The sequence below is a fragment of the Cynocephalus volans genome, chromosome 2 (assembly GCF_027409185.1).
Source record: "Cynocephalus volans isolate mCynVol1 chromosome 2, mCynVol1.pri, whole genome shotgun sequence".
Lineage (NCBI taxonomy): Eukaryota > Metazoa > Chordata > Mammalia > Dermoptera > Cynocephalidae > Cynocephalus > Cynocephalus volans.
This window is the reverse complement of record NC_084461.1, coordinates 74,952,445-75,240,802: the sequence shown is the minus strand read 5'-3', so window position 1 is coordinate 75,240,802 and position 288,358 is coordinate 74,952,445. Positions and strand designations below refer to the sequence as shown.

General features: G+C 36.5%; 1 pseudogene; it reads left to right on the top strand.

The window, feature by feature from the left end:
* Nucleotides 1-101,433: 101,433 nt before the first annotated feature.
* Nucleotides 101,434-101,552, top strand: LOC134371439 (U2 spliceosomal RNA; annotated as a pseudogene).
* The last annotated feature ends 186,806 nt before the right edge of the window (nt 101,553-288,358 follow it).

Sequence of the window (288,358 nt, the reverse complement as noted above, 5' to 3'; positions counted from 1 at the left end):
GGAGAATGATCCATGTGCTGATGAGAAGAATGAATATTCTGAGGTTGTTGGGTGGAATGTTCTGTAGATATCTGCCAATTCCAATTGGTCTAGAGTCTTGTTTAGATCTTGTGTTTCTCTACTGATTCTTTGCCTAGATGATCTGTCTAATATTGACAGTGGAGTGTTCAGGTCCCCTGCTATTATGGTATTAGTGTCTATTTCCTTCTTTAGGTCTAATAGAGTTTGTTTTATAAATCTGGCTGCTCCAACATTGGGTGCGTACATATTTATGATTGTTATGTCTTCTTGATGGATCAGTCCTTTTATCATTAAGTAGTGTCCCTCATTGTCTCTTTTTATGGTTTTTAGTTTAAAGTCTATTTTGTCAGATATAAGAATGGCCACTCCAGCTCGTTTTTCTTTTCTGTTTGCATGGTAAATCTTTTTCCATCCTTTCACTCTTAGTCTGTGTGAATCTTTATGGGTGAGGTGGGTCTCTTGTAGGCAGCATATAGTTGGGTCCTGCTTTTTGATCCAGTCAGCCAGTCTGTGTCTTTTAATTGGGGAATTTAAGCCTTTAATATTAAGAGTTGTTATTGAAAGGTGTTGATTTATTCCTAGCATTTTATTGGTTGTTTGGTTGTTGTAGGTGTCTTTTGTTCCTTGCTTTCTGATTTACTGTTTGGTTTCTTTGTTTGTTGGTTCCTTAGGTTGTAGATAGTGTTTTTGTTAGCTTGTTTTCTCTTCATGAATGCCATTTTTATTGTACTAGCGGGTTTAGATTTTTCTTGGGTTTTTATGGCAGTGGTAGTTATTTTTCAGGAACCAAACCCAGTACTCCCTTGAGGATTTCTTGTAAGGGTGGTCTTGTGGTAGTGAACTCCCGCAGTTTTTGTTTGTCTGAGAAATATACTATTTGCCCCTCATTTCGGAAGGATAGCCTTGCAGGGTAGAGTATTCTTGGCTGGCAATCTTTGTCTTTTAGTATTTTGAAAATATCATCCCATTCCTTTCTAGCTTTTAGGGTTTGTGATGAAAAGTCTGATGTTAACCTGATTGGGGCTCCCTTATAGGTGATTTGACGCTTCTCTCTTGCAGCTTTTAAGATTCTCTCTTTGTCTCTGAGTTTTGCCAATTTGACTATGACATGTCTTGGAGAAGGCCTTTTTGGGTTGAATACGTTTGGAGATCGTTGAGCTTCCTGGATCTGAAGATCTGTGATTTTTCCTATACCTGGGAAGTTTTCTGCCACTATTATGTTGAATATGTTTTCAATGGAATCTCCTATTTCCTCCCCTTCTGGAATACCCATGACTCGGATATTTGAGCGCTTGAGGTTGTCTGATATCTCTCTCAGATTTTCTTCCATGTCCTTGATTCTTTTTTCTTTCTTTTTGTCTGCTTGTGTTATTTCAAACAGCCCATCTTCAAGTTCAGAGGTTCTCTCTTCAACTTTGACAAGCCTGCTGGTTAAACTCTCCGTTGTGTTTTTTATTTCGCTGAATAACTTCTTCAGTTCAGCAAGTTCTGCTACATTTTTTTTCAGGACATTGATTTCCTTGTATATTTCCTCTTTCAGATCCTGTATACTTTTCCTCATTTCATCATGATGTCTAGCTGAGTTTTCTTGTATCTCATTCAGTTTCCTTAGAATTATCACTCGAAATTCCTTGTCAGTTATTTCAAGGGCTTCTTGTTCTATAGGATCTAGAGTATGAGATTTATTAACTTTTGGTGGTGTACTTTCTTGATTTTTTGTATTTCTGGTGTCTTTTTTTTGGTGTTTATTCATTGTGGCAGGGGGTTTCACAGTCCACCGGTTTGAGACTAATGACTAACTAGGATGTTGCTGTGGTTGCCAATTTGGTATGGCTCCCGCCGTGACTGCTCAGTTGGCCTCTAGTGTCTTGTGTGTGTGGTTGCCTCGGGTCTTGGGCTTCTCCGGGGATCCACCTTTCTGGTCAGCTTGTACTCTGCTGGGCTGGTGGATCACGTACCACAGGGTGTGTGATCTCTGTTGAGCTTTCACTTTCTGTACAGGACTTCTCCCCGTTCCGTGTGCTCTGGCCCAGGCTGTTAGATCGCGCAGTGGCGACCCCACCGGGTGTGTGGTTTCTGTCGAGTCTCCGCCTCCCTGGCCGCACGTCTCCCCCCTCTGTGCACACTGTGCTGGGCTGGGGTGTGTCTTCTGCACCCCTCGTCTATCAGCTGGGCCTTCAAGACCCTGCTCAGCACCGCCTCACCCAGGAAGTCTACCAGGTTTCTGCTAGGCACAGACGACCGGTCTCTCTGGGTGCCTTTGTAGCACTGTGTAGATCTTTCTCGGGTCTTGTTCACCTTTGTATCCCCCCGGTATAAACCGAGTCTAGTGTCCGCCTGCAGCCTGCTCTCCGGCAGGTTCAAGCGGACCTGGGAACTCTCCTACCACACTATTCCCAACCAGAAATTTGTTAGGCTTTTTTTCCAAACTGGTGGTCGCAGAGATGGTATCTGCCTCCCAGTAACAGGAAGTTTACCGGGGCCGGAGTCCAGGGTGTGGTGGAGTGACAGTCGGCCCGCCCATACTTCCTAGCCCTCCCAACACTGGTCGGGCGCCCCACACCCCCAGCCCCGCCAGAGAACCGCGGAGGGAGTGGGAGAGGAGGCCGGCCCGCAGGGTCCGGAAAGCCCCGCGCCAGGCCAAGCAAATGGGCTCAGTGATGGCCGAGCAGGGCGGAGCTGCCCGCACCTGGGAAAATGGAGGCAGCACCGGGGCAGTGAGTGGCCTGGTGGTGCAGGCGGGAGCCGCGTGGGCATCCACCCCCCGAACAGAGCTGTGCCAGGGATCACTCACAGTGCTGTGCCAGGTCGGGCGCTCGCTCTGTCTCTGGTTTGTTGCCTTCCGTGTTCTCGGCGCTGCCGCCTCGGGCTGTTCAGTCGCGGCACCGCTCGGGCGCTCCCAGGAATCTTCTTTAATGCCGGCCTGAAACCTCGAATCCTGAATAGGGCAGCTGGCCGCCTTCAGTGCGGCCCCAGCCTCCAGGATCCTGGCTGCATCCACAGCAGCCCTGGCGCCGTGTTCCCTGTTTCAAGACTCGCTTTTGCAGCTAAGAATCAGTTCTTTTCCTGCTCCACACTTCAAAGCTGTTGCCTGTAAATGAGGCAGCCTCTCCTGCCGGGGGCAAAGTGGCGTTGAGCCCCCACGACCAGCCAGCAGCAGCAGTCCTCCCTTAAGAGATGGCCAGAGGAAGGTCCACAAGTTTCCTGGCTGCCTGAGGCCCAGTGGCCACCTTTTCCACCTCAGCTACTCCGCGCCAGCCGCCGCAGCCGCCGCCATCTTGAAACTCCTTCTGCTAGTACTTTAGTGAGGATTTTTGCTTCTATATACATCAAGGATATTGGCCTGTAATTTTCTTTTTCAGTAGTATCTTTACCTAGTTTTGCTATCAGGGTGATGTTTGCTTCATAGAATGAGTTTGGGAGATTTGTGTCTGTTTCAATCTTTGGAATACTTCTTAAAGAAAACATAGGAGAAACACTTCAGGAAGTAGGACTGGACATAGACTTCATGAATATGACCAAAAGCATGGGCAACGAAAGGAAATATAAACAAATGGGATTATATCAAACAGCAAAAGAAACAATTAACAGAGTTAAAAGACAACCAACAGAGTGGGAGAAAATATTTGCCAAATATTCATCTGACAAAGGTTTAATATCCAGAATATACAAGGAACTCAAACAACTTTACAAGAAAAATAAAAAGCAACCCAATTAAAAATGGGCAAAAGAGCTAAGTAGGCATTTCTCAAAAGAAAATATACGAATGGCCAACAGACATATGAAAAAATGCTCAGCATCACTCAGCATAAGGGAAATTCAAATCAAAACCACACTGAGATACCATCTCACCCCAGTTAGGATGGCTAATATCCAAAAGACTGTGAACAATAAATGCTGGCAAGGTTGTGGATAAAAAGGAACTCTCATACATTGTTGGTGGGAGTGCAAAATGTTGCAGCCTCTATGGAAAATGGTGTGGAGGTTCCTCAAACAATTGCAGATTGATCTACCATATGACCCAGCTATCCCACTGCTGGGAATATACCCAGAGGAATGGAAATCATCAAGTTGAATGTATACATGTTCCCCAATATTCATTGCAGCACTCTTTACAATAGCTAAGAGTTGGAGCCAGCCCAATTGTCCATCATCAGATGAGTGGATACGGAAAATGTGGTATATCTACACAATGGAATACTACTCAGCTATAAAAAAGAATGAAATACTGCCATTTGCAATGACATGGATGGACCTAGAGAGAATTATATTAAGTGAAACAAGTCAGGCACAGAAAGAGAAATATCACATGTTCTCACTTATTTGTGGGGGCTAAAAATAAATAAATAAATACACAAAACAACTGGGGCGGGGGGAAGAAGACATAACAATTACAATTCCTTGCAGTTGATACAACAAGCAAACAGAAAGGACATTGTTGGGAGGGAGCGGGGAGGGGGGGAGGTTTTGGTAATTGGCCACAATAATCAACCACATTGTATTTTGACAAAATAAAATAAAATAAAATAAAATATATACATAAAAAAAGAAATAGTCTGTTTTACCCTGCTTTCAAAGGGTAATAACTTACTTTGCATTCACAACTCACAGTCTAACCTAGAACTATTGCTGCAACATGGCTGAGGTTATATAGTTAACCTTGGACTGACTGTGTTGTGACCAACTCACATTGTAGGTTGACTTGACTGTTACTGGAAGATCCTAAACCTCAATGCCTCAATGAGAGAGAGAGAGAGAGAGAGAGAGAGATTCAAGTTTATAAACATTTGAGAACCTACTGCTTTCATGTACCATTATTTTGTTTTTGCATTCAGTGATGGAAAGCTCATAACTTCATAAGAGATCCTATTTTGTTCTCTGGCAGCTTTAATTGTTAAAAAAATATTCTCTGTGTCCTATATTAATATATGCCTTCCTGCAAATTTCAATTATTGATCTTAGTTTCAATAAACTAAATTCTTCTGCCAAATGACACATATTCATGTAGTTGAAGACAGCTATCATGTCTCCTTTGAATCTTGAACAATCCCAAACTCTTGGGCTCCATAGAACAACTTGAAAACCAGTATAGAATGCATATATTGAAACACATTCCCATTTTTTGACATATTAAAGGATTGTCTTTTATAGCAAAAGTCTTAAAGATTTCAAATAAAAGAAATCTCTGATATTCTGAAAACAATAATGTTATTATCAAATGTTCAGCCATTTTAAGTATCAATAAGCAGGTTTAGTAGTATATAAACCCGGTATTGCATCATTTATGTTAAATTATACTTTATGACTCTCTTTTATGATTATTTCTCTGTGAAGTCTAGGAAAGGCCTTGAATTATAACTGACCCAAATGCTGTTCTCCTTTCTTTTTTTCTTTTAGTTGTTTGAAATATGTTGGAAACTAGTGAGACCAAGTTTTTTCATCATCCAAAGAACAATAAAATCTGATCGCACTTGACTGTGGGGAAGGAAGGAAGGATATTTAAATAGGGCAGGTGATTCTGCTTACTCTTTTAGTCAGTGAGCTTTCTGAGTTTGCTGTTTTCTCTGTGGGCCACAGTAATCCTATAACTCTCATAGTGTGAGTATCTCATTCCGCTGAATATAACTCAAGTATTTAAATACACATATTTTCCAACAACATGACTCCTAAACACAAGTCAAGTCCGTCATCTGGTCCTTAAGTGAGGAAATGATCATTAGGGGCAGTGCAAGAAGGGAAGTGACTGTGTTGAACTTAATGAGACATATCACTGAACTCTACTTTATGATTAATTGGCGGGATATTTTGGTAATTTTTTTTTGTGTGTGTGCTGTGTCTTTAAGACTTATTGATGATCTGATGAGATTTAACTCAAAAGCTAAGAATTTTTCCTTCCTTTAAATAAATAGTTAGTGAAGCATTCCCTAAAACACTTTCTTGGGGGGGGGAACCCTTTTTAATAGGGATCCTAGGAAAGGATGTGAAAATCACTGCATCAGTTGTTGAGCAATTGTTAGCCAGATGAAGAAGTGGAAATGCAAGTATTAGCAGCTCATTCAAAGCGAAAGAAGGGGTGTTGGCTTTAAGCTTAGCACATTTATAAGAATAACTGGACATTTGGTTATTCTACACAGGTGCAGAAGTAACAGATTGTTGGAAATTTCAGTGTTCCTCAGGAAGTTACTTTCCACTGGACTTGTGCCAAATGATAGAGACTTTGAGAAACAGTATGCCAAAGTGATTGCTCCAGGGGAGTTAAAAGAAAGATAATAAAGGCAAACCCCTTTAATCCTTTAATGTCATTTTTTTTTGGGGGGGGGGCTTTTGTGTTTCCTAGAAAGTCTGAGTGCTTCTTTGAGTGGGAAATGGGGAGATGTGGTATTCACTTTACTTGTCATTTACTTGTCATTTTTTGCTTACAGGAATTTGAGACATGGGAGTAACAAAGGTGAATATATAGGATAGAGAGGAGAAATGTTGAGTGATGAGAACTGTATTGATGCATGTTACTGTTCAACTTCAGGTGTGCTAATCTAGTGATTTTAAATAAAAATACTTTGGGTTCTTGTTAATCCTCAATTTTCATAATGGGTACCAAATTTTAAAGCAAAATGAATTTTGTTTGCTTTTTTTTTTGGTTCTAAATATACATGTTAATGTAATAGACTACTGACTTTTAAAATTTATTTTTATTTTTGTATTACAAGTACTTGAACAGTGTTTGCTAATTACCAAGTACTTTTCTAAGCACTTGACAGATATTAATTCATTTAATTGTCATAACAACCTATGGAGTAGGTACTGTTATTATGTTCATTTTACAGATGGGAAAACAGGTATGGAGAGGTTAAGTAACTTGACTGGTCAGTGGCAAAACCAAGCCTAGTCTCTTCTATTTAACTCCAGGATGTCAAATAAATATGATTTTTAAACATGAGCATTGATAAAAAAAATGTTGGGAAGTACGGTTCTAGAGAACAAAAACAAAACAAAACTCAAAAATCCTATTACTAACAGAAAGATAACAAACTTCCATTTAAATGTATGGCTGAGCTCACAGCAAAATAATCGCCAAGTTCTAGAAAAGAACCTGAGTGGTGAGCCCAACAGCTGATGTTGGGGCTACTGGGAGTGAAAGTGGGCGATAGATTGGGTGACAGAGATTATAAATCATGATAATCTAAAGGCTTCATTTTTCATGCTTAAATGAAGACAGTAGATTAGGATTTGGGCCTGTCCAAAGAGGTGTACCGAAACTGAAATCTTCATAAAATGTTAGGATTCTCAAAAGACTGTAACTTTGGTGAGGGTAGGGATTTAAAAAAAAAAAAAAAAATCTGCCACTTTCTTTTACCCTGGATTCTGGGTAGAATAAAAGAGCTCCTTTCAGAAAGTGAAGCTATGGCCTGTTCAGGGTTAAACCCCTAAGCTGAGAAATTAACAAGTAATGAGTGATACTCTTTGCTAGTGACACCTAACAAAAGAAGAATGAAACTTCTATTAAGGGACATTGCCTATACTAGACCTCAATTCTCAGTTAAAAGCCTGCTGAAGACGAGCTCATAATCCAAATGTAACCACATTAGGAAATAACTCACTAAGAGTGAGAATCAGTGAAACAGCAAACTGCAGGATAATCATAAGATTTTTAGATAACAGAACAATTGGACACTAGAAAATAAATATATTTAAAAATAATTAAATAAAAGTAGGAATCAAAAATGAGGAAAAAAGATACAATAAAAAAAGACTAAGCTTATTTGGAAAATAATCAAATAGATTTTCTGGAAATAAAAATGAAATCATGAAAATTAAAAACTTGATAGAAGGCTTAAGTAGTAGATTACATATATCTAAAGATAACTAACAGACTACAGTACAGTTCTGAGGAAATTATCCATAATGCAGCAAACAGAGTACCAGCGTTGGAAATTATAAAAAAGGCATGGGGATAAAATGAGAAGATTCATTCTATGCGTAATAGGACTCCCAGAAAGAAAGAATAGAGATAATGGGGGAGAATTTTCCAGTATCACTGTGAGTCCCAAAGGTGATAAATAAAAATAATTTTATATCTAGATACATCAGGATAATATTGCAAAACACCACCTACGAAGTGAGAAATCTTAAAAGCAACAGCAGAGAAAAGAAGTCTTATCTATAAAAGAATTCCAACTTGAATAGTAGACTTCTCTACAGCAATAAGAAGCCTTCAGGTAATGGAAAATCTTCCAACTGGGGAAAGAAATTCCATCAACCTAGAAATGTATAACCAGCTAAAGTGGGAGTTAGAGAAAAACATATTTTCAAACAAACAAACAAAAGCAGCATCTACTGTGGTGAGAAGGAAATTTAACCTAGGAAAAAGGAGTAAGATGTAAGAAGGTTGAGCAAGTAAATCTCTAAAGTTTTCTCTACTTCTAAAACGATATTGACTCTAAGTAAATATAATAAATATTGGATAATTTGGGAAAAGTAGTTCAAATAAAGTAGAAATAAAATACTTGTATTATTAACATATGAAGGGAGGAATAAACAGATTTTAAAGCATTCTACAGTCCTATAGTTGTTTGCCTTTTATATATCCTCTTTGGGTAAGTATCCACTCAAGTCTTTAGCCCATTTAAAAATGTGTTCAAGTTTTGAGAGTTCTTCATACATTCTTGATACAAATACTTTTTCATATATGTAGTATGTGAGTCTTTTCTTGTGGTCTATAGCTTGTCTTTTTTTTTCTTTTATGGGTTGAACTTTTGGTGCCATATCTAAGAACTCTTCTTCTAACATAAGATAACAAAAATTTTCTGCTATGTTTTCTTCTAAATGTTTTATAATTTTGAATTTGGCATTTAGATCTGTGATTTATTTTGAATTAATTTTTGTGTCATTTAGGTTGAGATTGATCTTTTGGCATATGGATATCCAATTATTCTAACACCACCTGTTGAAAAGACTATCCTTTCTCCCTTGAATTGTTTTTATATATTTTGTCAAAAATCAATTGGAAAATTTTGCGTGGGTCTGTTTCTGTATTCTCTATCCTGATTCACTGATCTATATATCTGTCCTGTCACCAATACTATGCTGTCTTAATTACTGTAGTTTTATGGTAAATTTTGAAGTCAGGTATTGTGATTCTTCATTGCATAATTGTGAAAAAAAGCACTTTGGATCACATTGTATATTGACATCCCGTGATTTACACTCTGTGTATTTCTTGAAAGTAGAGTTAAAGCAAAAACTCACTTAATTTTTCCATAAAGGCCACTGGCCCTGAGAAAAATAATGTACATGTGCTAGAAAGTTACATCAGTTATGTGCTCATTAAACCCATATATTTCTCAAAAAGAAGGCACTTTAACGCTATGTCTATGAAATCTGGGAGTTTTTCTTTTTCTCCCTTTTTTCTCCCTAGCACTCTCACAACTCCCACAATATGAGGCTGAAACTGGCCTTATATTAATTTAATCATCAAATTAATTTTCTCGATATTTCTCTAATCCCTGCATGCCTCTGCTTTGTCGCCTTGTTTTCTAGCTCTCCTTGGTGGACCAGGTTTCCCTGTGGTATACTCCACTGATAGCACTCTTTATTCCTGTGTATCAGGAGATGTTTGAATGCACTTCGTGGTTCTCCTCTGCCAGACTCCAAGTCCATGCTGGCTGGGGCGGGGGCTGCTGCTCCTGTGTGTATCCTCAGCCCTTGCCTAGTTCCTAGTCACTATGAACTTAACCTTAGAATATAGCAGCTGGTGCTCTCTACATATACATTTCATAAGTGAATGAATAAAAAAAAATAGTAGCTGAGTTGAATAATTTTTCTATAAAATTCCAGTTTTGTAACCATTTAATGTAGACAATTATGGTTTGGTTTTTTTTGGCATTCATTATCTGTTTTTACTGGATTGCTAAGAAATCCAATGTATTCAAATTTATAGACACAACCTAAATTAAGCATATCTCACCAGCCAAATTTTCTTTCAACACTTCATTCCAGTCTCATAGTACTGAGCTCAGTATTGACATCCAATATTCAAATAAAATATAAGCAGCCTGAGCTTTCTTAGTCAATTTAAACTTGAACACACCAGGAGTTTCAAGGTCAAGGATTCTCTTTTTTTCCATGCAGGATATCTGATTTACCAGTAAGTAAGCTGAGGCATGAGGAGGTTTGCGTTTTCTTGAATTGAAACTCTCTAGATTATATGTGGGTGTTTTTACAAATTGGTGAGAACCTAGAAAGTAGACATGCATTAGATTAGATATGGGGTAGCAATGATGATTGTAATGGATACATGCAAAGTATTTCTGTAAGCAGTTTAGCATAGTGGATAAGGTGCTGCCCCAAGGGTCCAGCAAATGGGTTCCTATTCTCAGTTTCGTCACTAGGGCAAATTATTTTAAGTTCTCTCTTTGCTTTCATTTTCTCTCTTCATAAATGGGTCTAATGGTAGCCACCTTGTTGGGATTGGTGGGAATTAACTACAGAGAGTCGCAGGAGCTCCTTAGAAAAGTGTAATGTACTTAGACTTTGTAAAGATGAACTTTTCTTCCCCCACCCCCTTTTCTTGTATTTTATTTGAGATTGACTTCAAACTCATAGGTTTTCAGAAAATTATTCTAATCAATTAACATTATTTTTTATTTGCAAATTGTCCCAAATTTGGCCATAGAAAAATTCCTTCAAGCTGATTCTTGTAGGGGAGTTTCAAGATGGCGGCGGCTGCGGCGGCTGGCGCGGAGTAGCTGAGGTGGAAAAGGTGGCCACTGGGCCTCAAGCAGCCAGGAAACTTGTGGACCTTCCTCTGGCCATCTCTTAAGGGAGGACTGCTGCTGCTGGCCGGTCGTGGGGGCTCAACGCCACTTTGCCCCCAGCAGGAGAGGCTGCCTCATTTACAGGCAACAGCTTTGAAGTGTGGAGCAGGAAAAGAACTGATTCTTAGCTGCAAAAGCGAGTCTTGAAACAGGGAACACGGCACCAGGGCTGCTGTGGATGCAGCCAGGATCCCGGAGGCTGGGGCCGCACTGAAGGCGGCCAGCTGCCCTATTCAGGATTCGAGGTTTCAGGCCGGCATTAAAGAAGATTCCTGGGAGCGCCCGAGCGGCGCCGCGACTGAACAGCCCGAGGCGGCAGCGCCGAGAACACGGAAGGCAACAAACCAGAGACAGAGCGAGCGCCCGACCTGGCACAGCACTGTGAGTGATCCCTGGCACAGCTCTGTTCGGGGGGTGGATGCCCACGCGGCTCCCGCCTGCACCACCAGGCCACTCACTGCCCCGGGCTGCCTCCGTTTTCCCAGGTGCGGGCAGCTCCGCCCTGCTCGGCCATCACTGAGCCCATTTGCTTGGCCTGGCGCGGGGCTTTCCAGACCCTGCGGGCCGGCCTCCTCTCCCACTCCCTCCGCGGTTCTCCGGCGGGGCTGGGGGTGTGGGGCGCCCGACCAGTGTTGGGAGGGCTAGGAAGTACGGGCGGGCCGACTGTCACTCCACCACACCCTGGACTCCGGCCCCGGTAAACTTCCTGTTACTGGGAGGCAGATACCATCTCTGCGACCACCAGTTTGGAAAAAAAGCCTAGCGAATTTCTGGTTGGGAATAGTGTGGTAGGAGAGTTCCCAGGTCCGCTTGAACCTGCCGGAGAGCAGGCTGCAGGCGGACACTAGACTCGGTTTATACCGGGGGGATACAAAGGTGAACAAGACCCGAGAAAGATCTACACAGTGCTACAAAGGCACCCAGAGAGACCGGTCGTCTGTGCCTAGCAGAAACCTGGTAGACTTCCTGGGCGAGGCAGTGCTGAGCAGGGTCTTGAAGGCCCAGCTGATAGACGAGGGGTGCAGAAGACACACCCCAGCCCAGCACAGTGTGCACAGAGGGGGGAGACGTGCGGCCAGGGAGGCGGAGACTCGACAGAAACCACACACCCGGTGGGGTCGCCACTGCGCGATCTAACAGCCTGGGCCAGAGCACACGGAACGGGGAGAAGTCCTGTATAGAAAGTGAAAGCTCAACAGAGATCACACACCCTGTGGTATGTGATCCACCAGCCCAGCAGAGTACAAGCTGACCAGAAAGGTGGATCCCCGGAGAAGCCCAAGACCCGAGGCAACCACACACACAAGACACTAGAGGCCAACTGAGCAGTCACGGCGGGAGCCATACCAAATTGGCAACCACAGCAACATCCTAGTTAGTCATTAGTCTCAAACCGGTGGACTGTGAAACCCCCTGCCACAATGAATAAACACCAAAAAAAAGACACCAGAAATACAAAAAATCAAGAAAGTACACCACCAAAAGTTAATAAATCTCATACTCTAGATCCTATACAACAAGAAGCCCTTGAAATAACTGACAAGGAATTTCGAGTGATAATTCTAAGGAAACTGAATGAGATACAAGAAAACTCAGCTAGACATCATGATGAAATGAGGAAAAGTATACAGGATCTGAAAGAGGAAATATACAAGGAAATCAATGTCCTGAAAAAAAATGTAGCAGAACTTGCTGAACTGAAGAAGTTATTCAGCGAAATAAAAAACACAACGGAGAGTTTAACCAGCAGGCTTGTCGAAGTTGAAGAGAGAACCTCTGAACTTGAAGATGGGCTGTTTGAAATAACACAAGCAGACAAAAAGAAAGAAAAAAGAATCAAGGACATGGAAGAAAATCTGAGAGAGATATCAGACAACCTCAAGCGCTCAAATATCCGAGTCATGGGTATTCCAGAAGGGGAGGAAAAAGGAGATTCCATTGAAAACATATTCAACAAAATAGTGGCAGAAAACTTCCCAGGTATAGGAAAAATCACAGATCTTCAGATCCAGGAAGCTCAACGATCTCCAAACGTATTCAACCCAAAAAGGCCTTCTCCAAGACATGTCATAGTCAAATTGGCAAAACTCAGAGACAAAGAGAGAATCTTAAAAGCTGCAAGAGAGAAGCGTCAAATCACCTATAAGGGAGCCCCAATCAGGTTAACATCAGACTTTTCATCACAAACCCTAAAAGCTAGAAAGGAATGGGATGATATTTTCAAAATACTAAAAGACAAAGATTGCCAGCCAAGAATACTCTACCCTGCAAGGCTATCCTTCCGAAATGAGGGGCAAATAGTATATTTCTCAGACAAACAAAAACTGCGGGAGTTCACTACCACAAGACCACCCTTACAAGAAATCCTCAAGGGAGTACTGGGTTTGGTTCCTGAAAAATAACTACCACTGCCATAAAAACCCAAGAAAAATCTAAACCCGCTAGTACAATAAAAATGGCATTCATGAAGAGAAAACAAGCTAACAAAAACACTATCTACAACCTAAGGAACCAACAAACAAAGAAAGCAAACAGTAAATCAGAAAGCAAGGAACAAAAGACACCTACAACAACCAAACAACCAATAAAATGCTAGGAATAAATCAACACCTTTCAATAACAACTCTTAATGTTAAAGGCTTAAATTCCCCAATTAAAAGACACAGACTGGCTGACTGGATCAAAAAGCAGGACCCAACTATATGCTGCCTACAAGAGACCCACCTCACCCATAAAGATTCACACAGACTAAGAGTGAAAGGATGGAAAAAGATTTACCATGCAAACAGAAAAGAAAAACGAGCTGGAGTGGCTATTCTTATATCTGACAAAATAGACTTTAAACTAAAAACCATAAAAAGAGACAATGAGGGACACTACTTAATGATAAAAGGACTGATCCATCAAGAAGACATAACAATCATAAATATGTATGCACCCAATGTTGGAGCAGCCAGATTTATAAAACAAACTCTATTAGACCTAAAGAAGGAAATAGACACTAATACCATAATAGCAGGGGACCTGAACACTCCACTGTCAATATTAGACAGATCATCTAGGCAAAGAATCAGTAGAGAAACACAAGATCTAAACAAGACTCTAGACCAATTGGAATTGGCAGATATCTACAGAACATTCCACCCAACAACCTCAGAATATTCATTCTTCTCATCAGCACATGGATCATTCTCCAGGATAGATCACATATTAGGTCACAAATCAAGTCTCAATAAATTCAAAAAAATTGGAATTATCCCATGTATCTTCTCAGACCACAATGGATTAAAACTAGAAATTAATAACAAACAAAACTCTGGAAACTATACAAACACATGGAAATTAAACAGCATTCTACTTAATGACATATGGGTCCAAGAAGAAATCAAGCAGGAAATCAAAAAGTTTATTGAAACTAATGAAAACAATGATACATCATACCAAAACCTGTGGGATACTGCAAAAGCAGTATTGAGGGGAAAATTTATTGCATTAAATGCTCACTTCAGAAGAATGGAAAGATGGCAAGTGAACAACCTAACACTTCACCTTAAAGAACTAGAAAAACAAGAACAATCCAATCCTAAAGTTAGCAGACGGAAAGAAATCATTAAGATCAGAGCAGAACTCAATGAAATTGAAAACCAAAAAACAATTCAAAAGATCAACGAATCAAAAAGTTGGTTTTTTGAAAAGATAAATAAAATTGACAAACCATTAGCATGGCTAACAAAAAAAAGAAGAGAGAAGACTCAAATAACAAAAATTAGAAATGAAAAAGGTGATATTACAACTGATTCATCTGAAATACAAGGAATCATTCGAGACTACTACAAACAACTCTACGCCAACAAATTTGAAAATCTGGAGGAAATGGATAAATTTCTGGACACACACAAGCTCCCAAAACTGAACCGTGAAGACGTAGAAATTTGAACAGACCAATAACAATAAAGGAGATTGAAGCTGTTATCAGAAGGCTCCCAACAAAGAAAAGCCCAGGACCAGATGGATTCACAGCAGAATTTTACCAAACATTCAAAGAGGAATTGTCACCAATTCTTTACAAACTATTCCAAAAGATTGAAACAGACGCAAATCTCCCAAACTCATTCTATGAAGCAAACATCATCCTGATACCAAAACCAGGTAAAGATATAACCAAAAAAGAAAACTACACGCCGATATCCTTGATGAATATAGATGCAAAAATCCTCACTAAAATACTAGCAAACAGAATACAGCAACACATACGAAAAATTATTCATCACGATCAAGTGGGATTCATCCCAGGGATGCAAGGTTGGTTCAACATACGCAAATCAATAAATGTGATACACCATATTAATAAACTCAAACACAAGGACCATATGATCATCTCCATAGATGCTGAAAAAGCGTTTGATAAAGTTCAGCACTCATTCATGACAAAGACCCTCTATAAGTTAGGTATAGAGGGAAAGTATCTCAACATAATTAAAGCCATATATGACAAACCCACTGCCAATATCATCCTGAATGGGGAAAAGCTGAAAGCTTTTCCTTTAAGAACAGGCACTAGACAAGGATGCCCACTCTCACCACTCCTATTCAACATAGTGTTGGAAGTACTAGCCAGAGCAATCAGAGAAGAGAAGGAAATAAAGGGCATCCAGATTGGAAAAGATGAAGTCAAACTGTCCCTGTTTGCAGATGACATGATCCTATATATCGAACAGCCTAAAACCTCTACAAAAAAACTGTTGGAATTGATAAATGATTTCAGCACAGTAGCAGGATACAAAATCAACACACAAAAATCAGTAGCATTTCTATTCTCCAATAGTGAACATGCAGAAGGAGAAATCAAGAAAGCCTGCCCGTTTACAATAGCCACCAAAAAAATAAAATACTTAGGAATTGAGTTAACCAAGGAGGTGAAAAATCTCTATAATGAGAACTACAAACCACTGCTGAGAGAAATTAGAGAGGATACAAGAAGATGGAAAGATATTCCATGCTCTTGGATTGGAAGAATCAACATAGTGAAAATGTCCATACTACCCAAAGTGATATACAAATTCAATGCAATACCCATCAAAATTCCAAAGACATTTTTCTCAGAAATGGAAAACACTATTCAGACATTTATATGGAACAATAAAAGACCACGAATAGCCAAAGCAATGCTCAGCAAAAAAAATAAAGCTGGAGGCATAACACTACCTGACTTTAAGCTATACTACAAAGCTATAATAACCAAAACAGTATGGTACTGGCATAAAAACAGACACACTGACCAATGGAATAGAATAGAGAATCCAGAAATCAACCCACACACTTACTGCCATCTGATCTTTGACAAAGGCACCAAGCCTATTCACTGGGGAAGGGACTGCCTCTTCAGCAAGTGGTGCTGGGATAACTGGATATCGATATGCAGGAGAATGAAACTAGATCCATACCTCTCACCGTATACTAAAATCAACTCAAAATGGATTAAGGATTTAAATATACACCCTGAGACAATAAAACTTCTTAAAGAAAACATAGGGGAAACACTTCAGGAAATAGGACTGGGCACAGACTTCATGAATACGACCCCAAAAGCACGGGCAACCAAAGGAAAAATAAACAAATGGGATTATATCAAACTAAAAAGCTTCTGCACAGCAAAAGAAACAATTAAAAGAGTTAAAAGACAACCAACAGAGTGGGAGAAAATATTTGCAAAATATACATCTGACAAAGGATTAATATCCAGAATATATAAGGAACTCAAACAACTTTACAAGAAGAAAACAAGCAACCCAATTAAAAAATAGGCAAAAGAGCTAAGTAGGCATTTCTCTAAGGAAGATAGACAAATGGCCAACAGACATATGAAAAAATGCTCAACATCACTCAGCATCCGGGAAATGCAAATCAAAACCACATTGAGATACCATCTAACCCCAGTTAGGATGGCTAAAATCCAAAAGACTATGAACGATAAATGCTGGCGAGGCTGCGGAGAAAAAGGAACTCTCATACATTGTTGGTGGGACTGCAAAATGGTGCAGCCTCTATGGAAAATGGTATGGAGGTTCCTTAAACAATTGCAAATAGATCTACCATACGACCCAGCCATCCCACTGTTGGGAATATACCCAGAGGAATGGAAATCATCAAGTCGAAGGTATACCTGTTCCCCAATGTTCATCGCAGCACTCTTTACAATAGCCAAGAGTTGGAACCAGCCCAAATGCCCATCATCAGATGAGTGGATACGGAAAATGTGGTACATCTACACAATGGAATACTACTCAGCTATAAAAACGAATGAAATACTGCCATTTGCAACAACATGGATGGACCTTGAGAGAATTATATTAAGTGAAACAAGTCAGGCACAGAAAGAGAAATACCACATGTTCTCACTTATTGGAGGGAGCTAAAAATTAATATATAAATTCACACACACACATACACACACACACACACAAACCGGGGGGGGGGGGGAAGAAGATATAACAACCACAATTATTTGAAGTTGACACAACAAGCAAACAGAAAGGACATTGTTGGGGGGGGAGGGGGGGAGGGAGAAGGGAGGGAGGTTTTGGTGATGGGGAGCAATAATCAGCTACAATGTATATCGACAAAATAAAATTTAAAAAAATAAATAAATAAATAAATAAATAAAATAAAAAAAAATAAATAAAAGAAAAGTGTAATGTACTTACTCAGAAAACGGTTTTAGTGCTGAAACTGAACTAAATACTTATAGAGTCCAGGTAAATTTTATTTAATGCTTATCTCCTAGAACATGAACAACAAAAAGATTAGAACTCTAACTTGGTGAAGTTCTAAGCGTATCAGGTTTGTGTCCCCCAACTGTGGCTCCACATTTGAAAGTCTTTGTTTGTTTGTTTTATCTGGATATTTGGAGTTGCTTAAATCCGGTCTGTGAGTGCTCAGGAAATGCTCACAAAATATTTCATGAGTCATTCATCATCGTATGTTCCTGTCAAGTAGGTAAAATGTTGCCACCCTCCCTGCCCATTCTTATTTGATAAATGCTGATTGATGTTATCTGACTTTCAAGTGAATTGTCAGAAGGTGGGGTTTGTTACATCCCTTATTAATTTGGGCTGAATAATTCCGACTTTTACTTCACCGTGATGAATAGCTTCTAACTGATTGTCTTGTGTTTGTTTCAAACCTCAACACTGTTGGGGATAATATAAAGGAAAGCAGCATTCTCTAAACAGGAAGAGCAAAAAAATCCAAGGAAGTCAGCATAAAAGAGATAAAAGAAGAATGAATATAATGATAATACAGAGGCTCATAGATCTTTGGACATCATAATAGCCCCCTAGAAATAAAATCATCCCTAAAGAGGTGCCTAAAGGCCTACATATTTTCTATTAAAAGTACAAATTAATGAAAAATTTGAAGTTTAGTACTTAATTTTAATTATTGTCACTTAAAATGAATACGCACAAATATAAGACAAAGCAATCTTTCTTGGTATGTATATGGATTCGCTGTCTTAACGATTAACAGACAAATATGTTTTAGGAAAACAAATTTTTCCTCCTTCCAAATTTTTTCCAGTATATTAATCATCTAGCTCAAAACCAGTTATTGGACTTAATTCAAAAATGTACTTTGAATAGTAAATAATTTTTATTCCCATATGGCTGTGTGGCCTTCATCTTTCAGGCTTTTTCCTGCTTTAGCAGTGAATCAATTGAAAATATAGTTGACAGTACAGAACCAACTCACTATAATTATTTGTGATGAAGAAATTAACCTCAAGCTAGGCTACACTCTCATTTGCTTGTGACCTGTGCTCAGGGACACTGATCATAGAAGGAAATGGAATTAGCTTTTGCCTGTTTCTCTGTTACACTATGGTCTTAGCCTTGTTAGTGGCTCTGCTCCCTAAACTCTTTTAAAAGGAAAAGAACAGGTATGTGGCCAGTGGAGATGGTTGCAGAACAACTAGAGCTCTCGATATGGAATAGTTTGGGATTCCAGTTGGCTGCTAGTCTTGAGATAAAATTCAATTTGGAAGAAAGCCTCAAAAGGCACTGAGCTGTCAATCATTCTTTCCCACTGAGTCTACGGCATTGTTCTGTAAGAGCAGTGGAGGTGCATCTTAAATTTCTACCAAAAGGTAAGTCAGTAACTTAAATAAAATTTTATAACAACAGCATCACTAAAATCAAATTGCCCTCCAGAAGAAGGCAAAAGAGTGAAGTGTGTGAGGAATGGAAGCAACAGAGAACAGGCCATACCCCTACCATTTTCTACAGCATCCCAAACTGCAATAAGTACCTGATCATAGCTGTGTCTCAATTTCTATTCTTTGAGCCAAGTTAGTACCACCTGGTGTGATCTGAAATGACCCCCAAAGAGCTGGTGATGTCTCATGTAAAATTGTGAAAGACATTCTATTTAGCAGGTATTATCCCTCTCCAAGTCAAAAGGTTATTATTATTTTTTTTTTTACAGTTCACTCTGCCACTTTCTTTTCTGACATTAACCCGGAGCTTCTTTGTTCATCAGAGGATCTGCTCCTGCTGCTTTCATTCCAGCTTTCACTTTTAGCTTGGGATGTAAAAATCAAGCTCTATTCTCACAGAGGAGATTGGGCCAATATATTATGGATTATTCAGTCGGTTGCTTTTTCAGGTGGAAGGGGTATTGCAGAAACACTGCCACTAAAGTCATATTTCTAAGACTTTTATATTATGCCTGCCCACAAGTTCCATTTCCAGTCCTGATCCTGGATTTTCAATGGACAAGTGAAGGAGAGAAAAGAGCAGAGAGGGCAGATTATTGATAGAAGGTTCTATCAGCACTCCGTCCTCAATCCTATCTACCCCAGGGCTAATGTAATTTCAAGAGATACTAAAAGCCACAGAAAGACATTTTATTTTATGGGCCAGCCTTGTTGATGAGTACGTGCTGGTTGGCTGTAGTCTAGAAAGATGCCCTCCTTGACCCCTGCCCAACTTGATGTCTGTCAACAGGTCCAGCTTGATGCTAGACAACTCCAGCCAAAATACTTGGAGAAGCATCAGGGGAATTGGTTTGGCAATTCCAAGTCACTTTGCCTCTGGGCCCAGCAGACTGGCTTTAGGGAATGCACAGTAGCACTAGAACAGATGAGATTTAAAAGGCAATCATGATCTGCTCTATAGTCCAGTGGGGGCTCTGATGCCTTCTAAAGGGATCTTTAAAAATGTCCCAATTCAACTAAGATCTAAGAAGATGAAACAATTTGGTTTCTCTATGGGACTTCTGAGATTGGGAGCTTACACATACGAGGGTGCTTCTAAAAGTTCATGGAAAGATTAGTATTATCTTTTAATTCTATTTTCCACAAACTTTTTGATGTACTTGTATGCTTTTAAGGAAGGACTAAGCATCTTTCATGCCCACTTCAGTGTGGTTCCAAGTGCATGGTGATCTTTTATGATGGCTCCTATACTTTTAAAAGGACTTTGGTCCAAGAAAAAGATACATGTAAACTCTTTTTCTACCTACCTGCAGAGGGGTGTGTTAAGGCTTTTCCATGTTTGTTTGTTTTCACTTAGCATTACTGTGAAACTAAGGGAGGTAGCTGGGCACTGTCTGGGATTGCCTAGGCCAAATAATAATTTATTAATAATAATAATAATAAAAATAAATAAAATATTTATTATTCAGGAAATAATAGATGAGGTATGAAGAGAAATGAAGAGTGCCCAGAAAGTCAGAAATGTTGACTTTTCTCCCAAATCTATTGTTTCATAAGACAATCTTGGCCACTTTCCCAGGTCAATTTTCCCATCTCTCACAAGGAGATGCCACTTCCTATTCATGATTCTTTATGAGAATAGTGTGATATTTAATCAACTGCTTATCAGGAAATATATTGAAGACCATCACATCAAATAACACCATTCTTTTATTTATCTTTAAATGGCTGGTGGTTTTATGTTATTCAAAAGATGAATACATTGAGTCTGGCTCAGCTGCTACAGTACGCTAAGTCCCAATAATTTATTTTAGAATATCCTGTCACTTATTTTAATAAGTAATTAGTTTAGGGTGAATCTCTAGATTGTAGTCTTGTATTGCAGAGTTGAAATTTAATGATTTCAACACATTGTCGTCAATGCCAACATAAACCAGAGATAAATTATATCTAATCAATAAAATGGGTTTAACACATGGCCCATAGGTGGTGAGAACCAATTAATATTTGTAAGCATATTATCAAAATTCTCAAGTGAAAGTCATTATACAATGTGCGTTATAGTAGATTGTGTTCAAGTTAAAATACAATTCAAACTTGTATAGTGTCTGGAGGAAAAGGATGAAAAAGAAAAGGACATTTTTAGTTGGGCTAATACTTTTCAGCCTGAAATGTAGCTTAGCCGTAATAAAGATAAATAAGACACTTAGAAAAATAATTGATAAAACTAGTATTGAAAAGATTGACAGTGGGTTTTCCCCTCTCCCTGCTCCAAAGGCTAACTTCCAAACAAAATCTTATCCTGAAATTTTAAACTGTCTGCTGCAGACAATTGCCACTTTCCTAGTACAGACTGCCAAGTGCACAAAGAGCAAAGTTTAGTCGAAGTTCACTTTCAGGTCATCCACCCTGGAACCATCAATCTGTACAACCTCTGGGTAACCTCTTCCAAGCTTGGGGACTGGAGTGGGATCCTTTGCAGTCTCATTAGAGCATGCAACAATTAATTTGTCTTAAATAGGAAATTAAACAGTCATGTACAGTGTGGGGAGAGGTCAGAAAGTGGATCTTGAGGTGCATTCACAATCTGTTTGGGATTTCTCCTCAGGCCTGCAGGGAGGTGGGGCACACTCAGAAGAGAAATAATTGTGTAGGACAAACATGACAAAACCCTCATGACAAAATTCATACATAAATAGAAGAGAAAGTTATCCTGAGAACAAATCACCAGTGTTTTTAATGGTACTCAGGCATGCCTGTCTTTCTGAAGACTTAGGGTGAGAACTCAGGCAAAGATGATTTCACAAATCCGGTGTGTATTAACCCAGAAAACTCAACACTGTTGTCCTTGAACTTACTTCTGATTGTATACTAGACTTGTATTCATGAGCTAGAGATTCTGTCATGAAAAAATGAGAGAAAAAGGTCTGATGTGGAGTTCTATTGAGTCAATGTTGTTTGTGAATTCATAGTGAATCAAGCCATTGTTTTCCAAGATACCATTTTGACATAATTAGAGAAGCTGAATGTGTGCATTAGCAACGCACACAGGAAATTTTGAAAAAATAGATAAAATGCTATTTATCTCTTAGCAATAGAAGAATGTAAAGTTCTCAACTGTCTTATCTAAAAACTTTCATATCTATCTGTTTATCTGTCTATCATATTTTTACTGCAATAAATTTCATTAGTTGAAAGTTAATTTTTACACCATAAAATAGAAATTAAAAAATCATGGCATTATAAGTTATATATGTGAGGATATGATCAGGTTTAGAAAAGCCTTTCTATCTTTTTATATTTTTTATGAACTTAGAACAATATGTCTCTAATTATAAATTATAGATTTATTAAGTAAAAGACTATACCATGCATGCAGTAAGGAATAAAATTTAAATAAAAAATAAAGGTAAAGACAGATAATTGAATGAGAAGGAAATCTATTTATGGTTACACGTCATCAGGAGAAAAAATCAAATCATCCTCAAGCCCATTGAATATTTGTCATAGATCTAAAAAATTTTTTAAACATTAAGAATTCTGACCCTTAAATTACTATTTGTTATTAACTCTCTAGCTCTTCATTCACATCATGCTCATTTTTAATGCTTGCTCTTTAGTCCTATAATACTATACATTTTTTCCTGAAAACACATAATCATCTTCTAATCTTTTTTTTAAATGTCATGTTTCTTAAAGTATAATTTACATCCAGTAAAATTCACCCTTTTAGGTGTACAGTTTCATGAGTTTTGATAAATATATACAGGTATAGACCTACCACCGCTGTCAAGATATTGAACATTTCTGTCATCTCATAAAATTTCCTCATGCTTCTTTGTAGTCAATCTCTTCCCCCAATCCCATGGCCACTATTGCTATGATTATAGTCCTTTTAGTTTTACCTTTCCAGAATATCCTATAAATGAAATCATTTACATGATTGTTTCTGTTTTCTGTCACAGCATAGTGAATACACATTGTATTCAGTAGTTCATTTTCAATTGCTGAATAATATTTCATTGGATGTACAACAATTTGTTCACCTGGTTGGTGGATTTTTGAGTTGTTTCCAGCTTTTGGTGATTATGAATAAAGCTGCTATAAACATTTATGTACAAGTCTTTGTGTAAACATAAACTTTAATTCCTCTTGGTTAAATACCTAGGGGCGGGATTTCTGGGTAATATGATAAATATTTATCTAACTTTGTAAGACTTTATAAGAAACTTCCAAGCTGTTTTCCAAAGTGGCTGTACCATTTAGCATTTCCACGAGCAATGTTTAAGAGTTCCAGTTTTTCCATATCTTTATCAGCACTTGGTTTTGTCAGTTTTTAAGTATTAGTAGTTCTAGCATATGCATAGTAGCATCTCATCATGGTATTATTCACAACCTCATTGTGAATAATAATATTATTGTAAATAATCTGTGATTTTAAAAAATGGTTACAGAATGACTGTTACTGTAATATTAGCACAGTTTATTGTATATGTTCACAATTGAAGAGAATACCAAATTTAAGTCAGAGGTTAGTGAAAATAAAGATTTAATTTTTCCTATCCAAATTTACATCTACTGTTAGGAATCCCTGGATAGATTGTAAAGAAGAGAAGTAGGCAAGGATAGAACCAGTGGGCATTTAAATATGTAAGGGTTGAGCAGAGGTGATGTAGAGGAGGCTGAGGTGGTCAAAGGGGCAGAAAGGGAATCAACAGAATAATGTGTTAATTAAGCCAGGGAGTGAGAGTACTCAGGTTTAAGGCAAAAGGCCAAGAAAAATTAATATTGAAAAGTATGTATGGAACTTGATCAATAGAAGCCTTTGCTTGAATGATTTCTGACTTTTATGGTGGCCATTAGCCTTATATAGGTTTGGGAGGAGTAAGTTATTTTTTTTCCTCTGGCTTATCAGACCATCAAGCTTTGGTTCTTAGGGCTTAGAGACCAAATCCTATAACACAAAAGATAACCTTGAGGCCTTTTCTGGCCATAAAAATATCAGTCTCATAAAATGATTAAAAGTGATAATGTTCAGTCTATAAATTAATCAGGGGAAATGGGGACATAAATTTTAGCAACTTTGTGACATTATGAGTTTGTGTAAAGGATTTTGTTAGAAGAAATAAAGACTTAAGACCACGTGATACGTGAACTATGTTTCCAGATAAGGAGATGGCTGAACAAATGACTCCTTGTTTAATCACCTGTTCTATTTTTTATGATTTAATATATGAATCTCTTTTATGTGATTGCATTTTAGATTTGATTGATTTTGGTTTTTAATTGTTAAATATAGAATTGATGAGACTTAGTTTTATGAGAATATAATTGGATGTAACTTAGGCTTTGCTCACATTTAAATTGAAAATATATTAGGCAAATTCCTTAACCTTTCTTTTTTGCCTCAGTTTCTTCATTTGTAAAATTAAAGTGTTGGTCTAGATGACCTTGATGGTCCTTATGAGGTCTCATATTTGAAGACTACAGTTTTATATAGAGGAAATAACCATGTAGTTAATCAAATCCTTCATTTTTCAAGTAATTATTTTGGCTTCTAGATGTCAAATCCTTTCATTTACAACTATTTGTATCCATTATCTAGACACTGACTTCATAAAGATGGGGTGCTAGTAATAACATCAGTCCTAACATAGGAAATGATGTATTTCTTTCCAGTAGCCAAATTTTAAACATAAAGCATGACAGGCTTTAAGCAACCAGTGCTGTCAGAATTACCTATATTTAATTATTGCAAAACCATATCAATTTTTAGAACTCTTTAAATCTTGAGAAAAGATTTAATACCATGAGGTCATCCAGGTCATACAGCTTAAGAGGCAGAGCTGCTTGCCCTGCAGCCTGGGGCAGTGTTGCAGAGTTCTTGCCCATTCTCAGCCGCAGTCAAAGCCAGCTGCCTTTCATGTCATTTGGTAAATTGGTCAGAGCCACATTCCCCAGTATGGAATATACTACCTCCACAACATGAAGAGGAATATCAAGTGCCTTTCTTCTTTCTTGGCAATGGGGATTTCAATATGTAATAATTTGCTCTTTACTTTGGAGGCAATGTTCTGGCATACTGCACACAACTCAAACCCTTAAATTTTTACCATTATATGAGGTTCCTGCATCTTTGTAAGATTTGTCCTCCACTCTCTGGAGCACATGTATTTTGGCAAGGCCTCTCACGTACTTTCCAATTCTTGATCATCTTGTCTGATTAACACGATGTCATCAGTATTGTGGACCAATATTGTGAAATGTCCGGATGATCCAGTTGATTCATTTGCACTATATTATGACAGAGGGTGCAGAGTTAACATAGCCTTGGGGCAAAACTAAATGGGTTTGTTTGTCTAGTTCAAGTGAATATGAATTACTTTTGATTCTCTTTCATGAGAGGAGTGGAGAAGATCATATTTGCTAGATTAATGGCTGTATAGATTATACCCAAGGCTGTACTAATCCGTTCTGTTAAATATATCACATCTGGCACAGCAACTGCAATTGGTTAAGTTTATGGTAGTCAAATGTCATGTTCAGGATCCATTTGGTTTTGTAGAATTTATTAGGGCTATGGTAAATTTAAACAGGGATGGATGGTGACCACTACCCCCATATTGTTTAGGTCTATTAGGGTGACACTAACCTCTGCTGCTACCACAAGGATGAGATATTATTTTACGCTATGAAATGGAAGTTTCAGAATTTTCCATTTGGCTTTCTCTACTGTGGAAGCTTTTACCTTATATGCCAAGGACCAAATGTGGAGGTTCTGCAGAGCACCAAGTATTTCCAGTCCAGTTATACATCTGGAGACCAAGGCAATGACCATGATGAACTTAGTGGACCTCCTGTAAGCTCCACCTGGGCCAGAACTCTACTTAAAACTAGCTCCCATAGAGCCGGCCCACGGCTCACTTGGGAGACTGTGGTGCTGGTAACACCAAGGCCACTAGTTTGGATCCCTATATAGGGATGGCTGGTTAGCACACTTGGGAGAGCGTGGTGCTGACAACACCAAGTCAAGCATTAAGATCCCCCTTACCAGTCATCTCTCTCTCTCTTTCTCTCTCTCTCTCTATATATATATGTATGTATGTATGTGTGTACGTATGTATGTATATAAAAACTAGCTCCCATATATTTCTTCTCTAACAAGGAGCAATAATGACTCTTTCAGCCTCTGGTTATAAGTGTAACTCAAACTCTGTCCAACATTCCTCAGAAAATATGAGTATTCCTCTCTCAAGTTTATGGTTACCTGAGTAAATGACTTTAGTTCCTTTAGGGAGGACTAACATAGATAGTTTGCTATGATGTTGTAAGTTTCTTTCTCCTATTCCTAGGAGAAACAACTATTCCAAACAACTCTTTCAGTCACTGAATTTTAGGTCTTAGAACTGGCTCAGGTTTATAAATGGTGTTTTTGTTGTTGTTGTTTTTTATCAAGGCAGATGCCCTCAGTCTCTTGAATGTCCATTCTTGATTATTTTGGTTATATAAATTAATAAAGACACATGTTAGCTGTCCATCTCTTTCCCCATCTCCGTAGCTCCATGTGAGCAATTACCCACTCATAATGCTAATAGCTCCCAACTTGCTTCTGATGGTTCAGCATCACTACTTGCACACTATCATTTCTAGGCTCTATTATTTCTACTGCTGTTAGGAAAAGCATCTGCTACTATCAGCCCTGGCCTACAGAGAACGCCCACAACCGAGCTTCTCAATGATTCTGGTGCCCCTCTTACCAGTACATTCCTTATCTTGTTCTCCAAGCCATCCCATGGACTATAGTTCACTGATAGATTTTCCAGCCTTATGTATTCTGTCTCTAGTATGCCCACTTCCCTGAGCCAGTTGATTCTTTTTTCCATAGCTGTTATGGCAGCTCTGACATTTGTATTTCACTCAGTGTGGATCATAGCCTTTTTTAGCTTCTAAGAGCCAACTGAGAGTATGTTTGCACTGTTGTCAATGTCCTTGCCACGGTATTAAAACCCATGTCATGGGAGAATACTTCCATTTCAACAAACTCTCCCTTATCCAAGTTTACATTCCCACCCCTTTGATATAGCACCGTCAGTCCTACTGTCTTGGATTTTACTGGTATATATTTTCTAAGTCCTGCAACTCCTTCAGCATAATTTCCCTTTACTTCCTCAATAGGCCCAGAACTTCCTTGGCCAGGTTTTGCTGTGACTTGACCTTAACAATTGGTTTGGTAACCAGGGAAAGAAGGGGGGGTGGATTCTGAGGAGGGAGTGTATTTTCGTTTAAGGCAGAGGCCTCTGCATCATCTGCAGGGAAAGGTAGGGAACTGGACTTTAATAAGAATGAATGAGCCACTTTTGCAAACCTGGAGGGTTTGGGCAAATCTAATGATTCCACAAACCCAAATGTTCCCATCCCATGTTTTATGGTCCTATTCCATCCACCTCAGAGCCCTGTCCTTGGAACAGCAGACCTGCTAGGGTTCAGAATTTAGCATTCTTTGTAAATATGCTATCTCTTAATTAAATTCTAAGCCTGATACTTAACTTTTCCTGTCCTTTGGCTGCAAAGGATTAGAGCCCTTTATATGCTGCCAAGAAGGCCCTCTGGCTTTCACACTGTAAGTTAAATTAATGGTTAATTTTTCTTAGCCTTTCATTATAATGTCCATTACTAAATCCTCCAGACTTTCTGAATACCTGAGATATTGCCCAAACCAATGCATTACCTTCTGCTAGTTTGCCATTGATGAAAGTTTTAACAATGGAATTGTTACAGCATGCCAAGGGCTATCAGTAATCCACCTAGCACCAGTGACAGGGTTCTCACTGCCAACTGGCCAATGAATGATCCAGCTCCAACATTTCATTTTTGAGTCTGCTTCCTAGTATTACTCTCAACACTAACTCTCTGATCAAATTTCCTGGAAAAACACTCTAAGACAGAGATGTGTGTTCAGGAAGTTTATCGGTCAGTATTTTGGTGCACAAAATATGTGCATTAGTCAAGGTTTTTCAGAGAAACAGAATCAATAGGAGATATAGATATAGATGAAGATAAGAGGAAATTTATTATGAGGATGGCTCACACAATGATGGAGGCCTAGAACTCCTACAATATGCCATCTGCAAGGGAGCGATCCAGGAAAGCTGGTAGTATTCCAAGTCTGAAGGCCTAAGAGCAGGGGTGGGGTAGGTGGGGTGGGTAGTGGCTGGTGTAAGTCCTAGAGTCTGAAGGCCTGAGAACCACGGCCTCTGATATCTCAGGGCAGGAAAGATGGATGTGTCAGTGCAAATAGAGAGAGAGAGAGAAAATTTGCTTTTCCTCCATCTTTTTATTCTATCCAAGACTTTGACAGATTGAAAGATAACCACCCAAAATGGTAAGGGCAGATATTCTTTACTCAGTCTATTGATTCAAATGCTAATCTGTTCCAGAAACACCCAGACAGACACACCTGGAAATAATGCTTTACCAGCTATCTGGGCATCCCCTAACCCAGTCAAGTTGACACATAAAATTAACAATCACAATACATAAAAGAGAAAGGAGAGCAGGATTGGACAAAAGAAGAGATTGAATTGCAATGAAGTTATAAGAAAGGCTTCAGTTGATCATATGGGGAGCTCTAGAGCTGTGATGTCCTTTGACAGCTGTCCCAATTCAAGTCAAGGGTCCAGACTTTGTATTCCCACATTAACCAGTTGTTAAATGAAAGTTGCCTTCAAAGTGGAGTAAAACTTTGGGCAAGCAGTTTTCTTCCACCAAATGCAATTTCTAGAAGAAAATTCCATTATAAGTAGTCAATATCCAACACTCCTGGCAGATAGAGGAATAAATGTCAAGGTCCTTTAATGACAAGGATCTTTTTGCAGCACACTACAGCATCCACTACAGATATCCTAGGAAGTGGTGCTTTAGCATTCTTTAAATTTTTCTGTCATTTAAGTGTCATATTATTTTAGTTCTATTCTTAAAAGTGAATGTTTTTATTTATAAAAAAATAAAATTGAAACATCATTAAAAAGCTAAGATACATAAGCTTTTCAGCTTCTAAAATTTCTAATCATTTTTACCCAGATTCCTCCCAAGAGAGATTCCTCCCACTTCCCAATCAGAACCAAAGCATGCATTATCCCAGCTACTGAGAGTGTTGGTTGCTATAGCTCCCAGGTGAATTCCCTCTCCAGGAATTTCCCCCAGCCAAAGGAAGCCACTTTGCCTACAGTTATGTCCTGCCCCCATTCCATGGCACCCATTAACCTATGATTGAGCAATGGGTAAAAAGGCTCAGTCTCCTTGCTTAAATTAATGACACCTTGCTTTAATAAGGACACCTTTGAACAACCATCTCAGCTAGAGTCCTCCACAGGAAAAGCTAAGGACTCTATTGCAATTGCCTCATAGTACAACCCTTTCCTCCACTCAATTCTGCTTTCCTTTTTCTCCTTATATACATTGTGCTTGAGAGCATTCCCCAGTAAATTTCCTGCAGGCAAATAATCATCTCAGAATCTGTTTCTAGAAAACTCAACTTAAAAACAAATTCTTTCTATAGCTTGAAAGAGAGAAAAGGGAATGAGGGAAATCATGCCCCAGATAATTATAATAAAATAAAGTAGGTACGTAATGTATTGTGCTCTGAAATTTAATTTTCAAAGATAGGAGTTGCATTTCATATTAAGCATATCAACATGAAACTATACTTAAATTGATTATCATTACTAAAATTTTAGTGCCTACTATCCAATCATAATTAACAGTTTATTACTGATAATCAGAAAATTTTAATTACTCTCTTTTTTTCCTCTTCACATATGACTGCAGGATTCTCAGGGAATGGTCTTTCACTAAAGTGAGTTTTGTTAGGAAGAGTGAAGAAAAGGCATGGCAAAGATTTTGAGAGATCTGTACCATTATCAACCCTGCAAAACAGAAATGGAACAAAATATTCTCAGAAACAAAACTGGAATGAACTCGGCAAAGAATTTTAATATTTTTGAGGTATCTTTTGATCTTTTTGTAAAACAGAGACAATGCTGACACCTTTAACACAAACTTTTGCTTAATATTCATTCAGCCTAGACTCCCTTTAAAAGCCTTTTGAAGTTACATTATAGACTTAGGTTGCAGGCAACATAGCTGAATATATGTTCAGAGAACACTTCTTAGGGAAGAATATTCAAAATGCTGGATAAAATGTAAAAAACATGTTTAAAAATGCATGGCTAATTCATGAGTAGAAGGAAAATCTTCAGAAACCCAAATGAGAAAGCATGAATGTAGAGATGTAAGCTAGCACAGTGCTGGGCATTTGCTGGGGAGTGGGTGGTATCTGCATTGCCCAGGATTTGCTGAGGTTGTGTACATGTGAAAAAGGCAACAATGTTAAGGCCTGCATAAGAGGCAAGAACACATCAGAGATCTTGCACAAAATCTACTTTGCTGTCAGAGGCCACTAGAGAAGCCCCTTCTCCTGAGATTGCTTAGGCATGACTCTACTGACATGACATCAGTCCACTGTGCTTATCACAGTCAGTGGACATGTACTGGTCACTGGTCACTGAGTGAGCAGCAGATGCCTCTCACACTACACCCTATGATCCTTCCTTTACTTTGTATGCAAACATCAATTCTGGGCAAAGTATTTATATGTGAAAGGAAAGACTTCAATATTTTTAGAAGTAAATTTGTAATTTCTTCATAGGGATGGATTCTTAAGATATCAAAATAATAAAACATAATGGAAAAGTGATAAATATGACTACATTAATTTATCAAAAGACCCTGCAAAGCAGAGAAAACATCAAAGTGGGAGAAGATATTTGCAAGACATGTATCAAATAAATGATAGTTTCCAGAACATAAAAAGAAATTCAAACCAGTATGAAAAAAACTATCCAACGGAGAAGAGGGCAAAAGGCATTAATAGACACTTCATGGAACAAGAAAAATTAACAATCAGTAGACTTCTGAAAAGACATTCCACTTTATTAGCAATCAGCCATATGCCAACTTAAACCACAAGGTATACTTCGCACCCATTATAAATTGGTAGAATTTGAAGGTGTCATAAATACCAAGATTTGGTGAAGATGTGGTAAACTATTCAACCACTTTAGAAAACACTTTGGTATAATCTAATGAAGTTGATATATTTCATACATATAAGTACTCCTTCATATGTGTTTATGACCCATCAATTATATATACATACTTTAGAGTGTTTTATAATTCTAAGTCCTGATGTGCTTGGGAAAGTCTAATTTAGATCACCTTTTCTGCGACAGTTTTTAATAATATCTCTTTGGTCTCCCAAACTTTCCTAGCTTGATGATAAATTTCATAGTTTATAATTACCTTTTAAAAAATGATCTATCTATCTTATTTTACATATATATATATGTATATATATATATATATATATGTAATGCCTTCCTTATATTGGGGATTAGGTTTTGGCAATCTCTTATACTTTATCTCATTATTATTATCAATTTTTTTTCCTAAAAATATGCAAGCACTGAAAACCAATTAGACTCTACTTTCATGTCAGGTACACCATTGATAGGGTACACATGGCCCTCCCGTGGGCTCTGCTTAAAGCAGGCAGATAGTTAAGAAGCCCTTGACACACAGTAGCACTTGATAGTTAACACACAGGATTATCTAACGCAATCATTCATTCTACTTCTTTATCATCTCTTGGTGGTCATATAAATCTTTTTCTGTTTCTTCCATACATCCTAAAACAATTTTTTTTCTTGAGTCATAAATATTTTCCAGACATTTTTAGAAATACTTTAATGAAAAGTATCCCCAGAGACCACTATCTCAACCTTTGAATCATTTAAAAATGTCTTCCAGAATCTCCTGAAAATTTTCTACTTACCTTCTTACAAAAATAATCCTTTTTTTCATGAAACAAAGCATTCTTGAAACAAACAAAAATTACAATAGCCTTGTTACTTTTTATCATGTCTATGTATTTAAAAATTATTAGTGTTTCCATATTTTTCACAATGTATGCATTGTTTTTTGACCATATTATCACCTATATAGATTTTTGTGTCATCTGCTCAAATATAACCTAGTGTTATGTGACAATATTCATTCTGAGTTAGCAAATTGAGGATTGTCAATATTTCAAAATAATGCTACCTTGTAACACTTTAGGGTGATGGTAACTACCTTATTTTAATAATCCATAATGTGTTCAGCTCATTCAAGTAAACCCCATTTAAGCATGATGAGATTTTACTAGTGGTAAGTTCCTTCCATCATCCCTTCTATCTTTCGGTTCTCAAATACTTATCAAACTTGCAATTTGCTAATGATAGATATGACATGTGCTAATGATATAAACACAGTATTTTCCAGTGCTTGATATACCCTGTTGTAAGTTATCTGTCTTTTAGAAAGCACATTATTTTTGCATGTCCCGAGATGTTTTAGAAATAGAGCTAGTGGCTTTGGATATATGACAGTGGTAGAATTGTACAACACACAAACTATGACAGTATATATTGTCATAGCAGTTTGTTAAGCTAGTTTGCTAGGAGTGGTAAAACCACTATTTCTCCCTACCCTTTTATGTTATGGTATGAAGTAAGCTGAGCTAAATCTGACTGACCAAATTGCTTAGTTCCATACAATCCTACTTTGAAAGAAAAAATTCTGCTTATGGATTGTATAAAACACTAACAGATTAAAAGAATCCATGCAGCTTAAAAATGTTCCTAAGCCAATAGCAGAGCTGTGCCATTGGAGGATGGGAAACTGTTCTGTTCAGAAGGTCTTGGAGACTTGTATAAAGGCTATAATTTTATTGATAATTTTGTCAGTGTCATAAGTCAAAAGAGTTAATAAAGGGCTTTTTGATTTTTAAGAAATTCAAGGACATCCTTTACGTCTTCATTAATTTTTTTTTTTTTTTTTTTTAGCAGCAATATTGGTTAACACCTACCTGAGAAACCCTAAATTTGTTCCAAGATAATTTCATAGCATGGCTTGGGAGCGCTTTTCTTCCTTTTTTTATATGAAGAAATAAAAAAGTCATTTCAATGTCACTTCAAATGTAAGGTAACCAGTTTAAAAATGATCAAGAGGAAAACATATTGAAGAGCATTGTGACTGTCTTGACTCACATTTCAACACCATGACATGATGCTTACCTTTGTGTTATTAGAATACAATGGGAAATATTCACTGAATTCTGACTGAGATAAACCATCAAAAGATTAGTGTCTTATTTATCTCTTGGTTCTTCCTTTAGAAGGCCAAATGTGGGGGAATGAAAGTGTGACAGTTCAAAAGACTTGGACTGATCTCACCTTCAAGACTGAGCAGTTTTGCTTTTTCTGCTAATTATGAGATACCTTCAAATAACTTTTTCTTCTGTAGTCTACGTATTTTTTCTAATGAATACACTTAAACTGTGAGAATAGCATTCTAGATGTTAATATTTTCCTCTGGTTCCTTTCTCATTCAGTCAGCCTATTATGTTGGACCCTGAGGTGGTGAGAACACTAGAAAAAAATACCTAACTTGGAGGTGTTTACAATTAAGCCAAGGAGAGAAGGGAAAATCACAATAGCAAAGTTTAATATTTGATACAATCAAGAAAAATAATTGTGAAAATGGCAAATTTCTCCTCATCATAGGTCAGGCTATCAGAAAGAATATACTGGGTGCCTAATACATGCATTAGGGTAAGTTTGATCTTGAGGAATTCTATCATTAGAATGCTTACTTGATTAGGGCTTCTGTCTTTCTACCCAGGTGTCTTTCCAGTAAAAGAAGAGAATGGATTGCAGGCCTGCTGCTCCTTCTTCTGATCATATAGCTTTTACATTGAATCAGCGTCTTAAACGTTCACCAAGAAGGAAATTTCAGTTTTGATGGTCTTATTGGCAAATTCTACCAAATATATAAAGAAAAAATACAAAATCTTCTAGAAAATAAAAAAAAAAAAGTGTAACCATATTCAACTGTGTTTATGACACTGGTATAACCTTAAAACCAAAACCTGAGAAGTCAGTACAAGGCAAATATTAGGGCAATCTCATTCATAAACATAGATACCAAAATTTAAAAGAATAATTATATGGCAATATATGGAAAGGATATTATATCGTGATCAAATGAAGATTAACCCAGGAATGCAAGATTGCTTTAACATTTGCTAAGAAATTAATGTGATTTACCACATTAACAGAATAAAAGAGAAGAATAGATACAGAAAAATAATTTGATAAAATTCAACTTCCATTCATAATAAAAACCCTTAATAAACTGGGAATAGGAGGGAAGTTCCTTAATCTGAGTATGAACATCTACAAAAAACCTACAGCAAACATCATACTTAAAGGAGAGATGTTGAAAGCTTTCCTCTGAGCTAGAAATGAAACAGGAAGACCTTATTCTATTCAACATTGTTTTGTAGGAAAGAAAAATTAAAAGCCACAAGGATTTGAAAGAAAGAAACAGAGATTTTATTCTTAGACAATATGACTGTGTACATAGAAAACCCAAAATAGTCTATAGATAAGTTATTGTAATTAATACGTAAATTTAGCAAGTTGTCTGGGTATAAGGTGAACATAAAATTAATTTATTTTTTCATGTGACAGGACAAAGTTAGAAAATAAATATAAAAATGACTATATACAGTAGCATCAAAAAAATGAGATTCCTGGATATAAATCAAATAAAAGATGTGTAAGGCTCCTACACACTAATCTGTAAAGCATTATTGATATAAATTAAAGACTTAAATCGATGGATGTATATATCATGTTTATTAACTAGAGAATGAAATATTGTACAGGTGTCAATTTTCCTCTGATTCATTCATGGATTTAAATCACATCCAAAATCCCATTGGGGTTTGCTTTTCTTTATGTAAATTAACAAGCTGATTCTAAAATTTATATGGAAATGCAAAGGGCAAAGAATATCCAAAATGCTTTGAAAGCAGAAGAAAACATGAACTACTTGTGTTACTGAATAGTTGGGTTAAAAGCCAAAATAACTGATGATAGACCAATAGAACAGAATGTAGAGTCCAAAATTAAACATACATAGACATGAAGCTGAATTTATGATAAAGGTTACAGTAAAGAGGAGAGGTAAAAATGAACTTTTCAATAAATGGTGGGGGCTGAACTGAACAGGATATTCATATAGGAAAAAAATAAAATTTGAACCCTACCTTACCCCCTAATTAATAATTGAATTCAGTTGGATAGTACATCTAAATATAAGTAGTAAACCAATACAATTTCGAGAAGATACATAAGTTAAAATTTTTATAATCTTGGCATGAGGAAAGATCTCTTAAATAAGAGGCATTAACCATAAATGAAAATATTAATAAATTGGACTATATTTAAATTTAGAAGTTCGAATCATCAGAAGATACTATGAAGAGAAAAAGTAATAAAGTGAAAAATTAAACCATATAGGGGGAGAAGATATCTGTAATATGTATAGTTGACAAAGGTCTTATTCCCAACACATAGAATGAATTTCTAAAAATCAGTAAGAAAAAGACACAGTCCAATAAAGCAATGTACCCTCAAAGAGACACTTAATGAAAGAGGATCTCCAAGTGGTCAAAAAATATGTGAAAAGGTGCTCAACTTTTTGAGTCATCAGGGAAATGTAAAATTAAAGACACTCTGAGATACCACTACACATTCAACAAAATAGCTAAAATGTAAAAAGACAGAGGCAGAGCAATAGGAAGACTTTATACCCTGCTGGTAGGAGTTTAAGTTGATAAAACCCGCCTTGGGAAATTGCTTAACACAATCTACTAAAGTTGTACATACCCATAACTTATTACCTAGTAATTCCACTTGAAGGAATATGATCAATAAAAATTGATACAAAAATACATGTGTAAGAATGTTCACAGTAGCATTATTCATAATAAGTGTAGCCAGGAATAACCAATGTTTGATGACAGTAAGATGGATAAATAAATTATGCATATTTATACACTTAAACACTATACTTCAATAAGCATAAATGAACTTCACTTGCATGCAAACAACATGAATTGATTTCAAAGAAGAAAGAAGATAGACACAAAAGAATATATATTCTTTATTCCACTTAATAAAGATTGAAAATAGTTTGTAAATGGTGTTAGAACTCCGAATAGTAGTTACCCTTGGGGAGGAGGGATTTGGAGGAGACATGAGTGGCCTTCTGGGAAGCTGGGAATTTTTTCCTCCTTGACCTGAGTGATATTTACATAGGCGTGTACAATGGTGATAAACATTGATTCGTATGTGTGTATATACTCCTACATTACCCAGAATCTGACCCAGATACATACTCTCAGTTCTCTCCAGGGCCACTGCTAACCCCTGGTCCAAGCCTCCATCATTACCATCATTTCTCATCCAACTTGCTACAATATCTTCATGATTTATCAATCTCATTTTACTCTTGACCTTCTTTAATGTGTTCTCAACACAATAACCAGAATGTTCCCTTTAAAATTAAGTCAAGTTATATCAACTGCTGCTCAAAATCTTGCAATGGCTCCATGTTTCACACAGAATAAAAACCAAGGCCCTTATGACTGCCTAGAAAAGAACCTACACAATCTGGCCCTCAATAACCTCTTTGTAGTCACCTCCTGCTACTTCCCCCTGCATCGCCCTACTCCACGGTGCCCACACTGGCCTTTGCAGCTTCTGGAACAGACCAGCATGCTCTTCTCTTAGGACTTTTGCAGTGTTGTTCCTCTAGTCTGGCATGCTCTTTCTGGAGATTCCTGCAGGCTAACAACTTCCTCCAAGTCTCTTTCGAATGTTGCTTTTTCATGACACCCAGTCTCACCACCCTATTTAAATGGCAACTTGACCCCATCAGTGCTCCCAGTTCCCCTTGCCCTGCCTTCATTCTTATTTTTTATATAACACTTATATCCCTATAGCATACCACATTATGCCTTTATTTTTAATTTTATTATTATTTTCTCTACTTGATAGAACAACACATTTATTATATGTCTCTTCCTTCAGGAGTCCTTGCTTCCTTCACTGATACGTGACAAGCACTTAGAATGTCATAGGTGCTCAACAGATGTTTATGGAATGAATAAATGAATTTACTGAATGCTTAATATGAGAAAAAAAAAATTCCACTGGGCACTGGGGTGTAATGCTGAGCAAAACCAGAAATGGTTGCTGCTCTCATAGAGCTTTGCCAATTTGAGAGACAGTTATCAAATGATAATACAAACAAGTGTTTAGTTACAAAGTGTAATAAGAGATAAAGGTGCTTTGAGAATATACAACTGAGGAATTTATCCTGGTCTAAAAGTGGGTCTGGGAAGACTTCTCAGAGCAAGTGATGTTTGAGCAGAGATATGATGAAGACGGTTAAGGGATTTTCACTTAATTAGTCTGGGGTGGGGCCCAGGTATGGACAGTTTAAAAAACTCCCCAAGTATTTCTAATGTACAGGTAGAATTGAGAACCACTCTATTCCAGAGTTTCTCCAGCTTTAGTTTGTTTACAGATCACGTGGGCATCTTGTTAAAATTCAGATTCTGATTCAAAAAATTAGGCGTGGAACCTGAGATTCTGCATTTCCAACAAGCCCCCAGGTGCTGCTGCTGCTGCTGCTGCTGTTCCATGCACGTTGAGAAGCAAGGCTGCACAGCGCTGCCCCAAACTTCCTTCCCATGACTACGCTCTTTTTTAGATTATCAGCTGATTTGGAATCTTTCATCTTTGCTCTGGTTGCAGGGACTATACATCCTGAAGATATAAATATTTTAGCTCAGCAAAATGGATGTGGTTCAGCTATCTCATGAATTTGTATTATGTAGACTTCATTTGCATGTTTTGTTGAAGGCATGCGTGTGTACATGTATATTTTGTCTTCCTCCTCCACCATGGGCTGGATCCTCCCAAAGGACAGTGACTATGCCCAAGTCATCTTTGTTCCTCTGCCTAATTTATTGGGGCCATGATGCATACTCAATAAATTTCTACTGAACAGGACCTAATCTATCCAGGCAAGTCCTGCCCCCTGCATTCCCCCACAAGCCCCATACTATATAGATATAATTTAAATTATCCTTTGAAATTAACCATTCATTTTTACTTTGCCATGAATAAAAGTAACAGCATTTGTATTTGTAATAGGCCTGGTTAAACACAAGAAAAATTAAAGATAATAATAACTATAAAAGCACATTGTAAAGTGTGAAATATTATAGAATTTCTGATATTATTATTATTATTAAAGCAATAATAATAGGAAACATTTATATTTTCAGCTGAGCTTCACAGTATTCTTATAACTACAGAGAGAAGTTGAGTTTTGAAAAACAGTATATGATGGTAAGTTTATTTTGATGAGGATGAAGTTGGACCATGGAAAGCACAGTTCATTTTTTTTTTTTTGCTGAGATATGGTCTAATTCCACAGGTTTGATGCAAGCTGTTTAAGGGCAGAGACTTTTATAACTAGTTTTCTAATTAGTATTTATTTAGTATTATTTATTTATACTTATTAGTATTTATTTATTTTCAAATTAATATTTATATCTATTATTGGGACTTGAGTTCAGAGGAATATTAAAAACCTATGGTAATGGTTAGGAAAAGGGCCAAGGGTATATCAGAATGTTCATATTTACTGTAAGTGGAAGAGATAATGCTCCCTCAGGATATCTATCCTATATTGGTCAAAACTTCACACCTTGATTTTCTGTTTAACCAGAAATCCAATGAACTGATAGTTTAAAATGAAAAAAAAAAAGTAAGATCTATTGAGCGCTACTCTAGGCACTTGACATGTACTGACTCATTTAAAAGTCAATCATTATTATTAACTGAAATTTACAAGTTAGGCTCCAAGGCACAGAGATGCTAAAATTGAAAATTATCTCTTCCTAGGAGTGGAGCATATTTGAGATATCACATTAAAATTAGAATATTTCAGAGAGGCAATGGAATGGAGCAAAAAATCATAGCTGTAGAATCAGACAGATTTACGTGAGAATCCTATCTCTGCCACTAATTCCCTGCAAATCCTTGAGCACATCATTTGATCTCTCAGATTTGCAGTTTTCTCATCTAAAAAAAATGGGATGAAATCACGTATTCTATTTATTTTACTTATGCCACTTGGCTAGGAAGTGTGTATCAAGGTCAACTGACTACGGTGGACCTTCTAACACCAGCATAATCAAATTGTGCAATAACCTTACCTCCGTCCTTCCCTTCCTCCCTCCTTTTCTCCATCCCTTTCTTTCACCTTTTCTTCTTTCCTAAATAACTACCATGTTTTATGCACCTGCTTAAGGCCAAGTACTTTAGTTACAGACTAAGCTTTTCCTTTTTTCTTTTCTTCTTTCTTTTACATATTTATTTCTTTCAATTAATTTTTCCATCAGTCTGGTGAAAGAGGTATTGCATAAAGGAGATAGGCAGGGGTCTGGTTGAGGTTGTCCTTGCCAGTCAAGCAGGAGTGCTTGGGCCACATACTCTAAGTGATAAAAAGCTAGAACAAGGCTAACCTAAGCATGGGGGAACATGTTCATTTATATGATTTAGTTGTAACACTTGGGGGTCAGTGTGGAGAAGATATTTGGGGAGTGTGTGGTTGAAGTTTGGATGACCAGTTGGAAGGCAACAACAACTATGGCTGCTGTTTGTACATGTGTCAAGAACTGTGCTAAGCACTTTCTATGTGTGATCTCACAGCAACTCCATGAGGAAAACAGTATTTTTACCCCATTTTAAATATGGTAAAGTTGAGATCCGGGGAAGTAAAATAACTAATCTTACATAATTTTGAGTTGACATACAATTTTTTCTTTATGTCTAAATAAATTTAAATACATAGTTTCTCCTATGCTGTAAAATTGATAATTTAAAATAAAATTTTGATATCTTTTATAATGTATTTACATAATATATGAATATGGATGAACTTGATAAACACAATGTTGAGTGAAAGAAGACCAAAAAAAGCACATACCATATGATTCCATTTATAGAAAGTTAAAAAATAGGCATACCTTGTCCAAGATGTTGGAAGCAAGGATAGTGGTTAACTTTGATTGGTAGGAAATAGGAGTGGGTACCAGGTGCTTCTGGGGTGCTGATAATGTTCTTATTCTTGATCTAAGTGCTGTTTTACATATCCACTTTGTGAAAATTTATTGAGCAACACTTAAGATTTGATACTTTTTGAAATATATGCTGAACAGATGCTATGTTTTGATAAAGAGCAAGTAAATACAAAATTCATGAACAAGATTTCTTTTACCCCCATTTTTATATAACTTATTTTATTCCTTGAATCTATATTTCTATTTCATTTTTCTCACAGAATTTTATCCTAATTAAAATAAAAAATTTGATTGATTACATTTTGACCATAATGATCTAAGTCTTAAAAAATTTTTTTTTCAGGATTGAATTATTCTTAAGACTTTTATTTGTACACAATTGGAATTATAAATATATTATAAATTTTGATATAAAATTATTAAACATTAGAAATACCTTTTATTAGAAATGTATTTGAAAATCTGCTAAATAGGGCTTTTCTTGAGGGAGAATAGATCAAATGAAAGAGGGTTCAATATCAATTCTATTCCCACTAGGGATCTGAGCATGGAATGACCTAGAAACCCTAAATAAGAGTGGAAGGCATTTGTTTATTTTTAAGAAGAATTCTCACAATTATTTGAATTCTATCAATATTCATTCATTTTGATGCCCATTCATTCATTGGCTATCAAAAACCATAGTAACATATTACCAAAATGTATTTTTTAAAATAAATTTATTTTATTTATTTAACTAAAATATTTTAACATTTAATTGTACATATTTGTGGGTTATAGTATGTTGTTTAAATACTGCACAGTGATTCTCTTAAGGTATGTAGCATGGTTTTGTACCCATTCGTCCACTATTTTTCCTCATCCCTCCCCCACATGTTTGAGAGCTACTTTTTTTTTTTTAAGATTCCACATGTGAGCAATATTATGTGATTATTGTCTTTTTGCTCTTGACTTACTTCACTTAACATGATTGTTTCTAGTTCCAGTCATGTTGCTGCAAATAATAGGATATCATTTTTTTAATAGGTGAGTAATATTCTATTGTGTACATATACCATAGTTTTTTAATCCATTCATCAATTGATGGACATTTGGGTTGATTCCATCTCTTTGCTATTGTGAATAGTGCTGTGATGAACATGGGAGTGCAAATGTCTTTTTGATATATTGATTTCATTTCTTTTGGGTACATACCCAGTAGTGAGATAGCTGGGTTGTAGGATAGATTTATTTTTAGTTCTCTGAGGAACCTCCATACTATTTTCCACAGTGGCTATACCAATTTACACTCCCACCAACAATGTAGGAGATTTCTTTTTTCTCAGTATCCTTGTCAACATTTGTTATTTTCTGAATGGTTGTTGATAACAACTACTCTAACCGCAGTGAGATGATATCTCATTGTGGTTTTAACCTGTATTTCCCTGATGATTAGTGATGCTGGGCATTTTTTCATGTGCCTGTTGATCATTTGTATGTCTTTTGAGAAATGTCTATTCACGTCCTTTGGCCATTTTTTAATTGGGTTACTTGGGGTTTTTTTGGGTTTTTTTGCTGTGGAGTCATTAAGTTCCTTATGTATTCTGGATATTAGTCTCTTATTTGATGTGTAGTTGGCAAACACTTTCTCCCATTCTGTAGGTTGTCTGTTCATTTTGCTGACAGTGTCCCTTGCTGTACAGAAGCTTTTTAGTTTGATGTAGTACTATTTATGTGTTTTTGCTTTGATCATCTGTGCCTTTGTAGTCTCACTCAAAAAAAACTCTGCCCACTCCCATTTTGTGTAGTGTTGCTCCTATGTTTTCTTCTAGCAGTTTCATAGTTTTGGGTCTTATAGGTCTTTGATCCATTTTGAGTTGATTTTTGTATATGGTGAGAGATATGGGTCTAGTTTAATCTTCTGCATGTGGATATCCAGTTTTTCCAGCACCATTTGTAGAAGAGGCTGTCCTTTCCCCATTGTATATTTTCAGCACCTTTGTTGAAAACCAGTTGGCTGTAAGTGTGTGGGTTAATTTTGGGGCTTTCTATTCTATTCCATTGGTCAATTTGTCAGGTTTTGTACCAATACCATGCTATTTTGGATACTATAGCTTTATAGAATATTTAGAAATCAGGGAGTGTGATGCCTCCAACTTTGTTCTTTTTGTTTAAGATTGCTTTTGCTATGTGGGATCTTTTGTGGTTTCACACAAATTTTAAGATTGTTTTTCTATTTCTGTGAAGAATGTTCTTGGTATTTTGCAAGGCATTGAATTGAATGTGTACATTGCTTTGAGTATATGGACATTTTGATGATGTTAATTCTTCCAACCCACGAACATGGGATATCTTCCCATTTATTTGTGTTCTCTTCAAGTTTTTTTTAACCAGTTTCATTTGTAAGTTTTCATTGTAGAAGTCTTTCACCTCCTTCATTAAATTTATTCTTAGGTATTTCATTTTTTTGTTGTTGTTAGCTATTGTGAATGGGATTACTTCCTTGATTTCTTCTTCAGCTATTTTGTTGTTGGCATATAGGAAGGCTATTGATATTTGTGTGTTGATACTGTATCCTACCATTTTACTAAATTCTACTAATTTTTTGGTGGAGTCTTTAGGGTTTTCTGTGTATAGTATCATGTCATCTGTGAATAGGGATAGTTCGACTTCATCTTTTCCTATTTGAATACACTTTATTGATTTCTTTCACCTTATTGCACAGGCTAGAACTTCTAGTACTGTGCTGAATAAGAGTGGAAAAAGTGGGCATCCTTGTCTTCTTCCAGATCTCAGAGGAAAAGCTTCTAATTTTTGTTCATTCAGTATCATATAAGCTGTGGGTTTTTAATATCTGGGCTTTATTGTGTTGAGGTACATTCTTTCTATACCTAATTTGTTGAGTGTTTTTATCATGAAGCAGTGTTGCATTTCATCAAATGCTTTTTTCTGTAACTTTTGAAATGATCATATGTTTTTCTCCCTTCGTTCTATTGATGTATCACATTTATATATTTGTGTATGTTGAACTATCCTTGCATCCCTAGAATGAATCCCACTTGATCATGGTGTATGATCTTCTTAATGTGTTGCTGGATCCTGTTTGCTGGTATTTTGTTGAGGATCTCAACATCTTTGTTCATTAGGGATATTGGTCCATAGTTTTCTTTTTTTGTTGTGTTTTTCTCTGGTTTTGGTATGAGGCTAATGTCAGCTTCGTAGAATGAGTTTGGAAGTATTACCTCCTCTTCAATTTTTTGGAAGAACTTTAGAAGAATTGGTAGTAGTTCTTAAAGTGTTTGGTAGAATTTGGCAGTGAAGCTATCCTGTCTTGAAGTTTTCTTTGTTGGAAGACTTTTTATTACTGCTTAAATCACATTACTTATCATTAGCCTGTTTAGGTTTTCTAGTCCTTCATGATTCAACTTTGGTAAGTTGCATGTGTCCAGGAATTTATCCATTTCTTCTAAGTTTTCCAGTTTGTTCATGTATAGTTGTCTCTTATGGTCCCTTATATTTCTGTGGTATCAGTTGTAATGTCCCCTTTCTTATTTCTGATTTTATTTATTTGAGTCTTTTCTCTTTTTTCTTCATTAGTCTAGTTAAAGGTTTATAGATTGTTTATCTTTTCAAAAAAACCAATCCTTTGTTTCCTCAATCTTTTGTATTTTTTTTTAAATCTCAAATTCATTTATTTCTGCTCTGATCTTTGTTATTTCTCTCCTACTGATTTTGCATTTGGTTTGTTCTTGTTTTTCCAGCTCCTTGAGGTGTAATGTTAGGTTGTTTATATAGAGTCTTCCTTCTTTTTTGATGTAGGCATTTATTGCTATAAACTTCCTTCTTAGAACTGCTTTTGCTGTATCCCGTAGGTTCTGGTATGTTGTGTTTTAATTTTCATTTGTCTATTGAGCATAACAAAAAGGTAAGACTCATCAAGTGACTATTAATTATACATATCTGTTTCTCTTTCATATAAAGGCACTTAAAAAAAATAACTGATACATTTCTAAGCTGTTGGGAACATTGTTAGTTTCAGTACACCTTTGAAAATATAGTAATTTTTTGGTAAATTGCATTTATTGTATCACATGCTTTAAATATTTTTTCAACAAAACCTTGGAACCACAGATTTAACACATTCAAATTATGAAACACATTTGTCATATAACCAAATAGGCAAAGCCAGTTTTCATTATCAAACCAATTAGATAAATTAGACTTACTTTTGCAGACAAATCTGACCTCATTTATTAATTCAAATAAATGTGTTAATACACACTCCCTGATATCTCACTTCTTAGTGGTATTTTAGGATAGACAAATCACAGAGCCTTACTAGGAGTTTATTGCCTAAATGAAATAAGTTTCCACTGCTTTAAAAATTTCTTACCCATCTAGTCTATGCTTTATTCTCTTCAGCTTTCCTTTAACAGTGATGCATTTTTTTGTAAATATGAGAGCAATGGAAGAAATGAAGTCTTTAAACTCATTACCACTCCCTCTGCTGCACTGTGTAAAGAATCTAAATCCATTAAAGCCCTACAGGAGCCAAAGCCACTATTTTCTATACCATACTTTGGCATAAATATGGAAATATTATGAAATATATATTAACTGAAATATGTGTGAGAATAAGCAAACAAAAAACATGAAGCCTAGCAATGATTTATGAATTCTTGATTAATGGAGGCTTTAGTACCCATATTTTAAAATTTTTTCTTTGGGTCCCTTTTTAATATCTCAAAGCATTGAAATACAGTACCATTTGGAATGAGAGATATTTCATTTATTTTTAATTTGTCTACCTATGTATGTATGTGTGCATATATGTATGTATCTATTTAGGTGGAAAAGGACAAACAAGAAATTGAGAAAGGTGAGGTGGGAGAGAACTGCCATGCTGTCTCCCACCTGAAACTATTCTCAAAAAGATCAGTTTTGCAAAAGAACAGATATGGAAGGTGAAGTTCTGGAAAATGACTCCTTCAAATTTGGACTTGGTTGTGTATCCTTTAGAAAATCGTTTTGTATTCCCAAGGATTCTTGTTCTCTTTTTGAAGAATGCTCGTATAAAATTACAGGTTAGGAGTTCTGTGATCAACAGAATCTGGGGGGGACTGGTGAAGGTGACTGAAGTGGCTCATGGAGTTGCTGGTTATAGAGGTGAGTGTATCTACAAAGGGACAGAAGCCTGGCTGGGGTCAGGAGTGAGTGGCATTAGGGAGCATGGATAGTGCTGAGTAGCTTGAAACTTACACCATGGTGGTAAAAAGCAGGAGATTCAGTGTGTTGTGTGTGTGTGCTTGTGTGTGTGTGTGTGCACGTGCGTGTGTGTGTGTGTGTGCACGTGTGTGTGTAGTGGGGAAGAACAAGGTGTTTATCATTTGCCAGGAGGAGCCTCTTATGGTTAGGGTGTGGTTTTTTGATATAATGATTGATTTGGGGGAGAAATAAGATAAGAAATTGAAGGGTCAGGACAGGGATTTTTCTTTCTTTCTTTTTTTTTTTAAAGATGACTGTTAAGGGGATCTTAACCCTTGACTTGGTGTTGTAAGCACCACGCTCTTTTAAGTGAGCTAACCGGCCATCCCTATACAGGATCCGAACCCATGGCCTTAGTGTTATCAGCACCGCACTCTCCCGAGTGAGCCACGGGCCAGCCCAGGACAGGGATTTTTCTGTTGCTGGAGATTGTACTGCGATCAAAGGGACAGAGGAGTAAAACATGTTTTGTTATATCCTCATTTATGTCTAGCAGTATTATATATACAATATATTCTTAATAAATATCTGTTAACTGATTGGCTGTATTATTTTATAAGCAATATTACTAAGTCTTCTGTTAAAATCACTGGCAACTCAGAAGAGGGAAATATGGAAGATGACTCCTCTCTATCAGATGAGGGGTAGATCAAATTATGGTAATTGATTAAAATAGCGAGAATTTTGGTATGTCATCCTGGGAAATTGTATGGTAGTCAATTTCTACATAGGCCAAGTTGCTTCAACTTCCAAAGTCAACTCACCTAATAGCAAACTTTTGATAGTAGTTTTGATAACAGATTATGTTTTAAGTAGTATCTAAGAAACATCTTTCTTATTACTTCTGCATGTCCCTAAAAAGACAAATATTATTGAAAATAAACATGCAAGGCATTTCTGGGAAAGAATAAAATTGTGTACATGTTTTAATTAAAGTGAGATTTTCTTCAAAATTTGTGATAACATTTAAAAATGTGAGAGAAAACATACCAAAAAAGAAAATGTGGATGCAGTTATAAACACACCTTGGGAGTTTCTCAAAGAAGAAGAAATGATTCTCATTAGTTAGTGAAGATAAGAACAGAAATAATAGATTTAAATGTGAACAAGAAGCATTTGAAGATTGGAGAAAAATTTAACAGTAGGATCAACGGGGGAAAGAAACCAATTTCTGGAAGAGACGATGGGATCAAAGTCATGTGAAAACCTTAAGGTTGCAGCCTGACAAACGTGTAGATGGAAAAGAGGAGAGATGAGACAGATGTTGTCCCACAGGGAGAGCAGATAAAATGACCCTCTTGGAATCTTCTCCAGGCCTCTGTTGTAAAAGGAGAATGAGCCATGGGACTGAATGTCTTCGAAGGACACAAGCAAAGAAAACATACAGCAGCGAGCACAGGGGTGGAAAGGGTAAAAATCCCTGTTCTCAGGAGGTCTTTTTTCGTCCACAGTGTGAAAAAAGAGGAGGTAGAAGCTGTGAGTGTATGGGAGAGCCTGGATGCCTGTATGGTGGGTGGGGACTGTTCCTCCATCTGTGGGTGACAGCTGTCAGTGGCTAAGCCTGGGAGCCACACACATGAACCCCTGTGTATTTTTTCTCTCCCATTGATGTGGGAACTCAGGCAAAATGGAGGCAGATATTCTTATTACAACTTAGATGTGCAGTTTTAAGGGCAGATAAAAGATACTCTTTCTTGGAATAATGGGGTCAATAAGTGGTCCAGGGTGATTCACTACAGTTCAGGCACAAAAAGGCATAGGAGATTTTATGGTTCAGCACATGGGATGGGTGTTTTTTCCCCTGCTCAGCTCAAAAGTCACTGAAGAGAATGTTGCCCTGTGAATGGAATTTATTTTTCCAAGACAAGAGAGACCTAGAGAGAGTGATTGGGGAGGACAGCAAATGTCCATGATGGTTTCTAGTATACCTTGGGAGCCAACTTGAATACAAAAGTGGTGATGTAGGACTGATTGCAAAAACCATGCCTTAAAATGTTTTTGCATTTTAGTTTGTAGGTTGTTTGCTAAAGGGTTAGAGTCTACTGCAAATAAGAGCTATCATTTAGCAGATTTAATTGCCAGCTTTTGCAGTGAGATTACGCCACCTATGAAGCACAGAGGCTCTTGCACATGCTTCCCTGGACTCTGCCATGTTCACACACCTGCACCTTGTGTCTGTCCTGCGGCACTGCCTTCATCAGGTGATGTTCTTCAACCAGCTGGATTGTGTTATGGCCAGCTGTGCCCCATGTAGAAAACATCTTTGTTACCCACTGTTAGGGATTGAATTGTGCCCCCCTGCTTTCCCAAATTTATATGTGGAAGTCTTAACCCCTAATACCTCAGAATACTTATTTGGAGATAGGGTCTTCACAGAGGTAATCAAGTTAAAGGGAGGTCATTAAGGGAGCCCTAATCTAATATGACAGGTGTCCTTATAAAAGGTAAATCTGGACATAGAGAGACACATAGGGGAAAGACAATGTGAGGAGACAAAGGGATAAGTTTGCCATTTTACAAGCCAAGTTGAGTGGATTAGCAGGTCCTTCTCTTCCAGTTCTCAGGAGGAACCTAGCCTGCCAACACCTTGATATCAGACTTCCAGCCTTCAGAAGTGTGAGCCAATAAATTTCTGTTGCTTAAGTCACCCAGTTTGTGGTATTTTTAATGACAGTCCTAGCAAATTAATATACCCACTAATTATGGACTCATATAAACCTTATTTACTTATTTTTCATCCATTCATTCTGCTACTGAGCACCTGATGTGTATTACATACTGAAAATGTGACAGTCTTGACCCTCACAAAACTTCTAGCTGCTCAATGAAGACAGATACATAAACTCATAGATTTGAAGTACTTAAATTTGAGAAGAATTGGAAGGTATTCAATTCAATTATTTGGTGTCTGCTGTATACTAAGCAGCATGATGAATGATTAAGAAGCATACTTAAAAACCAGCTCTGCCACTTCACTCTTTAAGGTCAAAGAGCTACTTAATCTAGGTGTTAATTTCCTGATCTATAAAATGGGGATAATGACATCTTCTAATAGGATTTTTGTAAATATTAAATAGGAAAATGAATGTAAAATGTTTAGTATAGTGCCTGCTACAGAATATATGGCAGAGAGTATTATTTGGTAATTAGGAAACATATCATAACTGAAATTGTATGCAGACAAATAATAGCATTGGAGGCTGACAAAATAACCAAAGAAAATGTGTAGTCCAGAATTCTACCTTGCTATTCAGATAAGCTGTTTATCAGTGTTGCATGGGAGGCACAGCAAGAGCTTTTACGAAGATAACTGTACTAATTCATTAAGAAAGATCTGAGTTAGACCTTCCTTTCTGATCACAAGGTCTCGGGGGCTTGTAAGCACTCTTCCGCGTAGGAGGAATAGCTTTGTTTTGGGACCTCCAAGAGTGAATGAGAGTGCCCTTGGATATGGTTATATCATTCCCATTTTGAGCTGGGAAGTGGAATTTACATGGGTGGTGTCTTGATGATTTTCTGAGTTGGGATTAGGGAAGGTGAACATGAGATTTGATGGCTAAAACCATTAAGATGACAAATTTTGGACATTTAGAAATTGTGAACTTGTTAAAATAATACACTTAAACAGAGTGGGGAAAGCCAGCTATTGTTTCAGGAAGAGCTGAGTACAGTGATCTTGGAATACAGTTCAAAAATCCTTTCCTGCATTCATTTCAAGAGCAATGACAGGAAATAATCTTAGCTTTAGTGTGCAGAAGGTTTTAAACAATGTAGGTGCTGGAAATAGTTTTGGACAATGGAGGTGCTGGAAAGGTACTTTTATATCCTTGACTTTGTTAATTTAGGGATATTTTAAAAGAATAGGTCTCTATCCAGGCAAATACAGTCATCAACACCTTCTTAGAAGACTCTGGTCACTCTCCAGGCTATGCAAACCTGGGCCGGGCTGGGGCCTTCCAGATCTGATGGCCTCTGCTCCACCCTTGTTCCTGGGTGAATTGGGATCACTAACAATCCTCCAGCATAAGAAGAGTGGCAACTTTCTCCATTTCCATAAACAAAAAAATCTCAATAGGACAGATAATTTCCATTAAAAAAAAGGCAGTGAAAATAGTAAGGCAAATCACTGAAGCCTGAATCAAAGGAGTTGCCTTACAGTTGCATTAGCTTGGGAAGTTGTTTCATCTCTCTGAATCTCTTGATTCTCTCTTTAAAAACCCAGACCTGGATTGGATCCCTTCCAACTTTGAAATGTCTTGACTGTACATGAAAGTATCTGGAAAATGGTAGCATGCTTTTATTTTTGTAGAAGGAATAATATGCATGAAAGTCTTTACACAAAAGGTAAGTTCAAATTGTACTAAAATATTTGCAATGATCTAGATGGACAAATTGAGGATTAGAAATGGAAGAAACAAGGCATTGTTGGGAAACGGGGAGAACAGAAGGTTTGAGATGGAAGTTTATGAAAGCCAAGAGCATGGAGGAATAAAGGAAGTAATTGATCCCTTCTTTTTAATCTTTGGACCCTGATTTAATCAGACATGAAGTATCTTCTGTTCTTTTGCTTTTCATCTACTTTTCTGAACCAAAACTGGAGATAGCAATCATATCACAACTTGAAGCTGTACGAACCTATGCTCCAACATTATACTCCTCAAGCATTGGTTCACATTAAGGTAGCATTAACTGAGAATGAGAAGAGTTAGCATTTTCTTTTCTTTTTTTTCTTTTTTATCCTCTGCTGACTCTTTCAGGAAAGCCTTCTGTGTGGCCCCACCTTTTAAGGCAGATTAATGATATCTTCCCATTTTTACCTTATCAAATATTAACGATATCTGCCCATTTTTATTTCACCAAATTTGGAGAGAAATTTCAAATAAAAATCAAAGAAAAACAGTATATTGATATATTTTTGACATTAAAGATGTTTCTCTTTATAAAATTATTTTAAATTATTAAAATAGGTTTTTTATTACATGCATTTGAAGCAACTGGTATAAAACATGCTTTTGAGGTTAAGGTATCAACCAAGATATGAAGAACACGTATGTTGACACCAAAGATGCCACAAAAATGACAAATGTTGAAGAAAAAGCACCATTAAAGCAGATCTTGACCTTTTGAGAATATGATCAGCCTGTCAGGACTAATGGTTTTCTATGCTCATAGCAAAAAGCTATGAGCACCTACATTTGGGATAGAGGTCAGATATCTCAATATACAAATAATGAAATGGTATCCTGTCAGACACATACAAAAATAATTTTCCAACTCTCTCTTTTTTCTTTTCTTTCTCACTTTGCAACACAGATGTACACGTTTGCATAATATGCATATGAACAATGAGCCTTGTCCTTTTTCCTTCCACCATCCCAAGCAATCCAGTTCCAAAGAAGGTTCTTAATATACCTAAAAGGTATTATGGTACCCAGAGAAGTTATTAGAACAAAGGAGTTTTTGAAAGTTCTGAGAATGGGGTAAGGGATCAGGAAAAGGAACATTACAGAGACCCTGGATCAATTAGATCTATTTGATACCCTTATTGTGCACTTGAAGCTTCAGAGACTCTTACAGCTATAATATCCTCCTTCCCCTCACCCCATTTCTTCTTTTGCTTAAAAATTCTGTCTCTTCGCCTAGACTTTTCAATTTTATTACACAGGAGCATAGTTTTTTGGAAAGGTCCAGCAAAACTATATTTTTCTGACTACCTGGGTTTTTATTAATGGGTCTTCATAAGCTGACTGAAAAAAGTCAGGAGAATAGCATCTTGATTTGTATAAAGTGTGTGCAACATGGCAGGAAGCTCCCTCAAGATTCCTTTTATTTCCTGGCAAAGATTGACCATGGTTATAATTTCAAGGATGGTAAAAGAGAGAAGATTAAAGGTGGGGTGAATTCCTCCTAGAAGTGAGAAAGATAAAAGACTTTGACGACTACACTGACATACAAGAATGAAAAACAGTAATAATACAAATTCTAATAAGAAATATGGGAAATAAGAATTACAACTGAGAAAACCTACTGCTGTGGATGGCCTATTAATCGGTCGGAACTGTAAGCAAATCAGACACTATGACCAGGTATCTGGATATGAGGCAATTCTATTTGGATACAACCAGCTACCTTAACAGGGGGAGAATCAACTGGTCCATGCGGAAAAAAAAAAAAAAAAAAAAGCCTTTGATGTTATTAAATTTATCTAGCAAGCAAAAAATAGAGATCAATTTTCAATTTGGCCTGAATCAAGAGATTTTTGTATAGGCTTCTTGCCTATATGTTAATTGTTGTAGTAGCCAGACTTTATCTAAAACTGTTAAAATAGTTTAAAAGCTAAATAGCAGACTTAAAGGCTAAACAGTTTAGTCTTAAACTGTAAATATATAAAAAGGTACAGTTTAATTAATTTGTATTTTTTCTTATTTTTTTATTACTCCATCAATTTTGCCTGTGGTATCACAGATTTTATTGGAGAATCACTACCTTTTCCCCCAAATCTCCTGTATGAAACAAGTTAGAAGTGATTTTTTTCATTTTTTTCCTCTTGTGATACACCCTGCCAAGGCAGGGGCAGCATTGTATGAGGAAAGAGGGTGAAAGGAAGTTCAATCAGGTCTCTGAACTCTGGAAAGGCACTGTTTCAGGTCTCAGAAGTATCTCCAGGGATTCTTCATTCTCAGGTTGCAGTAAGTCAAAGATTTTCATTTAAATTTTATATCTCAATGGATAAATTCCATATTAATCACCTCTGTGGGTCATGTTCTTCATGGCATTTCTCTTATTCCCAGTCATTTGACATTTCCTCCTCAGGGTAGCATAACATACATGAGCTATCTCAGAATTTCTTGAATAAATATTCAGTATAATCATTTCTAGGGAGGCAATGGTGAGTCATTGGCACAAAGGGTTATCTGAAATTTTCTTGAGCTTAAAAATTTTTTTTCTTTGTGGCCCAGTGGATAATGGGGAGTCAGGCATTTATTTCCTTCCTGCTCTATTTTGCTACTGGGGAAAAATGCGTTGTTTTACCTCAATGATTTCATATGCAAAATGGGAATAGTTATACTTTTTCCTTGGATCACTAGAGGATTAAAAGGATTAATGCATTTTTTAATTTAGAAAATACACACACTTCATGAGTGAAATATGCTTTAAGTAGGAATTATTATTAGGATTATTATCATCAGTAAGGATTTAAATATGTTCTTTATCAAGTAGAATTCTAAAAGTTAGAATTCAAGCTAATAAAGCAGGCTTGAGGGGATATGAACTTGAATGTCTGTCAATGACAATTGGATGCAGTGAGTAATCCAATTTACTTCAGGAAATCTGTAGCTGTGGCAGGGCTGAGGAGGAGGTATGAGGATGGAAGACTAACAAAGAGACTATAGATATTCATTAATTCCTTCAGGAAGTGGTGGGCAGAAAAGGAGGGATTGGAAGACATATTTACCAAGAGAGGAGAGAAAGGAACTATAAAAGGATAAAATAGAGAGAAAGCCCTGAAAAATAAGAATGATTGAGAAACTGGCAAAATTCACCAGGCATAGACTTGGATGTTCAGGAAATGTCAGTGGACTGACATAAATGAGATTCAAGGAGAAATCAAGGGGTTAGGGAGAAATGAAAGAGAGCCACTCGAATTATTCCATAATTAGAACTAAAGTTTTACTTAGGAGGAAAAAGAATGGTCAAAGAAGCAGAAAGTGGGAGAAATCACTTAAAGTGTCTCTAAATTCTGTACCCCCAACTAAATGTACTTGTTTAAAGAAGAGAACTGAGCACTCAAGAGGCTGGAGGTGCTGTCCTATGAAGATAGCCTGAAAAGCTTGGACTTTTCCATCTGGAAAGGAGGAGGCAGGGCAGGCAAATGATTGAAGTTGCTAATGTCACTGATGACACTGAGAAAGTACAAAGTTATTTTCTGAATCCCATAGTGCTAACTGAAGGGAACTCCCCCTGAAGCCTGGAAGAGGAGGGAAGAACACATTTAGAGAGCTGTATTAGTCTGTTTGTGTTGCTATAACAGAAATACCTGGAACTGGGTAATTTATAAAGAAGAGGTTTATTTGGCTTACGATTCTGGGACAATTGTATTTGGCATGGGCCTCAGGCTGCTTCTACTCATGGCGGAAAGTGACAGGCAGCCGGCAGGTACAAGCACATCACACGGTGAGAGGAAGCAAGAAAGAGAGAGAGAGAATGTGCCAGGGTCCTGTAAACAACCAGCTCTCATGGGAACCTATAGAGTGAAAACTCACTCATTAGTCCCCCCTCCCCCAGGGAGAGCATTAATCCATTCATGAGGGATCTGCTCCCATGACTCAAACAGTTTCAAAAACTGCCACATTGGAGATCAAATTTCCACATGAGTTTTGCAGGGGACAACACATCCAAACTCCATCAAGAGCCCTATAATCAAACAGGTTGTAATAACTAATATGTAAATAGATTTTAAAAAGATAAGTTAAAATCAGATATGGATTCTTGATTTTGCCGTTAAGGTGGACAGAAATCTTCAACAACATCTAACTATGATGTTAGTTCATAGTTTCACTGACTTCTGCTTCATCAGAAATAATACTCAGAGTCCGATTGTCCATGGTTAGCTTCAAATATGGGAGGTTTCTCAAATTCCTGTGTGAGCTTTGTTGACAAAGCCCTGGGTTGTACATGACAACAGTGTGATATTCATTTATTTATTCAACATAAATTTTTGATTATTATTATTTTTCAGACAACAATATACAGAAACAGTCCTGTTCATGTAACTCACAATCTGGAACAGTGGTTTTTGTCTTTAGCTGCACATTAGAATCACCTTGCAAGATAAAAAAAACTAACAGCAATATGAGATCCCCCTCTCCCCACCCACAACACATGCACAAACACATGGAGATTCAGTTTTACTGACTTGGACATCAGTGTTTTCAAAAAGCTCTCAGAATTTTTAATGTTCACCCAGAATTAAGAAGTTCTTATTTAAGAGAAGGCTAACACTGAATACTTTTAATAGCAAGATGATATTTGTTATGGTAAAGAAATACATATGGAACAATGGAAGTTTGGAATATCATAGATAAAGATTTATCTAGAGTAGATGCAAATGTTTTGGATTTATAGAGTAACTGTAGCAGGTCTAAAGGTTGTTTTTTTTTTTATCGAGGATTTTGTCATTAGAGTTACACCTAGTTATAAAATTTACCTTTCAATTGTCTCGCCTCAAAAGATTAGTGGTAAGACAATCAGTGGGTGATAACGTATAGGTTTTCTCTGAAAATCCTCTGGATCAAGATATGTATGGACTTGCTTCACTCAGCTATATTAGAGCAGAAAGAAATTTAATAAAGCACACTCCTACTCTGGTAAAGGGAGAAAGAAACAAAATCACTGGATTGGAGTATAGAGAAAATTAAGCCAACTTGAATCCTGGAATGTAGAAACTGATAATAGCTGGTCATCAAAATAATCCTGTGTCAACAACCCAGTAACTGGTTTGAGACTTGGCACGGGCCTTAACATATTCCAGTCAGTTGCTGGTTGTGTGAGAGGTCCGGTGTTTAGATAGCATTATCACACAGCAATGCCTGAAGCACTACCTTGGCAGAGGCACTTTTAATAACAAACGACTCTCAAACACATATGGTTTCTCTACAATAGCGCTAGATGGTGGTCATGGAACTACTCTTTCTTAAATCACATGGGTCACATTGACCCTTATTTCAACTGTAGTGATGGGAATGAATGACAATTTGGCCCAATGTCACATGTTATCAAAGGCATATCTGATTGCACGCATGTGCAATTTTCTCCTTAAAGTCATTCCTCTCTTTTTGTGGCATTTTAGAGTAGTTCTCAGCAGCAGAACTTCTTGTTTATTCGTAAATAATTGGCTTTATCCTTAGCACCTAAAATCAATGTTACCAGTGTACTCCAAGTGGCATGGAAGTTAGAGAGCTGGACTTCAGAGCAGAAAGACTCCATTTGTTTTTGTGATTCAAATCAATGTAAGAAACATCATCCCAGAACAGACTTTTTAATTGTGACTTTTGGGCCTCCAGCACAGTTTTCACAATTATTAGCTGATGCAAACTTATCAAGATGAGAAAAAATGTAAGTTATAGTTTAACTTCATTTGACTAGGTCTTCACTTACAGTGGAAACTACTGAAAAATTAACCCAGAAGCAATCACTGACAAGGGCTCTGTGGTAGGTGCCCCTTTGTGTAGGAAAAGACACCCAAACTGACCCTGCAAAGGCACAGGTTAGGGGCAGAGTGCTCAGCATGTAGGTCTTTCAGAAGGTACAGACCAAAGGCCCCTCAGGGAAGAAATGACAAACCACTTCCTTTGTTACTTATGCCTAAAATTACTTCTTCTGACCTTGTAAAACTCAAGGGCATACAATTTAAGCCCAACATGAAAGGTCCAGTACTTTGGCATTGTTAAATAATGTGCCCTGTTGGAAAAATAGTAAAGCATTCTTTGTAAACAAGCACTAAGCACTTATGTGTCTCCTGTTACTAGATACACACAGCTACATGCTTGTAGTTTAATCAGAGATTTACATACAACCAAAGATTGCAGATGGTCTTAGGTTCTTATCACATTCTCTGAGAAATGTGAGAAGGCTTTGAACATCTGGGACTTGTGTCCTTTGGCAAAGCATAGAGATAAATGTTTTTCATTTTTGTTAACTACATATCATTATATCTCAGGGAGGTGCTATTCCTTTGTGGCATCTCAGTAAGAAACTGACAGTGTCTACTTTTCTTATAAGTAGAGTGCGTAGCATTGTTGCGAGGTTTATAATTACATGTTTGTGACTTCATCCCCAACAGCCTCACCCCATGAATACAGATAACATCTCACAAAAGGGGAGGTTGGGAACAACTCTGACAGGCAGGGTGGGAAGAGAGGGAGGGAGGCTGACGACGTGCTCAGTGACCATCTCCCGGAGAGGCTCTGGGACAAGCAGTGGGAGAACTCCGCTCTCTAGGTTTCCGAAGCGGCCTGTCGTCTCAAACACTGGCCTTCTGTTTCATGGGCTGTGAAGCACCCTTGGGAAGATGCAGAAATACTCAACCTATAGTTGACATTTTATTTATATCACATCTCTTGTTGAATCCGTCTGAAGAACCCGAGGTGGCCGTGGCATTCCTTCTCTTTATTCACTTGGTTACAGTTTAAAATTTGAATAGCTGTTTATGCTGGAAGGCTGAACACCCAATCAGCAGTCTTTGAATTGAAGCTGTATTGTTCACTCATGGAAATGCCTGTTTCATCTGTCAGCTCTCTTTTATAGTGAGCCTAATAATTTATGCTTGCTAAAGATGTTTTCTGACCTGTGATTCCATTGCTGGTTACGAAAGGGCTTTGGCAGCATTCACACTTCCTTTCGTAATAGGGGGCCAGTAAGGTACAATTTAGTGAAATTACTGCTCCAGTGCACTAATGGAACCCAGACCCAGACTGGGGGAGGGCAGAGGGATAGGGGTGAGGGACCCTATCCTTTAAAGGGGGCCACTGGACTCCGAAGAAAGGTATCCTGGAAAGGGGCCTCTTTGGGAGCATGACCCTGATGGCTGACAGAGTTACCGTACCCGCAAAAATGCCACGGGGCACTACATGAGACTTTATACAGTGTCCCACTAACACAAATAAAATAGAGCATTTTCACCCAGGAAGTTTGTATCATCTCTTCAAATTTATCTTATTTTTTAAAATACTATTGTGATTCTATTAAATAGAGTGATCCATTAAAAAAAAAACACATAACAGTAAAAATCCTTTGTTCTCTTCAAAAGAGAGGATCTATATGTGTTTGAACTATGTCTTCTTATCTTATTACTGTTGAAATCACATTATGTTAAGTGGGACTTTTTAAAATGGGCCATCCTGCATTATAATTATAATCTTTTCAGGTCTTTAATTTGCAAGTTATTGGCAGACCCATCCTGAAGAGAACTTTTCTAATTGCAAATGAAATTATTCTCTAGGCGAAGTACATTTTTCCCTTTTTTGATTCTCTCATGAAACTTTGTTTTTATTTCTCATACGGCATTTATCTTATCCTCTGTAATGATCATTTGTGTACCTGTTTTGTACCTTAACGGTTTTGTCAGTTTCTTGAGGTTAATCTTATTCATTTCATATTTATGGCAGCCCTTATTTCAATGCCTTTCCTTTGGAAAGAACTTAATGAATATTGGTGAATTGATTTCAAGAATATTTAAACAAAACATCCTAAATTGAAATAGAATCTCTTTGTACATATTCTTATTAGTTTGAGAAACAGATGTGAATATATAATGACATTGGTGAGTACACTCAGAAAGCAGACTTCACCTAAGACTTAAAGTTTAATAAAATGAATAAATAAAAATTGTAGACAAACCCTCTAAAGAAGAAATTCCAGGAGATTTCAGGTGATTTTTTTAAAACTTAAGTAAATCTTTTGAATAAAATGTTTTAAATGTCGATCCTTATCAACTTTCGCTTTTAATAGTTCTGGGAACAAAAATGCTTCCACCCCTCTGTAGAACCTGAAGGGTCATGGGTGTGATATTGACAGTACAAATAAAGGTTCAAAAGTAATCTAGGACGATGTTAAAGCACTTTGAAGTTCACAAAGGGCTTTCATATTGAGGTAAGCTTTAAGAATACCTTTTTATGGACGACTTCAGAAAGGTTCCCTGACATGTTTTCGGGTCATTAAATGAGCAAGGAGCAGAGTTAAAGCTGAGTTTGAGACTCGAAATTCCAGAAACTCAGACTGTGAGAGTCTCCTCCCTTCACTTAAGCCTGCTGCCTCGATTTTGTCTTTAAAATTATGTCTCCTTTTTTAATAGGTAAGCAAAAGATGGCCTTTACCAATTTGCTTAATTATCTTCTGCTTTACAGGAACATAGGATTTCAGAGCTAAAAGAAACTGCAAAACTTCTGCAAAACACAAAAATATTTATTTTACAATTGAGAAAAAAGTATTATTTTCATTGTTAATAACAGCAGGTTATAAAATTTATTAAACTCATTTTATTCTAGTTGTTGAACTAAGAGCTCTGCGACATAGATATTATTCCTATTCCCATGAAAAAACAAAGTGCAGTGATTCTCCAAACACCACACTTAGCAAATGATAAAAACAAGTTTGCTGTGCCCCCAAACAGGTCTCTTAATGCTTATGCTATAACATGCATTAATTACAGCTTCACAAATAGTTAATAGCAGAATTAGGTATTATGATAGATTATTTCCTCCACCCCCAGTGCTTTTGCTAAATAATTGATAAGAACTGCATGAAGCTCCCTGTCCCTATCTTCAAATCCGTTTCTCTAATTGCACCTTTTTTTGAACTGCTCTATAGGAGCAATGGACATTAAGAACTGGTTTTAATTATGTATTTTTTTTTTTTAATTCAAAGTTTTGGCCAACATTACTTTAGACTTGAGTCTGGCTGAGTTTTCCATCTTATTTTTACACTCTAGATTTAAAATTCCATTTATACATTCTTTATGAAAACTGGAGAATGTTCACAGAATAGGTGGTAAAATAATAAAAGGGTTGAAAGGTGATTCCGAAGGCAGATAAACTAAAAGATAAGATTCGACTTCAGTCTAGAAAGATGAAGGCTGTAAGGGTAGGTGATGTCTTAATCAGAGTTCAAAAATTGTAATGTAATATTTCTAGGGCAAACGTAGAAACATAGATATATTCCCCAAACCCCAGCACTCTCCCTCGGGGATATTTCTTGTAGATTTTATAGATAACTTGTTTGTACTTTTCTATAACATATCCCTTAGTCCAAGATCATTGCAGACACTTTTATGGGCTCTTGTCCACCCTTGTATTTCCAGTAGTTCTTGCACAGTACCATTCACTAAGTAAATCCTTAGTAAACCTTTATTTAATTAAACTGAATGGTAATTTTCAGATAAATATGAAGCATGGTTTTGTGAAATGGCTAGTATATTTATGAATCTTGTTACCCTAAAAAGTGATAATAGGCTTAAATTCTCAGCAAATTCAAGAAATATTTAGGATAAATTCAGGGACACTTATAGTTGGTTGTTAAGGAACTTAGTCATATTTGCAGGAATAAATTACTTTTGGAGGTATGAATTTGAATGACAATATGTCCTTTTGTAGAATGCCTCTGGCATATTGGACAGTATGATCCTTCGTCTGACTTAATATAACATTATCTTTACTGATATTTTTACAAGTTGTACTAAATGTGTGTGCAAACTTCATCTATCAATTTCTTTCAAACATCCTGCCAGGTTGTAGTCATTATGAAATACTATCATGATTGTCATTCTAGCTGAGATTACTTTGATTAACCTTACTACTTTGTTCGTTTTTTTCGTCAGATGAGGACTCTGAGAAAGCTCATGTGTTAACCCACTTTTAACTCAGGGTTAACAATGGGAACTCAGGATTCTGTCTTTCCTTCATACCTAATAATAGCACACTGTTCCTCAACTAAACTCCTTGTTTGTGATCTCAAGGCCTTCTGAGGGAGCCCTACCTAGGCTGCTGATAAAGATGGGATCAGAAATAAGCTCAAAGAACAGCTGTGGATAGCTTCAGATTACCACTTGTGATAGTTGAAAGCTCTTTTTACTTATCCTCACCTTCTTATTTTTTCTTTCCCTTCACCTTCTCAGTCTCCTACAGAGATATAAGCACCACAGCTACTAATAAAACAATTTGCCTTTTTGTAACAGATGGGGACCTCCATCCGGTATAAATATGTAGAGAGATGCCCTTGGTGCTAGTAGTGGGAAATGTGGAAAGCAGGAACAATCTCCTCTTTATTAACAAAGTGCCCTGTGACGAGCTTCTCATTCATTATTGGTTATACAGCTACTTAGGCCCTCAAACTTAGGTATGACCTAGGAATAGATTGTGGCTGCTTATGAACCATAATTCTTCTGGATGAAAAATAGCTATGGGTGCAAGTGAGCATTGTGCAAATATAAGGGTACTTCAAAAGGTTCATGAAAAGATTTGCATTATCTTTTAACTTCATTTTTCTAAGAACTTTTTGAAGTGCCCTCATAATTCTCTTACACTGATTTTAAAGAAATAACACAATCACAGTTGGAGTATTTGCATAGGATAAAGCTATAGCCCAGTGCCAGGCACATAGTAGGCACTTGTTATTGAATGAATGCATGAGAGATGAGCAAAGCATAGGTCGATTGTGTTCAGGTGAGCTGGTGAATGGTAGAGAATATCAGAAATATGTTTTCCTCTTCAGATTTAAGAGATGGGGGTGGAGGTTGGGGTAGAGGTGAATGGAGCATAACTAATCTTCAATGGTGAGAATTAGAATTTCCCTTGTTTATATTCATTGTTTTTTTTTTTTCTTTTGCCCAACAATTATGTTAGTTAAGACAACGGCAGTTAAGTCAGGATAACTTAATGCAAAGCTTCTGTAATCCGAGAGACTGGAAAGATAGTTTATAAATCCTAATCACTAATTTTTATTATCATGCTATTTCTATTATTCCTGTTTCTACAGGCTAGAGAGTGTGCCATGCTTTTTTATGGAACAGATATCTCTTCTCCATAAGCAGAATCCTTTGGCTATCCCTTTTTGGTTAGCTATTTGATGAAAGATTAAAGAATAAAACTGTATCTGAGACCCATTCTACAGCCTACATATATTTACATAAATTCCTCAAAAAGTAAATAAAATGAATTACATGAATAAAATGGTGAAGACATGTCAGATCCAAAGCAGCTACTTATTTGAAGGGTGGAAAAAGACAGTCTTGTGTCATTACAATTAAACTGAGTACACTGGTTCATTTACTATTTTCGGTGAATTTTAATTGAGTTGTGTCTAATTTTTATAAATGTTGTCAATCTTCATTTTCTCTGTCTCTCATGCACCAACTTAAACACACATGCATGCAAGTCACATACCAACGTGTTTTGGGAGAATACTGTCTATAGATACACCCTAACACCAACTTACACACAGTGTCACATAATGCTATAAATACTAAAACATCCAACCTTGATAGAACACCCAAAAGACAGAAAAAAAGCTTTCTTTTAACACATTTATTTTATAGACACAAAAGCTCAGCTAGTAATCAGTTTTGATAACTTTAGATGTCTGTTTTCCTGATGTCATGACTAGACTGAAGCAGTAACAATACTTCATTATGCTATTCAAAGTGTATCGCAGGATTCAGTCAGAGCTACACTCAAAACCTGGCCCACAGCTGAAAGCAGAGGTGATGCATTAATCCACAGCAACACCCTCTCCCCCACTGCTCCCCTCGGCATTCAGCCCCTAATAATGGATATCATTTTTCTTCATAAAACTGGTGGTACTTGAATCAAGCACATGACAGTTAAGGTTTGTTTAGTCTTTCAAGCAGGTGATTACAGGATTGAACTTTCTGAGTGAGAAGCCAATGGAATACAAATAGTTAAGAACACATTTGAAGGGGGAAAAATTGTCCAGCCCCATCTGTCAAACTGTGCGTATGACATCATCAGATATTCTGCACTTGTTTGCAGCTATTCAGGCCGGCCCGCCCCGCAGTCTATGCTTTGTGTTCCAGTTTCCTTTACAGGGCCAGCGGGCTGGAAAATTACCACATGCTGTCACAGTTAGCTCAGCCAGGTCTTGTTATCATTGTTTCCAAGGAATCCATTCATTCCGTTATTTTACATATTGGGCAGACGTCCTGCCACTGAGGCTTGGGCTGCAGTAACTGGAAGGGCCAAACGTTAATGGGCCTCTATTGTTGATAGAATGGCAGTGCAATACGTGGGAAAAAATACCCAGACAGCTCCCTGACACTGGTTTAGGACCTCTAGACTTAGGGGGTAGCCTGTGAAGATCTTTTATGTAAACAAGCCTTCAATAAACAATGAATATCTCCTGTGTCAATATTCATAACCCATCAATAAAAAAATGTATAAATCTTCAACTAGAAAGAAGCCTAAATGTATTATGGATGACGGAGCTTTTCCTTAAAATAATCTATAGAATGTGGGCAAGTCTCCTTCTAAACACTGCTAATTTATGGGGGGGGGGGCGTTGCGGCATTGTTGAGGTTTTGAGGAAAGAAAGGCATTTGATTTGGGGCTGGCAGTATTCTCATTGCAGTAGATAATACAGTGTGTAAGTTTTGCAGCTTCCACCACTACTAGACTGAAATAAAGACCAGGGCCGTGGTGACACATTACATCTTCACCATGCTGGCAATTTAAAGAAAGTTAATGAAAACATTAGAAAAGTTGTGTAGGATGAAGCTTAACTTTAGGATGGATTATGTTATCTTGATTAATAAGACCACAGATGAAAATAAAGTCTCCAGCACTGAAAAAATGGTAGCTGTATTGAAACAGAAAAGACCGTTCTTTACGGAAGAAATGAAGTGGGGGTGTAGTTCTTGTTATTGCCTTTTTAAAAAAATTGATGATATTCATTTTCCTGCTTCAAGATAAATCTGATCTTTTGACCATATAGTGTATTGGAAAGGGATCACAAAGTGGTATGGATTTCTAATTCTCATTGCTAGTCCCAGAAACTTCTTCCATTTGATTTTCTTTGCCTTGGACAAGAAAAGACTTTATAACTAGACCTAGCTGCTCAAAATGGGTCAGCACACAGTAATTAGCTGAGTCCATTGGCACTTAGAAAAACTTTAATTCAAGCCTTATAATGTTAAACATTGTCACAATTATCTCAGCTGTTACTCAGCTAATTTGTTTTATTCATTCTGCACAGAGCTCCAAATGGCCTTGTGGAAGTTTACATTAGAATGGTTCGTATCCCAGATCATTTGAAGAATGAGAACACTGGGTTGAGTTCTCGGAGTTGGAGGATCATATAAGAAAGAGATAGGAATAGTCTGGTCCTGATAAACAAAATCTGCACCATATTTAATATAAAATATACTGTATTTGAAAAATTGCTCTATGCCAAAGTCAGGTTTGTCACTTTATATTTTTTATAAAACATACCCTAATTTCAACTAAGATCATTTTTGTGTCTGGCTGATAATTTTAAATGATTTCCCTTTCAACTGACATTAAGAGCCAATTGAGATAAATAATTTTTTTTTTTTTTAAAGATGACCGGTAAGAGGATCTTAACCCTTGACTTGGTGTTGTCAGCACCACGCTCTCCCGAGTGAGCTAACCGTCCATCGCTATATAGAGATCTGAACTTGTGGCCTTGGTGTTGTCAGCACCACACTCTCCCAAGTGAGCCATGAGCCGGCCCGAGATAAATTAATTTTTGCATAAAAGTAATATATGTCAGGACTAGATTTCCTAAGCCGAGCCCTTCAAGCAATCATAATCATTTTGTAAACTGTTGACAATGTCATCTTTGAGAAAAATGTTTCTTCAGTGAATGTTACATTAAGATAAATATTTAAATGTGGCAGTCTTCATTCAAGCATATATTTTAGGGAATATCACAGAATTTTGAAATCAGTATTTTTAAAAGAGTAAATAACATTCTTTACTATCAATTGTTTTGTTTTTCCATCATTTCCTTCAGTTCTCAACTTGATTCTTACACCAGGTTTCTGTAAGATGAAACACAAGTTTTGATAAAGAAGTCTACCTTGACTTCAAAGTTACATTAGGCACATTACTTCTGAACCCCAGAAGTAACATCCTTATCCCCAGATTGAAAGTGAGCTTTTGGTTTAATCCAAAATTATTTAATAAAACAGATTATTGAATGATATATCATCACATTTAAGAAGTGCAATAAGTTAATTTCAGTAAGCACTAAAAAACTGTTCCCTTTATTTAAGCAACACCCTACATTTATCACCACAAAGTGTACGTCAAGCTGTATTGTTTAGCAATAAATTCAAAGCAAAACTGAATCATGCCTTTGAGTTCTTTAAAGACCTCCTATTAATAGTAACTTTCACATGAAAGCAATTTATGGAGAGAAATATTACTAACAATAGTGGCTCTTCCTACAAAAAATTCTAAATGACTACAACTACCTCCTGCATTAAAAAAAAAAATCTCAATTCTGCTAATCAGTACTCATAATTGTTTAGAATGGATTAAAAAAATTATGCAGTATATTGCCTACCTGGGAGAAATATTTTTCATTTACGCATCCAGTTCAGCAGTGATGTTCTGAAGCCCAATTTCTCCTTCTTTGTCACCACCTGGTTCCTATAAAAAAAAATAGTTCCAAGAAATCATACCAAAATAACTTACTTTTTTTTTTTCCAGATGGGCCTTCACATCACATTAAAAACTTTTTATAGTATTAACAATTTTCTTTCATTTTATATTAGAATCATATAATTTTAGATTTTGAGTCCCCTAACAAGATATGACCATGCAATCATTTCAGCAATTTTCATATCATATTAGTGAAAACAAATACTAATATAATAGGATGATAACATGGAAACCCCTAATAGAACATGACAAAACTTTTCATATTTTATTTATGCATTCTAGTTGTTCTTCTCCATTTTAACATTTTCCACTTCAGTTTATGGGAAAGTAGCATGGGTTTGCATGTTTTTGAATATCAATTAAGTGATATTGTAATACAACAGTAATGCAAAAGTTAACTGCTATCATTTTGCTGTAGGACCAATACATTTCTCTGGGTCATCAAATCTTTATTTGAATGATAATGCTTTCACAGTTTTGTTATTTATTTCTATTTAGTTTAGAAACTGAGCTATTTGCAAAAAGAAAATAAGAAACTATAGTTGAGTGTGAAGATGCAGTGAATTGAAGAAATAATGCGAGTATCTCGGTAATTTACTGCCTCTCTACTCTAAGTATACAGATGATGGAGATAAAGGTGAGCTTTTGCCTTGAATTATGCAGGCAATTGCTTTCGTTTTATTCTCGGGTTCTCTCGCATTACGTAGAGCATGTCCATCAAGACTCCTCTAACCCAGTTCATTTGAGCAGAGTTGCTAGCAATGTTCACTGAGAAAACAAACTGGAAGGAAACAGTCAAATATCTCATCCTCCGAGTCCACCAATAGAAAGGAAGAGTGAAGACACTGGCACAGGGTCCTTTTGGATCCATCTCACTCGCATCAAGAACTGCACTGGTATTAAACACAACATATTCTCTGGCAAGAAAAGATCTTGTCCTAATGGCAAAATGCTTTGATCTTTTCAAAATCGCTTTGTATACTAAAGATATCAACAATACTTAACAGGCAGAGCTAAAATAAAAGAGAATGAATTCTACAGCGTTCGGCAGAAAACACAATCTCCCTACCCTGACCTAGTACATATAGTGATCTATGAAATCAAACAGGAAAAATTTTGGCCACCTGAGCACCTGGAACTTCTTCTTACCATATATACCACACTATCATGTGTGGAGACGCAGCTTGTACATTTCAGTAATCAGGATTCACACAAGGTCAAAATTACCTTTGAAAAATTCTATGGGAAGGCACCACACTGGAGGATGTATTTATTTATTCTGTCTTTGATAAATCCAACACAACATGTTCATCTTCCAGACTGTTGTTTATTCAGTTGAAGATAAGATGAAGACAGTGGCTTGTGTTTAGTTGTCATACCTTTAAAACACTCAATCATTCAGTGGTGAGATGTTCACATTATGAGTGGCAGGTGGTAACTGAGATTTCATATTTTCCGGATCATTTTTACCTCAGGACTTGTTATCAATAAGAAGAGTGGCAGACAGAATTTAAATTATGTTTCTCTTTCTCTTTTCCCTGACACCAACTCTTCCTCCCTCTTCTTTCTCTTTTTTCTGGTCTGGATGAATATAGTTGATAATGAGCAAGTATGACTACAACTATCCCAGCTGCAATGGCTTGGTTAATTTTCTGTCTCCCCAGATAATATAGACTCCTTGAGCACCAGGGGCAGATTCTTTTTGCCCACTGCTGTGCTCTTGGCACCTAGTTCAGTGCCTGGCATGAAGCTGGCACTCAGGAAATATTTGTTCAATGAATGAATGAACAACTCAGTCAACTTCATGCTATGCACACTTGACCTGGAGCAGAAATTAAAGATATTTCACACCACAGATGCAAGTAACACGGGAAACCCTTGGGACCATTGATAGTAAAGGTCTGGTGGGTATAGGGGAAGCCATACTTCAATACTGGCATTGAGAGGGGTTGGGCTGAGAAACAAATTAGTCAGCTCCTTTATAGGGCAACTTTTATGACTTTTCTGAAACCAGGAATTATTGGAATTAAGGTGAAAATTTCACAGGGACCTAGACTGTGGCAAAGAGCACTCTTAACCTTCTTTCACACAGCCCTGCCTGTGTTCACACTTTAAGGCACTGCTCCATTATAGTCTCTTCTCCTGCCAAATAACCACATGGTTAGAGTATGGTAGGAAAGGAATTACTGGACCTAGATCTCTAACAGATCATTTGAGTATGTGACAAATTTCTCCTTTTCGAACAGTTTTCACAGGAATGTATTCGGGTACAGTGCTCTACAGAGTGACAAGACATCACTGAAAAGATACTGCCTTTTTACCCTTTTGGGCTAGTGGACTCATCCCCAAATGTATGCTCTCCATCACAGGGCAGGATCTTGCACAGGAGATATGACTTATGCATGTTTAGAATTAGCAGTGTAATATTGCCAAATGACTTCTGTTTGTTTGTTTGTTTGCGATGGGCTTCAACCCATGACCAGAGAGACAATGTAGGTATGGAAGGAAAATGAGAAGTCTTGGGCTCATCAAGATGAAAAATCTTTTAAACAGCACATAAATGATTTACATGTAATACTTTCGGTTTTCTAGAGAAAATAATTTTCTTTTCATTCAGGGAAACAGTAACACAGTAGCAGACTTCATTTTTCCCCTTTTCACATTCCGGGGAGAGCCTCAATAACCTGTCCCTGCCCACTTCGTCCTGGCTGTGGCATCCTGGAGCCATCTTTCTACCCACGCCTTGGCTGTGTCAGCTTTGAGAAATTCTACATTATGCACATGTGTTCTGTGCCTCCTGAGAATATCGTGATGAATTGGTTGGGGAGACAAGAAGCCAGAGAGGCTTGTAGCAGAATATCTTCATTTTACTGGAACATCACGAAAAACAAAATACTTGATCAGAGTGGGCATCTATGGAGTTGTAGCAATTCCACATGCATGAGGAGGAAGTAATTTTCTCTCAAAACATCAGGTGAAAGGGAGGCAGGAAAAAGAGGTAATTACAGATGGAGCCGTATTTACACTTTAGCTCTTTCATTTTATACTTTGCTATAGATTGGACCCCCTCCCGCCCACCAGCCTCATTGAGGCTTGATTCCTGTCACTGTCACTGTTGAGGGTGGGAAATCCTATTATGGTAATGGAAAGGTGGGGCCTTGAAGAGGTGATTGGATTGTAGGACCATGCAGTAATGATTGGATTAATAATGGTGGTTAGGGGCATGGTTCTGAGGGCTTTAAAAGGAGAGCATGTGAGAGTCTTTCTCTCTGCTCTGTCATTTTTGCAATATGATGCCCTGCTGTCACTGTCACCACCACCAAGGCCTTCGCCAGGTGTGTTCCCTGGACTTTGGACTTCCCAGCCTCAGAAACTGTAAGCAATAAATTTCATTTTCTTTATAAATTACCCAGTTCCAGGTCTTTTGTTATAAGCAACAGAAACAGACTAATACGTACTTGTATGACTTTGGGCAAAGTACTTACCTTTCTAATTTTTAGAAAGGTAAAATGAGGATAATATTGGTATTTGTCTTTTAGGATTGTTGAGTAAATTAAAAGATTAAATAAGAGAATGCATTTAAAGGGCTTAGAAGGTTCTGCGCTCTGTACAGTCTTGGTTTTTTATTAAGATTCTGGAAAACTGCCTTAGATCACCAATTATTTGTCTCTGACTTGGAGATAAGACAGGTTTGTATATGATACTTAATTAGTCCCAAGGTATATATTTTGGTACTTAGATATTTTAAGAAATGTAAGTTTTGGAATCATTTCTGGACTGTCTTTTAAAATAATATTTCATAAATTACACACATTTTATGTTTTAGCTTTTGATTATCATTTCAATTATTGTTCAATTGTCTTTCAAACAATTAAATTTTTAAAAAATGTACATAAAATTACTTAGCTAATTCAAATTTTTTCTGGAATAAAGTAGGGTGTAAATGAATAAATAAAATTATTTATAATGAAATAAGAGATTATTGTATCTCTACTGATAATACTCTATCTGATAATTAGAAGAAAATTAAAAATATGTTTTACTTGCATTTTATATCCTCAGCAATGCATTTAGCAATGTTTATTCATTCATTAAACTCTGTGTCCATAATGTTATTTTATCTTTCTTCTTTACGTATTGAACACATTAAAGGTCTTTTTATTTTAGAAAAGTAATTTTTCCTTCTTCTAATTTTCTTGTGTATCTTTTCTCAAAGATGTTAATATGATTGCTGCCATCTTCCTAGTGAGATCATTTAGGGTTAAAGAAGTTAAACAAATTCCTTTATACTCGTAAAGTAGTTCCACTTTTTTATTACCAAAATCTTGGCAAATTAAGTGACCTGTTAAAAGATATAGAGTTTGTGCTTGGCAGCGTAGGACCCAGGTCTCTGCCTCTTTCTCCATAGTTTGTATTATCCATCACTTCCCCTTAGGTAACAGAATTCCTGTGGAATCTCCCACACATAGCAACCCACTGCGAACCATTTCAAGATCTTTCTTGAAGCCGCCCATATCCCATAGGTTTCTTTAGGTAGAGGATGGCCTGAGTTGTGTCATCTTTTTGGGTTATAGTAGAGTTCTTAAGTTTTTATTCTGATTCTTTTTATCCCGATATCATTTTTTAAAAAAGCTAGATTCTATAATTCTCAGAAAGTATTTTAAATTTTTATGTTCTTATTACATACCTGGCAAAATTGCCTGAAACATCTCAAAAGCTCCTGATTTTATTCATTTGGAAAACTCCAATGAACTCTTGCTTTTTTAAAAAAAAAATATTTCCTAGGATAGGAAGTAGTTGCCTTTGTTTTGCTGTTTGCTCTTCTGTTCAGTTACATTTTATTTTATTTTTGTATTCATAGTTCATAAGTGTAGAACTGCAGGGATAGGTCCATCTGATAATTTTACAATGCCTTATATGACCTTCTGTTTTGATTCTATGATTAGAAGTTTTTGAGATAGTTTTAATCTGAAGACAGCTGGAAAGTCATGAGAGTTTTTTTTTTTTTTTTTTCCCAGACAGTTAACTTCAAGAGTGTGCCTTTAAGTAGAGTTTAACTATCTGAAAAGATAAAGGTCAGGCTCTGAGGTCATTTCAGAATATTGTTGCAAGCTGTCCATTTGGTATTAACCACTTGGGATTGGATTATCTCTTCTGGTTAAAGCAGGGGTTTTTACACTATCATGTGCATCAGAATCAGATGAATTTGTTAAAAATGCACATACTTGTGCCCATCATTAGAAATTGCTATTGGAAATTCTGAATTGGGCCCTGAGAACATGTATCTTGAAAAAATCCCCTGTGTGATTGCAATGAATGCAAACTTTTTCAACAACTGCTTTAGAGAAATCCAATGGCCTGCCGTAATCTGACTGTTGTCCTTGTGACTAGGCCACAGACTGGATGAAATTGAAGACAAATTTCAGATAAATTTGCCACTCATTGGATACAAAACAACAGGCTTCTCCGCTCTGGAGGTATTCCTATGCTTCCTTTTTAAAAATTTTTGCAGGACAGGGCAGTGTTGGGAAAGAGATAGGCAATGCCTAGTGAAGTGGAGTGGAAATCCTTCAAGTTTTGAAGTTTGGTTCAACTTCAGAGTTGCCATTTGCTTGCTGATGGAGCTTAGACCAGTTATTTGACCTCTCTGGCTGAATCTAAAGCTCATCTCAACAATGGTGATAGTGTCATCGTAGGGCAGGTTTACAATAATGGAGTTGTATGATTATGTCAGACAGGTAGTGGGCACTCATTTTAGTTTTTCTTTCTCTTGGAAATGTAATATCAATATTCTTCTGTCCAAGAGAGACAAAAGACAAAAGGCACTGAAATAGCCCCTGGCTTCATGATTTTTAGATGCTTTGGATGTGCTGACATTTTAGCACAAGTGAATTAGCCTCTGAGGATTTACTTCATTTCTACTCCCATGGGTGTGATCATGACTACTCCATATATAATGTCAACTGCTGTCATTAGAAGCTACTTCTCTTTAACCCCCTTATAAAAAGTTGGCTTTTCTATAGATAAATATTTCAATGTGTTCTCATGGTATGAAACTCATTGCAGTATGGAAATTTATTACATAGAAGCCAAAGCTCAGGTTATGATCTTTGTGCAGGGTAATCTGCAATATGGGTACTTTTCTGGGTTATTTATAATGACATGTACCTTAAAAATAAAACTCCACAAAAATCCAAAGAAAAAAAACATTTACTTCACTATCTTCTGTCTTTTTTGGCAAATATTCAATTTCATGACATTATACTAAATTACATTTTTTTTTTGTCTTTTTGCTTCTAAAACTCTTAATTTGGATCTCTATAGAGATATTGGAAATCCAGGCAATGATCTTCAAGCCCAAGTGCTGCACAAAGATATCATTAGAGTTTTTTCGAGACTGAATTATCTCCAGTGACTTTCTATGCTGTCTAACTTTATTACGATTGCTCAGTTCTGCTGCTTGTGGATAAATTGTCTGTGATCATGTTTATACAAAGTTATTAGCTCACCATAGAACAGAACTGGCCAGTACGTTTTTCAAAGGCCTATCTTAATGATTCAGGTAGAACATACTCAATAAAGGTGGCTGCAGTTCATTTAAATGAAACAAAGGAAGTGGTTTCTACGTATCATACTTGTTGGTTCTGTTGTGGTAATGGTGATTTAGTATTGCCAGTATGGTTTTTATGGTTGAGTAGAAAACCACATACCCATTTTTTGTCACACTGAGACAAACATTACAGACAATGGTCAATATGTTAGGGTAAGGTGGTGTGGGTAAGGGATACTCAGAATGACAAACACGACTTTGTGTTTTTCCTTGGATCATTTTAGAGTGCCAATTTTACTCCAGATTGGAGAATCTATTACTTTTATTTTAAAACAAATGTGTAGGGTGGAATAGGATCCAAAAATTATATGAGATTTTATGAAAAAGTGTTGATATATTAAGAAAATGTTAACTCGATGGTAGAACACATTGGGCTAAGTTTAAATGCCACCAGGCATTTAATTCAATGTTTTTCCCTCGTGGGAAAGTGTGAGACCAAGTATCTTCACGAATGAATTCAGTCAATCTTGGGAAACCTATTATCTTCTGCCCCAAATCTTCTCTTAACCGCCGGGTAGTGGTAGTTCATTTGCTGAAGACTTTTCTTCCTCTTAAAATGCAAATACCTCTGAGAAAGGTAATTATTCAAGCTATCAGCTATCACTTTTTGTAACCGAAGGACATGAGAACTGTTTCTGATACAGGGAGAGCAGGAGAAACTGGCCCTCACAATTTTCACCAATGGTTAACCCTAAGAATGATCTTTTCATCATTAGATCACCACAGGAACATAAGTAATCATCTTAGAGTTATTTCTTTAGCCTCATGCTGTGATACATGATTTACTTTTTGGTGTACTTAGCTTTATTAGGACGATGATCTGTTTAAAAATTCCATTAATCAATGTACGCTACAGTAAAAGAGTCTCCTAATTCCATTACTCAAGTCTTGATTGTGTTAAATTTACAGACAATTACCCAAATCTTAAATCCCCAAATACTTAGTCTAGAAAATATGCATCTTTTTCATTCCTGCCTTTTTAATAGGTTTGTACTTTATAGTTTAATTATGATACCCTTTATGTTATGTTTTTTTGTTTCTTCTCTGATAGTTTCTACCATTATCTCTTACACTTAATACCAGAAAATTAAAATTATTTTTGTCCTCAATTTTCTTTTTTTTTAGTTTCTCACATACTTATTAATCAAATTAATTCTAAAACAAAACCTATTCCTCTCCATATATAAAATTCAGATAGTTGAAATCATACCTTTTCTGACCTAATGTAGTTATTTTCGTTTAATTTCTTTCATCTATTTTCATTCCTCTACTGTCTGCTAATCTACAGGTGCCACAAACACTACCTGTGATTGGGGTGTGTACAGTGTTGCTCTTGGGAAGAGAAATTGCCAGTGGTCTGTCATCTCATAACTGTGCTTCATACTTTCCAACTTTAAAATTGAGATAGTGATGATTTGTTTTTAAACCTAATTTAATTGCAGAATGGGGATGAACATATAAGTACAGTTCATAGGATTACAAAATGCAAGATACATTATCGATCATTTGTCTGCAAAATTCCTTTCACTTTCTGATTCTGAGGAATAAGAGAATAAATATGCACTCAGCTTAAAACAAGTGCGAGCTGCTACTTCTGTATTACTGTGTGTGAGTGTTTTTGTTTTTGTTTTTTGGCTTTTCCTTATGAAATGTTGAGGATTCTGGCTCATTTTCTCAAAGTGTAAATTTCCATTTTCTAAGCGGAATATACTTTTCTTAGCCTCTCTTTCATTTAGCCTCCCTTTTGTCCTTTTCCTATTCCTAGTGCCTCATACTGTTTCATTATAGTACTAAAGTATAATTTGGCATCATTGGAAGTTCACATGCAACTTTCTTATGTCATCCTCTAGAACCTTTACAGTATCGAATGTGTAAGACTTAACATTGGTTCCCTGCTAACTACACCTGGCACTTTGCTTTGTCCTGTGTGCTGCTCTTCAGTAAATTTCCACACCCTGCATGAATGCTCATTTTGCTACTTACAATAATTTTCTTTGGAACACTAAAGCACACTTGACTGAAACCCAGCTATTTTAGTTAGCAGTTATTTATAGTCCCCACTATAAAGAAGATCTCTATTCTATAAATAGAAACATCTTCCTACTCATGTTTCTACATATATTTTGATTTTTCATTGTCTTTTCTCTTGGTAGTAAAAGTAATACCAGTGAAGATATTAGAATAGTCTTCTAAAACTTTTTCCAAACACATTCATCTGTGTTATTTAATTTTTTCCCTGAAGAACTCTCCAAGGTAGACAAGACCGGTTTATATCCCCATTTTACAGATTTATTTATTCTACAAGTATTTATGGAACTGATTTTATATGATAAGTTCCAAGACAGACATTAAGTGATTTTGGTTAGGGTAATACTAGCTGTCACAACAAACAAACTCCAAAACGTGAGTAATTTAGCAATGTAAGTTTCTTTTTTTATTTAACCCCATAATACAGGTGTTCTTGGTTGGTGTCAGGCTGGAGAGGATGGGAGTGAGGGGAAGTTGAGCTCCAACCATCGTTCAAGAACCTAAGACGTTAGAGGCTGTGGCTTATTCAACATGTGGCTTCAAAGATTACCTGAGCATTTAGGAAAAGGCACACCTGTTCCCTTACCATTTCAGCCAGAGAGTGATACACATCGCATGTGCTCACATTGGTGAGATAGGCACCTACTGCAGGGAATGTTGGGAAGTGTCTCCCATGGCTGGGCAGCCTTTTGCCAGCAGCAGCCCCCTGTATGCAAGGGGAGAACGAGCCTGGGTGAGCCATCAGCCACTTCTGCCCTGGGTAATGTATCCAGATAGAGCAAACCAAGGACTAACTACAGTACAGGGCTTCTCCCTCTCAGCTGGGCCTCCTCAATGAGAATTTCTCTTCTTTTTGTTTTCAGAGACTTTTGCACTTCAATTTCTGACACCATGCTAGAACAATATTTTTCACCTTCAATCTTCAATCTTAAAGGATTCATGTATTTCCTTTCCTTTTTAACTTTGATTAAAATATCAATCTGATCAGAGAGTGTGGGAACACTTTCCTGGTCATTATTGCACCTGTTTGAAGAAAAATGCTTTTTCTGGATTTGGGGGGGTCTCTCCACGATCCCTTGCAAAGTAGTGATTTTATGCTGCCAGTGATTGCCTCCAGACATGCCCCATGTGGGCTGATGAAGATGTGTTTTTGCTCCATTCTCTGAGTATTCCATAGCTCTATGGTTTTTGAGAATCAGAAGACATTTTAATCCTACAACCCATTGTTGGTATCTTTCTACAAAACAATGTCATTTCTTTATGGGGCAATTCTATTATGTACATAAACATGTATATATTGTAACCTAGTTTTTAGCTGTTTTCTTTAAATGATGCAAAATTTGGTCACTACAAAGTTTTCCCATATTTCCCATGTCATCCTCAAAGCTTTTAAATCCCTTCATTCTTAGCTATCTCCTGTTATACAGTGAATGAGACTCTTTTATTACCTGTCTAACCAGTCTTTTGTGGGTATCCCAGGCACAGGAATTCTATTTTTCTCCAGAGAAGTTATTTTCTTTTTCTCTATGGCTCATCATTTGTAGTATTTTTTGAAAATTACTTGTCACTTAGTTTTAGCCTAACCTAACTAGGTATGTTGTTATCTTTTTTAAAAAAATTCCTTTTATCTACTTTCTTGATAATACTACAAATTATTAATATGGCAAATTAATTTAGGATTTATAGTTTTTAAAAAATTTTCTGGTTTTTTTTTTATTGAAACATAATTGATTATACGTATTTATAGGGTACAAAGTTGACTCTCAGAATTTGGGTACAACGTGATGATCAAATCAGTAGTATTATCATGTTCATTATTACAAAGCAAACTTATTCTTTGTGTCCATTACTCAATTTCTCACTACCCCCCTCCCCCACCCCCACCCCTTTCCCACCTCTAGTAACCATAGTTCTGTTCTCTCCTTCTGAAAGTTCAACATGTTACTGTGGTCCTTCCTTCCTTCCTTCCTTCTTAGCTCTTCTTTAAGGGAAGGGCATGTGGTATTTCTCTTTCTGTGCCTGGCTTATTTCACTTCACATAATTTTCTCCAAGTGCATCCATGTTGCTACAAAAGGCAGAATTTCATTCTTTTTTATGGTGAGTAGTATTCCATTATGTGTATGTACTTCATTTTCCTTATCCAGTCATCCATCTACGTATAGTTAGGTTGGCTCCAACACTTGGCTATTGTTAACAGAGCTGCAATGAACATGGGAGTGCAGGTATCCCTTTGACACGATGTTTCCATTCCTTTGGGTATATACCTAGTAGTGGGATTGCAGGATTGCATGGTAATTCTATCTGTGGTTGTCTGAGACACCTCCATACTGTTTTCCATAATAAATGTACTAATTTATAGTGACACCAACAGCATAGAAGAAGCCCCCTTTCTCCACATCCTTGCCAGCATTTCTTATTCTCTGTCTTTTTGATAATAGCAAGTCTATCTGGAGTGAGATGATATGTCAATGTGGTTTTGATTTGCATTTCCTTGATGATTAGTTACACTGAGGATTTTTTCATGTAACTTTTGGCTAATTGTATATCTTCCTTTGAGAAATGTCTATTCAGCTCCTTTGCCCATTTTTTGATCAGAGTATTTGTTTTCTTACTGTTCAGTTGTTGGAGTTCCTTGTGTATTCTGGATATTAATCCCTTGTCAGGTGAATAGTTTGCAGATATTTTCTCCCATTCTGTAGGTTGTCTTTTCATTCTGTTGATTGTTTCCTTTGCTGTGCAGAAGGTTTTTAGTTTGGCATAATCCTATTTGTTTATTTTTTTTGTTGTTGCCTGTCCTTTTGGGGTCTTATTCATAATGTCTTTGCTTAGTCCTATATCCTAAAGTGTTTCTCCATGTTTTCTTTTAGGAGTTTTATAGTTTCAGGTATTATATTTAAGTCTTAAATCTATTCTGAGTTGATTTTGGTATATGGAGAGATGTATGGGTAAAGTTTCATTCTTCTACACATAGATATCCAATTTTCCTAGCACCATTTACAGAAGAAGCTTTCCTTTCCCCAATGTATGTACTTGGTATCTTTGTCAAATATCAGTTGGCTGTATGTATGTGGGATGACTTCTGGGTTCTCTATTCTGTTCCATTGGTCCATGTGTCTGTTTTTATGCCAGGACCATGCTGTTTGGGTTACTATAGCTTTTTAGTACAGTTTGAAGTCAGGTAATGAAGTGCCTCTGGCTTTGTTTCTTTTTTCCCCTTCAGAATTGCTTTGGCTGTTAGGGATCTTTTTTTTTTCCCATATGAATTTTAGGATTTTTTTTTTCTATTTCTGTGAAGAATGTCTTTTGTATTTTGACGGAATTGCATTGAATCTGTAGATCATTTGGGGTAGTATGGACATTTTTACAATGTTAGTTCTTTCAATCCATGAACACAGAATGTCTTTCCATCATTTAGTGTCCTCTTTAATTTCTTTCAGCAGTGTTTTTTTTTTTTAAAGATGACCAGTAAGGGGATCTTAACCCTTGTCTTGGTGTTGTCAGCACCACGTTTTCCCAAGTGAGCTAACCGTCCATCCCTATATAGGAATCCAAACCCATGGCCTTAGGGGCACCACACTCCCCCAAGTGAGCCATGGGCTGGCCCTTTTCAGCAGTGTTTTGTTGTTCTTATTGCAGAGATCTTCAACTTCTTTGGTTAAATTTATACCTAGGTATTTTATTCCTCTGGTAGCTATTGTAACTGGGTTTGCTTTATTGATTTTTTTTTCTGCTTGTTCACTGTTGGTGTATAAGAACATTACTGATATTTTTGCAGTGATTTTGCAACCTGAATCTTTACTGAATTCATTTATCGGCTCTAGTAGGTTTTTTTTGGAGTGGGGTGGAGGTTATAAACTTTTCTATACATAAGATCATGTTGTCCGTGAACAGGGACAATTTGACTTCGTCTTTCTAATTTGACTGCCCTTTATATCTTTCTCTTGCCTGATTGCTCCAGCTAGTACTTCCAATACTATGTTAAATAGGAGTGGTGAGAGTGGACCTCCTTATCTTGTTCTCATTCAGGATGATGTTGGAGGTGGGTTTGTCATACATGGATATTGTTGTGTTGAGATAATTTGCTTCTATACCTAATTTATTGAGGCTTTATCATGAAGAGATGTTGAATTTTGTCAAATGCTTATTCTGCATCTATTGTGATAATCATATGGATTTTGTTCTTGATTTTGTTGATGTGGTGTATCATATTTATTGATTTGTATATGTTGAACCATCCTTGCATCCCTGGGATGAATATCACTTGATCATGGTGTATAATCTTTTTGTTGTTCTTCTGTATTAGGTTTGCTAATATCTTTTTGAGTATTTTTGTGCCTATATTCATCAAGGGTGTTGGCCTTAGCTTTCTTTATTTGTTGTATCTTTGCCTGATTTTGGTATCAGGGTGATCCTGGCCTCATAGAACGAGTTGGAGAGAATGGCCTCTGTTTCAATTTTTTGGAATAGTTTAAAAAGGATTGGTGGTAATTCCTCCTTAAAGGTTTCGTAGAATTCAGCAGTAAAGCTGTCTTGTCCTGGGCTTTTCATCACTGGGAGACTGCTTTTTACTGCTTCAGTCTCATTGCTTGTTATTGGCCTATTCAGGTTTTCTATTTCTTTTTGGTTCAGTCTTGGTAGTTTGTATTTGTCTAGAAATTTATCCATTTCCTCCAAATTTTCAAATTTGTTGGCATATAGTTGATCATAATAGTCTCTAATGATTCTTTGTATTTCTGTGGTAGTGTATTGGTTGTAATTTCTCCTTTAATATTTCTGATTTTCATTATGTTGGTCTTCTCTTTCCTTTTTTTAATTAGTCTGGCCAATGGCTTATCTATTTTATCTTCTCAAAAAACCAACTTTCGTTTCGTTGATTTTTTGTATCATCCTTTTGGTCTCTATTTCATCCAGTTCTGCTCTGATCTTAATTATTTCTTTCCATCTACTAGTTTTGGGACTGGATTGTTCTTGTTTTTCTAATTCTTTGAGATTTAACATTAGGTTGTTTATTTGAAGTCTTTCTATACTTTTGATGTAAGCACTTATTGCAATAAACTTCCCTCCTAGCACTGCTTTTGCAGTATCCCATAGGTTTTGGTAAGTTTTGCATGTATTTTCATTTGTTTCAAGAAAGTTTTTGATTTCCTGCTTTATTCCTTTGACCCACTGGTTGTTTAGGAGCATGTTGTTTAATTTCCATGAATTTGTTTAGTTTCCAAAATTGTTTGTTATTAATTTCTAATTTTATTCCATTGTGAAAATAAACTTGCTATAATTTCAATCTTTTAAAGTTGTTGAGGCAATTTGTGGCCTAACATGTGGTCTATCCTGGAGAATGATCTATGTGCTGATGAGAAGAATGTATATTTTGCTGTTGTTGGATAAAATGTTTTGTTTATGTCTGTCGAGTCCATTTTTCTAAAGTGCTGTTTAAATCCAATATTTCCCTGCTAAGTTTTTTGCTTAGGTGATCTGTCCAATTCGGAGAGTGATGTGTTAAAGTCCCCAGCTATTATTGTGTTGGAGTCTATCTCTCCCTTTAGATCCAATAGCAGTTGTTTTATATATCTGGGTGCTCTGATGTTGGGTGCATATATATTTATGACTGATATATTCTTGCTCCATTTATCCTTTTATCATTGTATAGTATCCCTCTGTCACTTTTTTAGTTCTTGTTTTGAAGTCTATTTTATTAAATATGGCAACTCCTGCTCATTTTTGGTTTCCATTTGTGTGAAATGCCTTTTTCCATTCTTTCACTATTAGTATCTTGGTGAAGTGATTGTCTTGTATGCAGCATGAAGTTGAGTCTAGTTTTTTAATTCATTCAGCCATTCTATATCTTTTAAGTGGGAATTTAATCCATTTATATTCAGGGTTGTTATTGAAAGGTATTGCCTTATTCCTGCCATTTTATTAACTTCTTCATGGTTGTTTTATATTTCTTTTGTTCCTTTCTTTCCCTTTTATTAATCATCTTTGCTGCTGGGTGATTTTTTTGTAGTGATAAGAAACTTTCTTATTTGTGTGTCTGTTCTACTAGTATTCCTTGTTGTGTGTTTATGGTGAGATAAATCTCTCTATTGATTCCAGATGCAGTACTCCCTTGAGGATTTGTTAAAGGGCCAGCCTCATGGTGGTGAATTCCCACAGTTTTTGTTTGTCTGGGAAAGATACTATTTTTTGTTCATTTCTGAAGGAAAGTTTTGCTGGATATAGTAATCTTGGTTAGCAGTTTTTTTCTTTTAGTACTCTGAATATGTCATCCCACTTTCTCCTGGCCTGGTCTGTTGGAAAATCTGCTGTTAGCATTATGGAGAACACTTATAGGTGATATGATGCTTTTCTCTTGCTGGTTTTAGAGTTCTTTCTTGTGTTTGACTTTTGATAATTTGACCTAAAATGTCTTGGGAAGTTCCATTTTGGGTTTAATCTGTTTCAGGATCTTTGAGCTTCTTGGATTTGTAAGACCTTATCTTTCCTAATATTTGGGAAGTTTTCAGCTAATATTTCATGAAATAGACTTTCAATGCCCTTTTCTTTCTCTTCCCCCTCCACTACACCCATAATGTGGATGTTTGTATGCTTAAGGTTATCAGAAAGATTTCGTAGGTTTTCTTCGATTTTTAAAATTCTTTTTTCTTTTTTTGGTCCAACGGTGTTAATTCAAAAAGCCTGTCTTCCAGTTTGGAGGTTCTTTCTTCTGCTAGTTCTATCCTATTGTTTATGCTCTTGTTTTTATTTTTTATTTCATTGAATGAATTCTTCAGTTCCAGGATTTTTGCTTGATTTTTTTTTTATTGTTTTCATCTCTTCATTGAATTTCTCATACATGTCTTTCATTTTCTTTTTGACTTCATTGTTATTTCTATCTATTTTTTCATACATTATTTTGAATTTTCTTGGTATTACCTTTTGGGATTGTTCTTCAGGTGATTCATCAGTTTCCTGTTGTTTGGAGTCTGGTATTGGAGAATTGTAGTTTTCTTTTAGGAGAGTCATGCTTCCCTGTTTTTTTCATGCTTCTTGTATCTCTGCATTGACATCTGAGCATCTGGTGGCATAGTCACTTCTTTTAATTCTAGAAGTGGTTTTTCAAGGGTGAGATTCTTTCCTGTGGAAGTATTCTATATTGACAGTCGGGTCAGGCATTTTAGGTTCAGATCTGGGTGAGTGTGGAAGTGCAGCCTTCATGTGACTTCTTCAATTGTATTTCTTAGGGTTGTCTGTGGGTGCCTTTGTGGCCTAGGCAGTGGGGACCTTGGCAGTTTCTCATTGAGGTGGGTTTCTCATTAAGATACCCTGGGATCCTCTGTCAGTCAGTGAACAGATGTACACTGTTGTGGCAGGTCCTGGCAGCTCTGTAGAGGGCCACTGGCTCAGCAGTTGAGCCTGGAGCAAGCCTGCATGGATGCTGCAGGACCCAACAGCTCTCTAGAGGCATGTTGTAGGGATTAAAAGCTGCTACCCAATCAACTGTTGATCCTGTAGTAGGTATATACAGCTGTCATAGTGCCTGGTAGCTCTGTAAGTAACCACCTGATCAGCTGTTGAGCCTGATGCAAGCCTGCAAGGGTGCAGCTGAATCCAGCAGCTCTATAGAGACCTGCTTTGGGATGTCAAAGCCCCTGCCTGGTCTGCTGTTGGTCAGTGAGCAGGTGTATACCATTGCAGCAGGTTCTGGCAGCTCTGTAGATGGCCATTGGATTGGCTGTTGATTCTAGAAGTGGCTTTCACAGATGATGCAAGACCTACCAGCTCCCTAGAGCTATGGAGGACTGTGGGGGGAGGAGGGACCACCACTGGATTGGCTGTCAGCATGGGCACCCATGGATTCGGAAGGGTCAAGAGTTGTGCATGGCTGGTACATGAAGATGTGAGGAATAACCACTTACTAGTGGCTTCCATGCCCAGCTGGTTGGCCTGACAACCCAGGGGCGGGAGTAGGGTCATGTGGGCTCACACACTAGGGTCTTGGTCCCTCTATCTGGTCTAGGCTGCAGGCAGCTGGGACTGTGGTCCAACAGTGCCCATGAAGAAGTATGGAGGGTCACAGGGGGAGACTGGGCTCCATGCAGCCACTTGTGGGTTTGACCCAATGGGCCATGCAGGGCGGGCCACAAATGTGGGGAACTGCTGCACCTTGGCTGTTTTTCTGCTCAGAAAGTCTGCATGCTCTCCTGGGGGTGAGGGGTATGGTGTGGGCTTTCTGTTTGTCCTAGGCTCCGGGCAGCTTGGGCTGTGGTTCTACTGGCACCCATGAGAGCACAGAATAATGCAGGCAGGACCTCTGGACAAAGGAGTCAGTCTTGCTGGGTCCAGGGCAGGGCACACTCCCACCTCATTTTCGGCTCCCAAACAATGCTGCATCTAAGCCACTTAGGACAGGAGGGGTTTTAATCTCCTTGAACTTCCATTATGAGACTGTACAGCTACACTTACTCTCAGCTACTCTCCAGCTGGGCCTGGGTACTGAAAAGACTGGGGGATTTTCTTGTAGTGGGGATCCCTGGCATTTGTGGGGGTGATGGGAACAGCTGAGGTCTTTTCCAGCTTACTTTCTCTCTGCCAGTCCCTGTGGTGGGGCAGAGGCTGGATGCCCTGCTCTGCTCTCTATGGTGCTGTTCCCTTCTTCCATGCTTCACAAGGATCTTGTCACTCTCCTGGTGCTCTTCAGTGCAGTTCCTCAGTCGTTCCCGGCAAAGCATATTTGTTTGTCTGTGGTTCTGGTTTCTTTTTATGGAAAGAGGACTAGTTCCAGATCTCTCTAGTTGGCCGTCTTAGGGAAAAGCCAGGAATTATAAATTTTAAACCCATTTATAAATTAATACAAAAGTGATGATCTGTGAACAACATGTCAATAGATGTACATATTTTTCATGTTTATTTAGAAACTAAGGAAAGCTCTTGAAGGTTTCTTACTTCTGTGGTATTGTTGATCCTGACCTAAAGAGTCTATTGATTCTCTCTTGTATACTCAGGAGGGTTATTCTTTATTTAAACCTTTCACTGTGCCATTTGTTGTGAGTCTTTGGAGCTAGAGCTGTCTTAGTAAACTTTTTTCTCCCGTCTACTTGAAGTTTTCTCCTGGTGAAAATTTTAATGATTTTTTGCCATTGTTGAAAAGCCAGTATTGTCTTCAGGTGAACTGTTGGATTTTCCTTCTAATTTAATATAAGGAGTTATTATGATTCAGGCTCTGGATAGGTTTGTTCCCTTGGCATGTATTGCCAATACAGAATGTATCATAAGAGCTTTATTCCAGATGCTGAAAAAAGTCTTTCTACAGAGGGTCATATTTGGATACATTCTAACTAGGCTGGATTTTTTTGTTGTTGTTTGACATTTTGATTATTTCTCATGTATCCATTAAAACAACATTGTCTAGAATATGTGTGTATAAATTTTAAACCCATTTATAAATTTAATATATAAAGTGATGGTCCATGGAAGAAATATCAAGAAATGTATGTATTTTTCCCGTTTAATTAGAAACTGAAGAAAACTCTTGAATGGTTCCTATTTCTGTTATGCATACACACACACACACACACGCATATATATGTGTTTAAAAATATGTTATTTTTTCAGCTTTATTGACATATAATTGACAAATGAAAATGGTATATATTTAAAAGTGTACAATGTGATTTTTTGATATATGTATGCATTGTGAAATGATTGTGACTATCAAGCTAATTAGCATATCCATTACTTCACATAGGTACCTTTTTTTTTTTTTGATATTGAGAACATTTAGGTTCTAACCTCTTAGCAAATTTCAGTTATACAATACAGTATTATTAACTATAGCCACAAGGCTGTACATTAGATCTCCAGAACATATTCATTCTGCTTAACTGAAACTTTGTACTCTTTCCCATGCCCCCACCTTCCAACCCCTAGCAACCACGATTTCACTCTGTTTTTATGTGTTTGGCTATTACAGATTCCACATATAAAGAGATCATGTAGTATATGTCTTTCTATGCCTGGTTTATTTTACTTAGCATAATGTCCTCCAGGGTCATACATATTGTCTCAAATGACAGGATTTCTTTTTTTAAGGCTGAATGGTACTTTATTGTGTGTGTGTATATGTATCACATTTCTTTATGCATTTCCTCAGTAAGCACTTAGGTTGATTCCATATCTTGGCTACTGTGAATGATGTTGCAATAAACTTGAGGGTGCAGATATCTTTTAGACATATTGATTTCATTTCCTTTGGCTATATACCCAGTAGTGGTATTGCTGGGTCATATAGAAGTTGTATTTGTAATTTTGTGGGGAACCTCTATACTGTCTTACATAATGGCTGTACTAATTTATATTCCCACCAACAGTGTGCAAGGGCTTCCTGTTCTTCACATCCTTGCCAACACTTTTTATTTTTTGTCTTTTTAACAATAGCCATTTTGGCAGGTATGAGGTAATATGTCATTGTGGTTTTAATTGGCATTTCCCTGACGATTAATGATAAATGCTAAACATTTTTTCATGTACCTGTTGGCTATTTGCATGTCTTCTTTTAAGAAATGTTTATTTAGGTACTTTATCCATTTTTAAATTGGGTTATTTGTTTTCTTGATCATGAGTTGTTTGAGTTCCTTGTATACTTTTGTTATTAACTCCTTATTTTCTCCCATTTTGTAAGTTCTCTTCTCACTTTATTGTTTCGTTTGTTGTGCAGAAATTTTTTAGTTTGATGTAATCTTATTAATCTATTTTTTTCTTTTTGTTGTCTGTGCTTTTGAGGTCATATCCAAAAAATTCTTATCCGGGCCAATATCATGGAGCTTGTCACCTATGTTTTCTATAGTAGCTTTATAGTTTCAGGTCTTACACATAAGATTTCAATCCATTTTTAGTTGGTTTTTGTATATGATGTGAGATAAGGGTCCAGTTTTACTCTTTTTCATGTGGATATTCAGTTTTTCTAACACCATTTATTGAAGAGACTGTCCTTTCTTCATTGTGTGTTCTTGGCACCTTTGTCAATGATCAATTGACTGTAAATGTATTGATTTATTTTGGTGCTCTCTACTTTGTTCCATTGATCTATATATTTATTTTTATGCCTGTTCCATGCTGTTTTGATTACTATAGTTTTGTAGCATATTTTGAAATCAGGTAGTTTAATGCCTCAAGGTTTGTTCTTTTTGCTCAAGAGTACTTTGGCTATTAGTGGTCTTTTCTGGTTCCAAACATTTCAGGATTTTTTTCCTATTTCTGTTAAAAATATCATTGGAATTTTGATGGGGATTTCATTGGATCTCCAGATCACTTTGGGCAGTATGAACATTTTAACAAAATTAATTCTTCCAATGTATGAACATGGGATATCTTTCCATTTATTTGTGTCCCTTCAATTTCTTTTATCAAAGTTTTATAGTTTTCAGTGTACAGATCTTTTACCTCCATGGTTAAACTTATACTAATTATACCTAAGTATTTTATTTATTTATTCATTGATGCTATTGTAAATGGTATTGTTTTCTTGATTTGTTTTTTGGATAATTTGTTAGTGCACAGAAATGCAACTGATTTTTGTATGTTAATATTGTATCCTGCAAATTTATTGAATTTATTTATTAGTTCTAACAGTTTTTTTGTAATGTCTTTAGGTTTTCCACACATAAGATCATGTCATCTGCAAATATAGACAATTTTCCCTCCATTTGGATGATTTTATTTCTTCTTCTTGCCTATTTTCTCTGGCTAGGACTTCCAATACTATATTGAGCAGAAGTGGTGAGAGCAGGCATTCTTGTTGTATTGCTGATCTTAGAGGAAAAGCCTTCAATTTTCCACTGATAAGTATAAATGTTAACTGTGGGCTCAGCATATATAGCCTTTCTCATGTTGAGGTACTTTACTTCCATACCTAATTTGTTGAGAATTGTATCATTAAAGGGCATTTAATTTTGTCAAATGCTTTTTTTGCGTCTATTGAGATTATCATATGATTTTATCCTTCATTCTGTTAATGTAATGTATCACACTTATTCACTTGCAAATGCTTACATCCCAGGGATAAACCCAATTGATCATGGTGTATAATCCTTTTAATGTACTGTTGAATATGTTTTGATAGTATTTTCTTTGAGGATTGTTGTATCTATGTTTATCAGGTGTACTGGCCTTTAATTTTGTGTGTGTGTGCTTGTCTGGCTTTGGTATCAGAATAATGCTGGGCTTGTAAAATGAGTTTGAAAGTATTTCTTCCTCTTCAAATTTTTGGAAGCATTTGACAAAAATGGCATCAATTCTTCATTAAATGTTTGGTAGACTTCAGCAGTAAAGCAGTCAGATCCCAGGATTTCTTTGTTGGGAGTATTTTTTATTACTGATTTCCTCTACATACTGATTATTGGTCTGTTCAGGTTTTCTATTCTTTATGATTAAGTTTGGGTAGGTTGATTGTTTCTAGGAGTTTATCCATTTCTTCTAAGTTATCCAACTTGTTGGCATAAAATTATTTATAGTAGTTTCTTATGATCCTTTGGATTACTGTGATATCAGTTATAATGTCTTCTCTTATTTATAATTTTATTTACTTGACTCTTCTCTCTTTTTTTCTTAGTAGCTAATAGTTTGTAAATTTTGCTTATCTTTTCAAAAAACCAACTCTTAATTTTCATTGATCTTTTCTATTGTTTTTCTAGTCTCTATTTCATTTATTTCTGCTCTGATCTTTATTATTTTCTTCCTATGCTGACTTTGGGTTTAATTTGTTTTTCTGTTTTTAATTCCTTGAGGTGTAAAGTTATGTGTTTATTTGAGACCTTTCTTTTTTCTTAATATAGAAGTTTATTGCTATGAACTTCCCTCTTAGGACTGCTTTTGCTACATCCTATAAGCTTTGGCTTGTTGTGCTTCCATTTTCATTTGTTTCAAAATATGTTTTACATTTCCTTTTTATTCTTTTTTCTGACCTATTTGTTCAGGAATGTTTACTTAACTTCTAAATATTTGTGAATTTTATAATTTTCCTCCTTTTATTAAAGTCTAGTTTCATATCATTGTGATTGGAAAAGATACTTGGTATGATTTCAATCATCTTAAACTTATTGACTTGTTTTTGGCCTAACATATAATTTATCATGAAGAATGTTCTGCATGAGCTTGAGAAGAAGGAGTATTCTGCTGCTGTTGGATGGAATGTTCTATATATGTCTGTTAGGTCCATTTGGTATATACTTTTGTTCATGTTCTCCCCTTCCCTGTTGACTTTCTGTCTGGATGATTTACCCATATTTATCACGGAGTATTGAAGTCCCCTACCATTATTGTATCACAGTCTATTTCTTCTTTCAGTTCTGTTAATATTTGCTTTATATATTAGGTACTCTGATGTTGGGTGCCTATCTATTTAAAATTGTTATATCCTATTGATGAATTGATTCCTTTATTGTTATATAATGACCTTCTTTGTCTCTTGTGACAGATTTTGACTTAAAATCTATTTAGTCTGATATAAATATAGCCCCACCTGTTCTCTCTTTTGGTTATCATTTGCATGGAATTTTTTTTCTATCCCTTGACTTTGGGCTATGTACATCTTTAGAGCTAAAAGGAAGCTCTGGTAGGCAGCATATAGTTGATCTTGTTCTTTTATCCATTTGGCTACTCTATGTCTTTTAATTAGAAAATTTAATGTATTTACATTTAAAGTAATTATTGATAAGTAAAGACTTACTATTGCCATTTTGTTCATTATTTTCTGACTTTATTTTCTTTGTTCCTTTCTTCCTCTCTTGCTATCTTCCTTTATGATTTGATTTATTTTTTGTAGTGGTGTGCTTTGACTCCTTTCTCTTTATCATTTGTGTATTTATTACAGGTTTTTTCTTTGTGGTTACCATAAGACTTACAGAAAACATCTTATAATAGTCTATTTTAAGCAGAGAGCAACTTAACTTTGACTGCATAAAAACTCTACATTTTAACTTTTTCTCACACCAAATTTTATGTTACTAATGTCACAATTTACATCTTATATTGTGTATCCATTAATTAATTATTGTAGCTACAGTTATTTTTATTATTTATTTATTTATTTATTTATTTTGATGCTTGGCTGGTACAGTATCCAGACCCTTGATCTATAACACTGTGCTGTAACCAACTGAGCTAACTGGCCAGCCCCTCCCTATATTTATTACCTTTGTCTTTTAACTTTTATATTAGAGTTAAAAGTGATTTATACATCATCATTAGAATATTATAGTATTTTGAATTTGACTATATTCTTACCTTTACAGAGAGTTTTATATTTTTATATGTTTCATGTTGCTAGCCAGTGTCCTTTTGTTTCAACTTGAATAACTTCCTTTAGCATTTCTTTTAAGGCAGGTCTAGTGGTGTACTCCTTCAGCTTTTGTTTGTCTTGGAAAGTCTTTATCTTTTTTCATTTCTGAAGGACAGATTTTCCAGGTGCAGTATTTTTGGTTGGCACTTTTTTCCTTTCAGCATTTTGAATACATCATCCCACTGTCCCCTGGCCTGCAGCGTTTCTGCTGAGAAATCTACTGACAGTCTTATGAAGGTTCCCTTGTATGTAATGAGTTACTTTTCTCTTGTTGCTTTCAAAATTCTCTTTGTCTTATAGTTTTGAGAATTTGGTTACAGTTTGTCTTGATGAAGATCTCTTTATGTTTAATCTGCTTGGGGTTCTGGGATCCATGTATCTGAATGCTCACTTCTCTCTCTACATTTGGGAAGTTTTCTGTCATTATTTCTTTAGATGAGTTTTCTGCCCTTTTCCCTTTCTTTGTTCTCTATTAACTCTCATAATGTATATATCTGTTTTCTTGATGGTAACCCATAAGGCCCATGTGCTTTATTCTTTTTTTTTCCCCTAGTCTTCTCTTTTTGTCTGTCTGACTGGGTAATTTCAAATAACCTGTTTTCAAGCTCATTGGTTCTTTCTTCTGCTTGATTTAGTCTGATGTTAAAGCTCTCAGAGGAATTTTTCAGTTCAGTCATTGTGTTCTTCAGCTCCAAAATTTCTGTTTAGTTTTTTTAATAGCTTCTATTACTTTGTTGAACTTCTATTTTTGTTCATTCATTGTTCTCCTGATATCACTTGTTTGTCTTTGTTCTCTTGTAGCTCACTGAGCTTCTTTAAGATGATTATTTTTAAATTATTAGTTAAGCAGTTCATTGATTTCTGTTTCTTTAGGGTTGGTTTCTGGTACTTAATTTTTTTTCTTCTGAGGTGTCATGTTTCCCTGACTAGTTGTGATCTTTGTGGTCTTACATTTGTGTCTGCCCATTTCAAGACATAGGCACAGTCTGGCTTTTGTAGGGAAAGCCCTTTACTAGTCAGCCCATTCAGAAATACTAGGTAGGCCTGCTGGCAGGGTTCACAGGCAGGCTTGCTGCTGTTCTCAGGCTGGCTGGCCTAGTGCCTGGGTCATTGAGTTGGTGAACCTGGCTCCTGAGTCCACAGGAACCATCCTGTTGCCTTGGTTTGCATAGGCAGGATGCATCTGTGTCCACATGGCAGGTGTGGTGCTTGGGCCCAAGTGGGTGGTTCTGGCTCCTAGGCCCATGATGACAGGCCTGGACTCAGAGTCCTCTGGTGCAGACCTGTATCCTGGGTCCATAGGAGGCCCCCTAACATTAGAGTCTACTGGGGTGGGCCTTGTGACTAGGGTGGTCCATGTGGGTGAGTCTGGAATCTGGATCTGCAGTGGCTGGTCTGAGTCTGGGCTCACAGCAGCCAACCTAGTGCTAAGACAGAACTTGGGCCTGAGTCTGAGAGGGAAGGCCTTGGTGTTGGTGCTTAGATGAGCCTGCAGCCTGGGTCCTTGGGGGCTGGCCTGAAGCCAGCATTCATTGGGATGAGCCTAGTGATGGGAGCTGTAGAGGAGCTGGGTGCTCATTTTATTCTCTTTTCCCCTCATGAGGGTATCTCTCTCTGTGTTGTGCTGCCTGGGCAAGGGCAAGGGGTGACACAAGTAAAGTGAAACTTTCCTTCCTACTCTCTTCAATATATCATGTTTCAGCACTCCAACAGGTACTGTAATCTCTTGCCTAGATTTCTTTTAGATGGTGTCTTTGTGCATGGATGTTTTTTCAAACTGATGTTTCTGTGAGGGGACGAACACCAAAAATACTTGTTCTGCTATCTTGCTGATGGGATTTGTCATCTACATCTATGTTTTAAGTCTAATTTTAGGTATTGATACATCTTTATGTTTGAATAGGTATAACAGAAACTAGTCAGAGTCATGCATTATGGTAGTGTGAGTAATGTGTACTCTATTGATCTGCTTGCAGGGTCCTGGAGGAGCTAACAGAATAGCTGAAAATCACTACTTCCAGAAACCTCAACAGTCAAAAGATGCTTGACTCCTAAATTTAAGCATGACTTTTCTCAATAAATAACCTAGATTTCTATATTTCATTCATATTTACACAACATTGAGTAGCTGCTTTTCCTTGGAGGACTACTACTATAAAGACATCAAAAACTTTGCAGGGGTGTGAAAAACATGCAATAGCTTTTAAAATGCACCTCAAATACTCTTTTCACACTACAACATTTTACTAAGGAATATTTAGATGAGAATTTTAAAGAGTCAAAAAATTTAAAGTCTTTAAAGTATCTATCTCTGGTTTTCCTTATAATCTTGGCCAGCAAGGAATGGGACTGAACATTGCATTTAGGCTGATACAGAGGTGTGTCCTATCTGTTAAATGCAAGGAAAGTACTTCTCTTTAATTTTGAGTCTTGGGATATGTTTCTGTGATGTTTTCTGAAATCTGAGCTCAAGTATGGTGGCAAAGGCTTCCAAATATATAGTTGTTTTGGTCACTCTAGTCTTTTCCAAGTCTACAGTGGTATGACCACAGTCTCATTCATCTCCCTGATAATGCCTTAATTAAAAGTATTTTAGATACAACCCAGAGCCTTAGATCAGGACTAGAGATCACTATAATAAAGGAATAGGAGATGCAATGACGTTGTGTTGCAGGTGGATTCTTTCTGACAAACCATCAATTTTAATTCTTCTTGATCCCTGTGATAGCTTTTGATGCTGGGGATCATGGGCTCTATTGAAATGCCTGTATTGCATTGTGAACCTTACAACGACAGTCTCATCTCAAGTTTTTATTTCTGCTTATTTCTGAGGAAACAGTTTTGAGAAAAAATGTAGTTGCTTTGGAATTTCTGTGTTAGCTTCCATGTCTTTTTTTATTTGTGTGTGTGTGTCTGTGTGTGCGTGTGTCTGTGTGTGTGTGTGTCTGTGTCTGTGTTCAACTATATTCTGGAACTTTTCAATGAACTGCAAACATTTTTGTATCACATTGTCACAATTTTGTTTATAGGGCATTTGTTCATTGTTAGTTAGGAAAACATTTTATGGAAATATACTTATTTCTCTGACAGATGGAAAAATCATGTAGCTTTTGTAGGGATAATTTTCAACAGGAGGCTTCTGGTCAAGATTGTGGAATAGAAGACCCCCAGTGTCACTCTCTCCCACAAATCAACCAATTTACAACTGTTAAAAAGCAATAAAAACCAAGCTGGAGCTGCTAGAGGTAGGGGGAAAAGGAGGAGAGACCTATGGAGTTCATGAAGGAAAAAGAAGCCATGATGAGAGAAAGAAAGGATCCATCCCACCATTTCGATTCCCGGCCACTTCAAGGCTGGAGGTGGTGAGAGCACAGAGCAAGAGCTGGCAAAAGCTGCAGCTGTGCCCTTCAGATGAAGCGCTTGGAGGCAGCAGGGGAGAAGAGGGCCTTGGTGGCCCTCAGGCCAGCAAGACCACTAACAGCATTCTTGAGGACCCACACAGGAGCAAGGAGCCACAACAACTGAAAAAATAAGAAACTCAGAGGCCAGTGAATCATTGAAAGGGACTGGTGCAGGGCCTGTCCCAGGGGAAGTGTTTAGAGTATGGGTGTGGGGGAAATGGGCCCGCTGAAGGAAGATTGTGGGCACAACATGGACAGCTGATCTGCCCCCAATCAGCTCAAGATCACTCAGGGGAGACTTGTGAGGAATACAGATCTGCAGAGGGTGAAGTTTGCTGAAAAGTCTCAGGCCCAGACCACAGTTTCCACACAACCCAGGTGTACCAGATCTCACAAGACCTGGAAGTACATACAAGGTCAACAATTAAAACCTGAACTGCACAAAAAGCCTTCCCCAGGGAATCAGCAGCAAAGCAGCAGCTTAGCTCAACTACAGGCTCAAGTGCTGGTCCCCACAGGAAGTTTCCCCATTTTAGAAGTAAGCAAAGGACAAGAAATTAGTTCCAGTGCAGAGTTTAAGTGGTGGGACAGCAAATAATCCAACACAGAACTGAAAAATAAAAAACAAAATACACACAGACCAGAGACCAAGTTTGATATTAATTAGCAAATATCTCACATCACCAAAGAACACCTATAAAACCTAGAAGGACCAGAAGTTCCCTGGGCTAGGAAGCCAGGAAGGGAGGAGGGCCAGGGGCCTGAACCATGCCCCCCTGACACCCACAACCAGCCCAGCAATGGCCATAGAGCTGCTGCAGGAAGCACCCCGGGCTCCTGAGTCAGGGCAGTGGGGGACTGAAGGCCTCCACCATGCCCCCTGATGCCCACAACCAGGCCAGTGACAACCACTAAGCTGACACTGGAAACACCCCAGGCTCCTGAGCTGGGGCAGTGTGGGACTGAGGGCTTTAGCCACACTCTCTGACATCTGCATCTAGCACAGCAATAACCAAGCAACCTTGGTCTCCCCTGCAGGAATGAGGGGGGTGCCACTGGCTTCAACCACACCCGTCTCCTTCCTCCTTCTCCCACCCTATTTCCTTCCCCCTTCCCCTTTCCCCTCCCCTCAACTGCTCTGCAACATCTTAAAATGTAAAAAAAATAATATTCATAAATAAGTAAACTTGAAAAAAAATTTCAACATGAGTACTTGTACATTTCTAGCTAAAATTTGGGCAGCAACCAAAACTTTTAGGGAACAAAATTCTAGGAAGAAATATACTTTTCCAACTAACTATTGGTTAATATAGCAGAAAGGAAACTTTAAAAGGGTCTAGAATTCCTCCTCTAAAGGAGGAGAATTCATTGAACAAATGGATTACTTTTTTCTATGTCTGTTTTTTAAATTTAAATTTGAATGAGAAAATTGTGAATTAAAAAATATATATAGAAAATTGATCTGTTTGACAAGACCAGTCCAAGGCAGAGCTATGAATTAAGCAATTTTTTATTTGGCAATATCTCTATATTTCTCTTTCAGTGTTTTTTCCTTCTTGACAATATGTTCCTCCTCCAACTACTTTCCAGGCAAACTTATGCCAATATTTAACTTTCTTTCCAATTTCGTTTCTCTTTGTTTCAAAGCTTGCTTGTGTATATCCCTTTGCCTCTGAGGCAGTTAAAATAATATGATGAAGTTTTATTAACAAATAATGGCTTAATGTACTAACAGTATTGATAACTTTACACTTTTATGAGGATTTTTGAAGGTAAGTATTCTTAAAATTAATTTAGAGAAATTAAAAATAAATGGAGGAATTAGAAGTACTAAGAAATATATACTCTTGTACAAACAATTTTTGCAAGCATTCCTCAAATTACACCCACTTACTTTTGCATAATAACTATTTTGATAATATTAAACACATTGAATTCATAGAACAGAAATGGTTCATTTGTTATTTGAAAATGGAACTCATTCATTATTAGGGTGGTTTACATTTCTAAAGTAATTTTATATGTATTTTCTTGTGTGATTATCTCAATAACCATATAAGAAAAGGCACATAGTTTTGCCTTTTTACAAATGAGAGAATTGAGCCTCAAAGAGATTAAAAGATTTGTTCAAGGTGGCCAACCAATGGGTGATAAAAATAGGAAGGGAAGCAATGACTCTGGACTCCTGGCCTGTTAATTGTTACTTCATTGTTAATTAAGGTATATAAGTGATTAAAATTCAGTCCAATATCCTTTCCTTTATTCAGTACCTATACATTAAGCACCTGCAATGTGCTTTGATCCACAGGGGATACAGAGAGGCACAGACATGACCCTGGTCAGGAGATCCCAGGTAAAGACATCTAAAAAGATTTCTGTAATGCAAGGTAGGAAATAAGAGTTGCCACAATTGAGAAGGAGATAAAATTGAAGTGGGTCTAGAAGAGGATTCTGTAGCTGGGAGGAGAACATTGCTGTCTTCATACTAGACTGTTCAATTGGGCATAGCTCTGTAGAATGTCTAGAATACAAAGATGAAAGAGGGAGATAGCACACAAAAGCAGAGACTGAGCACAAATGTGCAGAGAGGCAAAGAGTAAATGATACAGACCTTATTTTTATTGTTTGCTCCACATCAACAGCCCATTTTCTATTAATAGTATCCAAATGTTTCTCAGGAAGCCACCTCTCTCTAACTCTAAAATTTATGTGTTTTGTGGGAGATTGATCTGACCACTCCGCTCCAAAGAGAAATGCAGTACACAGGTCTGGTTCATCAAAGTTACAGTGGTTCAGGGATATGCATGTTATCCGGGACTTTTGAGAGAAAATGCTTTTTCTCTTTCTGCTGAGATTGCTCAGGTAGTAGAATGTAGCTGGTTGTCTCTGCTATATCATGGAGAAAGCCTTCTGTTCGGAGATTATTCTCCATCGGTCTTTCACATTTCTGCTCATTTTGTGGACAAAGTACTGATTGCTTTTCTTCCAGATTTTATTTTGAATATGTTTGATTAGTAAACAGCCTTGAGGAGAGAGAGAGAGATCCACACCAAGGAAAGAAATGTTTACTGCCTGTTATAAAAGATTCAGGATCCCTAACCTCACAGTTCCTCTACTGTAACACAGCATACCCTTAGGTAGGCATCCATTTGCGCTTGTCTGTGTCACCCCCTTGGGATTTATGGATAAGAGGGAGTCACAGAAATATACTCGTGTTCATGCTATTGGCTGTGTCTTGAAAAATAAAGTCCTTTCTCTCTGGTCCAGGAATCTCATGTCTTGTCAGCATGCACCTAACTGAGGCAGATTAACTTGTTAGCTTACAAGCAGAGAAAAATCTCAAGCCATTCTCATTTTCTGATACTTTCTACGTAAGTAAACCAACACAGAGGTTTGTAGGGGAAAAAAATGTATATAGAAGTTTGTGACAATAATTATTTTAACATTTGTATCAAATTGTTCCTCAATCCAGATATCTCTAAACTTTTCAGTTACTTGTGCCACTATATTTCTTCTTGTTTAAGCTTTCTTGATTTAAATTTCTGTCACTTGCAACCAAAGAACCCGGATTGATCCCAATATATGAGAACAATTTAATAATTTACTTTAACTGGAAGTGTAGGATGCCAGAATGGAACTACTTAAATATTAGCGTAGATAAGGATTTCTAGAATAAGAGAAGATTTGACTTGGAATAAAGTAAAAGAGTGGGACCTACCCTTTAGCCTGCAATATTTTGCATGCATTTTATTCTTGAATATCAGTATGAAAAATGTCATTCCAGTGTTTTGTCTACACATATTCAAGTAGTAAAAATATATGTAAGTCTTTAACTATCACTAGTTTTGTGAAGAAAAGGGACAGATATTATTCACCATAAACAAATTAAAATCAAGAGATTTACTTGAAACTCCTCTGTGATCTGAAAGTAAACCATAGTTTATGTGATTGCCTTTAGGGTCTCTATCTTCTTTCCTGGCATATTTTACTTCAAAGTATCTCATGACGATAAAAAACAAAAACAAAAACAAAAACACACTTATTACATAAAATTTTTACTACATGAATTGTAAATAAAATGATAGTCTATAAACTCAAGGGTTTCATTTTTTAAGTAAGGTGCAACATATATGTGATATTATGAAAAGAGCATTAAGCTTGGAATAATTTTACCTTTGTTTTGCTAGACTCCTGTGTGTGAGAAAAATAAAGTAGTTTAGTCAGGCCCCCTTGCCTCAGGTCCAGTTGGGGGTGGTGCAGCACATTCTTTGTAAACAAATTGTGTGTGGGTGGAGTTAATGCCCATGCATGCCCATGTATTTTTAGCTTGTTGCTATTCTTGTGTGTTCTCTAAAGTGTGGGAGGCAGTGGCTCTGAATGGCTGGTCTGAAGAGCTCCCATATAGAAATAAAGCCTATTTTTTTTTCACCTATGGCTCCAAGGACCGTTTCCCTGTTACCCAGCTCAGAGACCTGCGTATGAAGGTTTTGTGAATGGGCTGGAGGGGTCTGTGAGCTCCAGACCCCTCTACACTGTGTAAGGCACAATTTCAAGTCTTAGATTTCTTGTGTAAATTAGGATAGTTAATCCTATCTTCGCAGAGAATTAAGTGAGCTATATTGTGTATGAATGTGTTCAACAAGTACTTAGAAGAAATAAAGAGGTATTTTATAATACTTTGTATAAGGTGCAAATATAAGAAGTGGGGTTTTTTTGAAGTGCACAAAAATTATAAAAGATGACTTTTAAAGAATAAATGCTTATCTCTTTAGAATAAGTTCTGAAATTCTTCAGGTAACTTCATCTGAAAGATTAATAAATGACATAAAAAATAAAACTGGGAGCTTGCTTACTTTCTCAAATATTAAAACACAGTATAGAATAATAGTAATTAAAAGAATGCAGTATGTATATAGAATTAACAGACAGATCAGTGGAACAGACTAGATAATCTTAAAACATGCTAGAATGTAAACTAATTTATTATAAAATGAAACAAATAGGAAAGAGGTATAATTGAACAGATGTTAGAAAAATTGTCTTAGGGAAAAAAACCCAAGTTATATAATTTGCCAATATAATTTTTATGAGAATCTAAAAATTGAAAATTAAAAATAGTCTAAAAATTATAAGGAGCTTTTTAAGCTTAAAAGCAATGGGAAAAAGTCATAAAAGTAAATATTTAGTAATTTGACCACATACAAACATAGTACTTTTGTATGCCACAACATGAATAAAAAACAAATGATGAACTGGGAAAATACCTGCAACAAATATGAGAAACAAAGAGTTCTTCTGAATGATTTAAAAATAACAACCCAGTGAAAAATGAATAAAGATATATAGCCATGTAATAGAAAAAGGAAAACAAAGAGCCTAGAAACATAAGGGAAAAATTCAACTTCACTACTAACCAAAGAAATATTAATAAAATGAGATTACTTTCATTATTGCTAAAAAATTTATTATGATCTGGATTGTTGATATGTGTACAAACTGACACAAATGTTTTATAAAGAAATTTGTTAATATGTATTAAGAAAATTAAAAGTTCATATTTATTATCTCCTTAATCCTAATCCTAAATCTAAATCTACATTTTTCCATAGCCATACCACAATCTCCTAATCTACTTCTAACAGTCTATTTAAATAAAATAATCAGTAATTCTCATTGCAATTTAATATAAATACAATTATTATCATATTGCCATATTATATTAACATTAACATTAATATTAATATTATCATATTAAATCATCTTACCACATGATTTATAATATAAAGGTGGGCAATGAGAGGAGCATAAAAATAATGAAATAGTTAAATATTGCATACACATGTTAAAAATTTTATGCCACCATTAAAAATTTAAGTTTTAAAAAACATCTGGGGAAATGTTCATGATATAATATTAAGTGAAATACAAAAGCAAATATTTTACAGACAAGAACACAGTCTGATACCTATTATGACAAAAAAGAAAGCATTAAAAAAAGGGAAAAGAATTGCACCAATAATGGGATCATACTTACTTCAAATTGGTAATATTACAGGTAGTTTTTATTTTATATTTTATACTTTTGTGTGTTTTCCATATTTTTCTTTTACAATGTGATGTTTCTATATCTAGGAAAAAAAATCAATGTCTTAAAAATAAGGTGCTCAGAAGGAATTATTATGTTTTGTAATGAGGAACATGGTATTTATCCAGATTTGATCATAATACATTGTATACAGGTATTGATAGTCGACTCTACCCAACAAATATGTACAATCAATTATTTTTCCATTAAAAAATAAAGTGCTCAAATAAACAAACATTCTTCTATTTGGATGTAACCAGCCTATATGTAAAATTATGTACCACTAAAATTTCAGAACACCCAATAAGATAAGAAAAATTAATTTGATTTTATATCACAAAAGTTCAAAAATGAGACACACACTATATGCTTGTGATATGAATACTTCTAATATTGGAACCACCAACAGAAAGCACATTATTTTGCATATTTTAGGTCTTTTCTCCTAGTATTACATGACCTTATGCTTGATTTGCATAATTTAAATGACTCCTTTGAGTGGCATGTAGTTGCATAATTATTCTTTTAATTACCGTTATTAACCTGTTTGTGTAATAGCAGATAATTTGAATAGATCATTTTCATCTTTCTAATTTTGCAGTTTTATATGCAATGTAGATAGACTACATTAAAATGGTAAAATTATGTGAGTAGATATAAAGAGAACTGTTGAAAGATTTTTAGTATTATAGATTTGTCTTTCCCTTAAACACAAAGAAAAATCTACACTATTTGTCTAAAAAATAAAAAGTTAAGTATTTAACTGTTATACGTTATGTAATTGTGGCAAACCATCCACAACCAAAAATGAAACACATTTTAAATTGTTTGACTCTGTTAAATCAATTTTCTCTTTATTTTTAAAGTAATTTTTTCTTATGTAATGAACCTGAGAAAATTATATATCAGTAAAATATGTATGCTCAATTCTAGATAAATATATAAAAATAATATTCAAAATCAGATGGATGTTGATGCTATGTTTATTTTCTACAGTTTTCTAAAAGCAATTTTTTTTTTTTTTACTTGTATGGATTCTTAAAATTCAAGTTATCTAACAATCATTCCAACTCTCAGATTTATTAATGCAAGTAATAGAGCTCTTGGAATTATAGGGTATGTCAGACTCTTTACAGTTCCTTATTTATTTTCCAAATAGACTAGGCATCAGGATTGAGCAGGATGAAGCAGATGTCTGATACCTCGTGAGGCAAAGAGTGTGCACTTTGCCATGAGGGAGCATCTGATCTGCTGCCATACATGAAGTAAATTTCTCTTTCTTTGTGTATACACAATGTCAGGTGTTATAAGGACAATCAAGAAGTAGAAGGCAGGGTCCCATCCCTGTTTACAAAGAGCTAACACTCCCACTGCGGAAGGCCACCCTTGTATATACCCCTCACCTACAAATAACAACTGGACAAAGTCATATGTTTTTGAGAAACAAAATGTGTAGTATAGACGATGAGTCCCAAGGGACAAGTCACTGAGAGAAGACATTGGTGTAGTCAGAGGGTAAGTGTGGACAAAGAGGTTTTAGGGTGGAATAGCCAGGGCTTCCTGGGACAAACCACTGTCCTGAGTCAAAATACAGAGGCGAGAACAAGCAATCAATTAAACAGGGCGGTATAATTATCTACTTGAGACAAAAAGTCTTCCTGGAGGTATTCCTTGCTCTATTACATCCTAATTTCAGTAAGTTTCCAAACCTGTCAGTTCTACCTTTCTAAATTTCTCCCACCTGTACCCCTACACCATGTGATTTTTGCTGCTCTTGCTTTAATTTAGTATCTCATTAGCTCTAACTCAGCAGTGCAATAGTTTTCTAACTGATTTCCTTGCTTACTGTCTTAGACTCCCCCATAAATCTCTGCCAAATTCTTCTGTCAATATGATCATTCTAATATGAAAATTATCACCATGTCAATCCCTTGCTTAAACTCTGGACCTTTTACATAAGCTCTCATGTTGAAGCACATAAAATTGCTGATATTAGACAGGTTTGGACCTACAAAGAGAGCAATTTTATGTATGTATGTATGTATGTATGTATGTATGTATGTATTCATTCATTCATTTATTTATTTACATTTGTGTATTTATTTTAACAGCTTAAAACATATACTAGGAGACTTTGGGCTGCAAATAACAGAATACCCAAATAAAAGTGGACTAAAAATGAAAACATTAATTATCACACATAAAAAATACTTATCCCTCAAGGTCGTGCTTCATAACTTCTTCTTTTTTTTTAAAGATGACTGGTAAGGGGATCTTAACCCTTGACTTGGTGTTGTCAGCACCACCCTCTCTGAAGTGAGCTAACCAGCCATCCCTATATATGGATCTGAACCCGTGACCTTCGTGTTATCAGCACCGCACTCTCCCAAGTGAGGCACCGGCCAGCCCCTCGTGCTTCATAACTTCTTGTTTCAAGACTATGTAAGCATTTTTTCCTTCTCCAGGCAGAATAAGCCATTAAATACCCTTCCTAACAATAATACTTATTATTGAAACTTATTATTCAATCTGTCATGACATTTATCTCTCATAATATCCTCAAATTCTTTGACGGTAGGAACCATGTCGGACTCATTTCCACATTTCCAGAGCTTTGCACAGTGCCTAGCATGCAGTGGACACTAAAGATCTGTGGATTAAGAGAATGACTGAATGGCTAGATGGATGAACAAATAATTGACTAAATAAGATGGGGTCAGATCTCCTTTACTGGGTTGGTGTAGTACAAATGTCTCCTTTACTTGTTGCACACCCTGGGTTGCAGATTGGAGATTTTCAGCACCAACACATTCTTTTCCATTATTGTCCTCCAAATAAGTAAGTAATAACTGAAGCTGTTGCCAAAACAGCTGTCTTCTTGCTTTCAGGTGTAACAATATAAGTACAAAATTAATACCAACATCATGATATAATTGAGCTACTTGCCATCCAGTGGCTATCAATGCAAATTAGTAGCCCTTAAAAACCGTATTACCCTACCCCTATCCCATTTAAACATTGTAACTGTGTATATTTATAATTGTACTCTCAAATAATGCCGTTAAAAATGAACTTGAAATTTTTTTTCAGTGTTAAGTTTAGCAAAACATTAACTAGTGTTTTCAGAAGATGCTTTTGACATTGCTAGTTAATATTCCCTGCAATATTTGTTAATAAAGTGAGACTTGTTTCATTCAAAAGCAGCTGTACTAAAGACATGCAATTACTGCGTATTACAGAAAATTAAGTGATCTATTATCATTACATATTAAATTTTAAATTGAAAGCTTTAAATGATAGAATAAAAAAAATAAACTGGATTCTGAGAGCAGAGATTAAGTACCAAATAAAATGATACTGTAGACTATCAACTTTATAGAGGTCATGAGATTATGTAATGCATCTGTTGTCCATAAAATGTTTTACAGTACATTGCAAATGATCTGTTGTTTCTTCAGATTAATGGAATAACATGCTTGTTAAAATCTAGAATCTTTGTATAGTTCTAAGCATCATATAAAGCATGTATAGATTAACAAGAGGTTTTGCTGAGGTTCTTATAGTTTGTGCTCAGAAGAATATTTCCTATTTGGAACTGCATATAATACAGTAAATTTATGATTCCTAAAATAGATTGCCATTTCTCACACTGAGAGAAGTATACTGGAATCAGAGGTGTCTGGCCTTACTTATTAATTCCGCCTCTCTAACTCCCTCTTCAAGCTTCATACTTTTTTTTACAGTTGAGAATCTTGCAAAGATGAGTTCTGAAAAGAATGTAACCCAGTCTCCCATTGCATAATAGAACACACAGTTAGAGATTATGTGTGGACCACAAAAAAACCTGATAAATCTCAGAGTGCAGAAGGTTAGCACTAAGAAGAATAGTATACACCAAGGTGACTTATTACAAAAAGAAAGGACATTGGTGTGCGGGTGCACATGTGCATTCTTATAAGAAAGGGTACCAACCTGAAATTTCACTATAAAAGATGGCACAGCAATCAAGAGCCCAATTTCTATCTCTTTTTTTTTTTTTTTTTAAATTTTATTTTGTCGATATACATTGTAGCTGATTATTGCTCCCCACCACCAAAACCTCCCTCCCTTCTCCCTCCCCCCCTCCCCCCCAACAATGTCCTTTCTGTTTGCTTGTTGTATCAACTTCAAATAATTGTGGTTGTTATATCTTCTTCCCCCCCCCCCCCCGGTTTGTGTGTGTGTGTGTGTATGTGTGTGTGTGAATTTATATATTAATTTTTAGCTCCCTCCAATAAGTGAGAACATGTGGTATTTCTCTTTCTGTGCCTGACTTGTTTCACTTAATATAATTCTCTCAAGGTCCATCCATGTTGTTGCAAATGGCAGTATTTCATTCGTTTTTATAGCTGAGTAGTATTCGCTTCTCGGCCTTTTGGCTAAGATCAAGTGTAGTATCTGTTCTTATCAGTTTAATATCTGATACGTTCTCTAACCAATTTCTATCTCTTACAGATGATTTTATTTTAGAAACTTTAGGTAAATTCAGAGCCATTTAATGTGTGGCAAATTGGAAGAATCACTCTGGTTTTGGAAGGTGGTCTCTAATTCTGGGGTGACTCTGACTCAACAGGTTTATTAGTCCATTTCTGTTGCTTGTAACATAAATATCTGAAGCTGGGTAATCTGTGAAGAAACAATATTTATTGTTTACAGTTTCTGATGCTGGGAAGTCCAAAGTCCAGGGAACACATCTGCTGAGGGCCATCTTTGGTGGTGACTTCAGCGACACTGGGTATCATGCTGTGAGATGACAGAGTGAGAGTGAAATAGGATTTCCCACCCTTAACAGTTACAGCGGGCATTAAAGTTCAGTGAGTTTGGGGGGACATTAAATCCACAGAGGGAAGCATCTATGGGAGAAGAATGATTTACAACTATTTGCTGGCGTTACACAAATTAGCAACTCCACATAACAAGCATATCACCACAAATCTCTGGCCTGATTCTCCTACGTTGTTCATATTAGTAATCAGGAGAAATAACGTAAGGCCAGAATAAGGAAGGACTAGATCCAGACTCCATCCTGAATTCAAAGTCATGAGGACTGAAAGACCCCTGGAGCAGGCGGTCAATTGGTTTGGAGACCCTCCCAAGGAACAGCGAGACCACGAGGACGGATGCAAACAGCAAGAGGTTTATTGATCACACGGGTACCCGGGCGACTCAGTCTTTTGGAAGACTGGCGCGCCGAGTAGAGCTCCTGGGTCCTTTTTATAGCAAAAAGCGCGGGTACAGAAGCGAGAAGCGAGTTTAATTGGTCAGTTCAAATAAAGCCTGGGGTGAGCTTCGGTTATGTGGGAGTCCTTGAAACAGCTGAGGGGCACCCTGGAAACTGGTGGGAGTCCTTGAAACAGCTGAGGGGCACCCTGGAAACTGGTGGGAGTCCTTGAAACAGCTGAGGGGCACCCTGGAAACTGGTGGGAGTCCTTGAAACAGCTGAGGGGCACCCTGGAAACTGTTGTCGATTTATCTAGTTCTGCCCTTGGCCTCGGGCGGAGGCCCAGGTGCATGACCACAGATATCCTGTTCGTTATCTGGTCTCAACCTCAGGCTGTACTTTTCCTATGCTAGGGACTTTTAACCAGGGTAATGTTTTGTGCCTTGCAAAATGGCGTTGCTACAGCTAGCTTAAAAAGTTCTTTCTTCATTCCCCCATTTCTTTTGTGGATAGCTCTAATCTTAGAGCGGAGTTAAAAGTTATTTTCATTATCTATAGTCTGATATTTTTGTCTAAGAACCAGGACTTTAATTGTACTTATTCTATCATTGATGAATTGGACTAACCTGTTGATGACACAGGGCCCCAGAATGAGCAACAGAAGAAAGAGTACTAGGGGCCCGGCGATGGTTGATAGTAGGGTAGTGAACCAAGGGGAGCTATTGAACCAACCTTCAAACCAGTTTTGATCTTTTTGGCGCTCTAACTGTCTTTTATCTAGTCTTTGTTTGAGTTTGGCCATGGTGTCTCGTATCACACCTGAATGGTCTACATAAAAACAGCACTCCTCTCTGAGGGCCGCGCAGAGGCCTCCCTCTCTTAAAAACAGTAAGTCAAGGCCTCGCCTATTTTGGAGTACTACCTCAGATAGAGAAGTCAATGAGTCCTCTAACTTGCTGACTGAATCCTGGAGGGCCCGGAGGTCAGTGTCCATGGCAGTCTGGAGCTCGGTTAGGCCCCGCTGGAGGTCTATAGGTCCTTTAATCAGAGCAGCCGAGCCGGTACCTATACCTGCCACAATTCCCAGTAGGACAGCTAGGGTAAGTGTGAGAGGTTCTCTCTTAAACCTGGGATGAGGGTTGTCATAGGCCTGCAACAAAGTTTCTTCAGGATGGTAATAGATGCGAGGAATCAGCTGAACCTGGACACAGAAATCCTTAGACTGATTAAAAACTGCTGTGAATTTTATTTTAAGGGGGTTACACCAGCCGGAGTTGTCACAGCTTTTACTGCTACCGTTACGTTCTACAGTTATGAGGTCCCATGAGGAACTAGGTCCCCAGTAGACTGTCCCCGTGGTTTCACAACCCCATTCTTTGCAATATAGGGATTCCAGCCCTCCGCACCTTCTAGCTTCTGAAAGGGTCCGGCCATCCCGGGGGCACACGTAGAAGGGGGAAGCGGCAAGCCTGTTTCTAGCTCGGGGATAGCTGCACCCTGGGACCCCCCAGGTGATCTGATTATAAGCTTTTGTATAGTCTGAATCAGGGGGTCTGATCTGGGCCGAGCCCGATGCTATGTATCCCGGGATATCCCAGGTCTCAATACCCGCCGCCAGGGCACATACATCAGGTTTAAGATCGGGCCACCAAGTCCAAGGCGGCTGGGTAGCCTGTTTGGTCCAGACAACTTCTCCAGTTTGGGACAGTACCTTCCAGGTGAGGATCACAGGCCGGTGGGGGTTCTTACCCGGTGGACTCATTTTTCCGCCGCCGAATACGCAGCTTAAGAGGATGATCAGTCCTTTCCAGCTCCCAGGTCTCGTTTGGTGCCGGGGGTGGTGCAGGCTTGAGATGGGAAGCATGGACCCAGGCAGCGATGCCATCAACTTTTACTGCGGTCGGGGTGGTCAGCAATACCAGATACGGGCCTTTCCACCGAGGCTCAAGGTTGCTGGGTCGATGGCGTCTGACCAGCACTCGGTCTCCGACCTGGAACGGGTGGGGGACAGCTATGGTACCGGGCTGATATGCCTCTTTGATCTGGTCCCAAATCTGGGTCTTCACAACTTCTAGAGCCTTTAAATGGGTAAATAAGACAGGGAGAAAATTATCATCGGGACCCAGTGTTTCTCCCAACTCAAGTATGGGGGGGGGTCCCCCGTAGAGGATTTCATAGGGAGTTAGACCGTACTGGCCAGGGGTATTCCTGGCTCTGAACAGCGCTAAGGGAAGGAGGGCCACCCAGTCTTTTCCACCGGTCTCTAAGGCCAATTTAGTTAAGGTCTCTTTGATGGTTCTATTCATTCTCTCTACTTGACCTGAGCTCTGGGGCCTATACGCACAATGTAACTTCCAATTTATCCCCAGTTGTGTGGCCAGTCCCTGGCTTACCTGAGCAACAAAGGCTGGGCCATTATCTGACCCGATCACCTTAGGGATCCCGAAACGGGGCAGGATTTCTTCTAGTATCTTTTTACATACAGTCAGGGCCGTTTCCGTTTTGGTAGGAAAAGCTTCTACCCATCCAGAGAAAGTATCTACAAATACTAGCAGATACCTGTTTCTATACCGGCCAGGCTTTACCTCTGTAAAGTCTACTTCCCAGTATACGCCGGGTCGATCTCCCCGTTGTCTTTTTCCGGTCTCTCGGTAGGTGGTAGCCGCATTAGTCATGGCGCAAGCCGGACACCGATTGGCGACTTCTTGAACGGTGGACCGGAGATTCGGGATGGAGAGGCTGGTGCGGCTCGTTAATTGAAGGAGCTTTTCTGGTCCTAAGTGTGTTAGCTGATGTAACCGCTGAATGAATTCTTTTCCCTGGTCAGGAGTGAGCTCTCTTGGCTTGGTCCTAGCTTGAGCAGGCTCGATTGGCTCTTGAAGCTTTGTAGTTTTTGTTAGCACCTTGACCGACAGGGCGGCTTGTTTTGCAGCCTCGTCAGCCCTCCGGTTCCCGGCCGCCACAGGGTTATTCCCTCTCTGGTGGCCCGGGCAGTGGATAATGGCGACCTGCTTAGGGAGGTGAATGGCCTCTAGCAGAGCCAGAATTTCTTGTTTATTTTTAATGTCTTTTCCAGCAGAAGTGAGCAATCCCCTCTGTTTATATATTGCCCCATGAATGTGAGCAGTGGCAAAAGCATACCTGCTGTCCGTGTAGATGTTGATGTTTTTCCCTTCGGCTAAGCGTAATGCCTGCGTTAAGGCTATTAGCTCGGCCTTCTGGGCTGATGTCCCTTCTGGCAGGCTGCTTGCCCATACCGTCCGTTTGCCATCTACGATGGCGGCCCCTGCTCTCCGCTTACCTTCCACAATGAAGCTGCTACCGTCTGTATACCAGGCAGGCACTCCGGGCAATGGCTGGTCCTTCAGGTCCCGTCGAGTCCCAGCTTCTTCAGCAAGGATTTCTGAGCATTGGTGTACTGGGGTGGATTCTGACTCGACTGGTAGTAGGGTAGCTGGGTTCAGGACAGCAGGGGGCGCGAAAGATATCCTTTCGTTTAGCAGCAAACTCTGGTAATGAGTCATTCTGGCATTGGTCATCCACCGATTGGGGGGCTGCCGCACAATACTTTCGAGGCTGTGGGAAGCAATCACAGTCACATTTTGCCCCAAGGTTAACTTATCAGCGTCTTTGAGGAGGAGTGCCACTGCAGCAACCGCTTTTAGGCAGGTTGGCCACCCACTGGCCACTGGATCCAGTTTTTTTGATAGATAAGCTACTGGCCGTCGCCATGGTCCTAGGGTCTGAGTAAGCACTCCTCGGGCTACACCGGCTCTTTCATCTACGTATAGAGTAAATGGTTTGGTGAGGTCTGGGAGAGCCAAGGCGGGGGCAGACAGCAAGGCTTTTTTTATGTGGTCAAAAGCCTTTTGATGCTCCTCAGTCCAGGTAAAAGGAATGTTTTCCCTTGTCAGGGGGTACAAGGGTGCAGCCAGGGAAGCAAACCCAGGAATCCAGAGCCTGCAGAATCCGGCAGTACCCAGAAATTCGCGGACCTGCCTGGGGGTTGTGGGAGTAGGGATCTTCATAACTGTAGCTTTCCGGGCCGGGGTCAGCCATCTTTTTCCCCCTTTGAGCAGGTACCCCAAATAGGTGACCTCTTTCTGGCATAACTGGGCCTTTTTAGCTGATACCCGGTACCCCAACTTACTCAGTTCCTGCAAGAGCTTTTGTGTCCCTCTTTTGCAGCCTTCATATGTGGGAGCTGCCACTAGGAGGTCGTCCACATATTGGAGTAATATGACCTGGGGGTTGAGAGCCCTAAAAGGAGCTAAATCTCGGTGGAGGGCCTCGTCGAAGAGAGTGGGAGAATTTTTGAACCCCTGTGGCAGCCGTGTCCAGGTCAGCTGACCTGTGTTACCTTTTTCTGGGTCTCTCCACTCGAACGCGAACAGTGGCTGGCTGTTGGGGTGTAGTCTGAGGCAAAAAAAAGGCATCCTTGAGATCCAGGACTGAGTACCAAGTGTGACTAGGCGGAAGGGAACTCAGGAGGCTGTATGGATTTGGGACCGTGGGATGAATGTCTTGCACCCTTTTGTTAATTTCTCTCAAGTCTTGGACTGGCCGATAGTCATTGGTCCCTGGCTTTTTTACTGGTAGCAGAGGGGTGTTCCAGGGCGATTGGCAGGGCACTAAGACCCCTAGGTCTAAGAACCTTTGGATGTGGGGTCTGATGCCTTCCCGGGCTTCTTTAGTCATTGGATACTGTCGGACGGCCACCGGTGAGGCACCTGATTTCAGCTCTACTACTACTGGTGGGACGTTATTGGCCAGTCCCATACCTGTCTTTTCTGCCCATACGGTGGGAAAAAGTTGGAGCCAGGATGGGTCGATGGAGGGAGAGGCCGGCTTTTCATACAGCCGGTATTCTTCTTCTAGGTTTAGGACCAGGCACATGGTAGAGTGATCTCCCCATGTTACTTGTGGGCCCTCTGTGGAAAACTGGATTTGAGCCTTTAGTTTGGTCAGGATGTCCCGGCCCAACAGAGGAGCAGGGCACTCAGGTATGACCAAAAAGGAATGGGTCACTTGCCTATGTCCGACCCTTAAAAGTCTCTGAGTGGTCCAGGGGTAGACTTTGCTGCCGGTCGCTCCTACTACGACTGTCCGCCTGGACCCTACCTTCCCCATGGGTTGGGTCAGTACCGAATGTTCAGCCCCGGTATCGACCAGAAACTCGATGGGGGTCCCCTCCACTGTCAATGTTACCCTAGGTTCGGGGAGGGGGTCCGAACCTTGACTCCCCTAGTCGTCTAGGGATAGAACCCTAGCTTTTTTGTCGTTTTTCTTTTTTCGGGGGCATTCCCTTGCCCAGTGGCCTTTCTCTTTGCAGTAGGCGCACTGGTCCCTGTCGAGAGGAGGCCTTTTGTCCCTAGGTGTCGGTCTTGCCCGGTTGCTCAGGGTCCCTTTCTGCTTATCTGTAAACCCTTTATCACTTACTACTGTGGCCAAAATCCTAGTTAAATTTTTTTCTTGGCGTTTATCACGCCGTCTCTCTCTCTCTTCTGTCTCTTTTTTTTCTCTTTCCTGTCTTTCTTCTTCTGTTTCTCTCTTGTGGTACACCTTTTCTGCCTCCTTTACTAAGTCTTGTAAGGAAAAGTCTTGGAGCCCCTCTAGTCTTTGTAACTTTTTCTTGATATCTGGGGCTGACTGGCCGATAAAGGCCATGGCAACTGCCGCCTGCTGTCCCTCAGAAGAGGGGTCAAACGGAGTGTATCTCCTATATGCCTCCATCAGGCGTTCCAAGAAAACCGAGGGGGGTTCTACCGGTCCCTGCAAGACCTCTCTTACCTTAGCCAAATTGGTGGGGCGCCGGGCTGCCCCTTTGAGACCTGCCACTAGAGTCCGGCGGTAGACCAGAAGACGCTCCCTACCTTCGGCCGTGTTGTAATCCCATTGAGGTCGATTGAGGGGGAAAGCCTCATTAATGAGGTTCTCGAGTTGTGTAGGGGCCCCGTTGTCCCCGAGAACGTTCTTGCGGGCCTCCAGAAGAATCCTTTCTCGCTCTTCAGTGGTGAAGAGGATCTGGAGTAGCTGTTGGCAATCGTCCCAAGTGGGCTGGTGAGAGAACATAAGGGACTCAAGAAGTCCCGTGAGTCCTGCTGGTTTTTCAGAAAAAGAAGGATGGTTAGACTTCCAATTGTAAAGATCTGCTGAGGAAAAAGGCCAATACTGCAAAGGGACCAAGCCACTTGGCTCGGCTGGGGGCCCTATGGCTCGGAGGGGCAAAGCTACGGTGGAGTCAGGACCCGAGTCGCCTTTCGGACTGCGAGGTTGGCGGCTCCTAGTCCCTGCAGCCGGTCCTTCAGGGTTGGGGTCACTGGGTGCTCGTCCTGGTGCCGATCTGTTTGGTTGAGGGGCCAGAGGGGGCAGCGGAGCCGCCGGGTAAGGTGGGGGTTCAGAGAGGGAAAATAGGTCATCTGGTGTCGGGAGGACGGGGGGTTGGGGAGGGGCGGAAGGCTTCCTTGTAGGTGGCCTTTGAGTATTTTCTGATCCCGAAACAACAGCGACTTTGCTGGAGGGTGGCACCCAGGGAGGGGGATTCTGGGCGAGGTCTTGCCATACCACGACATATGCAACCTGGTCCGGGTGTCCTCCGATCTCCTGGAAAACAATCTTTTTAACTGCAAAAATGACAGAAAGGTCAAAGGTTCCCTCTGGCGGCCAACCTACGCCGAATGTGGGCCACTCAGACGAACAGAAAGTCTGCCATTTTCCTTTTTTGATCTCCATGGACAGATTGTGAGCCCTGGTTTTGACATCTTTCCAATGATCTAGAGTAAGGGAGAGAGGCGTAAGGGCACCTTGCCCCATCTCGAAAATTTCCAATAGGGGAACGACGACGCAAAGACCTATCACAACTAAGACAAAAAGAAACCAGAAACGGCGACGAGACCGAGTGCCGTAGAAATAGAAGAAAGAGTCCGATGGCAGAGCGCGCCTCCCGAGACGCGGTGAGACCAAAACACAATAATCCTCTGCCAAGGGGTCCACCAGGCGTCCCTGGTCCTCCCCTGATCCTGGGACGTCTCCCAGGATTGCCGGGTGGCGAGCCCCCGAACACGTCTGTTCGCTACCCGCACTTCGCTCCCAGAGCGACTAACCCGGAACAAACTGAAACCAAAATGTGCGCACCCTGAGGGACAGTCGAAATCACTGAGTCAGACACAGAGACGAGACACAGAAACGAGACACAGAACGACTGCTGGCCAGCTTACCTCCCGTTGGTGGGTCGGTGGTCCCTGGGTGGGGGTCTCAAATCCCGGACGAGCCCCCAAATGAAAGACCCCTGGAGCAGGCGGTCAATTGGTTTGGAGACCCTCCCAAGGAACAGCGAGACCACGAGGACGGATGCAAACAGCAAGAGGTTTATTGATCACACGGGTACCCGGGCGACTCAGTCTTTTGGAAGACTGGCGCGCCGAGTAGAGCTCCTGGGTCCTTTTTATAGCAAAAAGCGCGGGTACAGAAGCGAGAAGCGAGTTTAATTGGTCAGTTCAAATAAAGCCTGGGGTGAGCTTCGGTTATGTGGGAGTCCTTGAAACAGCTGAGGGGCACCCTGGAAACTGGTGGGAGTCCTTGAAACAGCTGAGGGGCACCCTGGAAACTGGTGGGAGTCCTTGAAACAGCTGAGGGGCACCCTGGAAACTGGTGGGAGTCCTTGAAACAGCTGAGGGGCACCCTGGAAACTGTTGTCGATTTATCTAGTTCTGCCCTTGGCCTCGGGCGGAGGCCCAGGTGCATGACCACAGATATCCTGTTCGTTATCTGGTCTCAACCTCAGGCTGTACTTTTCCTATGCTAGGGACTTTTAACCAGGGTAATGTTTTGTGCCTTGCAAAATGGCGTTGCTACAGCTAGCTTAAAAAGTTCTTTCTTCAAGGACGTGGGAATCTGACTACTTAGTCAAGACTAGGGGATGTAAACATATCTTATATCACAGGATATATGAACCTACAAGTTGTATTGGAGACAAGTACAAGGCAAATGGACATGTGAAACACTGGAGTCCCTTTGAGCAAGTCTGAAGTTGTGTCTAAGATTTAGGTTGTAAATCCAGGTATAGCAGGGGTAACTAACTATAGGCGGCAGCAGCAGGTAATAAAAAATCATCCATAGAGAACCTGAGAGCCAAGGTCAGAACCTGGTTAGCCACAGGATGGCTTTCGTGGAGAATGATCTGGACAGCTAGGGTCCCTCCCCAAACCCCTATGTCGAGCCAGAATCAGTCTCACTGTGGCCTTCTGTTGAGTTTATAGATAGGAGAACCAGAGGAATGCAGGGGCTGGTCCTGCTAGTTACTATTAGGTATGGAGGCAGAGTGACCTGGGCTAACTGCCAGGAACAATATCACCTCCAGCTCCACCTTTCCATACCCACCCCAGTCAGAATCTCCAACTGCCATCCTCTTTCATTCTCTCTTCCGCTAACCTACCCCTACCCTATGCACTTTTCAGGGTTTCTCCCTACATCTCTATGAGAGTGTTCCTAGAATTTTTATGAGTAAATAAGACATTTCCTTGTCTTTTGGACAATAATTTTTTTTTAAAAAAGCAAGCAATGCTTTATTAAAAGAGGAGATAGACTTATGCATAAGGTGGGTAGCAACGGTAAAGCTAGTCCCCCAAGGGGAGATGTTTAGGGTCTTTTATAGGGAAGGGAGTTAGAGGGTACAGGCCAGTGTCACTGCGGGTGGTCCATTCTCTTCTTCCTGAGTGCACCATGGGTGCATGCTCAGTTAGGGCTTTGGTCCTTGAACCTGCTCAGTGGCCCAAGATGGCAGTGGTATTCATCATTGTCACCCCAGTGGTCACTTTGAAGCTTTGCGTGCATGCGGGAATTCCTAAAGGAGTCTTATGGTTAACTTAATTTTTACAATTACAGTAAACAAACCTTGGGGAGGGGTTTTGCAACTAAGTGAATATCTGTTTCCTCTCTTCCTCTTATCTGTTTCCTCTTATCTGTTTCCTCTTATCTGTTTCCTCTTATCTGTTTCCTCTCTTATCTCTTATCTATTTTATCAGGGTGGGCCATGCAGTAGTCATGTGCCCTGTCTCATGACTGAAGAGAGGAAAAGAAACAAAGTTGGACAAGAACATATTGAACTGTTCCTCAACCAGCAATCTATCTATCCACATCTCACCTCCAGATGACTTTTAGCCATCTGTTTACAGCTTTATACCACAAGATTGTTGTGGTAGAAAGCTCACTAATATGTCCATTTTGCTATTTGATTCCCATACCTCTTGGTTTTCAGGTAATCCAGCATTTCTCTTCTTCCTCTACAACATGTTCTTAATGTGAGTTCTGTGAACACATAGGATTCAGATATTCTGTGAATCTCTTGAAATTATAATTAAAATTTTGGGTATATGAACTTTTACGAAAAGAGATTTTATGATTTCATTGGATTTACACTGGGGCTGTTGATATAAAATGGTTAAGAACCATTAATTTATGACATCTATTTTATTCATTGGCTTCCTGCCGTTCCTTTTCTAGCATAACAATCGTACCACTACCACAATCACTAATGGAATTTGTATGGCACTTTACAAATTATAATATTCTTTAAAATACTCTTTTGTGTCCATGGTCCTATTTGATGTTCATGAGTTTCTTGAGGGAAAGTCCTTATTATTTCCTTATTATATTCATTTACAGATGGAGAAAGTCAGACTCAAAGAGATTAAGAATGATGCAGCTAAGTATGTGACAGAGCTGGGACCAGAACACAAGTACCTTGACTCTTGATCTGAAACTAAAGAGGTTGCTCTTTGCCTGGTCAAGCCATTTGGTACTTGTATGATACTTTTTCTTTTTGAGGCTGTGTTTTTTTCCTTTTTAGTACTATCCTTGATACTATAGAATAAGGTTGGTGTACTTTTTATCCAGATTCCTTTATTTTCAAATAGGAGACTGCTACATAGTGTGATTTTTCTTTAGGGCCTTGAATCTACTTCAGTATATTTGGAAGCAAAGTGATTTACTGATGTAAATCATAAACAGGAACACAGTAATTCAGAAAACTAAATGTGTCCCTGGTTTAGATGTGCTGAGTAACCTTCTACAAAACATTTAAACTTTCTTTCTCAATTAATCTGTGAAATGGAGTTAAAACATTATATCAGTAAAGTAACAGTTAATAACTTTTGAACAGTTAGAAATTTATATATGCTATGTAACTAAAAATGTTTCTGATACTATTTTGAACAGATCAATGTTTCCTAGGCTAAAGTAATAAAAAAAAAATCTTGTGGGTACAAGATTAAATGTGTAATTCATTTTCTGATTAGACTGTTTATAAAAAAATCCACATTTTTTTCTGCATTTCTGGTTGATTATTTCTCCCACTAAATTTACTGTCTCATCAAAGCAGTGTTTGTTCATTTGTAGAATCATTTAGCATGTATTGGACTATGGGGACCTGAGATGGAACTTTTCCCATTTAAGAAAATAGCCACTCTGTATTTAGATTCCTGTAGGGGACACTTTAGGAGACTGATGTTGTTATATCATGCCTACAAATACCTCATCTGGGTCTCGAGTCTCTGATATATCTGCTCATTCAAGATAGCGGCACTTAGCAATTCAACAAGATGTAAGTTGGCTAATAAACAAAGCCAGTATTCTCTGGGGGTTTGAACAACACTTCCTGTGTTTGACTCTGGTTGCCCTGAAGTTGTTTTAAGTCCAGCACTGCTGGTGACGTTTCCCCTGGTGCACTGAACAGCTCATGCCATGTTAAAGGGCATTGACCTTTTCACTCACAGAACAAAAAGACTGGAAACAAATTATGCCCTGAGAACAGGTCAAAGGATAGCAACAACAAGAGTGCCTGACCCCCCATACAAGTGATGAACACAAATTCTAAGCTTTAGAGCATTATCTTTAGAGTATTGTCTCTTTAACCAACTTTTCTTTAAAGTGTAATATGAGCATTTGCTTCCATTTACTCTGAACTCCCCCCCCCCCCACCTCGCCTTGGCTCCCTTTGCAGAACACAATGAACCAACGACTGTTGTCTCTACTCCCCCTGTCCAGCTGAATCTATTCCAGTTTACGAGCTGTCCACCACGAGCTGACTCTTCCAGACAGAATGACTCATCTGCAAGTGTCGCTCGTGCTTTCTGAGAGTATATTTAGTGTGAAGAACTGGAGGATGCAGCATATCCAAACACATGCTAGGGTACAGAATTTGAGTAGGAATAAGAGGACAGGGCTAAAATAGAACTGTAATAAACCAAAGAATTGGAGGCCCGGCTTAGGTTTTTCAGCTATGTAGCTTCAGCAACACCTACAGTTCCCCGCCAAGAATGGCACACCATATTAATGCAATAAAAATGAGGCCTCCTTGATGGCTTCCTTTGGAAGGAAGAAAAACCTATTTAATATAAAAAATAATCAAAAATAAAATGAACCTGTGTTTCACTATCGTTTCAAGCTGATGGAAAAATAATTTCTCCTTATATTAGTGATATTAGGCCACAACACATGCCCAGGAGCTCCTTGTGCAGTTAACTGTGTTAGGTGGGCTGAAGAAATTGTTTAGATTGGATTTTCAGTAGTAAACTGAAGCTGAACTGGATACGATTGCAGAAACTGCTCTGCTCTTTGTTCTCTCAACCACACCCCTTAACAGAAAGTTTTTCCTTAACGAATTAGGTCATTGTTTATGTTCCATTCAAAGATAGTTATGAAAATCTAGTTATGATCTCATGTTTATAGTGTTCAGCAGTTCATCAGTGTTCTGACACCGAGTCAGCATTTGAAAGCAGTAACCACAAAAGCTAGCAATCAGGGGTCCACGTCCCAGCACACTCCACAGGGCGACCAAGCTAGCTTTCTCTGGCTTGAACTAACATTCCACTCAGAGTCTTTAACACTACTCTGTCTCTTCTTTCATTTCTCTATGGCTCTGTGTTTATTTGTGTTTCTCCCTTTCTCTGGCTGTTGCTGTATTTCTCTCTGTCTCTTTTTTTCTCTGTATTTTTTTCTTATATCTTTTTGCATTCTGTTTTTCCTCTCTCCTGTTCCTCCCACCTTTATCTATTTTTCTAACCGACCATGACATTGAACTAAAGATTATATTTAAGTAACTGTTGTAAATCTGTGCAGAAAGGTTCACGTTTTCCCTTCTTTAATAAACTATAATCAGTAAAAAACCCTACAATGTTTTATATTTCTTTTTAAAAAAAATCCATTTAAGTCATTTTTTTAATGGGGCCTTTTTCTCTTAACAGCTCTTGATAGAAAAAGGAAAAAATTTCCTCCATCCTAATATAAAACCAAAATGAATTTTAGAAGTAAAGAAGTTCAAAGTTGCCCAAATAACCTGGAAAACTTGTTTCTAGCCAGTTACTTTGAAAATGATTTTCTTCTTTAACCCCAAAGTGATTCATGCATAGAGATAGGCTTGATTCACTTTAAGGACAAGGTTAGTAGGCTTTCATAATTTTAATTGCAATTTCAATCATGCTTTGTAAATATCTCTTGTATTGTTTCAATTTTCATATATTTTCTTGTTGGTCAAATGTATAATTATATTTAAATTAAAACTTCATATTAGTCTATAAACATATGGCAACAAAATCTACCTGATAATCAAATAAATGTAAATTAAAAGAAGAGTTATATATCCCCCCTTTTTTGGCCAATCAAGTAAACAAGATGAAAAAATTACAACATCCAATTCTTGCAATGGTTCTATGACATCCAGAATTCAGCTTACACACTGCTGGCAGGAATGCAAATTGGTTCTTTCTCTCTCACTTTTTCCCTCTCTCTGTCTACATATATATATATATATAAATGAAAGCTGTTATATATGCAATATATATTATATGTACACATAATATACACAATACTTATGCTGTAAGAATACATATATTTTCTCTGTAATAACACATATATCTGTGTAAATGTGTGTAGCTATATACATATGTACACACATGCATATATTTATGTCCCTTAAGCCAATAATTCCACTTTTAGAAACTTGTCTTAAAGAAACAATTCTAAAATTGGGGGTAGAAGTATAGTCATTATGACTTTTTCAGAATATTTATATTTTTGAAAGAGACAAAACAAATTCCTGATTATAAGGAAATAATTAAGGAAACTTAATTATTTAATTGTTTAACTTTCAGTATATACTTAATCTACTCAACAGCATTTTATTCAGACACTGAAATAATGGTTTTGAAAAAGATCTAATCACACTAGAAAATGCTTATGATATGAAGTCACAATTATGCAATAAAGAAGTATCTATGTATAGGAAAAATTTCTCATAGGAAAACACAAACTTGTCAAAAATATTTGTATAAATATTAGAACTGTTTTTTCAGAAAAGTTTTTGTATTGACAAATTTTTATTAATGCACATGTATAACTTCAAAAAATGTATATAAAGACCCATACCATGCACCATCCTCAACTGCTCCAGGAAAACTTGATTGTAGTTATTTTTGAAGATCTTAATGTTCTTGTATGTGTTAATAATTTGGAGGAATATTGCACCAAAGTTTTGCAAATGTTAAAAATGTGAAAAGGTTATATTACTCAATTACTTTGCACTCTAAAGGAAAAATTATATTTAACATATGCCATCTCTTGATGACTGTTATTTGTGTTGTAAAAAGTTGCTCCCCAATTCTACCAAGTAACAAAATACTGTTTTCTAAATGTATTTAATTTGTTAAAAAAGTCTAATTCTTTTACCTTTATTTATACAAAAAAAAAAAAATAAGTAAATATAGAGAGAAGATGTTTTGTAAGGTTTGATACCATAATGAAGAAAGAAGAAAAAAGCAAAATGAAAACAGAATATTTGTTTCTATTACAAAATTTAATTTCATTTCTAAAAATTCCACCTTACTTTTCTCTTTGGGCAATATTTCATATCTGAGGCTTATACATAACACAGACAAAATACATACCTGAACAATTGTGATTATGAGTGTTGTGTTAACAACTACTGCTGTTCTATCAAAACTGTGAACAGAGAATGGGTATTAATTAATAGGAGACATTACCAGGCGGGAAAAGTTGAGAGAGTATTCAATAAGCTGTCAAAACAGGAGCTGAATTCTATAGAACGGGTGTTCACATATCTGACAAAAATCGATCCTGAAACTTTGCTTTTCCATCTCTGCTTAGAAACAACACTACCCAGACTTTCACCTGCTAATATCTGAATAGCTCAGAATAATGGTGTTTATAGCATGAAAATCAAATTTATTTTAGTACCTTTGAGATCGACAAAGCAACTGTGAATTGTGGCACAAAAGGGATATACAGGTATGTATTTACATCCGTACGTGAAACCATCTTATTTTATCCTGTAGGATTAAAGGCCTTGGAAAGATAGAGCATGGTTTGGGAAATAAACTGTGTCAAGTATTCCAGTTAAATAAAGCCCATAGAAATCTTTAGAAAATAAACTGGTTTTGAACTGTAATTTCAAATATGAAAATTCTATTTTAACATGTGTATTTAAAATTCCTGTAGGAAAAACAGATGGCGTAGTGACATATAAATCATAAATAAAATGTCTGAGATCAGTAAATTAGTCATAAATATTTTTCAGTGAACATTGTTGAGAGATTACTTTGAAGAAAAAGCAAAAAATTTAACAGGTAAATAAGCTGATTTTCCAAACTCCTTATCTCACAATGGAAATATAACCAAGAAGAAGCCCACATTTCTACAATTTGAACATATGACACAGGGCTATTTTATTCTTGGCAAGAGACCATAGAGGTCTGTGATCTGATGGGCACTAAAAAGCACATCCATGAAAAAAGTCTTCTTTACTCCCTTGACTCTATACCTGAAGTTCCAGCATTAGTTACTTCTTTGTGTTAAATGCATTGACAGTCCTTTGTGAAATATTTGTCAAGGCACTAGAACAACAGGCTATATAGCAAATGACAAAAGAGAAAATACAAATGAACAATAAATAAATGAAAAGAATCTCTGCCTTACTAATAATAGTAACATATATGTTTTTTCAAATTTCTTATTGTGGTAAACTGTACATAACAAAAGTTATTTTTTAAAATTTATTTTATTTTATTTTTATTGATTATACATATTCACAGAGCTGACCATCAGCACCTGTGCCCAAGATGTGGTGAGCAGATCAATACTATCAGCAAGCCCACCACCTCAAATTGCAATTATTCCCCAGGTCCCACACCCAACCTCTCCCTAATCCCTCCTTTCCCCCCAACCCTGGCAACCCTAGGTCTGTTCTCTCCCTCTTTAAGTCCAACACACCACTGTGGTCTTTCTTTTCTTCCTTCTTTCTCTCTTAGCTCCCACTTAAGAGTGAGGACATGAGGTATTTTCCCCCCTCTACCAGGCTTATTTCACTTAACATCATTTTCTCCAAGCTCAACCATGTTGTTGTGAATGGCAGAATTTCATTCTTTTTTATGGCTGAGTAGTATTCCATTGTGTATATATACCACATTTTCCTTATCCAGTTGTCCTTCGATAAACATACAGGCTGGTTCCATATCTTGGCTATTGTAAATACAGCTGTGATGAACATGGGAGTACATGCATCCCTCTGACATGATGATTTCCAACCCTCTGGACTTTCAAAGTAACATATATGCTTCTAACAAAAATCATTGTGGCAATATTTACAATAATGAAAAATTGAATACAGTCTAAATCCCCATCAATATGTTAAAGTGTTACTCTGCTCCCACTAGAATGAGACTTAGATTATATTTATTGACACAAAAGTATTAATGGCATGTAATTGGGTTTAAAAAATCAGATTACATAAGAGTTTTTATAAAATGATACCATTTCTGTAGAATTGTATACCTATGTCTATAAATGTATATATGCCTAGTTGTCCTTGGACAACTGGATAGTGTGGTGATTTGTTACTTTTTTCTTTGTGTTTTCTATACTGTTCAATTGTTTTTTAAATGTCTCTAGATCATTTTACCAAAAAAATGCTATTAAAATAATATATGCCATCCATAATACCTAACATGCTTTTAAAAAAAAATCACTTAGCATTTAAGTCTCCTAAGTGGACCTAGTTAAAGTGCAGCAGATCATTTTATTATTTATTAATAATCTATCATGCATCAGCGCACTGGCAGGCCCTTGGATAAAAGAAAGACTAGTACATAGCCTGTGCCCACTTTCCAGGTGCCCATGGTTTAGAGGATGACATATGCTTGTAAACAAGTAATTATAAATCCATTGCATGCATACAGTAATATAAAAATGAAAAGAATAAAAAAGATATTGGAAGGAGAATAATAACCTATGATGGTGGGATAGCAGTAGAGGATCAGAGAGAATTTAAACAGAGGAAGAAATGCCTGGGAAAAGTTTAAAAAGAGAAGGTAGAAAGTTGCCAGGAAGGTGAGGAGGCAGTCAGAATTTGAGAGAGAGGGAGGGGAAGGGAGAACCGGACTTGAGAGAGCACTAGTTTCGAGCAAAGCTATGGAGGCAAGAACCTACCAGGCCTCAGTGTAGCCTAGAGAGAGATTCACAAAATGTTTCCCAGACTAGATTTTGGTTTTGATCCCTTCTTAGGGGTTGTTCCAATGACTGGACACAGTTATAATTTTAATCAATCATGCCAAGGGTTTATAATTTAAATGTTAGGGGAATGTCCACACTTCGTTTTGTTCTTTATGAAAAGACAGCTGATATCCGAATTCACTTGTTTAACTAGCTTCTCCATTGGCTCTGCTCCTGGTAGATTTTGATGGATAAACTTAAGCTAGCGAAATAAACAGAAGCTGAGATCCTCAATGTTGTTCTTGTAGACACTGTTAGCTGTGCATGTCTAGTGGCTCTGCGTGCTGGCAAATTGTCATTTAGCTGGAGCAGTTACCAGCCAAGTCAGGCAGAGGAGACTGCAGCCTGAAAGCTGTCAATTTCTACATCAGTGGTTGCTAAGACAAGCATTGCTGTCTCTACCATAATTCTTCATTCTTAAGTAACAGATCCGTGTTCTTCTTCCCATGCAATGTTATTACAATACATATCAAAGTAAAGAGCTGCTTAGAACTTCCATTAAAGTAGGAATTAGAAGGCTGGCCTACAGTGAAGATACTTGAAAATTACAAGTGGAAAGAAAATTAAGCTGATGTGTAACTAACTTCAGAAACTAATCAGTAGTAAAAATGCTTCCAGACACAATTTCTCTTTGCTCATAGACATGATTCAGCAGCTTTCTTCTCTAGCTCTAGCAACATTTTTGAATTATGGTGATTTTATTGGCTGTGTTTCTTGTCTGTGTCCTTCATAGGCATTGCTAATTGTACCACCTGGAAGAGTGGTCCTGAAACTTACAAAGTTCCACTAGAGTTACTTTAAGTAATTTTCATCTATGATCTATTCAGAGGATTTAACAAACTGTTGTCCTACATTAGGAGGGTGCTGGGAGGAGCAACTGAGAGAACTGATTGCAAAACACTCGGCAATATAAAATGCTATGTAAATGCTAGTTAATAATAATAATATTCTGAAGTCTCTAGAAGTGGGAGGCTAATGCAATATATTAGAAATTTGAGAACACACAAACAGTGCAGAAATTAAAATTAAGGTGAATTGTTTTAGTATTCTTTTAGATAATTATCATATATGTATGTAAAAGCAAATACAAGGATTCACTTTTGATTGTAAAATATAAAAATGAAGCATACATAAACAGAACACTGCAATAACTAGCAGATTGTTCAATTCTTTAAATGACTCTGAAAATTAAAATAGAAAATAAACTGGGTCATTTTATTTATTGATTTCAACTAAGGGAGAGGTCTAGATTATTAGTGAAGGCTCTAGGTTTTGGCCCTGAGTTGGTCTGACAGTATTGTGTAGAGGTCAAACTCTTAGCCTCAGAGCCAGGCAGGCTGGGTTCAAGTCACTCTCCTGACTTATTTGGTGTGTGACCTTGGGCAAGTTGCATGACCTCTCTGAGCCATATTTATTAAATGTGGGTGATAGTAACTTCTACTTTATAGTGTTGCAAGGATAAAAAAAAAATCATTTAAAGTCCTGGCATATAATGAGTATTTTAGAGATATTAGACACTTTGATTCTTACTTACAAGTCAGATAAAATTAAAATCATTTGTTATCTGTGAGCTCTAGTACTTCATCTATAAAGTATGGAGACTAGACAAGAGGAGAAAAGACTTCGATGTCCAAATCTATTTGGTAAGTACTTCAAGCTAAAGCCCTTTTCTGGAGGTTCACAATCTCCACCAACAACATGAGGAAGATACTGAAACATCCTTCAGTAAAAAAACTTGTATTTTTTTTTATATAACATTTTAAACTTAGTTTAAACATAAAATACTCATATTTTTCAGAAAACTTATCAATATCTTAGAACTGTTTGAGCTATACCTGACTAGACATTTTCCATAGTCTCATTCTGGTCTATGAACAGATCCTTTAAAAAAAAACCTTTTTATTTGGAAGTAATTTCCAATTTACAGAAATGCAGGGATATGAGAATGAAAATGGTTCAAAAAACACTTATGAAACTTTTACCCCAAATCACCCATGTGAACATTTTGCTCTGTTTGTTTTATAATGTGCCCAGTCTATCTTATATCTATCTATAATATTGATTTCTGAACAATTTGAGGGTAAGGCATATATCACATGGCTCTCTATATCCCTAATTACTTCTGTGTGTATTTCCTAATAGGAGTGGTTTTCACACATGCACAGTGTAATGATCAACTTCAGGGAATCTAACATTGATACAGTACTTTAACTTATTGTCCGTTTTCCAGTTTTTAAAGTTGATCCCCTAATGTCTTTTACAGCATGTTTCCCCTCTAGTACAGGATCAAGGTCAGATAATGCATTTAATTGTCATGTCTCTTCAGCTTCCTTTAATCTTTAGTAACATTTTAATAGCCTTTATCTTAAATGACATTGATAATTCCCCTCCTTCTTAAAAGTGTAACTCTTCTTCAATTTGGATTTGTCTTGGTATTTGTTCAAGAAACTTCAGACTCAATTTATTTACTCTTGGACAAAACACTACCTTGGTGAAGTCGTGACCTTCTCAGGCTATGATATTTTGGAGATGCACGATGTCCATTTGTCCCTCATTGTAATAGTATTTTTGATCAGGTAGTCAAAGTGTTTAATTTCTCCACTGTAAAATTGCTCTTTTTTCTTGCTTTCCATCAGTAAACAGTCTGTGGGGACATAATTTAAGACCATGCCAATTATCTGCTCCTTTGTCAAAATTTCCCTCTAGATTCAGCATCTATTGATAATTTTTGTCTGATCCAATCTTTACTATGTTTGCTGTAAAATGCTGATTTTACAACTTCAGCACTTTTTCTACATTTATCAGTAGGTAATTGGCATTCAACCTTAAGCAAGAGCCTTTTCTTTAATTAATTAATTAGCTAATTAATTATTGGTATGGGTTTATGAATCCCATTGTTAAAATATTTTAAAATTCATTATTGTTTTTAATTATATTGGCCTGCAGATTGTCTCAGATTTAGTCAGTGGGACCCCCTTCAAATAAACTTCTCTGTTCTTAGGACATACTCCCATCATTGTTTTGACACTTTCTGGCATAACACAATATTCCAGGTCATCTTGTATGTTCTCTGTTCCAGCCCTGGAATAATATACTTCTCTGTAGAGTTCTGAGATTGAGAGAAATTAGGTGTGTTCATTGCTTTCTGGGTATCATTGTTTCTTGGACCTGTGAAAAAATCTAACTATCCAAACAACAAGAAATTATACACACACACATTTATCCATAATTTTTTTGGTCAACTCAAAGATAAAAATCTGGCAATGATATGAGAAAAATTTAGTGGTCATCTAATCTGACACTTAACTGATGCAAGAATCTGCTCCACAAATATAATGAACCTCTATATTTGGATATAATATCATCACCACATCACCAAATCTTTCAAGAAATTTTTATTTGTATGTTAGTTTCTATGATAAATGTATACATTTTTCCTATTGATTTCTTCTTTACTTACACATTTTCTCTGGTTTCCTCACCTTCCGCAGGCTATTAAGACACCTAAAACAGATTAGTGAGTATGAAGTCTCGCTATACTTTTTAGGGCTTTGCATGTAACATCAATCAATTTGATATAGGCTGACAATAACAAAAAAATGGAATGTATTCTAAAGACATAGGAATGTCTTGTGAAACAGAAGTCAGCCTTCTGCTCATACATCATGAGCAGCTGTAATACAGAAACTGCTAGAACCCTCTCATTGGGCTTCTTTTTAAGCGCATGCTTCATTCTTCTCTTTGAAGTCCAGTTTTTTCTACTTCTACAAACGTGTCTCACAATCTATGAGTTTATAGGTTATGGTTTTTGCAACATACTAAAATATTATATGTGATAGTTTCTAAGTCTTACTGCCATAATTAGGGTAAAAGGAGCTAACTGGTTGAAATTAGGTCATGTGCCTACTCCTGGCCCAATCAGGCATGTTCATGAAATATGAACATGGCTGCCATAGAGCTTATTTCTGTGAATTACAGAAAGCCATTTTTAGACAAATCAAGCATCCTGTGAATTGGACAGTGTCACACACAAAAAAGTATACTATATTCACTCATATGTCATATTCAGTATGAAATCTTCCTAAAAATATAAACCAAAGGAAGTGTGGCAGGGTGACAATTTTCACTAGAGAGTATTCCCAATATATGAAGCATTGTTCTTGCTAAACAAGGGTATGAAAGTATAAAAGTGCCATGGAGAATGTAAATAAGTTACTAGAACTCCTTTCAGAATATGTGTGTGGATTAACAATGGGAAGTGAAGTTAAAGGGCCGGTGAATTTTGTGTTGTTTTTTCCTTAACTTACTATTGGTGAAAAAGTTAATGTTAACTTCAGTGCTAAGTGTATTATTATTATAAGCATTAGAAGAAACTGGTACTTGGGCATCCATAACATTTTACTTACTATTGAATATTTTTGGGTCCTTTAGGAGAGTCAGTATCAGATGTGCCAGCAGTCAGAGGGCTCACGTGGGACTGACCTCACACACAGCAAAGGTAGCATGGTCACCACTCACTCTGTTGGAGAACTAGGTAGTAGCAGGAAGTAAAGTATTCATTTTTATGTGCACAGCTTTTAAATTATATAGAACACTTTCATGTATATTATTTTATTATATTTTCATTAAAAAACAAAAGAAAACAAAACAAAAAACCGTCAATCTGTGAGAGTTGAGAGCATTGGGCTTAAATAACGGCATTTCGCAAATGTGAAAACAGAAGCCTGGAGAAGTGGCACCAAGAGCACAGAACAGGTAATTGAGCCATGATTCAAATGTGGGTCCCCTGTCTCCACTGCCCTTTGCTCAATCTCACAATATTTAAAGCAAGTAAAAGCTTAAATTTGGGCCTCAGTTTGGTTGAATTGAACTAGGCCTGGTGCTGAGGTAGGCTGCCAGCTGACAATTATGTAGCACATGAATAAAAAAACAGGGGTGTGCCAGATTGTTATTCTCATCGCTTGAGTAAAAGAAAAACTCCCAAACTGTCTCACTGGGTGAAGATTTGGCTGTGCATCTGCAGATTAAAAAATATTTTGTTAGCCTAATAAGATCACATGTTTGTTATTTTCCAAAATGGATGTTTAGTTTTTGGCTAAGCCTTCTTTGAATTTAGGATGGGTTTGTAAAAAAAAAATCAAAATCAAATTTGGCATAGAATTCAGAACAATGCAGAAAGAATTTGAGATTATGGAGTAGATTTCAACAAGGAGCTTTTTCTAATGAGATTACTTACTGAACCCTGTATGAGGGAGAACAAGATTATAAAGATGTCTCAGGAACGGTGCTATTTGCTGAATTTGTACTCTGGCTGTGTCAGCGGCTTTTCCTTCTTGCTCAAATGCTCGATTTCCCAGGTGGGGAAAGGCAACTTCTCTTCTTTGGATGCCCTTGGCACTCCCTCTGTTTTATATAGGTTGTGTTCGTAACAGGCACTTAGCGAGATGTTTTCCACCACTGTGTGCTTCCCACACTGATTTTGACTTTCATCTTTGAAGACTACCAATACTGTTGGCTGTATTATAAATGCTGGTATGGCTGGATGACAATCCTCAGAAAGATGTACACTACATTTCAAGCTTTTATGTCACAGCTTTGACATGTCATTGGTTGTCAGATATAGACCCGTGTGACTTCCAACTCAAAGTCTTTCAGTGTTTCTAGTGGAAGGAAGCAGGGAAATGGTACCTGGGGAATTGAACTTTATGATTAAAATCCCTGAATCAACTTTCTTCATAACAAAAGAGAGGGAGGAAAAAAGACAGGTGCAATCTTACGCAAGCACACACATTTTAAAAAAAACAATCCAAAGAAAAGTTATTCTAGCTTCTAAGGCATGTAAACACAATGTTAAAAATTGGCCAGATTCCCAAGCACATTAAAAATAAAGAGGTAATGTCTCAATCAACTGCAACTAGCTTTTTGCTAGTTTAAATGTTGAGTTTGTTTTGCTGCATCCACTTTTTCTGATGTTGTTAAGTGAGGCAAGAGACCTCTAGTAATTCGGCAGTGGGTGGGGAGAAAAGTCTTTTTCAATATAATGGCCGTATTTTAGTTAACATGTTGTCAGTCTTTAATGACTAGTGGTGTAACAGCTGGTTTTGATGTAATTTCTTTTGAGACCACTAGATTACAAGCAGTTTATTGCATTCTTCCTCTCTGACTGCTCCCTGGATACAACCTAAAGTCAAAAGGTTAAAGGTCTAAAGCCATAATCTAAGGGATTTGTCATCGTTTAACAGGTCACTTGTTGCTATGTACTGTGCAAACTGAAAAATTTTTAGTGAGCCTATCAGAAGGGCTTAGTAATATTATTATTTTTTTTATTTCAACAAGAAGGAATTGAGAATATTCAGCTGGAGACTAGTTCTCAGAAATCAAAGACTGTACTTTAAAGGAGAATGTATGTGAAAGTCTTCATAAGGGTAAAAAAATATATTAAAAAATAATTTAACTTTCACTTAAAGGATCTGAAATTAGGAAATTAACTTCTGCAGCAACATATTAAGATGACGTCGGATCTTTGAAGGAGCTGTAGGTAACATATCCAAAACTAAAAGTGAGGGAGACAAAGGAGTGGGGTCAGACAACTTGGGGAGGTGCTGAAGGTCATGAAACCCTATTGTTGGTTCATTGCAGATTTGTAGCTATTCAGTATGTCAGCTTCTGACAGCCCAGCTAGGCTGTACCAGCCAAAGACCTTCTTTGTTTAGGGAAGGAGCCATTCTTTGAAGACTGGGCTTGGTAAAACAGGAAAACAGAAAACCCAGAAGGGAATGCATGAAACAGAAACCTTTTTTCCCTAGACACCAATGGTGGATTTGAGGGAGTTTTGCAGTGTGTGTACCTATGTAGAATTACAAATTAAATAGAGCAAATTTCCATTGTGTTTGATTTTATGCTAATTTGGGAATGTCTCTCATGCTAACATTAAAAAAAATTAATCTTTTTATAGTCTCACAAAATGCTGTAAACAAAATTTTGTAAATGTTCCTAGACAGTTTGGAGTCTTTTGAACTCATGGCTCATCTATACCATCACCATTGTGGAATTTGCCTCAAGATGGTGACATACAGTGTCAGTTCAGTCAAAGCTCATTTTCTGTGTATCTGTTGCCCTCTAGGGACTCCAACATGAAAAGAAAAATATGATGTGGTTATTTGCCAGGAATCATTATGTCATTGGCATTTCTTCCCATCACTCATTCAAATTTAATCTTGGTTTTTATTCTTGTAAACTTGTATTTAGCATTTCTGTGATCTGAGCAAAATTAATTTTAAAAACATCAACTGAGTCATCCTTTCTAATTCTAGATAGATTATGACTTGGTCATATTGATTATTTTCTATTTGGTGCTGTGAGTTTGACAGAAATAGAAAAATATTAGAACTTTCGAATAACTTAATCTTACTTTGAAACTTTGGAATCATCATTTTCATAGTAGGCAACAATTTGCTTCTAATAGTCTTCCATAGAGATAATATGGTAATGCAGATTATTGCCTGAGAAACAATTATGGGGTAGAAAAAGAATTAACTGCAGTAGTAGTAATATGAAAAAGCGTCCTGCATTTCTTAAAATGTTTTCTATCATATTTTAGAATTTGGATAAACTTGTATAAATAAAATGATCTTTAGTGAACAGTCACATTTTCATGCTAAACTCATAGTTTCTTCACAGGAATAGGATCAACCCATATTAACCGAACATGTTTTAGGCTCTGTCTTCCTTAGCCACAGTTGACTGCATGGGTGCCTGACCCCAAGACAATAATCAATAGGCTGTACAGCTGCCTGTAAGTTAGCCTGGGGTAAAAAAGTATTCTGAAACAAAAATCTGGTGCTTACTTTTAGAGATATATGGAAAAGATGGAGACTATTAGGCAGTTGGAAGCTCATAATAAGTATCTTGAGAGGTCACAACCAAGCCAAAGCATTGTGTGAGCTGGAGGTATAACAAAAGAAAAGTTGTGACAGAGAGAAAAAATGCAGAGTAAATCCAAATGATGAGAGAAGAAGAAAGAGAAAAGTAACCAAAGACCAAGAGGGAACTATCTTATGTTAATGGTCAGCACTATAGTAAAATACCATAGAATCTGTCCGACATGATCCCTAGAGTTGCTGCAATTCTGGAATGACCTTCTTCTAGTTCATCCTCCATGAGAGCAGGTTGTATCTCACTTTCTGGCTATTTTCATTCTTTTCCTTACTTGCAGTAGCTTAATTGCACCTAAAAGAGCCAGATCCATTCCACATAAGAAAACCCCTTTTGTGAAGTTATCAAAGAATTCTGAAACAAAAGAAAGTTTTCTCTAGTATGTTGCTCATGTAAAAAAAAAATTTTTTTTTTTGTTTTGTCTGGGTGCTTTGAATAAAATTGTCTTTTGTCAGTGCTTGTGAGTCTGGGCAGGGGGTGGGTGGGCTCTGGTACAAAAGTGGATATTACTCTCTGCTATCACCTTTTTTCAAATTTTCGTTTTCTCTCTGCCAATAAACATGTGAAGGAAACTCCCTTGTCCCTTCAGTACAGGTTATTTAGTTTCTTGGAGCCTGTTTGCTCAGTGGTTTTCAGGAAACTCAGAGTTGTAGAGGTTCAAAACGAAGTCATGTTATGTGTAAAATTATTTTTTTAAATACAAGGAATTATACAAATATGAGGAATTGTTATTCTATTCCTAGTAATGTGACCATAAACACTTCATCTCTCTAATCTTTAGTTGTTTCATTTTTTATATAAAATTTTAATTTATTATTAGCATATTCATTCTTACAAATCGTGATATTTCTTTATGCCCTTTGCCTAACCTATCACTTTCCAAATCCCCTCTCTCCCTCCCCGCCCATCTCTACCATCTTTAAATTTGTTTTCTCCTTCTGAAAGTTCAACTTATTGCTGTGGTCTTTTCTTTCTTTCTTTCCTTCATTCCTTCCTTCTTCCCTTCTCCCTCTATCCCTCTTTCCCTTCCTTCTTTCTTAGCAGCCAATTATGAGTGAGAACATGCAGTATTTCTGTTTCTTTGTCTGGCTTATTTCACTTAACACAATTTTCTCCAGACTTATCCATGTTGCTGCAAATGGCAGAATTTCATTCTTTTTTTATGGCTGAGTAGTATTCCATAGTGTATATACACCAGATTTTTTTTTTTTTTTTATTCTGTTGTTCATCAATGGACACTTAGGTTGGTTCCATATTATGGCTATTGTAAATAGAGCTAGTTGCTTTATTAATACTCACTTTTTTGTTTTCTTGACTTCTGAGTTTCTGGAAGAGGTGCCTTAATTCTCCTATTGCTACTATATATTTCAACTTTTCCTTGTTATATCATTGAGTTTTGTTTTATATGTTTTGAGGCTATGTTGTTAAGTATGTGCAAATTCAGGATTGTTAAATCTTATGAGTAAATGTGTTTATTATTATATGATAATCCTCTATATAACTGATCCTGCTTTTTAACTTAAGGTCTATTTCTTCTAATATATATATTGTGACACTATCTTTTTTAGATTAGTATCTTCCTGGGGTATGTTCTTTTCTGACCCTTTTTCTCTCCTTTGCTTTTAAACTTTCTGTGCCATCCTGGTAGATATTATAGCATAGTGATTAAAAACATGGCCCTGAGAGAAAGACTGATTCTGTCACTTCCAGCTGGTAACTTGGGCTATTTACTTACTTCTGCTGCAGTCTGAATGTTTGTGTCTTCCCAAAATTCATATGCTAAAACTTAATCACTAATGTGAAGGTATTAAGAGGTGGGGCCTTTAGCAGGTCATGAGGATTTGCTTCTTCTGCTATGTGAGGATGCAGTGAGAAGACACCTTCTATGAATCAGAAGACAACCCTCATTAAATACTGAATCTGCCAGCACCTTGATCTTAGACTTCCAAGCCTCGAGAACTGGGAAAAATAAATGTCTGTTGTTTGTAAGTTAGCCAGTCTGTGGTATTTTGTTATAGCAGCTGTAATGTACTAAGACAACTCTCTGTTTCAGTTTCTTCATTTGAAAACTAGAAATTATAATAGTACTTACTTCATAGGTTTAATGTGTGTTTTAAATAAGTTAGTATGAGCAAATCACTTAGAACGTTTCCTGTCACATAGTAAGGACTGAGCGAATTCTAGTTATTTTATTCTTATTATAGTGGTATTAGGGCATAGTGATTAAACAGAGATTCTAGAGTCAGACTGCCTAATTTTGGGGGTTTTTTACCACCACTTCCTAGGTTTGTAAATTTGTGCACACTACTTAACTACTCTTAGGCTCAGTTTACTCATCCATAGGATAAGAATAATAATAATACCTACCTTAGTAGTTGTTGCAATGATCAATGAAGGATTAAACGTAAAATGCTTAGAAGATTGAATGATATGCAAGAAGTATTGTCTATTATTATTAAACTTTAGTATAGCTCTTGATAACTGCTTATGGTTGAGTTTATTTCTTATCCAATCTGAGAATATCTGATTTGTGCTTATTCATATTATAGCTGTAAATATATTTTCTATTCACAGTGTTATTTAAAAATTCATTCCCCCCTTTTTATCTGCTTTCTCTCTATATTTAAAAATTCTCTTTTTTTCTCCCTAGTAGATTGGATGTTTGCATTCTGATTCTTTTTTTAATTGGGTACCTTTAAAATAGTTTTCATGCATGGTGATTTAACAAAATCCATAATTAATATTTTACATTCTTAACAATAGTACAAGGCCATTTGAATGCTTTAACTCTGGTTATTCATTGCTCTATATTTGTGCTATTATTGGCCATTATTGACTTTAAGCCTGTAAAATATGTATTATATTAATTTTTTATAGCAAATGCTTTTTCAGGCATATATATATGTTTCCCCAAATTTTGCTCATATTGCTCCCTCTGATTTTGATTTCCCACTTAAAAATAGCTTAGAGTATTTAGTATCTAGGAGCTTTCTTAAAAATAGAAAATATCTTTATTTTGCCCTTTAGAATACTTTTAAATTGACAGCCACTTTCTCTTGCTCTTTAATGATATTATTTTATTATCTTTTAGCATTTATTGTAATTTATGAGAAATGTAATCTCAGCCTAAGTGTTATTCATTTGTAGGTAATCTTTTTTTCTCTAATTAAAAAACTATTTTTGTCTTGGATGTTTTAATTTTCATTTATATATATGAATTTATTTATATATGAGTTAATTTTTATTTATTATACTTAGGATTAATTATACTTTCTTATTCCAAATATTCATGGCTTTCATATGTTTTTTATATCCTCAGCCATAATCTTTGAATATTACATATTCTACTTTCTCTATTCTCTCCTGGAATTTCTACAAGATATATATTTGACTTCCTCAGTCTGTGCTCCAGGTTTCCTAGTCTCTTTTTCATATTTTCAATCTCTTTGACTCTTTGTGCTGCATTTTGGTAATTTCCTCAGATCTATCTTCTAGTTCAAAAATTATCCCTTTAGTTGTGTCTAATCAGCTTTCAACCAACCTAATGAATTTTTAATTTAAGTGATTTTTTACAATTTCTAGTTCAATGTGGGTGTTTTTCAATTCCAACTGTTCTTATTTGTTATAGTGTGTATATTCTTATTATAGTTTCTAATTTATTTTTTCTATTTAATATTTTAAACCTACTTGCTTTGTGGTATCTTTTAAACTATTTTATTATCAAGGCCTTGGAGCACTACTCTTCCTATTTTGGCTCTGCCAACTTTCCTTCATAGTGAATCATATACTACGTGATTTGTAGTTTTTGAGTGTAAATGTATCTTCAGCTGTGGTTGTTTTTTTAAGGGAGAGTTTCTATGCCCTTGATTTTGGAAGTTTCCAAATTCAGTATTTTCTGTTATCTTTTTATAGGTACCACACAGGTCTTATTGGTTTGTTACTAGCTTTTGCTCTTATATGTTTTGGGGATGTTTCACAATGGCACAGGTAGCGTAATTCAGATTGCAAAACCCCGTATGGTTAAGTACTGGAGATATTATTTCCTCATGACACCTTTTTTCTTTTGCTTACTTAGGCCTGTAAGTGGAGTTTTTTCAACGCTTTCCTATAGGATGGAGTTGTTCCAGGATACCAAGTTTATGCAGCACATTCAGTTTCAGCACCCCACTGGGAATAGCCCAAGGTCACTTCTTAACCTGTTTAAGTATTAAGAATAGAAGCTTTAACAATAATGGTTTATAACAAATATGTCCCTGGCTAACAGGATGTCAACTAACACAAGTACAGATCTGTCTTTAAGTTTCTTCTTCTTTTCTGTTGTCTGAGAATTTATTTCCTTTTTTTAGAGCTCAATCATATATTTTTAAATTCTTTTAAGATATTTTAACCAGCAACTGTGTGTTTATAACTGGATAAGAAGGCAGTTTTTATTAACTCAATATGCTTTGCATAAAAAACTGTAAAATAAAAGAGTGTGCCAAAATTAGAGTTGATAAATAGGTTTCCTGTTGCATGTTATTCTTGATCAATTGGTTGTGGTCATCTACAGTACTGAGCTATGCATGATGTGAAACAAAGTTTGGGAACAAGGAAAAAATGTTGTGGTCAGTTAGTTGTATCTCCATGGGAGTTTGGGGTGGTGAGAGTTAACATGCATGCCTTGTATTAATTCACTATGGGTCAAATAATTTCCAAGTCTTTTATAGCATTATTACAGATATCTTACTGTGTAAGTATATATATGTATATGTGAAATGTGGGTGTCTTATAAATGCCGAAATTATGTAGGTATAAAAAAAAGACCCTCAGTTAGTAGGGAATTACTTCAAGTAATGGATTGCATGCATCCCCGTGATTTCTCATTTAGCTCTTCTTGTAATGAATGGCAATCATTATATGTCTTTTTTAAATCAAATATTTTCCTCTGTTATAAACCTTCTTTCTTTACTATGCTCACCCTTTCAGATTATTTTCCATCTCATTTCTTTCCCTCATTACTCTTTATTCAATCCTTGTTCATGTCTTACCCCTTACTCCCTTTGAAATCGGAGATTGTCCTATCACTTGTTTTTTAGAAAGTGGACAAGAAAACATTAGTCCTATTTGTCTTCACTGCATTAGTTAGGAAAGTCAGCTAATGGATGTCAATAATCAGCAAGCATTTCTGCTGCATTTGAAATAGTTGTCATTAAATAAATGGGACACATCTGGTCAGAATTTTCACTAAGTCTCCAGATTGCTGGCATTGTAATGTTAGAAGGGTTTGAATCTCTCCAGGAGCAGTCTCTTTATATTGCTGGAGTTTTCAGCAAGAAGGGGTGAAATTGCCTGTTGTGGTTGGGGTTGGAGCAGTCCTGGTAATCCAGAGGGGTTGACCATCTTTCACTTTAAGTGCAGGAATAGGGTATAATGATTTATTCTTGCTGCGATTGCTGAATCTACAGATGAATGTCATCTACTTTGGGGTGAGAAAAAGATCCTCATTTTGTCCTCTCTGTCTCCAGTTTCTGGGAAAGTCATTGCAGTGTCAGTTCTTATTATTTCTAGCAAAGCTTGTAGTTGGCCACAGAGCCCCTCAATTATTTTCTCTTAGATTTCAAAGTGTAGAGTCAATGTGAGAAGAGCTAATCACCCCCCCACCCATGAATGGGTCTCAGGACCAGGTAGACTCTGGACATTAAATACATTGGACTTTAAGTAGCATAAAATAGATGCCCCTTTTCTCCCACAATTTTATTTATTGTTCTTACTCAGATAAATAGTTCCAAATAAGAAATCTTTACTGTCATAATACCAATGTTTTAGTAAGGTTATTTATGCTTTTCTTTGTGGATACATGTCAAGATTTTTATTCAAAATTCTATTTATTTTTAGACATTTGCTCTATGAATGCTTGGCACTAAAATAAACTCAATTATCTCTAATGTTTAAAATTATGAGAATGTAGACGACATTAAGCAATTTATACATTGACATATTGCTTTGCTTTTGTCTCTTAATAGATCAATAAAATATTGATTTTTTTTAGCTAAAAAATGTTGAGAACATTCTCTCTATCTGATTTAACTGTACAGTGTCTTCATCTTTACAAATATTACTTAGTCCAGATCTTTTTCTAAACACAAAAAGTAAACAAGGTTATTTTTTACATAGATAATAATACTAATAATATTCTAAACAAGAACCAACACATGAAGACGTTTCAAGAAACAAAAAACATTATGATGTGAGCATCCATAAATACTATGGACTGAACACTTGGTTACCTTCAAATTCATATGCTGAAGCCCTACTCACCAATGTGATGGTATTTGGAGATGGGGTCTTTGGAAGGTAATTAAGCTTAGATGAGATCATGAGGGTGGAGCCTCCCTGATGAGATTAATGCTCTTTGGAGAGGAAGAAGAGTCCGCTCTCTCTCTTTCTGCCATGTGAGCACACAGCAAGAAGGCAGCCATCTGGAAACCAGAAAGAGGGCCTTCACCAGACACCGAATCTGCCAGCATGAGATCTTGAACACCCAGTCTCCAGAAATATGAGAAATAAATATTTGTTGTTTAAGCCACCCAGTCTATAGTATTTTGTTATGGCAGCTCAAACTAGAAAAATAAACAAAAACCAAGGAATTGAAACATATAATCTATCTCTTGTTCAAGGAATTATATAATTCCTTAAATATATCTCACAAGCGAAGCACCAAAATTTGAAACTTCGTGGCTTATTTTATCATTTTTAAATATGCCAGCTTTCTTTGCCCTTCTAAAGATTTTTTAAAAAAATTCATTAGACTCTCATGGTTTCTTCTAGTGCATTTTACACAAATGTATTACTCAGACCACTGCTGCAAATGAATCAGAAACAACTTCCTGTTTCTCTGTTCATTTCTGAATAATTCTGTACAGAGTACCAGGAAGAGGGGTGTGGCACAGGGTACCCCACACATACTGACATCCTGAATTTGAAAAGGAGTAATAAAACAACTTTTTCCCTTCCTGTGGGTTAAGATTTATTACCTGTATACCATTATCATTCACCATATTATAGGTACATATTGAACACCTGGAAAAATAGCAGTTGCTATGGCAAACCTCTTCATCTGAAGAGTAATACTTGAGTGTATCCTTCATGGCTTGATAGGAAAAGAGGAAATAGATGGGTGAGGATGTGTTGTTTTCCAGTTTAGCATGATTTAAAAGCATTTTATATTGAAAAACTGTGTATCTCTTTTTAGCAGTGTCCTGGCTAGCTTTTAATTTCATCAGACTCAGAAAAGGCTGGTGGTTGGCTGATAAAAGTTTAACAATCCTGATTTGTAGCATTCACCAATTTTTGTGATACTCGCACCATGGCCAATGTAAGCTATCAGTTCGATGCCACTAAATGTGAAGTTTGGAAGAGACACACAAAATCAGCTCTCATAAGCTGGTAAGGGCTGGCTTCAGCACACACCAGAGTAGAACACAAACTGTTAGAGAAGAGAGATTTTCTGTAACCTATTATATGAAACTGAGCAAATTATATTATATGTATAATTTGCTACATGGTCCTTATTAAAAATTGGATATTTAAACCTTAAACTTTCTGTATCAAACAAAATATCAATTGCCTTAGTGATTCATAGTAACCAGAAGCAAAGACTATTTTGTGGATAAAATTAACTGCATGGATATTTCCAAACTCTGTTGTTGCCCTTCAGTTGTCAATATTACATTAGGTCTCTGATTAAAACATCAAGCAAATAACAAAAGAAAGGATTTCACTTTTTCCTACTTTTCCTGTTTCCATCCTTACCCAAAGCAATGCCTAAAAGTCACAAATAATCCATAATCTGAAAAATAAACATTTACAGAATGAATAGTTAAACAAATCTGCAAAAGTACTTGAAGTAATATTTTAAAATAATTCACTTTCTTTGGTAGAAATTAGTATATTTGTTTCCATCTTTGCATGTGTATCTTGTGCAAAGATCTTAAACTATATTTTCTGAGGGCCTACTATGCATGCTTTTCAAGACACCAGGACACAAAAGTGAACAAAGCAGACAAAAATCTCTACCCTCTTGTGGGTTATGGTGGGGGGCTTGGGGTAGGCAACAATAAAAAGATGAATAAGCAAAATATATAATATGATAAATAGGGATCATTGCCAAGGAAATAAAGTAGGGAAGGGAAATACTTGTATTATGAACTTGGGAATAAAATTTTAGATGGGTAGGTAGGGAAATTGCGGCAACAGTAAAGAGGAATCACCCTAGGTCTTGACCTTTGCCTTGTCTTAGTCTATGAAGAACTCTACTGACCAACCCACATATCCAAAGTTAGTTCTGAAAAACAGCAGATTTCTAAAGCCCTTGAATAGGCATTTCTTTAGTCTGAGACTACAGAAGAAAGAAAACACATCTAATGATGCATTTGAGATAGAGTCTGCAAGGGGACATTCTATAATGAGACAGGAGAGAAGTTTCCTTTGTCTTCACTGAGAAAGGCCCAGGGAGAAGAAGGTCAGTAGTAACAAAGGGGAGAAGAAAGCTTATTTTTTGCTAATTTAAAAAATTAAAAAGGTTAAACATGTTGAAGATTTTATGTAAAGAACAAATTCAAAATTGCTCTTAAAAGTTGGAACATATTGCCACCAACGGTGAAGTGTATTCTCCATTTTCTGATTAATGAAAAATTCTAAAGATTTCCAGTGTAACTACTATGGAGAATAAGAGAGACAAGGAAGGAAATGAAAGCACATAAAATGGGTGGAAACTTCTAGGCAATATTTTGGTGAAATGTAATGTTTCAGTTCCTCCAAGCGTACTGCTTATATTTTAAAAGTCGTTAAGTTAGAAGTTATTAACTTTATGAAATTGTACTCAATTCTAGCTATATATTATGCCATGAATAGGCAAAATGCAGCATATATTTCGATGACGATGAGTTCTGTCTTTTAGTTTAAAATGCAAAAACTTTGGTATTGCCTGTGCAGTATGGTAAACGCGGAGATGGGGGTGAGAGGGGGATTTGGTGAGATTCAAGACAGGGCAAGGGAATGAGTTTCATCTTGGCAGTTTAGGGCCTGGGAATTCAGGTCAACTAAATGGTATACACTTGGGGGGACTTATATTTAAATAAATGGAAAATTGGCACCTGAGTGATTCAGAAAGAGTTCAAGCTTTCTTCCTATGCTATCTATGGAGAAGGAGAATCCAATTTGGTAACATTTGAGAGAGGGAATTTTACCAAAATGAAAAAGGCTCTTTTGCTCCCTAAAAAAGGTCTCTTTTATAGTGCCTGCTTTCACATTAGACTCCCACTGAAGGTGTTTTCGTTACAAAATTTACATTTCTGCTTTTTTTTTTCATTTCACAAGTTTAACTGAAAAGCACTTCTACAGAATTACTTATATTTTATCTTATTATGCAAGTTCCTAAAATAAAATATACAAATGTTTCTTGGTTTGCATTTGTTTAGTACTGTGAAATACTAGATATTGCGGATGTGGTAATAGAGAAATGAAAAGCTCCATGAGAGGAAGCTATTGCAGATACATAGAAATTTGGAAAGATACACTGGTGATACTTGTGAATTATTAATTTTAGATTTTAACAGAAAAATACATCATCTGCCATCAAATTGTATGCCCCTCTCTACTAGTTAGAGTATGACCAAGCATATACTGATTTAAAGAAAAGAGAAAAACCAAGATAACCCCTAAGATTCCACATATTGTCAAACCAAAAACTTGCTGCAATTTCTTCATGACACTAATCTTGAATATTTATTCTCAATAAAATAAGTAAAGAAATCAATAGCTCTTTAATTGGTGGAAGCTCTTGGGGTGGTTGTATAAAGTTCATTACTGTTCAGACATTTAATAAGCAAGTGTCCTCTCAGCAGCTCCAAATGGCTTCAGTTCCCATTGAACACAATTCTCTTTTCAAACCATCGATGTGAAATGATTCTATTGACACTAGCTATTGAAGAAAACCTTTGGTTGAAGGGAACTATGTCCAACATTTATCTCTATTGGTGGACTTTTTTCATTTTATTTATTCTTCTTTCATTTTTTATGTGAGAGGGAAAAAACAAAGTCAGATCAAACACATCTATAGAACAAAGCACTAAAGTTCACACCAATGTGCAGGGATGGGAAGATTTTGCTCTAATTTGCACTGAAAAGCCCCGATGCATTTTCCCATACCCCGTACACAGGCGTAACTGTGGATACCTCAGCCAGTTTTGTACAATGCTTAAGAAATGTGTTTCTCACTTGCAGTTTCCATGCTTTTCTGGACATACCTCTTAAACTTCTTTTTTATATATCAGTTTCTTTCCTTTCTTAAAAAATAGAAGGTACATTTACAAATGAGCACGAGTGAAGTAACTTGTTAGATCTGAAGATGGAGCAGTACCTCTTCATTCTTCCAGGCAAGCATTTGAAAAAGGGTCTGTATCTAAATTGCTAGAACTGACTTTTTTATTCCAAGTTGAGTGATCACACAAGTTGAGTAAAGCACCCAGAAAAGAGCCCTTCTGGACATTGCAGGTTTCTCTTTCCTTTGGCATTTGAAGTCAATGCTAACTACGTATCTACCATCCATTGGTCCTTTAATCAGTGTCCAGCCCGTCCGATGAGAATAGCCCCAGGATGGAGCCCCAGACCAGGCCATGGCCAGCACCCCTTTGTGCCTCTCACATGGATGGGACATGATTCCACAGGATTAGCCAACAATTATATGCTCTGAACTGATCAATTCAGTCAATTTACTGTGCAAAGTAAATTGATCCTTCAGAACAAAGGGTTCTGTCAGCAGGGAGCTACCTGAGAAAGCAGCATGCCTGTGTAAACAATTCTGTCCTCGTCCCAGTGTGGAGTGGCCCTGCGCCATATGGTGCCACTATGAACTTATTAGCTGACGGATTAACTGATCTCTGCATTTGGGATCCCCAGTTTCCAGCTGTGAGAATGATTGATGGGCTAACTACTGCTCCAGTCTTGGAAGTTATTTCCTCCATTTAACAGAGTCAAGAAGACAGAAAATTGCCCCCTTTGTAAATGCTAATCTCACCACTCCTTCGAACACCCAACATAGCAATTTATTCAAGGCAAAGTCTTAAAATTGGTATAGTGCACATCAAATGCATACTAATTAGCAATTTCTTTTGAAGGCTCCATCACTTATTAAGGGTCTCCTTTTCCATATGTTCATCATGCCCCACTTCACCCTTTAATTACAAAACAGCACTTTCAACTAATTGTGAGAAGGTATATTGTGCCCGGAATCTGTATTAAACACTATACCTTCTGATGCCTAATTTAGGGTCACATAGAAGGCAGACAGATAAGCAGGCAAAAACCTCACAACTGTCATCTGCAATTTTAGGCATATTTGGGCATTGCTCATGAAGAGCATTTTATCTAAGATGGCAGCCATGACGCTCATCAATGGGCATTACAACAAGCGCCGGGTAGAAAGAATGGGATTAATCCTAGGCTAATAAGTGGGATCTTTTCTAGTTTGAGAGGAACCCACATGAACCCAACAAATACATGTTAGTATTATTTGCAACTTTGTAATTTCTTCACCTATATATATATAAGGAGCACATGATTTTATACGGCTAATAATCTGTTATTTAAAAATACATACCATAGTTGCACTATAGAAAGGAGACTTTGAAAAATATACCTGAATGATACTTAAAACAAATGCCTCCTCTCTTGTGAAAAGTTGATGTTTTCCTTTACTAAAATTCAGGGCCTTTAAGCCACTCAGGTAACTCTAACCTTGATCCCAATTACATGTCTGTCATTTACAGTCTGTTATTATCAACCTCATTGCAATACTGGATGGTAAAGAACTGATCAGTCCCCTTCTCTCGCCCTTTATTTCCACAGAATTTTCTAGACAATTTAGTGATAATTCTTCCTTGTTGGTGTTTGTATTCAGAGATAGAATTGGTGGGAGTTTAGGACTCAGGTATACTTAGGCTGTAAAATGGGAACTGAACCAAAGAAAACTTTGGATTCAGGATGGGGAAAGGGCAGGTAGGGGATTCACACTTTGAGAGAAGTGCATTTTTCACAAAACTCTACTGAACCTGATTTTATCAGATAACTAAACCCTACACATACTCCAAAAAACCAGTCAGATCCATCTATCTTTAAGTTAAGACCACTGTGAGGCAGTCTGCAAAACCGTCCCTAAATTTGCACCTGATGGATGGAAGAAATGGAAAGAGTGTGAATTGTATGTAGACTATTATTTTTCTCCAGAAATTAATTGCAATGACTCTTGAGTAACCTTTTGGTTGTTTGCTGTCTTCAGCCAAATGTCCTTATTCAAGCAAAAATTACATCTCTATATGTTGGTTATTAATACTTTAATTTCCAGGCCCTCAGATTTAGAATCACCTTGCTTTAAAGTTGTGCTAGAGCAGGTTCCAACCAAGGTTAATCCAGGATTTGGATCCTAGCTTTTTAGCTGTGTGAATTTGGGCAGATTTCGACTTTTTTAAATCTCAGCTTCCTTATCTGAGACTCATGAGGGGAATCATACCTCACGTCAAGCAAAAGTTTGGATTTAATCTGGAATGCTGATATACGAGTTGCTGGTATAGCAAGGACAGGGTTGGAGGCTAAAAACATTCCTTTTCTTTCCCTACCTTTCAGTCACTAACCATTTTGACAATTTGAGTTCATCAATTCTCAGGACCACAATCACCACTAACTTCCTTCCAAGGGAAAAAAAAGCTGGGTATTTCTCTTCCCCAAGGAGAACATAAAGAAACTGTCATTAAAATGGAAGAAAAATGAAAAAATACCGTATTATCTTCTTTCAGGCAATATAAAATGTACTAAATATTAACAGTGTGGGGGTCAATCATTTACCTTAAAATGGCTTTCTGAAATTTGGTTGCTTTTTTAAAAAAAATAAACAGTTGAATTTCCATATTGAAATTGTGATGTATGCAAAGAGAACCGTTCATGTGAATACTGAAGTTAGAGGATGATAACTATATTTATGAAAAATTGGTGTCAAAGAAAACTTAAGGAAGTCACCTGTATAAACCCAGCAAATAATTGTCAAATAAGAATGATTTCAGCATTTTTTTTTTTTTTTTGGTCTTTTCTGGGTCTAACATTCTTAGGAAGTTTATGTTAAATTGGGGTTATGTGACTCCCCCCAAATCCTCAAACTCACTAGATAGTCACCTTATTTTAACTTTCAGAATCAGACCATAATAAATGCTTTTATTATAGAAGTCTTTAAAATATTCAAAAAATTAGGATGGATATACTTTGTTGGGGTATTAAGATGGTAAGCACAATTTTGTACTTTGAAATAAAATATCCAAATCTTATTTCTGATTACTCGCGCTAATTGAAAGGTTTACTCAAAAAGAGTCTATGGCAGATAAATGATTTACATTTGGTTGGAGAATAGTCTATTACTTTTCCATCAGATATACCTTTTTCCTCTGCCTTCTCCTCCCCCATTTAGGCAATACTTTTAGGCCAATGTCAATGAGCCTAATTTGCACCTCTGTATCACATTACTCAAGGCTGATCATATGTTTTATAGTGACAAAATTGCCATCATTTTTCAAAAAGTTGCTTCTTATTTATTGTTTATTTTTTCCCCATGGGAGAAACCATGAGTTATATGGCATTCCAGTTAAAGAACCTCCACCCCCAAGTGGTAGGGGAATTTTTTCCTTGGAAAATCTCTCACCACCCTGACCAATTTTTTAATTTCAAGTAGCTTGAGGGTAAGAACCCTTTTTTATGCATCTGTGTTTATCTGGTCTTTGAAAAATAGTGAATGTGGTTAAACAAAAGAGACAGTCCTGGTCTATGAAAATCATGGCTCTTTGTACTAACCAATAGGACAAGGGTACCAAAGAGCATCTCTAATATACACCAGCCTTGCCTTGTACAGTATTCCAAGCTTTGTATTCTGAGTTTTTAAATTGTGATTTTCAGAGAGGGGAGGCGATGTTCATTCACCTCCCCTCACCTTCTCCAAACATCTACTGAACAAAGATTGAGTTACAGAGGATCACTGATCCAACATGTGCTACTTCACAAATTTTGTGTCTGATCCTTTGTCACTACAGTTAGGTGTGTGTATGAATGTATAGGTGGCAGGAGTGGGGGTGGGTGGGTAGCTAATTAAGTGATGAATCTCTCTCTCTGAAAATTGGCTGCAATTTTCATTTTGGAAATTTCGTTGATGGGTCTGCATCAATTCATTCAATATTATAGAATGCAACAAAAGCTTTGAGATTAGCTTGCTACCCTCTTTTGTGAGTTCTCAAAAACTGCACTTCACATTACCTGAAGGTTACATTTGAAACTGACATTTAAACCTTAGTTTTGCATATTTTTTAAAAGTGTTTGGACTTTTTAATTTTACAGTTCAAGGGTTGCTACTGGGTATTTTTTGCCTTCATGACACTAATAATATCCCCATGGTTAAAGTGGTATATTTTAACTGACATATATATTCACAATATAAAATGTAGAGTATCTAAGTCAATGGCAGAAGATTTTCCAGTTTTAAAAACCCTTACAAAATTACATACTGAATTTTTCTTGAAAGAAGAGAATCAGTTTCACTATTACTTTGTATTTTATAAAAACACACCAATCAACACCTGGGGAAAGGAAGGCAGGCAATGACCATAGAAGAATCAAGGCTTTACCTCATATCTGTCATAATGTAGATAATGCACAAATACACAACCAGCAGTGGACCAACAGTATGCTTCCTTCTCAGCCACAAATCTGAAAATGCTTTACAAAGTCAACAGTACTATGAGATTGGCACTATTTTCAAAATAGAAAATAAATGGGCCTTGAGAATAACAAAATTCTGAATGTGAATAGTATATGATATTATAGAATTATGATTGAATGTGATGATGATTTATAGCTCTTAGGATATGCATGTTGAAGTGTTTGTGGTAAAGGGTTATGATGTCTACAGATTTCAAGTTTTGCAAAATAAATCACACCCACACAGAAGGCATATTTTGTAAGTCTTAAAGAAATGTACAAGGGTATCCATTGTACTATTCCTCCAAACTTTATGAAGAATTGAAACTTCTAACAATAAAACTTAGAAAAAGAGGAAAAAGAATAATCCAATCAAAAACGTATCACAGTTTGTCAATAAGTACTTTACCAATGAAAAAGAAGACTACATGAGGAGTAAAACACATATGAGATTCCAGCACTTCGAATTTAGTGAAAAATTTTGAAATTTACTCCTAAAATTTCTCAAATAAATGCAAAGTTGCCCAAGAAAATGATTAGTAATATTAGTAATATTATGATATACTGGGAACTATTTCTGTTTTGGAAAACGGATCATACCCAGCATTTCTAACTAAACATTTTACAGGTAGTTTTGTCTTCTTTTTTGAAAGAACATGGCACTTCCTCTCCCCTTTCAAATATTGTTATGACAGTAATCCCTATTCAAATGAATAGAGATATTTTTCATTCATTTGGATCAAAACCAGTATTGAAACATTTTTAGACTAATTCTTTTACACATTTCTTGTAGACTAGAGATTGAGGAAAGAAGCATGAAAATTGTAGACTTTTATTTTTTATTCAGAACTGTCTTGAAAGACTTCAAGCGCTCTTTTTTCTTTTACATAATGGCAGCTGGACTAACAAACAGCCCATATGCCAAGTTAAAATCTGAATCAATTTGAAATGGCTGAGATTTTAAGCCTCAAAAATTACTGTTTATAATGGAAACTTAGACATAATCGTCCATGATGGAAATTCAGCCATCAGAGTCAGGTGGATGGTGATGCTGCAATAAGGAAATGTAATTAAATTGTCCATATCAGGAAGGGAGTTGACTAATCATTCATGGGGAGACTTATTGCTATCATTTTAAAATTAATTCTTTCCTTAATCATTCTTAGGTATTCTATTTTCAGCTATAACTTTGTGCAGATCAAACCTATTTCTGATTTCTCTTAATTACTAATGCTGTAAAGATGTTGCATCTTTTCCAAGCTTCCTTACAACCAACTTTCAAATCAATTTAGGCATCTCAAAAGCATTTCTAAAATACCAGATGCTCTGTCAGCTTCACAGAACAATGCACTAATAATTGTATTTCTGTTTCTTACAGCAGATCAAAGGCAGAAATGAGGTGACATACACCTAAGATATTTAAACTCCAGCTTGAAGGTCAATTGGATCTGCCCACATATGTTGCTTATTTCGTAACATGAAAGCCAGCTAAAAAGAACAGATCAGTGAAATTCATATTCTCCAAATTCTTAATTTCAGCCCTATCCAAATGTTTACAGAATAGTTTGAAAAGATTTGCAGTTTCTTGTTATCAGTCTTATTATAGCTTGGCAAACCTTTAATAACAAGTCTATCAAGAACCCACCAGGGATTTGATTGTAGTCTTAGAGGGCCTGAATTTTAATGTTTATTGAACAATTTTTAATTGGAAGTACCAGGGCCTTTGCTGATCAGTTTCCCACATTGCCTCATGAAAAGTGTAGCATGCAGGCTCAACTTAAAAAGGCAATGGCAGCTAGAGAAAAATAACATTTTTTGTAAGCCGAGAAGAAGGCAGGCAGGCAGCAAGATTCCCCTAGAAGTAGCTTTAGTGTGGATGGGTGTTTGAAGCCATACAGAAAAAGTAAACTAGACTAATCACTACCTTGCACTTGTGTTATGTTTCTATGGCTTAACTCAAAACATTGGCACAAAAAGACAAGACTGCCTCAGCTAAACTAGAATTGTGGGTCAAATCCACATCTGTCAACTACATAGCACATTTGCAATGGCACTTTAAAAAAAGAAAGAAAAATAATACGGCAGCTGTTCCCCCTCTAGTAAATCTTAAACACCAGTGCCAGATTAATTTTATGATGTTACTCAAATGTCAAAACCTTCAAGGATTTCCCTCTCCTCTTAGAGTAAAATACCAACTCCTACATTGTGTTTCAAAGCCCTCTTTGATACAACCCCCCTTACACATCCAGTCCTACATGGGAGGCAGGACTCTGAAGCCAGAATATCTGGGTTTCAATTCCAGCTCCATCACTTACCAAGCAGTATTACCTAGCACAATTTACATAACCTCTGTGTGTCTCTGTCTTGTCTGTAAAATGCAGATTAAGAGAGTGCCTATATTTTTGGTATGAAGATTAAATGAGTTAAGATATGAATGTTCTTAAAACCATATCTAGTACCTAGGAATAAGCACTATAAATGCTTAATTAAGTAAAAGATGTCTCACTATGCTACAGTGCATTATGTTCCTTCCTCTCTTTGACTCTTTACTCAGTCTTCTGCCCACTTAAAATTCTTTACAAGGACAGAAATGGAAGTAGTCAGGAAACAGAAGGCTAGCCAGCATAGAAATCACTGGAGCTGAGAGTAGCCTGTCCTCCCACAATGGTCTACTCAGAACTCCCCCAGTCCTTTTCAACTTCTACACCTTTGCTTATTTGGCTCTCTTTTTCTGGTGTGCCTTTTCCTATCCTGGTTACTCAAAACCTATTCAGTCTTTCAAAGTCAAGATGGAATTCTCTATGATGCCTTTCTAGAATGCCTAGGGCTTACTCATTTTTTTAAAAAGCGAACTATATTGCTTATTGATTTGCTATTTGGAGGTCCTTAATTACACACTGATTTGCATTGCAAATTAATATTTGTTTGGATATTGGTCTTGTTTCCCCAAGTAGATGGTTAGCTTATTTTAGCTTATTTTGTTTGTTTATTTTTTAATTTTTTAAATTTAAAAAAACCTGAAACATAATTGATTGTACATATCTGTGGGGTACTGCATTGAGAACAGGGGAAGGTACTTGTTTTATATCTCCTGTGGAACCGAACCTAAAGTACGTGCTTAATAAAGTCTATTGAGTAGAACTTAATAAATTTAATTGTCTTCTCTTTCAATCTTCTCTGTAATACTAGTCACAGCAACTAAAACGAAAATGTTTCAAAAAAGAGCAATAAAATATTGAAAACTATCAAGGATGAGAAACTAAAACTGTAACTGTCAAAGTCAAGGTAGATTCTGATGGGCTGAATTGAAAAAGATGGTTCTTCAATTGAATCATCTTCCAATTTATTTCACATATTTAAAATATATTTGCAAATCATACTTATTCTTTATGTATAATTTGTAACAATGAATATGCTAATAAACATAGAATTAAATTAAATTTAAAAAATAAATAAAATATATTTGCAAGTGAGGAAACTGGACACAAAGAATCTGGCATTAATCTGTCTACACTCATTGTGGGTGTCTTTGTGTCCAGTGCAGTTTTATCCACCACAATACGGATTAAGTTGAGAAAAAGATTATCCAGAGTGGTTTAGCCTCCCGATTTGTTAGTCTAGGTGGAATTAGAAATTTGATGCACAAGTAGATTGTTCTGCAGTTTCTTTGATTAACTACTCTTAGAAAACTCTGAAACTTAGCATTTTAGACATGTTAGGCCTCTAGCATTTGACTAAAAAAAAAACAACAAAAAACAGTAATCTCATTCTTGAATTTTGATGCCAGGCTAATTGGCATATGTTCTTATTTCTTGGCTGTTCACAGTTCATGCCAATTATGCCAAATTTATAAATGTATCCAAATCTTATTTTTTGCCCAATAGTTATCCTTAGCTAACTTGTCAACTTCTCAGTGGGTATTTATCTAAAATAAATTGAAACATAGCCAGTGTCATTTTGATGCCAGTAGGGCTATATAGCGAAAACTAATCTTTGGTGACTATATCTGTAGGCAGTTTGCCTCTCTTCATATCCATGGGTCCCACATCCATTTGACTCAACCAACTGTTAATTGAAAATATTTTTAAAAATAAAATAAAATACCACAACAATAAAAATAATATGAAATTCACAAAGCAAAAGATTTTAAAAATATCAGAAGTATGGTATTTAACAGACATACAAAAATATGGCCACTCTCTTTTCTTCAGCAATTTTTTACCTCAATGAGCAAGGCCTTAACATTCCATCTCTGCTCACCTCTATTCCACTAGTATAACTTTTTGTTGTTCATTATAATTCAGTACCATGATTGGTAAGCAAACATAGATGTCTCAGAATGTTCACAAGTGCTGTAAATTGCTGTAAGATTGGTTCAGTGCATTATGTCCTACTTTACCTTCACTCTATTCTCCTGTAAAATGAGGTAAAGCAAAGTCGTACTATGTGATAGTCAACCTACCCTATAAGTAGAATCAAGCAAACAGCAATGTGCAAGTCATATTTAGTGGACAGGAAGTGACTAGAGCAGAGATTTCAGGAAAAGAATGAAAACAATAATGTGCTAAAGGGAGATTTAGGCCTATCATAAAGCTGTGTTTCATTTTTTTTTTTTTTTAAATAATGTGAAGATATGTTGACCAAAATGACTGAAGTGGATTGAAAAAAGAATGATCTCCAAGAATAATAGAAAGTAATTCCATTGTCCCTACTTCACGGAGCTTTTTCTCCCACATGGTTCCTTCAGTTGATGCTGGAGTAGAGGGTCTGGGGAGATCCGATAGCTGGACTCAGCCCGCTCCATCCTCTTACCAGGTTCTTGACTCTGCCAAGATCACAGTGGAAAGTGAGAACGGGTTTAATGTAACAAATAAGAGATACAGATTTCACAGAGAAAGGGCGGCCTAGATCCAGAGACTGAGCAAGGCCCACACCAAGTCTAACTCAAAAGTAAGAAATACACACTTAAAGTTTAATATAGAATGCAGGCTGGCTCAAGAGAGTGAGCAGCCACCTGTTAAAAAAAAATGACACAAGAAGAAAGAAATATACACTTCACAGGCAGAGTGCAGGCTGGCCTCAAAGCCCCACCCTCTGCCAGGATTTCACTTTTATAGTTTCACTATCTAATACAAATTCATGCTATCTAATGAATATTCAACAGAGGGGGGTCATTCCAGTTATTTAATCTAGTCTTGCACAAGCTCACTTGGTTTCCTTTTAGGGTCATTGGTCAAATCCTATCACATGCACTGAACATATTAAAAATATTCTGTGTTCTTTGGTGCCTCCAGTGGAAGGCCATTCCATGGATAAGCTCCCTTCCACTGAGCATGCTCGGTCACTGGGATTATATAAGCCTGTATAAATTCCTCTTAGCATGCTTAGCCACTGGATTTGCATAAGCCCACCCCTTGTGGTCTCAATCTCCCCTGTTGGTACCCAAAATAGGTCTAACAATCAATAGTAACTCTCCTCTAGGGGAGGGCCTAGATGAGGGACCCGAGACCTTGGAGTGTGCCTTGAAACCCAGAGGTGTGTCCCGAAACCCAAATCTGTGGAAACTGAGCATCTCCTATCTCATAGTGTCCTTGGCTTTTTGTATCCAATGTCTACAACAAAAATGCTAAAAAGTAAAGAATGTAACTTAGAAACTGATAAAATTTTATCTGATAAATGTCTCATTCACAGCAGGACCCAGAGGACACATAAAGGGCACTGATACAGGAATGACTGACTAATCACTGTCAGCTGTACTCATTCCCATGTTTGAGCAAGAGTACAACTTTAGGTTACTGTATTACATCACACCTACTTACAGAAACCTTTTCAGGCTATTTTTGTGTCTTGGGCATTTCTGCAAATTTAGAGGCCCATTTAAGAGGACAAGATGATTTTATGGTGTTTTTATGCCAACGTGGAGTGGAGTTTTCAATGAACTCCTGAAAGAATGTTTGATTAACTCTATGTGAGGTATCAGAGACAAATACTTGGCTCCAAAGGGATCTTTGAAACTCTTCCTTTTTCTTTTGCATCCATAGCCTTTTGGTAGTCAATCACACTTATGAAGTTATTCCAATGTTTGGGGACCCAGCCAAAGAATTTCCAAAAGCACAGAGCTATGATCGGCAACATGGTAGGCAGAATAAAGGTCCAGTACAAAGATAACCACATCCTAATCCTTCAGACCTGTGAATCTATTATGTTACAGGGCAAAAAGCACTTTGTTCGTGTGGTTAAAATAAGGATCTTGAGATGGAGAAATTACTCTGGATTATCTGGGTGGAACTAAGCTAACCACATAAATCTTTAAAAGTGGAGAAACTTTCCTGCCTGTGATGACAGAAGGAGATGAAATAATGAAAGTAAGGTCCAACAGATACTATATTGATGGCTTTGAAATTGGAAGAAGGGGGCCTTGAGACAAGGAATATCGGCAGCCTCTAGAAGCTGTAAAAGCCAAGGAAACTGACTTTACTCTAGAGCTCTCAGAGGGGAATGCAGCTTTACCTAAAACCTTGATTTCAGCCTAGTGAGACCTGTGTCAGACTTCAACCTACAGACTGTAAGATAATAAATTTATGTTGGTTTTGGTGCCACGAAGTTTGTGGTAATTTGTTACAGGAGCTATAGAAAAGTAACAGGAGTTTGTATGGCCATTTGTCTTCAATGGGGAGTGAGAACTCAAAAAATACAGATCCTTCTCAAAGCATTCACTAACAAATATTCAGCAAGGAGCCTAGACTCTCTCTCTCTCTTTTTGAACTGCCCAATTACTATGTAATGCAATTTTACTATCTGTCCCTTGATTAGGCTGGTTATTACATAATTTTGTTTTGAAAAACAACTTCCTTGAAATGTAATTCACATATGATTCACTCATTTAAAGTGTACGACTCAATGTTTTTAATGTATTCACAGGGCTACACAACCATTACAACAATCGAATTTTACATTTTCAAGCTCCTTAAAGAAATTCTATACCCTTTAGCAGTTAATCCCCATTCCCTCACCCAGAACCCTGAACAATCACTAATTTGCTTTCTGTCTCCATACATTTTCCTACTCTGAACATTTCCTGTAAGAGAAATGCTACAGTGTGTGGCCTTTTGTGTCTGTCTTTTTTGACTTAACATAATGTTTTCAAGGTCCAGCCATGTTGCAGCGTGTTTTAGTACTTCATTTCTTTTGATGACTAAATATTATTTCGTTGTATGGATATGCCATATTTTGTTGATTCATTTAACAGTTGATGGAAATTGGGGTTGTTTCCACCTTTTAGTTATATATTTTTAGTTATTTAGCTGTGATACAGACATTCGTGTACAATTTATTGCATAATCATATGTTTTATTCATCTTGGGTATACACTTAACCAGTAGAATTGCTGGATCATATGAAAACTCTATATTTAATGTTCTAAGGAACTGCCAAATTTTTCCTAAGTGGCTGAACCCTTTTGCATTTCCACCATGATGCACAAGCCTTCCAAAATCTCCACATCCTCATTAAAACTTGTTATTATCTGTCTTTTTAATCACAGCCATCCCAGTCAGTGCGAAGTTGTATTTCTTCGTGGTTTTTACTCTCCGATCCCTAATAACTAATGATGTTGAGCATCTTCATGTGCTCATTGGCCATTTGCATACTTTCTTTGGAGAAATGTTTATTAAAATCCTCCTCCTTTTTTTAAACTGGGATGTCTTTTTATTATTTAATTAAAAGAGATTTTTAAAATATATTCTGGGTATAAGTTCATTATCAGATATATTATTTGCAAATATTTCCCCCCATTCTCTGGGGTTGTCTTTTTATTTTCTTGATATATCTTTTGGACCACAAAGTTGATGTTGATGTTATCCCATTTATCTATTTTTTCATTTGTTGCTTGTGCTTTTGGTGTCATACCTAAGAAATTATCCCATAACACATGGTCATGAAGATTTACTCCTATGTTTTCTTCTAAGAGTTTCATAGTTTAACTATCACATTTGGGTCTTCGATCCATTTTAATTTTTGTGTCCCATCACTGTTTATTGAAAATACTATTTTTTTCTCATTGAATTTTCATAGCACCCTTGTCAAAAATCGGTTGCCCATAAATGTGAGTTTCTTTCTAGACTCTGAAGTTTATTCCATTTATTTATGCATTTATCTGTATCCATTACCATCGTGCCTTGAATACTGTATGTCAGTAGTAAGTTTTGAAGTCAGGACATGTGAGTTCACCAACTGTGTTCTTTTCCAATTTTTTTTTTTTTTGGCTATTCTAGGTCCCCTGAATTCCATATAAATTTTAAGATTAGTTTGCCAATTTATGAAAAAACAGCTGGATTTCAGTAAGGATTTCATCGAATTGGGGCAGTATTGATATCCTAATAATATTAAATTTTTGACCCATGGGACATCTTTCTGGTAATTAGAATGTCTTAATTTCTTTCAACAATGTTTTACAGCTTTCACTGTGTAAGTTCTTCAATTACTTTGTTAAATTTATACCTACATACTTTATTTTTTTGATGATATTGTAAGTGGAATTGTTTTCTTAATTTTAGTCTCAAAATGTTTATTGCAAGTGTCTAAAAATACATATTGATTTTGTGTCCTGCCATCATGCTAAATTTGTTCACATGGTATATATTTTTCCATCATTTTACTTCTGATTTATTTGTATCATTAAACCTAGAGTGTGTCTGTGTGTGGCTTAGGGAATGTTTTCAAGTCTGCCCCATGTTTTGCTCTTATTTACTCCTGAGTGCGCACAGATTTCCTGACTTCCAGAGCTGACCATGATTCTAGGAGGACTCTTCTTGGCTGTGTCCTTTCCTGGTTTTCCCTATTCAACCTCTGGCTGCTCTATCATCTTGCTTGTATCAGAGATACCAGCCTTCCTTAACTGTTCTCCACCAAGATCACCACTCTTTTTGACAACATTCTTAGATACAGAATTCTCCATTTTTCATTACAAGTAAAGTCAGCACCCTCAGACCGAACTGCAGAGCTCTTCATTATTATAGCTTGCCTTTCCTGCTGAGCAGAACCTCTGCAACACTATCACTGCTCCAGAGCTGGGAGCTGAAGAGCAGAGTGATATCCCACTGTGTAAGTGGGCAGTGGCCAGGGGAGTGGCCACCTGGGATAGAGTTTACACCCTAGCAGTAAGGGCTGAGTGGGAGAAGGAAGTTCAGTCTTCCCTACCATGTTTACCTGCACTAGAGCTTCTGCGATATGGGATTAGGGATATAAGAAATGGCAATTTGCATCTCTAGGGTTAAACCATAACCTCAGACTGAAAGCTAAAAGGAGAGAAAACTCCTGTCTTCTTGACTACACATGCCCAGTGTAGACTTCCTTAACATAGAGCTTGGGATGAGAGGGTAATGAAAAGAATCATGGTCCAAATGTCACGGACTCTTGCTATTCTTAATGAGATTACTAGATTTTCTTGAATAAATGTTTCTCCACTTGTGGTATGCCTTTAGGACAATTTCCAGAGACTTCAAATAATTTAATGGTTTGCTTTCTAATTTTTACCAGTTAAATTGTTTTTGTGTGTGTGTGTATGTGGAGGAAGTCTGCACAGCTTCTTACTTTGTCCTAAAACTTCCACCACTTATTATTTTCTTAAAATACCAGTTTGCTGGTGAATGTGGCAAGCTGTTGGCTGGCCTGTCTAATACCTACTCATTGCTCCCTTTATCTTGGCTACCTTCAAATGAGGTGCCCGAGTGAGAGAAGTCTAGTGAGATGGTAACAGAAGTCTGTTTGGTGCGAGGTTCCTGCTATAGCTTCAGCCTTTCATTTGTCCCTTTGCCCTCTTTCTTCTCATTACATCCTGTAGCACCTTGAAGTGCAGAGTCACATTACAACCATGAGTGGAGTGGCACAAAAACAAGGAGCTAAGGAATTCAGAGCAGAAGGACAGAGAGAAATTGGAATACTGTTGACAGTGTTAAATCACTGTTGAGTAGCCACCCCAGCCTGGCACTGTCCACTTTTGGTCTTCTTTTTATTTAAGAAGAATAAACTTTTTAAAATTTAAGTCACAATAGTAGGATTTTCTGTTGTTTGTGAGGGAATGTGTTCTAGACTGTAGTGAATGCCAACATCCAAAGGTATTCTTTACTCCCTTTGATTCAAATATTGATGATGAGGTTTATGAAACACTTATCTCAATTAAACTCAATCCTACCCTTAATATTGTGGAATCAAGGATTTTGAGGATCAGGACTTAGTGCTAGACCCACTTAGTGAGGCAGGGCATATACTTTCTAGACCTATTTTGGCATATAGAACATAGTACCCAAAGATTATAAGAACAAAACATAGTGAGAAGGCTAGGCAAGCAGTGAAGTCAAATTTAAAGTGTGGTATACCTCTATAGGAGACAATTTATTGTTGACAGGAACCAACCCAGCAGGGAGAAGGCCAGAGATAAAGGAAATTAATATTTACTGAATCATTAAATTAGGCACTAAATCTCATTTTATCCTGACAACCACTTATAAATATCCTTATGCCTATTTTACATGGGAAAAATTAAGGCTTAGGGAACATAATGTATTTACTCAAATTCACAAAGCTACCAAATACTAGAATGGCATTAACAGGTCCATTTATGTGCAGAGCCCATGATTAGCTCCAAGGCTACCCTAAGCTGCCTTGTTAGTACCAAAAAAGAGGCTGATAGTTAACAGAAAAAAAGTTTGTCAGTAGGTATTATGTCTCTAGCCATTGTTGGATGTTATTGGTATTGTTGGATTAAGTTCAAGGTCCAGGGAAAGAAACTGGCAATGTTAAAATAGACCCACTCCCAGGGACTGTGCTTCTAGGTAGGTTATAGAAAAGGGACTCAGACACAGAAGCCAAGCAGACTTATAGCCCACATTATATTAGATGCACATTGTCAGACAAAATAATTGGTTAGAATCAACTAGTATTTTAAGCATTTTCTTTGTGCTCAGCACCATTCAAGACACTAGAGATGTAACAATGCACAAGTCACACTCTCTGTGTTCTCAAGGAGTTCTTAGTCTAACAGGGACTCAGGAAAGTTGACAAGGAATTGCAATATTGTGTAATATCTCTTTGGAAAAGATAAAAGTAGAGATAGGATGTTAGGATAGGACATGGGAGTATCTAACACAGTCATAGAAAGCCAGCGAAGGCTTCCTAGATGAGGTGAGGTTTAAGCTGCAAACAGAAAGATACGTTGGGACCAGACAGTTTGGGAGAAGTAGGGGGGCATTTAGGCAGAGTGAAAATTAAGTGCAAAGGTCCTGAGAAAAGGTAACATGGTATGTTAAGGAAGCTGCAAGTGACTGAGTTGCACTGAAGCCAAATGTATGAGGGTGGAGAGGTGAGAGATGAGACTATAAAGTAAGCAGCTGCTATAGAAAGCACGTTTGTCATGTTGAGGCATTTACTGAGCCCAGCAGCTACCAAGGTGAGCCAAGACCAGACCCTTGCAGCACTGGGGCAGAGTCTAAGGCCCTGGGGGGAAGGTAAGTACACACAGCCCAACAGGTGCCAAGGTGAGCTGAGACTTGCACAGCACCAGGGGCTCAGTCTAAAGTCATGGAAAGCTAGAATAGGAGCCAAGTTTGTGTAACATAGTGATGGATTTTGGATGTGTTGTCCCCTCCAAAACTCATGTGGAAATTTGATCCCCAACGTGACAGGGTTGGAAACTGATTGAGTCATGACAGTGGATCCCTCATGAATGGATTCATGCTCTCCCTGGGGGAGGGAGGACTAATGAGCAAGTTCTCACTCTATTAGTTCCCATGAGAGCTTATTGTTTAAAAGACCCTGGAACCTCCTCTCTCTCTTGCTTCCTCTTTTCATGTGATCTGCTTGTACCTGCTGGCTGCTGCCACTTTCTGCCATGAGTAGAAGCAGCCTGAGGCCCGTGCCAGAATTGTAATCCAAATAAACCTCTGTTCTTTATAAACAACTCAGTTTCGGGTATTTTGTTATAAGCAACACAGACTAAAACAAAATTGGTATCAGGAATGGGGTGTTGCTTATAACATGTACTTGAAAATGTGGAAGTAGCTTTGGAACTGGGTATTAGGCAAATGTTGGAGGCGTCTGAAGGACTCAGAAGAAGACAAAGAGACAAGGGAAAGTTTGTAATGTCTTAGAGACTGGTTATGTGGTGGCAAGCAGAATGCTGAAAGAAATATGGACTGTAAGAGAGTTTCAAGATGGCGGCAGCTGCCGCAGCTGGCGCGGAGTAGCTGAGGTGGAAAAGGTGGCCACTGGGCCTCAGGCAGCCGGGAAACTTGTGGACCTTCCTCTGGCCATCTCTTAAGGGAGGACTGCTGCTGCTGGCCGGTCGTGGGGGCTCAACGCCACTTTGCCCCCGGCAGGAGAGGCTGCCTCATTTACAGGCAACAGCTTTGAAGTGTGGAGCAGGAAAAGAACTGATTCTTAGCTGCAAAAGCGAGTCTTGAAACAGGGAACACGGCGCCAGGGCTGCTGTGGATGCAGCCAGGATCCCGGAGGCTGGAGCCGCACTGAAGGCGGCCAGCTGCCCTATTCAGGATTCGAGGTTTCAGGCCGGCATTAAAGAAGATTCCTGGGAAAGCCCGAGCGGCGCCGCAACTGAACAGCCCGAGGCGGCAGCGCCGAGAACACGGAAGGCAACAAACCAGAGACAGAGCGAGCGCCCGACCTGGCACAGCACTGTGAGTGATCCCTGGCACAGCTCTGTTCGGGGGGTGGATGCCCACGCGGCTCCCGCCTGCACCACCAGGCCACTCACTGCCCCGGTGCTGCCTCCATTTTCCCAGGTGCGGGCAGCTCCGCCCTGCTCGGCCATCTCTGAGCCCATTTGCTTGGCCTGGCGCGGGGCTTTCCGGACCCTGCGGGCCGGCCTCCTCTCCCACTCCCTCCACGGTTCTCTGGCGGGGCTGGGGGTGTGGGGCATCCCGACCAGTGTTGGGAGGGCTAGGAAGTATGGGTGGGCCGACTGTCACTCCACCACACCCTGGACTCCGGCCCGGTAAACTTCCTGTTACTGGGAGGCAGATACCATCTCTGCGACCACCAGTTTGGAAAAAAGCCTAACGAATTTCTGGTTGGGAATAGTGTGGTAGGAGAGTTCCCAGGTCCGCTTGAACCTGCCGGAGAGCAGGCTGCAGGCGGGCACTAGACTCGGTTTATACCGGGGGGATGTAAAGGTGAACAAGACCCGAGAAAGATCTACACAGTGCTACAAAGGCACCCAGAGAGACCGGTCATCTGTGCCTAGCAGAAACCTGGTAGACTTCCTGGGCGAGGCGGTGCTGAGCAGGGTCTTGAAGGCCCAGCTGATAGAGGAGGGGTGCAGCAGACACGCCCCAGCCCAGCACAGTGTGCACAGAGGGGGGAGACGTGCGGCCAGGGAGGCGGAGACTCGACAGAAACCACACACCCGGTGGGGTCGCCACTGCACGATCTAACAGCCTGGGCCAGAGCACATGGAACGGGGAGAAGTCCTGTACAGAAAGTGAAAGCTCAACAGAGATCACACACCCTGTGGTACGTGATCCATCAGCCCAGCAGAGTCCAAGCTGACCAGAAAGGTGGATCCCCGGAGAAGCCCAAGACCCGAGGCAACCACACACACAAGACACTAGAGGCCAACTGAGCAGTCACGGCGGGAGCCATACCAAATTGGCAACCACAGCAACATCCTAGTTAGTCATTAGTCTCAAACCGGTGGACTGTGAAACCCCCTGCCACAATGAATGAACACCAAAAAAAAGACACCAGAAATACAAAAAATCAAGAAAGGACACCACCAAAAGTTAATAAATCTCATACTCTAGATCCTATAGAACAAGAAGCCCTTGAAATAACTGACAAGGAATTTCGAGTGATAATTCTAAGGAAACTGAATGAGATACAAGAAAACTCAGCTAGACATCATGATGAAATGAGGAAAAGTATACAGGATCTGAAAGAGGAAATATACAAGGAAATCAATGTCCTGAAAAAAAATGTAGCAGAACTTGCTGAACTGAAGAAGTTATTCAGCGAAATAAAAAACACAACGGAGAGTTTAACCAGCAGGCTTGTCGAAGTTGAAGAGAGAACCTCTGAACTTGAAGATGGGCTGTTTGAAATAACACAAGCAGACAAAAAGAAAGAAAAAAGAATCAAGGACATGGAAGAAAATCTGAGAGAGATATCAGACAACCTCAAGCGCTCAAATATCCGAGTCATGGGTATTCCAGAAGGGGAGGAAAATGGAGATTCCATTGAAAACATATTCAACAAAATAGTGGCAGAAAACTTCCCAGGTATAGGAAAAATCACAGATCTTCAGATCCAGGAAGCTCAACGATCTCCAAACGTATTCAACCCAAAAAGGCCGTCTCCAAGACATGTCATAGTCCAATTGGCAAAACTCAGAGACAAAGAGAGAATCTTAAAAGCTGCAAGAGAGAAGCGTCAAATCACCTATAAGGGAGCCCCAATCAGATTAACATCAGACTTTTCATCACAAACCCTAAAAGCTAGAAAGGAATGGGATGATATTTTCAAAATACTAAAAGACAAAGATTGCCAGCCAAGAATACTCTACCCTGCAAGGCTATCCTTCCGAAATGAGGGGCAAATAGTATATTTCTCAGACAAACAAAAACTGCGGGAGTTCACTACCACAAGACCACCCTTACAAGAAATCCTCAAGGGAGTACTGGGTTTGGTTCCTGAAAAATAACTACCACTGCCATAAAAACCTAAGAAAAATCTAAACCCGCTAGTACAATAAAAATGACATTCATGAAGAGAAAACAAGCTAACAAAAACACTATCTACAACCTAAGGAACCAACAAACAAAGAAACCAAACAGTAAATCAGAAAGCAAGGAACAAAAGACACCTAAGACAACCAAACAACCAATAAAATGCTAGGAAGAAATCAACACCTTTCAATAACAACTCTTAATGTTAAAGGCTTAAATTCCCCAATTAAAAGACACAGACTGGCTGACTGGATCAAAAAGCAGGACCCAACTATATGCTGCCTACAAGAGACCCACCTCACCCATAAAGATTCACACAGACTAAGAGTGAAAGGATGGAAAAAGATTTACCATGCAAACAGAAAAGAAAAACGAGCTGGAGTGGCTATTCTTATATCTGACAAAATAGACTTTAAACTAAAAACCATAAAAAGAGACAATGAGGGACACTACTTAATGATAAAAGGACTGATCCATCAAGAAGACATAACAATCATAAATATGTACGCACCCAATGTAGGAGCAGCCAGATTTATAAAACAAACTCTATTTGACCTAAAGAAGGAAATAGACACTAATACCATAATAGCAGGGGACCTGAACACCCCACTGTCAATATTAGACAGATCATCTAGGCAAAGAATCAGTAGAGAAACACAAGATCTAAACAAGACTCTAGACCAATTGGAATTGGCAGATATCTACAGAAAATTCCACCCAACAACCTCAGAATATTCATTCTTCTCATCAGCACATGGATCATTCTCCAGGATAGATCACATATTAGGTCACAAATCAAGTCTCAATAAATTCAAAAAAATTGGAATTATCCCATGTATCTTCTCAGACCACAATGGATTAAAACTAGAAATTAATAACAAACAAAACTCTGGAAACTATACAAACACATGGAAATTAAACAGCATTCTACTTAATGACATATGGGTCCAAGAAGAAATCAAGCAGGAAATCAAAAAGTTTATTGAAACTAATGAAAACAATGATACATCATACCAAAACCTGTGGGATACTGCAAAAGCAGTATTGAGGGGAAAATTCATTGCATTAAACGCTCACTTCAGAAGAATGGAAAGATGGCAAGTGAACAACCTAACACTTCACCTTAAAGAACTAGAAAAACAAGAACAATCCAATCCTAAAGTTAGCAGACGGAAAGAAATCATTAAGATCAGAGCAGAACTGAATGAAATTGAAAACCAAAAAAAAATTCAAAAGATCAACGAATCAAAAAGTTGGTTTTTTGAAAAGATAAATAAAATTGACAAACCATTAGCACGGCTAACAAAAAAAAGAAGAGAGAAGACTCAAATAACAAAAATTAGAAATGAAAAAGGCGATATTACAACTGATTCATCTGAAATACAAGGAATCATTCGAGACTACTATAAACAACTATACGCCAACAAATTTGAAAATCTGGAGGAAATGGATAAATTTCTGGACACACACAAGCTCCCAAAACTGAACCGTGAAGATGTAGAAAATTTGAACAGACCAATAACAATAAAGGAGATTGAAGCTGTTATCAGAAGGCTCCCAACAAAGAAAAGCCCAGGACCAGATGGATTCACAGCAGAATTTTACCAAACATTCAAAGAGGAATTGACACCGATTCTTTACAAACTATTCCAAAAGATTGAAACGGACGCAAATCTCCCAAACTCATTCTATGAAGCAAACATCATCCTGATACCAAAACCAGGTAAAGATATAACCAAAAAAGAAAACTACAGGCCGATATCCTTGATGAATATAGATGCAAAAATCCTCACTAAAATACTAGCAAACAGAATACAGCAACACATACGAAAAATTATTCATCACGATCAAGTGGGATTCATCCCAGGGATGCACGGTTGGTTCAACATACGCAAATCAATAAATGTGATACACCATATTAATAAACTCAAACACAAGGACCATATGATCATCTCTATAGATGCTGAAAAGCATTTGATAAAGTTCAGCACTCATTCATGACAAAGACCCTCTATAAGTTAGGTATAGAGGGAAAGTATCTCAACATAATTAAAGCCATATATGCCAAACCCACTGCCAATATCATCCTGAATGGGGAAAAGCTGAAAGCTTTTCCTTTAAGAACAGGCACTAGACAAGGATGCCCACTCTCACCACTCCTATTCAACATAGTGTTGGAAGTACTAGCCAGAGCAATCAGAGAAGAGAAGGAAATAAAGGGCATCCAGATTGGAAAAGAGGAAGTCAAACTGTCCCTCTTTGCAGATGACATGATCCTATATATCGAACAGCCTAAAACCTCTACAAAAAAACTGTTGGAATTGATAAATGATTTCAGCACAGTAGCAGGATACAAAATCAACACACAAAAATCAGTAGCATTTCTTTTCTCCAATAGTGAACATGCAGAAGGAGAAATCAAGAAAGCCTGCCCATTTACAATAGCCACCAAAAAAATAAAATACTTAGGAATTGAGTTAACCAAGGAGGTGAAAAATCTCTATAATGAGAACTACAAACCACTGCTGAGAGAAATTAGAGAGGATACAAGAAGATGGAAAGATATTCCATGCTCTTGGATTGGAAGAATCAACATAGTGAAAATGTCCATACTACCCAAAGTGATATACAAATTCAACTTAATCCCCATCAAAATTCCAAAGACATTTTTCTCAGAAATGGAAAAAACTATTCAGACATTTATATGGAACAATAAAAGACCACGCATAGCCAAAGCAATGCTCAGCAAAAAAAATAAAGCTGGAGGCATAACACTACCTGACTTTAAGCTATACTACAAAGCTATAATAACCAAAACAGTATGGTACTGGCATAAAAACAGACACACTGACCAATGGAATAGAATAGAGAATCCAGAAATCAACCCACACACTTACTGCCATCTGATCTTTGACAAAGGCACCAAGCCTATTCACTGGGGAAGGGACTGCCTCTTCAGCAAGTGGTGCTGGGATAACTGGATATCGATATGCAGGAGAATGAAACTAGATCCATACCTCTCACCGTATACTAAAATCAACTCAAAATGGATTAAGGATTTAAATATACACCCTGAGACAATAAAACTTCTTAAAGAAAACATAGGAGAAACACTTCAGGACATAGGACTGGGCACAGACTTCATGAATACGACCCCAAAAGCACGGGCAACCAAAGGAAAAATAAACAAATGGGATTATATCAAACTAAAAAGCTTCTGCACAGCAAAAGAAACAATTAAAAGAGTTAAGAGACAACCAACAGAGTGGGAGAAAATATTTGCAAAATATACATCTGACAAAGGATTAATATCCAGAATATATAAGGAACTCAAACAACTTTACAAGAAGAAAACAAGCAACCCAATTAAAAAATGGGCAAAAGAGCTAAGTAGGCATTTCTCTAAGGAAGATATCCAAATGGCCAACAGACATATGAAAAAATGCTCAACATCACTCAGCATCCGGGAAATGCAAATCAAAACCACATTGAGATACCATCTAACCCCAGTTAGGATGGCTAAAATCCAAAAGACTATGAACGATAAATGCTGGCGAGGCTGCGGAGAAAAAGGAACTCTCATACATTGTTGGTGGGACTGCAAAATGGTGCAGCCTCTATGGAAAATGGTATGGAGGTTCCTTAAACAATTGCAAATAGATCTACCATACGACCCAGCCATCCCACTGTTGGGAATATACCCAGAGGAATGGAAATCATCAAGTCGAAGGTATACCTGTTCCCCAATGTTCATCGCAGCACTCTTTACAATAGCCAAGAGTTGGAACCAGCCCAAATGCCCATCATCAGATGAGTGGATACGGAAAATGTGGTACATCTACACAATGGAATACTACTCAGTTATAAAAACGAATGAAATACTGCCATTTGCAACAACATGGATGGACCTTGAGAGAATTCTATTAAGTGAAACAAGTCAGGCACAGAAAGAGAAATACCACATGTTCTCACTTATTGGAGGGAGCTAAAAATTAATATATAAATTCACACACACACATACACACACACACACACAAACCGGGCGGGGGGGAAGAAGATATAACAACCACAATTATTTGAAGTTGATACAACAAACAAACAGAAAGGACATTGTTGGGGGGGAGGGGGGGAGGGAGAAGGGAGGGAGGTTTTGGTGATGGGGAGCAATAATCAGCTACAATGTATATCGACAAAATAAAATTTAAAAAAAAATAAAATAAAAAATAAAAAATAAATAAAAAACATATTTGAAGAAATGAAAAAAAAAAAAAAAAGAAATATGGACTGTAAAGACCCTTCCAAGGAGGTCTCAGATAGAAATAAGAAGGAGTTTATCAGAAAGTGGGGCAAAGATCACCCTTGCTGTGAACTGGCAAGAAACTTGGCTGCATTGTGTCCATGCCCCTGGACTTTGTGGAAGGTGGGACTTAAGAATTGTGAACCAAAGCATTTGGCCAAAGAAATTTTCTAAGCAGCAAAGCATTAAGGAAGCTGCATGGTTGCTTTTAAGAGCCTATTCTGAGTTATGGTGGCAAAATCATAAGGTAAAGCCAGAATTTAAAAGGGAAGAAGAGCATAAAGATTTGGAAAATTTGCAGCCTGGCCATGCAGTAAAGAAGTGGACAGCCAGAGAACAATGCAAGTGTAAAGCAGAAAAACTGTTGCTAAAGACTTTCTCTTGGCAGTGAGGCAGCCAGATGCTAATAGTGGAGACAATGAGAGAAAAGCCCTGCAGGCATCTGAGAAGTCTGGAAGGGTGCCCCACCCATCACAGACCCTGAGGCCTAGAAGGAGTGAGTTGTCCAGGAGGACAGACCTGGGGTGCAGCTGCCCTCAGGAACCTGCTCCCTGCATCCGAGCTGCTCCAGTTGGAGTGGCCCCAAGTGTGGCTCATGCAGCAGCCCTGGAAAGTAAAAGCCTGAAACCTCAGTGGTGTTCATGTTGTGTTAAGTCTGCAGGCTTGCAGGATGTGAGAGCAATGGAGGTGTGGCAGCCTCCACCCAGATTTCAGAGGATGCATGGCAAAGCCTGGAAGCCCTGGCAGAGAACTGCCTCAGTGGCAGAGCCACCACAGAAGCCATCTACTAGACCAATGCCAAGCAGAAAAGTGGTCTTGGAGCCCCTACAGAGAGCCCCACCAGGGAAATGTCTAGTAGAGCCAAAGACATGTCTAGGTCCTGCCACCAGGACCCTGGAACTGCAGAGCCACTGGTAAGGTGCAAGACCAGCCTGGAAAGGCTGCAGGCATCAGTGCAGCCCAATGGGCTGTGCCTTGCAGAGCTGTGGGAATGAGGCTGCCTGAGGCTTTAGGGGCCCAGATGCCCAATTGTGCCCAGGATGAAGGACTTGGAGTCAAAAAGGTTATTTTGGAGCTTTAAGACATAATGTCTGCCCTGCTAGGTTTCGGACTTGTTTGGGCCTGTTTCTCCTTTCTTCTGGCCTATTTTTCCCTTTTGGAATGGGAAGGTATACCCAATGCCTGTTCCACCATTGTATCTTGGCAGGAGATAAATTTGGTTTTGTTTTTACAGGTTCACAGCTGGAAGAACTTTTGCTGTTGGTCTCAGAGGAGAGGTTCTCTCTCTGCTCTTTCTGCTTCCACCATCTTGGAATGTGAGACCCTTGGGTCACTGTCACCACCACCAGATGGACTTTGGACATCCAGACTCAGAAACTGTAAGCAATAAATTTCATTTTCTTTATAAATCACCCAGTTCCATGTACTTTGTTATAAGCAACATAAACAGACTGAACCACATAGATACCACGACACCTTCTGTCACCACAATGACAGTTAACCACTGCAATAGCAGCCAGGGCCACTCTACTGGAAACCTGGCCACTCACTTGACTATACTGATATAAGAAGAGTCACCAGTAGAGCCTGCAAATAGAGGAGGAAGTCTTTATCCTCATAGCCAACCCCAGAGTAACAGAAGAAGCAAATCCTCTACCAGATGACCAAACATCAACAAAAAATACTAGAACAACAAACAATCAAGAAGGTATGACACCACCAAAGGAATACAATAAAACTCAAATTCCAGACCCCATAGCACAGAGAATCCTTGAAATGTCTGAAAAAGAATTCTAAGCAATGATCTTAAGAAACCTTGGAGAAACAAAGGAAGACTCAGAGAACACAAGGAAAGAAGAAAAAATATCCAGAATATGAAGGAGGAAATTTACAAAGAGATTAATACCTTAAAAAAGAATGTAGGAGAAGTTGGAGAAATGAAAGATTCACTCATTGCAATAAAAAACACAACAGAAAGCTTAAGCAGCAGGCGAGAGCAAGCAGAAGAATTTCAGATCTTGAAGAAGGTCTTTTTGAAATAACACAGGCAGACAAAATGAAGGAAAAGAGAATTGAAAATAATGAGGAAAATCTAAGAAAGATAGCAGACAACCTCAAGCACTCTAATATCCAAATTGTGGTTATTCCAGAAAGAGAGGAGAAAGGAAAAGGTATAGAAAACCTATTCAAGGAAATAATAACAGAAAACTTCCCAGGGGTAGGAAAAGATGCAGACCTTCAGATCCAGTAAGCTCAAAGGTCCCCAAACAGATTCAATCCAAAAAGATCCTCTCCAAAACACAATATGGTCAAATTTGCAAAGATCAAAGACAAAGAGAGAATTCTAAAAGCAGCAAGAGAAAAGCATCAAGTCACCTATAAGGGAATCCTTATCAGACTATCAGTAGACTTCTCAACTGAAGCCCTATAGGCCAGAAGAAAGTGGGACGATATATTCAAAACACTAAAAGAAAAAAATTGCCAGCCAATCATTCTTTACCCAGCAAGGCTGTACTTCAGAAATGAGGGAGAAATAGTGCATTTTCCAGACAAACAAAAATTGTGGAGTTCACCACCACACAACCAGACCTGCAAGAAATTTTCAAAGGAGTCCTGCATCTGGAATCTGAATAATGAATGTCACTACCATGGATACACAAGAAAGAGCAAAACCTGCTGTTAAAACAAAAAATGCCAGTGAGAAAGAGCAAGAAGCTAGATCATGCATCCTCAAATATCCAACTAATATTGAAGAAGAGAAATAAAAGGGGAAGTAAGGATCAAAAGATATTTAAAACATCTAAACAAAAAGCAATTAAATGACAGATATTAAATAATGTCTGTCAATAACCACCCTAAATGTGAATGAATTACACTCCTCATTCAAAAGGCACAGATTGACTGATTAGATTAAAAAGTCATACCCAAGTATATTCTGTCTTCAAGAGATCAATCTCACATCTAGAGACACACACAGACTACAAGTGAAGGGATGGAAAAAGATATACCATGCAAATGGAAACCAGAAATGAGCAGGAGTAGCTATTCTTACATCAGATAAAATAGACTTTAAACCAAAAAACATAAAAGGAGACAAAGAAGGCCACTATATAATGATTAAAAGATCTATCCAGCTAGAAGACATAACAATCATAAGTATATATGCAACCAATACTGTCGCACCCAGATATATAAAGCAAACACACTTAGACCTAAAGAAATAAATAGTCCCTAATACATTAATAGTGGGTGACCTGAGCACCCCTCTCTCAGTATGGGACAGATCTTCCAGGCAACAAATCAACAAAGAGACACAGGATTTAAACTACATGTTAGACCAACAGGACCGGCAGATATATACAGAACATTTCACCCAACAACTAAAGGGTATACTTTCTTCTCATCAGCACATGGATCATTCTCCAGGATAGATCACATATTAGGTCACAAATCTAGTCTCAGCAAATTTTAAAAAATTGAAATCATTCCAAGTATCTTTTCAGACCATAATGGACTAAAACTGGAAATCAATAACAAGCAAAACCCTGGAATCTATACACATACATGGAAACTAAACAATAGGCTCCTGAATGGCATATGGATTTAAGAAGAAATTAAACAGGAAATCAAAACAAGTTTCATTTTTTGAAACTAATGAAAATAAAGATACGTCATACCAAAATGTGTGGGATACTGCAAAAGCAGTACTAAGAGGCAAATTTATTGCAATAAATGCTTACATCAAAAGAATGGAAAGACTTCAAATAAATGACCTAACACTATGCCTGAAAGAACTTGAAAAACAACAACAATCCAATCCTAAAGGTAGTAGATGGAAAGAAATAATTAAGATCAGAGCAGAACTAAATGAAATAGAGACTCCCCAAAATGATACAAAGTACCAATGAAACAAAAATTTGGTATTTCAAGAAGATAAATTAAATAGATAAACCATTAGCTAGGTTAATAAAAAAAAAAGAGAGAGAGAAGACCCAAATAACACAAATCAGAAATGAAAAAGGAGACATTAGAACTGATACCATAGAAATACAAAGAATCATTAGAAACTGTTAAAAACAAATGTATGACAACAAATATGAAAACCTGGAAGATATGGATAAGTGTCTGGACACACACAAACTACCCAGACTGAAACAAGAAGAAGTAGAAAACCTGAACAGACCATTAACAAGCAATGAGATTGAAGCAGTAATCAGCAATCTTCCAACAAAGAACAGCCCAGGTGCAGAGGGCTAACAGCTGAATTCTGCCTAACTTTTAAAGGGGAATTAATACCAATTCTCCTCAAACTATTCCAAAAAATTGAAGCAGAAGCCATCCTCCCAAACTAATTCTATGAGGCCAACATAACTCTGATACCACAACCAGAAAAAGACACAACAACAACAACAAAAGAAAATTACAGACCAATTTTCTTGATGAACATAATGCAAAAATCTTCAACAAAATATTAGCAATCAGAATACAGAAACACATCAAAAAAATTATACACCATCATCAAGTGGGATTCATGCCAGAGATGCAAGATGGTTCAACATATGAAAGTCAATTAATGTAATATATCACATCAATAAACTCAGGGACAAAAACCTTACGATTATCTCATATAACCATATGCAAAAGCATTTGACAAAATTCATCATCTCTTTATGATAAAGAATCTCAACAAATTAGGTGTAGCAGGAAATTATCTCAACACAATAAAAGCCATCTATGACAAGCCCACCACCAGTATCATTCTGAATGGGGAAAAACTGAAGGCTTTTCCCTTAAGAACAGGAATCAGACAAGGAAGCCCACTCTCACCACTTCTACTTAAGATAGTAGTGGAGGTACTAGCCAGAGCAACCAGGCAAGGGAAAGAAATAAAAGGCATCCAGATTAGAAAAGATGAAGTCAAACTGTCCCTATTTGCTGATGACATGATACTATATATAAAAAAACTAAAGACTCTATCAGAAAACTCCTAGAGCTGGTTAATAATTTCAGTAACATTGCAGGATACAAAATAAATGCCCCCAAATCAGTTGCATTTATATTTTCCAATAATGAGCTAACAGAAAGAGAAATCAAGAAAGTAAGCCCATTTACAACAGTCACAAAAAATATATAAAATACCTAGGAATCAATTTAACCAGGGAGGTGAAAGATCTCTACAATGAGAATTACAAACCACTATTGAATGAAATTAAAGAAGACACAAAACGATGGAAAAACATTCCACACTCATGGATTGGAAGAATTAACAGTGTGAAAATGTCTATACTACTGAAAGTAATCTACAAATTCAATGCAATCCCTATCAAAATACCAATGACATTCTTCACAGAAAGGAAAATACAGTCTCAACATTCATATGGAACAAAAAAAGACCCCAAATAGCCAAAGCAATCCTGAGCAAAAAACGTAAAGCCAGAGGCATAATACTACCCAACTTCAAATTATACTATAAAGCTATAGTAATCAAAACAGCATGGTTCTGGCATAAAAATAGACACTCAAACCAGTGGAGCGAAAGAGAGAACCCAGAAATCACCCCTCAGGCTTACAGCCATCTGGTATTTGACAAAGGGAACAAAAACATACACTGGGGAATAAACTGCCTCTTCAGTAAATGGTGCTGGGAAACTTGGATATCCATATGTAGAAGAATGAAACTAGACAAGCATCTCTCACCATATACTAAAATCAACTCAAAATGGATTAAAGTCTTCAGTAGAAGACCTGAAACTCTAAAACTACTATGGGAAAATATAGGTGAAACACTTCAGAAACTAAGTCTGGGCACAGACTTTATGAACATGTGCCCAAAAGCACAAACAACAAAAGAAAAAATAAACAAATGGGACTATATCAAAGTAAAAAGCTTCTGTACAGCAAAAGGAAACAATCAACAGAGTGAAACAACAATGTACAGAGTAGGGGAACATTTTTGCTAACTATGCATCCAACAAGGGATTAATATCCATAATATACAAGGAACTCAAGCAATTACACAGTAAAACAAACAAACAAACAACCCCCCCAAATAACCCAATTAAAAAATGGGCAAAGGAACTGAATAGACATTTTTCAAAGGAAGACATACAAATAGCCAAAAGGGACATGAAAAAATGCTCAACATTGGGGAGTTCTGGACAAGATGGCAGAATGGACAGTCCCCAGTGTCACTCTCTCTCACAAATCAACCAATTCACAACTATAAAAATCTAATAACAGCCAAACTGGGGCCACTGGAGCTCAGGGGAAGAGGAGGAGAGACCTATGGAGTCCATGAAGGGGGAAAAACCACAATGAGAGAAAGAAAAACCTGCTTGGAGCATTTTGGGCCATGTCAGCTTTAAGGCTGGAATTGCTGAGTGCATGGAGCAGGAGCCAGCAGAAGCCACAGCTGTGCCCTTCAGATGGATTTGCTTGGAGGTGGCAGGGGAAAAGAGGGCCTTGGTTGCTTCCAGGACAGCAAGAGCACTAATAGGGTTCCTGTGGACCCATGCAGGAGCAAGGAGCCAGAACAGCTAAAGAAGGGGAGCCATTCAGAGGCCAGTGAGTCATCACAAGGGACTGGTACAAGGCCTGTCCCATGGGAACTGTTTGGGGCATGGGCGGTGGGGGAGACAGGCCCACCAGGAGAACACTGCGACACAGCAAGGACAGCTGATCCAACCCCCAATCAGCACAGTACCACTCATAGGAGACTAGTCAGGAATGGAGAATTGCATGGGGTGCAGTTTGGTGAAGATTCAGGCCCAGATCAGAGTTTCCACACAACCCAGGTGCACCCAGTCTTTGGAGAGCTGGAAGTACCTATAAGGTCAACCATTAAACCCTGAGCAGCACAAAAATTCTTCCCTAGAGAAACAGCAGCAAAGCAGCAATTTAGCTCAACAACACAGCTCAAGTACTAGTTCCCACAGGAAGTTTGCCTGTTTTAGAAGTAAGCAAAGGACAAAAAATTAGTTCTGGCCCAGGCACACCACTAGCACCTCAAGACCTTCCAGGGGACCACCTTCCCACAACCATGCACACTGCCAGTGCCTTGGGGCCCTGCTCAGGGGCCTGGGGCATTGAGCCAGGGACTGGATGCCCCCACCCACATCCAGGTACACCGCCAGCACCTTGGGGCCTGCCTGAGGACCTGGGCTAGGGAACTGGGGACTTGACCCCCCCCCACACACACAACCAGGCACACCACCAGCACCAAGGAGCATGCCAAAAACATCACCTCCATGTGAGTGGCCCACCACAGCAACCACAGTAACCACAGCTGCCATGTGAGTGGCTAGACATCACAACAACCACACAGATGGTCCACCAGCCATTGGAATGCACTGACACAAGGAGAGTCATCAGCAGAGTCCAAAGAAAAGAATAGGATGTCTCTCTCCACAAAGCCCATTCTAGAGTGAAAGAAGAAGCATCTGCTCTATGATAATATTGGGAGACCTGAACACACCTTTCAGCACTGGACAGATCTTCTAGGCAACAAATCAACAGAGTAACCATTACTCTTTCAGAAGGAGAGAAGAAATCTAGGGTTATCAGTGGTGAGGGGGGAGGAAGAGGGGGATAAGGAGAGATTGGACAAGGGGCATAAGGAATAAGTACAATTTCTAACAATATACATACTAGTAATATTGATTTGATCAACATCTTTCAACACTGAACCACCAAAATATGTATAATCAATTAGGATTCAATTTAAAAAAAAAAGGAAAAGAAATACATGAAAAAAATATGCTCAACATCACTAGTCATCAGGGAAATGCAAATTAAAACCACACTGAGATATCATCTCATCCCAGTTAGACTGGCTATAATCAGAAAGAATGAGAATAACAAATGCTGGCGAGGATGCGGAGAGAAGGGAACACTCATACACTATTGGTGGGACTCTAAATTAGGACAATCACTACGGAAAACAGTATAGAGGTTTTTCAAACAACTACAGATAGATCCGCCATATGATCCAGCAATCTAGTTCTGGGTATATACCCAAAGGAATGAAAATCATCATGTTGAAGGGATCCCTGCACTCCCACGTTCACAGCAGCTTTGTTCACAATAGCCAGGATATGGAACCAACCTAAATGTCCATCGATGGATGATTGGATAAAGAAACTTATCCAAACATGGTGGTATATATACACCATGGAATACTACACTGCCATAAAAAAGAATGAAATTCTCCCATTTGCAACAACATGGATGAGCTTGGAGAAACTTATGTTGAGTGAAATAAGCAAAGCACAGAGGAAATAAATACCACATGCACTCTCTCATAAGTGGGAGCTAAGAGATAAAGAAGAAAGGAAAGAAAGACCACAGTGGTGTGCTGGACTTGCAGAGGGAGAGAACGTTCCTACGGATACAAAGTGGAGTGGGGAAAGGGGGATGGGGAGTGAGGTTGGGGGTAACTGAGGGGATAATTGGGTGGGGGACACGGAGTATAATCACAACTTGTGGTAATGGACACGCTGCCAGTATGGATCTGGCATTCACATCTCAGGCACAAGTGGTGACAATTTGCTTTGTACCCCATGAATATTCATAACCAATAAAAAACAAAAAAATAAATAAAAATAAAAATAATAAAAAGGATATGAGGAAAAAATGGCATTTATTTTTGTGGGCAGTGGGGAGTCACTAGTGGGTTTTTAAGAAAGGGAGCGATATGACTATATTTTTTAATTGAAGTGTTATCTTCTTTAGAAGTTCAAGCATGTACTACAGAGGCAAATCTAGGAGGAGGACCAGTTTGGAGGCAAGATTATAGGGAGTAATTCAGATAGAAGTGATAATGACAAATGCATAATGAAGATGGACAAACTGGACTGAAATATAGAGCTACTAATGAAGTAGAATTAGCAGGACTTGGGGATTGATGAAGGACAAAATTTGTGGCTATTTTAATTTGCAAAAGAAGAGTTTTTTTTTTTTTTTTTTGTCTGTTAATACCAGAGAGATCTGAGTATATTTTAATTCTGTCGGAAGAGCCTGTAATAAGGGGAAGAGACACTGTGTAGAGCAAGGTCACCAAGGAGAAAGAAGGAAGAGGGGTTAAGAGTTCAGATGGGGAGGTTAGCTTCTTTATTCCTAGATGAGGGACAGCACTTCCTCCATGACAAGCAGGGATAGGGTTCACATCTGAGAGCTAGCAAGAGCCCAGACTCAGACTCAACGTCCTGGGGAAGGGATTGGAAAGTATAGAAGGAGAAAATGCATATGTTTCCTTCCCTAGACAAGTACTTGAGTACCTGTCCACTTATCAGTGCTCATATTTGGGGAGTTCTTGCTTGGAAACTTCTATTGTCTTTAAGTAGGTTTTGTTCTAAGAACAAATTGGAAGGTTTTAAGGAAAGTGGAGATGATGTGACTAAGCACCAAAAGACATAAGAGAGAGGCGAAAGAATCTAGGAGAATAGAAAGATGAAATTAAAAAAATGCCAGGCCTGTTAAGGTCCCAAGTAGTTGGAAATTATGACTTTTTGGTGGCCCCAGTCTTTGCCATTGTGAAGCCCTCTCCACGAGCACCTGCTGCCTAGATGTGAGGACAGGAAGGGTGACAACTAGATCCAAGGCCAGGGTTTACCAAACACAGAAATGACAGAGCAGAGAAAGCTGTGGTCAGAGAGTGGGGATATTAGAATCTAAAACTTTAGAGACCACTCCCTTCCAGGTGTTGACAAGGTACAGGGGATGACTGTGGAGGAAAGTGGAGATGAGGTAGAAGTAAAAACTCACGGACAAAAGGAGGTCAAGCTTTTGGGGTTGCATGGGAGATGCATCACTTACCAGGTGTACTAGATGTCTAAATGAGTGTGTCTGCCAAAACCTCTGCTTTACATAGATTATATCAGTTAGAATCTACAACATATCTAAGAGAAAAGTATCTTTATTTCAATTTTCTTTTTTTTTTTTTGGTAACTTTTAGCTTTATTATTTATTTATTCATTTTTTAGAGCTGCCTCATTCATTTTATTTATTTTTTATTATGAGTATTCATGAGATACAAAGCTAATTGTCACCTCTTGTGCCCATGATGTGAGGGCCAGATTCATTCTGGCAGCATACCCATTACCAGAATAAATGAAAAAAAACGGAATCTTAAAAAGTTTGAGTAACTTGCATAAAGTCACACAGATATTAACAGTAATAATACACATTTTAAAGCAATTTACTATGGGCCAGGCATTGTTATAGAGCTTTACATTCTAAATACTCATAAAATTATTTAATATTATCAGCATGTTAGAGAGGAGGCACAGTTTTAGTAACTTACCTAATGTCACACTGCTGGTAAGTGGCAAGAGCCAGGACTTTGAGCACATGTCAGAAATAGTCTGTGAATAAAAGCTGGTATTACTCCAAAACGCATGTTTTAGCCACTGAGAAATAGCAGCTATTTATGACATTAAGAGCATATTTTATTCAAGAGACTATATGAAAAAATCTCTTTCAAGAATATTAATAAAGATTTTAATTGGTGCAAAATTAAAATTTATGCATAATGAAATAAATAGATAAATGAAACTAAAATTCAGATTATAAAATCTATAAAACACAACTGAACATTTGAACATATAGAGGAAGAAGGAAAAAAAGGCAGAAATATGAAGGAAAATGAAACAAATGTCAGAAGTCACTGGCAAGATCTTTTTGTTACTTTTTCCCATCTGTGAAGTGTCAATAGATATTTTCCTACTAAGTTAAAGATGAAATTTGAGTTCCTCATAAACATGGTTGCATTTTTCTCAGGCTAACAGCTGACGTGCAAGAATTTTGCAAGAAGGCCTTCACAACCTGTGTGGTTACTCCCATTACTTACACGAACCCCTAGGAAGGAGAAGGCTGGCAGTTTTGACCATCAGCACCATTCTTTCCTACCAGTCCACACAGACCCTCCTTTGCCAACTTCATCAGCTGAATACCAGCTTCCATCTTCCTCTCGCTTCAGTGATTGCTTCCTTCTCTCCCAAAAACTACTGATCAAAATCTGCCACAGGGGCATAAGGAAACTGAATACAGTATATCTCCTGACTCACTAGTTATGTTATGTTTAAATTGCATGAAGGAACACAACAAGACAACAATATCTAAGTGTTTCCATATGCGTCTGGACTTGCTGCAGTGACAGTGACCACAATTGTTTATTTATAAATAAAATTAACAGGAAATGGGAGCCTAAACATTGAAGAAATGTTACAAGCACAATATTTTTTCCTCAAACTTAGAAAGTCAATGTAGTTTTAGGAAAATAAAAAGCTGCATGGTTAAGGGTGAGCTTTAGAACCTTCTCTACCACTAGTCTTTTGGCCTCCCTAAGCTTCAGTCTCCTTGTTAATATAGGATAACCATCTTCAGATAATCATTATAATAATCAAATCATTACAATAATGAAAAAAGATAATATATATTAATAGCCTTTGACCTGTTACAGAAAACTAGCTCATTATACTCTACATTTCTTCATTTGGAAAACATATCTCTAGACCCAGACACTGAGTTTGTATTTGCTAGGTACTCTGTGCTAAGATCAGAGTAAACAGTTAAAGTCAATGCAACATACTTTGCTTTTGACAAAGATATTATTTCACACTTGATTCCCAGTGGATCAAGTGAATATTCTATTTACTACAGTATGAAGTTGGAAAAGTTTCTTACAGCCTTAGCAAAAAGATGCTCAAAGTACACAATGAATGTACATTATTATTATTTAGCTTTTCTTCTGAAAAGTTATGTTTTATGAATCAAAATGAATAGTGCATAGCAGCAACATAATCAGAGTTACTGTAAAGATCACAAATGAATTAGAACATAATTTCAAATATGTGGCTTTGTTAGCAAAACACTTGGTGATTTTATGTCATTAGTGTTTGATTTATTTTGCAGGGAGAGGAGACCAAGGAGATATTTATCTCCTTCAGGATGTACCTGACTTGGACTTTTAACCAGAGTTCTTGGTTGGTAGAATATTGGCTTTCTTAAGCTCTTCTGATTAATTTTAACTTAATTCCATCAAAAGAAAACAAAATGCCCTGATATATCTAGCCTGTGGATTGAATTCAGCCCTGGAGATATGTTTTATTTGGGCAGCACCAGGTTTTAAAGGTTGGAAAATGGATGTACCCTTTAGGCAGATATAAACTTTCTGCTATCCTAAGTCCCCACCTCTCTACATCCTGTCTTACACTTACCTTACACTCAGCTGGCTTCGTTCATTTAGGTAAATTGCCAGGTCCTGCTGTGCATTGGAGTTTGAGGCTTCTAAATCAAGGAAAAAAGGAAATAAGCAAATAAATAACCCAGGGTTTTTTTTTTTTTTTTCATGACGCTGTCATTATAGAGTGGAAAGAGAGTTCCGTTTTCATTATCTTTACTATGAATACATGCTATAAAAGCTAGTACTGCATTTTTGGCTTTAAAAAAGTTCTGCTACTAAAATAATCTAAAAGGGGACTAGTTCTTACAATTCCTTTAAATGCTTTGTCACATAAGCAGTCAAAAAGAGTAAAGGGCCACTGGATATTTAATTACAGAGAGTGAATTCCTGTCACCCTGACTGAAGGAGGATAAAAAGGCCACCCTGGCAGGTGGAGGGCTTTCTACTCACTGCCCTGTGATTGCCCACAAAGCTCCTTGATTTGGTGCTTGCTACAGCACATCTCCCTATTTGCACATGCATGGTAACACTTTTTGTTGAAGCTACTTGACAACACTTAGTGTTTATTGTTTACCTGTCATTCTGAGAAACCACACACAGACTGTTTAGGTTACACCTAATGACAGTTTTTTATTCATTTTACAGTTTAACATTTCTTTTTATTTGGCTTTTGTTATGGTTTAACAACTCCTTTCATTTATTGGAATTGTAGACAAGTTTGAAATGTGAGTGCACCCGTAAGACAAACATACATCATTACCTTTCCCTCTCCTGGTGTGCAGCCCTTTGTGAAATCTGCCAAGGAATACTAGATGCTGATGCATGGGTAATGGTGGAGAGGGAAAGATGCAGAATGCCCATGGATTTCATGGCTATTTCTTTGAGATGCCTTCTCCTACGGATGTGGGAGCCATGGAACAGAGATTCTCGGTGGTTGCAAAGTTACAAGGCAATAATAAGATCTGCAAGGGTATTTCCAAGAATATAATGTCTCTGGGAAGAGCAACAAGCACTCAGTCCCCTTTCCTCCCTAGTCCTTTGGCTGGGGAAATTATACTGATTTGTGATCAGAAAGAATCACCCATGGAAAATCTGAGTACACACTTTACATCCTATTATAACTTCAAATTAGCTAAATTTAGGAGGTTAAGAAATTAATACTTTACTTGGTAGTAATTTATATGACAAATAATGAAGAATACTGACCATATTGGCTTCCTTCTGCCTCTATATGATAGGAGAACCAGCAAAATAAGGGAGCTTTGGTGCGCCTACCCTCAGGATAGATTTAAGTTCTGGATCTCATGTTAAATCCATTTAGCTACATGATGAAAGTAAATGTGAGCCTAGATGTCACATGCTTGGTATCCAAGAGGAGTTCACAGTGTGCAAAGAAGAAATTAAAAATATACTTCAGAGATAATCTGACACCCAAGTAGAATCAAGGATATTAACATTGGTAGTTGAAAATTGTGACTGTCGGACCAGAAAAATTTGAGATAGAATGATAACAATATTTTGTTGAGACAGTTTGCTGTAAATAGCAGCAGAGTTTGGGGGAATAACTAGGGCTTCCATAACTACTTGTACAGGCAATGGCTCAAAGGAAGGCATGTCTCTAGGGAGGGGAAAGCTGCAGAAGAAATCGAAGCCTAGGTCCAATGGGAGCTTTGTGAAGTCAGGGAGAGCCTAAGGTAGGAGAGCCTAAGGTTCTAGGGCCACACAGCCATCCTCAGTCCATAGGCGGTGCCAAGGGATTTCATCAAAAGCAAATTGAAACGATAATCTGGATAAAAATGAATGTTCCCATCTATGAATTTTTTCATGCATTGCTAATTCTGGTGAACCATGGGATCTGATTTGCCATATGTCCCTAGTCTTTAAGCTGTTTGGTCTGTTTTTAGTTTTAGTTAACTGCTCTCTCTTTTTTAAAATGTTTTTTATTTTTTTGTTTTGTTTATTTTTCTAACTAATTTTCAGGACACTCAAGATTTGCTTTGATGTTTGACTGTTATTATTATTATTATTATATTATTATTATTATTATTATTATTATTATTATTTTGAAAATTACAAAGTGGTTGCAAATAAATGTTTCCAAATATGAGTTTATGTCCTTACAACTTGAATACTTGCATGGGTGATCTTACAACTTTAAATGTTATTTCTAATAGGGTTAACAAGGCTCCTGCCGCAAGATGAGGAAATCCCAACAGTGAACTCTCTGCAATTAGTGTGGTCTGTGAAAAACAAGGTGATAGAGAATGGGGAAAAGTGAGCCAAAGAAAATGTGCCTTTCATGGGTCGTGAAAGCTGGGGTCAGAGAGGTCCAGTGGGGGCTTCTGAGGAGCCCATGTGTGTGTCCACAAAAAAGGGTTGGCTTTCAACATATGTCTGGCCCAGAGAGTGGGAAGCCAGAATGCTGCTCTACCAGACACCAGCCAAATAATAGCCATTGCATTCAACCCCTTGACCTTTCTCCTCCCACTGTGCATAATCCAGATGAGCAGGTGAGTGAAGAAGGCAGGTGGCTTACCTAAAACAGACTGAAGAGAAGGAGAAGACTTCCTTTGAATGACAATTGAAGGATTGCTTAGCATCTTGAACTTCTGAGACTTTACTTTTCTAAAGGGAAACTGTTTGATGACTTAAAGTGACTACATAAAATGTTCTGTTACCTGAGTGTCAACAGAGGAACCAGAAGGGCTTCTGGAGTTTTCACACAATGGCATGGGGGAAAATTTTTACCTGCTAAGTAATATGTAAAGGGACTGCAGGAAGCAATACAAAATTACATGTAATCATATCCCGTGTGTATTTAACATGTTAGCTACAAAAGTAACTAAAAGAAAACCTTTCTCAAACTGGCTTAAACAAAGGGAACTTATTGGGTTATATGATTGGACCATCCACAGTTTGGGTTGGCATCAGGTAAGGCTTGAGCATTCAACCTTCTCTTGGCTTCTGAGTGTTCCTAAGATGGTTGTCAAAACTACCCAAAGCTACATACTTCCTGTTTCTTGTCTAGCTAGAAAACATATTCAACAAAATATTGACATATTCAACAAAAGTCCTGAGATTCACCCTGGTTCAAACCACCTGTGAAACTACCTCTGTGGCCAGGGGGTGGACATGTTGATTGGTTAGCCTGGGTCACAAGCCAGAAGGTAGGATCATGTTCCCTAAACCACACAGGCCCTAAATAAAAATCATTGCATTGGTACGGGGGGAATGATTAATGAATTCTGAACGAAAAATGTCTGTAAAAATCTTTAATCTTCACAGGAGCCTTGTGAGGTAGGTAATATTCCCCCATTTTTCAGATGAGAAAATTTTCCCGAGAATAAACAGCTTGTAAATTAGTGATTTGAGAATCAAATCCAGGTCATTCTAACCCTGAACCTCAAAGTCATTCTATTTTACTATATTTTGTCCATGAAGCACAAATTAAACATGTGTGAGGTTATCCGATCTATACCAGGAAAAGATTTTAGTCTTTCTCTTCTATAAATTTCAGGATGTAAAGGAACCTAGTAAGAAGCTTAAGAGTCTTGAAATGATAAATAATTTTCTTTCCTAGGAACTGAAAATCTTATCAGCCATAGATAAGAAAGTTCTTACTTAAATTTTGGAAACTTTAACAAGGTTCTGTTATTCCTGTTTATGGAAAATTCAGAAGAAATACATGTACCTTGAGAACAAGCTCCTGTTGATTTTAGAATTGTCTAGTCATCCCAAATGCCACATTTGCGCTTTTTAAAAAAATTTAGTTTGGACTGAATACAGCAAGGTGTGAAGCTTAGGAAGGCAAAGAAAAGAGAGGATCCTAACTGCCAAATTGACTGGAGAATTCAATAGCTGTTAGCATTATGAATGGAAGCTATTTCCTGAAAAAATATTGCTGCAGGAAGTTTAGACGGGGACATTAAAACAAATCGTTGTCCTGGGCGTTGGAGTTAAATAAGGGGGCATGATAATGAAGTTTCATTGTCTTGAATCTGTGGGAAATAGATATTCCTGGGCTGTGTGCTCACAAGCATTTCATGCTGTAGGACTATACCTTCATGAGGCTCCTTTGGGAAAAAGGTAACTGAGCAAATTATGCTTGTGGTATATTGGCATACCTTATAACCCACTTCTTATTTTAGAAATGCTTAATATTATTAATTTACCTAAATGCCATGGGAGACAGATGCTCAGAGATTTGCTAATTGCCCAAAGAGTTCTGTTCTAAAACTGGAAACCCCAGGTGGTCCCACCTCGATTCTGAATGGCAAGAGAGGAGTAGGGCTGCTGTTCTCTTCCATTATCCAGCAGAGCTGAGAAAAGCTGAAATGCTTGGTCCCTTTCTTTCCAGCCAGCTCTTGCCTTCTTCTTCAGGAATCAATCGGACAAGATTCAAATTGAGTGGCTGAACAATGACGGCAGGGGCTTTAGAAAAATCAGAACTGATTCTTTTATATTTAGCAACTTCCTTCTCACAGCTAAGTTTCTGAATTGACACTTAGAGGGGGTGAGGGAGCCTGTAAAATAAATAGAATTCCAAGGCTTATTTTAATCAAATTTCTTTCAAGAGAGGCCCCATTTCTTACTTCTTTAACTCCCTCTGTCTTCCCAATAAGAAAGAAAAGGAAGTAAGAGGCATGACTTTGGTATTGTAATATCTATAGGTCCACTTTATAAATGTTATTACAAATACTGTTAATGTAAATCTGAGGAACTGATGAAGAAGTAGATTTTAAATTCTGTCAAAAACAGAGATTTTGTTCTGCCTGTGCAGGCAAGTTGCAATCATCTTGAAATGTCAGTGTTAGGGAACTCAAGTCTTCAGGGCCTTTAAAACTAATATCCTTTTAGGGACACACGTAGTTACTAAAATACATAACACAGAAAATAAAGTTCTTTGCCTTGCTTTATACCCTGGAGTGTGATAAATTTTGTGGGCTATGGAATAAGCCAGTCCCCTGCTGTCTCAGAGGACGTAGTTCAGTACCAGAACACCATTGAACTTTAGTACTGTCTTTTGGACCTTTGGAATGACCATTTGTTTTGTAAAGTACATGATGTAAACTCCCCTGAAATGTTATTAATATCTTTTAACCATTTCTTATAATTATTTCAATAACTTAAGAAGGAAAATTCCTGTTTTAAAAGATCATCTTTCTGGTGAGGGACAATTTATAGCCAATGTGTAACTCAACAGGAAGCTTCTCCAAACTAATACATAAAAGGATTTCCTGGGAGCGCAACTCAACAGTAAAAGAATACAGGATTAGTCATAGCAAATTGGATGCTTTAGCCCTGCCATTCTTTCTCCTGAGGGGAAATGCCTAGTATTCTACAGGGAAATGGAAGGCCTTAGGCTGTATCTCAGGATATATGCCACCAGTTGTTTCCTTAAAGGGAGAGGACTTGTCTGAAAATATCTGGGGTGGGGACCTAGTGGTAGAGGCAAATGAAAAAAAATTGTGCACTGAGTCACAAAGTCCCCGTGATTGGTTAATATTTAGTTTTTATGGCTATGTATATTAGGGTAAGGAATGATCATGTTCTCAATACTTTTAGGTATAGAAATTATCACTTTGTTTTTGCTCTATAATCTTAGAAAATATTTCAATGGGAAATGCCTCTCCATTTTCATTGTTATCTCCGTCTTACTATCAAATACTCCACCATCTCCTCTTTGCCCCAAATGAGCTAGGTGGAGCTAAATATGTTCTCTACTACCTGACCTCAGTTCCTTTCTGTGATTTTGCTATGTTAATTCTCACTACATGTCAAATATGTTCACTCTTCAAAATAGCCTCAGATATTAAGAATTTGTTCTCTGTGATGTCTATAGTTATTTCAATTTGTTCAGGCCATTAATCCTTATTTTCTTCATTACCAAATACATAAATTTTTTAAGTTAGGGGGTTTTTTTTGTTCGTTTTTTGTTTTAAAGCATATAATTGATCTCTCTACTTGGCTTGCCAGGTCATATCTTTGGAGATATGTCAAAGTGGAAAGAAGAATTAAAGGCACAACCAATGTCACGAAAGGCAAAAAAGTCAGATGCTAATTCAGAGTAGAGAGTTTTAAAGCTGTCAGAGGTGCCAGAGAATGGGTGCACCTTAGTAACTAGAGGCCGCTAGGAACAAGTCTGATGAGTGATGTAAAAGGAAAACAAGGAAATGCACTGAAGTCAAAATACCAAGTACGAGAATTTTCAAACCGAGAGAAGTCACAGGAAACTTCCAGAATCCTATGCAACTCAGGTTTTCACAGATAAGAGAGAACTCAAAGAATGTCTCATACAATTTCTGACTATTTTTGTGACAATATAATTAATTTTAGACCAATTATGATCCAAGGATTCTTTTGGAGATGTTTCAGAGATTCAAATATTCTAGGAAATTAGTTTATAAATGCCCCTCCCGAATGGAACACCATCACCGCTCCCACCCTGTTGTCCTGGATTAGGAGACACATGTAAACACACGGCTGACTCTGCCACAGTGTTTCAAAGCATGAACACTGATGGGAATAGAAATACGTGCAGGAGGAAATAGCAGTCTCAGTGGCTGCATTGCCACCACTAGAAATGTATTTTTCTGAGACATAAAAGTCTTCTTCAAATCACAGAATCTTAGAGATAAAATTAACCTTAGAAACAAGCCCAATACCACCATTTTATATATGAATAAAGTGAGGTATAGACCAGATCATTTGCCCAAAAGTCACAGTTAGCATGCTAACTACTTAGCTGAGACTAGAAATGAAGTCTCTTATAACCCATTACAATTACTTATCTAACCCAAAGGAAATTTGCTGAAAGAATCCTGGATGTCTCAGCCTGGGTTCTCTCAAAAGCAAAGCCTGACATAAAGGATCCTTTAGAATGTAACTCCCGGGAACAGTAGCACAGGGCAGGGGGACTAAAACAAGGCAGCAGGAAAAACCAATTCAAGGAAAATTAAGCTGGTCACTCTAACTTGTACCAGGGGATCGGGTGACTGGTGCTCAGTCTTTCTGAGACCTACTGAGACCCTTATGAAACACACCCTAGGGGATAAAGGAGATAGAAAGCCTTTATCTATTGGCCCCAAATGGCCAACAGTGGTGCAGTGGAAATTAGGTTCCTTGGACTTCCATATTGTGCATATGAGAGTATGGAGCAGAATCTGTGGTATACGGGAAGTCTTCAGGTAAGAACTGAGAAGTACAGAGTTTGAGCCTTTGGTGAGATGCATCTAAATGTGCCTTCAAGAAATTGATGCAAGCCTGCATAGGATCAGTGGCCACAGCATGGCTGGCCAAAGAAGTTGGATTTAAGGAGATTCTGAAGGTCAGCACAGGAGGTGACTTCTGGACTCTAAAGAAGCACCAAAATCAGTGGAAAAGGCAGGAAAACTGCTTGGCCTCTTCCTCACCCACCCTCCCTATTAAGCCTTGGGGAATAAGTATCTTTAATGTTTCCCAAACTCTTTCTTTCTCTGGTCTCTACATATGGCATCATTCTTCTTTTCCCTGGTGAGCTAGCTGTCTCATGATGTAAATACTGCCACCAATGTTTCCCAAGTTAAAATCTTACAGCTTTATCCCAGAAGAGCAATTGCTCTGCCTCTCTCTGTCCTAAGTTTAAAATCCTCAAAGACAGATATTGGCCTAGCCAAGGGCAAGTGATGTTGTCTGGATGAAAAGTCAGGATCATATAGCACATGGGAAACGTGGGTGGAGTAGAGGGGCAGGCAGTTGCCAGAAGAAAGAAATGTAGTTCACGGTGGGTGGACAAAACAGTAGGCCACTAGCCCAGCATCTTTCCCTTTGCGGTGTTTTCTATTAAAATGAGGCTATACTTATGAGGAATAACACCAAATTAAGATCTTAGTGGGCATTCTTCATGCTTGTATGACCTTAAAGACAGTAGAAATGGGACCCAGGATAGACCCCTAGGGAGGGGAAAATGACACCATGATGGGAAATAAGACCATTTCTCCTATTTTACAATTAGCCCTAAGGTTATCCCTTCATTCCCCCTGAAAACTATGAATGTGTAGGCAGTGCAATGGAATATTAAGTACAAATAATTTTTAAACTCTTGCTTAATACTTCTGTAGAATGAAGAATTTTTTACTGTCTTCCAGTTGCATTTTTATTTATTAAGCTTTTTTTTTTCTTTTTAAGTATAACACCTGGAGATGACAAGAGGGAATTAAATCTTCAAGATGAAAAAAATGTTGGTTTATGTTCTCCCTTTAGAAAATGTGAAGTCAAATGAAGATTTTAACACTTGATGTATCTAGATTACTTGCTACCACCCAAATAATATATCTCCAAATAATAGCTTATACTTATATTCTTTGAGCGCTTACTATGTGCCAGACCACGTGCTCCATGTTTTTCATGCGTTCACTTACTCCATCCTGAGAGCTACCCTGTGAGACTGGTGCTGTTCTCCTCCCATTTCTCCAGTGGAAGCACAGAGAAGTGATGGGCTCTAGTTTTAACAGATGGTAAGTAATAGACCTGGAATTCAAACCTGACAGTGTGGTTACAGAGCTTCTTTCATTAGCCCATTGACTATATTGCCTTTCGGATGATTTGTGAAATTAACTTTAAAGACACTGCTCTGAACCACTACACCAAAAGGGGAAAATGCCCTTCAGATGGGTTTTTGGTTGCAGATTTATTTTTGTCTTGCCTGAGTTATTCTGACCTCTGCCTTTATAATAATATTTATATAAAATTGACGTCTGTTAGGAATGTCATGTCAATACATGCCCTTGCCAGATTTTTAGATATATTGTCATAATATCATTCCTTTTATTTCTCATGGAGATGAACACCACAAAGTAAACTTGACAAAGTAAGCAAACAAACAAACAAACAAACAAAACCCCCAAAATAAACAATAGTAAACTTAATCATAAGAAATCAGCAACGTACATGGGAAAGAGACTTAAAATATTTTCCACCTGAGTATAAGGTAGAAATGAAAACATTATAACCTTATTTATGCTATTTCTGCTGTTATAAAATTTTCCCCATTACTTGTTAGGTATTAGATATGTCTTCCGATCTCATGTTCTTGAGATCATTAAATTCAAGTACTGCCTATTAAATTGAGAACTATGATTCAAGAAATATCCCAAGGGGAGCAGCATAAACTTAAACACTGGTTCATCAGAAAAAAATTTATTGTGGACCTCCTTTACCTTTATTAGTCACTAAATAATATTCATATTATGTATGTGTGTGTACATACGAGAGTTGTATGTGTGTGTGTGTTTAGCGGAGAAAGCTGTTCCCCTTTTTTTTCAAGTTCCCCTTCCCAATTCTATTTCCTGGAAACACTGGGGCCACATGAGAACAATGTTTACATATATCACCATCAGTTCACCCTCCCTGAGCACACTGCGTCCATGCTAGAAACTGGGGCAACGTCAGATTATCCACTTGATCCTGTTTTACAAGCTTAATGGGGAGAAAGAATGTACATTCAGAAAGACAAGTAACTATAACACTTATTGCATGCTGAGTTCCAAATAAATGATGCTTACAATCAAAGCCACTAATGAACCGATTGCTGAGGACTAGAGTGTGGTGATGAGACTTTGGGTGTGATGGTAGCAGTAGAGACGGAAAGAATGGGATCTAGATTCCTGATGGTTAGGGTCTTCCTAACAATACAAATATGAAGATTTTCTCCAGGAGAGTGTTGCCTAAATTTTAAACACCATCTTCAATGCAACCTTTGTGGGATATTTTGAAGTTCAAACTGTTAAGCTATCATGGTTTTGTGCCTAATTTGGCATTATCACAGTTGAAATGAAAGTATTTCATTTTAAAGGAAGATTTTATTTTTGGTTGTGAAGTGGGAGCAACTCATTACAGGTTGTTCTTAGCACAGAGGACAAAGAAAGAAAGCTGCCAGTGTTTAATGAAGCAAAAGTTCTTTTATTGGTGAGTGCTACAAGAGCTTAGTGGCAAACTTAGTAGTCTACTTTCCATAGTCAGGGCAAGAAATTGAGAATTAACAGAAAATTTGGGAAATGTGGCTTTGCTCTAGAAACTGAGTGGTGAAACAGTGCCCAACAATGACGATAATTAGAACGTGTTGGGTACCTAATTCATCATCTATATTTCTACAACTGATCAGATACCAGCCCTTGAATGTTGCTTTTCTTTCAGTTTGGGAGGGAGTAAAGGCAAATAGTTAAAGCAAGGATATGATGGGAAAGCAGCTGCCCAGAAGCAATAAAGGAATTTGCTCTTTTATAATTGTAAGAAACAATATATTAGTCACTAAATAATATTCATATTATATATGTGTGTGTACATATGAGAGTTGTGTGTGTGTGTGTGGTGTGTGTGTGTGTTTAATAATTGATATGTGCCTATCATTTCACCTCAGAAAACTGCATGTATTAATTAGGATAAATACTATGTTCCTACTAAAAAAGAGACCAAACCCTCTTAAATTAAAAAAAAAAAAGATTTATTTATAATATAACAGGCCAGTTTAGAATGGTGTGTAGCTGTGCTCCACAAACTTTTGGGAATTTGGGTTCCTTTCATCTTCTGGCTCAATTATGTGCAAAGCTAAAGTTTGGATTGTTAGCTCATAAACAGTTTTGCTCATGGAAATAAGAGCCAAAGTCCAGGAAAAGCAAGTTGTCTTCAAGTAGGAGATGATCCAGAATTCACTCACATCCCATTGGCTGGAACCTAATAACATAGGTACATACATATGCAAAGGAAATGTGTGTTCTAGCTGGAACTTACATAAGTGATTAGAGTAGTGTGTGGAACTTAATAAATGATCTGTGAGTGTTAGTAGTTGTTACTATTATCACCAATATTATTATACCAATACTCATTTGCTGGAGAACTGTGAAAATACATCTGGCCAGTTGAATCGAGGGCCCTATTTGTGTCTCATCCCGACCTTGAAAGTTTCAAGATATTGTCTAAGACTTGACATCTGACCTTTCCCTTCACTCCTGCTCTTCCCACAGTCTTCTCTATCTGTCCTTCCACCTTTTCAGCTTAGAAACCTTGTAATCATTCTTGATTTCCCTTTATCACACCCCAAATGTAATCCATCAGTAAATCTTGTTCCTTTATCTTCAAATTATATTCAAAATCCACCCACCAATATCTACATCTCCACCACTGTCATTTTGGTCCAAGACACCATCATCTCTCACCTGAGTTATTGCAATTCTCTCCTAGCTACTCTCAATAATTCCTGTACATGCTATCCTGTATATGAAAATACAACAGAAAAAAATTGCAGTAATATTTTAAAACAATATTAACTCTGTTAATATGTTGGAATACCTTGGAAAATATTTCTAGATACAAGCTTCTTAATGGCAGGGATTGTGTCTGTCTTGTTTGTTGCTGAACCTTCAAAATTTGTCACTTAATAAATACTCAGTGAATAAATGAATGAGATACGAGTTTATTTAACATCTTTCCTCTCTGTCTTAGAATACCTTTAGATATACCACACAGATGCCAAACAACTCTGCTGGTACAAAACAACGACTATGAGGACTCTGTATCGTCATGGTCTCATCTAGAAAGCTATCATCCATCCATCCATCCATCCATCCATCCATCCATCCATCCATCCATCCATCCATCCATCTATCCATCCCCCCAACAAATCCTTCCTGAGCACTTGCTGTGTGCCAAGTATTGTTCTGGGTGCTGGAGGTACAGCTGTGAATAAAAACCATAAAAATATCTTTGCCCTAATGTAGATTCTTTTCTGAGGAGGGAAAACAGACAATAAGTAAATTGGTAAAAGCATTGCTGGTAAGTGTGATGTAGTAAAACTAAAGCAGGAAAGGGGACTAGGGAGTACCAGGGGCAGTGTGCTATTTTAGGGTGGTCAAACAAGGCCTCACTGATAAAGACATTTAAGCAGAGAACTGGAGGAGGACAGGGAATGACCATGTGGATGTCTAGATGAAGTTTATCCAAGACAAAGGTGACAGTAAATGCAAAGTCTCTGAGTGGCACGATGTTTGATGGTATGTACTCAGGGGAGTGAGCAGAGGGCACAATAGTAAGGATTAAAGTCAGAGAAGTAGCAAGAGAGTGGTTCATTTAGGGCCTTATAGGTACCTTGTGGATAGAGGCATTTTCTCTGAGTAAAGATGAAGAGCCATTTCAGGGTGAAAAAGAGAGACATGATCTAATTGCTCTGTTGAGAATAGGTTACATGATTGAAGCAGTGAAACTTCTTCAAACATTCCAGAGAATGGCAACAACCCAGGTGAGAGATGATGGTGCCTTGGATGAAGATGACAGTGGTGGAGGTATAATTAGATTCTGATGGCTGGACTTTGAATATAATTTGAAGATAAAGAGACAGGATTTATGGATGGATTACATTTGAGGTGTGACAAAGAGGAATCAAGGATGATTACAAGGTTTCTAAGCTGAAAAGTTGGAGGGACAGATGGGAAAGGCTAGTGGGAGCAGGAGAGAAAGGGGAAGGTCAGTTGTCCAGTCTTGGACAATCTTGTGGAGAGGTCAACAAGCCAATTGGATATACAATCTGGGATTCAGGGAGGAGATCCGGGCTGGAGAAACAACTTGTGTGTCATTAGTGTGGAATATGTATTAAATCTATGAATCCAAATGAGATGGTCTAGGGAGTAAGTAGAGACAGGGAAATTTAAATAATCTCTTTTTAAAATACTATAAAAATATTAGCTATCTAAAACTGACTCTCAATCTAGAGAGAACATTTACTTCAATTCTGAGTAGTACTAACTATAATTTGGATTCATTTCAACCAATATTTTACTGATCATTTTCTAATGTTTATGCTAGATTTTAGGGATTATAAAATGAACAAGACATATTCCCTGCATTTTGGAAACTCACAGTCTAATAACAAGACAAAGGCACCAAGTTGTTCTCTAACTCACCATCAGTCTTCCAAGACTTGGATCAGGTGGTTCAATTATTGTCATACAGACTTAGTTAAAATTACACAGTATTTTGAAATGTTTTGGGTTGTGTTTGAGGACAACATGTCCAATTTGAAAAAAAAGTCCAATAAAAAATAAGCTATTTTTCTACAATAAAATAGGTTGCCCAGGAAATAGGAACAAATATATTTCATTCATGTATTCACCCATTCATCCATTATTGGAACAATTATCTTGAAATGATCCTGGTTTCTCAACTAAATCAGCTGAAAATTGTCAAGACTAATTTAGATGAAATTGCCTGCTGAGCACTATAGTAAAAGGCACAGAGTATTGATATGTGTTTTTGTGTTGTCACTTCTTTTTTCAGTATCTTGTTATATCCTTCTTGTATTCCAGCTCTGGAGAAGATCAGGAAAGGTCAATGCTAAATTTGGGTTGGGGGTGATGCTGGAATTGTGTGTGTGCATGTGTGTGTGTGTATTTTGAGTGTGTCCTTAAGATGAGAAGTAGAATTACAAGATCTCTGTGCTCAGGTAGTCTCATGACTCATCAGTCTGTATCTAAATCAGCCCCCCAAAACATAAGGGCTCCTGCACATCCTGGAAATCTCCAATTACTTACCCTTCACCTCACGTTTAGGATCCTGTATGGGGCACTCTTTCATTTCAGAAACAAACCATTTTCCTTTATAATTCAGAAATACTCAGGTCCCTAAACAAACATGAGATTTCAGCTATTCAGCAAAATTTTTATTTGCAAAGCACATGCCTGCTAGCCTGTGCAATTGCAGTTGCTATTCATATAAATGTTGGCAACATTTCATTGTGGGGGTCAATTATGGTCATTTACCATGATGACATAATAACAACTGCAAAAATGTGAAAGCTAAAGTAGGGTTATTATTACTGTTTGTAAAGTCTCTGTCCCAGATGTTCCTGCCAGGAGAGAGAAAAGCTGGAGTGCAGAGATAGCTGACAACAGTGCTAACCATTCAAATCACCACCAGATTGAGCAATTTGCAAGACAGGATTGTAAAAAGAGGCTAAAGCCAGCATTTGGGTTGCACTGCCTCCCTCACCTTGAACTGCAAGCCTTTCCTTCTTGGAGTGCCAAAGAGAAACACCCCTGCACCCTAGCCACAGGATGAAAGAAAAGGAAGAAATACAGGCAGTGTGTTTGCCCAGAGACTTGGGCCAACAACCCATGTCATTCCCTGATATATAGCCCAGGTGGAATTTATTTCCAACTAGTAGAGGATTGGGGGCTCATAAAACTGTATAGCTTCAACCCAATGAAATAATGTTAGTAAAATACATAAACTCTGATACAGCACCATGAAGTATGCCTCTAGTCACCTGCAATTCACCAGTGGCTTCATGATAGATATTCCCAGCACCTGGCTGTTCCTTGTCGGCATTGACCAGTGCGTGCCTTTCAGCAATGTTCACCCTCCTTCCCTCCCCACTTTCTCTCTTCTCCACCCTGGGTAGAAGTCTAGTGCTAGGGTAGCAGTGGGCTTGCTGATTGCACAGATGCTTAGCAGATCCTACTGCAGATCTCTTGAGTGATAACACTCTGATAGCAAGCACCAGCATGAGACAAAAGCACAGTACTTGTCGAATGAAAAATACAGCAGCAGTTGAATAGACGAAAAGGTAATAAAAAAAAAGAATCCAGCTCTAAAAAAAAAGCAGCTCTGATGATGCCTGTTATTTTTTAAATGGAGAAAAAAATCACAGTAGGCAGAAACTCCGTTTTTTTTTTACACTTCATACTTCTGTCAGTGTGATGTTGAACAAGTGCCATTAATCAAGAGTGCTGTTATTCATTAGGCACAGTGATGTACTTGAATTGTTACTTTAGTATCATTGTTCAAAGCCTCTGAAACAGTTTTAAAGAAGAAGGAAAAATTTACAGCTACAGTTTACATCCAGGACTGTAAAAGAACTTTCCTACTATTAACCAAATGTTAAACATGGTAATAATAGTAATAATACCTTGTATTTATACAGTGACTGTCTTTTGAAAAACTCAAAGTACTCAACAAACAGTAGTATATTCATTATCAACAACATCTTTTTGAAGAAAGCTAAAGGGAGGTATTATTATCCTCCTTGCCATCAGGCCAATAATACGTTCTTTGTGTTTATAGTTATCTCTGATGTATGCTGCAGGGGAGGTGACAGACAGGAGGGAGGACGGAGAAATGGTGTATGTGTGGTGGTGGTGGGAGTGGATTGAAGAGCTCTGTGTATCTTTTGAAGAACTAAGCCAAAATGAATCCTTTTGCTGTGTAGTGGCTGTGAGGGATTTGGATAAACATAGTGGTTAAACTAGTCTCTCTGGGCATCAGAAATTAATTATAGCATATTCTAATCAGAATGCACATCCTGAGGAAATTAGCTTGTTGCATTCTGCCTGCTGGGAGGAGGAAGGACCTTCAGGCTCTCTGACAAGTTTTCTGACATCTAAAAGCTGGGGTGCTCATGCCCCTTCTTGAAGTGGCTGCGTTCTGGTCCCACCCACCTACCCACAGCTGATTGGACCAGGGCAGAGCCAATCAGATTCTTTCTCCTGGGCATTTAGAAATGGATTGTGGGAATCTAGTCAGTCTAATAAATTCCTGAACTGGAAAGTGACTTAAAGCCAGGCCTGCGATGACTCTATTTAGTCCCTTTAAAAAGGAAATTTTTAAAAAGGGGAGAGGGAAAGGGACAAGGAAGTGCTGTGGTTCCTGATGGATGTTCTGTTTGAATCCTATTCACAGTCATTTCAGGTTCTATGGCCTATCCCTGAATCTGTACAATAAATATCCACCCAGTTTACTGTTCTTTTATTCTTGAACAAATGTATGGTCTCTAACTAAGATAGGGAATGTCCCAAGATGACTGCACTCATAAGACTTTGTAAGGGTAAAGGATCAGTCCTCATGCACAGAAAAGCCCACTCAGTGTATTTTATTTGGAGGATCCTTGGCCCCCACATATCTAGTAGTTTTTGTAGGGAGTTCAGCCCAGCAGAGATCTTCCAGTGAAGTTTCTACCTCAACTCTGAAAAGGGTTACATTTTATGTGTGTTTTATTAGCCTATTTCCCTTTCTTTAAATCAGATCCTGTTTTGTTTATTTATTTGCAGCTTCAACAAATTGGTGGGGTTTTTTACAAAAGCACTAACTTGAAAAAGCTTGGCGAGGATTGACCTGTCTTTGTGAATCACTTCAGTCCAATAAGACAGGTACAAAAAAAATTCAGCATTTGCCACTTGAGCCAGACTTTCCAACCCAAGGTGAACACCAGAAGAAGAGTGCTAAATTGTCAAGAAAAGTACTCAAATGCAATATTACACCCCCCAAATTTTTGCTCTCTTGCCACAAGGAAAAGCAACCATATTCCAATTCTATTCCTCTGCACATCTTCTTTATTCCTGAAGTATTTTCATATTTGGGTCTATACTAACAGAATAGAAAAATGGGCATAGATGCCCAGAGCAGAAAAACGGCAATGATCATAACAATAAGTAAGCAATAACAGGCCATTTAAGGACTTCTCCAGGACAGTGGACCTGTCAAAGCAGTGACCCTGGGGGCTTAGAGGCTGCTACATGTAGGCCTAAGACTTTGGAGTCAAATAGATCTTTCCAGCTTTTTGAAAGAATGACTGTGGATAGGTTATTTATGCTTTCTGAGGCTATCTTCCTGTCTTCCATACTTGTAAAATGGAGTTAACATTGCTACGTAGGCTGTTGCAACAATGAAATGAAATGATTGTAAAATGCCAGGCACTTGGTTGCAGAAAGTTGGGGAGTTCTACACATTTTAGACAGGGTTTGTATCAAACTTTCACTACCATGACTCAAATACCCCAGTGAGTATATAATAACATTGAAATTCACCATACATTTTTCCTAGATTTTTAAAAATTTTCACATTTATTGATTAAGCCTCAAAATAAATTCAAATAAAATTAGATGACTCTGCACATTTTGTTACTAAAATAACAGAAGTGTTTGATAAGGTTGCTTCAACCTGAAATCCCTCAGCATGAAAACTGATAATTCTGAAGATAACACAACTTAGTGGGCAGTAGAGGGACTTCCCTGCACATTCTCGTTTTGGAAAGATCCATGTGCTGCACAATTAAAATCATACATTAGGATGAAAAAGGGCTGCTGCCATTGTTGAGAAGAGCAGTTGTTTTCTGAAGAGGCTTCAGCAGGTTACATGTGCTAACTGATAGCAAACAATTCCAAGGATCTTCCAATGGACTCAAACTGAAAGCAGAATAAAGCCTTATTCTGTCCTTAGCACTGAAACCATTCAGGCTCTTACTTAAAGAACTTAAAATATTACAAGATGGAACTTTTTTCACTAGAAATGACTTAACTCTTTAACATGAGTCTGAATTTATTCATATTCCCGAAAAGTTCACTGTGTCTCTGAATTTAGAGCCCAATTTCCCAAAGAAAGGCTGATAAATCTATCTCTAAGAATTCTGATGGAATTTTGTTATTTCTATCACTAATTCACTCCATTCATTCATTCAGTAACTTAAAATACATATATATATATACTATGTTTTAAGTAGTGAAGATGCAATCCTGAGTGAAGCTGACTTGGTCCTCTCCGGATGGACTTCAGCCTGTGACTTCAGCCTCTGGTCTCTAATCTCACCACTAACAATCCACAGTTGCCACCAGGGCAAGAATAAATATCCATAGGAACTGGCTTGAAGACCAGAAGAGATACATCTCTAGCAGGAGAGAATGACACCATTTGGGGGAAGAGAGATGAAAATATGATGATTACTGTCACAATATTAAAAGCTATGTGGTGTGACCTGGGGACAAAGAAGTTTCTTGGAATAAGAAAAGAATGGCCAGTGAGACAAAGGGTGGGACATACATTTGGTAAAAACATTTGAGATGATTAAACAAATAAGAAAAAAAGAAGTGGGGAAAATCTCTAAGAAAATGGTAAGTAATTGTTCTTTTAAATGTGCCAGGGAAGTGCTTTGCACATAGTGGGTACTAAAAAAAAAAGTTTGTCAAATGTATGCATAAAGGAGTTTACATATGAACTGAATATATGAACTTAAATAAGTTAAATTAAATAAAATACAGACTAAAAACTCATTTTACACATTAAATGAGTTAATTACATAACAAAGTACAAATAAAAACAAGAGATGCAAAAAGACTTCTGAATTTATTTATATATAAAATACCATATGGTATCAAAGTTATGTATACTTCCCTATAAATACCTATTGCTTCTCACTGAAGTACTAGTTTTAGCATAACTTAACTCGTGACCATAAATAGTATTAGTGTTTTTATTAAATGGCTATTGAACTTCACCATATACTAAGTGCTACAGAAGACATCAAATAAGACATTGTTCTTTCCCTGTGGGTTCATAACATACTTAGAGGGGCCATCTTTTCTTTTTTTTAACTTAATGTGTGTCCATGGCTCATCAAGCATTTTAATATCCCAAAGGCCAAAGAAGCACTGCACATTTATATTCAGGCTCTGATATTTATATATTGTAATGTGCTGGGATCCATATTATTTTCAGTAACACCATCTAGTTTTAAAGGGCAAAGTACATGGAATTCCAAATAAGTTCATCTTTTTTCTTCTTCTTCCCTAAAGGAAGGAGTGAAAAATTGTCAATATTCTAAAGAAGTTTAGAGCAGGGGACAATGGAATGCTCTTTTATTCATTGTGGATTGCACTAACTACTTGATATTAAGGACTCTTATTTTCATTATTTCAATAATTATTTCTTAATTTGAAATGAATCCTCCTTTTACTCTAATCAGCAGCAACTATGATCATTAAGAACTGATTAGAAGTGATGTAGAATCTCCATTTTTTTTTCCTATTGCTTTTACAAAACCATACGACTTTAGAATTAAAAAAAAATCTTGAAAATTATTTATTCCAATAGTTCTTAATGCCCGTTTACAGAGTTGTTGCCACAAAACATCAAAAACACATAGGACATTAAAAATACAAATTGTCGAGACTCACCTGCCTTAGAGTAATTGAATCAGAGTCTGAAGAGTGAGGTACAGATATCCGTGACAAAAGTGGTTCTGCTAAGGAAACAGACTGGGGAACTAGTGGATCTAATTGACTATTTCACAGGTAGGGCAAATGGCTCTCAGACGGGCTGAATGCCTAATAACAGGTCCACATGGGTAGATGTGTCAGAGTTGGAAATAAAATCAGGATTTACTTTTGCTTAGTCTAGTGTTCTTTTTGATACATCACACTGTTTCAGATAAGAAAGAGTTTCTTATTCATGAGATATTTTTTGTTCTAGACCACCTGTGGTTAGTTCAAATCTATGAAAATGTATACTAGAATTCTCTTCAAAGTCAATTTACAAACTGTGTAAAAAAAAAAAAAAAGCATACTGTTTTTTACCCAATGGCTTACCTAGGGGATCTTTCATTTTATTTTTCCAATTTTGACTCTGAATGACATTTGGTTTTCTCACAATTTCAATCCCTCATGAAAGAAACATTATTGTCTTCAATGGAGGCTATTTAAGAGTACGTTCTACAAAATCTGAGTTGCCAAAATATTTTGAGCAATAGTACATCACTGAAATTAATGTCTAGCTTCTGTAAAATACTTATTTTGAAGGAAAACACCCCAGGTATGTAAAGCAATGAATTCTGCCAAAGACAATTTAAAGAACCCTGTCTATTCCTAACTTTGAGTTGTTTCACTTTTTACAATTTTAAACAATGTTGTGATGAACATCCCACTACACACATCTGTACTCACTGCCTATAGTTATTAAAATTCAAAATGTTCTGACCCAACAGTTGTCACAAAGCATTGATAAGAAAAACTAAAGAAATGGGAAGATACATGGTGTTCATGGATTGAAAAAATCAGTACTGTTAAGATCTCAATACTACCCAAATTAATTTATAGAATTAATGCCATCCCAACCAATTTCCAGAAGATTTTGAAAAAGAAAATACTAAGTTGATTCTAAAATGTATATTGAAATGCAAAGAACCTAGGTTAGCCAAAAACAAGTTTGAAAAAAGAATCCATACTATTTCTTTCAAGACTTACTATAAAGCTATAATAATTAAAACAATATGGCATTGATATAAGGATAGGCATATAAATCAATGAAACAAAACAGAATATTCAGAAATGGACCCACATAACAGTTGTCAATTGGTTTTTGACAAAGGTGCTAAAATATTTCAAGATGGAAAAGATACTCAACAAATGTTGCTGGTACAATTGGACATTCGTATGCAAAAGATTTTCTCAAACTTTACTTCACATTTGACACAAATTAACTCAAGAAGGATTAGATAACAAAAAGACAAAAGCATAAATTTCTAGATGTAAAATAAGATCTTTGCGATAGAGCTAGTTGATAGTTTCTTATACATGACACACAAAGCATGAACTATAACAAAAATTAAAATTTTAATTTGGGGTCAGCCCCATGGCTCACTTGGGAGAGTGCAGTGCTGGTAGCGCCGAGGCTGTGGGTTTGGATCCTATATAGGGATGTCCAGTTTACTCATTGGCTGAGTGTGGTGCAGACAACACCTTGCTGAGGGTTGCGATCCCCTTACTGGTCAAAAAAATTTTTTTAAATTTGTTCCTCATCATAATTAAAATTCCTGATCTTTAAAGAACACTGTCTTTTAATTTTGAACAGGGGCAAGAGAGAACTTCTATGGGTGATAGAAATAATGTATATTTTAATTCTGGTAGTAATTACATGATTGAAAGTTTTTAAAAAAATAAAAAGACTACCCACAGGCTCAAAGAAAATATTTGTAAAACACATATCTGATTTGTATACAGAACATATAAATAACTCTTACAACTCAACAACAAGACAGCACAAGAATAAAAGGGCAAATGATTTGAACATATGTTTCAACAAAAAGATAAATGAATGGCCAATAATACCACAAAAAGAGCCTCAATGTAATTAGTCACCCACTAGAACAGCTAAAATTAAACATACTGATAATACAAAATATTGGTGAAAATATAGAGCTACTGGAACTCTCATACATTGCTGGTGAGAATGCAAAATGCTATAGAAGCTTTGAAAAATAGTTTCATTTCTCCTATTTATTTATTTATGTATTTTTTAATTGACCCCTATTGATGGTACATATTTATGGGCTACAAACTTACATGTATATAATGCATGCATAATACATGTATACAATGTGTGATGATCAAATCAAGTTAATCAACATATTTACCATAGCAAAAATTTATTATTTCTTTGTGATGAGAGCATTTGAACTTCTTCAGTTTCTTATAAAATTAAACATATACTTACCCTACAACTCAGTTATCCTACTGCTAGGTATTTACCAAAAAGAATGACTTAAAAGAAGCTAGAGAGATCTTTTATCAGTAGCAGTTGCATTACTGTTGAAAACTCATTGAAATATACATTTAAAAAGGATAAATGTTGTATGTATATTATAGTCGATTTTAAAAACTAAAATTAAAATGCAAATAGAAAATTGGGAAAATATTTGTGATATGTGTGGTTGAGGTAAATAGCTATTTAAGGCAATAAACAAAGGAGGATATAAATAAAAGAAATATTTTAATAGAAAAAATGAGCAAACTACCTGAACATCCAATATTCAGGGCCAACTATATGAACCAAAAGGTCAATCCCAATAGTAATCAAAGAAAAGCCAATCAAAATGAGATCACATCTCTCACTAGAAAATTGGCAAAAATTTAAAAGACAAAAGAATAAAATCTAGATAGATGAAGGTCTTCCCAAGAGGCTTTCTTATACACTTCTGTTGGGAATTTTAAATGGTGCACCCTATCTGGGAGACAGTTTATAAATATAGAGCAAGAGGCTTAAACGTGTTTCTGATTTATAATCCAGGAACTTTCTTTCCAGGAATTTATCCTAATAAAACAATTAGAGAACACACAAAGACCTGTGTACAAAAATATTAGATTTAGCATTATTCTTAATCACAAAAAATTGGAAATAATATAATCAAGAATAGGAAACAAAAAATGAATTTGGTATATCCATATGATGAAATGCCATAAAGATGTCAAAAATATGTATTTCACATATATATTTCAAAAATCGTATGTATAAATGTATACACACACACATATATGATTCCGATTTTGTAAAAATGACTTAATGTATGCTAAAAAAGTGACCAATAGGCCATAGATAAAAAGGCTATCAGGGGTCATTTCTGGGCTATAGAAATGTTGCTAAGAATGTTGTTAATTTTTATTTTTTGTGTTCTATTTCTACATATGCCTTAATACTATATACTAAACATATTACTTCTATAATTTAAAAAAACGAAAACTAAAAAGTAATAATCTTCCTCTGTAATAGTTTGATAGGAAAAGGGTACACATAACTAGCTTTGTCTCTGGTATAATTTTTTAGCCTATTACAGGCTTGAAATCCATAAAGAACAGGGATTTTCTATGCACAGATGTTCTCTAAATGAACTTTTTCAATAAAGTTAAATGTGGCTATAACAGAGTTCTTTCTCCAGGATTTTATTCTTACATCGGTGCTGGAGAAAAAAAACTGGGGTACATACAAGACACTGGCAAAATCAAGATAAGAATCTTACCTTTTGACTTCCTAGGCCAAGTTTTATTTTATTTTTTTTTCCCTCAGGATGTACTACCTGCCAGTACATGCTTCCTCCTTAGTCATTGTGCTTGCCAGTGCTGGTGCTTTTCTATGGTTCAGACCAGCAGGATGCAGACACACTCTTCTTTTGTAGAGGAATAGTAATATAAATCCACTACAATAAGCCAGTGTTCTTGTTGCAAGTAAGTTATTCCATGAGGAAACCTAGTCCACAGGCTTATCTACATGATCCTTTTCCCGAAAAAAATAAATGCACTCTTAAGTATTTCTGTTTGTATCTTTGTTCGAAACATCCAACTTAGGTGAGCTATTTGTTATTTTAAACAAATCCCATTGATGTGCATTAACTTACACTTGGCTTTTTGAAACCCGCATATGTAGATTGATTCTATCAAGAAAAGTATATTGGAAGGGGATTTGAAGTTGGAAGGGATTTAGTGTGAAGATGTACCCAGGAAGAAGGAAGGGTGGGATGTGAGAAGTCTGTGTCATTTATAAAGATATGACTACACATCCACAGCTCAAGGGTCTCCTACAGAAACCCTTTTTGGATGTTTCAGGAAGCACTCTCCCCTGCCCCCCACAGAGACTGTGTATAGTGGTATGATACCACTTTACCACCTACTACTGAGATTGTCTATTTAGAAGTAAGCACATGGAGGTCAGGAATTTTTCTTTTTTTTTTTTTTTTTTTAAACAAGAGGTATAATTGGCATATGATAGAGTTTGGATGTGTTGTCCCCACCAAAACTCATGTGGAAATTTGATCCCCAATATGGCAGTGCTGGGAGCTATTTTAGTCATGGGGGCAGATTCCTCATGAATGGATTCATGCTCTACCTTGGGGTGGGGGGCCTGAGTGAGATCTCACTGTATTAGTTCCCACAAGAGCTGGATGTTTTAAAAGACCTTGGCACCTCCTCTCTCTCTCTTGCTTCATCTCACTGTGTGATCTGCTTGTACCCGTCAGCTGCCTGCTGCTTTTCACCACAAGTAGAAGCAGCCTGAGGCCTGTGCCAGATGCAGCTGTCCTAGAATCGTAAGCCAAATAAACCTCTGTTCTTTATAAATTACCCAGTCTCAGGTATTCTGTTATAGCAACACAAAATGGACTAAGACAGCGTACATTTACTGCATGTTTTTAAATTGTACAATTTGATAAGTTTTAGTATATGCATACACCCATTAAAGCATCACCTCAGTCAAGGCGATGAACGTATCTATGACCTCACAAGCTTCTCTTTGTTATCCATCCTCCTGTCCCGCCAGCCTCTCCCAACCCCCATTCCCAGGCAACCACGATTCTAATTTCTGTCACTACAGATTACTTTGCTTTTTTAAGAATTTCATATAAATGAAATCATTCAATACATGCTTTGGGGGAGGTCTGTCTTTTTTTACTCAGTGTCGTGGATTGAATGATGTCCTGCCAAAACTTACTGAACTTGAATTGTGTATGTGTTAGGAACTCAGCCTCCACCGTTACTGTTAAGAGGGTGGGAAATCCCTTTATGGTAATTGAAAGGTGGAACCTTGAAGAGGTGATTGGATTGTAGGACTGTGCAGTAGTGAATGGATTAAAAATGGTGGCCAGGGGTGTGGTTCTGAGGGCTTTAAAAGAAGAGGGGAGTCTGTCTTGCTCTTTCTGCTTCCACCATCTTGCAATGTGACACCCCTGGGTCACTGTCACCACCACCAGATGGACTTTGGACTTCCAGCCTCAGAAATTATAAGCAATACATTTTGTTTTTTTTTTTATAAATCATTCAGTTCCAGGTATTTTTTTTATAAGCAACAGACACAGTCTAATACACTCAGCATAATTATTTTGAGATTCAGTCTTGTTGTACTTAATAATAGTTTATTCCTTTTTTATTGCTGAGTAAAAATATTTTATGGTTATAAAACAATTTGTTCATTCACTTGATGGATATTTGGATTGTTTCCAGTTTTTGTGTATTCTAAGTAAGCTGCTACGAGCATTCATGTATAAGTCTCTGTATAGATGTATACATTCATTTCTTTTGGGTAAATGTCTAGGAGTGGAACAGGTGGTTCATATGGTAGGTATATTTTAACTTTTCAACAAACTGCTGAACTATTTTCCAAAGTGTTTATACTATTTAACATCCCAACAAGCAATATATGAGAGTTCCAGTTTTTTTCACATTCTTGCTATATTAATCTATTTCTGTTGCTTATAACAAAATATTTGGAATGCTTTGTAAGAAAACGAAATTTATTGCTTATAGTTTTGGAGGCTGGGAAGTCTAAAATCCAGGAAACACATCTGGTGATGGCCTTGGTGGTGGTGACAATGACCCAGAGGTCTCACATGGCAGAATGGTGGAGCACAGAGAGAGAGAAACTCTCACATGCTCTTCCTTTAAAGCCCTCAGAACCACACCCATGACCACCATTATTAATCCATTCACTAAGTCATGATCCTCAGAATCTAATCTCTCCAAGGCCCTGCCTTTCAATTACCATAATAGGACTTCCCACCCTCAAAAGTTACAGTAGGGATCAAGCTTCTAACATAAAATTTGGGGGACACAATTCAACCCGTATCACTTGCCAAACTCAGTATGGTCAGCCTTATTTCTGACCATTCTAATAGGCACATAGTGGAGTCTTCCTACGATTTTAATTGCAGTTCCCTGATGGCTAATGATGTGCTTCTTTTCATATGCTTAGTTCTGCCATCTATAAATCTTATTTGGTTTTGTCTATTTTTTAAAAACTGGGTTGTTTGTTTTCTTAATACTGAGTTTGAGAGATCTTTATATTTTCTGGATGCAAGTCCTTTAGCTGATATTTGACTTGCAAATATTTCCTTCCAGGCTATGGCTTACCTTTTCATCTTTTTTAACAGTGTCTTTTAAATAACAGAAGTTTACATTTTTATAAAGACCAATTTATCAATTTGTTTTTTTCTGGGTTGCATTTTTAGTGTCACATTTAAGGAAACTTTTTCTTAGATATTCTTCTGAAAGTTTTATTAAAGTTTCTCATTTAGGTCTATGATACATTTTGAATTATTCTGTAATGGTGTGAGGTAAACACTCTTTTTCACCATTAAGTATGACATTAGTGTAGGTTTGTTTGTAGATGCCCATTATCATGTTAGAAAGTTCCCTTTTATTCCTAGTTTGCTAAGACTTTTTATAAGAAAAGGATGTTGGCTTTTGTGAAATTTCTTTATGCTTTTTCTGCAACTATTGAGAACATTTCATAGTTATGTTCTTTTTCTGTTTGTTAATATGGTAAATCATATTGATTAATTTTTAAATATTAAATCAACTTTACGTTCCTGAGATATGCTCCACTAGATAACATGTTATTCTTTCTCTATACTCTACTTACTAGAATTTTCTCAAGACTTTTTTATTTTTGTAATTATGTAATTTCTTTTACATACAGACTATTGGTCTGTGGTTTTCTTGATTTATCTTGGTGTGATTTTGGTATCAGGATAATGCTGGCCTCACAGAATGAGTTGGAAAGTTTTTCTTTCTCTTCAGTTTTCTGGAAGAATTTGTGTGCAATTGGTGTTAATAATTTCTTAGATATTTGGTAGAATCCTCCAGTAAAGTCATTTGAGCCTGTAGTTTTCTTTGTTGTGTGGTTTTTAACTATACATTAAGTATTTTTACTTGATAATGCATTATTAACTTTACCTATTTTTTAAGTGACTTTTGGTAGTTTGTGCCTTTCAAGGAATTTATCCATTTAATCTAAGTTATTTATGATATTCCCTTATTATCCTTTTTAATATGTGTAGAATCTGCAGTGATATTTCCTCTAAATTGCACAATCTTGGTAATTTGTGCCTTTTTGTTTTGTTTTGGTTTGTTTTTTGTTTTTTATCCTGGAAGTCTGGGTAGAGATTTATCAATTTTATTCATCTGCTCACAGAACTGATGTCAGTTTCTTTGATTTTCTCTGTTCTTTTGTGTTTTTGATTTCCTCTTGGATCTTTTAAAATTTTCTTTCTTCTCCTTACTTTGGGTTTTATTTGTTCTACTAGTTTCTTAAGATCCAAAACAAGGTTACTGATTAGAGACCTTTCTCTTTTTCTAATATAAACATTTAATGCTATCAATTCCTCTAAGTCAGGGGTCAGCACACCTTTTCTATAAGCCAAATACCGCATACTATAAGTATTGCAGACCCTACAATTCCAGCTAAAATTACTCAACTCTGTCATTGTAGTGAAAAGTAGCCATAGACAATATGTAAAAAATGAATGAGATATGTTCCAACAAAACTTTATTTGCAAAAATAACAGGTGGGCCGAATTTGGCTCATGATTTGAGCTGTAATTTGACAGCTCTTCCAGATTCTGTTTCAAGTACTGTTTTTGCTGTGTCCAGCACATTTTGATCTGGTGTTTCTCTATTTTTATTCAGTTAGAAATACTGTCTAACTTCCCTTTTGATTTATTCTTTGAGCCATTTTTTTTAAGTGTGTTATTTAGTTTTTCTAAGATTTGGTAATTTTACAGATGTCTTTTAGTTATTGATATTTAATTTGATTCCACTGGGATCAGAGAATATACTTCGATTTGAATTCTTTTAAATTTATTGAAACTTGCTTTATGGCCTAGGAAATGATCTGTCTTGGTAAATGTTCCATGTTCATTCAAAAAGAATGTGTATTCTTCTGTTGTTAGGTAGAGTGTTTCATAAGTATCTATTAGATCAATTGGTTGACAGTGTTTTCCAAATGTTCTAAATTATTACTGATTTTCTGTCTACTTATTCACAATTATTAACAGAGGGATGTTTAAATTGCTAACTGTAATTATAAATTAGTATTTTTTTCTTTCAGTTCTATTAATTTTTGCTTTCTATATATTGAAACTCTTTTTCTTCTGTCTGAAAGATCCCTTTAAAATTTCTTGTAGTGCATGTCTGCTGATTATAAAATTTTTAAGCTTTCATAAGTCTGAAAACAGTCTTTATTAACCTCCTTTTTTGGAAGATAGTTTCACTGGATATATAATTTTAGATTGATAATTTTTAAAAATTCTCTCAGTAGTTTAAAGATATCACTGCACTCTTCTTTTTTGCATTGTTTCTGACAAGAAATTTATCACCTTTATGTTTATTCTTGTGTGCATAATGCATCTTTTCTCTTTGGCTCTTTAGCACTGATTTTGAGCAGTTTGATTATGATGTGCCTTGGTGTAGTTTTCTTCATGTTTCTAGTGCTGGAGTTCATTGCAGTTCTTATGTTTGTGAGTTTATAGTTTTCATCAAATTTGGATCATATTTGGCTATCGTTTCTTTTAATATTATTTCTTATTCCTCTCCTTTCCTTTGGACCCCAATTATATATTTATTAGGCTGCTTTATTTTTCCTGCAGACCACTGATGGTTTGTTAAATTTTTTTGGAGTCTTTTTCTCTTTATGTATCAGTTGGGATAGTTTCTCTTGCTGTGTCTTCAAGCTCACTAATTTTTTTCTTCTGCAATATGTGGTCTGCTGTTATTCCATTCAGTATATTTTTCATTGTGCACATTATAATACTCATCTCTATAAGTCTGATTTGGCTGAGTCTTTTCTGTATATTTCATGTCTACTCGTTCAACTTTTCTTATAGGTATAGAACACATGTAATATAGTTATAACAACTGTTTAATGTCCTTGTCTGGTGATTCTAATGTCTGTGCCAGTTCTTGGTCAGTTTTGATTGATTCATTTTCTTCTTTTTATGGATTATATTTGCCTACTTTTTGCATACCTGGAAATTTTTAATCAGATTCAGACATTGTGATTTAACCTTGTTGAGTGCTGAAAAATTTTTTTTTTTATTCCTATAAATTTTCTTGAGCTTTGCTATCGCATGCAGTTAAGTTACTTGGAACCAGTTTGGTCCTTCTGGGTCTTGCTTTTAAGGTTTCTTAAGCAAGACCAGAGCCCCAATTAGTTTAGTGCTCTTTATTCCCTGCTACTGAGGCAAGACTCTCTACTCAATGCCTCATGAATTATTAAGTTTTCCAGATTATTGACTGGTGGGAATAGGCACTATTTCTGGCTTTGTGAGAGTGCTGGACACTGCTTCCTCTAATCCTTTCAGTTGATATTTTTACTTAGTCTGGGTAGTTTATCTACATACATGTGATGATCACTACTCTGGTGGATTCTCAAGGGGTGATCTCTGAAGATCTTTGGAATAGTTACTCCATGAAGCTTTCTTCTTTCTGGCGTTCTGTCCTGCATGATCTAGCCTCCTTGGTATTGCCAGATTCTCAGCAACCCATCAACTCAGGGAGTCCACTGGGCTCAACCTGCTTCACTCAGGAATTACTCTTATCAACATTTTATTCCTAGGATATAGTACAGTATCCGAAACATAGGAGGTTCCACAGAAATTCAGTCAAACAACATGTTTTTGGTTAAAAAAATTTTTCTGCTTTGACACAACAAATTAGAGGCTTCTCACTTTAGTGAGGCATTCATAGCAGTATATTTGTGCCTCTTAGCTTCATAAAACACTTTATAAATCAAAGACTGTCCTTGATATTATTGATTTTCTCATGGAAAATATCAAATCATTTGCAATGAAGTATTGGCTTTAAGAGATCACAAGACGAACACTACTTACTCATCTTTCCAATGGTGATAATACAGTTTACTTTAATTATTTATTTGAATTAATATGAAGATGTGTGCAAATATATGTTATTAAATTTAAAATTTATTATGTCAGTGTTTCTTAAACTAGTATGTACAAAAATCACCTAGGAAACTGGTTTGCACCCTAAGAGATTCTGATGTGATCAATGCCCTCCAGATGATTCATTCTATTGGGGTTAATCCACAGGCCAAATTTAAGGGATCATGAAAAATGGGAGAAATGATTATTCTCTGACTCACTGTTTGTTATGAGACTCAATAAAATAATCCATTCAAAGCATGTAATTCAGTGATTACATATAATAAATACTTAAATATTATAAATATTATGTAAAATAGATTTTTGTCTAGGGTAGTTATACATGTACACAAAAGATAATTTGTTACTTGCCTTTAGACAACGATAGCCTATACCTAATCTCTAGAATTTCCCATTATCTTAACCTAGAGTAATGTCTAATGACTGTTAAATTACTGCAAATTTAGAAAATCAGAAGTTTTCTATTAGCAGATGTAAATGTAAGTAATTGGGAAATAGAACCACAGCAGAAAGTAGGCATGTGAGAATAAATGGGAACTGGACTGAAGAAAGCGAGCCACAGGTGGTATTCTGCTTAGTAGATTTCTTCATAATATTCTGAGAACGCAAGTAAATCTTTTTTCTAGGCATCAAGGAACTTTTAACTTGTTTTATTTCCTTTTATTATTTTCTTTGGTGGAATCAAGACTCGGATAATAGCAGATATGGGAATGTTAGTATCAGAAAAGATCTAGTTTTTCTAATGCTTACCTAGGAATCCAGGTTTTTGCTAGCTATGCTAAGTTATAATTCTGCAAAAATGCCTCAGGTGAACTTAAGGTGCAAGTTTCTAAAAGCTCATGTGGGAGCATTTGGTTTCTATTAACAGACTCTAGTCAAGTTACAGTTTATTCTCATAATGTATCAGGTAATATAGGTCAGTAATATAAGTGGGAAAATCCCATAATCACCTAAAAATCAGATCAAGCCTGAAGGTAAAATTGTCTAACATTGAAAGTGTCCACTGTGAAATGTAGCACAAACAATGAAATACCCTTTATTTCTTTATAATTGTCCCATAATATTTATGTCTGGGGGATTATTTTATTCATTAATAACCACCTGTCTAGAATATATTAAGATTTTAGAGAGCATAGTTTACTACTTTGCATGGGATATTATGGAAATCTCAATAGAAAAAAAAAAATAGCAACTGTCCAACAAATTGAAAAAGAAAACTCAAAATTAAAAATTCCTTAGCAGCACCTTAGCTATAACTTATACAAACAAATGAAAGATTCACTTTTCGTCTCAGATCTAAAAGCTTCACAATCTACACTGAAGTATATTCAGGATGTATTATTTAGTAAAAAATGTTATTATGAAAAATTCTGTAGATCAGATGTTCAAAGGTCCAAAACAATACTGTATGCTTCTGATTTTCTTCTCTATCTTTTTTTTTTATTTTTTAGTGATAGATTTATTATTAGTATCATGAGTAATTTTACCTACTAGTAATTAACCCACTCGGCACCTTCCAAATTTGTGATATTGCGTAATAATACATTCAAATGTGCTTTGAGCATGGCTAATGACAAGTAGGATCAATCGTTCTGGGTCCAAAAATCAAGCTGTATAATAAAAAGAAAAAAAACAATCATCTGATGGAATCAGGCATCACAGGGTACTTGCTCTATAGATTGGTCTGTGTGTAGATTGTAGGGAGAAAGTGTTTCACTGAAATAATGGTAAGAAAGTGATTGCACTAGATACAAAACTGAAATTATGTTTTATTTTCAAAACAACTTTCATTTTGATAAGAGTGATGTTAGATATTTTTTCCACACCATTTACCTAGCTCTTCTCTTTATTCAATTATTTCACAGCAATAAGTCAAACAGCCTTTAGTTTACTGAGGTTTGTGCAGTACCATTTGTTGAAATCAAAAGTGATTTATAGCATGCAAAAAAAATTCTAGATCTAATTAATTTTATTTATAGCAGATAGTCAATATTTCTGTACATACTAATTGCACTTTAACTATTACACCTGAAAACACATAGAAAGATTAAATAGCATAGCCACAAAGGGCATTGTTAATAAATTTAGGACATGGAACTAACCACATTCATTTTTTGGAACAACGTGAAAAACTTATGTTAAAGAAATTATTTGAATATATATATTTCCTGCTTCAATTTTACCTAATAAGCCAATTTAAAAAAATTCCCACTTTAAAAAAATTATGCACATATCTTTTGGAGATATAATATTTTATTGGATTATTTAACCTAGTCTCTTAAGTCTAAGCTTTTTCCCACATAAGTGATTAAATGCCAGTGTTCACTTTGAAGCAATCACAAATATTGGTTGGCAGCTTGTGGGTAGATGTATTTTTCTTCCTGAGGAGGTTATTCTGTGCACCTCAAACACATTCGACATCAAGTCTATTGAGAAATCATCATTGTACGCAGGGTGGATTTAACAGTAGCCTGCTCACAGGTTTATGTGTTTAATTAGCTGACAGAAGAGATGAAACAGTAGGGGCTGAAGACTTGCATGAGAAAATAACATGAAAATGTAGTATAATTCTTAGTCTGTCAAGTGCTATTAATAACAAAAATAAAGAACAGAATTAACTGTAACTTTTTTCATTTTTTAAAGAATTTAAATTTTATAATTCACCTGGTTATAATAAATTGCAGATCCCACGAACCACTCACTCAGTAATAAAATTGCCCCAGTTTCATGCAGTATATCTGAGTTCAGGTCAGAGAAGCCAAATTGAAAAACAGGGATAAGGTTGTGGTCCTGGAAGTGGTGAATAAAACTGAGATTAATGTAGTCTAACTCTAGCTCTCATTTTGTATTTTTAATATATAAATGGGAACTCAGGAAATAGTTTCCATGTGGCACATGCTTTGTTATATTTGAGATATTGCATATTTGTTTTATCTTTTAATGAAACTCTCTTGATTTTAAATATATATATACTCAAGATAGTGCTTTTATGTGTGTATGTATTTATTATAGGAAATATTCACAAAAATATGTAATATTAATAGCTTATATACATTACGTTAAGGTATCCTTTAATCAAGCCTTTATAACTTGCTACCAGAAAAACAATATCTGAGTTATAAAAACCTATTTAAGAAAATGTTTTAACTAGTTTAATCACTGAGTTCCTTGTTGCATTTTACAGGGTGATTATTGATAATGGTAAAAATGAGCTTTGCCAAATTCAAAATCTATTTAAATCTCTTGGCTATGGCACTTTTATTCGGTTGGAGCCAATGCTGGAGTTTAATTTTTTCAATACGTTTTTTTTTAAAGGAGAATAAAAGAAAAAGAATGTCCTTATTTGAACAGAAAAAATGGCTTTGAAGAGATTATAGAAAAGATTCTAGGTATTCTTAGATATCAAATACTTACAAAATAGAATTTTTGAGGCATTAAATGCAAATAATTCCAAAATATGTAAATACAAACATGACTGATTTTCGCATTGGGAAACTATATGACAATTGTTGCAGGATCAAAAGCAGCAGGCAAATGGACACACCCTTCTCTGAATCCCAGGTAATAATTATAGATTAAATTATACTAGCTGTTCCTTAAGATGGTGAAATCACGAATTTGGGCTGACTGCCTTGTACTTCGTTGTACCTGTGGTAGGACTAGCAAGTGATGTTGGCCATGAGGTTTTCACAGTTGGAGCATCTGGAGTCTTGAGGCCCCCAGACCTGTCCTAACTGAGTACCTATAATAGAGTGGCCAAAACTACTTCATCAGGGAAGTTTAGCAGAAACTCTTCCCGGCTTGGAGATGCTAATTCACCAATGAAAACCCAAGGGTAGATTTGAAAACTTAAGGCTAAGGAGAGCCTTATCAATCCTTCAGATGAAAATGGTTATTTGAGGGAAAAATTAATACAGACTATCCCCGACATACGACTTTTTGACTTTAAAATGGAGCGGAAGTGATGTGCATTCAGTAGAAACCATACTCCAAGTCCCCTTACAACCATTCTATTTTTTACTTTCAGTACAATGTTCAATAAATTACATGAGACATTCAACACTTTATTATAAAACAGGCCTTGTGTTCGATGATTTTGCCCAACTGTAGGCTAATGTAAGTGTTCTGAGCATGTTTACGGTGGGCTGGGCTAAGCTATGAGGTTCAGTATGTTAGGTCTACAGTCGTCCCTTGGTATTCCTGGGGGATTGGTTTCAGGACTTCTGTAGATACCAAAATCCTCAGATACTCAAGTTCCTAAAGGAAAATGGGGTAGTATTTGCATATAACCTACACATATCCTCCCATATACTTTAAATCATCTCTAGATTACTTATAATACCTAATACAATGTAAATGCTATGTAAATAGTTGTTATACCTTACGGTTTTTATTTATATTATTTTTATTGCTGTATTGTTATTTTTTATTTATTTTTTATTTTTTGAATAGTTTCAATCCATGGTTCACTGAATCTGTGGATATGGAATCTGTGGATGCAGAGAGCCAATTGTATTATTGTCAATGCATTTTCAACTTACAACGGGCTCATCAGGAAGTAACCTGATTGTAAGTGGAGGAGCATCTGCATTCTAAGATTAACCTTATTCAGACCAGAGCAAATCACCTGCACTCACAAGACTAGCAGGAGTCTAGGGTTTCCAGAATCAAAAGTGTGAACCTGGCATATGGCAAGAGTAGCCCTGTTGCATATACCAGTTAGCATTTATGCCTGGTATTGGATTGGTTACAGTCAATTTCCCTTTTGAACTAATGTGAAATAAAGATGCAGGTACATTTATTAACATTCTAGACATCATTAGAAGTTGCTTAAAAGTTAAAGCCCCTCTATAAGAAAATCATAAAGTTTTTGAAGGCTTGAGTGTGAGGGTATCTCTGAACCTTAGGATAAAAATCCTTGTCAACAGAAGCTACCACTGTTACTTTCGCTTGAAAGTTGTGCCTTGTCCCTAGCAATATACCTGGGCTGGTTTATTGCGGCCTTTTGAGATTTAAAAAAAAAAAAAAAAAAAAAAATCACCTTTGGAACATGCAAAAACTGGCTTTTACTTTGGGAGCCAGGCTCTCCTCTAGTAACTTAGGCCCTTGGGGGAAATTATCAATAATTTGAGGGCTGTAAGTTTGTGATCAGTGCAGTGCTTGATGAGGGAAGTTGCGATAATAATAGCAGCATTTACTGAGTGTACTCTGATAGGTGCCTTATATACATTATCTCATTTATTCCTCACAGCTCTCCAAAGTAAGACTATTATTGTCCCCATTTTACAGATAAGGTTAAATAATTTGCTCAAGGCCACAGAGCTAGAGTTCTAAAAGGCGAAAGATTTATACGTTTTGAAGAGAAACAAAGAGTAGAGCTAGAGTTCTAAATCCAGGATTAGAAACCATGAGGTCTGGCTCCAAGCCGTATGCCTTTTGTAGCCACAGCGAGGAAGTCATCATTGAATTCTTTCGCTTGTCCTAATCCTGCTCCCCATATTTCAAGTGGGTAAGAACGATTCAGGAGGTTACCTCCTATCTTTTGTCTTAATTCTCTGTTCTACTTCATCGTCTCATTTTCTGTTTTAAGATACTCTCCCTTGTATTCTTTTCTATTACCTTCCCAGAAAAGTCCAGGGAAGGGAGTCTAGATGGGGAAGTGAAAATTGGGAATTGCTCCTCCTATTCAGATGACACAATCAGTGTTGGTAAGAGGGAGACGGAGTCTGAGTTTTTAATTATGAGGATTATTACAGCTCTTTTTCTATCCCACTTAGATCATCTGCTCAATGGTGAAGGTATCAACTCAGAACCACTCCTGAACAACTGTTCATCTGGAAGATCTAAGAGAGGCAAGTCAAGGATAGGTGACAATGAGTTTGAAAAAGACAGGTTTGAATATAGGACAGGAAAGATGAGGAAAATATACAACTACCATGTGAATTAATTTTGCTCAACTTTTCCTATTAAAGAAGTATTGTCTTCTATATTTTTTCTTGTGTTTTGTCTCTGCCTTAGAAACATTTGCAAATATTTACTTTAAAATAAACATTTAAGATATAAATATAACAAAAAACTTTTAAATTACAAGTTTAAAGTTACTAACCTAAAGTGTAATACTATCTAGGCATTTCTGTAACATTAAATAAGTGAATAATAATTATTTGGTTTTTGCAGCCAGTAAATCATCATGAACTCCTAATTTTTATCAAAAACTGACTAAATAATTGAAAGGCAAGACAAAAGCATGATTTGGAGTACAGAACAATTGATATTTAAATATCTTTATTTCAGAGAGCTGCTTTATTTTAATTAAAGTAATTAAACATCATTAACATTTTGTTCCTCAAAATGGTCTATAGGATAAGTACTGTCTTTATTTAGAGATTAGAAAAATAAAACAGGTTATGTTAATTCAGGATCTTAAAGTAAAATAATAAAACAAAAGCCAGCTTTGCACTGGAAAACTTAAATGGAAAATTGGGACAATCAACTATATAATAAAATTTCAAACTGTCATTTTTTTACATTGATTGCATTTTGTTCAAACGAAGGTCTTTTTTGTTTTGTTTTTTTTTTAAGAGCAAATTCCTAAAATAAGTGTTTTTCTCCCTTTAAAAATGACATTATTTAATTATGGAGAAAAGCAAGAAGGCTTTAGACTGACTGACTCACATAACATTTCTTTTGGTACTTCTATTTAAAGAAAGTCATAAAGGAGAAAATCACAGCATGGCAGCTGTGTTAATGACTGATAAAAAAATATAAAGTAGAAGACATTTTTTTTTTCTGTACACAATTAACCCTGAAAAACAACTAGACTATATAGCTACATTTGATAACTGTATTTTCCAAATTTTTTCTGAAATTAAATGTCCAAACTTGAAAAGTAAACTCTGCAGCATTTACAACAAACTAATAGATTGTTCTAAGGCTTATTTAACAACAAACTGATTTTCAAAAAAAAGCTTTGGACAGAAATACAAAAGTTAAACACAAAAACTAGAAGTGTGCTCATAAGTGCCACTGAAAATAAGATATAAATATATGTTATCATTCACAAAACCATACATAGTTCTTTTCTCTGTAAAGGGACTAGAGAATAGAAACTATAGCTGTATCCCTTTATTTATCTCTTAAAAAATCTAGCCTCTTTGTTTCCTTACATGCAATGCAAAAACACAACAGTATGTGATTTTACTGTGGGGCCGATTTCCTTTTCTTAAATCACAGCGGGATCTTAGAAGCCTTACTTGATCTTAACTTTCTATTTTGGCATATCAGCAATTCAAGGAAAAGGAGTTCTGTGTGGTTTTTTTCTGCTTGTTTATTTTTGTTTTTCCTCTTTTTTCTTTTCCTGCTGAGGAAAGGGTGAATTGGTTTGAAACTGCAGGATGAACTTGAACACATCACGACAACTGTTGGAATTAGTCAGTTGCTGTGATGATGCCCCCAGCAGCTGCTGTCATTTGGAGTGTGGGTGCCAGAGAAGTACAATGGTATAGGCACCCTCTTGAATAAAAAGAGAACATTATCAACCAAACACATTAATTGGCCAATGTGTAAAATTCATGAAAATAAATGAGTTGGAAACCAAAGCAAATGGACACTGGCAACTTAGCTCTTTTCTACACCAGGAGGTTTTCTATTTAAGACTATTTGGAGAAATGTAGTGATGAAATGAATAAGCATGACTCGTGATTGGAAAACAAACACTATTGTTAGTTTAGCATTTCAGAAAATAGTCACTAAGTTAATGTGGGACTGATTGACTTAACATCGCTGAATTTGTCTAGGATGAAGAGTGATGGATGCAAACTTAGTTTCAGAGATATGGAGACTCAGGTGTAACTAGTGTGTTTAGTCAATAAAAATTGTGTGAGCCATTAATAGCTTAATATCTTGCCCTTTTGTATAAGAATTTCCTGTATCACACAAAATTGCTTTAAAGCCTGTGCTCAAACATTGTCCCATCAGGAAAAATACCTGACATATGTATCTTCTTGCTAACGTCCAGATTGGATCAAATGCAAATTTTATTTTAAAAAGTAAGATAAGAAAGGGTCTTTTTTATGTGTCATAATTGGAAGCATTCATTAGATAGCATGAAGAAACCAGAATTATAGAACTGCAGAAATAGGTTTTGTTTTCAAACAGAAATAATACTGTCCATCATTTCTGTTGTTGGCAATTATAAGTAGAAAAAAGTTGGCTCTCTATTGATCATTTCAATAGAATACAAAGTAATGGTTACACTATTTATATACTGTCAAGAAACAGGCCTTTCATAAGCAATATCTTTTTCATTCTTGCTACGTACTCCAGATATGAACTAGGTATTAACTGGGAATATCATCCATTATGCAGATGGTAAATGTTTCTCCAGAAAAGCACCAGTTTGACATAAATTGCTCTCAAATGTCCAGGTGCTTAACGTTATTACTGGTAACATAACCAATGATTGGCATATAGAGATGTGTTTTGTGCCTCATTTCTTTAAAAACTATCACTTGCTTTCTAATAACCATTTTAAGTATGCAAGCATGGAGGCATGAAGAGACAAAAAGCCAGCATTTCTGTTGCTTAGAACTTCTTCAACATGCTTAGAAGTAAAGTCAAGATAATTAGGAATAATTTTCAAATCTACCTATATGATTATGGTACTGAGATCATATTTTTTAAGAAAGTCGACTTTTACTCATCGGGTTCTTGCTACCACTCTGCCTTACTATATTGAGGCAGAGGTGGGATGGGAATTTTCTAAGCTTTAAGTTCACTAGTCTCTTAAGTTTAGCTCTGATAGAAATACAAGCAGCTAACAGCTGACCATCCAAGTAGGTACAGGCAGTCACTACCAGGCTAACAATAACAAAGGCAGAGCAGAGCAGATTTGCATGGCCTGGACTTAGAACTAGATCTTTACCTGGACCAGGGTAGCCAAGGGGTGGGCACCGGCTTGGGCACAAACCTGGAAGCTGCTTTCTCTGGAGAATGTGGCACAGACCCAGGGGATCTGCTATGAAGTGGCAATGGGTCTCTAAACGACAGGAGCCAAGAATGGAGAATTCAGCTGCTGGGGAGTACGGTCTCAAAGGGCAGACAGAGGAAGTCTGCCAGGAAATTCTACATCTTGGCATTTATCCTGGAAGTTATACTGTCCATTTGCATGTAGTAGATTCTGACAATTGTTCAAAGACAGACTCCAATCCCAAAGGACATTAATAGGAGCAGGGAAGAGTCTCATTCTTGAAGGACCATGCTATGGGGAATGATAGAGATTGTTGCCCAGGCAAAAGAAATAAGGCAGAAGTCATTTGACCAAACAAGGTAGACGATCACAACTGCTAAGGGTGAGCATGACTTCCCGGAGGAGTAGGCCAAAACTTCAAAATTCCAGGCCTCTCACAGCTAGATCAGGAAGAATCAGCATAGTGAAACAACCCTCTCCTGAGAAAGAAAGGATCCAGAGTCTGGAAATCTGAGGAATATGCTCCAAAGCACATTTCTCTTTTTTCTGGATGGTAAAAAAAAGAAAAGATTTCCACCAACTGCCCCTATAAGAAACTGTCTTATGTCCAATTGTCATCTCTTAATGGATTCCCTGATAGACTATACAAGTTTCACTTCAGAGGAAGTATTAATGGCTGACAAGGCCTGCAATAAAGTTCCCTAGCATCTGCTTTATGCAAAACCAAATTTCACTACTCATAAGGGAAAATTAAGAGGAGAAGCAAATGAAAGAATCTCTGCCTTCCAAAAATTTAAAATCTAATATTTATGAAGAAAGTCATACTGAGGTCTCCTTTATGTGGAAGAAGTCAATAGTTAATCACAGATATTAGATGTTGGAGCTGAAAATCTCTTACTGTACTAGAAATAATAACTTTGGGACCACAGTGTCAGAAAGATAGTCCAACCCAGGGCTCTAAGAACCAATCCAATACCTATATACAAAGCAACAAGCCATATTTTAATACAACAATGCTTTGCAGTTGCTAAACTAATGTAAAAAATGAACAAAAAAAAACAAACAAATGAGTAAGAAGAAAAAAGTAAAGTAAACCAAAAGTGGGGAGTCAGGAAAATTGTAAGACAATGAGAAGCACAGGAAAATTATTCTCTACGTAGCCAGCAGAAGAAACCAGAGTGGGTAAGGTACCAAGTGCAAGCTGCAGATAACTGCCCTTATACTCTTCTCAGGATAATTCCAGTATCCTAAGGAAATATGTCTCCACATTCCCACTCTTTATTCTCAAATTTTGTCTTAATCACTGAATAAGTGTGCCTGTTACTTCAGCATTTTAGGAAAGCAGTTATCCATATCAAGCTTATTTTGCTGTTGAACATTTTCTCAAATGACCCAGCATTGTTTTTCTAAAATGAATGTGTCACAAAAACCTATAAATTGCAGTAATCAGAAATGGAGTTTTATATTTTTTTTTCTTGAACCATTAAAAAAATTTAGCATTAGATTCTTATCCTGAATAAAATGACTCATGGGTTTTTATAGCCAAAATTGGAGGAGGAGCTCACTAAAAAACCTTTTTGTCTAAGAAGCAAAGCTTGGAAGAACCAGTTTCTAAGTTCTGAGCTGTAATATAATATACAAATAAAACACAATGTACTAACAATGTGGTAAAAGAATTATTTCAAGGAATAATTACAGATCAGCAAAAATTAAAAATAACAATTTTTTCCTTACAGTGGAAACCAGTGATTGAAACCCATAACCAATCTCAAAAATCCTTAGTAATATAATATGATTCATAAGAAAAAACTCAGTTGGACACCCAAAAGTCAATGCATCCATGTGATGTTCCCAACATGTGTTTAATACAGAGTTTCATGGTCATGATGTTTATGACTTCATTTGGGGGATCTTACAGAGATGGAGGCAGTAGACATTTCTAAAACTTAAGAAATTGCATCCAGGTTAATATTCTGAGAAGATACCATTGCTAAATTAATACAGAGAAACCTGAATTCACCTTCATCTTTTCTTCTGAAATAATTAGCTTATAATGGTAAGAAACACCAAGTCATGCACAAAGATTCTAGGGTCCAGTTACATTGCTAAGCATGACTAGGAATTATCACACACCTAGTATATCAAGTAGCTACTTCAACTGTGATAAATTGCAGATGTTGGCTAATGAGCACAAAATTACAGCTGGATAAGAAAAATAAGTTCTAGTGGTATACAGTAGTGTTAGGCATCTATAATTAACAATAATTTATTGCATGTTCTCAAATGGCTAGAAGAGATGAGTATAAATGTTCCCATCACAAAGAAACAATAAATTTTTGCAATGATGAATTTGCTAACTACCCTGATTTGATCAGTACAGCTTGTATACACGTACTGAAATATAACTTTGTACCCCATAAATATGTACAATCAATAGATTTCAATTTTTAAAAGTAGCAGAATTTTTAGAAGGGAAAAATGTATTTCATAAATATATGATATTTATTAACAATAGAGAAATTAACTGTGAAAGAAAATAAGAAAATCAACATTTGGCACATACATAATTCTACATAATTGAAAATGTTATTTAATTTTTAGAGAAAATACTTATATAAAACAACTGTTATTAAAATTACCTGATGACCCATCTTAATTTATTTTTAGGTATAAATCTCGGATCAAGAGAGAATTTTTTCCAAACACTTTGAAAGAACTTAAGCACTGGTGCATACACTTTACTTTAAAAATAAAGTTTTAAATTTAGGTGTTTTTTAAACATTGATACATTTACTATTGTTCATATTATTGTATTCAAATTTGTGTATTTTTGGAAACAATCTTTTTCTTCAATTTGAACTTACCTAAATTAAAAATAGAATTCACATGTGTGGTGATTCAATGTCATCTGAAGAATATAAAAAATTAGTCTTTATGTTAAAATTTATCTTAAATTCTATCTATTATGCACACAAAAAAAGAAGCCTTGTTACTCAGATGGCTTATATCCAAAGTGACTGTGACCATGACGTATAAGTTTTCAAATCGTGTTCCATGCAGAGCTGCAAGAGTCTGTGGTCTTGTACAGGAGAGACAGATATTCCAGATATGACTACAAGGCAATGTAACTGTTTTAATTACTGTAACCAAACTTTCATCAAAACCAAATGCTTCAAAGTGGCCATCTTGATAGGTATTAAATACTCATTTCAACGATGCTGCCATTGCTCAAACCAGATGATTGGATTGTCCTCTTTTGATAATTGCCTTCAGAAGCCACTGCCCACTCTTTCGAACAGTTTTTAGTAACTGGAAATCTTTGTCCTATAAAGGAAGATCTGACTTTGAGAAACTGATATGGAGTTAACCGTGGTGAACATGAATGTTTCTGCTTTGGATTTAAAAATAAAATAAAAATATGTTTCTATCAGCTAATAAACTCACTTTGAAGGCAATTTCAAAAGAAGAGTTTGAAAACTGTTTTGAGCAATGAGGAGGGGGCAGGACATTGGCTTCAATGAAACAGGTGTGTAGACTTTCAAGGTAGCTGTTGTAAAAAACTATGCGAAATGTCCCATTGCTCATGGTCAATACTTTCTAAGAAGAGACAAAGAAGAATGTTGATGACTGACTTTCCCATGAAATCCTGCAATGGAAACTAGGACTTCAATGTATAGACTGAATGTAAGGAGATTAGACTTTACTTCTCAAATTTTCCCTCTAAGGAGTGGTTTGGCACCTCAGAATTGTCTTAACAGATGTTTCTAAATTCCCTATGCTGAATGAGAAAATTAATTCATGTACTTTGTGAATATGCACTGAGCATGAACTGGAAGGCCATATCAGGTCAAAAGAAAGCCCTTATCTTCATACACAAACGTCTCTTTCATCATATTCTGATGACACTAAAAAGAGTCCTACTAAGAGCTTATTTTTACCTCTATGAATCTTAGAAAAACTATAGCTGAATCCACCCAAATATTTTCATGTAAAAGCTCCACAGAGAAAGCCAAGCAATCTTAAAGTTTTACAAATTTCTAAGTGGAAAATAGTGAAAAATCTCCTGTCTTGGGAAATTAAATTTTCTTAAATCTTTCAAAAATAGAAGTCAGAAAAAATGTACAGTTCTGAAAGAGAAGAACCCTCATATGTACATAAAAGCACTGTATCGGGTACTTATGAACTTCAGAAATAACAATTGAAACTTTTTGTCAAATTTTGTTCCACTGAATCTACCACAAGTAAATATTATCATTATGAATTAGGTGTGTCTCAAAAGAAATTATTAAAATACCACTACTAACTCAGTTTTAAAAATCCAATATCTATTTAATTGAACTAAAATATCTCTTTATAACAATATTACTTCAACTTAAATGAGAATTAGCTCTGCCCCCCCCCCCACCAAATAATGCGACTATGACACATATCAGCAGGGAAAAAAAAAATCATATTTAATCCAACACAAACTCTTTTGTGGACTAGATGCCAAAAGCATTAGGGTATTTTTGGCATCATTATTCAATTCAAAACAAGTATTCAGTTTTTATTTTGATGTCAGATGCATGGAACTGTTTGAGGTAATGTTTTTCTAAGTTAGAAAGGAATAATGCTTTGCGTATACATCATTATAATTCTGCAAGTTCGTGTTTGGAGAGGCTTTGGAAAATGTAAGAGAAAAAAATCTTCTTTTTCTTTAACACTTTGATAAATGAGTCATTTAAGCAAGAAAAAAAAACCCATATGTGATCATGCATAGAGAATAAAATTCTATGAAATAGGCTGCTTTCTGTGTTCTCAACAATTTGAAATAACTAAGTAAAATATGTGGCATTTTGTTTTTTACTGTATTACTAATATAAGTCGATTGAAATAATTTTATAGTATTGTTAAAGTGGTAAATAAGTAACAATTTGGGCACAATGGATAGTTGTTTATGAATATGTAAATATACAAGATTCTAGTCAGAGATCATAGAACTGAGAGATCATATGTAATTTGATCACAAAAAGCCACATAATGAAATGATTAAAACAATTAAATTTCAATTTTAAGGAAGGTGATAGGGATTGGAATTATTATTATACTTTAATGTTGAAACCAAAATAATTTCTGACTTGTTCGCAATCTTTAAACGTGATAGAAGAGAAAGTACTCAGGAAAGACACCTCCAAGTACATAACAGTATGGATATTTGGCACACCTTAAGAATTATTTGTTATTCTCACATGTTGCGGATGTATCGAACAGAATTTTGATAATTTTGTTACCACAATGGTTTATTACTAAGTAAGATTGTTTCCTTATATTTTTCCCAGGCAACTTAAAGAAGGGTTAAAATTACAGCATATTTTAAAATGGGAAACACAAAATGTACTTTAAAGACATTAAAAAATATTATTATTACAAATTAAAATGTCAGTTATTTTGCATTCTAGATACTTGACTAAGAAATCTGAAATTGTGAACTGATTACCGAATTAAAAATTTATCATACATTAAGAGAATAATTCTCAGGTTTCTTTCAGAAAACACAATTCAGTAAAAGAACAAAACTAATCAGTATAAAATTAACAGGCAACACTCACTTGAAAAAAAATAAAATCTTATGAAAATAAAATTAACAACAGATTTTGTCATTTAATTATCTATATCAGGTAACATATAAAAATTGAAAGCTTTTGAACTGGTTTGCAGCATTTGTAAAAATGCATGCACAACATACTTTAAAAAGAAACTGCCATCTGACACATAACTTGGCAACTTTTTCGTCAGTTAACTGTTTCATTCAGAATGTTTTAAAACATTAATTATATGTATTGATTTTAAAGTAATAGGTATTATTTAATATGTTTAAACTTTGATTTAGAGTATAACATTAGGAAGGTGTGGAAATAAAAATAGAAAAATAAAATTTATAAATTATAATATTTGATGTTAAATGTTTAAAAATGTTAGAAAAAATGTAATGCCTACTTTCAAAGTTTAATCTAACAAATTCAGGAGACCCCACAAATGGAAAATATTGGTTAGAAATAAATAAAGTTTTGAGTAAGTTTTACATAATTTAATAATAAAGTCTAACTTATAAATGCAATATAAAATTTTGAAAATCGTGTAAAAATAAGTTATACAATACGAAGAAATAAAATTTTTCCTAAAAACAAAGTACTTTTATATTATCATCATTTTCTAGGTTTATTATATCCAACTTAAAAATTTTATTTCCTGTGTATATTTTTCCGAATCATGATTCAGAGGTGGATTTTAGTAAGAAAATAAAAACTTTTGCATTCATTCCTGTTTTATATTTTAAAGGAAATATTACTGTTGATGCTTTATTTCCAAGTGCTTCCTACTGTTTTTATCAACCAAGTAGAAAAAAGTTCACCAAGATAAATTCGATATTTAAATGCCTGTTTCTATTTTGTGCAAGCACTGATTTCTATAGTCTTCTAACACAATTATAGTTGCTAGAGATTTTTTTAAAAGTCGCTTTTATTGCATATCATGCTGTTTCTACAAATAATTATTTCTCTTGAACTGAAAATTATTTATCTTTGACATTAAACTAATAATTTTAGTATCTGCCCTTTTTAGCTACAATTGTTTTCAATAGAGACACTAACTGCCTTTTTTTAACCATGTAACTACCATTTCTAGCACAAAAAAATTTGTCTTTACACCTGAATATTTTCTTTCTCGCTCTCTCCTTCTTTCTTTTCTTCCTTCCTTCTTTCCTTTCTTTTTCTTTTCTTTTTGTCTCTTTGGGGGAGGGGGGTAGAGTTATTGAATCAAGTATCTGTCTAGAGGGAGGAGAAAATGTTAGCACCTGTAGTCAACTGGCGAGAAAAATGAAAACCTTTATCACATGAGAAGTATTTAAAGTAAACAGATTTACTCAGAGTATGGCCTGAAAACAAGGCGTAGAAGTTGGAATCTGGTACATAAGCTTAATTCTTGTTTGGGAATTTTTTGGTGGATGGTCTTTCTAAAATGCAGTGTGCTGATTTATTTCCAAAAAAAATTAAAAACAAAAAAGGCTGACAGTTAATTAGCACAGAGTCTTATTACAGAAGTCTCCTCTAAAGCAGACATATTCAAGTTATATTGAGGTGATTGTCATAAAGGGGTTGTTTGCTGTGGCGCTCACAGATGGCAGCAAAGACAGCCCAGGAACGCAAACAGCCTGGTAATCAAGATAGCCTTAAAATATGGGTGAGTTTTCAACTCTGATGCTGGCAGCCGTTTCTTTTCAAATATCTTGGGTTGTTATGTCCAAGTGGTTTACTTTAAAGCAGGCTTGTCATCAAAGAGGTCCCAGAGTCAAGAATAATTATGATAATTACCTAGAATTGCACCCCCCCCAAATAATCATAATAATAATCCTGAATCTTAACCAAGTATAATATTGTTTGTGCAATACACTGCTACATTCAGAAAGATGAAGTGCTGGACAACTACGATCTATTCTTGACTGACAAAGCAGCTATAATTGTATGACTTTCTGGGATAATGGTTTAAACAAAAGTAAATAGTAAAAAAATAAAAAAGCCCCCCCACCAAAAAAAAGGATTGGAAAGCTTAGCTGTGTTTAGTGCCCATTGATGAATGCAGTGTTCTCTGATCCATGCTGCTATTGTTGGTTTTAGTTTAGCTCCCTCTCAATCAATATCTAACAGGGCATGATTTAATAAGGTTTTATAATCTCCAAAAATGGAGGGGGAGGGTGGTTGTGGTATTGTCATTCATCAAAGGGGGCCTTTCAGGTTTCTTTGCTTTCACCTGCTGGGACCCATTTGGTCTCTTTCAAAGAGAATGCAATGACAAAATGAATGAGAAATGCTAGAATAAGAGTCCCTTATTCTACCCAATAGTATAATCAATGGGTACTTGTAATCCCTATTGTACCTCACAGAGGTAGTTGTAAGACAATTAAATCTTGCTTCTCAGGCAAATGATTTTGGTAGTTAACCTGAAACAGCCAGCAATATTGAAGAGAATGAATGCATTTGAAGCAATGATGTAATGGGACACTGTCTGGCCAGAAAAGCATGAATGTGTATTGACGTATGTATGATATGTATATGTTTATCTCAATATATGCACAGTTTTCATGATTCATACTCCCTTAAACATTACATGAGTAAGTGGCAAGGATTTCAAACAATTTCACAATCTGTCTTTTTAATTTCTATTTTAGATGAACATAAAAATATTCTTATTTTTGCAGCATTATACACTCTAAACTGTAGTTTCATAAACAGAAAACATTTACATAGTTAACATCAGTTTGATGTGACAACCAATTTAGTTTTAATTTCATTTGCATTAGCTAAATTCAATTTCTCTTTCCCTCCTTACTGAATTGCTTTAATGTCAAAAAAAAAAAAAATAGAAAAAGAAAAAGCTTGTAGTCTTTTGAAGAGACATTTATTCAGCCTGCATTATTTGCCCATCTTAGTTGTATGGACTTCATATTTATTCCAAGTATTGTCTATCAGGAAATTTTAGAGTTTACCCTTTTTAAGAAACAATAAAAATGTGACCAGTGGTGAAATTGCATAGCACACACAAATTGTAAAAGATTTGTGAAGAAAAAATTATACTCTGGTTGAGAAATTCTAGGACTTTTGATAAATATTTAATACAAAATAGAGGGAGCAAAGAGATCACTATATCTGATATATAAAGATGTATTTTAGTTCAGGATAATTTAAAATTTTACATTTTCAATAATTTAAAAATTAAAGGGCTCTTTCTTTAGCATAATTTAAATATACTCTTAATTTTTCTAGCAATGAATATGGGCAGTTTTAAGATAAATAAGATGTAAGAAACCTTTAACTTTTTATTTGTTTTAACTCCCAACTTCATTTCTGAGGCAAAATCCTGCACTTAATTACATACAAGACCATGTAATAAAAACAATTTTATCTCTGGAGGTACACATTTTCTTCTCTACCTTTTTAAAACTCTTTTTAATAAAGAGTTATTGATTTGGGGGGATCTGTACCCCTAAAATATATTGACCCAGACAAACATATCACAGATGTGTGCACTGCACACAATTGAATATGTATTTTCATTAAGTTATGCAGACATGTACCTACTTATATGTCAATAAGACAGTTCCTTATTGCTGCTTGTACACATAATTTTCTCAATTATCCTTAAATATTTAAAAGCAACTACCAGAGAACTAGAAAGTTGTCCTATATGACTTCTAAGGTAGAAATATTTGGTATCAAAATTCTACATACTTGTAGATTATTTTTTAAACCTGTTATTTTGCTATGTTTAGATCATAGAGGAATAAAGAAATCTGCTAGAAAAAAAAATGATCTGAATAAAACGATGCATTTGCTCATAGTGCTGAGTTCAGTGAAGAGTGAAGCACCTGACTCCTCTGGATACTTCCAAATGAGTCTAGCTAATTGGGGTAACCCAAGCCAATGGCCATTTGAAAGAGTCGAGGTCAGGTGTTTTATTGCTGGGACAGTATTCAAAAAAATGACTGTCAGGGGTGAACGAAGAATTATGTCAAGAGCATTCAGCATTACTGCCACTAAAGAGAGAGGAGGGGGAAAACATTGTGAAGAAAAACATGTCATTTTCTAAATGAGCTAGGGGAGGAGGATAGGGCACTAATGTGGCCTTCAGCTGTTGGTTTATTAGGTTTCCATTCCCATGATCCACATCTGTGTTAGAAAGAAATAGTTTTACTTTTAATACAGTTGCACTCTACTACGATGCTTTCTTACTGAGTAAAAAATAGCTGTGAAAACCATGCAGATAAGGTTTGTTCTTTGTGGTTGTTTGTTTCCCCATGTCCCATGCTATTTTCCTGGTTCTATAGCAAATCTGAGCATTGTTGTCTGATTTGCCATGGAACAGTGAACATTGCTTTTCCTAGCTAAATCATCCAGTGTTAAATGCTATGTGATACAGATCAATAGGGCATCTACAGCTGTACAAAAAGGGCAATGTTGTTTCTATTAACAATTTTGAAAGAGAGTGTTGCCTAGTGGTTAAAGGATTAAATTGGGTGTTGAGGTTTTTGAAGTCTTGAATTGTACCTAAGCCATTGCATTCTTGATGAAGTTGTTAGTTTCCTCCATTTTAATCTGTAAAAATACACACATGAGTTATATACTTGGGGATATATTTATCATGTGATCGCCCAATAAATGATAACAATCTGGAGACCTGATAAGGATCAGAAAAAACGTCTTGGTGACTTCAAAAATGTATGTTGCTTCAAATATTCAATCAAATTAATTGCTCACATTATTTCTTACAGAACATCTCTACATTTCAGGCTATTCTCCTGTCTCGTCTGAGCCCGTTTAGCAGCAACTTCACATTTATGTTTATGAAGTTTCAGTCAGACTGGATCAAGAGCTTGTTTTGGTTCTGGTTACCTGCATTTTCCTCCAGGAACAGGATGTGTTTTGTCTCATGTGAGCCCCTTGTCAGTGGCATTTTCATGAACTGTAATGTAGAAAATAGCCTTGGAAAAGCGGTTAGCTTTTTGTTGCCATTGCCAATGCCAGGTGCAAATAGTCATTCTTAAGGATTAGCAACCCACGGCCCCCTTTACTTCAGTCTCAGGCAGAGGCCAGCATGAGTGTCTGTGTGTGTGGTTATGCTTGTACATGTGTCCATGTGAGAGAAAGAGAGAAAAGAGACAAAGGCAGAGAGAAAAGTTCTATAGAATTGTGCATTGTTGTTGTTAACTCAAGCTAGTCTTTGAAGGTAGGATAGGCCTTCCTATCGTATTTCCTGCTCAGATATCTGGATTCCAGTTGATCTGAATCCTTTCTTCCTTTCTCCTCTCTTTCTCTCTCTTACCCTCTTCAATTCATTTCAGAAGAATATTACATATTTTGTAAACAATTCACTCAAGCAGCAAATCAGAGAAGGAGCAAAAGCATATTATTCTTGGTATAATCAAATAATAGAACTCCAACATTAGCTTTATTCAAATATCTGCAGTTTGGTTTTAACATATTGTATTTTAATTTATTTTATTAGTGAGGTGCTGTACTCCATAGAAGTGGAAATATTGTCCTTTGTAGTTGAAGACTGGCAAAAAAACTCATGGTTCTGAGGCAATGAGATGCCCATGGAAACTGAGAATATGGCTCTCATTTTAGACTTGGTGTTAACCCAGCCCTCGGTCACATACTAAATACCTAGGGAAGCACACTGTGGGAAGATACTGAAAACTCTCAGGCAACTGGAATTAACATATTGATAAAGTAGTTTTCTTTGTTTTTAGGACACTAGACTTAAGTGAAGGAATTAAAAGCCAACAAATAAGTAGCATTCCTTTCCCAAACCAATGGTGAATTTTTTTACCATTTCTCTCATATTTTCCATATTAAAGAGATGCAAATTTTAGTCATTTTAAGATGCAGTGTTTTCTATGACCCATATGCTTTCAATGGCCTGGCCTTCTTTAAAATCTTTTTATTTTCCTAATTTGTTCCAACTTAAGATTTTTTATTTAAAAAATGTAATTCTAATTTACAGTATTCTAAATTACAAAAGGGTAATTTTGTGGTTTTTCTTCAAAGAGGTATATTTATTTTATTAACAGCTTCCAAATTATGGTGCTTATCTGTTTAGATTTTCTTAAAGATTTACAATGACTTTGTAGAACCTTCACCACACTATGAAATAAAAAATTGGTAGGTGAGAGAAGCTTAGGACCTTACTTCTATGTAATCACAACTCAGTTATTTAGTATATGCTGTTTATTGCCACAGGGATGACGGTGATATTCAATTATTTGATTACTTATTAAATTATTTTATATTTAATTAATTGGTTGGCCAACTATGCCATACAATATTAAAGAATTTAAAGACTCTCAGGAAAACCAAACAAAAAAACCCCCCAAACTTTTTGTTGTTTAAGATTCTGATCAAACATTTTTATATTTTATAAATGCCAACCTTGTAGAAAACTAATTGGGAAATCAGAATATACTGTATTACTAATTATTTCAAATACTAGTCAAGTTTACTTGATGTGTCTCCCAATGTAATTTGAATTTGGACTTTTTCTCCTCAACCTAGTGCATCTACAAAAGCATCTACAAAGTTGTTTTTTTTTTCTCTCTTTTTTCTCTGGTTGTATTACATAAAATAGAATCGCAAATTTTATCAAACTCTTTGAATATATGAATACAAAAAACCCCCAAAATATTAGTCTGTGTCATTTCTACCTAGTACCCCTCCACCATGAACACTTGGAAGTGTCCTTGTTTTCCATTTTCTGAAAACAGGTTAGTTATTTATTCATATGGGAGTCCAAAGATTTTAAAAATATGTTTTAAATTGAAATAATTAATTGTAATCCATTGTACAGGCAATGCCCCTGTTAATCAGTGAGAAGCTATTATTTTTCTGCAAGTGATCAAACAGAACTGAGTGGGCAGTTCATATATACACTTCCAGGTGGATTTTCAAGCACAAAGTGACTTTATGCTTCACTGATGTTAAACAGCCAGATGCCACAAAAAACTTAGTGATCGTTCACAACCAGTTGAAATCACACTTCTAGAAATTTTATGTTAGATCTGTTTACAGAATCACTCACTGCAAAATTATTAAAGACTGGTCTTGTTTTTTTATCCCTTCTGATCAACTGGCTAATCTGTTACTGTGAATTATGTAGAATTGTCTAAGGGAAAAAAAATCAGTTGGGAACACATAGGGCTCCTATTTCAAGATATCTTTATCTATCTATGTATCTTTCTGTCTACTCATTTTACGGCAACTTACTGTGTAATAATAATCATGGAATTTTGAGGATTATACTCAAAGTGAAGTATTTAATAATACCAATGATTAGAACAAATTAAAACATAACTCATATGGCTCATTCCATCTATTAATATGACAAATTAACTTGTGTTCTCATAAACCAGAACTACACAGGGTAAAAACAAGATGCAATACGGACTATGAAACAAGTTTTGCCAAGTTGCCCATTTGTTCTTCAGTATTTGTGTTTTAAAGAGGTATCATTACATTATAGAATCCCTATTTTACTAAATTTTTTAATTGAATGTCCACATAAAATCTCTGGTTTTTATAAATTCATGGAAATCAGGGCTAAGAAGATACTTGAAATATGATACATCTTGCTCTGAGACACTATACAAGGAAAAAAACTTTTCAGGGGTGGATGAAAACTTTAAAAAATGTTTAAAAAAATCTTTTAGATTTTGAATTGGCATGATATTATATCAAAACTGTAAAACCCATTGTATGTATAAACATAGCTATATCAGTAGCACATGAAATAAATTATGCACTTCGGTTTGCCAATGTGTAATATCATTTTTGATCATATGTAAATTTGCTTTAAGAGGTTTTAAAAGGAATCTTTAAAAATATACCCCAAACTGCAAGAGATTTGTCATTCATGCACTACTGAGCATAGAGGCCTAATTTTACCTTTTTGCTATTGCTTTAAATTAAGGCACTTATCCAAAAGATCAAAACAGCTTTTACAATGGACATTTTGTGAAGGGAGATAGTGATCATATCTGGAGGAATATGGTAATTGTTCCTGTTGCAGAGATATAGGGAGATGCCTTATGCATATATTGGGAAACTGGAAAGACACCAAATTTAAAAGTATATCTCCGAGTTTGGAGGATAGGTAGATTAGAAGGTGCCTCGTGATCAGGCAGAAACATTAAGTAAAGCAAAAACATTGCATTTGAAAAGGAAGAACCAAGACATTTCCTTTTGCTTTGCTGGTAAAGAATATTAAAAGAGGACAACCTCCTTTCTGACAGCAGTTTTAAGTCCAGCTTTTCATATTACAGTCCTTAATGAGGGACCCCACAATATCAGATGAAGAAAAACAAAGAGAATTTTTGATGAAAAAAAAAAAAAAAAATCAAGAAAAAGAGAGAGATGACTGAGAATATGCAAACTTTGTCTGTAGTTGTTTGAGACCAGGCATAATGCTGAAGGGACTTTTTCCCACTAACTACCCATTAAGGAAGGCTGCATAACAAATAGCAGACTATCCCCTAAAGAGCTCAAAGGTAAAGTTCTCAGGAAGCCCCAGTAAATACCGAAATGATTTTTACTATTCCAAATTCAATTCGACATTTTCTGAGTATGTGTATGGGGAGGGCGGAGTCACCCACCCTTTGTCCTGAAAAGTGTCATGCGACGCAGAAAGATCTCTCTGAAAGAAAATGCATCTTACTTGACTAAACACTGAGATCTCAGCATGAGGAGCATGAATGCCTCAATGTTGTGCGCTGCAGTGTGGCCGAGCAGGCCCAGTGCAGTGCTTTCGTGCCATCTAGTGGCCTCGGGAGAAGTCTCCGGAAGATCTTATCTCAAAGAGACGTTCCTTCCTCTTTGTATTCAGGTAGTGTCTATAAGGCAAATGGAAGAGAGGAACTGCCATAATTATTCAGAGAATTCAGGCAAAAGGGGGGTTATTTTGCTTGAAAAATATAAATATTTCAGGTTAAAATAGTTCAGCAGTTTAAATAACCTAGCTTTAAATTTTTGGTGCCATTTTGCTTTGAGTGGAATTAGTCCCAGAATTAGTGCCCTTCCCTCCCTTTCTCTTCTTTTCTCTTTCCTTCCTTTACCTTCCCTTCTCTCTACTTACTTCCCTACTTTTCTTTCCTTTCTTCTCCTCTACTTTCCTTTATTCCTCCTCCACGATCTTCTTTAAAATTCCTGTTTTGATTATGAGTTTCTCAAAGACTTGAAGCTTTTTTTTTTTTTTGCTTGTATCTATCTGGCTTTCTTTTTCAGTAAACTGCCCCCTGCAGCCCCCTTTATTTATATAATGAGATGTGATAAAGTCAAAGAACCACCTTTCTGTTTCTTAGAAACATCCAAAATAGTTATATCCTCTGACATTCCTCCATTACCAACCCTCGGATGGGCTGCCCTGCAAGCAGCACATGGAACGTCAAATTGCAAAGGTATTGTTTATGAGGTAAGGTATTTCTGTCACTCTCAGAAATACAGGTTTCCATTGTCATTTTTTGCGAAATGTCATTAAGATGACATTATACACACTACATGTACAGAAGGTGTGCCTGAACTTTCTTTAGCAAGTCAGTCTTCAACTAGTTAGTATCAAGTCCACTTAACCAAAATCACACATTTCACCCTTCTCCTATTTGAAGTTTATTTCATAAGCATAGAAAGTTTCCCTTTTGATCCCACTGATTCACATGTTTAAGGTTGTATTTACTCTATCTACAGATAGTAACCATTCTACCCTGAGAATATTTTTTTCCTTTTTGGATAATGTGAAAAAATTAGATTTATAATGTTTTTACTGAGATGCCTTTTAATAATACAAAGAAACTGATTTCTAAAGTTATATAACAAGCATCTGCATAATTTTAGTTATGGACCAGGATTAAAGTCTTTAAGTCACCAAAAAAGGGGGTTGTTGGTGGGAAAAGCTGTAGCATTACACAGGTATACAGAAATTTTAAAGTCCTCATGGTGTAAGAATTGTTTATTTTTTACTGTAGCTGCAGATCCATAAGAAACAAAAGTTGTGACTTTATACACATGATGTTCAAAAGGTGATAAGTATTTAAAATAAAACATTCTTACTTGAAAGGATTTAGTAAATGAATTTAGTACTCATTGAAGAGATGTGCAAATTTAACTTTTCAAACATAAGTAAGATTCAGTGGGAAAATAACTTTATTGGATATTTTCCTGATTTGGGGCATATATATTAAAACAATTACTTTCAAATATTCAATTATGAACAAACAGAAATTCTCAAAATGGGAATTTAGCATTTGTCTGATGGGTATTGTGCATTGCATTAGTTGTGTTCTTTCTGAACATTTATGTTTCACCATTTAATTTAGACAACGAGCAGATATTTTAAAGTAAGAATGCTTTTTTTTCAATATTGAATCAGACAGAATGTCCTTTGAGTTTTCCACTTTGTACCAAAGTGTAGTATAAATTTGCTTAAAGGGAGATCTAGTCTGGATTTTTACCTTTCAAACAACTATGAGGGAAAATTCATGTCATACAAAAGACTGGATATTTTGCTCTGTTTTTTTTTTTTTCTTTGAATGTCTATATTAGATCTTAAATAAGAAATGTTTATTAATTATATCTATATCTATATATTCTATTAGTTTAACTAGTTGGTGATTTTTTAACTGATTTTTTCTGTTATTTTCGTATCTGAACTAGTAACTTAAAAATTACATTCATTTTTTACATTTTCTAATAATTATTACATAGGTACTTCAGTTTTATTTCTATATGTAAAATGAAACTGTTTCTAAAATTCTGAGAAATATTGGTCCAATTTTTCTATGTAATATCTGTACTATTTTAACATAAGCATTTTCCAAATACAGCAGTTTTCTACAAGTTTCAAAGTCAATAATACTGAGGACCACAGATAGCAATGTTCCTTAAAACAATATTCAAAAAAACTTTGGAAAGCTAGAAACTTTTTTGTTGAGTAGCATAATAGTGGTTTTTCACATTTCTTCTGAGTAGGTTAACAAAGACAGAAAGACAAGATAGACTTCCAAAGAGTTTTGAAAACAGATCTCACTAAAATGCTACTTTTGGTTAAAGATAATTCAGTACAATTATACATATTCACTGTTTTAAAGAAAAGGGAAAAAATGGAGAGGTTTCATTTCAGAGAAAAAGGCATATGGGCATCACACACGTTGCTGTCTGAGGACAGTGCTGAATTTTGATTAGAACAAGAAGCTATAATTGGAATGATAATCTTTTACACTGTTTTTAATTGTAATTAGTGCAGATGTTTGTAGCTTTATGATAGGGAAAATGGTGCTTTAAAATATGTACAGTTGTTAATTTTTTAGGACACAGGCTGCTCAACTTGGCTTATCTTAAAAGATGAATTTGAAATTCAAAATCATTGAAAAGTAAGAAATCCACAAGTATTACAAACAAATAAAAGCCAATCATTTATAATGAACTAAAATATGTAAGTTTTAATCTTTCTAAGCTTATATAGGTCATTTTCTTTTTCTTTTTTGTATCCTTTCTGCACAGAGTAAAATAAAAAAAGAAGCTCCATCTATAAAAATTGAGAAAATAAGAATTTGAATTATGATTAAAAATATTTTTGATAAAGAAAAATATCAAATTTTTCTTCATAATTTAAGCTTGGTCTCTCCAAGGATGAGATAATTTGACTCATTCTTTAGGTGTTAGAATTAAATCTATATGAAAACAATTCTACACAGCACTACATATTGCATCTCTTTCTTTTTGCTTATTTTTACCTCAGGATGAGTTTATCTGGAGATACAAATATATATATATATAAAAATATTTAGGTGGATACAGATGTCTGAATTTTTCAGTTTTTATTCAGATGTTTTTAATAGAATTAATGAAATTAATTGACTTTGGCATTTATATTTATACCCGGGGGAGTGTCTTTCTGTATTTTCTGGAGGAATGATTTGCAATCTCATAAACACAAATCAAAGGGCCCTTTCCTCCCTTTCATGTGTAGGAATGTATTTGGTGTGTAGAAATCTCCTAATGAATGTCTTTGGTCAGGTGTTCCCCACCTAATGCTGCACTTAGAGGAGCATTCTGGATGGTGGATCCCTTTCTTTCTCTTTTCCTGGGCTATATTCCTCCTTTAGGCTACACAGCTAGGCTGCAGCAGTACCCCATTCTGTCTGCCACTTGAGTGGAGCCTAGGGTAGAAAACCATGCCCCACATAGAAGCATCTGCTGTATTTAAAACAATACATGTGTTGAAGACTCAACAGGGCATTTTAAATCACAGTGAGGTTTAGAAATTAGCACACTAATTTTCCAAAGAATCCTACAGGAAATTGTCTTTTTCTCTTTGAATCAAAACCACAGTAATTTAAACTATTGCAAGTATCTGATTATAATTTATAGAAATGTGAGTGTATATATGTTATAGCTAACTGGTTAATGCCCAAATTAAGGACCAAGGGTAGAGAAATTTAGAAAGTATATTTCTTCTTACAATTTTAGACCCCAAATTCCTAACATAAGAAAGATATCTTGCCTTCGTTACAATAACAATTTATAAATTGATTCATTGTTAGAGTGTTTATGAATTTTATAAGGGAGCTTAGAATTGTTATATGACTAATAATGATAATTTTAATAATAATAACTGCTATTTAATGCCTTCTGCCATGATTTACATTTTATTATTGCTCATCTTTACCATAATCTCAGAAGATAGGAATGATTCATATTTTACACATCAGGAAACTGAGACTAAGAGAATTTGGATTACTTGCCCATGGTCACTAGGCTCTCAAATGACAAAATAAATTTAAAGCCATGTCTGCTCCGTTCCACCATGCATCTTCTTTCCTCCATGCCATGCTGATTACTAATGTGAGTCAGAAACTGTTTCATCTTTTTCATATATACCATTTGTTTGATTATTGAGACTGTGACTTTTCCTCAATGTTTCTTAAATTGAACTGAATACGAATTTGTAGATGGCAATATATTTATAGTATACACTTTTTAGCAAAAGCAGACACAACTCTAGTCAGGTATGTCAAAAATCAGAGCATTATTCTTTGGTCTAAATCAAGGGTCACAATACTAACAAACTGGATTTAATATAATAATAAAGCAAGCTAATGAATGAATTTGGTAATTATTCTCCCTGACATATTCTGTATAATTATTCCATTTTATGTATTGTGGGATGGCACCATTTTTCCCTGTTCATATCTGTTGCCAGTTGTCTCATCTGCCTGGAGATTCTTGCACTTGGCTTCTTCTTCTTACTACCTTAAACATAAAATACAGTAGACCTAGCATGGCTTGCTTATCTCTTTTTTGACTGGCCTCAGATTTTCTTCAGAGTCCAATATAACATTCACACTCACCTCCAGGGAATTTGTGGTAGTTGATTTTACTTGATTGGATTCCTCTTTGTCTTGGCACTGCTCAGCTCTCATTTCTGCCATATCAGTTTGTACAATAAAATTGTTATTTCATTTTACACATATGCTTGCTATCTTAAATCATATCCAAAGTCTTTAAAGTGGAAGCAGTTTTGATTTCTAACATTTATATAATATCCATCCAAGGTACCTGGTTGAGTGCTCCTGTTCAGAAGTTAAGACTGAGCCAGCTGGATGGCAGCTCATCAAGTCCATTTCCCAATTTTAGAATAAGGAACAGAACTCTGTTCTATCATGTAAGTTAGTAAGACATTGTTAAATAAGATGAAGTCAAGACTAATTTTTACAAAATATTACTTGTTTAACATTTTCTGAGTTAATCCAGAGTATATCTCTGGGTAAAGGTTTATATTCATCTAGAAATTTTTACTTAATCTTAACCATAGTTTATGGATGAGCACATTTGGAGGATGATAATAAAAAGTTTTGTTTAAGTTCCAATGTATTCCTCCACCTACCAAACATTTTTAATAGAATGTCTAAGGGTAAATGTTAATTCAGCTGCACTGATTGTAACAGAATACCTTTAATTTTTAAGGGATTTTTTAAACAATATATTTGAGAAATAGCTACACACACACACGTGCATGCACACGCACATGCATTGCACAGATCAAATGAGCATGGGTATGGATCATTCAGTCCACAGTAACAAACTAGCATCTTCTAGGTCAGATCCCACCTTCACATTTTTTGGCCTGCCAAGTCTTCAAAAAGTATTTTTTTTCTTAATTCAAAACCCAGGGCATTTCACATTTTTAAAAAATCTTGCTTCTCATGAAGAACTGGAAGATTTTATAACACTGTGTCTTCTTTCTTGCAGGGTAATATCACCTGGAACTGAATACTAGCTATTCTCTTTAGACAGGGCATACTTTCTCCAATTTGCCCCAGTCCTCAGTACTTCTTAGAAAGATTTCCACCAAGCCTACTTCAAGCGTTTATTATCTGCCTTCCATCTGTAAGCATTTAAGTGATTCCTGATTTAGTCTAAGCCCTGCATTTTAAACTATTAAAAGGAAAGCTGACTCATTTATAGTGATGCATCTAAGCCCTGGTGTTATCCACTGAGTGATTAGATTCTTCAAACTGAGTTACTTTTAGACATTTCAAAAGGATATTTAAGATAGTGAAAGTATTCTATTATAAACTTGCACATACATATGTGCATAATATAATTACTCAGATCAGCTGTAACATGATTTATTATACAAAATATCTCCCATATTACATTTTTTCTAAAGGTTGGATCAAAAAATGGGTAATATGTGTTTTCATTATATACCTAAGACAGAAGGTGTTCTGTATATATAAGAAGAAAACGAAGAGTTTCAATGTAGATAGTTATGCCTAGCTGAGAGAACTGGCTCTTTCTTACTTGTCCTTCCGTCAGTTGTTGCTGAAGTGTCTGATGGTGAGGAAGGATCAGCCCCTGGAGATGTGTAGATGGGTCAATCTGACATTGGTCCAAGCACTAGAAACTGGTACTGCACCACATAGCCACAAGAAGGATTAAAAGAACTAACAGATCTTACTGTTCCCAAGAACTACCCTATAACATGGATCCTTGGAATTTGCTTTGTGTACTTTGAGCAGATGTTCTGACGCTAGATCAGGGAGAGATACTTCACTAAATAGGTCCTTTTCTTGAGAGCAAGGTAACCCAGAAGCACAGGAACTCATTTAAAGAAAAAAAATTGGCAATAAAATTTCTTGTAATTTTGTATCACTCATAACAGAGCATTTCTTAAATGAAAATGAATACTTCCCCAACACACACACACACACACACACACACACACACACACACACACGGGCACTCACTTTGGACAGTTTCTTTTTATTGTTTGTCAGATTATCCCCTGGCAAACTGAGAAAACATAGAAAGCCAGTTTCAGCATGGTAACAGTAGCTCATAAGCCCATCTGCCACCATATACATGAGCTTTTATCAAGACACAATAGAATGTTAGAGAACTAATTATAGTATCATTTTTCAAACATGACACTCTCTAGAAGTTCGGGTTAATTTATTCCCTCAATAAGTATTTTTCAAATACAAACTTGGTGAAAGGCTCTGATCTATGTGCTAAACATGATAGAACAAAAGTGCAAGATCAAAGCCCCGCCCACCAGTGACTTACTGCCCAATTGGAGAAAAGTCATAATGCAAAATTGTGTATGAGCAACACGAGTGATGTGGGTGAATGAATGTTACGGACATTATGGTTCCAAGACAGAAGAGCTACGAATGCATTATTCATTCTAGAGGTGAGACTTAAGCTCAACCTTGGAGAATGGGGAAGATGGAGAATGAAAACATCTTGAGGTCAGAAATGTGCTTTGTTCAGGTGGCAATGAAGATCTCAGCTGTCAAAAGAGATATGTTCATACTGGTAGAGAGAAGGAAGCTCCATGGCTAAAAACTCATACAGAGTCAAGCTGCTTAGTTTGAATGCTGGATCTATCACTTCTCACCTCTGAAGCCTAAATAAAGCCTAAATCAGCTAAATTGGGTTATGATTAGAATAGGACAGACTTTACAGTGCCATTTGGGAGATTATGTGAGTCCAATTACCATCAACGAGGATATGTTCTGAGAAATGCATCACTAGGCAATTTCATCGTCGTGCAGAAACCACAGAGTGTACTTACACAAACCTACATGGTATAGCCTACTACACACCTGGGCTATGTGGTAAAGCCTGTTGCTTCTACTTGAATAATATGTTGTGCTATGACATCAAGATGACCAAGGGGTCACTTAGTCGATAGGAATTTTTCAGCTCCATTATAATCTTCTGGGACCACATTCATATATGCAGTCCGTCATTGACCAAAATGTCATTATGTGGCTATTTGTAAAGCACTTAGCAGCACAGTTCCTGGCACATTAATGCCACTCTAAATGTCAGCTACTGTCAGTAGAGGTGTTAGAGAACCTGATATTACACAGATTTGAATGCCAAAATGAGAAATCTGAACTTGACCTTGTGACTAAATTGAAATCCATCAGTGGTTTTTGTTTGTTTTTTTAATGGATTTGAGACATGATACAGATGATGTTTTAGTAGGACTGGTCTGGTGATATTTGCTATAGAGAATGAGTTGAAGAAAAGAGACAGGAGGGAGGGAAGGTAGCTGGCAAGTTACCGGCATAGTCAGAGTGTGAAGCACTGAAAATCTGCATGAAGAAATTTTAAAGGGAAAAAATCATTGGGGAGTTGCTGTTAATTAACTACAGGACACTGAATTTTAATCATTTGGGGGCATAGGTTTCTTTGTGTATCTGACAAAAGTTATGGATCAGTCTTCTCACAAATACGTACACACACACACACACACACACACACACACACACACACACACACACACACACACATATATATAATTGCACAAAAAAATCTGTGTGCAATTTCAGGGGTTCAGGAAACCCTTTCTTGGACTCCAAATATAAGGAATGAAAGAAAAGGCAGAGGATGAACACATTGTAATGAAGTTCAATAATAAAAACAGCATAATGATAAAGTGAATGTAATAGATCATGTTGCATATATAATATTGCTACTTTGCATTTATTAGTTTGTAAACTGTTTCACAATTTTAGTTTGCACCAGAGTACTGACATATTTTAGTACCTCAACTTGTAATAACTATATTTCCTTTTATCTTTCTTTTTTTCCTGAAAAATCTTACTTCATTTAACTAATCTGTCAAATGCTACTTTCACACTCAATTGGCAAGCACAGGATATCATATTGTGCTATCCACTGCCAGATAATGCTCTTCTCTCCTGTTTTGAAAATTGGTGTCCGTGTCTTTTCTATTTAAATTTCAAATTCAGGTAATGAACATTGTTCAAAATTATTTTTTCAGCTTGAAAATTGAAAAGAAATCTGTGTTGGAATTTTTCCTTCTCCATTTCTAGCACTAATTAAATTTGAAGACTGGGGAAAGGGGTGTGAGGAGTCTATTGCATAAGTCTTACCTTCGCTTACCACTGATTACCCTTCTGCCCACTTATTCCTATGCCCCATATCATAATTAAGCTGGTTAAATAAAAGTCAAAGCACCCCAAATTGTAGGTTCCTACATTCTTCCCATGAAAGGAGATAAGAAAGTACAAGCAGAGAATTGCATTTTCTTTTGATCAGCTGTTTAATTCAGAATAGTCGCTACAAATGTCTATCTTTAGGTCTCTTTTTATTTCTTTTATGTTCAACGAAAGCTCATTCATACTTAATTTTGTGGCAGATACCAAGAACACAATGCATCTTAATTAAAAATATTCATATATCACACAGAATATGAACATAAGTTTCTACTAATAATGCATCCATTTTCTTCCTGTCAGACTGATCCATTAGGAAATCTCAAATAACATTTTATGAACATTTTCCAAGCTTTCACCATCAATCCTGAGAATCAACAGTCTAATACTGCCATTTAGGCCACATCATAGTACCATCTCTGCTGTTTCATAAAGTAATTGATCAAAATCAATCAAACAGGGTAAACTGAGGTAGAAAATAGATCAAATGGCCAATTGGTCCATTGGATAGGTCAAAATTTTTATATTTTTATGGAGGTTAGTCATGTGAGTGTACCCTTAAAGTTGTAGCAATTGTCCTTATACATTTATTTCTCCAAAAAATATGTAGCCACTGGCATTAGAAAAAGGAACTGCAGTATTTGAGAGCTTCAGGAAATCCTATTCTCATCACTAGAAAGATGTGGATGTACCATGACGCAGAGGTATTGATTTTATATGATGCTAAATGTGTTATAATAGAATTAGTCTCTGATTTGGATTTACCAACAGCTCTGACAGTTTCTTCAGCTTGCATATAGATCCCACTTTGACTATAAAAAACTTCTCGAGGATTTAATTTTTTCAGTAATGATTGATATTTTATGTGCTCATATGGGTTTAAAGATTACAACTTAAACTAAAAACAATTTAGTTTAAGTAAAACAGTTTAAATCAGAAATAACAATTGAGTTTAAGTTAGACTAAGACTAATTAAAGGACAGCAACATTTTTCCAGTCTCACTGACCTCAGAGAAATGCAAGCTTTGAGCATAGTCAGCTTGGCATAATGAAAACCTCACTGAATTGTAGGTCTGAGGATTTTGCTGTCTGCAGATTATGTTTTCTTACCATTCATCATCTCTGAGACCATTTTCTGTTCTGCAAAATGGGGATTTAAATACCTTGTATCTCTTTTGCAGGATAATTGTAAGGTGAAAATTATATAAAAGGTGAAAATGTTGTAATAAGGAATTATTAATCTTAGGCGAAACAAAGCTATTTAAAGAGTGGAATAACACCATCCAAATTATTGACCTTTTTTTTTTTCTGCAGTGGTCATTTTTCTCTTTGATCTTCATTGATGGTCTCTACCCTCTCTCCCTCTGGATAAAATCTTGGAACTATTTTTCATAATTGGGTAAAATTAGAAAGAATCCTATGTCAAATAGCAAGATGCTTTAACTATTATTTGTAAAATTTCAAAGAAGACCATTTAGGCATTTACGTCCCATTCAGGGATTTCTGTTTTATAAGCCATGTTGGTGTGGAAGCATGTGAGTAGAACTCCAGGAATTGTACTTGACATTTGCCCTCATGTAAGCAGATAAGTTGGAGAGAAAGGGAGCCCAAATCTCCACTCTTGCTTCAAATTCTCAAGCTTACAAAAGTAACTGTGTCTGCCAATTTCAGCAAAGCCAAAGGTGGAAGCTCTTTTTCCCAAGCTACCTTTACATGGCAGCATCCTGCACTACACTAAACTCCTAGCAACATCCCTACAGCAGGCACAGGCAAATCCTGTACATCCTTTAACTTCCAGGCCTTGGCAGAGAACTTGCCCTGTGCCACCTGGAGGTGGGGAGCTGGGGAGCTGGGGAGCTGGGGAGGGTGACTCTGGGCCTCTTCCCAGCATTAGGAACAAGGAGGGAAGGAGGGGACGACGGCAACACTTGCTGTACTTTCTAAGTGATTCCTGGGTTACTCTGACTTTGTTTTAGTCATCATGTGAGCTAATTACAATGCTAATTAACCCAGTTTAGGAGGACTGCTGTGCGTTTGTCCAAGAGCGCTCTTTGTTTGATGTGCTACATCATAAGCTTAGTCATCTGCTTACCCGCACGGAGGGATAGCATGTATAATTGAACGTGGAAGAACGCACCTTCATCTGTATTAACGAAGAGAACTACTGAAAACCAACAGACTAATTAAGGATAATGATGAACAATTTTGATCAGCAATTATTTTTTAATATCAAAGTTTGCTGCTGGAAAGAGTAAAGTGGGAGTAAAGCTCGTCTTCCAGGTTTCTATCCAGAAAGGGGGGGGGGAGGGTGGAGAGAGAGAGAGAGAGAGAGAGAGAGAGAGAGAGAGAGAGAGAGAGAAAGAGAGAGAGAGAGATCTTGCTTCATTTCCATTTCTTCTCCCACAAACTGTATTAAATATATAACTGAATTGATGCCTTTATTTCAAAAGAAAAAGAAATTATAGAGCTTGTTGGGATCATTTTCTGAAGAGAAGACATTATTCGTGCATGAATTCCATCAGTGATCTGAGGAGGAGTGGGCTGCTTGGACCATTACCCATCATTGCTGAACAGCAGAGTAATTAATTGGGCAAATAGTTCTAGACCTGGTAAATTCACATGCACAGTAACTGGGCAGCAGCAACACACACACACTTTTACTGTGAATAAAATAACAGTAGTTTTATGTGCCTGTGTGCCACATGAGATGCTATTTTTTTTCCTCTTGGCTTTATCCATTCCAGATTATTTTGCCCATCTATATGTATGTACTCATTTGAAAAGGGGCTATATATTACAAAAGAAAAGGATCTGCAGATGTCCAAGTTTGACTTGTGTGTGTTTGTTTATTTTTAAAGGGATGAATTTGGTTCATTATTCTTCCATTAACTAATTTTTCAAAGAATTTAATATTTGTACTAAAATGGGTTAAATTTGCATGAGGAAAGAGCCTTTTCTCTTTTGGTTTTAAAGGGCTTGCTCCTCAAATAACCATTAAGACCTTCTAATTACTGCACAATATTAATGCAAAATTTTAATTTTGCATTTAAAAGTTTTCTGTGGAAGTAGAAAATAAGGCACAGCATTTGCCCTGGATAAAGTGATGAAGATTATTTGATACCATCCTCTTATAAAAGTTCTTTGTAAAGTATAGAAAAAAAACAAACTGACTAACACTGCTTATTTGAACATCAAAAAATGACAAGTATTTAGAGGAAAAAAAGTATTTATTATGTTTGTTATTTTTAATGTAAAATGTCTCTTATGGTTAAATCTAAATGTAACAAGAAAGCTTTGGTTTTGATTTGCAAGGAACTCAATTTCTCAGTGTCTCCGCTTCTCAAGAGGTTAAATGGCAATTTTTGTTGTTGTTGTTGTTGTTCTGATCAGGTTTTAATCCAGATAACAGAGGACTCACACTCCTAATTCAGACTTTCTGGTAAGGCTCAGCTTGTCACAATGTATAGCTTTCTTTCTTTTGATAAGGTCAGTTTGCCAAAAAGAACAAAGTGCATATGACTAATACATTACTCAACCACTTGTGTACATACATCTATTTTTCTTACCAGGTCTCACTATTCAGAAAGGTACAGACATGGCACCATGATAAAAAGGGTCATTTAAAAGACTTCGCAGAGGCTCTGTACTGTGAAGGATTGAATTTTCACTTGAATGCCTACATTTTCACATCTTTTTCTTTTCAGAAATATTCCTTTTGAATGGCAGACTGCAATCAGGTAGGGCTTTTTTTTTTTTTTTTTTTAAGTCACTGACCAGGAATATATAAAATATTAGAAAACATTTGTCCCAGTAGAAGAACACAGTTCACGGAAAGGTAGTAGGTGGTTACTAAGGAAGTTATCAACTTTGTTTCTTCAGATTGGAGGGCTCCTTTTGACAAGAGACTCGAGTTCAGTCAAGGTTGAATGCTAAGTTATGTCATTTCTAAATGAGAGACAATTTAAATAATTTTTGAAATCATTAGCCCCAGAGCCATCCACATGGTAATTTTTCATAACCACATCCAACACGTATTCTCTGGGACACGTAACACTGATTCTAGTTTATTTCATCTTTCTATCAACTTCAACATTTGGTAACGTTATGAGAAATATGTGCTCATGACTAATTTCTAAAACATCTAATTTTTTGGTGGGTTTCTATTTCCCAAGTGCACTTAAAAGTGGTGGGGGGGGAGGGCAGAGGGACAGAAGTCTATTTAATAAATGCAATAAAACATTTCATCTTGGTTATTGGATTTTCTGTGAAGTTGGTATTAATTCAGTTCACCTGAATGCAACAAATATTTCTTGATCTCCTACTATCAGTGAGGTATTGTGCTAGGATTATGGGAAGATATAAAAATGAATAAAGCATCTTCTCTACTCTGAAGAATCACACAATCTAATGAAAAAAGTAAGGTTCACAATCATAATATAAGCTAGAATATGATGCATAAGAGCAGAAAGTAGCAAAATTTTGTTAGAACATATCAGTGAGCTTTCTTCCAGTGAAATTAAGGAAGACATTATAGACGAGAGTGCCTTGAAAGATGCATTCAGCTGGAGTAGTACTGCAAGAGGGGCAGGAATAGTCTCATAGAATTGATATGTCCTACATAGAAAAATGTCGAGAGAAAAAACATCAAGGTAAGAAAATGCAGGACTTTTTTGTTGTGACATGGAGTAGCTAGACTAGGTGTAACATGAGCTGCTTAAGGATGAATGATGGAACTCAGCAGTGAGCAACTATGTAGATACTTGACTTTGCTAAGGAGTTTGCTGGTTATTCTATAGGCTATAGGGAGTTTGTGAGCAAGAGTGCATTTATCAGCACTGTGATTTGTATAGCTTGTATAATATTGTTCCTCTCTTTTCATGTATGATTTATCTATTTTTGCCTGTCTTACTAAAGATTTTTCTTGAACTCTAATTATATTTTTCCCCTCTCCTGTTGGAAGTAAATCAGAGGAATATAGAAGTCACTGTCAATAAATTTCCACACGAGTATTCATGTCCATTTGGGAACCAAACTAAATTGTTAAGAAATTCCACAGTAACAATAATGATTTTGTGACTTTCAGTCTAGTGGAAATTGCATATTGTTATTTTATAAAAACACTTCTGAGTTATATGGAGTCAGAAACAATTTTACCTTCCTTCGAAAGCATAAAAAGGACAGCTTGTTCATATTCTATAACAAAACTGAATGAAAAGATATTTCTTGAGCTTTTAAGAAACAAACTTGCAAGCCTGCCTGAAGTATGGACAATTTTATTTCTAAATGTTGATATTTGGAAAAGTTATTGGAAATAAAATACGTTGATTAGTTCATATACAGTGACATCATATTCTTCAAATAAATTGTTCGGTGAGCTGTACCCCTTGCCATTTAATTCTCTCACTAATGTGCTTACACCTAACTCAAAAGGTACCTACATTTTACATATTTGAGTTTTGATGAGTGAAGACAGAGATAAATTATCGTTTTCTAAATTTTATATTACTCTTAGCTATGGAAAATAAGACAAATTCTATTTCGAAACAAAATGAAAGACTCTTGAAATAGGGGAGAAGAAATGGCAGCAAGAGTGAATTTCAGCCCAGTGTAGTTTTCAAGTAAAACAGGTTATTGTGCCTGTTTTAGGATTCGTAGAATCGGAAGGTGGGCTAGAGGTACTCTGATGGCTTTAGCAGACCAGCTATTTGTAGTGTACACAGGTGAATGACAGGTCAAACACATTCTTTTAATTTTGATATCATGTGTTTTTTTCTTCAGTCAGTTGCCAAATATTTAGCCATTGTGACAGTCGAAGCAAACAATTTGACACAAAGAATTGAATCAGTGGCCCCACATTCATACTCAGTATTTGAAGTAGGCAGACACAATGGAGAAACGGAAACACAAAGCTCATGAGGCAGTTGGATAAAAAACAATCTGCTCTTTCATTTATACATAAGAATAGAAATGTTTTCATATGTAAACTTTAAAATATGGCATTAGTCTTTGCAATTTCAAAACTAAAGAAACCATTTTTCTTAAACCTGAGAATAATGGCATTAATTTAAATATCATGTCTTGGCTTGAGATTATTGATTTCAGCACACAAAATTTTATTTTCCCTTACACTGAAAGTTGCCACAACTAAAAATACAGTCTAGAAAGGGAACATAATTATAATCCCAGTGAAGATAGTATAATGACAGATATTGTGATAAGCAAAAAGTTTGCATGACTCACTATATTTTTCAATTTCATGATATGTATTATTCTGGCTCTAATGTAACATTCTTAAACCTGGGTGCTCATATTCAGTTCTAAACTTATTTTGCCTTCAAAGAAATACAGTTCAACTAGAAATTTCTATCTCTACTTAAATCTCCAGAATAAATATCTAATGGTGATGACAACGCCTAGTCTGTAGTCATTCTTCTTAAAACTTCAATGAATTTTTCTATTCTTTGGGACCCCTAAACTCTTGGAATTTTTCATTCTCTTATCCCAGAAGAACTGTTTCATCTATATTGTATTCTCTTGCTAAATGTGTTATCAACACATCTCATTCTGGCCATGAACAGTTTTCTGAGGAGTGGTGGGTGTCTCTTGCTCCAGATCATCTTTGTAGGGCTCCAACATCCCATCCTTTCCTGGCTTTAGCTTTTTCTACTTTTCTGTCTTTTCTGCCTCTATGAGTAAGTTTTTCTTTGCCCATTATTGTAATTCTGCCACAGAAAACCACAGAAATCCTTACTTCCTGGTAAGTGGGGATAGAGGGGGTGTGGGGTGAGTACAGATAAGCAGGGAAGGCTACTTTGAACTTACCAGAAGGAAGGGCAAAATTGGGGTTCCAGTTTGTTCATACTTTTATCCCTTTCATCGTGGCTTATAGTATGTTTTTCCCAATGTCCCTTAGAGAATCACAGCATCACCAATAGTGGGCTGCTTATATGAAATAATTCAAAGACCTCCTGATCTCTGAAAACATTTTATTAGGTATAGATTTCCCTGGTAAAAATTTATATGTGACCTCCAAGTTCAAGAAAATGCCTTCCTATCCTTGCAAACTAGTTCCAAAATATACGGTCCGGCATATGCAAATGTAATAAGTTGGTAATTATTTCTTGGATAGCTATTATCAATGACATTCTGTTAGAAAATGTGTAAAATATAAATGAGGATCTTATAGTTGTTGCATAGGGGTGAGAGGGAAGGATTTGTAGTCAGATGACCTGACTTTGAGATCCAGTTAGCACTTACTAGCTCTAACTTGGAATAAAACACTGAATCTCTCTAAACCTCATTTTCCTCTTTTGTGAAATGAAAACAAATATATTCTCTATTGCTATTTCTTGAGAGATTTAAAGAAGATAGTGTACGAAAAACATTATCATAGTAAACTATTAAACAAACGCAAAGAAGGGATCGTTTGGGAGGAACGTCCTGAGTTTGGGCATGAGCTGGATGTAGATAAGGAATTGCCTTGGGGAAGCCCCCATCCCTAAATAATAAGGGAGAATCTCAAGGCTTCCTGGCTTAGTTACCAGGAACAAGAGAAGAAGCTTAAGAAAGATTCCAGCACCTAGTAAAATAAGAAGTTACAAGCCCCAGGCTTGGGAACTGACAAAGGCAGCCTTTCTCTACTCTCGATGATGGTATTGAGAAAAATCAGCAGCAACACCAGTAGCCCAGTTATTGGCTGTCACTCTGTGATGCCACAGAAAGGGAATATGGGAGGGCATAATTTTGTGTCTAGAAGTTGGAAACACAAGCTAAAGAAGTAAAAGCAGCAGCTACCTGGGAAGGAAGGGACTCAGGAAAGAGTTCCAGCAATTACTCTGATGCAGCTCAGGTCTCTCATGGGTCCATAAAGCTGGTTGTATTATTGGTGTCCTGACTCCTATTTCTTGATCTGACTCCTTTTGCCATAGAAAACACTTGATATATAAACATACAATAATTCTAAGCTGAGATATAACTTCCTTTATAGGATGTTTAATATGATTGGAATGAAAGAGCATATTAGAGTATTATCCCTGCTTTCCAGAATCCTAGTTGAATCCAAGTTTGGCAGGATAATTAATGGGATAATTTGCATTCTATTCTTACTGATATACATATTTACCTTTCACACATTCTACAAAAACTGCCAAGTCCTTGTCTTTCTGTGCCTCAGGAGTTGTCAACTTTCCAAGAATCCAAAAGACAGTCCCCACTTAGTACTTTGGTTTGGAAAAGCCTAGCCTCTTAGAAATGATGGAGCTATATTTATTAATAGGTTTATTATAGATAAACAATAATGATATACATTATGCTATTTATATTGTTTACATAATACACTATTTATAGTATATTACGAAGATTAGTAGAGTCCAAGGTGAGCTAACTGGAGAATTGAGAGAGGTATGGAGAGTTTTTTGGGAGATAGGGGAAGAAAGGGACTAGGGTCTTCCTGGTTCTGCAGATGACAGGACCAAAGCTTTGGTCCCATGCAACATTGCAAAGAGGTGAATGGACCTCAGGTGGAAGCAGTGATGACAGTACCTGGAGACGGTGAGCACTAAGACTTGCATGTTTAATTTGGAGCAATGGAGCCACCTGTCTTCAAGGGACCTTGCTAACTCAGGCAATGACACTATCAGGGTGGCTGATGTGGACTGAAGACCAGAGAATGCATGTTCCATCTAACAATCTAGAGTGTGTAGGACTCAGGAATTCTTACATGACCTAAAGAGTAGGAGATTCCTAAGTTATCTCTAATGCTGACTCTTCCTCCACCCAATTGGGGAGGGGCTTAAAGGAGTTTTATCTGCATTAGATAAATAAAATATAAATAATGTGATAATTCTTAAACTCCACATTTTATAGAAGAGAATTCATGCTTACTATGTTGTGAAGGGTATTAATATTTTTGAGTACTTATTAATAGTGGCTCTATAGTAGACCCTGATGGTGTTACTATAATGATATTACAGATACGGAGACTAAAACTCAAAGAGATATCTTTTATCCTGCCCCAGGTTTCATAACTCATAAATTGTAAAATCATGATTTAAACTCCAGTCTCAAGCTGTAATCTCAAGTTCTCTTTATTAATGATGCCCCTTCCATAACATACAGATTTATGAGAATGATATGGCTGACGTTAGGGATTGGGCAAAAAAGAAGCTCTTCATTAACTCATTCCACAAATATTTATTGAGGGCCTAGTGTAGGTCCGGCACTTTCCGGAGGCTGAGGAACTAGCAAATAAAACTGGCTCACATGGATCTCACATTTTAATGGTGGTGGGGAGAAGGAGATATTAAAAGACATAAATGTGTCCACTGTTGATAAGTGATAGGAGGAAAAACAAGACAGTGGAAGGGGGGAAAGCGTGACATGGAACTGTTTTACAAATGATGATCTGAGAAGATACTTTTGATGAAATGACATTTAAGCAAAAATGTGAAGTCATTGACAGAGTGAACCATACAGATGCAGAGGGAGAAACTTTCTGTGCAGAGGCACTGATGATACAAAGGTTCTTGAAGAGCTGGAGGAAGAGGAAGAATCCAAAATGACTGAGGAGAGGCAGAAAACCATAGAGGGGCAGATGATGAGGTTCGGGTAGGGTGTCAGGCCACATCAGATGGGGCCTCACAGGCTGTGGTGAGGGTCTCAGATTAACCTGGAAACCATCTCCTCTGACTGGACTGGGAGACTTCAAGTCTTGGCAAAAGTAGTTTCGAATGCTATCAGCCAATTTTCGGTTCTGATTAACTTGGTGCAAAGATCTTGATGCATTTTTATACTTACTTTGTAGTTATAATCTGTGAGTCATATTTTCTATTAAAGAGCCAAGTAATATCACTTACCATGATTTTTTTTTTTTTTTGGTTGCCATGTAAAATCAAAGTAGTGGTCCTTCTAACCCAGTGTCTGCTCTCTGTGAGGGGCATATCTTGCAAGGAGGACAATTTTCATCTAGGCACAAAAGATCAGGGATGAATAGTAGGGATGAATGTTGAAAAATGACTTTAAATAAAATAAAGCCAGGAACATATAACTTGGCCTTTGAAACTTGAAAATCCTATGATTTCCCTTACTTTGTTCCCTTTTCAGTGCCAAGTGATTATCCTTAAGTTTTGCCTCTTCCTAAATCCGCCATGCTTTATGAGGGCAAAGTAAATTTTCCAATGGGGTGAAAAAGATTTAAATAATATTCCATTCTGGTAGTTTGGTCACATAATGTTAATTAGGAAGATGACAAATAGAAAAGTTAATTTCAATGTTACATGACCCACTGTGTGTGTCAGCTTCCGGGTCATACAACTTGTGCCTTTCAGTTTTCCAGCAGATCAGGTACTCCATGTGGAGATTCCATCTGAATAGAAATTAAATGATCTATTCTTCCACAAGTGCCTGAGGAATTGCAGAGGTAACTTTCATTAACCTTGATGGATCTTACATATATAAATATGACCTTGAATGCCAATGGGAGACTAGACTCCATTGAGTTTTTCCTACTTTCTTTATTTTTGCATATTTAAGCAAAGAATGATAATAAAGCACTTATCATCAGATATTTATACAGAAGCATTTTAAAATTTTGAATGGGATCAACAAATGAGTCACTAAAAAACATCAAAGATGATTACTACAGACACCTTAAAAATATTAATTGATTGAGAAAAAATTCCAACATAGAAGTGCTCTGACATTCCTTTTCCCAATTCAAAACTGTTAGACAAATTCCTTTAAAGAAATAAATAATCTGTGCCAACATTTGTCATTTGCCTCTACTCTGAGTATAGCCCCCAAATTTCATTTTCCAACAAACCATCACTATGTGTTTGCAAGTAGCTACAGGGCTCTGTACCTCACATCATTTTTGGGCTCCCTTTGTATGGGAAGTACTGAATGGGCCTTTTAGAAGAATTGAAACTATGCCCATCAGAGCCTGAGTAAGATAAATATTAAATACTTTAAGAGGAAGGACAGTGACTTTTGCTTTCTCATGCATTCACCCATTCACTCACTCACTCATAAAGCACAAGAGCTCATTGACCCTATTGACAGGAATGGCCATTGAGAACTGCAGAAGTTTGCAAATTAGCTTGCGTCCCCTGTGAGCCATACAGCAATTTACACTTAATAGGAATTATAAAGAAGTCTTCCACCAAAATGTGTCAGAGAGGCAATGGGTTAATAAGAAATGTGAACTTAAATTCCATTGAGAGATGACTGAAAGCCCCACTCAGGGAATGCAGTGAGAGCATTCTGGAAAGGAGTGAGCAAAGAAAGAGAAGCCTCTGGACTGGACAAAGGCAGTGTTGACATCATTGTCAAAGCAGATGACTTTAGTACAGAGCAAGCAGTTTGATTTTAACAAAAAACAAATCAGTCAATTTAATTGCTGGTAGGTTTGGCCTCTCTAGTGGTGATGAAAAAAATGAGACAAATTGTTAGATGTCAGAGTAGACAAAAATAGTCAACTGATGCCAGTTCATTTTCTGGCAGACTGTGTGACTTAGAAATGTAGCATCTGCATGTGGATGTGTGTGTACCTGGCTGCTTATGTGAGGGAGGTGGCAGAGGAGGAAGGGAGGCAAAAAGAGGTCCTTACGTGGCAAGCCTGTGATAGTGACACACAGGACTGCAATTGTCCTGAGGTACATAGTCCCACATTGAGTTAGAGATCCTTGCTCAGAAAACAAAAGTTAGATATCCAAGAAAGTTAAATTGTTTTAGATCATGATACCTTATTTTTGAATATGGCATTTGTGTGCATTTTGTCATTGGTAGTTGGAAAGATTTCTGCACACACACACAAACACACACACACAGACCTACATATTCATGTAGGATCATTGAGTTGTTCCATCCACATTGCAGATTAGCAGTGGGAAATACTTTCAGAATAAGAGTTTTCAAAAAACATGGGGAAAATTCTTTTAAGGTTATTCTTTTTTTTCCTCCCTCTCATTTTCTTGTAATCTGCAGGAAGAAATGGATTAATGCTGACTCGGTTAATCCAGTAAGAAGCAAAGATGGTAGCTCAAAGATTTAGCCGCTTAATCATTTTTCTTCAGGACCTTTAAAGGACAATGAGAAATCTTGGCAATTGCTTCAAATTACAGTCATTTTAAAATAAACTGGTATCAATAATGATTTTTTATACCAACAAAGATCAAGTCATTAATAACAAATTACACTAAGGATTTGTTAAACCAATGCTGATTTATTCAAACTAATATGTAATTCAAAGTCACTGGTAGTCCTTAACTGATTAGGTGTTATGAATTCTTTAACAAAGTACTGAATAATCGGGAAGAATTTAACCTCTAGTCAATTAATTAATGTTGAATTCTGGTTTGTTGCTTGTTGAATTAATAAGTGTTTGCTGCAATCAGTTCTAGCCTCACCCTTGGGCCTGAACGGATGCCAGATATGCACTATGGTGGCCTTGTATTGGTGACAGACTGCCATAAACTCTCCTTCTCTACCACCCATCTTCTCCCTCTATTCAATTCCATTTTTTTCTTATGAGAAACACAGAGCAGCTTGGAGAAGCAGCATGATTTAGCAGGTGGTTAATTGCACAGATGTTGGAGCCAAATTGTCTGGAATTGCAGTCCCAAGCTCAACCATTTTCCAGCTGGGAAACCATAGGCAGGTTACTTAATCATTCAGTGTCTCAGTTCATTCACCTGTAAAAGGGAGATGAAATTAACGGTACATGATTCATAGGGTTGTTTTGAAGATTAAGTAAGTTATTAGTGATAAGGTGATCAGAGAGGTTCTTGATATACAGAAAATTTCATACTAGTATTTATAATAAATAAATGTTCTCAGTAAAAACTGATGTGACCAGGAAGTTATAATTACCCTAGATGACCATGACCATCTCTTCATACAGGAACAGCAGCAGTCAGGGAGGAGAAAGTCCAAGTTTCCCTGCTCTGGCTTTTTCCCACTCCATTCCTATCTCACTTTAGTCCAAATCAGTTGAGACTCATTTATGCCCAGGAAGGGTGCTTTTCCTAGCTTTTCTCCAACCCAGAAAAGATATAAAGCTTTGGTTGTTATAAATTATCTCTTCAGTTAACACTAAATGTTCAATTTCAAAAGATCTGTGTAAACAGACTTCTATATATGGTCTCAATCAAAAAAAAAATTCATGCCCAAATTTCTATATCTTCTAATAGTAAGTATGTCCGGCCTGTCTTGACAAGGATTTGAACTCCCTGAGGCCATGGGCAGTCATCTATTTCTTTTAAATGAAGCAACATGAAGAAAACAGGAACAAATAGAAAGATATCCTGTGTTCATGGATTGGAAGAATTAATACTGTTAAAATGGCAGTACTACCCAAAGCGATCCACAGATTTAATTCCCTATCAAAATTCCCATGTCAATTTTCACAGAAATGGAAAAAAACAATCCTTAAATTTGTGTGGAACCACAAAAGACCCCAAACAGCCAAAATCGGGGTGGGGGAGGCTCTGGAGGCATTACACTCCCTGATTTCAAAGCATATTACAAAGTGATTGTAATCAAAACAGCATAGTACTGGCATAAAAACAGTCACATTGACCAATGGAACGGAATATAAAAACCTAGAAGAAAACTCATGCATTTACGGTCAACTGATTTTTGACAAAGGTGCCAAAACACACAATGGAGAAAGAGCAGTCTCTTCAATGGTAAACTAGATATCTACATGTAGAATTAAATTAGATCCTTATCTCACACCATATACAAAAAATCAATTTAAAATAGATTTCAGACTTAAATAGAAGACCTGAAACTGTAGAACTACTAGAAGAAAATATAAGAAAAGAGCTACATGAAATTGGTCTGGACAAGAATGTTTTGGATACCCTGAAAGCACAGGCAACAAAAGCAAAAATAGACATATGGGATTGCATCAAACTACAAAACTTCTGTCTAGCAAAGGAAACAATTAACAAAGTGAAGACACAACCCACAGAATGAGAGAAAATATTTGCAAACCATACATCTGATCAGAGGTTAATAACCAAAATATAAAAGGAACTCAATTCAATAGCAAGAAAACAAATAACATGATTAAAAACTGGCAAAGGACCTGAACAGACATTTCTCAAAAGAAAACATACAAATGACCAATAGGTACATGAAAAAATGCTCAGCATCATTAAGAATTAGAGAAATGTTAATTAAAGACACAATGAGGTATTACCTCATACCTGTTAGAATGGCTTTTATGAAAAAGATGAAAGTTAACAAGTGTTGGAAAGGATGCAGAAAAAAAGGGAACTATTATACATTGTTGGTTGGAATCTAAGTTAGTACAACCATTATAGAAAAAGAAGTGGAAGTTCTTCAAAAAATTAAAAACAGAACCTCATATAACTCAGTGATTCCACTTCTGGGTATATATTCAAAGGAACTGAAATCAACATATGCAAGGTGTATCTGCAGTCCCACATCCATTGCAGCATTATTCACAATAGCCAATATATGGAAACAACCTAAGCATCCATCAATGGATGAATGGATAAAGAAAATGTGGTATAGATAAACAGTGGAATACTACTCAGCCTAAAAAAGGGGGATATCCTGTCATTTATGACAGCATGGATAAATTTGGAGGATGTTATTTTAAGTGAAATAAGCCAGGCACAGAAGGACAAATACCGCATGCTCTCATTTACATGTAGAACTAACAAAGTTGAACTCATGGAAATAGAGTAGAAAATGGTTACCAGAAGCTGACTGGGAGGGTGGGGGAGGGAAAGAATCAGGAGTTTTTGATCAAAGGGCACAAACTTTTGGATAGACAGGCGGAATAGGTATTGAGGTCTATTGTGCAGCAAGTTGACCATAGTCCGTAATAATGTATTATATATTTTAAAATAACCAATGTCACACCATAAAAAATCAAATATGAATATGATAATTAGCTTGACTTTATCATGCCACAATGTATATATATATCAAAACACCACAATTTACCCCATAAATGTATGCATGTATGATTTTTCAATCAAAAATTATATTAATAATAAATTTTTAAAACAAAAAAATTAATTTACTTAAAAAGAAATGAAGCAACAAATGTGAAACACAATAGATGCTCTGTTTTCTAAGAAAGGAATAACAGGGCCTTTCTCAGAAAGTCTTCCTGTGGAACTAACTTTACTGCCCCCGTACTCCTGATAGCGGCTGAGGTTTGGAAATGCAGACTGTAATGATGAACCTCTTTTTTTCCCCATAAAATCCAAGTTCAGTCATATTTTTTAGTCTGTTTAAATTCAATATGATAAAATTACCCTGCAATATTTTGTCATGGATAAAAGTAAATCTGAGGTGTAAATTATTTAATCTCTCATAAATCAAATATGGTATAAACAGAACTGCAGGAAAAAAATGGATCCATGGAAACAGATCTATACATTTGTACTAATTACCAAAAAATATTCCCAGTGAAAACAATATATTAGATATTGCAACAAAAGTTTCACATTTCAAGGAACTATAGCATGAACATTGCCCCAAATATTCTATCATTTCAAAGAGAAATTTAAAAAAATAATAATGCTGGAATTCATGATGAAATGAAAGCTTATAAAACTGAAGTATTTTCTTAGAAATCCCCAGTAACAGAAAAACATGTATTTATAGAAATAATTTTTCACTTAAATTTTAATTTTTCAGACTTTTATGTATATTAAAAATGATGATTTTTGCTTTTTCTTTTTTTAAATGAAGGCAGTTTTAAGTTTGTGACTCTTATTGACTGCTAACGATGCAGTGTAGATCGTGAGGCGCCATCGAGAAGACAACAGAGAACACGGACTGGACGGCTCACTGTCTCAGTCTTGCAGCATCAGTGAGCAGGAGAACCTGCTCTTTGCTAGAGGAAGAGGAGGCAGTCTCACCCCTGAGTGGGATCAAAGAATACTCCCTTGTCTTTCAGCATAAAAGAAGAGAGGTTTTCAGTATATTAAGAGTGTGACTCTACCATTGGTTAAGGCATCTCTATGTGCCAGGATACTGTCAAATGTTTGATACATGTCATCTCATTGAATTCTTACAACCATTATTCCTGTTTTTCCAAAGAGGAAACGAAGTCTTGGTACAGTTAAATAATTTGCTCAAGGTCACACAAAGGTAGAACTGGGATGAAAACCAGGTGTGCACAACTCCAGAGACATCTGAATCACTACACTGCTTCTCTCTGAGCAATCGTATAAAGGGCACCTATTTATGAAACAGTTGAAGGATCAAATTGAACCTTCAAATTCTACATCTCCTCTACACACTAAAATTAAGCATTTTATTGATATATATTGAAAATAATTAAAGCATAAAAATTGCATTGTGCTTTTTATAACACTAGCGATTTCTGGGCTATAAAAAACAATAAAGGATAATAATAACACCTCTAATACCACCTCTAAGAATAATTTCTACTGCTGTTTGCATGGCATTTACTTTAGGTACTTTGCTAAGTATGTTACATATATTATCTCATTAAAAAAAAGAGAACTAGCCACAAATTTCACAAAGTAAAACTGAAACTAAATTGAAACATGTATTCTTTTTTTTTAGGGTGCAAAATATGGCCACAATTTTCTATTTTCTTGATTCCACCTTTACTTCAAGAGGAAAGAATATTCTGTTGTCCAAAATCTGGTTCGAATGATTAATCCATACCTTGGTCTCAAAGAATGTGCAAAAGGTTCTGAAATCAATAGCAAGAGCTGAGTAAGGTAAGACAGACTAAAGATTCAACTGAAAACTAATTGAAATCAAATTTACTCGTCTTTTCATCCTCTCATGCCAGGTGTTAGAAGCTAGATACAGTATGACTTACAGTGCTTCTCTCACCACTTAAGCAAGTTAGCAGGCCAGCCTATTGTCACCCTGGACTAACAGGGAGAGCAATTCTGCCATCCCTACCCGTATAACATCAAGGGAAATGAATGTCATTCTGTTCTTTTTGGGAAAGTAATTTATCAGATGATTTATTTACAGTGCAGTCTGCATGACAAGTAAACAAATATGTTATTTTTGCCCACTGTATTTGGATTTTAAACATGAGAAAGTGTCTTTCTAGGATATGTGAGTAGCTCTGACAACAGCTTTGAAAAATAAAGGAACTACATTACAAGGCGTTTAGCAAGAACTGATTTACATACTAGAGTAGATCTTTCATGAATTCTGCCAACTTAGGGAGAAAAGGGGAGGGAAAAAAGGCTCCAATTGCACGCTACCACTGTGCATGTTGATGAATCCCCAGCACATGTTAATTAATGCTCTATTGTGTTTGGCAGACTACCAGGGACTGTGATTGTACACGGACTGATCCTTTAAATGAAGAGTGGCTTACTCTATATTGAAAAGAAAAAGATTTGTATTTGTATAAGCCACAACTATTCCTTAGGAATAAGTGTTTTGCTTTTAGTGCAATTAAGAGAGAAGAAGTGCCATCTATCACAATATTTTATCATTACACTTTAAAAAAATCCTAAACCGCAGTAAAGTAAGTAAGAAATCATGGAAAAGTCATTGTTTTTAAGGAAAATATCAGTGCTCCCATTGCCCTATCTAGATCAGTGTCCGGATTTTACCCATAATTGATGATAATGAATACTGCCACCTACCATCTTGTGCTCTTGCTAAAGCAGAAGATTGTATTCAAGCAATTAAAAGGAAATTCTTATAATAAACACATAGCAATCTTGAAAAATTTAAATAAATAATGCTATCCTGGCAGCAGAGACGAATTGAACTGGGAAAAAAACTGGAAGATGCAAATTCCCCTGGCTGAAAGCTTACAAAAATCTAACGTCCTGTTAGAATTTTAATTTTAATCATAGGGGGCAAAAAAAGATTGACTAATTTCTCAGGTCTTATTTCTTATTTGTTTAATTTGCTTTTTACTGCTTGCACTGCAAAAAGCTGATAAATATTGTATGTCTTAAAACATAAGCAGCCTAGAAAAATAAATTGCCTTATATTATTGCTCCTTACGAATAAATTTGACATATCTAAGTAGCATCCAAAAGGCTATTACAAAGAAATCAATTTATTAAGTGTCTTTTATCATTCTAAATAATTATAAAATTCACCTCGAGCTTACTAAAGAACCTAACTTTTTCCTAATCTACATTGCTTTAGCCAAAATAGGCTGATGTCTTTTTTATTTGTATTTTTTCCTTTAATGACTTTAGTCATTTGGGCTTCCTTGCAGTTAGAACTTTCTCCATATTTCTCCCAACACAGTACAAGGACCACCTAAACCAGAATCACTTGTTTAAAATATAAGGTTCTGAGACTCGATGCCCTCAGTGGTTCTGATTTGGAAGAAGACTGGGAATCTGCATTTTTAATAAGTATACAGCTGATTCTCGTCATTTAAACTATTTTATATGCCCTCGTTTTGAAGTTCACTGGCTTTTTAAAAAAAAGATTATCAGCTCTTTATTTTACCAAAATGCTTGATTTCACTGGACAGCAAGTGTCTCTTGGAAAGTATGTTGTCATGAACTGCCTTAGATGGTCAAGACTGTTCTCCTTCTGGTCTGAGGAAGTTGGGATCCAACAGTCCAGTGGCCTTTAACTCAGAGTGCCAGAACTATTGGCTCTCTTTGCCAGTGGAAAAGTATTGCAGGGCTGTGGGAACACAAAAGTTCAAGAATAGGGTAGAGATCATCACAGAGTGAGCACAGAGAATTTTGACAGGCCCTCTAACCTTTGGAAAACCTCTTCCTAGGACACACTCTGTTAACCTTACATATTTTTTTTTTAAGTTTTATTTATTCATTTGTTTGTTTGTTTGTTTGTTTGTTTATTTATTTATTTTGACAGCTAGCCAGTACAGGCACCCAAACCCTTGACCTTGGTGTTATAACAATGCTCTCCAACCAACCGAGTTAACTGGCCAGCCCCAACCTTACTAATTCTTAACTCATGTTTTTATCAACCTTGGTATGCAGTGAACTGAAGGTACAAAATCCCAGCCTTAAAAACAAATATATATGTGTGTGTATGTATTTTTTATATGTGTGTGTGTGTATGTGTGTATATATATATATGTTTACTGGTTCCTTTGCAATATAGAGTTCTTGGACTATGAATGGCAACAATATGTTGAGTGTTTACTATATGGCAAGCTAAGAGCTTAGTGCTTCATGTACTACATTGTACCATGTATCCTTTCAGCAATAACCCTCTGAGATAGGTGTTACAATTCCCCACTTTATAGATGTGGAACTCAGGTTTTGAGAGGATAACTAGTTTACATGAGGTTTAACTCCAGGACCTGTGTGCTTAACCAGGACACAATCTTGCCTCTAAAGTGGGCTTCTCTTTCCTTTCTAATCAGCTAGTCTTTGTGCCTCATGTCTTTGAAATAAAATATAGGCTCTATATGAGCATTTGCTTCCTTTGGGAGTGCTTCTACTGTTACTATATTGTAAGTTCTTTGAGATGAGAACAAATGCATTGAGCTCCACCTCTGGGTTTCCTTGCCAGCTCTGTCAAAACCACAGTACAATAGTGACATGCTCAGACTAAGTAAGCGAGGTCCTGCCGGTCTATTTTAGGACACAGAGCTGACAGAGAGCTTACTGTTACATTATCACACAACATGACTACAATAGATGAAGTCACTTTCAAGGGAAGCCAGAGCCTATACCCTGCCAGTACTTTGTTTAATGAGCCCAAGACAAAAATAACAGCATCTAATGGGCAGGGAGGCTAAGAGAATGATACAAAACAGTCTTTACAGAGAGCAACTCTTGAAATACAATGTAAGTCAAAGGCACACTGCGAGTTGATTTTTAAAATCTCAGTTTGCCTCAAATAATCATTGCTGTACATAGAGGATTTTCTTTCTTTAGTGAATCCCAAAGTTCTCCCACCTTGGCACTCTTGCTCTCATTTGGAGGCCTCCCTTACTATAGACATCTCTTTTCCCAAGCTCTGCCTGGCAGATGATTTCTTTTAAGATGAGGGACAACATGGCTGTGAAGGTGTGTGTGCTCTTGTCCTTTTAAAAGGAAATCTATGCAAGGAGATTTAGTGCTGAAAATAGGTTCTGGCACTTGCATCTTCTCTTTTAGTCAACAACAGATCCCAATACCTTATTTATTTCTTCCAGCTCTTGACCTGGCTTTGGTTCATAACTCTGATTCCAAAATTCATTTCATTCAGTACTTATGACCTTTCATCGTCATAAGTAGGTAATGAATTTTGGTTTTGCCCCTGGAGGCCACAGTTCTTTCCTGGACTGGCTTTACAGGCTGGCTACTGTTAGTTTAATATCATCCCTTAAATATCTAAGTTCACTTTCATTATCTTTCAACCCATGGCTAATGTTTGATTCAAGAACTGTGAATGAATGGTCAGCCTCAACCAAGATCTTGCTGGATTATTCAGAGAAGAAGCAATTTCTTCCTCCTCTGCACTTGCTCTAGACCTTTGTCATGGCACTTACACTGCCTATTCTAAGTATTTGTATACACCTTGTTTTCTCTGCTCAGTTATAAACTCCTTGGTGTTAGGAACTGAGTCTCATCAATTTTTGTATTGTCCACAGTATTTTGAATCAATAAAAAAAAGTAATGATATTAGATAATATTTAGTAAAACTGATATGTATCAGGCACTGTGCTACAAGGTTTTCACTTCACACCTCATCTCTTTTAATCCTTACAAGAATACTGTAAAGTAGGTATTATTGTTATTAACGTTCAATAGATAAAGACACTAAAGCTTAGACAGTTTCAGAAATTTTCCCACATTTACACAGTTAGTACGTGTGGAGCCAGGGTTCTAACTCAGGTCTGCCTGACTTCACAGCAAGAATTCTGAATCATTGCACTGGAGTTTTTAGTGAATTGGTTGAATGAATAAAACCATTTACAAAATTAAAGAAGAGTAAATTGTTAAAATATGAAACCATACTCAATGTTTCAAACAAATATGCTACACATTTAATATTTTTAAATAAAGTTATTTTGAAAGGGGTCTTTTTCTCTGATTCTATAATATTTAAGGAATTTCTAGCATTTAGCATTGACATGTAAAAAAAGTTTAAATTAAAAATGAAAATAAAATAAGATTCAGTCAACCAAGTTTGACAGCTAATGGAAAGTATGCTTTATACATAGTAAGCACTCATATCTGTTAAATTTTAAAAAATTGAATTAAGGAACCAATCAATTAATGAGCAAACATATTGAAAATCAGCCTGTATACAAGCTACTTTAGAATAATTAATAAAAATATATAGCAAATCATAAAAAACTTAGAATTAGATACACTAACAATGGTATATGTTACTGCAAGAATGGAAATACATATGGAAGATGATCACATCAAAATCTCCATAGTGGAATCAGACCTGATGTTAAATCCCAGAGATGTCAGCTCAAACATGTCATTTGTTTAGAATGGAGGTGGCTAATTCTACTTAACTGTAATGTTTCTACATTAAATGAAATGTAATATATATGTGTAGCAATGACATATAATAGGCACTCAGTGACTATTAGTTCTTTTCTCCCACCGCATATCTCCCTGTCCTGTTCCTTTAGTGGATGTCTTCAACTAATAATGTCTTCTGGAGACTACACTTCTGCTAAGGTCTTCAATCCCCATCATTAGGGTCCACAGAGTAGAAATCATATGTGGCTTCCCTAGAAGTTCTCAGTTCTATCAACAAGGGACAAGGGCAAGTCAGAATATATGTGGTAACTCCTGTCTTCTCTCCAGAGAGGTCTAAAGGGAACCCTCAAAGGAAGACAATGTCTTTGCCTGCTGTAGGCCTTCTAGCTCTCATCAGGGTAAAGAAAGGGGACTGTGGGCTGCAGCAACACCCAGATTCCTCCTAAGTCTCAACTCTACCCACCAGCATCAAGGCTGAGTACATGACTTTGGACTGTGACTATCCACAGCTTCCTCGAACCTCGTGGCCTCTGCCAACAGGGGTAAAGAGGGAGGTAAAGAGGTAAAGAGGTAAAGGTAAAGAGGGTGAACATTACGCCTGTTATCCCTGTCTCTGCTAGTCATCAAAAGGAGCCCAGGATGCCAGTCACCCCTCACATCTGTTCTTCCACTATGCCTTCTAGAATTCATGGTCTGCTGTCAACTAAATCCCCTAGATCCTTAACCTCTTGTCTGAACATTCCCTTCACCTTTTTACTCTGCTGGAAACTTTCCTCTGAGAAAGTTGTTTTCCTTACAATGTCTCTCAGGTCGTAGTGGAGGGGTTTCTTTTGTTGTAGTTGCTCCTTTCTTTTTCTCCCAGTCATGCTTCTGGGCCTGGAGGTTGGGTACATGACTTTGTTATTCTTCATTGCTTCAGACCATTTTTCCTGACTTACCAGTGATAACTGTGTTGCTAAATCTAATGGTCAATTTGGTTCACATCTTACTTATCATTAGTATTTGACAGACTTGGTTCCTTCTCCTTGAAACATTTTCTTTAAAAAAAAAAAGAAAACTTTCTTCATTTGACTTTTACTACACTACATTCTGATTTTCCTTGTGTCAGTGGCTATTTCTTGTCAGTCTTCTCTGCTGGCTACTCCTCTTACCTCCAACAAACTAAATATCAGAGTTACGCATGGCTCAGTCCTCAGTTCTCTTCTTCTCCCTCTCTATTTCACTTCATTTTAATTCATGAGATGAATCTTTACAAGTCTCAAGGATTTAAATACCACCTATATGTTGATGGCTTCCAAATTTAGATCTCCAGACTCCTCTTCTGATCTCTAGATTTGTGTAGTTAACTGCCCACTCAACACCTACAGTTGGAGGTTTAGTAGAGATCTTAACCCTAACAGGCCCAAAACTGATCGCGTAATGTCCTTTCATGCCCCAAACCTACACACTCCCAGTTAATCAAGCCCCATACCTTGGACTCATTTGGATCCTGTCTTTTTTTCTCATACCCCACACCCAGCCCATCAGAAAATCCTGTTGGCTGTGCTACCAGACTATACCCAGAATCTAATTACTTCTCACCACCTCCACTGCTACCATCTTGGACCACGCCATCATCTGCTCTGGGATTTCTGCAAGCACCTCCTACATGCTTTCTCTTCTTATACTCTTGGCCCCCTACAATCTATTCTTAATGCTGTAGGCAAAAAAAGATTTTTCAAAATAACAGTATGTCGTTCCTGTTTAGACCCTGCAATGACTCCCTTTTCCACTCGGAGTAAAAGCAAGAGTCCTTACAAAGGCCTAAAGGGCCTTATAAGATCTGGGCCACAGCAACTCTCTGATTCCACTTATTGCCACTCTTCCCCTAACTCACTCGGCTCCTCCTGCAGCACAGTTTATGTGTTCCTACCTGAGGCCATTCATTTGACCTGCTTCACTTTCCCCCGATATCTGAAAGTCCAACTCCCTTGCCTCTTTCGGTCTCTGCTCAGTATCACCTTTGCAAAGAGACAAACCCTAACCTGACAGCCCTAGTTAATTTTGTAATACATTCCCCAACTGCATTCCTAAGCCCCTTTACCTGGCTCTAATTTTTCATTATACTTACCCTTTTAACATAGTGGTGACATTCATTTTTCTTTTCTTTTTTTAAACACCTATTGCTAGTTGTCTGTCTCCCTTGTTAGAATGTGAGTTCTATAAGAGCATAAATTTATTTTTTGTTCTCTGATTTGTCCCAGGAACCTGGAAATGTGCATGTCACATAGTATTTTCATAACAGAAATGTGTTAAATAAATGCTGGATTCGTATAGCATTTTGCAGTAGATGACATGCTGTCGTGTGTTATAAAATTGTTCTTAAAACTACCCTTTGCTATCGGACAGACAGTTATCATTATTCCTGTTACATGGATTAGGAAGCTGAGGCCAGAGATTATTTTTCCTGACTCTTAAATTTATTGTTTTTGCTAATTTATTCTGAATCCAGGACAGTGTCCTTAAAGATTTCACTTAAATCATAACATAGAACATTTGCTTAAAATATTTACTGGGCACTGACTGCTGTGTGCTGACGATTGTGCATGTATACAAAATATAGCTTGGAGACTGGCAGAGAGTGTATTTGAACAGGAAGGGTATGCCTGGGTCTTGACTCATAAAAGGTGAATGTGCTTTTCTCTTACCAGCAGAGCTACTACACAGACCCTCATGTCAGTTGTTTCTCTTTGACTCACAATCCTGCAATTGGTTTGACATGTTCAAATCAGGGTTTTGATCTCAGTATTACTCTGAGATGACACCCTGGAAGGCAACTAATACAATTTTATTGAATTTAGATTTTGGTAATTTGCCAGCATTTACTGGCTTGACTCGGGGAGCAAGGGTCCTTTGGTACTTTCGATCATGAAATTTAAATACTGTGGCTCTTGCTGATTGCAATAGAATGTGTTAAGCATATTTTAGGCACAGCTTCATGACAGGAGACCAAAAGCAATCTTTTTTTTGGTTAGTAGACAATCCTACCTGAACAGAAATTCTTTCACCAGGAATTTCTGCCCTTGTTTCTCTGCGCTGTGGTCAGAACTTTACCTTTAACCTCCTTGAGGAAAGCACTATTGCTCTTGAAGAAGCTTCTGCCCCTGTTACTGAGAAGTATAGGTCGAATTCCTCTGGCCTTCATGTTTTTAAGAGTTGTTACCCATGTTCCTGGCTGACTATTGAATTCTCCAGTTTCTCTCAGGCACTGATTTAAATTTTCTTTGTTTAAGTGTTTTTACTTCTGACCAGAGAGAGCAGTTGAATTGACCCTACTAATCAATGAGGTTGTTTTGAAAGTGTTGCAGATGATTTTCTATAATTCTTGGCCCTTTTATGAAGAAGTGTAAAAGGGAACATATGTTGATTGAGTGCCCACTGCCCTGTGCATCACAGCTCTTTTAGGTACTTCGCAAGTTAGCTTGTGCAGTGAAGTCGCACCATCACCCTGAGAAAACTATGCTCAAGGCTATTCTACATAGGAAGGCATGAAGACTCAGGGAGGTTAGGTAAGTCTCCTAAAACCACATCTCTCAACTGCCACAAACCACTTGGGACAGATTTATTGACCTGACCAAAATGTAGCCTCACAAAACTCAAAAAAAAAAAAAAAGAAAATAGTCAGTATTACAGTGGGGACTATGCTATAAAATGTCAGTAAATAATGTCCCAAGTCATGGGGACAAATCCTGTCAGTCATCTTATGAGTGATTAGCAACCAACCAGGTGTGCAGGAAAATAATTTGATTTGTTTAAAGTTAAAATAAATTGACAAATTCAGTGTGGCCATCCAGATAGGAGAAAATTTTGGCAACATGCTTTCATTGTCTCAATGCACAGAATGCTGACTAAATTTGGTTTGGTATATTTGCCTCATGAACTCATGTGCTAGAGAAAAAATTCTCTTTTTTCTTCTCTACCTCCCTTTTCCTCTCTTTCTCTTTTTTCTCCTCCTCCTCTGTCTTCTTAGTGTTGTCTTTTTTACATTGAAGTCCCTACTACAGAGAAGTTGAAAGACTTTGAAACTGATAATTCTGTCCTAGGAGCCGGTTTTCCTAGTTATGACTATAGATTTTTCAATATTAGGGTCAAAGATCAAAACATTTCTATCAGTGTTCCAATTTCTTTTTTCCCTTGTGGAAAACTAAGGAAGTGTCTTAGGTCTGTCTTTTGGATTATAAAATACACTTTTTTACGACTTCAGAATGATTTCATTTCATTAACTTTCCATTTGTTCCTAGTCCATCTTCAAATTCTCAAATAAATTTTCCTCTTGTATTTAGTTCCTATTACTATCTCTTGTTTAAAACAAGAATGTAGCTCCAAGCTTCCTGTGTAAATCTTACATTTTTATTGGTTTATAAGAATTCCACCCTCCCCCTCCATGTGTTTGATTTGTTTCTCATGGTTTTTATTTTTATTTTTTTAATGTAACACGAATGGTTTTAGGTAAGGTATATTCTGTCCTATAAATTGGAGTCCTGACACCTCTCAATTGTTTATTTTCTGATTTCTTCATACATTTATGATACTTGCTTAGGCCTGGAAGGTATTTCAGTTTGCAATCTTTATTTAAACGAGAATCCACAGTAATATGATTTAATGATGCTTCAAGATGTCTTTAAGAATATTTGTACAGGTTCATCACACAATATATTTCATTTTACATCTCATATCTTTATTATCAGGTGATGTACCAACAACATTCTTATTCATATGCCTTTGAAAAATTCATTGATATTTTAGCAGCATTTTTCTCTAAAATGGATGTGAATTCCATGGCTTCCTTTTTGGGAGAGAGATTTATTTTAAAAAATAGATTTTGACCTTTATCTGCTGTGGTAGTTTGGTCATTTTAAATATAAAATTAATTGCAACCTTCCAAATTCTTTTGGAGCTACAATATCTTTATGCCTATAAAAATTCAGCTATAGAAGTACAGGTATTTCTGATTGACTGTCAATATTTAGGGAATGCATATGCAGTATAAAAGATAACCTGTTAAAGATATTTGTTTTGTTCAAACCAGGGAACTTAATGATAAATGGCTAATACATAAAGAGTTGTCAATCAGGTTCTTATTTTACAGAAGCCATTCAACCACCAAATGAAGATCTGACCCTAATGGATATATAAGAGAAGAAAATAGTTTGCACTTGAAGATAAAAATTGTGATTCATTTGCAATACAGAAAAAAGTATTTTTTTTTAGCATATTTTATTGTAGGTTCATTTTGAATAGAAAAGGAGCATACTATACTTATCAACCCAAGAGAAATATTTGTGTGTTAAAATAATTATTACTCTGCTGAAGTCCTTTTAAATTCCTTTCTGTTTTTTAGAAGTCAAATTATTAAAGGGTTGATTTGAATATTAAAAAATAATATATTTATATTTTATTATTTTGAATGTCTTTTGTTATAAAATTCGAGGAGACTTAGTTTTCAAATGCAGATCAATTTGTTTGTCCTTGAAAAATCCGCATTAATTCTAAGTACTACTAATGTAGACACAGAAGAAAAAGGTTGAATATCTACCAGCAAAGTTAAAGGTGAACAAGAACTGTTGTAATAAACTACTGAAAACAATCAGGATTATTAAAGCCTTTGTAGAAAAAGATACCTGTATATGGGGTGACAAAAAGCCTCAGTGCAGCCTTCAAACATATTAAAATTGTGAAAAATTGAAGCTATGTGGAGAGCTAAAGATCCTTTTGTTCAATTCTTTATTTAGTAAATGAGGAAGCTATGACTCAGCTACTCAGAGAAGAACTGGAACTATCCAAGTATTCTCGTGCCTAAACCAATGTTCTGTTCACTACTGCCCACACCTATATAGTGAGTAATATAGTCAGAACAGCTACCATTTCTTGGGATGTTATTTGTCTGGCATGGAAGTCTTACTCGCTTTATTCTCTTAACAATCATATAAGGCAGGTATTAATATCCTGATTTTACTGATTAGTCAATTATAATTTCCATTTTGAGATGAAATAATTTGCCCAAAGTCACCTTACAGAGCCAGCAATCTAATACCATTTTCTGAATTCAAAATCTCTCTTGTTGAAGTAGCCATTTAATTTTTTTAAAAAATTGAAAACAGATCTATAGAATTGTATAGGAAATGGAAAATATAACATACTAATTGGCTTTCCTCTTTTCAGTTTCACCACGATGTAGATAAAGTTAAATATTTATGTGAATTTTATAACCTGTGCCCATCATGAGAGTTTTGATCCAGAAGAAACCTGAGAATAGCTAATCTGCCCCACTCATTTATAAATGAGGTAATTAAGACCAGAAAGGTCAAGCACTTTTCATCAGAGGGATAGTCGTAAAACTAGAATACAGCCAAAGTTCTGGCTTGAAGTTCTCTGTCTTTTCTATCATTCCACACTCACATTTTGGGGAACAAAGTGCAGGGAGGGGAAGATGAAGGCTGGGAAGAGACGTTAAGTACTACTATGAAGGGAATTTGGTACTAACAAGGTCAATGCCAATAGTTTTTTTGCAAAGAGCACTGTTTGGATGTGGCTGACTTTTAAAGGGCCTGGTAACATTTTTATCTTTTCCATGAGTCTTGTGAGGGACAAATGAGCAGAATGCGCAGTCCATGTTTGGCTCAGAAAGGAGATCCAGTAAATTAAAAAAAATTTTTTTTTAATTGACACACATATTGGTTTTACAAATATATATATTTGTAAGCACAGAATTATATTTCACTACATGTATGCAGTGTGTGAGGATCAATTCAGGGTAACCGGCACATTCACCATCACAAAATTTATCCTTTCTTTGTGATGAGAGCATTTGAGCTCCTCTCTTCTAGCCATTTGAGAACATATGATAAATTATTATTAATTATAGATGTTTAGCACTACTGTAGACCACTGGAACTTATTTTTCCCAAAGATCCAGTAATTTTTATATTTCACTGTGTCCTGCAAGTGAAAGGCATGTTTTATTATGAAAAGCAAGAAAGAAGATAATTGTCAGTTAAAGCACTACTGAGCAATTAATTTTAATTTTATTTTCTTCTTTGTAAGTCTTTTCATTGATTTAACTTAGGAAGAACTGTTTTAGTGAAAACAGAAAGCATCTATAGCACACTTAGTAATTTTTTTCTACCTAGTTTAACTTATTTTCCTGGGGAGAGAAAGGTGGATATAAATAACTTTACCACTTGATCTTATAACCTTAAATAAGGGCAAAACTCCCTTTGGCACTAACAAGAATTTTGTCTACGAATAGTTACAGAATTGGGTCCATGACGATTATGAAGTAATTTGATTCTTTCCCAAGAGATAGAAACTCTGGCCGAATTTTCAGATGGAATACACATACTAGCATCTTGTCCATATTCCTAATAATAACAAGAATGAAGGAGGAAAAAGCCAGGAATTCTTACAGGCTTTAGCTGGCTTGCTTCAAAAGCCTGTCAGCTAAACAAATAAAGTGAAGTGCTGGGAGGGAGAAGCAGGAAATTAACAGCTGTTGGCTACAGTTAATGAGTGGTCCCACGAAAAGGAAGTTATGGTCACGTAAGTGTACACATAGAATGAAAAAAAAAAATTAACACTATCAAAAAGAGTTAGCCTGCACAAATTAGATTCTTATTCAGTTCTGAAGTTTATTGCTTTCTTGTGGGATCTGCCTCTAACCAGCTACAGAAGCTTTCCCCCAACCCTCACCCCCGCTCCCAAATAAGATGAGCGAGATCAATCAAAAGATTGAAACTTTGAAGCATGGTTAGGCTGCTGGGTAAAAGCATGCAAAATATGTCTGAGACTTCATTAAAAAATGCCTACACAACACCTTGGGTAAAATCCACAGCAGCTTGGCATTGCCGCCTCATTAGGAATAAAATGAAGTGGTCATTCCCTGAAGACTGCCCCTGCCAGATTCTGACCAATCCCAGGAATACTTGCTCACACTCAATGATTTAAAGCCTAAGCCAGCACAAATCCTCTCAACTAGGTCTTTACTAGGGTCTATCGGCTTTAGGCAATGTGGTGAAAGCAAGGACAATGTATCTGTCCAGCTTCACCTTTAAGAGATTTTTCTACAAATCACTTCTTGCCCTTACTAAAAAAAATTGAAAATGAAAGAATCATCACCATCTTATTTGAAGTACTAAGCTTCCCATTAAAATAAACACTGTTCTGGATGTTACGATGACTAGATTTTTTAGAGATAGGGACAACCGACAGAAAAGAAGGACATTCTCAAATCAAATGCACTAACTGGTATCCCCATACCATATGCCACAGGTAATTAAAAACCAGTAAGCTCCCAGGATTGGAGAGGAGCAAGGCTTTCTCTTATGTATTCTCTACATCTAATATAATCAAGATATTTTAGTGGTTCAAGGTCCAGCATCACCCAGCAGTTTATTAGAAATGAAGAATTTAGGGCTGATCACAAGCCTCCTGAATCAGAATATGCATTTTAACAAGATCCACCAGGTTGTACTTTTGCACATACAAATTTGAGGAGAACCGCTCCGAGTCAAGAGTTCACAGTGGAGGATGGGCCTCATTGAATAGTAATAATACAAATCCTAATAAACATGACAACTTACTCTTAATCCCCCTTTCTATAAATGTAGTTCCAAGTAGCCTAGTGATGCAAGAGGCTTCAGAATTATTCCAACTGAAGAGTGCAGATACTTTGAGATGTAGCAATTGGTCGGATGTAAAATAAAATGATGTGGGCCAATTATCTCAGTTAAAATCTTGATAGTGCAATTACTAACTTTTATGAAATATTTTATACTAGAGGTAGAGAAAGTGCTATGATAAGCTTAAGGTGTTTGCGTTTATTTGTTTTCCAAGAGTAAATCTTTAAAAAACATAATTTATTCTGAAAAACATAGAGGGGTCTAGACCAGAGCTCCCTATCGTATTAGTGCTTCAGTTTACACTAGTAATTTCCAATCAAATCTTCTTACAATAATAACTAAGTCGTTATTCTCAGGGACAAATCCATCATCAAATCCTTGTGTTAGCACACGCAGATAAGGCAAATGACATGCTCCTGAGGTATCCTTTAGTTAATTCTGTAACTATCATTAATGGCTTTACTTTTATAATAATTTATTCTTGTATACATCCCTTTGTTGTAATTTTGTAAAAAAAAAAAAAATACAACAAAAATATTAGCCTGAACTAAATTCCTAAGAGCACAATAATTCCTAAGACTCATAAAGGGTCCAGTAACATGGTCCACAGGCCATCCGCCAAATATTGTGCCAACCAAGACACTGATTGTCATTCTGAAATTCAGCTTTTTAAAAACAAACCCATTCCTGCTTTCTTACTTTCAGTTACTACAAATTATAGTTCACCCTAATCTAATCTAACTTCCAATCCTGTTTGGATTTTCATTTTTCTGAGTAGCACATTATACCACTCAGTAAAAAACAGTAAAATAGCACATTTGTGGTCTGCACTTCATAATTTAGCACATAGTTATAAACTCCATTGTATTATTCATTATAGTTCTGTCTGCTAATCTTGCCTGTTGACTAGATTATAAGTACTCAGGTAGTACGAATCACGTCTTGTACTTTCTTATCTTCCACTTATATGAAATGTGTTGGAAATAGTAGGTAATAAAATACTTACTGGTATAATGACCTACACTGAAATTTTAAAAAATAAGTAAGTGAAATTTCAAAGTCAAGGAGATGCTTCAGAACACCTATCAACATTTCTACTCCCACCCTATCCTCATCTGGACACCATTAGGAGAACCACTAAAATTGAATTCAACTGCTATGTATTATGCATGACTGCAGTGTTTACTGTGTTGTTCTGTGCCATTCAGTTCACCTGAGATGAAATCAGGCAAAGGAGGTAAATTAAGTCTACCTTCAGAACTCTAGACTGCTGACTCTTATAAAAATTGATTTACTAGTTTATCTAAAGTTTTAAAGACTCACTTTATTAAGTTGTAAATCATATCATTCAGTACTACTACATCAGAAGGTAAAATTAATGATAGAGATAAGGACATTAGAAAAAGCCACAGCATGGCTACATGACAACATGAAAAAAAAAATTGATGAATAGCAGCTTAGGAGCAGTGACACAGGGTTCAGATTTAATTTGAATGGTGAAGGGCATCATCCTATTGAGCAGACTGGATAAGGGTAAGTTCATATTGGCACATGGTTTGATGTCATCATGGGTGACATGGAGCAGTGGTACAGTGAGAAAATGACATGTGGCATTCTGAGGACCAAAAAAATAAAAATTTGAGGTTAGCCCTGAATGAAAATGCTTTTTCTTTGCCTGATAAAGAAACACTATCCAGTAATTCTGAAATCTAAAGTTCTTTTTTTTCCTATTAATTCTTTAGAAGTAGCCTAAAAGGAAAGAATATTGATGGCAAGGATGTGGGGTCACATTAATTGTAGGTAGCAGGTAGACAAGTTTGTGAGTGAAAATTTAATGCCATTAAAATTTTATCGGAATGAAAGAAATGCCATCATAATGAGATGCATGCTACATCAGGAATTTCAGTACTTTTCACGTAACAAATGTGCTTCCTATGCTTTATTATAGAAATACTCATGCCATCTCAAGAAAGGGGATGGATTTAAATAGAAGACAAAGGGATCTTTAATATCACGTAGAGATGAAGAAGCTGAGGTATATAGGGTGTATTAGCGTAGGCAATGCTTTCTACAAGAACTTCTAAGACATCAACAATTATGTGTTTTTAACAGATTGATCATGATGCATCATTAGCTCTCAAAGCCATATGTTGATTACAATCAGTCCAAGTCAGCAACTTTTGCCATCACATTCTCTGGCTGTCGACCTGCCCTGTCATTACCTGCATAGGGAACTAGCTTCATCATGGCCAGCTGAGTACATGTCCCACCTGAAACTGCAGTCAAAACACCTAAGGAAAGTCAGTAACTGCTCCTCATCACAAAGAATTTGGAAATCCTGTCTTATTCATTATACTGAGTCAAAACGTGCCTATGAAGATCAGAGGGTGTCACTTTACAGTCAAGGAAAGTAAGACAAAAAAAGAAACCCTCCCTTTTTAATCACCTAATGACAGATCTAGGAAATGAACTCTGGTTTTCTTCTGTTTTAATAAGCCTGATCACAACAAATAATCAGTTTGCTGCTTTATTTTCCTTTCAGGGAAGAAATACTGCCTATATTTTGAATGAGTCTGAGAAACAAGGAACACGTCTATTTTTTTGGAGGAAAAAATTAACCTATGATGCGAAGTGCAAAATTTACATTTTTCTCTTATGGAAGGAACTAAAAGTAGTGAAATAATACATTTTAACAACATAAAACTGAGAAAATAAGATAGTTAACTGAATCCTTGTAATGATATAATATTGAACCATTTGCCAGAGTCTGAAAATGAATCAATCTACACATACAATGATAAACATTTGGAGATGCTAATCCTTAAAATTTATTATGTGAGTCAGGTCTCCTGCCCGACTTCAACACATTTAAGACCCAGAGCATGTGACTGTCTCCTGGTTTATGAGTGAGATGGAGGCAAGTGTACACTTGCCCAAGAACAGAAGACCTCTCCAGAGCTCTCCTTCAGACCACTGAAGAATCACACTCACAGCATGAAATAAGCAGGTCTCCGCTCTTAGAATAACCACATTCATATTTATTTATTCCTGTAGGACTAAGAATTGATTTTTAATGATGAGCAAGCAATTTTGTGTCTTAAATAGAAATAAGGTTTTTAAACTTTTATTTCTGTTCATGATACATACCAGCTCTCTAAGACCATCTCTACAATTATGTGTGAGAGGCTCGGTGCTATAGCACCTAAGTATTTTTTATTTTATTTTATTATTATTATTTTTTCTTTTTTTTTTCTTTTTTTTTCTTTTTTTGTCTTTTTCGTGGCCGGCAAGGGGATCACAACCCTTGGCTTGGTGTCGTCCGCACTGTGCTCAGCCAGTGAGCGCACTGGCCATTCCTATATAGGATCCGAACTCGCAGCGGGAGCATCGCTGCGCTCCCAGCGCTGCACTCTCCCAAGTACGCCAAGGGATCGGCCCTCCTAAGTATTTTTTATAAGAAGAAGGAACATGCTAAGACCTTGCCAGTGTCTCCAAGAGATTTAGGCAATGGCAAACATGCCCCAAGAGTCAATTGACTTTTCTGCATCACAGTATTTTTTATATCAATTGCAAATGAATTAGAACACAAACAGGAAGTACAGGAATGGAAAAGAAAAATGGAAAAGAACATGAGGTGCTAAAAAAAAATAAAGCAAAATACATGAGACAACCAAGTATAGGCAAGAGGAATACCTAGACAGGGACATTTACATGTGATGAAATGGTGTGTGGCTGTGTTAATCCTGCACATTATGTTGATTTTCTGTATTAAAATCTATACTCATTTTTGTAAGGCTGGCCGTGTGGTAGTGAACTCCTGCAGTTTTTGTTTGTCTGAGAAATATACTCTTTGCCCTTCATTGTGGAAGGATAGCCTTGCTGGGTAAAGTATTCTTGGCTGGCAATCTTTGTCTTTTAGTATTTTCAATATATCATCCCATTCTTTTCTGGTGTAAATAAATACACAAACAAATGGGGGGGGCAGGGAACAAGACACAGGAAACAAGACACAATAATCACAATTCCTTGAACTTGTTAAGACAAGTGAACAGATACGATATTGATGGGGGGGGAGGGAGTGGGGAGGGAGGGTTCGATAAAGGGACACAAAAATCAACTACGTTGTATATTGATAAAATAAAATAAAATTTTAAAAATAAATAAATATAACATTCATAGAAAAAATTATACTCATTCTTAAATACTTTTTAATGATTCTTAACCTCATTGTTTACACATAGATCTTAGATAATAAATTTATAAATCTAGATAGAATTTAGAGGTCCTATTTCATCTTTAAAAATCTAAGAAACAATGAAATACAGAGATTAAAGCAGTTACTTTTTTTTTTTTTTGCAACAAATATTTATTAATGCCCACTATGCACAACTGGGAACAAATGGATTTGAGGAACAAATACCAATAGCTTATCACTTTAAGAAGCACAGATAAAAGTATGCTATGAAATAAGAAAATAAAAGAATAAATATGATATAACTACAGCTGGTTTTCATCTTGAGAAAGGGGTCACTGACCAGTTTTATAAGAGAAAAGATACCACCAATTGTTGAGCAGTTTCTAGTGAAAACCTGAGAACAACAATGGGACTGGGGTGAATTCTTATGGAAACTGACCAGCTAGTATGCTTCATGTAAAAATGATAAAACAGCAAAAATAATCAGTGCCATTCATATGCTTTATCAATACATAATAGATTTTCACCCAAAATGTTAAATAAGAGAAAATTATGTAATATCAATGCAGGTTTTCTTCTTTCTGCCCGTTTAAAAAAACTTTCTTACAAAGTGAGAGAAGATTATTTTAACTGTTCTTTCAACTGTACATTCTCTAAAATCTTAATCCAATAGAGATTAGTTAATTAGCAATTATCCATCATATTTTGGCTGTGTCTGCAGCAAAGTTGATTATTAAGGGCAGAAGACATGGTCATGTTTCAAAAGTGATCCTGATGTTGTGATTGCACAATAAATACTGTTTCCAACTCTTTCCTCAGTTTCCAGGAAACTGAGAGGAACAGAGAATTTACAAAATGCTGTGCCCCTCAGTATTCCTCCACAGTCTGGAAGAAGCAGAGAGCAAACCCACAAGGTCACAAGAACTTGTCCACCAGAATTCAAATCTTGAGAGTACGGCTGAGTGCAAAGCTGCCCATTAGTGGAGACAAAGGTCCTCAGTTCTCACCCTGCAGGATTGGGCAGCTGAGCTGCTCTCCTTTACACCTCATGTGATACGTTAGTGAATTAATTCTTAAAGACAAAAGACATTACTGCAATCCTTTTAATAAAAGCAAAGGTTCTGTACTAACTGTATGAAAACAAAATAATGAATGGGTGAACCTTTAGAAAAAGAAAATTAAATGCCTCCAGCTGTTGTGAAAAACAACATAGTGTGTTTGGGTTTATACCATGCTAAGTGTTGTGTTAGAACCTACAAAGAAAATAAAAACTGTGTTGTTTTCTCATGGATGGACACCATTGAGTAGTTATATTACAGCAATGCAGTGATGATGGGGTCAAAAATTCAGACTAGGCCTTCGAGACGAGCCACTTCCTTTCCTTTCATTGTTTGCCTTATTCTCAAAACATACTGTACAATTTTCATTTCCTAAGTTAGACGATAATTCAGTGTATTTACTCATTGTTTATTTTATTTAACAAATCCTCCTATCTAAGGATTTCCCAAATTAATACTAAATAGAAAAGAGAGAAAAAAAGTAAACATTATTCTCCTGAATCTAATCTTTTATTTATCTGCATACATGTTATTCCAAATATATACATGTAGATCGCCACATATATATGTGCATAGAATGTATATACATAGAATGTAAATACATATATATTATACATGAATGATTTATTACAGAAATATCAGTGTTTCTAGATTACACTGCATACATGATGAGCTGTCATTAGTGCAGAAAGGATACATAGCTTTTCAACAAAAGAAAAGAATGAGGCTGCCAGAGTGTTGCAGTGGTTTGGGCTTTTTTTTTTTTTCCTCCAGCATCCATCCCTGCCAATCTCTGCACTGCCAGTAGGGAAAACCATATCCATGGCAACCAACCGTACCATTCCAACCCACATCAATGACGCCTCCAATCTAAACTGTCAAATATTCTATGCACATCATGTAAAATAGGTCTCTTTCCCCTTATACCTCTGTGCATCTCGTTTCCGTGGCTACATGTTTATGCAAATGAGAATTGTCCTTTCTCTCTCAGGTTGATTGAACACTGAATTTGTTTTGCACCTTGGCAATGCAAAGCCATGCTGTCTTGCCACCTGGTCTACCACATAATTGCAAAAAATTACATTATAATGATAACTGTCCCCAAATTAGCCTGATAACACCATCTACCTGCCTTGTGAGTGAAAGAAACAGTGTGCAATAAAGAAGGATGTTAAAACAGAGTCGAGATAGGGGAATAATGTTTAATTGGCTCTCCAGAGTCTACTAATTTTCAGAATTGGAAACCTAGTGTTTGATTTGTTCTTTTTAGTCAGTGAGAAGAAAAAATATCCTTCATAAATTCTGAATGACAAATTTGCCCATCCTTTTTTGCATGTAGTTCCAGCATCCCAGGGAATCTAAAGTGTCATTTCCTCTCTGGAAGAAAGGAAGAACAAAACATGCTAGGTATGTACTTTAAATTTTCATTCAGTATCAGCTCTAGCTATAAATTTCTCCCAATCCCTGTATCTCTCTCATATTTTTCCCAACCCCCCTCCAAATCTTGCATCAATATCTTTCTTTTAAAGTTAAGATGCAGGATTTTTACAGGATGACACACATTAAAATAAAATAAAGCTGGGAATCTAAAAAGAATTATCTTCTCTCTACCTCTATCTCCTTTAATCTATAGCTTCCCACTTGATTCTGTCCTATAAATGATTTTGTTGAGGTTTGGTGGTGGTTGTAGTGGTTAGTTTTTTTTCAGAAAAAAATCTCAATTAAATATTTTGCAAATAATGAAAACCATCAACTGCTTTGTATTTAATTAATTTTTAATTATAGCTTACACTGATATGATAACTTTAACTAAGGACCATGTTCATGTTAATTTTTTCTTACAAAAAAGAAGGAAATGAGCAGGTAAAAATATGGTACATGGTGTATTTCCCCAGGGTGTAAATGACAAAATAAAGATTCTATTATGATAAATGTTGAGGACATATTTTACTTCTCCTCCTACTTAAGACCTTTCTTCCTGCAAAACAAATACTTCAATATTTTTTAAAAACGAAAGAATTTTACACAGTTTTATGAGATTTTTGTCTCAGACTGATCTTCTGAACTTTGTTTATGAAGATTCTGAGTCATCTTGGAGTAGATTAGGGAGAAGCAAAGGTTACAGAGGTGACTAAGATCCCTTTTTAAATTTAGTAGGTGATCTAGAAACGTGTCCTGGCCAAAGATAAAAAAAAAAAAAAGAAATTTCCAAAGCAAGATTCTTAATCATCTTTTCTCTCATCTCCCTCTCCAAAGTCTACACAACTTGTGCAGCTTAGCCGAGAACCCACATTCTCCCCACCTCCATTTCTGACTAAGAAAATGACAAAGTGACGGTTTCCTTCTTGATCTCTTGGTTTCATCAGGGCTGTTTCAGCATTTCATTAGATGCCATTTCCTGTTTGTATGACTTGCTCTCTGACAAGATTATAAGTCCTAGGGCAGAATTGGAAAAAAATACCATATTATTCTTTTGTATTTTCTATGCCTTAAGTAAATATTTTGCTCAGTTAAATTGAATACCAAACCTTGATTGTTCTTGGATTTTAGGCTGAGACATTTAGACAGTAAACAGCTAATAAATATGCCTCAGGTCATGGCAAGAGAAGAGAAACCAACTTTTAGTTAAGTGTTCACTATGTTCAAAATCATGTCAAATATTTCACATATGAAACAGTAATCATTTCCTTGCTAAAATCTACTTTTAAATAACAGGTTATATTTTTTTAAAGTGATAGTATTTGAAAAAGAGGATATGACATCCTTAGTAATTCTGTCTGATTGTTACATCTCCACCAATAATGTTGTTTGCTAAACACTGCTTGGCTGTTTGGAGAATTACTAAGGAAGTGGAAGTCCTAATTTTATAAAAATTACAATCAAATAGGATGATAAATACACATAAATACAGGTGATAGAAACAATGTAAAACTATGCCTTTTTTTTTTTTTTTTTTTGGTCCTTTTTTTCGTGACCGGCACTCAGCGGCCAGTCCTATATAGGATCCAAACCCGCGGCGGGAGCGTCGCAGCGCTCCCAGCGCCGCACTCTACCAAGTGCGCCACGGGCTGGGCTTGACATCAGATATGACTGTTAATATTTCAATAGATTTATCAAATGTAATATAAAATTGTCAAGTATTTTGAAAGATTAAAAAAAATCATCCTTGGAGTTATGTTCTAGGGGAAAAAAAGTGTAAATGAATAACCTGAATCATATCTACCTAAGACAAATATTTAAGGACCTGACTTTTTCATTGTCTTTTTTTTAAAAAAACCTAGGGTTTGTAAATTTGGACTGTCCCCACTCAGTCTCAAGGCTGGAGCTGTTTCTTCCTCTAAACAGCCTTTCTCTGGAAACTTGCTTTCAGAATTTCATTCTATTTGGGGATCTCACGCTACATTCACCTTTTCTTCCCTTTAACTTTGCCTATCTGTGTAAAGCAAATGGAGAAATACGCCATTCCTTTGCAAAATGTAAGGGTCCCAAAAGTTTGTCTGGATACCACAAGTGAAAAAACAGAATGTTTATGCAGGTAACTAGCAATTGCCTGAATTCTCTTATCCACTTTTTGTACCTACACGGTTTACACTGCCTAGATTTCTCCAATGAAAGATTTCTGCTTAGAATCATTGCAGAGCAAAATAAACAACAAATAAATAAATAGAAACCCCTCAAAATCCATCAAGTAAGAACGCTTACTTTCTGGTGAAGTGATAATAACACTATTATCGGATAAATAATACTAAATTCTTATGAGACACTATGTTCCAAGCACTGTTCTAAGTCCTTTACATAATTTAAGTCATTTGCTTCTCACAACAGCTTTATAAATTAGGTGCAGTTATTACCCCTGTTTTACAGATGAGAAAACTGAGGCATAGAGGGGAACCCAAAGCCATGCATCTAGGGTGTAGTGGAGAGGGAACAAAAGCCCATAGAATCTTGCTTTGAAGTCTCCAAAGTGTTAACCTTTTTATTTATATGACATACGACCTTTTGAGAAATATTTTTATTCTCAATTATCACAATAAAACTTTTTATTTAAAAAACTCTCAAAATTGCAGCATTCTAAAATTCTGTCTTCATAACTCAAATCCCCCTTCCTTTTAATTTTTTAAAGCATAAAATTAAATTTTCTCTTGAAGAAAAAAATCCCTTTCTGAAAGAATTCAAAACTGGAAACATTGCTTTTAATGCCAACGCTGATTTAGAAGACCTATGGTGATTTTTTTTTTCACATCCAGATATACATTCATTCAGTCAGTGAATTAACAGGTATTATCACAGACTTACTAAGTTTCAGGTACTATTCTTGGCTTTGGGGATTTAGTAGTGAGAAAAAAAAAAAAAAAGAAAGAAAGAAACCCAGCCCATCCCCTCATGGGACTCACATCGTAGTTGAAGAAGAGACCAGATAGATGGATGATTGATAGATAGGTAGGTAGGTCGATAGAAAGAAACAGAAGTCAGATGGTGAGAACTGTTATAAAGAAAAATTAAAACAAATAAGAGAAAGGCTAGAAAAGGTCTTTTTGATAAAACGATATATGAGCAGAGACCGGCATGGAGTTCGGGAGCTCAGAGGTGGGACTGGCTTGCTAGGTTCAAGGACCGTTGGGGACAGTCGGAGGGTGGAAGGAAGAAGAGCTGCAGGAGTTGCCATCATCCAGGCAGGAGATGCAAAGATCATGGAGGGACTTGCAGTAAAATTTTAAGTGCTTTCCCTTATTCTCTGAGAGAGATGGGAAGCCATCTGTGAGTTTGCAGCAGAGGAATGATAGAAACTGAATTACATTGTAAAAGGATCACTCTGGCTCAAGTGGAATATAGAATAGGAGGTTAGGTAAACTCAGGGAGCCCCATTCAAAAGGCTTTTGTACCATCCCAAGCAATAGTTGATGGTGGTGATGTCAGGAGATGAGTTAAGAGAAGAGATTGTAAATGCATCAACTACAAGATTTTATAATATATTAGATGTGGATGTTAATAGAAAAATAGAGAAGTAAAGGATGACTCCATACTATTACATAAAGAAATTGAAAGTGTTATGCTTAAATAAGAAACATGTCTCTAGGTAAAAATTAAATATTTAAAATAAGTTAAAAGTTATAAAATAGTTAAAATTATTTTCAGTCTGTCTAAATTTGTCAGATACTTAATTTAAAACAATTACTTGGTCATTACTTCTTTATTGCCAATAAGTTTTTGGTACTATTCAACTCTTCATTAAAGATGCAATTTGATAAAGTTAGCAAAGTTTTCTTATGTAGAAACAACATTCCTCCTCCTTGAAACACTTTTTTTTTTAACCTTCCGAATTTCAGACATTCTCCTACTTTTGTCCTACTTCTAGCTTTTTGTTTTTGATTGTTTTTCTCTGCAGGTTCCTCTTCTTTGTTATTCTCTAACTCTCACTGCTTTTTTCGTATTCTGTTACAAGATATCTTTTTATATTCATCTATAACTCTATGTGGGCCAACCTAACTACTAGAATACTTTCAATTATTGTCTGAATACCAATGGTACTGAATTCTCTAGTCCCACACCATTCAGTATGGTAGCCACTACCTATGTAGGGCTTTTGAGCACTTGAAATGTGGCTAGTGCAAAACCCCCAGCTAATATCATAATGAAATAGACAAAAGTTGGAGGGTTTTCCTCTAAGAACTGGAACAAGACAAGAATGCCCACTTTCCCCAGGCTTATTCAACATAGTACTGGAAATTATATCCAGTGCAATAAGGCAAGAGAAAGCAATAAAAGTCTTCATTCAAACCGGAAAAAAGAAATCAAATTATTCCCATTTGCAGATGACATGATCGTATGCGTAGAAAAACCCTAAAGACTCCACCAAAAATTTGCTAGAACTGATAAATGAGTTCAGTATAGTGGCAGGATACAAAATAAAGACACAAAAATCAAGAGCATTGCTACACACCAATAACAAAATAGCTGAAGAAGAAGTGAAGAAAATAATCCCATTCACAATAGATATCAAAAAAAAAAAAAAAGAAAGAAAGAAAGAAAAAAAGAAATATTCGGGAGTAAATTTAACCAAGGAGGTAAAAGACCTCTACAATGAAAACTATAAAACATTGGTGAAAGAAATTGAAAAGGACACAAATAAATGGAAAGATATCCATTTATATACACAATGGAATATATGTACAATGGAATACAGTTATTTAAAAAATGAAATCCTATCACTTGTTGCAACATGAGTGGAACTGGAAACCATCGTGTTAAGTGAAGTAAACCAGGCACAGAAACACAAATACCTCATGATCTCACTCATATGTGTAATTAGAAAAAAAATGTGGTTCTCATATAAGTAGATAGTAGAATCATGGTTACCAGAAGCTGGTGGCACAGGCAGCGGGAGGGGAGGGGGCAGTTAAGGTGGAGAAGTGGTGGACTAACGGGTACAAAGCTGTGCTATCTACCTTAAGTGAATCATTGCATAGTATGTCCATGTACTGAAACAACATATTGTACCCCACAAATACGCACAAATAAAAAAAAAATGAAAATGAAAAAAATCTAAAAACAAGAAATGTGGCTAGTACAAATTAAGATGTGCTGTAAGCATAAAATACACACTGAATTTTGAAGACCTGGATAAAAAAAGAATGTAAAATATCTTGATAACTTTTTATATTGATTAAACATTGAAATGATAATTTTGATATGCTGGGTAACTAAAATATGTTATTAAGACATATTTTATCTGTTAAATGTTAGAAGTTACAGCTGTGCCTCACATTATATTTTTATTGGACAGTGCTTCTCTAGCCACTGATACCTCTTGAGTATCAGGCTTAGCCCAGAACCTGGTGTGTAACATGTTAATAAGTATTTATTGAATAAATAAATGAATATATAAAACAAAAACCTCTTATAAATTGTAATAAAGTTCACACAAAATGTGGAGGTGGTACATGAAATTATCCTGAGGGATGATAAAAACAATAGGCTCATATAGAGACAACCATCATGTTTTGAATTGGAAAACGCAGTTTTCAACAGAAGTCAATCATTCCTAAAGTGACCTCTACATTTTAGGAAACTACTGTCAAAACCCTTACTATTTTTTCTTTAGAACTTAACAAAATGATCTTAAGATTTAATTTGTAAAGTAAATATGCGATAATAAGTCAAGAAAGACTTGACAGAAAATAATTATAGGGTATAATAACTAATTAAATTTTTTTTTAAAAAAATTTAAAGCTTCAGAGATTAAAACAGAATGAAACTTGTGCCAAAATGGAGAGATCAATGAAACAGAACAGAAAGTACAGGAACAGACAAAACTAAAATAAGAATTCAGTATATTATAACACCAAGGCTAAGGGTTCAGATCACCATACTGGCCAGCTGCCAAAAAGGAAAAAAAAATTAATATATAATAAAGGTGGCATTTAAAATCAGTGAGAAAATGATGTATAATTTGATTTTTTTTAATAAAGTGTTGTAGCAACTAGCTAACTATTTGCAAGAGTAAATTTAGAGCCTTAATCCACACTCCAAAACAAAATTAATTCTCCAACTTAAATATAAGTACCAATAATGAAATTTAACAGTACTAGAAGAAAATATGTGTATGCGTATAGATAAAGAAAGCTCTTTCAATCAAGACTTAAAGATTTAACTAAACAAATATATTAAGACATTTGTATGGGGGAAAATAACATAATCCAAATGAAAAATCAGTTGACAAACAAGGAAAAATATAACTATGTGTGACAGAAAAAGTTTAAGGATATATAATTTCTTTAATATTTAGAAATTTTACAAATTTGCAATAAAAAGAACATATAAGCCACTAGGAAAGCGCACAAAGGATATAAACAAGCAACTGCAAAAATTAGAAATATAAGTGATAGATAAAATATGCTGAAAATATTACACCTCACTAGTAGTCGTAACAATGATCATAACACTAGATATCTGCCCTCAGCAACTATCAGGATATCAAAGGGTTAATGAAAGAACATACCCAGTATGGTTGAGACTGAAAAGAAATGTGCTCTTACAGACTGCTGGCAGTAGTAAAATTAAGAGAAACTGTCTAATGTATAAGGGCAAGTATGTTTTTAATTCAGAAATTCTATTTCCAAGAATTTTCCCCCCCATATCAGATGGATTCATAAAGATGGAAATGTGAAGATATGAATATCACAATATTATTTACAGTGGGGAAAAAATGAAGTGTATAGCCATAGGTTATTACTTGACTAATTCGTACATCCATAAAATGGAATTCTACCCAATTATTACAAATGATGGGGTCAAATTATATTGATCAACATGTAGCATGTTGATGTCATGCTGCTACCTGCTGAAAGTAGTTTTCTAAAATATATATGTATATATACTGTAATTCCACAATAAAGATACTTGTATTTCATCTATACACATTGAATAAAATTGTTGATGTCATGCTGCTACCTGCTGAAAGTATTTTTCTAAAAAAAAAAAATATATATATACTGTAATTCCACAATAAAGATACTTGTATTTCATCTATACACAGAGAATAAAAAAAATATTCTCTGACATGCTTATAGTGGTTATATGCTAATAGGTATGATGCCAGTAGTGGAAGTATGGCTAATAGTGCTCATAGTGGTAGGATAATGGGTAATTTTTCCCCATACTTTTCACAATTATAAATGAATTTGTATATCTTCCCTTGAAATACAAATGCATTTTTAAATTGTTTAAATTGTTCATGTTTAGGTAGAAAAATTAGAAGCAAAAAATAAAAACAAAAAGGAAAAAAATACCCATAATCCTACCAATATGAGCACTGTTAGTCATATTTCCAGTACTAGCATTGCCACTATTAGCATATAACCACTAGTAGTATTTCGGAGAATATTTTTTTTCTAGGTTATTTTCAATGTGTATAGATGAAATATATGTATCTTTAAAGTGGGATCATAGTAGATATTTTTTCAGAAAACTACCTTCAGCAGTTAGCAGCATGGCATCAACATATCACATAATAATCAATATAGTTTGACTCCATCATTTGTAATGATAGGGTAGAATTCCATTTTATGGATGTATGAGTTAGTCAGGTAATATCCTATGGCTGTAACCCAATTAAGAAACAGACAAAGGAGCTAAATAGGCATTTCTCAAAGGAAGATACAAATGGCCAACAGACACATGAAAAAATGTTCAACATCACTAAGCATCAGAGAAATTTAAATCAAAATTGCATCGAGACACCATCTCACCCCAGTTAGACTGGCCATTATCAAAAAAACAGAGAATAACAAATGCTGGTGAGGATGTGGAGAAAGGGAAACCCTCTCACACTATTGGTGGGAGTACAAATTAGTGCAGCCATTGTGGAAAACAGTATGGAGGTTCCTCAAACAACTACAAATAGAACTACTATATGGTCCAGTAATCCCACTGCTGGGTATATACCCAAAAGAGTGGAAATCATTATGTTGATCCCTGCACTCCAATGTCTATTGCAGCTCTGTTTATAATAGCAAAGAGTTGGAACCAACCTAAATGTCCACTGATGGATGACTGGACAAGGAAGATGTGGTGCATATATACACAATGGAATACTACTCAGCCATATAAAAGAATGAAATTCTGCCATTCACAGTAACATGGATGAACTCAGAGAAAGTTCTATCAAGTGAAATAAGCCAGACATGGGAAGAGAAATACCACATGTCCTCAATCATAAATGGGAGCTAAAAAAATGTACAAATGAATTTTTAAAAAGAGAGAAGGACACAACAATCATAATAATTAGTTGGCCTTTCAAAAGGAGAGAACAAAACTGAGGTTACCAGTGGAGGGAAAGGGGGTTGGGGTTTGGTTAGTGAGAAACTGGTAAAGGGCTACAAAAAATGATTATGTTGTATAATGATGAATATGCTAAATTATCCTGATTTGAGCATCACATATTACACACTGGTATGGATACTCAGTGCTGAACCCCACAGATACATACAATCAATTATGTTTAAATAAATTAAAAATTAAAAAAATAAATAAAATGCAAAAAGACCCCCCTAACAATGCATATACTGAAACATCATGATTTATAGCAATGCAAGAAGCCTTAGGGGCTGTGTTTATACTGTCAGAATTCACTTGTGTCACATTTCTTTTCCACTTTCTAACACAGTGAAGCCTCATGCCAGAATCTCCCTAGCACATCTGTACAGGTGCTTACATGCAGCTTACAGATTTCCAGTTCAACCCCACCGATACTGCTATGCTCACTCTCAGGAAAACATGGTGGTGTTGGTATTGTCCCACAATAGGTGCCTGAGCTTAAAGGAGAGATTTTTCTCCTTTAAAAAAGTTAATTTAGTGTTTCTGTGTGTTCTTATTACAGTCTGGTCCATCTTGAACTGGGAGGAGAGTTTAGTCTCAATTCTTTGCTCTAATATTAAAAACAATAAGAATTTTGCTCATTTGAATAGACACTCATTTATTTGTTTTCAAAAGACCCTGTGAGCTGAGTTCACTGCTTTCCTCTTCTTCCTACTCACATGTTAGGAAAATGAGGTTCAGAGAATTTACATGATTTTGCCACGGCAGCAGCATGAGGATTCAAACTCAGCTATTTTTCTTTCAAACCTTAGACTCTAATTTTACCACACAGCCTTCCACACCTATTGTTGTAGGGCATAGCCTTTACATAACTAGCAAGAAGAGAAAACCCAAACATTTTTTATTATAAAATATGATTGATAAGAAATTATAAATCACTACTTTACAAAATTTTTCCAACTTTTATTTTGTAATAATAATCAGGACAAAAGAGGAGAGAAAGAAAAAGGATCCTTTAAAGTTCCCCAAACAGACTATTTTCTGAAAGTTACTCCTTGCCCGAAAAGATATTTTTTTAATTACTGGGCAAAAAAGTAATAAACGCAGTGTGAAATCTACTGATTTATAGGTGTGACAGATGGTGTACTAAACAGAAAACATTAAGTCAGAGAAAAATATATACGATAAAGTACTTGAAATGTACTGGTCATCTAATTTATCTATTACTCCTTAAATACAATGAAAATTATCATCATATTTTTAGGTAATACACCTTATATTTTAGAAGTTAAAAGAAAGCAGAAATGGCCTAAAATATCTACATATCAAAGGTTTATAGCTAAATATTTTATAAAAGCATAATTTGGCATATTATTTTTTTAATTCTGAATGAAATTCCTAGTACCTTAAAATTGAAGCATTCAGCAGTGTCATGATCTATGAACATCATTGTCAAAGTATCCAATCAATTTGCTTCTGTTATGAATCATGCCCTATTCCTATTGGTTTTCTGCATATCAACATCCAACTAATGGACTAGAAGTCCATACTATGTATGTTAATTGAAAATCCCTCTACATACAGCCTTTGCATAGAGCCTTTAACTGAGCAAGAGAGCATATTGGTCACATTACTTTCGTGTTTGTAACCCAACTGTTGCAGCCTCTGGGTCAGTGCCAAATAGAGATTTTTCCAGTAGGTAATGTAAGTTTTCATTCCTAATTGGATCTAGCATGTGCTATTGCAAATAGTCACCTTTCTTTTTTCTTGATTGATTCTTAAATTAGTTGTCAATGCAAGGTCAGTAGTGACTCCTCTCAGGTCTTCCAGCTATGGGGATTGGTGAAGAGCCTGCTGAAATGCTAGTAAATTTTAGGTTATTTCATTTGCCTTCTTTATGTTTATAAAAGTTCATTGACATACAGACCCATGGTTCTGCATACTGTTTTTTAATGAATTATACACAATTGTCCTCATTAAAATGTTTTAAAAATTTCAGAGAAAAGAAAAAAAGTCACACAGTTATCACAGTAATGAAATGAAACCATCATTTGTGTTTACCATCACCAAGTCTTTTATTAATGAATCTTTTAAAAGTATTTTATATTTTAAAAAATACATGTCTTACAAGTGAACAGATATGATGTAGTGGGGGGGAAGGCAGAGAAGGAGGGAGGAAAGAGGAACAGGTAAAGGTTCACAAAAATCAACTACAATGTATATTGAGAAGTTAAAATTAAAAAAAATACGTGTCTTAGTCTTTTTTCCCTCTTTGGCCCTTAGGTATACATAATTGCAGGAATCATAATCTTTGGTTCATGACAAACTATATTTACTGTTCACGCAACACCCTATTTATTTATTTATCCACTTAATTGTAATACTATAAAATCCCCCCACATTTACCACCTCCCCAAAAGTTAGGAGCTTGACATTAACCTGCATCAAACACTTTGTCCCCTCTCCCTTCCTCTGCCTTCCCCTACTGAAGGTAACAATCATCCTAAACCTTATTTTTATCATTCCCTTACATTATATAGATATGAATTGCTTTTGTACAGGCTCCTGAAAAGCCTATATTTTATTTGTGATTTTATAAAAATTAAGCAAGATATTAAAAGTATGTGGCAGCATGTAATCTTTAGGAATTTATTTTTTTTATTTAATAATCTTATTGCTGAAATTTATTCTCAATGTTGTCTGTCACTCTGTGTCATTCATTATGATCTTCACCATTGTGAAAATACCACACTTTTCCCATCTATTTTCACTTGGATGGGCATTTGAATTGCCTTCGTTTTAATCTTCATAATTACCAGTTTTAGTAGTTTCATGATATGCCATCAATTTTCTTAATCAGTTCTCTGTTTTTTTAATTTAGTTGCATCTAATATTTTGCTCTATTGATTAAAGTTGTAATGAGCACCTTTGTACTAATAGGTTTTCTGCACTATATATCATACCTTAGATAACCAGAGATGGAATTATTAGGTCAAAAGATATGGACATGATAGATATTTTCAATTTGCATTCTAAAGGATTACAACTCCATCAACAATTGTACAATGACTACATCACCATAAGTATCGTTTTATGCATTTTTTGTTGTTAATTTAAAAGATAGTTACGTTTTTCTTTTAGGCCTCGCTGACTTCAGTCAATCAATCAATCTGTATTGACGTGTTATCACAGAACATCAGATTTGGAACCTTATCCTCTTACCTGGTAATTTTTCATTTAATGAACACAAAGCTAAGGCATTAAGAGTGAAATAATAGCTCATAGCCCGGTTTGAATGTCTAGTTTGAAATTCCGAATGGAATATATCATCAGTGAGCACTGTTTATTCTTACTAGAGTGATTCTCAACTTGCAAAGAAAAAAGCTGAAGCTTGAAGAAAATGAAGTAATTTTCCTAAAATTATATAATTAATTTTTCATCATGTTACATTGCTTCCCGACTGATCAAATATAAAACGTACCACCAAAAATTTTCATTTTGAATGATTTTTAAACTTCCTGTAGGATTGTAATCCTGGCTTTACAATATAGTACTTGAGCATACATCTATTATTATATTGATTGTTTTTATGAGGAATGGTTTTCTTTTTCTGCTGATTCTTCTTCCTTGAATGTATCCCTCACAATGTGCTGCAGTGCTAGATTCAGAGTACTTTGTTAATACAGACATGCTGAGCTGACCTGTCAGAAGTCATACTCTACATACATTGGAGACACTTCCTTACCATTCCTCTAAATCAAAGTATTATTCATTATATAGCTTTAATATCTCACTTTTAACTAACCTTTTTTTTGTATTCCCTATGTTTAATAATATTAACTACAGTTTGCATCACATTTTGGCATAATGTGCATTGTTATGCTTATATAATTCATATAAACTTCTGCTACAATTTTCATACCCTAGGAATGATCACATTATTTGCCCAATGGAAATAGTAATAGGGACATTATTTTTTCAGGCTCACACTGGGCAAAAACACTTGCCAGACATTCACAGCACATGCCACTCTCTTCTCAATTACAACTACAGACAATTATTGTTCAGCCTGATTCATCCCTAACAAAGCAAACACATACTTGACACTTGGTCTAGATAACTAAAGTCAGCTATTTTACCCATCATCACTGCCAGTTCCCACCCTTTTCCTCCAGGCTTGCAATCTGCATCTGAATTGCATGATGATTGCTCTGCTGGGTTCATTTTGCCCACTCTTATAAACAGTTACCCTGTGCAAAAAATAGGCCCCTGAATGGGTCATTCACTGTGTACCCAAATACTGGACAAGTTTGTAAAACAAATTCACATTTTCACTTCTGTTATATTTTTCGTGATCTTAACCTGGAACAATTAGCTTTCCCAAGGTTTTGTTAAATAGAAGTGTGCCCTTATAACCTATTCTCCTTGTTTTCTCCTTCTGACAGAGCAATTTCTTTGGCTATAGAATGATGAATTTCCACAGATTCAACAGATAAAAGATTCTTTGCCTTTCTTCCTCAGTAACTGAACCATGGCATGCAATGTTTAGTTAGTGAAACACTCTGCTATATTAAATGCGTCCTTTCTTTACATCCCTGATAGTGCATGCATTTCCAGGAACATGGGTGGATTTTATGAGCACAAAAGGTGGATGATGAGTCCTTTAACACAGTCTTCTCAGTGATAAACCTACTCTGCACTGTAGCAAATAAAGCATTTTCTCAAGGACTTTTCTGCATTTTACAAACAAGGACTGAAGGTATTCGGTTGATGTGGAACTTGACTTACAGAAAGCTGAAGTAACCAGCCTGAGGTCAAACAGTTACTCCTTGGACAATTTTATTCAGAAACTTGACCTTTGAACTGTCTTTTGCTCTAACATTATGTAGAATTTTTTTTTTAATCCAGCTGGAAAGAAGAAAGAGCTTTGACAGGCATTTGATAAAGAATTGTTACCTCTTACTCATCTTGATATATAAACCCTTGACTGTGAATAATGAGAGAATATCAAGAGAAGAAATTAAGTAGTATTAACACACCATTCACAAACAGCACGAAAAGAAATGTGCAATGTTTTAAATTGGTAAATCTGGTAGTTATGAAGTTTTTAATGGATTGTATTAGTTAAAATGTTAATTTTGAAATTGGTTGTTTGGATCTTAGAACATATTTTTCCATTGAATTTATGTGCATCTGCTGGCTATGTTCTTGGGAAAGAATTTAAAAAGAAAAATAGATGCCTATTTAAAGCATAATGTACATAAACAATGGTGATAATAGTACTCTTTTAACTACATCTCACATTATTTCCCTGAGAGAAAACATTTCAATCTCCAGACTTTCACACCAGGATCATTTCAAAAGCAGATGTGACCGATTCTGAAAGTAGCAGGAGATCCAGAAGGAAAAGGCCAGGTGACAAAAAAGTTAGAGATGGGAACAGGTTTCAAAACCAGCCTCTTAATTCAATATTTCTATAGGATAAGTAAAACAATTTTTTATCTGCTTAAAGGATGCCAGACATTTCCCAGGTTCTTTGAATTTAGAAAAAATGAGAAGTTTCTCTCCAGCAATTGGAGCTCTGAATGCAGAACATCCCTCATTCCATCTATAGATTTGCATTTTGGGGAAGAGAGAAGTCTCTGTGCTGATGGGACAAGATGCAAGATAACATATAGGAAGGAAGTCCAATTGAGAAGGGAGAAAACATATGATAGTCAATTCCATACCTTAATTTGTATAAAATATACTGCTGGTAGTCATAATGAAAAGGAAATAAACAATATTGAACAGTGAACTGTGCTTAAGCCAGGCCTTTAGTACTTAACTGGGAAAATCTGACTTCATCCCTGGTTTCCACACCTCTGAAAGGAAGATATTGAATTCAATGATTTCTTGTTGCCTTTTCACCTTTAAAATGCCATACTGCGCTGCAAGCATACTTAAAAAATACAGTTCCAAAGAGAAGGTAATCAAGAACATGTTAGTAACCCAGTGTTGGGAATGTTAGAATGGGACCCAGTAGCTGGGCTTATGAAATGGACCCAAAGTGGATAGTAAGATTTGGAAACAAAGTAGAGAGGCCACACTTGTTAAAAAAAAAAAAAAAAAAACCCATGCTTCTTTAAACTGCTTGCAAGGTTCATGAAGGAGATGGCTCCAAGTGCCAGAGTATTGAGCCCCTCCATTTGAAACACCTTCTTGTCTCAGGTTAGGACTTATCTTGGAGAATATGGTGAACTCACAGTTAGAAAGTGAGTATCATCAGATCATTTTGTGTATTGGTAGAGGTTTCCAAATTACTCACTCTTCTCTTATTTCCTTGGATCACCTGCCTTTTGGTTTTGACTTTTCCCTTTCCCTCCAACATGTTCAGAACTACTGCCATTACTAAGTAATAGTAAGTCATTATTTCTGATGAAAAGAAGTCATAGTCCTTGGGTGTGATGAGACAGGATATGGCTGAAACTTGTGACCATACATCTCAGAAGAGATGGTGAAAGTGACTGAGACGAAACAGAACCTTTAAAACTACATTGATTATTTTAAGCTAAATACGGGATTGGATTATGTGGTCCATCTGCATGGAGTTAGCATTAAATTTATTTAGCTATAAATGAAGATAAGATATATGCAATATATTTCCAAAAAATTAGAAGTAGCTATTATAATAATTATTGATTTTAAATTGCTGTTCATATACATGGCCTTAAACATATCATTTTGTAATTCTACTCTTTCAAAAACTGGCTCAAATACTTGAGAATAGTTTTGTGAAGACAAATAACTGTGCAAGGCAAAACGGTATCTTAGTACGTTAGAGGAAGTAATTTAATGACAAATTTCAGGCTCAGAAGCAGACAAGAAGCAGAACACACCCAGGGTCCTAGGCTGGAGCCAAGGGAAGCCCCCACTACTCAGAAGCAGACAAGAAGCAGTGGATGCCCAGGATCCTTGGTGGGAGCTGAGGGCAGCCCCCTTTGCCTGGAAGCAGGCAAGAAGCAGAGGATGCCCAGGGTCCTAGGTGGGAGCCAAGGGCAGCATCCCCTGCATGGAAGCAGGCAAGGAGCATAATGAAAACACCACCTCTGCGTGAGTGGCCAACCACAGCCACAACTGCTGCAAGAGCACCTCAACACTATAGCAGTAGCCACAGCCACTGTACACATGGCCTGCCAGACACTTGACTGCATTGACACAAGGAGAGTCACCAGCAGAGACTAGAAAAAGAAAAGGATGCCTGTCTCTTGAAAGTCCACTCCAGAGTAATAGAAGAAGCAGCTGCTCTACCAGATGACCAGACATCAATGTAGACATTCTAGAAATATGAAAACCCAAGAAAATATGACACCATCGAAAGAATACAGTAATTCTCAAATACCAGACCCCATGGCGCAGGAAATCCTTGAAATGACTGAGAAGGAATTCTGAGCAAAAATCTTAAGGAAACTCACTGAGACATGAGAAGACTCAATTAGACAACACAATGACATGAGAAAAAAAATTCAGGAAATGAGGGAGGAAATCCATAAAGAGATTAATACTGTAAAAAAAGAATGTAGCAGAACTCACGGAACTGAAAGACTCACTCAACAAAAGAAAAAACACAAACAAGAGCTTACATATTAGGCTAGAGCAAGCAGAAGAAAGAATTTCTGATTTTGAAGATAGTCTTTTCAAAATGACCCAGGCAGACAAAAAAGGGAAAAAATAATTTTAAAAAATGAAGAAAATCCAAGAGAGCTAACAGACAATCTCAAGCACACAAGCATTCAAATCATGGCTGTTTTCAGAAGGGAAAAAGAAAGGAAAAAGAGTGAAAAACCTACTCAATGAAATAATAACAGAAAACTTCCCAGGTATAGGGAGAGACACAGATCTTCAGGTGCAGGAGGCTCAAAGATCCCCAAACAGATTCAAAAATTATTTTGCATTATTTTTACTCTAATGTCTGCAATGCCTAAGCTGGATACACATGGCTTACTCTCACAGGGAAACAGTTACTTCTTACTCTTTTGTCAAAGCATTTTGAAAAGTTGAAATTATTGTATGACCATGAGAAAGTGCTAGACAAGGAAGCAATGGGCTTTCCTATGGTGTAAATGTTGAACACTAAAAACCTGTTGGCAAATGATATAGTAAATATATGACACTGATTCTTGGAAACTAGTTGCAAAGTAGAAAGCTTCCAATCAGATTATCTATGGGTTTCTAGAATATCCTTACAAGCAAGGATATGTTAGGACACCTGAGAAAAATGAGACAGCAGTTTCTCATGAATGAATCTTGACCTCCTCGCTCATAGAGTAGACATACCAAGGGAGAGACCATTGGCTCTCATTCTTTGGCTTTTCTCTTGATTTCAACTACTTGTTTCCATTCACATACTTAAAAAGAAAGGGCAGATAATAGAATTCAAGCAGATTGGTCAGGATGCCCATGAAGTATTTTGTGCATATATATATATATAATATATATATATGTTATATATATTTTTTTTGTCTTTTCCGTGACCTAGTGCACCGGCCATTCCTATATAGGATCTGAACCCTCTGAACCCGTGGCGGGAGTGTCGCTGCGCTCCCAGTGCCGCACTCTCCCAAGTGCACCACGGGCTCAGCCCATGCATATATGTTTTTAAATGCAGCAAAAATTGTGCCATATATTAACTTCAAAAAAATTAAAATCATATGTTTACCCTTTGTTTATCAAAAAACTGTTAGCCTACACATTATGGGGACAATTTAATGAAAGCAGTGTAGCTCAGAAGAGCGAATAAATTGTTAAACAAAAGAAATCAACTCTTTTGTGCTTCATGGAATGAGTTAGATGAAAGGCATGCATGTGATACAACTGCTCATATTTGATTAACCACACCTTTAGACAATCTGTGTTATTAAAAATAACATTTGGAAATATTGGAGTTGGAGTTCTCAGATATGGTTACAAAGCCAATGTTTATAATAATTAATAATTTAAACATATTTCTGAAAAGCATTAGCAAGTCATAAGAATCTAAGTGATGAAACAGAATATTTTTAGCAATTGTTTCCAAGAAAAAGACAGTCGACATTAAAGAAATAATAAAAGTAACAAAATGCAAGTCTCTGTCATCACAGTTCTGCATTAGAAAAAGACAAACAACTTTGCTTCTCTGAGAGATGGTGTCACATGTTCT